At 36.6% G+C, this 288,358-nt stretch overlaps 4 protein-coding genes across 4 annotated transcripts in view; 3 read left to right on the top strand and 1 right to left on the bottom strand.

The window, feature by feature from the left end:
• Positions 1 to 1,353, top strand: part of foxq1a (forkhead box Q1a) — a 1,964-nt gene extending 611 nt beyond the window's left edge. Inside the window, exon 1 of the mRNA XM_028803997.1 lies at positions 1 to 1,353. This exon is cut by the window's left edge and continues 611 nt beyond it. Coding sequence (XP_028659830.1) covers positions 1 to 769 — 769 coding nt within the window. The 3' untranslated portion in view covers positions 770 to 1,353.
• Positions 1,354 to 41,521: 40,168 nt separating this feature from the next.
• Positions 41,522 to 45,664, top strand: LOC114653595 (forkhead box protein F2-like). Its single transcript, XM_028803996.2, has 2 exons — positions 41,522 to 43,033; positions 44,594 to 45,664. The coding sequence occupies exons 1-2, from the start codon at positions 42,067 to 42,069 to the stop codon at positions 44,776 to 44,778; spliced, it is 1,152 nt and encodes a 383-aa protein (XP_028659829.1). The 5' UTR covers positions 41,522 to 42,066; the 3' UTR covers positions 44,779 to 45,664.
• An 88,916-nt stretch (positions 45,665 to 134,580) lies between these two features.
• Positions 134,581 to 136,743, top strand: LOC114653594 (forkhead box C1-A-like). Its single transcript, XM_028803995.2, has one exon. The coding sequence runs from the start codon at positions 134,809 to 134,811 to the stop codon at positions 136,237 to 136,239; it is 1,431 nt and encodes a 476-aa protein (XP_028659828.1). The 5' UTR covers positions 134,581 to 134,808; the 3' UTR covers positions 136,240 to 136,743.
• A 10,018-nt stretch (positions 136,744 to 146,761) lies between these two features.
• On the bottom strand, positions 146,762 to 263,450 carry LOC127528359 (GDP-mannose 4,6 dehydratase-like). Its single transcript, XM_051928864.1, has 4 exons — positions 263,343 to 263,450; positions 246,957 to 247,053; positions 147,599 to 147,667; positions 146,762 to 147,257 (listed from the first exon to the last, which is right to left on the bottom strand). Exons 1-4 carry the CDS (start codon positions 263,435 to 263,437, stop codon positions 147,195 to 147,197), a joined length of 324 nt encoding a protein of 107 aa, XP_051784824.1. The 5' UTR covers positions 263,438 to 263,450; the 3' UTR covers positions 146,762 to 147,194.
• Positions 263,451 to 288,358: the final 24,908 nt, after the last annotated feature.

Here is a 288,358-nt window from a genome sequence, read left to right as displayed (position 1 = left end):
TGCACTGATTGCTATGGCCATTCGAGATTCTGCAAGCGGGAGGCTCACTCTGGCTGAGATTAATGACTACCTGATGAAGAAGTTTCCTTTCTTCAGAGGCGCCTATACCGGCTGGAGGAACTCTGTGCGCCACAATCTGTCTCTTAATGACTGCTTTTTGAAAGTACTTCGAGATCCCTCCCGCCCGTGGGGCAAGGACAACTATTGGATGCTGAACCCTAACAGCGAGTACACCTTTGCCGACGGGGTGTTCCGCCGCAGGCGGAAGCGCATCAACAAGAAGCCGACTAAGGAGCAGGAGGGCTTAGATCTTCCAGTCGGGGAAGAGCCGTCCACCAACATTATTCCTGCCATCAAGGATGATGCATCCAACTCCAAGTTCACCAGTTCGTTCGCCATTGACAGCATCCTAAGTCGGCCTTTTAAGAGAAAAGAGGACTCGCCCCACGAGGTATTAGTCTCCCCCTCACAGGCTGGTAGAGTATTCTGGACCGGCGGGCCCTCATTTGTGTCGTACCTTGTACCCTATTCCACATCAACTGTGTCGCAGCCAGTGTTCCCAGCTAATCCTACTACCTCGCACCTGTTGCCAGCCTACAGATATGGCTTATCGGAACCACTGCGGGGAGGGGACCATCGGAGAGATCCGTCAGCCACTTACGCACTGGGCTCGGAGAGCGTGAGCACATCGGAGGTTTTCCCTTCCATCCGTCTGAGGGCACCTGCCAGCTGCTATCATTCCTTTAAAATCGACTCCTTGCTTGCCTGAAGGACACAGGGAAATTGTCTCAAGTTTATTTTTCCCCTAAGCACTTTCTGAAAGACTTTAATGTGTTTAAAAACTAGATACATTTCATTGCATTGACTTGTTTGACAATCAGTCGCTTTTGACTCAGCGTTAAATAAATGTTAAGTTTTTAAGATTTATTGTTACTGGTTAACTTGACACCCAGGTTTTTCTGGTTATTTTAACACTAAGGACACTACCAGGTTTCAGGGACATAGTAGTAAGCTTATTTATCTCACCACACCTGTACTGGTGTGTTCGACTGGATCATAGTTTTGCTACCATCAATAGCATAACTGTGTCGAAAGTAGGCAACTGTGGGCTTTAAAATATTACTGTTATTATTTATGTATTACTGTAAACTAACATTTTTATGAGGGCTTATTTTGTGGTTTATGTCTGATGGTAATTCTGACAAAGCTCGAATCGAGCTAAAAAGATTTCTGTGTAATTTAGTACTGTTTTATATGTGAGACAGACCACTGCCAAACAAGCAATTATTGTGTATATTTTCTTAAAAATCACGCAAAAGCGTTATTTTTGAATAAAAGATTTTACAAAATGAATGTGGTGTGGTATTCAGTCATTTAATGATCGCTCACGCCTCCTGAATTGTTTGTAAAAGAAGGATACTTTTTTTCTTTTTTAAAAATGAAATCCATATTATTTGCGTGAGAATGGTTTAAAATGTCTTAAAGTTTGAAAGAAAACTATCGTGTTTCTCTTTAAGGATCATTCTCACCTTTCCAGGGGCGGAGCACTTGGCACTGTAGAACTAAGGTATTTATGGAAAAACGGTATTACAAAACCTCAAGGCCAGGAATGGAAGCTGCCTTTACCCCGGTCCCGTTACCTTTCAGAAGATGCAGTTTGTAACTGATTGTACACACAGCTCCAAATATTCCTTTTGGTATATTCTGACAGCTGACGATATTTGTATATTATTATGTCTTTAATTGATCAGCTGAAGCACATATGTATTGTCACATGAACATTCCATTATAACAAACTGTATATAAACACAAAAGGTATAATGACCCTCTTACAAATATTACACCAATATGAGTGGGTGTGGGTGTGTGTTAAAATGACTCATTATTTGTGGTTTCCTCTTGGCACTTAAAACATTATCAGAAATAATTAATGAAACAAATACTCTTTCATGTTCAATGCACAATTATAAAGGCCTATAGTAAATAATCATCTATGCAATAAGCATTCGCTGATTTTAAATAAAACATATTTAAACTTTTTGTTAATATTTGTATCACTTCCATACACAACATGAAAACAGATCTGATTCTACTGTAATACGACCTTACATCATTACATATATTTTAAATGTTCTTTAAATTCAGGAATGGTTTTTCTTGGTGTCCAGTCTTCATCGATGACTTGTGTCGGGTGTGATTTAACTGTGAACATTTTTATGTGCGTGTGATTGTGTACTAAAGGTATTTTTAACCAGCTAACAGGTGCACAAAAGACACATGAAAATGTAAAATCCATTAAATAAAACGACCCAAGACCTCCACTATACAGCAAAAGCCGTGTCTGTTTCTCCAAATTAATAATCCCATAGTGCGGTGTGATGTTGCTCTCTGCAATATTTGCTGATATTTTTAGGTGGTGGACTGGGAAGGAACTGTATGGGGAGCAAGCCCATCTCGTTCAACCTCAGATCGGACACGCCAAGTCAAAAATACCTGGAGGGGAAAGTCTATTTCATTCGATTCTCTGGTTCAGATAAAGAATGCTGTGCCAGCCGTGCAAACCTGCTTTAAACTATGAAAGTAAAACCGATTAATTCGTATTGCATTATCTACAAATAAGCTGCACAGTGTAATCATTTGGGGTTAGAATGCAGCTGAGGAGCCATGAATAAAAAAAGTGATTCTAATCAGAGTGAATACGTTGAATTTACATTTGACAGGCATTAGCGTATGAATCAGATTAAGTTAAATAACTGTTAAAACCACCGGCTACAACCATCATTGAAACATGAACGTCTGCCTTTAGGTCGTTTCATCCATGTAGCATGCAAATAAGCAGAAGTAAGTGGTTTCAATAAAAAAAACTCTGAAATTATTATTATTCTGTAACAATTAACAATGTGTTATTATGGTTTTCTTTTCATTGTAATGAATAAAAGAACGTTTAGGAAGGACAGTTATTTTATTCGGTATGTTCCAATCTGTTTTATATTAAATCATTCACTTTGAAGCACTTTCTTAAAACAATTGGATGTATGGTTTAAAATGTATACATCAAAGAAAGTTCAATTTATACAGACAGACAGACAGACAGACAGACAGATAGATAGATAGATAGATAGATAGATAGATAGATAGATAGATAGATAGATAGATAGATAGATAGATAGATAGATAGATAGATTAGTAGTGTGAAAGGCACACGGTATTTATACAAGAATGCTGCAAGAATATTTAACATATATCAAGCATATTTAGTGCACTTACATCCTCTTCCCTAGACGCATCTGTCTACACGTGTATGTGTGTTGTGCGTGTGTGTATATATATATAAATTCCAATCTGTCTATAGATCCCCAACTGGATCGACAGAATGGAAATAAATTAGTGAATATACAGTCTTTTGATTATCTTTTTTGTGCTACATCAACATAAATTTAAAATTAATATAGGTTTCTTTTTTAATGACAGATGTATGAATTATTGAATAAAGAGTAGGTTACCGCAAAGGCAGACGAAGAATAATACTATAAAACGTTCTAAACTATTTTGAAAACCGAAATAAATTAAGATTATACAATTTAGTCAGACTACTTTGAAATCTGACCATAATGATTGTTCTTAAGCTTTTAACACGAAGAAACCAGGAAATGATTTTTTTTAATCTGGCATAATTTGTATTATCATTTTTTTATTGTCCTTTAAATTAAAAAGAAAATGAAAGGGAAAAAATAAAACAACAGTTTTAAAGTAGAAAAAGCTCTTTGCCAGCAACATTACCCGACACTGATCTGTGTTCAAACGGCATTGTGCCAAGGTGATACCATCTCTTTGTACTACGCAAAGATAGCGAGCGCTTTTCTCTTGTTCAAATCTTTTGTTTACGGTGAAGATCAAAGATTTTCTTCAACTGAGGCTCGTATGACTTTTCGTTGAGTCTGACAGGCAAGCGTCCTGCATACAAGGAATGAGAAGTATGTGTTAAAAGAAGGCACTAGATTACAAATATTATTGTAAGCTCTCACGAGATGTTTATACCGACTCAATTAACCTGCAACGACCAAGAGACTATGCCCTGTTGCCCTAATGATTTTAAGAGCAAGGAGTGGTTTCTTGGTATCAGAGGTAATCCCTTGTTTGTTAACCCGCAAACTGAACGAAACCTGCTCAGGTATTATAAATAACGGTCTGAAAATCTTATGTATAATGAAATTCGTTTGCTCATTTACAAAACGCCACAGCATTAGACTTTGAAAATAAGTTTTATGCGGGCTTTTCATATACCTTAAAACGATGGACTATAATTTTTTCATATATATATTTAAAAGATCTAAAGGACAGGCCTCATTGCTTTAGAATTAGAGAAAAAATGTGGGTGCTGCTGTTGTTAGATCAGATTAATTAAATCACGAATGAATAGTTTTTCATTAGAACCTATACGAAAAACGACTACAGCTGAAGAAAGAAAAACACTGCTATATATGATATGATATGTATGTGTGTGTGCGTGCGTATCACGCTATCAAAACATAAACGCAATTATTCAATTATACTTGGCATTTTTCCAATAATAAAATATAAAATGAAACACTTAAAACAAAACGGAAAAATTATTCATCTCCGAATCTAGTACATATATTATTATTACTGACCAAAGAATACATATGTATTATTATTTCATTAACCCTACTAAGGAACACATTCAGATAATTTATTGTAGATATGGCTGTATACATTATTTGTGATACCATTGGGGCTATAAATGGAAGGCAGGCTCTATTGTAGGCATGGAGCTGGACAGTTTGACATCTGTGGCAGAGCGACGGGCACTGAGCAGGCTCCTGTCAATCATGGAGAATCCACTGCATCCACTAAACAGTATCATCTCCAGACAGAGGAGCAGCTTCAGCGACAGACTGCTGTCACTGACCTGCTCCACTGACAGACTGAGGAGATCGTTCCTCCCCCACCACACTATTCGACTCTTCAATCCTTGGGGGGTGGGATTTGGGACGTTAACATTATACAAAGTTATTGTCTGTTTTGCCTGCATTTTTTATCACTCTTTAATATTTAATACCTTATCAGTATGCTGCTGCTGGAGAATGTGAATTTCCCCTTGGGATTAATAAAGTATCTATCTATCAATCTATCTAAAAAATATATATAATTTCTTATGAATCAAGCATGAGTTTTCCTCACACTAATAGAGTAATTGTTAAATTATGATTTACATTTAAGCAAATAAACATAAATAAAATAAAGAAGAATAGAGCTAATATTTCAGTTCAAAATCTAAATTAGAAAGGCATTGCAGTTATATGTTTGTTCTCATTAATTTATAATATTTCATAACAACCAAATGAAATATTTTTCTAATGGTATTATGCCATACTTACAAATTATTTCACATTTTTTGAGGCAGCAACTCTGTAATTTCAGTTTAGCCTTCATCTCTCAACCTTATTCAACACCACCGAGCTATTTTCTTCAGCTTTCCTTTGGGAACAGATATGGATGTTCACTAAACTAAATCTACAGGAACCATCTGTGCCTAATTAGATTGTCCTTCTTTCTACTACTAGATCAAAATAGATTAAACAAGTCATTCTTACATGTTACAATTGAATTATGTTACTTCAACTTACTGTATATGATTATTTTAATTAAAGTTTAATGCTAAATGAGAAATAAACCTTACATTACTGTTTAAGTACTTAATCTGTTCTTCACTAAATGCTGAGTTATGTGAAAGCAGGATCTGTTTGTGCAGACCTTGCCAACCATACTGTACACACATACACATTCAATGTCATTCTAGAGCCATATTGGGGCTAAAAGTTAAAAACATTTGTGTTTTGGATTGTGGGGAGAATTTGGAACCCCAATAACAATCCCACATAGATACAGGAAGAACATGAATTCATTGACTGTGACAAGCTCAGGACTTAGTTCACTATGTCATAGAGCTGTTCTATACAGATTAAATGAACATTTTATCTAATTTATTCTTTGAGCTTTTCAGTTGGATCCTTAAGATTTGTTTCTGAGAGAAGACCATTTGATTTTACTGGGTATTTAAGATTTTTAGCTTGTTTTTACACATGCTATGCTTTTTGTGGGATATGGTATATAATTTATTTTGAGTAACAGACAATCTCTAAATCCAGCTCCAGATTTAACTGCTTCATTGCTTGCTACATTGCAGCCCTTTGGCTGATTCAGAACATTAGGAAACTCCTGAAACTACTTTATGATGCTGGAAATCTGTAAACTCATGTGACACCTTAGGAAACATGTTGAATTACCTAGCAACATTTTTCATATGAATTCATCAGATCTTATGTGTTTACTTTATGCTTCAGGGACTGATAAGGCAATCTGCTAATAATGCATTTGTCTATTTATTTGTGACATGCATGGCTTGGGATACCTTATGAATGTGCTCTTTCCAAACAAGTTTTGTCTTTTTTCTTGACTCGTTTAATGCACAAGTTGACAAAGGTAAAGCACCAATATGTACAAAGTTGGGCATGGGGAGAATGATTACTGGAGTAATTGGCATGACCATAAAAGTTTTGTCTGAGTGAGTGAATCAGCTATTATAATGACCTGCAAAGGCAAAATCAATTCATTCTACACAGTCACAGAAGATTAGAACATCTAGTGTCTTCTTCTTCTTTCGGCTGCTCCGGTTAGGGGTTGCCACAGCGGATCATCTATTAGAACATCTAGTGTATGTTGACCAAATCAAGTGGTAGATCACTGCAAAAAATAGAGATGGAAAAAAACATACAGTACATCTACATTTCTCACTTCAGTGTTTATGGGGTCACAGCCAGTTAGATGTGCTTCTTGTGTCATATTGTTTGACTTATGTTTGATAACAAATCTTTATTTGCTTGTATGTTTGAAAGATGATTGCACCAATTTGATGTCACATTGATACCTGTCACTCTTGCTTTTGCAATGGGCATACCCTGCTGGGTGACATTACTGTGGTCATTTTTCAGTAAAGTGGTATAGTAAATGATCATTTAATTTTCATATTTTTCTGACAGTAGTAGTATACTAAAGAAATGTATCATATCAATGTAACAAGTCTTTATTGTAATTTAGTTATTGGTATTTGCTTTCTGTGGTGAAGAGTTTATTTTACTCTTTGTTCTCCTGTGCTACTGACTTGTTCATCCGTTATTTATTTATTTATTTATTTGCTTCTGCGTGACTTTTTTGTTTGCCTGCCAAGGAATAGTTCATGTGCCTCCAGCAGGCTCAAATAAGTCTTGACATACTGTAATGGAAGGAAAATCATATACTGTATGCTTCTGTGTTATTTGGCCATTCCAAGCATATCAAATGGCAGCTGTTCTGGAAACAACGTGTCAGATATGTAGCATCACTTTTCAACAAAGATACTCTAATTGTGTAATGGAGTTGGACACAAGAATATCTGTGATCATAACAGATTTATATGAATTGGACAGACATAAATAACCCACATGAGTCATTTATTATTTTGTGGTTAATGGAAAAAAGCTTCATAAAAATAACAAGAATGTTACATCTTTATTTAAAAACTTCACTGATACACTGAATTGCAGATAATGGTCATTTTTAAGAACTTGCTCTTTATTGTCATGCAACATAGTTGCTAGGAATTTCTTTTGGTATTACATCCATACACATAACAACTTAAATATAGTTAAACATCACAATATATAATACATGACACCATCACAACATTATAGACAGTAGTAGTGAAAATATATTGCCCAAAACACAAATATATAAAACAATATAATAAAGTAGAATTGTATTCCTGCCCAATAAAATATCAAGTAAGTCCTTATTAAAATAAATACAAAATAAACATAATGTAGATTGGACAGAGGAGTTTAGAAATGAGGAAAAGACAGAGATGAATCAGAACCTGTGTTTAACCATAATGACTGCAGTAGGAAAGAAACTGTTTATGTCTAGTAGTTCTTGTCTTTAGTGACCAGTAACATTTCCTTGATGGTAATAAATGAAAGAGATGGTAGCCTAGGTGAAAGTAGTCTTTGATTATATTTCCAGTCCAGCATGTTTCCTGACCCATGATGAACACCGGACCTCAATGTAGTCCAGTTTCCACTCTACAATCTTTTCTGCAGTCCAAATGGCATGCTGCAGTTTGTATTTCAAGTGAGCAGATGCTTTCAATAACAGCTCTATACACTGATTGGAATAAGCTGAACTTTTTTTTGTTGATGGAGAAAAGCATACACTGCTGAGCTCTTTTGATGAGTTATGTGTTATGAGTTTATCCCAGTTCAGATTCTGAATGATAGTAGTGATAAGAAACTGAAATTAATTCACCTTCTTAACAGTGACATCAAAAATCGACAAATGCTGTTTTAAGGAGTTCAAGTTCAGATTTTTGAAGTGCACCAACTGACCAGCCAATCTACCTCCCCCTGGTGCAGTCGTTGGTGTAAAGAGAAAAAATGGAGAAGAGAGAGAACAGAGATCAGAGGAGATCTATTGATATTTGCCCATCTTCAATATTCCTTGGAATGTTACAGATCCAGAGATATGTGGCAAAGTCCATATTCATACTGGTAAGTCTGCTATGGAGAAGCTCTAGTATGACTGTTAAATGCAGAACTGAAATCTACAAATAAGATACTGGCATAAATAGTTGTGGTGGCTAAATGCTGTAAGATGTAGTGGAAAGCTGTGTTTACTGCATCCTCAACTGAACTGTTGGTACAGTAAGCAAACTGTAGTGAGTCAAGGATAGAATCTGTGACAGATGTGAGATACTGTAGAATTTGAAATTGAAATGTTTTAATTTTTACAGAGGTCACTGGCCTGCAATCATTTATACAGGAAATACTTTACTTCTAAGGGTAGAGTCATCGGACAAAATTTCAAAGACTGCAAACATGAACATCCTTTAGATGTTATTACACAAATGGTGCAAAACCTAGTGTACTGGAGATAATAGTAATAAAAAATGGGAACCCATAGACAATTTCAGGTATTACAGCGGCAATGAATAATAACACAGCTACTCTTTGTTTCAAATTTCAAGACTCCTTTAGGCTGGCAATATATTCTGAATAGTACCCTTTTTCCAAGGTTTGAGGACATCTTCTCTTAAAATTGGAGGACTGATGTTTTTTAAAATCAATGAAAAAAAAACTTAGTTTTCCCTCTGTTGATAAGTTTACATAAATTCCTTAAAGAGTACTGCAACAATCAAAGTTTTCAGATGCCTAAGAATTATATGAAGTCCATGGTTTTAATCAAAATACTGTGGTATTTAGTAAAACAAAAGTTTTATAATAAATATAAAAAATGCTTCTTCTGAAATCAAGGATGATTTTAAAGCATATATTTATCCACTGTAGTGAGGACTGAAAATACAAAAAGCATTCACTTAATATGCAATAACAAAAGGCCTGAAAAATATAAACACTGGGAGGACTATACAAAGGCATAATGAAAATCAATTAAAATGGTTTTTTTTTTCACATTTCTTTTCTACAGTAGTCTCCATAACTCATCGTATCTTTTTGTTTACAGTGCTTCCACTTTATGTGATATTTGGAAAGCACTTCCAGACTGAGTTTTGTTTATGTAATAAGAACAAATGAATTCCATGTGCCTTCTTGTGGAAATTCTTTATATTGCCTTGTTGTTATGTGACTAAAATGTGCAGTATTTTCTAACTATCATACATTGCCTCCTCTTTTCTGTTTTTATTTCTCAGGTGAACCTGGTACCATGCAAATCCCTCTTCATTCTCTAAAGAAAGCAGAACATACTAAACCCCCTTTAAATTGATTCACCTGTTATATCTATATCTACCTATGTATATGACATATCGACACCTCCGATAACTTAAATAACAAAGGGTACAGATTGAGCCATGAAAATGCTACATATATAGATTAAACCAAGGACAAACTCTATTGAATCAAATACATTAGATGCCACTAATTAATATTTATTTTTGAAATTTGTATTAATTAGGCTTGAAGATTTTGCCCAAATGCCTATCATGTGCTCTTTTGACTGTGTGGTGATTATTTAAGAAAACTGAAATTATGATTTTAAAAGGTCAGTATGCAGTGTGTGTCACATCCAAGTTTCCCTTTCATGTTTGGGTTTAGTGCTAAAGTAACAGGGACTCCAGCTTCCCCATGACTCTGACTCAGGATAAAGCAGGTTGGAAAGATGGATGGATGGATGATAACAGTTCACTCTAATATAAACTTGTTTTTTGATATGTCGTATTCCCCAAGGGGAAAAATGACAATGCCTGAAGAAACTAATGCAGATATTTTACAGAATTATAAAAAAACTAGCCAGGATAACAAATACAGGGATATACAGTATATCTCTTGCTCTGCATGTACTTTCAATTCTTTTCCTCTGTTCTTGAGTCTGAATGTCTCTTGAACAGTGCTTCCTCTGTTGAGCATGTTCCTGTAAAGCCTGCTTCTCAGATGCTGTCATTTCAAGGTACCTTTGCCTCCTGTCTGCTTTTATACTTTCCACCTTTAAAGGCAACTCAGTATGGCTCCTATGCCTTTACTCCACCTTGAGTGTCTCTCACACTTGTATTTACTCTTTCGAGCTGACCAGTAACACCAAAGCCAAACCGACCAATCAGATTGCGCTGAAGGACTGGACACACACAAAAACATTACCATTTTATTATATAGTAGATATAGTACTACGTCAATAAAAAGCAGAAAATAAGGATGGTGTTTAGTTATCCTGAAGAAAGAATGTGTGTTTACAATATGTTAAGGATTAAGGAGACACGTTCCAAAAAGTTTGATTATGATATTGTTGAAATAAAAGTGTTTATGTTGTTAAAAGTTGGACTCATTATTAAATGTAGAACTATTTCTTTCTTGCAACGAATTCACACAAGATTTCATTTTTTATTTTTTCAAAAATGCATAAAAAGCTCTAGTAGCTTGCCAATACTACAGTAATTTTACAAATGGGGCTTGTTGCACAACCCTTTAACTTAGTTTATCGATTTTAGCTTGAGTATTTCTACAGTTGTATGTCATGCAAGAGAGATTTACCTAAGTTTATTAATGAAATTCAACCTGTCTAATTTTGGATAGGACATTTACCTACCCTCTACACCAGGTGTCCTCAACTCAAGTCATGGAGGGCCCCAGTGGCTGCAGGTTTACATTCTAACCTTTTTCTTAATTAGTGCACTTTTTTAAAAATTAATTTTATTTGACTTTCTCTTGAAGACTCAGACCCCTTAATTGGGGCCCTCCAGGACTGGGTGATCCCTGTTAAACAATGAAAAAATATAGGCATTTGATACTTCAAATACTACATTAAACACAAAATTCACATATTTCTAGATATGCTCTGTTTATTCTATCCCTTTCTAACACTGCATTAAAATTAAATGACTAAAAGACCAAAACAGGTAGTTTTAAGTGTAACCTTTAAAATTTAAGTTGGTTGCAAAGTTAAAAAACATATTTCCAAACTTTCCTTTTATTCTGGGGTAGATGCATTCGAAATTTATGAAATATGATAACAGATTGGTTTGATTTACTCTCTTTTAATTATATTACCCTAAACTGTGTTTTATCCTAAATTTAAATAGCATGAATAACTTTTTCTTACAATTTTTAATCTGTTATGAAAAAGATGCTCTAACTGCCTAAAAGGTATTGATTAGAGTGTCATGCTGTAAATTTCTATTTAAGGCTAGTGATAAAAAAGTGACCAATTTCACACTTACATTTTTTTTTTGGTATTTGGATTTGTTTTTAGAGCCCAGGATATACAGTGATTGGTCTTTTTAACAACAGGACATTTGATCCAGAATTCAACAATACTGATAAAAAATGATCTAATTTTAAAGGGATAACAAAAATCATATTTTGCACTCAGGGCGGCACGGTGGCGCAGTGGGTAGCGCTGCTGCCTCGCAGTTGAGAGATCTGGGGACCCGGGTTCACTTCCCGGGTCCTCCCTGCGTGGAGTTTGCATGTTCTCCCCGTGTCTGCGTGGGTTTCCTCCGGGCGCTCCGGTTTCCTCCCACAGTCCAAAGACATGCAGGTTAGGTGGATTGGCGATTCTAAATTGGCCCTAGTGTGTGCTTGGTGTGTGGGTGTGTTTGTGTGTGTCCTGCGGTGGGTTGGCACCCTGCCCGGGATTGGTTCCCTGCCTTGTGCCCTGTGTTGGCTGGGATTGGCTCCAGCAGACCCCCGTGACCCTGTGTTCGGATTCAGCGGGTTGGAAAATGGATGGATATTTTGCACTCATTTTGTACTTTATAAATCTATGGAAAGCAATACAGGTTGTGGAAATGTTACTACACCACTACCTTTATAATTGCTGAAAATGTCTCATTATAAAAGAACTTGGAAGGCGCTGCCTCATATAAAGATCAGAGGTTTGTGGTGTGCTTTGGTCTTACCAAGTGAGGTGTGTGCTTACAAGGTCAAAATAACTCTCTGAGGCTGTCAGAAGAAAGAGTCTCTCTTGATGCTTCTGAATCAATCACTCTACTGCCTTAAAGATAATCTGCAAATGGAGAAGATTTAGAACCAATGACTACCTTTCAAAACCAGGTTATCACATCAAATTCAGTCTTAAGAAGTGACTGAGAGATGCGGCAGGAAGTATCAGAGAACCGCAAGATAACATGAATGGGTTTACAGGCAAGTCTTGCCTCAGTCAGTGTCAACGTTCATGAGTTGACCAAACTTGGCTGCACAACTTTTCTCTACTTGCAAGAGCAGAAAAGAAGCATCAGCGCTCAATGTGGAATCATGAGTGAATTTTGCATGACAACGCCATAACACCTAGGTGGAGAAGAGAAGTATTGGAACAAGACTGGATCACTGTCATTGTGACACAAAAAGTTGCTGATATGTCCCTGAAAGTAGTTTTTTTAATACTTCAGATCATTATGTAGTCAAAAACAGTACATTAGATCACAAGTGCAGCATTAGAATACGAAGGCTCAAACATCCATTGGCAGATATTTTCATTGGTAAAACCTACAGTATTTTCCTTTGTTTAATTTTTCTGTTTAGGAGATAAGTTATCTGAAACATCCATCCATCATCCAACCCGCTATATCCTAACTACAGGAAGCTGGAGCCAATCCCAGCCAACACGGGTGCAAGGCAGGAAACAAACCCCAGGTAGGGCACACACACACACACACACACACACACACTAGGGACAATTTAGAATCGCTAATGCACCAAACCTGCATGTCTTTGGACTGTGGGAGGAAACCGGAGTGCTCGGAGGAAACCCACGCAGACATGGGGAGAACATGCAAACTCCATGCAGGGAGGACCCGGGAAGCGAACCCACGTCTCCTAACTACGAGGCAGCAGCACTACCACTGCACCACCGTGCCGCCCTTATCTGAAACAATTAAACTAAAGTGTATAGGAGGCACTCTTGAATCACCAACAAAGAAAAAAAGGAATCAAAAATAGTTGGTTTCATTACAAAAATGAAGGAAATTGAAGAGATTCAACAGTAAACAAAAAAGTTATAAAAAAAAAGTACAAAATAAATCAAAGGGAAAACAAATGTCATGGTGACCAATGGCTTTCCTACACAATGTTTTCACATAGCTATTACATGGGGTTCCTGGCACACTTACTAGTTTTGATTAATTTTATGAAATTGACACAAAAGTTTGTTTCACAGGCAATTTTACAAATGAGAAACATAAAACTCACTAAGAAGATTTTGGGGGTTTAAAGGTTTTATTTGGACATGAAAAACAAGAACTATTGCTCCCTAAAGCCCCATTCACATGTTTACCTTTGTCCTTTTCCATCCCTGCATAATTTATGTAATTTGTAGTACATCTGTTAAATCAATTCTATTTACACTTCTTGTATTCATCACCAAAGAGAAGAGAAGTACATTTTTTAAAGATGTGACATGCTGCATATTTTCCACACAACGACACCAAATCACACCATTGTGCAAATTACTATGTTTTCTCTACACGACGCGGTGAAACTTTCTGCAATTTCCCCCACAATTGCTGAGCAATCTTCCTTTCCTTTATTTGATACCTGAGGTGGAGCATATCAACCTCAATCCAAGCGCCATGGAGCTTTGAGTTTCTTTTTGGTCTACAATGCATCTTTAAGAGTGCCTGGAATGCCATCACAATTGGCAAAGTGGAATTCATACTACCAGAACACAAATAGTGGCTTAGCAAAATGTGTACACTTAACAGGAAATTAGTCTTTTGATTTTCTTTTTTAATTAGAGATCTTTATTTAAATACTAAATGACAGCCTTGATAAATGCTGAATGAATTAAACAACTTTCTTCTAGTGTCAATGGCATGAAATTCACTGGAGGCTAAAAGCCAATTGTTATATCATCTTTTGCAAAGCAAAACACAGAATTCAACTTTACACAATTTGTTTCACTCATCACTACTCACTAGAGTACTTGCTCCTCATAGACAACCTTCATTAACTCCATTACCACATCTGGATTCTCTTCCTCTGTCATTTGAGCTTTGCAGGAATTAAATTCCTTATTTCAACCTCAAAAGAACAATTACTGCATAGAGCATGTAAACCCTACTTTTAGGCTGACCTCCTGGACAACTTGTGAGGTCAAAAATGATCTCTTTACCTTTTAAAGATGTCCTTGTAAAACTCACTGTACAACCCAAGGTATCAGTGCAGTCCTAAATGCCAGCCTGCACTGAAAATACCAGGTAATAATACAGTAACCTGCCTAATGTAATACATGTACCAGGGGAGCTATATGTAGCAAGATAAACCTCCTTTATGTTATCTAGTAGGCTCCAGGACTCCTGCTTTATTAAGCAGTATTACATAATACCCTTTAATTATTTTGATCTCCCCAGAACACCTAGTTCTGGGGATGCTTTCATTAGTAGAAATATAAGTTCATTGTGTTTTATAGGTGAAATTTAACCTGATATCATCTGTCGGTGCCATTCGATCAACTGAGAAATTGTGGCATGATGTTGATAAGGAACTGCAAATTGATTTCTACAGTTCTGCCCATCCTCAAAGAGCTTCTTTAGTTTTAGAAAATTGATGCAAAAAACCAGTCTGCTTCAGCCTATGCACACTCTTCTGTGATCAATAACTCCAGTGGGAAGAACCTGTAAAGAAGGAAATAACTCTGAATATAACTATACTTTGTTATCAGAAATGTTGCTTTTACAGTTTAAATGGGACCATGTGTTTATAGTTTAAGAGACAAACAATAAGAGTAAGAAAGCTATAAAGTTTTATTTTATAATGTTTCTAATGTGTTTATAGAAATGAGTAGTTTGCTGCTTGTAATTTTTTGTGAAATGATTAATTGATAACTCCTTCTGTGTGTATATGTATTTTGACTACATTGTGTGTATATATACGTGTGCATGGGAGACAGCTAGAGGGACCAATCAAAGGTAATTCCATGCCAGACCAGGGGCTAGCGGGGCACACTAATCTTACCTCTGATATTCCTGCGATCAAATACGGGAACTTCTGCCTATGTCCGGCCCTGAAGACGTCAATTCCGGTTTCAACCCCAAGAAGCTCACTTTCGGTTCCAGCTGCAGTTGACGACACTTTCATCGACTTGCTATAACAGCAAGACAACCTCCACATGTATTCAGTTCTGTTTTGGACTCAAACTTGTTCAGAACTTTGACTGTAATTGCCCTTTTGCAGCCAAGGTGGCTGCCCCAAACCTTTATCTATTTATATTTTGACACTGCAGGGACTGCACCTAATTTCGTTATATTTATTACAATGACAATAAAGATATTCTGATACTGATTCTGATTTCTGTGTGTCAAGGCTGATTAGTTTCATAATATATATATATATATATATACGTATATATATATTGTGGGATATGGCCGGCCTGTCATCCCGGCCAATACCCCCAGGCCGCCAGATGGAGCTCTCCCTGCGGCATGGAAGTGCCCCGAAAACACCAGAAGGGAATCATGGACGATGAAGTTTTCCTTTACAGCCCTGCTGGATACCACAGGGGTCAACAGATGACGCTGCAGGGAGGTCCAGAGAGTTGTTTGTGCCCTATAACCTGGAAGTACGTCGTAGGCAAGGCGACAAAGGAAATGACGTGCTTCTGGGATGAAAAAAAGGACTTTTTATCAGGGAATATAAAAGGACGATGGGAAATCCCAGACACTGAGCTGGGTGGAAGGGTGGCAACGTGTCTGGGAGTGAGGAGGATTATTGATTTATTGATTGTTTATTGTGTTTATTTGAATATTATGGAGAAGAGGGTGCTTTGTGCACATTTTGTCCTAATAAATATAATATTTGGACTTTTACCTGGTGTCTGACTTGTGGTCTGAGGGTTCAAGGAGTCATGGAGACCCTAAATCTGTCACAATATATACTGTATATATATAATGTGAAACATTAATTATTCTAAATTAAATAAATATGCATATATATATAATGTGAAACATTCATTATGCTGTTTTATATGCAATTAAAATATAAAGGCAGACTACATGAAAAAACATTTCCATAAATTTCTGTGTAAGAATATTAAGAATATTAATACTAATAAATATTGACAGACAGTGAAAGAAATTAAAAAGTGTGGTGTCAAATAAAAATAATACCTATCTTAGACTACAAAGTGACTGCTACATATCTTGCAAAGCATTTATGCATCTCAGCTGCATTCACAGCATTTGAAAGTTGAATGTGCTCTTAAAAATTGTCAGTTACAGTCAGTAAGTTCAATCAATCAGTCATCAACTGAGCAAGCATGCAATACATCACCTAAAATGTAGCAATCAACCATAAATTATTTACTGATACTCACACCACACTGAAGTCATTAGACAAATTGAAAGCATTGTGTTTTCTTAGACTGATTTCCCATATATTGTATTATCATGTACAGAGTCCCATGAAAGAATATCCAGTTAGTCTCCCACCCTGATCAAACCAACCCTGTAAAATTCCTGTGTCACCACCACAACATGCTAAAATCCAATTAAAGATTTTGATAACTTTAACTATTGTGGAATATAGCCCCGACACAGACAGGCACAGTGACACAAGTCCCAAAAACATACATTTTTATTTTTCTTCTACTGCCCTTTACACAACACTCAGCACACAATTCTTCCCAATAAGGCTCAGACCCTTCTTCTTCTTCTTTCTCTCTGTTTCCCTTCTCTATGTCTCTGCTTTTCCTTTCTTCTGCCACCTCCACTCCTCTCCTCCCAAGCTTTGTCCTCCGCCTGACTCAGGCTCCCCGAACAGAGTGAGACAGCCTCCTTTATAGTGCACTTGGAAGTGCTCCAGGTGCACTCTGATCCTCTTCCGGCAGCACTCCTGAGTGTGGCGGAAGTGCTGCATAGGCTCCCGGAAGCGATCCCGGTGCACCCAGATCCTCTTCTGGCAGCACTTCCAGGTGTGACAGAAGTGCTGCAGCCCAGAGATCTGGGACCGACCAGGCACCTCCTGGCGATGGCCACAGGCCCCAGCAGGCTTGAGCTTCCAAGCTCCAAGCTTGTGACCCTGATGCAATCCAGGGGGTTTGCCCTCTTGTGTTCTGGGGGAAGTATTTCTGTGGACACTTCCTCTCCCCCAGTCCTTCCATTAGAAGAGCATCACGAGCGGGCAAGGCCCCCGGCCGTCTGTCACACTATGCAGATGGGTATAATTCTAGTTGAGTCCCACATACTAGGGTGTTCAAATTAGCCAAAAAGTAAGCTTTGAATATTTAAACTAAAAATAAGTAAATAAGTAAAGTAAATATACAGAGTGCATTTGAACTTAGGTTAAGAATTTAGTGTGTCACTTGTTTGTAAGATTTTATATATTGTCGTAGAAATAAATGACAGCCACAAATAAAAAAGAGTTGGGGAATGACCCTGTATAATGTCCAGTGGTCATAATGAAAAAAAGCAATAGAAAATGATCAAAAACCGAAGTATTTGACAGTATACATCAGGAATATGGTGATATATGTACAAAAACATGGCTGACGGAATTGATGTGGCAGGAGATGGTGTCAGAACTGTTGGATGGAAGTGACGTCATCATTGGGAGGCCAGAAGTGATGTCATCATTTGGAGTTGGGAGAGGAAGTGACGCTGCCAGCCATTTTGTGAATCCGGAAGTTGTGATGGTAATTGACTCGAGTTATTTTTCTTCTTTGGATCTGATGAAAAAGAGAGAGATAAAGATAAAGGGGATTATCAGAGAAGGACTGGAACAGAAAATTTCTCTATATGCAGATGATATGGTTTTATATATATCAGACCCAGAAAACACTGTCCCTGTAGTTTTAACAGCACTAACAGAATTTCAAAAGATATCTGGTCTTAGAATTAATCTGAATAAAAATATTCTCTTTCCAGTGAATTCACAAGCATATAATATTAGATTGGACACCCTACCTTTTACCATAGCAGATTAGTTTAAATACCTAGGGGTAAATATCACAAGTAAACATAAAGCTCTTTATCAACAAAATTTTGTCGTCTTTATGGAAAAAATTAAGCAAGACTTGCATAGATGGTCAACCCTTCATCTCACTCTAGCCGGAAGAATTGACGTTGTTAAGATGAATATCCTTCCTAAACTTCTTTTTTTATTTCAAAACATTCCAATATATATCAATAAATCATTTTTTAAAGTTAGATTCAACAATAACCTCATTCATTTGGAACTCAAAACACCCACGTATCCGAAGAGCGACCCTACAAAGACCTCAGGCAGAAGGTTGCATGGCTTTACCCAATTTTCAGTTTTATTACTGGGCAGCAAACATACAAGCCATAAAAACCTGGACACAAATATATGAACATACACAGGCTTGGTCCGCAATAGAAGTAAAATCCTGTAGTACTTCTTTATACTCCCTGCTGTGCTCTCCAATAAATGCAAGTTATCGCAAATATACTAATAACCCAATTGTGCTTTACTCACTCAAAATATGGAACCAACTTAGAAAGCATTTTAAGATGGAAAGTCTTTTATCGGTGGCACCTCTGCAAGAAAACCACCTCTTTCAACCCTCGCAAACATATCCAGTTTTTAATACCTGGAAGAGTTTTGGGATTAAAATGCACAGAGATCTTTATATAGACAACATATTTGCATCTTTTGAACAATTACGTTCAAAATTCAACATTCCAGCTACACATTTCTTTCACTATCTTCAAATTAGAAATTTTGTTACACAGAAACTGCCCGATTTTCCTCACCTCGTACCCTCCACAATGCTGGAAAAAATACTGCTCAATTCCGAGGAATTAAACACCATTTCTGTATTATATAAAATCCTATTAGAGTCCCTACTTTTCAAAGATCCAAGAAGACATTGGGAAGAAGATCTCTTAATCAATATATCAGAAAAGGAGTGGAAGGTAGCAAAGCAGAGAATTCACTCGAGCTCCATATGCTCAAAGCATGGAATTATTCAACTAAAAATCATATATCGACCTCATCTGTCTCACTTAAAACTGTCCAAAATGTTTCCAGGACAAGATCCAACCTGCGAACCCTGCAACCAAGCTCCTGCCTCACGGGGTCACATGTTTTGGGCCTGCACCAAACTAACATCATTTTGGACCAAAATTTTTAAGTGCCTCTCAGACAGCCTTGGTATCACAATTCCTCCTAACCCACTAACAGCTGTGTTCGGTGTTCTTCCAGACGGACTTGAAGTGGAGAAGGACAAGCAAACGGTGATTGCATTCACTACACTCTTGGCATGCAGACTTATTCTGTTAAATTGGAAGAATCCTAACTCTCCTCTGATAAGTCAGTGGGAAACCGATGTTTTATATTATTTGAAATTGGAAAAAATCTAATTTTCAGTTAGAGGATCTGTACAAATTTTTTTCAAAACCTGGCAGGATCTAATTAATATTATTTTAGAATAAGAGAAATAACTATTACTGCATTTAATTCCCTTCTCCATTTCTTATTTACCTATATATATTTCTCCCTTTCTTTTGTTTATTGTTGCCTTATTAAAAAACTCTAAGCAATTCTCCTTTGGCTAAGCTGGGGTGGGGTTTGATTTGTCTTCAATTTTGTTTGGTTATAAATTGATCTATTTGTATGGAATGATTACAATAAAAATGAATAAATAAATTTTTTTTAAAAAGTACCATAAATCAACTCTTTATCTCGCGATGTTTCACACACCTCAGGGCTTGCTGACCGTTTCCTAAGCGCGCGTGTGTGACTATATACATTATTATTTTAGTGATTGTGGAAACCAACAAAAGCCTGCAAAATAAATAATAATAACAATACTCAGGCAACAGTTAGTTAAATGTAATAGCCCACCAAATTCACACACCAGTGCACTCTATAAAAATGAAGCATCTTCAATGAAGAACTGACAGCTGGGTGAACAAGAACTTTTTAGGATCACAAGCTATAAAATTAGCCAAGAAAAGGAGCATAAATCCTTGTGAGCCACATGCACTGGCAATGCACTTCGCAATATTACTGTTCATATTTTGATTGTTTTTACTCATGGTATGTCTGGAAAGCATTAATCATGGCAGACAGGGCAAGTATGGATTGTTGGGATTCCCTCGCACCCCAGCCATGTACTGTGTACCCCCTTTAACCTTCGGGGGAGAGATACAGGAGCCAGAACCAGCAGGCTCAGGAACATCTTCTACCCAGTAGTCATCATCCTGCAGAACTCAAAATCCAAACACTAGGCCACCACCCCTTCCACTATATATGAAAGGGTAAAGCAGGTTCTTTCTTTTCAGGAGACTATTTTCCTTTAATGTGGGTTGTGACATCCTTAACATCTTCTATAGCACTTTAATGGCTAGTGTGATTTTCTAGGTTGTATTGTTCAGGGTAAGGAACATCACTTCACGGGAGGTCCAATGAATCAACAAGCTAATTAAAATGTTAGGCTCATTTATAGGATGCAATCTGGACCCCCAAGAGGTAGTAGCGAAGGTGAGAATTAAAGCAAAACTAAGTGTCATTATGAACAATCCTGCACATCCTCTCTCTGACACACTAACACTAAGAACTTTCAGCCAATTAATTATTCAGCAGAAGTTGTCAGAAAACACTACTGGGGCTCCTTCATACCTACGATAATATGTCTGCATAATGCTTCACTGTGACTCTGACAGCCAAGTCAGAAATTTTTTTTCTTTTTAATAGTCTTCCTTTTTATTCATTCAAGTATGGGATCAGACAATAGTGTGTGTCTGTCTGTCTGTCTGTCTGTCTGTCTGTCTGTCTGTCTGTCTGTCTGCCTGCCTGCCTGCCTGCCTGCCTGCCTGCCTGTCTGTCTGTCTGTCTGTCTGTCTGTCTGTTTTAACATATATTGACTATCCAAACCTAATAAGATTACAAAATGTCAGATTTGTGTTTCTGTGATTAATTTGGCAGTGGTAGTCCCATATTATAGAGGGATATCGCCTTTATTAAATTATGTAAATCTTATTTAGTCATTATTTTGGAGTAGAGCTAGAACTGTATAAACAGTCTTATAGTTTTAGAATTGCATTGTTCTGGACTGTTGGGTTGATCTGCAAATTAAGGCAAGCCCACTGTTAGTGGTATTATGCAATGAACTTGGTTGTCTTCTGCACTGAACCAAATGCTGCTGAAATAACCTTGGACACTGCACAACCATGTTTAAGAGAATTAGTAAAATAAAAAAATTATGAAGTAAATGTGCCTGCATGTATTTTCAGAAAATTCCAAATTCATCTTATCTGAAACATAAAAAGATGGCAATTGAAAATGACATTTTTAAGTACTCTTTAAAATGCAGAATGATCAATTTAAAAAGCTTTGATATATGGAGTATGTAATCTTATCTTTTTTTTTTAGTTATAAGCTAAGTGCAACATATGTAAAATAACTTTTGAATAATTTAGGTACAATTTTTCAGGCATAATATATTATATTGTAGCTAAATTAATTAGAATAACTTGACAGGATAGTTACAGCTCATCAGTATTTGTAATTTCATATTAAATTCTATTTTAATAAATTCTTGAAGTGAGTACAGAAAGAAAACATTCTGTACAGTGTCGCAGTAGAGGCTTTTGTCCACCTCTCGAACCCTCAGGTACCACTCTAGACACCAGGTAAAAGTCCAAGACTCTTTATTATAATAATAACGTGCACCAAGCACTCTCCACACCACACTATTCATATACTCACTAAACACTTCTACAAATACCAATCCTCCTCGCCCAGACACTTCGCCCTCCTACCTCCCAGCTCAGCTCAGTGTCTGGGCTTTCCCACAGTCCTTTTATACACCCTGACCCGGAGGTGTTCCTGTCCAACAGTCCACAGTTCCTTATTCTTTCCGGGTCAGGGTAAACAGTCCTTTTCTTCAACCCGGAAGCACGTCATGTCTTCCTGTCACGTGACAATGACGTACCCCCGGGTTATAGGGCACATAAGAGCCCACGAGCCCCCCTACAGCGACGCCTGGTGGCCCCCAAGGTATCCAGCAGGGCTGTGTGTAGAAACTACATAGTCCATGAGGCCCTGCTGGAACTTGGGGCACGTCCACGCTGTCTGGAGAGCTCCTCCTGGCAGCCTGGGGGTGAGGGCCGGAGTAAGAAGCCGGCAATCCACCACAACAGTAAATTTTTGCACTTTTTAAATAAATATTGCATGATATTATCCTGAAATATTTTAATATTTATTTAGTTTTACTTAGCTTATTTAGTAAAATAGTTTGTACCTGTCAGACTAAAGTGCTATCTTTTAATCATGCTTTTATTTTATTCTTTCTTAATAATCTGAAATTAAACCAAACATTGTGAAACTGACCAGACCTATTTTTAAAAGATACATGAACTGAATTTTTTTTACATTTACAACATTAAGACATTAACATGCACTTATTTGGCAAAAGCATCAGAGGCCTTTTTCCTGGCTTGTCTATTACTTCTAACTGTAACACAGCTTATCAGCGCCCTCAAATGATGCATAAGGTGTGATACAATAAAGGAATTCTGGTTTCCTAAAGCCAACACTGCGACCTGCAGGTAAAATAACAAAGTGCACACCTGTTTCCATAAACTGTTTTTCTACCGGAGGCATATACCAGTCCAAAAAATTCTTACTAAACCTGATGCTACTACAAATTGTTACTACATGAAGGTATTTTAATATTATGATAGATTTATGAAAACACTCCATATTAATGTGAAATTAAAAGCGAATCAAGAAATAAAATTAACTTGAATAATGCCTTCATTATTGTGGTGTGCAGGATACAAGCAGGGTTATATATCAATACAGGGAAAATGTAAAAGAATGTTTCACAATCTTAAATGTCTTAAATGTGACAGCTCCAGTGTACACAGGTAATTCTAAGAATTTCTACATTAGACATCATAAATATGAGTGACATTTAGAGAAATGATTCCTGTATAATTGGCATTCATCTACAGAGAACATTGAAGCATAGAAAAAGACAGACAGTAATGATAGATAGATAGATAGATAGATAGATAGATAGATAGATAGATAGATAGATAGATAGATAGATAGATAGATAGATAGATAGATAGATAGATAGATAGATAGATAGATAGATAGATAGATAGATAAACAATCACAATACTACACATACCTATTAACTACCAAAAAATAAGATTACATTTTTGTAATTTCATAGAGTGATTTGGTAAAATGTAACAGATTAGAAACAAAGTTTAAGAAAGCAGATTTCACTTGTTTTATGTGACATTAATGTTTAACATAACCGATTAAATCATCAAAATGTGCATATCACATCTCTCAGAATCTCTACATGTTAATACTATAAGCACTATTTTTACTTACCAAACTTTGTTAAACTTCCAGTACAATCAATTGGAACCTATTGGCTTATTCCTAAGAAAAAAGACAAAATGGATGTTGATGGCATTTATTCAATGGTTGATACGTCAGACTGAGTAATGATATAGGCGAGTGGGGCTATCAAATCTGTGGCACACATAAGATCTCAACAACCAGTTGGTTCGTTTCCATAAAGAATCTTAGACAGATGAACTAACACTTTGCTCTGTAAGCCAAATTATATTGAGCAGAGTCATCTATTGCTCATAGGCAACAACAACATTTGTTTATATATTACATTTTCATACAAGAAGTGTAGTTCAGTATACTTTCAAAGAAGTAAAAGAAATAATTAAAAATTAAAAAAAGTTATAAATAAATAATAAATTGCAGTGCCCAAAAAGAAAATATTCAGTCCCTTGGTAGTTTTCACATTTTATTGTTAGATATCCTTGAATAACATTGGATTTAATTCGGACTTTTCACTGATCAACAGAAACAAACTCTTTAATGTCATAGTGAAAATAGATCTCTGCAAAGTGGTCTAAATTAATTACAAATAAAAAACACTAAATAACTGATCACAAAAATATTCACTTCCTTTAATGTGACGTACCTAAATCATCACTGGTATACCCAATTGGTTTTAGAAGTTAAATAAAAAGTTAAATGGAGATTACTTGTCAGTAGTCAAGAGATTTCAATTCACTGCAGTATAAATGCACATTATCTGGAAGGTCCAACTTGTGGTGAACCAGCATTGTGGCCTAACTTACATAATGAAGACGAATGAACACTCCAACCAACTCCACGAAAAGCTGATTGAAAAGCACACATCAGGGGATGGGTACAAAAAATATACAAGTCATTTAATATCTCCTGGAGTCCAGTTAAATCAATCATTAAGAAATGGAAAGAGTATGGCACATCTATAAATCTGTCCAGACAAGGCAGACTAGTGAGGGAGAACACCAAGGTAATTATGATAACTCTGAAGGACTTACAAAGCTGCAATGGACTGAGATTGGGAACTCTGTGCATTCAACAACTGCTGTGCAGGTGCTTCACCAGTTGTAGCTTTATGAGAAAGTGACAAAGAGAAAGCCATTTGAAAAAAAAATGCACATATTATCTCAGCCACAGTTTGCTAGAAGGCACATGAGAGACTTTAAAGTTAGCTATAAGAAGGTCTATGGCCTGATAAATACAAAGTTAAGATTTATGGCCATTAAACTAAATGCCACATTTGGTGTAAGCCAAGCACTTCACATTTTCAAAAGCACACCATCCCCATCATGAAGCATGGTAGTGGCAGCATCATGTTGTGAGGATACGTCTCTGCAATAGCTCTTGGAAGGCTTCTGAGGGTATAGGGTAAAATGAATGCAGTCAAATACAGGAAAATTCTGGAGGAAAACCTCATCCAGTCTGCAAGAAACCTGCGCCTTGTGAGAAGATTGGTTTTCCAGCAAGTAAATAACTTCAAGCATCAAGCCAAAAGGATTGGCTTATAAACAATAATGTTAATATTCTATGACGGCCAATCAAAGTTTGAGAATTTGTGGTTGGGCTGATGATCCTCATGCAGCCTGACAGAGCTTTAGTAAAATTGGCAAGGCAAATTTGTGTCATTAGCAAATACATTTCAATCTCATCTGAAAACCTTCTTTTTATTTTGCAGCAAAGCATAGAAAGGGGAAGCACAGCCATAGAGCACTTAATCTGCAAGCATTTAGAAGACACCTCTCCATTGCTAAATCCATCTACTTGGGTATGTGGCTGCCAGTGATCCATTTGAAAGATCTTGGCTTGAATTGACTTTTTGTGGTGAAAGTGGTGAAAATGAGCGTAGATGGTGTTACCTCTGACTCCAAACAATGCACAAGGTGGATATGAGAGCAAGGAGCCACATGAAAGGGGTTATGAAAGGTTGGGTGGCACTGGATGGTTACCGAAGAAGGAGATAGTGGTTCTACTGAGAAATAACCCTTAGGGAGGTATATTCCCTCATTTCCACCTCAAACAGCTCTGAAACCCCTAAAACAGTTCATTTTAGTCAGTTTCACAAAACCATATGCCAGACAAATCTCTGCTGTTTTGCTCATCACTAGATATAAGAATAAAAACAGGTTGATGCTATGGTTAGATATCTAGGGAAAAGAAGAAATAAAATTCAGTTAATCAAATGCTGGAGAAAATAAACCTCTAGGGCAGTGTTTTGTCAACCTGTGAGTTACAACCCAAATGTGGGTCACTGGACACCCTAGATGGATCAGCTTAAGTTTAAAAAAAAAAATAAACACATCAGCCATCACTTTAATGTTTTAGGGGGTGACTAATTGCAGATTCCAGTTCTGCGTCCAGTCAAAACAACATTTTGCTCCTGAATATTGGAAATTAAAATGACTGACATAAGTCCAATTACATGCAGATGACAGCCTGTTATGCAACCTCATAAGATTCAAACCAAAAACCTGAAGTAAACCGTAATGTTAAAAGAACACAATGTAGATATTCTGAAGTATACATTTTCGTTTACATTGAAGAGTGTCAAGCAATGGTGAGTATGTGTTATCTGTAGTCTGCTACTCCCAAACCAAAGCATTAAGTATTTGGCAACAAAGCCATTTGAAAACAAAGCATGTTACTTTCTTGCTTTATAGTCATTCCTGTGTGTGTTCAGACCAAAGTGTGTGTGTATATTAACTTATTTACTTACGTATCTACTTATTTGGTGTTGAGGTATTTAAGACAAATGAGAGTCAGAATGAAAAAACAAATAAATATATATTTTGAACAATAAAGGCCAACAACCAAGTCTCCGTGACCTCCGTCCCAAAGTTCTTAAGGCAGTGTGAATACTATCTAGACTAATATCCTTGGTAATTATAACATGTTGCCTTTGCCCTCTGTGAAAAAGGTGATACAACATGAAAAAAATACAGCACATTAGGGGCAATGTCATACAATAGTTTGTTTTCCATATAACAGTATTTTGGAGTTGCTGTATAGGTTTTACTTCATTTCTTGAATCAAATATAGAAATGTACAAGTAAACAAAGAGGAATACCCTCATGATTATCCTTAACTGTTATATTTGCAATGATTTTAACATTTTAAAGGGGCAACAATGGTGAGATAAAATTCAAACTTAAAAAAGAAAATTTTTCATTATTGATTTTATGCAGCTCAGTTTTGAAAATTTTGCATAATTTTCAGCCATACTGGAGATGCTCTGCTAGTGTTAATTTCCTAGGTGCTACACAATTTCAGTCTTTCAGAGTCAATGTTATGACACCACCAGCCACACAGGTTGAATATACAAAGCATTGTGGTCACTCAAAAACAGTTGTTTATTCCATGGCTGAGTGGGTGCTATGTTTATGTCATTTCCTTCATTTTAAACAAATATGTAGCTCAGATTGTTGAATGGAGACTAACAACTTTTCAGATAGTCTGATTCCTGATCAACTTTGTCTTTAGCTCAACTCACATGGAAAGATGTCAAAAATATAAATGAAAACAAACCCAATGAGAAATACAAGAATCTGCTACACAGAAGCCACCAAGGTAGGAAGGTAAGGTAGAAAAGAAAACTCAAAATATCAGAGTATGCCGTCTAGCATGTGCAATAATTAATTTAATGGAAAAAGTAGACTAAAAACTTCCATGTATATTTTACAATCAAGAACTTTGGCAATTTAATTTTAACAATAGTACTGCACGTCTCACTTGTAGATTTTGCGATGAATTTGTTCGGCCAGACTTCATTCATGCTATGTTAGAGAATTTCCTCTTTCTAAGAAGAGAAGAGATGTTGATATTTATCCTGTAGCACAGATGCAAGGCCTATATCACATAAATATGGCTGAAAGAATAAATTGATTTTTTTTTTTAATATCACGATTTGTTGTTTATATCTATGTAAATATTTAATAATGTTGCTAATAAAGATAAGTTATGGTAAAGTTAATTGATTATACTGCAGTGGGTTGGCACCCTGCCCAGGATTGATTCCCTGCCTTGTGCCCTGTGTTGGCTGGGATTGGCTCCAGCAGACCCCCCGTGACCCTGTGTTCGGATTCAGCGGGTTGGAAAATGGATGGATGGATGGATGGATAATTGATTATAGTCAGCTTCTAGCCACTCATAAGATAAAACATATTTAGATGTGTTTTACATTGTTTTTCCTGAATAACTATTTATTTGGTAGACACGTATATTGCTATATTCAAATCTTAGTGCATTCTTATTTAAAGAAAGACAGCTGCTGAATGTTTATGCATAGTATGTATGTACCTGACAAAATTTCAGGCACATCACTGTAATCCTGTTTCAAGTGTAACAGAGAGAAACAGGGGGAAAGAAGGGCTCCATATTTTTTATCCGTCATAACCTTAAAATGGGAAAATGTGCCCCAAACATTATACCTAATGAATCTGGAAAATCTGAGCTATACTGTGTGCAAAGTGCCAGTCTTTAACCATAATCATAAAGTTTGGGTGAAGACTAAAATATTGGATTTGGAGTACATATTGCTGTGACTGGTTGAGTACAGACACTACTTTCGTAGACCATGAAAAGGCAGCTGAAGTGCTCTGGACATCTAGTTAGAGTGTTTGGTTATTACAGACATTTAAAATACAACACCTGAACTTCAATTGTTCTTTTTAGAATGTACTACATAATAAAACATGCTGCATTTATGGACTTGCCCTATACAATACAATACAATATAATTCATTTTTGTATAGCCCAAAATCACACAAGAAGTGCAGCAATGGGCTTCAACAGGCCCTGCCTCTTGACAGCTCCCCAGCCTTGACTCTCGAAGAAGACAAGGAAAAACTCCCAAAAAAAACCTTTGTAGGGAAAAAAATGTAAGAAACATTGGGAAAGTCGGTTCAAAGAGATACCCCTTTCCGGGTAGGCTGGGCATTCAGTGGGTGTCATAAAAGGGGTTAAATACAATACAATACAATACAGAGAACAGAACACAAGTAATTATCTTTAGTATAAAATAGTCCAATAGAAATATTCCAAGTACACAACAGAATTCAATAGTAGGTGATATTACATAATACGATTTGGATTTGTTCAGAGTCCTAGAGACCTCAGCCATTAAGCTGCCTCCCACTATTGGCCATTCCACAGCTGAGTCAATGCTGAGCCATCCAATCCAATCAAAGCACCCTCTACCCAATGATTCCTGTGATCCTCCATCAGAGATGACTTTATCTTAGGCAGGCAAAACAACTTGGCAGGTGGGCAGTGGCACCAAGTGCCAGATTTGAGTACCAATAAGAGAAACAGAATAGGTAAGGATTAGTAACAAATTATAAATATCATATTACTTATGTATTAGTGCTAATGAATTACAACAGAGATGCAGTCTGTACAGTTAATCTGCAGCTTTAATCAGTATATGCTAAACTGAAGTAATGAGTCTTCAGCCAGGATTTGAAAGCTGATACTGAAGGGGTAGCTCTTATAGCAGCAGGCAGACCATTCCATAGTTTTTGGGCCCTGTAACTAAAAGCTTGACCTCCCACTGTTATTTTATTAATTCTTGGAATCATAAGAAGACCAACATCTAGAGATCTTAATGTACATTCTGGTTTGTAAGTCATGATAAGTGGCCATTTAAGGCTTTTTTATGTTAAAAGGAGAATTTTGAAATCTGCCCTAAACTTAACCAGGAGCCAATGTAAGGATTTAAAAACTGGAGTTATGTGTTCGTATTTTCTTGTTCTTGTAATAATTCTTGCAGCGGCACTTTGGATTAACTGGAAGCTGTATACAGAATGGTTTGAACATCCAGTAAACACCAATTTGCTGTACTCAGTCCTACTAGAAATAGCAGTCTAAAAATCTGTGCATTGAATATTTGGTAGGTATTTTAAGCAAATGGGTAAGACACTAAACTTTGAAATATAAGGTTGTTCACTATGAGAAGGTGATGAAGTCCCTTAATATGCTGGATTAAAATTAAAAGGTTAATATCTTTATTTGTGGAAAAGTGGTATATAAAATGATATCATATATTACAGCAATTGCATTTCTTAAGTAATTCTTAAACAATTAGAGTGTGATACATAATGAAACATCCTAATTTATGGACTAATTCTAACCGAATCTTAATCATAACTATTTTGAATAACACAACAGACTTAATAAGGCATTGTTTCTGGTAAAATAGAAATCTGTCTTTATGCGTAGTTGTAAATGTGCTCTTCATTTGTGAATAACAGCACTTTTATTAATCATTAAATGTGATAACAAACCTTCTAAACCTTTTACAAATGAACTGAGTCGGGGCCTGTTTCCCTATATGAGTACTGACAGCATGCAGACAGAAAGGAAAAGAGAAAGAACCAGGAACAGGACAGCAGAAGGAGTGCTCAATAAGCTGGCAAGGGACAGAACCAGTAACTCAAAATGAAGTATAAAAGAATTGAAAATAAGCATATAGTTCAGTAATGGGAGGTCAAGGCATAACAAAGCATTAGTTAATTCTTGTACTAAAAACCTGGGTACTGCATTGTGTTGATGAGTTGTTTCATTGACCGTTGTGTATAATGACTTCAAAGGTAGTGAGACTCACTTTGTCCTGGAAATGATCACTCAAGATAGCAGCACATATCAAAAAACAAGATGGTGCTATAGCATAATGTAAAATATTAAAACAATTAAAGATACTTTTATAAGAGTAAACAAATGGGTCATTTGAAAGTAAAATTATAATCTCCACAATCCATTGGTTAAGGAAAAATACTTTATAATAAAAATGTGCAAACCGAGAAAAGAATTTATAATTGAATCCAACTTCATGACAGAGCTCTCTTCCAATGGCATCTCCTCTGGGCTTGACTACCTGGCTTCAGGACATGACATGAGTGTTGAAGGGCATGGACAAGGTTGCATGGTATCCACCACTTTTCCTCCAGACCATACCCCACTTAATCCAGCAAATTATATAACTGAGAAATTTGCAGTTTGGATCTGACTTCAAATTCAGCCACCACATTCACCATAATAGCGAAAGGAAGAGTTTAGGTTTTCATGTAGGCGCTTGAGTTAACTGGTCTCAACCAAGAGACATAAAAGACAGTTGAACTCTAAAATGAACTGGTAGTGCTCACCATGTTCACCCTTTTAATTATAGTAGAATGCCTAATAAATCATGGAGCCAATTTATGAGAAGGAACTCTCAAGCATTCATTACACATAGAAAACCATACTTTCTGCTTGATGCTAAACTCAGGAGACTTACAAAGTCTGCAGACTGTGGCCTACTTAGCAAAAATATTGGTCTTCCTTACGTTTTCTCTAACTTTTCTCCATATAGAATATAATCAAAGCAAGTATTCTTCACATTAGGTACAGGAAAAGTCGTAATAGAAGGGTTCAATAGAGAAGGTTTTCAAAAGGTGACATTTTAATAATCGAGTAATAAAGAACATTCCTGGCAAATTTGGATATAGGGAGCCACGTCATCACATTGTGGGCTGCTGTCTGATATGATAGATTTCAGAAAATTTTCAGAATTTCCAAAGATCTCTTGGGAGAAGGAACAGGTTCCAAGAGACCATAGGAAATGCTGGAATTAATTTATTCCTGTATTATTACTAATGGGAACAGAGTTTGGAAAAAGGAGATTGCAGAGATATATCTTGATCAACAAGTGACTCTCTGATTATGTTGTCTGCAATATAAGTGATATAGCTTTTTCAGTGTTACTTCCAGGATGATAATAAATGACAAAATCAAACTGGCTGAAGAAGAGCACCCAGGTAGCTTGTCTGGCATTCTGTCTTTTAGCTGATTTAATATACATTAGATTTTGTGATTTGTGTATATAGTGAAGTGGAATGTGTAAATAGTGAAGGAGAATTAAGAACATAATTTATTCTTTCTTTTTTCCTCTCTCCTTTTTTAGTTACATAAACCTCTGGTGAGAGTGCCATGTTTTCATCATGAATGTACAAGATTATGATATAACACACAAGCAACAGGTGCATGAGCATGGCAAAGATATCACTGAAGAGCAGTTCATACCTGTGGAAGATATATTCTGATAAAAATATATATAACCTAAACAAAAGTGAGAAATTAAAAAAAAAAAAAAACTCCAGACAAAAGAAATACTAAAAATGGTTATAAAAGTCATGATGTGACCCTTACCACAGAAAACATGCGTGAACTTTTGCAACTGAGCAGGGCCAAAGTTACATCTCATGAATCTATAGACACAAAAGACTGGGTCCCACAGAGTGCATCTGTTAGTCATTCTCCTTCAGCTTCTTCCTTTTCCTAAAACAATAGGTCATCTCACCTCCTAATTATTTTGTGAGATCTTAAAGTCTGTATTTCAGTTTTTTTGGTATACTCGATTGTGAATATTATTTTGCATATTCTTTTGAGCCACAATTTTGTGTTGTGCAATTGCCACCATTTTCTTTTATTACCTTGGTGTCAGCAGCCATTTTCCTGAACTGTTTAAGGAGACTGTACACTTTTTCTGGATTTGGATTCAGTGCAAGAAACAAATGATCATGGTGTTACGGGCAGAAAAAAAGAGCCTTCTTCAGAGCTACTGACTTTTGGCAAGCATTTTTAACTTTGGGGTTGGGTCAGTGTTTTGGGCAAATAATTTTTGGTTTCATTTTGTTCTTTCTTTATTTTTGACCTTCTTTTTCATCTCTGACCATGGTTTTTTGTCTTCTTATCCATCTAAAAAATGTTCTCTGTGAATTGTTCCTGTCTTGGCAGGACTTCAGTACAATAACTGAATTGAATCAATCTCTCATTTGTTTGTTTTCTTAGGACTTCAGTATAACAGCTACAAGTATTACATTTAAAAACAAAATACCTACAAGAATAAACCTATTTTATGCCAATTTTGGAACTTGGGTGAAAAATACTACAACTGGCATTTAACTATTAACTTTATTTTTCTTACTCCTGTAAGAAAAGGCAAATCTGACAAACCTGCCTGGCATTTTTCTTCTACATTATGTTACGAATTTACGAGTATTTCATTAAAAACATCACTGCTTTCACATGTGAGAATATTTTAATAATAACATCTGCAACAGTACTTATTTACATGGTAACTAACCAACAGAAAACACAGTTAAGCTTCCTCATTCTGCTGCAAATTACTGTATTCTGAATGAGTAGATTATTATTGTGCTTTATCCTGTATTTTTGAAATTGTACTTTCCATTAAGATAATGCTAATGAAATGTGAATCAATTGGTTCATCCATATATTTTTGTAACTTTGTACAACTTAAGCTTGCAAAGAGTAGAGGCCTACCTCAGGATTGTACACGCCCGGCATTAAATGGTAGTCGGTCATACGGCACATTCATGCTCACACTTACACTCATTCAATAACAATTTAGAGACTCTAATAAACTTATCAAGCACAACTTTGGGATGTGGGAGGAAAACATAGTACCCAAAGAAACCACTCATTGAAGCAGAGAGAAACACCACACCACACACTGTGGTTAGGCAAGCAAGTAAATCAAAATCTTCAGAGCTGTGGGGAATCTGTGCTTATTACCACACAGCCTCACCACCATGAGTCAACTATTGAAACTGTAAAAGAAAAAATGCATTTCCACAGAAAAAATCTCATGTGAGAATGTATTTTAATGTAACAGAAAGGGAGGGAAAAACAGGACAAACTAATTGAGATCTTCCTTCAGAAATCATTGTGAATGCACCTCTGACTTTTGTAGCTTGCTTTGAAAGAGTCTGCTTCTGCTCAACAAGCTGCACTGCACTTTAAATCTCCAACATTAAAGATTAATTATGGATGATTAAATGACAAATTATTATGTATTATGTATAATACATTTTATATTTACTTTTTTGAATTCTCAGCTCAAGCTTGGTATTAGGTCTACTATAATAACATTAATTCAATGTTGATACTTTCTGTTTCATCTCTGTGGTCATTTTCAGAGAGGAATTTCCAAATTCTGCCCATGTGTGCGTGGTTTGAATGATGGTCAGAATAGCTGTAATAGAGTTATTATATGATACTTGAAAACAAATTACTGTTGTTGTCCAGATGTCATTCTGGTCACAGTAAATAGTGCTCCAGTTTGACTTAGGTTGACGCCAGAACCTTCTGAGTACATCATGTGGGATGACAATTTTAGTTAGGTTTATTTTTATAAATTTTTGTGTGATTGCATGTTTTCATGTGCATTTTTTCCTGTTTAAATGTACTGACAAAGATTTTAAATGAATCCTGTTGGGGTAACTCATCTTATTATTTTATTGCAAAAATAAATCTGAAAATAATCACGGTCGACTTTTATTTTTTGTGAAGGTTTTGCCTTTTGGAATTGGTGGCTAAAAACACACACAAAAAAAACTTAATCAAAAAGATATGCAGGTGTCCGAGTTTTCTACACGTGTGGCTGTATCTGAGCTAGAATTACTATTATCCAGTGCAAACAATTTGGCCACATTAACCCACAAAGAAGTCTTCAAGACATGTTACTGTGTTTTGTTTTGTTTTTTTTCACTGTACACCCCTTTCTAATAGAATAAATCACTTTAAGGCAAAATAATAGATCAGAAATAAAAGTAGTATCAATAACTCTCCTCCAACCAAAGGTGTGTGTGCATATTAAATATATATTTTGCCTTCTGTCTGGCTATTATTTGTTTTTCAATACTGTTCGTTTTTCTTCTTGTCTGCTTCCTAGCCCATGTGATGTTAAAAAAATTTGATTTTTCCTGACTGAATTATTTACATATGTGGGCACCATGGTGGCACATTGCTGCCTCATGGATCTAGTAACCTAAATTGCAGCTCTGTTTATTATCTCTATGTACATATGTTCCTCCTGTCTGCTTTGGTAAGACATGTATGTTAGTTGGAAATTTCAAAGTGTAAGTGGGCCCTGCTGTAAACTATATTGCCCTATCAAGGGTTGGTTCCTGCTGTGTGCCCAAAGCTGCCAGTATATACTCCCACCCTCTGTGACCCTGAATTGGATTAAGTTGGTCTGAAAACATTAAGGGCATTGTGTTGAAATATTTAACATTTCTACAATACAGAACATGTACCCTGGCTCAGAACCTTAGTGATATGCCAAATATGTTAGTTTAAAACATATTATCCGTGTTCATTCAAGATTGCTGTCACAGTCTAAAGACATACCCATGGCTGAAGTGAGCCTGTAGTGTATGAAGTAGTGTCTCAGTGTGATGTGATGTCTGTTTCAGGACTGATTCCTGCCTTGCACCTAACTCTGCGAAATAGAGTTTAATAATTGCCATTGTAGATGCATTGATTCAGAAATTCTATTTTTTGAATTTTCAAGCATTTATTACATATGGAAATAATAAATATAAGTCCATCTATACATTTGCTTAGTTCTTGTCATTGCTCCAAATAAGCCGTAAGGCATTTTGCTTAGCTGTTTCAGTTAGTTTATTATCAGTGATATAATAACATAATAACAAGATAATAACATTCATGCATATTAACAACAAAAGGTTTGATCGCTGCTATGATGTGTTCATGCTGAGTGCTGCTCATTTAGTGGGTCATTCAGGTCATTCAGGTTTTAAAAGTATTATAAGCTTATGTAACAAAACCATATCATTACTGCATGGACATTATGTGCATGAATTGAAAATACACAAATGTAACAAATATCAAGAGTGGATAAAGAAATATTTAACTTTTTCTCAAATGTTAATTATTTAAATAGGCAGACGTATATGCATTATTTTTGTTATAACTGGAAAATTTAAAAAAAAATAGCAATAGTAATTCTGTGTAAAATCATAATGGTTAAAAAATACTTCCCAAAAGTCATTTGCTGGACCACATTCAGCCTTTAACTTTTTCTGTATCTTAATCTACAACATAATTTTAATGATGTAAACACATAATCTTTCTCATTACTTTACATTTCTATCCTATACTTTGCTCATATATTACTTAGACTCACGTCATTTCAAAAAGCAGTCCAAATTCAGGCACTCTCCTGAACAAATTATTCACTCAAGCAATGGTATAATAATAGTACTTGTCAGCTTGCACCTTCAACAGTATGTCAACAGTGAAAGAATGTATATAAAATAAAGCTTTTAGTAAGCAACATGCCTAGGATTTTGCTTTTTTTTTTATTATTTGTTAACAGAAAAAAATAATGGGACATGGAGGTCTGAAAGTAAAATAACCCAATTCTTTCATAGCATTCATCAATGTAAATTAAAAAAAAAATGTGCTGACTCTCCTCCTGCACATACATTAAACAGTAAAAGATGCACACACTAATACAATTCAAAATAAAAAAACGATGATGTGGCTTTCACAAATATGAAAAAGAGCATATATTGGTATGTAAACGTTTGTTCAGTTGTGTATCGGAGATGCAGCAAATGTTTTTATTAATGCTTACAGAACAGTAAGTGATATTGTTATATGTTCATACTTTGTGTTTTGTGAAAGTGAGTTACACACATGCAGAAGCACAGGACTTCTATCCTTGTTATTATTACCACACAGAGCATTACTGATGACAGTAGAAGGTGGAAATAATTGTATTAGCATTAAGGGTGTCACCAAAATTGATTAGAAGATCATATTTAGTTATATGTTCTTCTTTTTAATCCATTTATCCATGTATTCTGAAGAGAAAATAATTAATCATTTCAATTGCTAGTCCCTTCGTGTTAAGATCATTTCCATGCATTTACATTTGAGTTCATAATATAGAAAAATGAGGAAAAGTGCGCCAGAGCTCATATTAGTTCTAAAGAACTGAACTGCCCACAAGCATCTACGAAATGTTCAAGTGAAAGCAAAATGTTCAAATATTAAAAAGAAACATATATGGTTGATAATAAATTAATAAATGCAATTTTTAGAAAGAGACACTAAAAGTAAATGAATGCATAAATAAAGTACACAGGGTTTTAATCTTAAAAGATACCATAAAAGATAGCATTGATCATCTTAATGCTGTATATGAATAACGGTCCGTAAGCTATTCCTACTGTTACTACTACCACTACTAGTTAGCACTGTATGCATTAACAGACAAACAAAAATAAACTGACGTCGTTGCAATGCTATTCTGCTAACAGGTTAAAATGAATATCAGACGTACAGAACATACATGCGTTTCATTACTGAAACACGTTTAATTGTTTCACAACAAATTTTATACCTGAGTTACAGTAATTAAGATAAATTAAACGGAGTGTCATTCCACACTAATCAGCCATTGTTGGGATACAATGATCCAAATGACTATCGGAATTCCTTACAGTATTAGGAGTGAAATCTGCCGCTAAATCTGTGTACCCTTAAGTATCCGAATTAAAGTCCCCTAGCGACTTTGGAAATGAAGCTGTGATTTATTCCGGGAATATACCTTAGGCATAGATAAACCAACTGAGCTAAATGAATATTCATTTTTCCCATTTGTCCAACTATGTCCTGACGCCTGCTCCGAGGTAAGAACTGTCCCATACCGTAACATTTTCTAATGGCCAATAAGGTGAGATAACGTCGATCACTCCCGGCGTATGCCGTTAAAATACAAGATATCGCAGTGATTGTAAAAGCAGAGGCAAAAGCAAGAGATGTAAGCAGTATGTGCTATCAGAAGGGTGAAGCCGATGAATTGAATGCGACTGACTCGTAAACATTTAAAGGCCAAATTCTCCGACTCCCCACCTCAGTTTAATTACAACATTAAATAAACTTTCTTATGTTTTTATTTTAAGTGTCTTAGTTTTGGCAGCTGCATTTTTTTCATTCAAGGAACTTCCTAAATCAAACCCAAACATCCGCGGAAAGAAAGGGCTAGTAATACTGTGTTTTACTGCTTATTTGACGGAATGCCTCGTTCTCTTAGGCGATTTTTCGTTATTTATTTATTTATTTATTTATTTATTTTAGTTATTTATTTAATGTTCTGGAATTATTAAAGCACTAATGCTTTTATGTATTGTTATATTAGTACTTAAAGAACTTTCCACATCATTGTGGAAGTGATTCGAGTTTGTTAATGTGTCATACTTGCATGCAGTAAGACTAAAATTGTTAAGTTTTCGGCAGGTGGGGGGCTATTCCTATTTAAATTACAACATAATACTGAAAAGACAGCACATAACAGCGAAATGTTTATTTTAAACTTAAAATAGAAATATTACGACTATAGCAGTTTTTAGAAGCACACAACATTTTTCATGGTTTGCTTGCCCTTTAGCAAACAACGCCTTCTTTTGCTCTCCTCACTTCACTGTCGCATCACATCAGCTGGTGCTTCAAATGTGTTTTTGTGCCCTTTTATAAACTTTAGCACAATATTATTGCATTATTTGAAAATGTAAATGATATACAGTCCAGATAATGATCACATATTATATTATTAATTTATCTAAATACTGTTCTTGGTATTTAAGCAGGATTCACAGTTAAATAAATAAATAAATAAATAAAAAGTACTCCAATCATTCATACATTATCAAAAATCTTACCACTATTTTCAAATTTAAGGCCGACTGAAAGAAAGCGTGTATGAAAAAACGATTTATAAAGACCAGTCTTATTTTTCCATTTTCATTACCTCGGACGTTGGCAAAACATTAAGCACCAAAAGTGCGTGTAAGAATTTCTCTGCACCCGTGGCAAAAACTACTACATAAACTAATGCTATTATTAATTGTATTAAAATTAAACAATTCGTTTTGTATATTATAGTCAATGGTATTCTTTAATATGTTCGAAACCTTTAACATTTTTGCTTTCATACAAAAAATACTTTAACTAGATAGATAGATAGATAGATAGATAGATAGATAGATAGATAGATAGATAGATAGATAGATAGATAGATAGATAGATAGATAGATAGATAGATAGATATCTTAAAACACAGTAGTTATGTCCATAGTAACGAAACCTAACAAAGTCCTAAATATTATGGTTTATTGTGGAATTTGGTCATCTATTCTTGCGGGCTGACCGAACACTACTGTTCATAATACGACAGATCCATTTGTTTCATGGCTACCTCTTTAATGAGAATTAGTCGCGTGTTTCTCTTACTGATGAACTGTCTGATCTTACTTTCTTGCTTTTTTTTTTCAACAATAAAATACAGAAACGTCTAAAACAATAATTTAAAAGATGTATTAGAAATTCGAAAGCGATAATGCTCCATGAATTTGGAAGACCTATATTTTAGGGTTGTTATAAACGTAAAACATAATAAATTGATGAAACTTTCATCCAACATTTATGTGAAAAAAATAATCAATTTTAAGCCGAACACGGCTTTTATGAAAATTAATGCTATTGATAGAATGTCATTTTAAATGATTTATTATTATTAACTTGAGAATTGTAGTAACGAAACCTCAAGTACAAAATTAGTGGACGAAGCCTCGGTGTTATTTTGCAAAGGTCTTGTCTTGCTGCTGGGAAACTTAAAATAACTACTAGAAAGTCGGGGAAGTGACTTTCAATAGAAACCAGCGTTTATGAAAAAAGGAAAGCTACATAAAAATAAACAGCAGTCTCCCTGTTGATGTCAAAGGTCTGGAGAAGCCAAGGGGGTCCGAGTACACAGAGGAAAAGAAGAATTCACTAAAAATAAAGCAATATTGCTACTCTTTGGTTCGAAAAACGCTATATGCTTTTATGCAAGTGGTATTAACAGCAGCAGTGGACATTATAAGGGAAAAAATGCATTCTGTTTATTTAAACATTTTTATGGCATGTTTAAAACCTTTGTATATTATATAAATTGCTTGCGTTAGCTTGCACGTCATATGCTATATTGTGCGTTTGTCTTTTAACATAAAAACCAAAAGAAAAATTCACTCAAAGTTAAATTCTCCACGAACATTCTTATCAATAAATATGCAGATTTTGCTGTAACGTTATTGTATAAACAAAACAGACGATGAAACTCGTTATAATAATTTTTTAAATTGTCTTTTGCTTTCTTCAAAAGTATTATAATATAGTAAATTGTCAATTCCCTGTAAAAATATGTAACGTGTTTGGGCAGATTTTGTGTAAAATTAACAATTGAATGAAAAAAGGAAGTCTTTTGAAGTTACGCTGCAGAAGAAAGGTCACTGCAGGATGTTAGTTTATTCAAACTCTGTATAGCCCGATTTTCTGCGAGCAACCCACAACAGATTACGCTTTATAACTGCCACTAATTAAACGGTAATTTAAAAATTAAATCTTACTCCTTTTAAAATCTCTTTTTGACATTTCTTTTAACACCTTCATGTTATGCCTTGGACATTCTTTGCTCGTATCTCTGTTGGGAGATTTATTTTCATATACGTACACGTTTACAGATGCAATCAGCGTTAGTGCCCAATGTGACCGTGAGCGATTCATTAATTCATGTCATATTAATTGCTTTATGATTGTTATTAATCTAAGAGCGCAGTTATTATGGTTCCTGGAGGAAGCTGTCGACGCCCGCTCGCCTAATTTCGGTTGTCTTTGTCTAATTAATGTGGGGCTCTGGGGAAGCAGCCAGACTCAAGGCAGTAAACTGACACTGAAACACTGTGTGTGGTATCCAAGGAGTTCTTGATGGAAAAAGCCTGCTTCCACTCATGTCAAAGCCAGTTACCCAGAACAGCCCCCTGCATATAGCTCAGCAAGGAGCACCCTGCACTTTTTCAATGCTTTTAAATCATTTTTCTTGAGCGCAGAATTGTGATTACTTCTTGACTTGCTCTCATTTCTCATTCGAAACAGCGAGCGTGTGTGTACTGATTTGCTGTCATTGCAAAGGCATAAAGTATGTTGCGTAAATGCCGAAATATAAAAAAAGAGAAAGAAAATGGCGCTAGCAAGCCTGCACATTAAAAAAATATACACAGTACATATATATGTGCCTAATAACGTAGTATCTGCACATTCCATTGTTTTAGGTTTTATTTAACATGATGTGTCCTGTGAAAAGAATGAATTAAGAACAAATGTACGGAAATGCGCGTTGCGCTCGACTTGTGTGCCAAAAGTGGATTATCAAGTAATGCACTTGCCACATTTTATTATTTACCGTGAACAATTGCTTAGCAATGAAAAATAGAAATTCTCTTATTTTCCTGTCATTTTCTGTTACACGGACATTTAATGTCAGTTATGCAAACATGAGTTCATTTAGAGAGTAGAGAATGGGTGTTGGGTACTGCACAAAGTTTTCTGACAGTCCCACACATACGCGCTTATGATGTATGTGTGTGTTTGAAAGAAGGTGTTTAGAAAAAGCTGCAAATAATCCAGTCGTCAGGTAATACACTTTTTTGTCACATTCAGATTAAAAAACTTGAAAATTATACAGTTTACCTGCGTCTTTCCGTAGAATTCACGGAGAGCTTGGACCACTAAAGATGTTTAGTGACCGTCGTATGTGCTGGCAGTAATAGGAATGAGTGAACTCTTTTGAAAAATTATGCAATTGCTTTTATTTATTACAAATATCAAATGGAGAATGATTTGCTGGTACACATTACAATACCAGCCCCCCCATCGCTCCAAACTGGGTGAATGGACCAAGGCCAGATATGGGAAGTAGGTGGTCCCTGATCTTTATGAGCGAAAGAGAGTTTCTCAGTGAAAGAGAGAGAGAGAAAAAGAGAGAGAGAGAAACTGTGTGTGCATGAGGCGAAAGGAGAGGGGGCTTCTAAAAACAAAGATTTACGAATTGATAGGTGGTCGCGGCGTGTTTGACTGAACAGTCTTACGCAAAAAGTCTAAGATCTCTGCGCTTCCTCTTCTTAAAGGATTAAGGCAAGTGATGGCCACCAGGTGGAGGCTGGAGCCCTGTCATCGCGATTTTAAGCAAGGCACAGGACACCGCACGCAGAAATAAAAAAGCTGAAGAAAAACTTTCCTACTGAAAAGCAATTCGGTCGCTAAAAGAGGAAACCATAGTAAGAACACATAAGTGAGGAATATTATTGATTAAAATATTATTTTTAAATTCCTCTTGCTTCCATGTAAAGCAGACGAAACTTGGGATAATTTATTTTCTCATTACTTCTCGGGAAACTAATGTCATCGCGGTTAAGTGGAGTTCAATAACGTGTATTGTCTTGGGACCGCTGTTAAAAGGGAGCTTTTCCTTTAATGCTCCGCGGGTTGGCTCTGCAATTTATTTCGGTTTAAGATGACAACGGAAACTCCTCCGCAGCATTTGGACTCGCCGGCCTCTCTAAGGTCCAGTCCGGCTTCTGGAAGTCTGCACGCTGCCCTAATGAGTCAGCAGCCAGCGACAGTGGAGAGCACAGTCTCTTCGAAGTCAAAAAAAGTCAACTCAGGACTTCGACGACCTGAAAAGCCACCTTATTCTTATATTGCCCTTATAGTGATGGCAATACAGAGCTCCCCGACTAAGAGACTGACACTAAGCGAGATCTACCAGTTCCTCCAGGCTCGGTTCCCTTTCTTCAGGGGCTCGTATCAGGGTTGGAAAAATTCGGTTCGACACAACCTCTCTTTGAACGAATGTTTTATTAAATTGCCCAAAGGCTTGGGCAGACCTGGAAAGGGCCATTATTGGACCATTGATCCAGCCAGTGAGTTTATGTTTGAGGAAGGGTCTTTTCGTCGTAGACCTAGGGGATTTCGAAGAAAATGTCAAGCCTTGAAGCCTATGTATAGGATGATGAACAGCATTGGTTTTGGCACTTCAATTTTACCACAAAATTTTGATTTTCAACCACCATCGTCTCTGGCATGTCACACCAACAGCTACAACTTGGACATGATGGCCAACTCTATGACAGGAGGTTATGACGGATTCGGTGGCGGCCCTCATGTGCCTCATATGTCTCCAAGTCCTGGATCTACCTATATGGCCAGTTGTCCAGTAACATCTAATGGAGACTATGGTCCTGACAGCAGTAGCAGCCCTGTGCCTTCTTCTCCTGCTATGGCTAGCGCCTTAGACTGCCATTCTCCGTACGCAAGTACATCTGCGCCGTGGGCGCAATCAGGGGGCACTCCTTACATCAAACAACAGCCCATAGCAACAAATAGTCCGTCAGTGTCCAGTATACACTCTAGCATGTCTTCATATTCGTTAGAGCAAAGCTATCTACATCAGAATTCCAGAGACACTGGAGAAATATCAGGTAACCGCATGCATTCAAGTCTTAATACTGAAAGAGCTAGCGAGGGAATATAGGGCATTTTAATCAGAATTATGCGGTAGCATTGTTTTATAATATATTGACTATAAATACATAATCCAGAATTGAAAATTGAGAATGTAAGTAAGAGTTCCTTAAAAGGTGTAACTGTATTATAACATGGGTAAATTGTTTTATGTCGGGCATTTTTCATTATTATTATTATAGCAGTACAGTAACGTAAAATTTCAGAATTTGTATCTTTAAAACTTGTCTGTATAGCTTTCTTATTTCGAAAGACTGAAAATAAACTTAAATTTAAATCCATCTTTTGATAGGTGTCAGTTTATATTTCTACACGAAAAACATTTCCTCGGCTCACAATTTCTTGTTGGGTGGTAAAATTGATCCGGCAAGGAAAATAAATGTTATAGATTTTAAATTATATGGCGAGAGAAGGCCGGAATTACAAATTTAAAAGACGTCAGAAAGCTGTGCACAAAAGGCAGCTTCTTCAATCCTAATTTTCTTAACTTCACATAAAATGCGGGTCGTAGAGGTTAACTAAACAAAGACAGTCTGGGGTAGACCACACTGAAGAGGGGTTTAGGCTACACAAGCCTAGAGGAGAGCTGGGCTTTACCTAACCTTTTGGGAAATCTGGACAAGTTAATAACGCTGTGTGTGCGGCATGTTTATTTCAGAATCACTGTCAATCAAATGTATTTCCTTAAGTACAGTATCCCCAAAATGACTGAGAAGGTCTTATTTGAAAAGTAATAATTAAATAACAAGTTTCGTTTATATTTACAAGAATCACGCCTCTTTAAAAACGCATTAACTTCAATAGTTAATGTAATGCAATGACTGTGGCCTGAGCCCGTAAAGATTAATACAGTCTTTCAAATATGTACAAAGTTCTACACAAAAAATGCATACTGCTATCTACTTTTATAAGTATCTGTCTGAAAAAAATAGTAATTAAAACTGGTATACATTCTTTAATAAATATAATGCAAAATCAGTGCACGAAACCATTTGCAAAATCATAAGTAACATTTTAAATATTTTTCCTGTAATACCTCTCAATATATTGTTGTTTTAGGCATTTGCATAAAATGTATTGTAATTTCATATAAGATTTATACTTCAGTTTCAAATAAACTTATGAAATGTTTCATTTACATTTTATTGTCCATATTACTGATGAACTGTGTGCAGTTATGAATTTACAAGGCTTTATTCTGTTTGTTTTTATAATAATAAAAATGTTCCTTAGTAAATATAAAATAATACTGATAAAATATAACTAGAAATAGTGAGACAATGAGATAACAAGAAAGGTAAATGATAAAATATGGGTATATGATATAGTTTTATCATGAAAGGGAGCACACCACGTTTTCTAGAAAGACACAATTTGCGTAAGTTATTACATAGTATCAAAAACTTATCACGGCATTTCAATCGTTCATTTCCCTCGATGTCACCGACTGCTCAGTTAGTATTTATACTTACTAATGTTTTCTGTAACTGGTTTTTAATATTTTCGTTTTCTTTTAGTGGGGATACCTCGCTACCAAGCACATGCACCTCCTGTCTGCGACCGGAAAGATTTCGTTTTGAACTTCAACGGGATTTCCTCGTTTCACCCTTCGGCCAACGGATCTTATTATCATCATCATCATCACCATCACCACCACCACCACCAGAGCGTTTGTCAGGATATCAAACCATGCGTAATGTGAGTGGCTGTTTGGACATCGCCACTGATCAGCTCTGCCAAACCAAGCCAAACGTCGCAGGCACCGAGCACTGAACTTGCACCTGCATCTTGATTTCCTGAGGATTTGAAACGCCAGAAAAAGGAAGTAACACACGCATTTTAAAGTTTACCACAAAACTCATGCTGAAGGCATTTTCATTTTTTTTCTTATCAATGTGTTTTTTTATTGGTTTTCAAATTCACGGTAAGGCAGGCGTATATGCTACCATACGAACGCACTATTTTTCAAATACACTTTTTATAGCAATATCACGTCTGCTGAACAAAGAAATATAATACATAATTTTGTAACGTGTGGCCGATTACTGCACCCCTTAAACATTATTTAGCAATACCTTTATTTTTTATCATATATGCTTAGAAAATGGAAGCGGACACCAGATTTGAATGTACAGTTCTTTTTAAAATTTTCATTCTTCATTATGTTGAAAAGGTAAAAAATATTTAAAATGTTATCCATTTCATGTGTATTATGCTTATGTATGTTGGGGTTCTGAGTATCCTGCAGGTTTATATGTTTCACCCCGTTCAGAGCTGGCTTGGTGGTTTATTTAATATCAGGATGTTTCCAACGGCGATCTCAGGAAATGGGACTGAGATACACTCACTTTATTTTTGCACTTAATGAATACATTTAAAAGTGTCAATATGCAGATGTAAAAGAAGTCAATAAATGTATATATGTATATATGTGTGCCTTTAGCGTCTATGTTCCCACCGCATTTCTTTTTCAAGGCAGATCATAATGTGCCTTAAGATTAAATAATGACTTACTTTCATGTTAGGAAAGATTTCTACTCAAAATTTACAGAATGATGTCCAGTGAAAAATGTTGGTGTTTTCTTTAGCTGCAGTTTTTCAATCTGATGGTTATATTTCGAAACAATGCAATCTGCTCCATTCCGTTTGTTTCTTTCATACAAGTTTTTTTTTCACGCGCATATTGGAAAAGTCGTTGTGCAATGTTAGTGATGATAAAAATATTAGGTTACAATTCATTCTCTTGCACAAGACATAATTGGTTAAATAAAAGTGCAATTCAGAATTCATTTAGCTTTTCTGAACCATCTTCTGCAAGGGTAATTCTGACAGCCTCTCTCGCAGGGTAGGACCTAAATTCTGCTTTAAAATTATTAATATTTTGTCGAAGCCGGGAATTAAATTTCTTTACTGAAGTTTTAATGTTATTATTATAAATATAATGAAAGATATTGTAACAGTAAAATATAATTTGAAATGTTTTCATCTTGAGGCTACTTCGCAAGGTGATGATGAGAAAGAGCAAAACTAAAATTCTAGTCTTAGTAGTAAATCAAATAGGATTACTAAATACTAATTAAGCAAGAGGGAAATGTTATTAACATAATAACATTATCAAACGCGCATAATCCATAGGGTCAAGAGGTGCCGCAGCCTATCGCTGCACTGCTGGACGCATGGAAATGAGACGCCTGCTAAGTACGGGACTTGCTGTTATCATTTTGTTGCTTATTATTTGGACAGATCATTTTTAAAAGTTACATTGCAACGTGTAAAGATAAAAAGACGTGCAATGCGTGATTCAATGCAGATAAATGAAGTCTTTAAATTCCAACTAGGCCTAACTAACGCTATGGAAAACACAGCCAAATGATTATGTATTAACAATGACATCGGTCTATGAATGCTTATATTTTATAACCTGCTGACTACTTGGCTCTGTGTGGCACAACAAATATACTCACATATAGTCAGTAATACGATACGGCAGAATGTAGCTCACGATCATAAAAAGTAACAGGTGCAAAATTTCATTCAATATGAAAAAATCTATAAATATTTAAAAAATCAGTCTTTACAGGTAAAAACTGCATATATTGCTCACAATTCTGGTGCTGTTAGAACAATGGTTATTGTCCATGTTGTAGGAACGTTTGGCTGTTATTTTTGCTAAGTTGTGGGTAATAGGAACAGACAGCGCTTTGATGAAAACTAATTCACGGATAAGGCAATTAATTGTGAAGTGTCTAAGCATAGAGAAATATATATATATATATATATATATATATATATATATATATATATATATATATATATATATATATATATATATATATATATATAAACAATAAAGTAGTAAAATTATGTTCTTACTTTGTAATGAGTGGGAGTGTAATTTAGGGATTGCTTTGAAGTTCTCTTTTCCTCGGCGTCTTCTGTGTTTCATCTTTTTTGGTTATTTCCTGTTAAATTCAGCTTCCTGCATTTAGAAATACTTTCAGGTACAATGTGTATCCGTGATAAGTCTACAAATGTGTGGAGAGCTCTCATAGACTCTTTTCTGCATACATTTAACAAGCAAGAGGAAGAAATAATGTGACAAGACTTAATGCTTTAATCCCAAGGTAAGTTTCTGAATTTCTTGAAGGCAGATTGCCTAGGGATATCTTCTTAATGCAGGAGTCATTAATTTGTATTAAAAGAAGCTATCGATCTATCGATTTTGTAAAACGTTTTTTAATTTAACTTTTTGAAATTTGCAGCTGCAAGTATGTAGCGCCATCTGCCGATCATATGTAGATTTATAAGTAAGTAACGTGTAGGTTTATTCAAGCAAAACAGGCGTAATTTGTATTTAATAAAATAAAATAGATCAGATGCTTGTCATTGTGAAGATTGCATGTCCAAATTTTATCACATTCAATTCAGTTTGTTTTAATTAAGCACATTTTCCAGGCGTGCTCAAAAAAATATTTTATAAAAAAAATAAATGAAAAATAAACACACACACACACGCACGCACACACACACGTATATATATATATATATATATATATATATATATATATATATATATATATATATATATATATATATATATAGTATGTTGGTGTCTATTTTTAATTTATTAATGTATATGCATATACTCGGAGCGATTTTAAGACCAGCTCTCCTATAGATATGCCGCATTCTGAAAAGGAATATTTAAAAAAAAAAAAAACGCTATTGTTTAGATGCGTCTCTAAAAGAGGTCGAGTTAGCACTGAGAAGGGAAAATGAAAATAAATATTAAACCATCTCCACTAGTTTTATGCATTCTCTGATTTTTATGATGGCTTCTTCCACGGTATATGCACTAACGCACTAAAAGAAAAAAAAATTAAATTTGTTCCAAAATTAATTGAAAACCAGTGAAAAGATTTAAGAACTGGAGTTACTGGTTTAAAACTTTTAGTGACGATTCTTAAGTGTCATTATTTTGAATTGAACAATTCGGTGTGACCACGAGGTATATTTTTTAACAGATTCATAAACTAACTTATGCAGATGCTGCAGCTTTAGAAACTGATTTTTTTGCAATATTCCACTGTCCCTGACATTGAAATGATGACTGGAAGTTAAATCTGTGTAAACGATAAATTCCTAATGGATTCAGTTAAAGTCAGCAGACTTGCAGTTACCACTCACTAAAAATGTCGTTTTTTCGTAAATTAAATACAATTAATTGTCAATCATTCACTGTTTTATATCAACAAATCAGCTAAATATTTTTGTAACATAAGTACCATTTGGTTTAAATGAGAAATATAGCAGCTGTCACCAGCATACAAGTAAATACCAAAGTTAAAGCTCTTTTCTTTCGGAGTCTCTTATTCTCATGCTCATTCTATTTTAAGAGTATGTGTGTTGAAAACGAGATGCGTGTCGGAAAGTGTTAGTGTCCAGGCTCTGATATAGATAGGCGTCCTTTGCTGCCGGTCCAGGTTTTGCTGTAGTGTATTCCCTAGTTCAACAAATGAATCCGAGTTTGTCAAACGCCCTTCATACGTGAGAAGGGACTTAGAGCTCGGAGAAGAGCTTGCTGAAGTGCGTGCATTGACTTTCTCGAAAAGAGTGACGACGTGGTCGTGCTTCAACATCGGAGCATCCTTTGACAAAAGCTTCCAACAGTTGAATACGATTATCATCAAGTCCGAACACATAACACACACTCTGTGTTCTTAAGGCGTATTTACAGAAGGTAATACATGTCGAAAGATTATTTAAAATATATAATTGAAAATATTATATATTTATTTTAAAAGCACAACATTTACAGTCCAACCCTGTCTTAAAAGGCAAACAAGACGAAACGGCAGTGAACCTTGACCAAAAATGTTTACGGTAAAATACGTTTTGCTAGAGGTTGCTTTCAGAAAGTCCTGAAAGATGCACTCGAAATGAATACTTTCTCCATAAGTTGCTTACTGATGTTATACTAATGGATGCAGTGCCTAAATTTGTAAATATAAACATAACCAGTAACTGCAGCACAATACATAATATGGCCTGAACGCGGTCGAAGAACATTATCCTGAAACTTGTGGGCTTCCGAACATGATTGACCACATTGATGGAGCACATATTACGATTAAAACCCTCACTGATGAGCCTTAGAATTGTTTCTAGATAAGAGTTTCCATCCCAATATATGCACATCAACTGTGTTCAAGCTCCTTATATGGAACGTTGTGGTCAGGTTGCCAGAAGCTACGCAAAAAGAAGCAATATGGGTGAACTGCAACGGCAAGCTCCTGGCAGGAGACGGTGAGTTTCATGGTGCGTGGCGTTTGAGAGTCTCATTCTTTCTTTCTCTGATTGTTGATGCCTGTGAAACAACTATCATCCTTGACGAGGGAGAAAGAGCAATACAATATGGACACTGAACGGACAAGTTAATTATTAGGATTATATTTGCTAAAACATCACTTAATCAGTCAGCTAATGCCCTACAGCACAGGTGTCGAACTCCAGGCCTGGAGCGCCACAGTGACTGCAAGTTTTCATTCTAACCCTTTTCCTAATCAGTGACCCATTTTCAGTACTAATTAACTCCTTTTCCCTTCCTTTTAATAGCCCTGTTTTTAAGGATTCCGTCCTCTGAATTGATTTGTTTCTTCATTAAATGACAGCCAAACAGAAATGAGACGTGAAACGAGCCAACAGATGACCAGCCAAACTGGAATATCAAACTCCAACTAGTTTCTTAATGAGAAGCCAATTCTTGCCGTTAATTAAACCCGTTACTTAATTCGATAGCTTGCTGCTGCTCTCATTCTGCTACAGCAGACATTTCCCAAAGTGTTGATTTTCTGTTTCTGATTATTGACCTGAGAGATCAACCTTATCGAGACCCTCACCTTTCTTTATGTTCAGGTAATGTGGTTAGCTGGTCACCTGTTTTCTCATTTTGTGTCTCATAATTTTTTGGCTGCTAATTAAGGAAACAGAAAGAACTAAGGGGTCTGAGTTGAGTTAATTAAATCTAAGGTAAAAGAAGTTAATTAGCAGCAAAAACAGGTCATTAATTAAGAAGGTGGTTAGAATGAAAACCTGCAGTCATTGCGGCCCTCCAGGACTGGAGTTCGACACTCCTGCCCTACAGTATTCTTCCCAAAATGTGTGATAGTAGTTTTAGTTTTTTTAGACTGATTCCAACTAATCGGCCTAATTTTCTGGGAAATTTCTGTCGACTGCCGCCACATTTGCCATTGGCTCATCTTGGATTTTCCCCTTCTGCCACTAGCACTGTATAATTGTTTTCACATCTCCCTTTTCCCATACTCAAATTTATTTACACACTTACATTTTTAAAAATGTGTTGCAAGTATCAATAATTTCATCACAGTAGTTTTTTTTCTCTCTCTTTTGATGCCATTCAAATTTGTTACAATATTTCCCATTATGATATTTTGAACACACTCATTTTTCCTTATTTTATTTACAATGCTTCACACTGTTTTAAACTGCTACTTTTATCAAAACTTTAGGTTACTATACATCTTAAAGCACATTCTAGTAAAAATTTCACTATACAGTGTTCACGAGACAATAATGACCCTATAAATCTCTAAACTTTTTTCTATGGGAATTTTGTTGGACATGGTTTCATTTTCACACTGTGAGGTTGTCTCACCTCACTGGACTTCTCGTAAGACTTTGAGAAATGGATGAAATAGCTTGATGTGAGACAAGTGAGAAGAACATAAGTTACCAAATCTCCTATAGTTACAGAGAAACCAAATCAATAATAAAATTGATGAATGTTTATACTGTTGCATGTGTAAAGATAATTTAGGTATACATCTATTGTCAGGATGTTCCCAGATATCAAAGATGACAGACAAGGGTGCCATTTAAATGCAGAGGAAGGTAACAGCTCCAAAGAAGAGTTATCCATCCATCCGCATCCATCCATCCATCCATTTTCCTAACCCACAAACATAGTTTGCATGCCAGTGTAGGAAGTTGGGGTCCACAAGAGCATAATAAGCTCCTTTCACATGTGTAATAGTGTAAGTATTTCAGGATTAGAACTTTTTAACTCATGTAAGGTACCAGATTACATAGAAGTTGCCCAAAAAGTCTATAATCACTACTGACAGTTTTTGTGTGAAAGAAAATAAATTAATGAGCAGAACTGGTTAAATATTGAGTTAATCGTTTTTATTTAATATTACTGTATTTTACACAGTGTTCTTGACTCGCAAAGTTGCATTTGAGACATAAACAACAGAAATGACTGGAGATTGAAAAACACCAGAATCAAATAGGAAGCCACAGGAACCAAAGATGTATGTTGTATGTCTCTTTTTCCAGGAAGATGCACTTAGTTGAATTTCTATGAGATATGTGCCAAGCACCACTTGTGCACTGTACCCCCAAGTTAACTACTAGATAGCACAGCTCACTCTGCTCACTCATTGAATTTGTAAGTTTTGAAAGAAGGGGTGAGAGCTAGTATGGACATTCCCTATGGGCTATTTGTGACAGCATGTGGGACCCCAACAGCAAAACAGAGTTCACTGATAAGAAGAAACACACAACGAGAAACTTCCTCCAGCCTATGAGTCAATTAACAAACTCAATCACTTTATACTAATTAGTTCATACTCAACTCAAAGTGTCAACTCTCATTTTGTATCGTTACTTTTAGAATAAATAGTAGAATGCTACTGAAACCCCTATATATATTTTCCTCCATACACGGTTGACAAATATTGTCTATGAAGGAAGCTCACAGTCAAGTCAGGTCGTAAGTGGGCTAATCAATTTTCTCCTTCATTTAGATGGAGAGGGGTGTCATTGTTAAACATCTGCCAAGTTTACAGACTCTTTCTGTTAAGCTAGCCTAGGAAAATAAAGTTCTGCCAAATGGTTGAACAAGACATTCATTTGTGATCACTTATATTTCTTATGATTGGCTTGCACAAATTTTAGCAATTCCTAATTGAGTACACAAAGAACATTTGCATCTATAACCTGGTAATTTTATGGCTTTATCCTCACATATGCCAACCTGTGAAATTCCTGGAAATTATACTTGGTCTCGACATGGGAAATTGCCTGGTTATCTTTTCTGGGATTGTTAATTCAGCTTTGCTCACATATTTTCTTGATCCAGGAATTTACCAGTAAGTTACCAGGAGAGGCCTTTGTGTGTGAAGGTAGTTGCAGACTTGGAAGGTATATATTTTGTCCTAGAAGTAAAACCTTCAGCAGTAGCAGGGTAAGACAAAGATATGTGTGTCATATTTGTGAGGAAGGTAAGAATAAATCCCTAGGATATAAAAAACAGCTTAGAAACAGCCTTGGAGATTGAACCACTAAAGGCTACCCAGAGGTGCAGGGACACCAGAAGCTGCTAAGAGGGTGTTCTACTCTTGTGTCCTTGTAGTTAGAGAGTGCCTCATTGACTCTGAAAGTGACACCCAGGTTTGACCTGGAAATGACCTCAGAAAAGGATATAAATGTCCCTTGGTGCCAGAGGCTTATTAGGACTAGAAATGACAGATGACAGGAAGAGGCCAAAATTGTGAAAAGAAGAAAAAAAAACTGACAGAATATAAGAAAGTGTTCTTAGGATACTTAAGAGGTGGGCAAATGAACAAGACACCCCACCAGACATACGGAAGAATTCATTCTGAAGTCAAGTCAAGTAAGACAGATGGGTTTTTGTCTGTGCTTTGGCAACATTCAAATTTGCAGTTTTTCTTTATTCCCTCTCTTGTGTTTTTTTATGCGTTACAAACATATAAAGATATACCATATAGTATGTTGTACTTTTAATGTTTTTCCACATAAGTTCAGATACAGTATATACAAGGCACTCACCTTGTTTTATTCACAAAATTGGTGGGGTTATATGACACACTGTATCTGCTGGCCAGAAATATCATATTGTGCAGTTTCGTAATCTGCAATGGTTAATTTTTTTTTCTCTTTTTGTGATTTGTTTAATGATTTTGAAAATAACTACAGGTGTCATAAAATGTCTGTGAGGACCAAGAGTAACTTTCATGATTGACATTTTAAAGGCCTGTACAGTTCTTTCTCCATTTAGAAGGTGACAGTTGTCCAAACCCAAGCAAACGTTTAACTGTCAAAAATGTGGCATATATAAAGACATGGGCATACAGTAAACCAAATACTCAATATACTGCTCATTGCCTTTTAAATTCACAAAATTTAAATAAATAAATATAGGTATTCTTTCTAAAGAGAGACAGAGGACAAAAAATTTAAATTATCAGAAAATGCAATAGTCAAGAAACTGGCTAAGGTCAAAACCAGGAATCAGAGAGATCTTTTGTCAAAGCCCAAAACATTTCAAAGTCAAAATAGAGATCAAGGGAATGTAACCAGGAATTCAAAAGGTTAGTGGAAATTATCACAAAGAAAATGCTTGTTATCCATTAAATGTGGATATCCCGGAGTTGCTTATTGTTTATTGTTATTTGTAATCACACTTATTTCAATTCATTCTAGCAGATAGGTGGAGACTTTTCTGGCTCTTTTTTGGTGTCACGGAAACCACACTTAAAGGGGAAAAAAATGTGGTAATAGAGAAAAGTACAAATTTATTACAGGCAGTGAACAAACCTACCTGCCTCTAGAACTGGGAAGTCTCAGATCTAATCAATGCACTATTGTACTGCTTCACGTAAATGAACTCTTTGATAAATTCAATGCTCATTCAGTAGCAAAAAATTCATGACAGTATTTGTTGTTATTTTGCAAGAAATTTGTGTATGTTAATGGAAGTTTAGTAATGGGGTCAAAATTTGCTATCAAGTTACGTTCTGATTCTGATTCTATGATGCTGAAAACATTCAGAAAACATGATTTTAGCAGGGTGTCTCCATGTGTGTCTGTGGAAATCTATGTACAACCATAACTTCTCAACAAACTGTCTTATCTTTTACAAACAAGTTGCAATGTGTTTGTCTTGATTCAGGCTCCAGGCTAATTGTTTTGTTTCAGTTTATCACAGTACTTATCTCCTTGTCCATAGAAATTGTTTCATCTAACCGTCACTGCATTTAGTAAAAGGAGCAGGCCTACTGATTAGCTCAATTTTGGCATGAATAGTTTTTTAGATACATAATTTATTTAAATCTACATTTATATGCACAGAGGCATACACAAACTGTACACAAAAATGTAAAAGTGAAGATAGGTGACAGCTTGTTTACCCTAATAGTGCATATGCTGGATAATGAACAGAAAGAATGGAACACATACAATCACACACAGGTCGATGTGCAAAGAGGCATTAAGCCACCTTGTACCAACCTATCTATCTAGGTAGCTTGTCTACTTGATTTGACCCAACATGTTTAGTTTCAAATTAAATATATTTAAATTGTTTCCTTCATTCAATTTCTTTTTCATTTTACTGTATATTTATTTATGTGCATAACAACTATATGCTGATGTACTTGACTATATATTATTGTACAGTACAATTAACTGTATTATACTGTAAATCTTCCATTGAATGATTTCCTGCAGTATCGCTAAAATGTAATATACATGGAGGTACTATATAGACCATACCATAATGATTTTGTAAGGCAACTAATGACAAAAGACAAACAAGTAAATTGACAATAATCACAAAAGTGGAATGACAAATTTAGTTTCAGTTTCCAGTGTTCTAATTAGCAAAAAACTGCCTAATATACTTAGATTTTAGAAAGCACAATATTTAGAACTGCTGTACAAACACAAACAGCATCTGTGGTCTGAGTTTGAAAACTAAATCCATGTCAGTTGGTGTATTGTCTCATTACCATGGTTTCCTCCCATATTGAAAATATTTGCATACTTGATAACTCCATAATAGCACTGTACAATTTTGTGTAGGTTTAGTGAGTTTTCCTTTTGATGGACTGACATTACACAGAGGATTGGTTTCTGTCCTGCACCTCAGTCTCATTACAACACAAAATGTTACTCAAATTACTAATATAGGTAATATTGAAACCAAAAATGGTAAAATAGGTTGTTATTAAATGGGCTTAGTCCAAAAACTGGTCCAAGCTTACCCAGCTAAGGAGACAATGCTACCACCTGAGAGGTACAGTATTTTGATATAGTTTGCCCTCTGTAACTTCTGTTTCTCTCGTTCTCCCTCTCTTTTTCTTTGTGCCTGTGTCTGTCTGTGTCTTTCCCTTTCTCATTTAGGGTGAATTTAACTTGAATAAACTTACTTACATTCCATGGTTTAAAGACTTTAGTCCAAAGAGTTATTTGGCTGGTTACAATACATATACAGAATTGGAGAAAAGATCCATAAGGATTGGATGAAAATATTGCATTTTGGCCCCATTGATGGAGCATAGTAATCCTTCACTCTACTCTCTGTGTTTGAACTGGAGTAACATTTGGTTAGTTCTTTAAAGCCAAACCAGTCACTTAACTATCAGCATCAGACTATAGCCTATTATAGCTGTCTTGTCCTAACTGGGGTTCTGCTGTAGTGGTCGTAGGAAGCAACACTAGTGCAGTTAGACTTTCCTCTACCAGTTGTAGTATTTCTCTTGTAAGTTAGCTTACCCTAGTAAAGGATGGCTATGTTCTTGGATAATCAAATTACCATTTAAACATGTATTTTCTTGTTTAGCTTGTTCTGCTTCCTGAATGCTGCTTCAGGAGACTAAGTTTAAATCTTGCTTTGGTCATCCTGCGCGTTGAGTTTTTTTTAATTTTTCCCATGTTAATTCAGATTTCCCTGTACACTACAGTTTCCATGAACATTCTAAAAACACATGGGTTCATTTGCAACTCTTATCCAGCGCTGAAAGAATGAATGAATGTAAATGTGCACAAATTTCCTGCAATGGACTAATCACTTTTTAAAGACTTTTTTCTGCATTGTTATATTTGATGCTGGAACAGGTTCCAGTTTCACATGATCTTGATTTGGATTAATTATTGAAATAATTCTCACTTCCCAGGCATTTTGTCCCCTTTTCGTGTTCGATTTCCTTTATACTGAAAATGCATTGTCAATTAAAATCTTGGAACAATTTTGAAATCTATACCGAGTTCATTTTAGTTTTACCACAAAACTAAACAAGAAGTTATGATGGCAAAAATACCAATTTTCGCTTTGTGCCCTCTATCACCATAACCTATCGTCTGTGGGGGAGGAGCAAAAGCTTTAGATTCATCAAAATTTCAATCTCCCATTCTCCATGGATTTCGATGTTGTAGGGTTCCCTGATACCGAAAACACTGATATCTCGATGATGGGTGTGTGTCTGTGTGTCACAGTTTCTTGAGGACAGTGTACAGCTAAAATGGCTGAATGGATAAATACCAAGCTCAAAATTAAAGCCTGTTATGAGATAATGAGGTGCTGATTAGTTTTTGAGCCACATCATGCTAGTGAAACAGGCACACTAGAGGAACCCACAAATTCCGTAATTATGAATTCTTCTGATCAGTTGCTATTGTAATGACCTATTTTATGATCAGAAAGATCAGCATCAGAGTGGTAAATAATTATTGAAATGTTATAGAATAGTTTGGGTAACATGGTTTGTACAATGCAAAACCTACTGATGCCCACATCTGAATTTTTTATAAACAAGATGCCCATAGATGAGACTGATACACATTTAATAAGGGAAACCTTCATGTAAGCAAAGTAAACATTTAAAAATGTAGGCTAATGAAGCTGACCTTAACTGTGCTTGTTTAGTCTCATTTTCAGCCAGCCTTAGGAAACTATTGAAGATGAAACATTCTCAATGCAGTAAAGAAAAGTGTCCCTTAAAACTAGATTAAGTAACAATCCTGTCACTTATCATAAGCCCTTTGGTGACATATTAGATTCAATCTATTTTCTAACAGAACAATCCCAGCTAAAACATATTCTGGTAATTCTACTGTAAAGTCATCATTCTCATCTACCAAGCAATGTCTTTGGCAGAGCACATTTGAATTTCTGTAGTACTACAATTACAGTTTCCTTTACAATTTTTAAAAACTGATATTCACTTAAGGGCGGCACGGTGGCACAGTGGGTAGCGCTGCTGCCTTGCAGTTGGGAGACCTGGGGACCTGGGTTCACTTCCCGGGTCCTCCCTGCATGGAGTTTGCATGTTCTCCCCGTGTCTGCGTGGGTTTCCTCTGGACGCTCCGGTTTCCTCCCACATTCCAAAAACATGCAGGTTAGGTGGATTGGCGATTCTAAATTGGCCCTAGTGGGTGTGTTTGTGTGTGTCCTGTGGTGGGTTGGCACCCTGCCCGGGATTGGTTCCTGCCTTGTGCCCTGTGTTGGCTGGGATTGGCTCCAGCAGACCCCCGTGACCCTGTGTTCGGATTCAGCGGGTTGGAAAATGGATGGATGGATGATATTCACTTAAGGCTGTAGTTACATAATTTGCAGTTGAAGGAGCCACAACAAAATATTCCTATTTGACTCCAGGCCAGAGCACATATTTACTTGTAACCTTCAAGATACAGTATAAGTTCATATAAATGACCTCCATATATAGGTTTGTCTTTGACCAATAAATCTTCCATTTATTCTGGTTTGGAATTATTTCTTAGTCTCGTCACTTTTTCACTACTCTTTTTTTATACATGATGGATTACTATTTCTGGATAGAATTTGTTGGTGTTTTGTTGTTGCAATTTAACTGGTGATGTATAACGCCATTTATTTGCATGCAGATGAACATTTATTTTTATAAATTAACAATTACATTTTGATTTCGCAGGACTATACTTTTATGCATTATTTTGTTTTAATGCATTCTGAAATATTTATATGACTATTTATATAATTTGATTGTTTCAGTAAATCTTTCTATATATCTATAACATTTACCAATGTTGTTTCTTGTCCTAGAGTGTGTATATAAACACAGGGAACTCCAGGTTCTGTATTACATCTTGCCTGAAGAAGGGGCCTGAGTTGCCTTGAAAGCTTGCATATTGTAATCTTTTTAGTTAGGCAATAAAAGGTGTCATTTTGCTTGGCCATTCTCTACATTCACAATGGCTAACACAGTACAAGACCCTGGTATCTAGCCCCTGAATTTTTATACTGGATTGGTTAGTTTTGCTCCTTAAAGGGCAATTTCTTTTTGGCGTAGTATTCGTATTCTGATATGACTACTTTACTTTGTCGGTGTATTTCACTCAGTGTTTCTGGAATGAGGTAAAAAGCTTGATGAGAAATAAATGAACAGCACCTTTTTATCTTTTATCTAATGATGTAATTACATTAAGTCCAGGTCCAGCATCATGCAAAGGAATTTAGTACTAATCATAGAACACCTTCTGGGTGCTGTGCAAGCAGCATTCTTTTTACAAATCTCTGTACAAATTTCCCACTTGGGACAAATAAAAGTTCTATCTATCTATCTATCTATCTATCTATCTATCTATCTATCTATCTATCTATCTATCTATCTATCTATCTATCTATCTATCTATCTATCTATCTATCTATCTATCTATCTATTCAATAAGGGATAAGACAATTCAAGCATCTTGAAGAGAATATTTTTAATCAGATGCTGCACCCTCTTTAAAAATGAAGATCATCATGTAACAAATCAGGTTGCTGCTATTGTTTGTTCCATATGGTTTCTAAGTCTATTTAGACTTCACCATCCTAGGCTCTATTGTGTTTGATGAAAAGTTGTATTATATCTAATATGGTAACTATCGTTGTATGACATTTCAACCCACCGGGTCTGTTAGCAGTGTGAAGTACATTCCTGCAGAAGAAGGAATTAGAGCCAGTAGGGAGGAATCATCCAACTACACCTCCACGTGAGTCACTTTGGCACAAAGGCCATGAGGTTAGAAGATATCTCATCTTTTGAGTGTTTCAGATATTAGTGTGAGCATCCCCAGGGATTACATTCCACATGATTTAGATGTGATGTGCACACCATTGTTATCGTTTAGGACAAGTTGGTGAAGGAAGCTCGTTTTATTTACCTAACATTTTTGTAGTGTTGTTACTCATGCTATATTCATTCAGCTGATTGCCAGAGCTCTTCTTATACAGCAATACATCTTCAACAGAGACACATTATTTTGAGTTTTTATTTCTTCTGCATTTCATCGTAAATAATGTGTTTTTATTGGGTTTAATATTTAAGGTATCATATAGTCAAAGGTAATTGCAACATTAGATTTCTATTTTTCATTCTTTGTCTTTTCTACAATATACTGTAATTCCATCTATTTATTTTTCTTTTCCATGTGTTTACTGATTTTTGATGTAACCTTGCTACTCATTTGGAGCATATACATGAGGTGTAGAGGTAAAGTTGAAAATAAATAAAAAAATTAGCAGTCTTAAAAAATGCTGTTTGTAGTCTCTTCAATGCTGTGTTGGTTGGGAAGCATTACAGATTGGTATACTAACAGGAAGTAATCACAAATATCTAACCTTTGCTGCTTCTAGTTCACCTTCCATCATAACATCTTTCCATAAAGTAAACAGAAGAAGGCCACATTGCTAACTGTAGAATCTTTTCCTTCCTTGCTTGCTAGCTCTTCCAGATGATTTTGGTGGTGGGGTGATTTGTTACAGACACAGGATAAATGTACAATATTATGAACCTGTCTGTGGAAGAAGGTGGCAAAAAAAGAAGCCCTAGATATGATCATTCAATAATGAAGGAGCACTCAAAACCTTAGTTTTCATCTGGATGAAGACCATCATGTAGAGAGTAGTGATATATATTTTTTGAGAAAGACCTCACAATACCAGATCACCCTGGCCATGAGGAACCCAAAGATTCATGACAAAGACCCAACCATTTCCTTCCATTTAAAAGAAATTCAGGAAATTCTGAAGAACTAGCTGAATATGTAAACTGCTAAGAAGGGTGCCAAGAAACTGCTGCAAAATGACATCTAAACAACACACAAGGTTCCTGTTCAACAGAGCTTATATCGTATGTCTTCTTGAAAAAGAGCACTCATCAAAGATCTCCTAATGCTTTTGAAAGACATTTCACTCCCTGAGATTCATTCTTGGTGTTTAAACTTGATGATTCATAACACTTTTGTGTAGGCTGTCACAAACTGAACACTTAAGCACATAACAGCATACTGTACATACTATGCTCTTGTATTTTTTATAATATATACAGAGAACTTTAGTACCCTAAGAAAATTAGTACCCTGGACCTACAGAGTGGGTATTGGCAGGTGAAGATTGGGGAATATTGCCAACTGAAGACTGCAGTCATTGCCCCCAAAGGGTTTGTACTATTTTAAAATCATACTGTTTGGCCTAGAATATGCTATGGCCAGTTTTTAGTGCTTAATTAGAACATTGGAACTATTTTGACAAGAGCTATTACCCTAAAGTCTTCAAAATAACGTCTAATCAAGATTGGAAAATCCCTAGACTTCTACACTCTACTATGTTATTTGGTAATTTATTCTATGTATGTACAGTTCTTTACATGACAAAAATATTTCTAATGTTTATACAAAGTTGGCTAATAGCAAATTTCTATTTGTGTCCCCATATTCTTTTTGAAGACTTAATTTTAAAGTAACAGCTAAGATCAACTGTACTAATTTCCTTTATAATTTTAAAAACTTAAATTATTTCTGTTATAAATGAGATAGAATGAGCAGCATCCTACACAAAGCATTAAAAATACCGTATCAGACATAAGGCACAAGGGGATTAAACAAAATAGTAATTGTTGATTTAGGCCAGAGTTGAACAGAGAAAGTAGGAGGACTGAATGTCAAAGCATATAATTTAACCTACATATCAAAAGCAAAAATAAGCTGTTGCAAAAGTACTTGACTAGCTAAATTTTGTTTCCCTAAGTAGTTAATAAGACTTCACAATGGTGATTTGAGGCTTTGATACAAAATCTTACATGTTAATATCTCTTTATCACCATCTAAAATACTAGCAGCATGACTGACATCATGAGATATGAGAGCTTCCAAAAACTTTTTCCTGGTAACAAAATCTTGCAAGAATATTGCAAACATAAAATGGCACCAACCAAATATTTTTTAGTTTGTGGTTTACAGTTCTGTTTTTAATACCATCATACCCAGCAGACTGCTTTTAAAGATGTCCGACCTAGGCCTCCAGCATAACATCTGCCTGTGGACATAGAACTTTTTAACAAACTGGCCACAGTTTGCTAAATCTGTCCACAGGGAGGAGGTTAAAAGACTTACAGCATGGTGCATAAAAATAACTTAATACTTAACACCAAAAAAACTAAGAACTGATCATTGATTTCAGGAAGAAGCTGTCTGACCATCGGTCACTGTATATAAACAATGACAGAGTTGAGAGACTCTCTAGTTTTAGGCTCTTGTGTATCTACATCTCAAAAGATCTCATATGGACAATAAACACAAACTCAAGGTTAAAAAGTCACAACAGCGGCTTTTCTTCCTGAAAAATCTCAGAAAGGTTATTCTGCCACAAAAGCTTCTAATGTCTTTCTCCATTGAGAGCTTCCTAACTCATGGGATACTCTTGTGGTATGGCAATAGCTCAGCTGATGATATAAAGGCTTTGCAGAGAATCATAAAACCATTCATAGAAAATTACCAACATACCTTGGCCCACCTTGGAAGACACCTACACCTCCCCGTGTCTGTGGAAGACATCCAGCATCATGAAGGACTTGATGAACTGAAGGACATCATAAAATTATTTGAACTTCTCCCCTCAGGGAAAAGATGTAGGTCCATTAGAACACGAACCACAGGATTGGTAACAGTTTACCGCAAAGTTATTGCTACACTTAATTCTGTACTGAAATCACACACCTTATGGACAAAATTGTGCAATATCATATTCACCATTATTATTTATTATTATCTCATCTTGTATAATAACCTTTATTAAAATGACACCTTATATTGGCTAACTAAAAAGATTACGATATGCAAGCTTTCGAGGCAACTCAGGCCCCTTCTTCAAAGAAGTGTACCTGAAACTCATTGTTTGTGTTATGCAATGACAATGAAGGAATCTTAAATCCTAAATAACATCAAGGATACAGCAATAGTGGACAGAAATGACTGGAGCTGGAGGTGGTAGACCAATGATATAGCTTGAAATAAAAACAGCTACAACAACAAAAATGGGCAATTGCAATGCAGTCATACATTTCAAGAGAATTCTGCACACTTCCTATACACTGTTTATCTGGGCACTAGTTACCAAAAAAATAGACCTCTCAATGACTTATCATGTCCATGCATAGTCAGTATATTATCTTTGTTCTGCCAAAAGCTACTCATTATGACACGCAATATCTTCTTTCAGATGCTGAGCATTGTAGTTTGCCCATATTGACACATCTTGTTTAACTCCTTGCCTCTTGGTTACAACATCTTCTATATATATAATTCACTAAAGCAGCCGACCATGGCAGGTAAGACGCAAGACAGAGCCCCGCCCATCAACAATTCACTAAGCAGCCGACCATGGTACGCAAAACAGAAACCATGGGATACGCACCACAGAGCTACGCCCGCCAACTCACAGAGCCCCGCCCACCAACTCTAACCCTCCTCCCGCGTCATGGGATACGCACGACAGAGCCCTGCCCACCAACTCTAACCCTCCTCCTCCTTCCGCGTCCACCCTTGCTCTCGAGGCATGCACACTACCTGCTCATGTGCCAGCACGCAAGACCTCACCAAACACCGCCTCAGTCACTTTCATCTCTGCTACAGTCCACATGCACCTCTGAGCCACGTTGACTTTTCATTCTTTTCGGTTCCAGCTGCTTTTCTATATATAATCCACCAAGTCACCTGACCATGGAATACGCACGCATGCAAGACAGAGCCCCGCCCGCCAACTCTAACCCTCCTCCCGCGTCATGGGATACGCACGACAGAGCCCCGCCCGCCATCTCTAACCCTCCTCCTACGTCCACGCACGCAAGACAGAGCCCCGCCTGCCAACTGTAACCCTCCTCCCAGAACACTACGACAAACTCAACACAGAAAAGAAACACGCTGTTGACACTGTTTTACACGTTGCATACAGCGATTCCCATCCCTGACAAACATGCTTCTTCTTAGATGGCCGTAGCATCTACAGGAATAGCTGCAACATTGTTACCGGGTGGACGAACTGCACATTACGTTTTTAAAATACCATTGAGGCTGAATACTACTTCCACATGCAACATCAAACCTACCTCGCCACACGCTCAACATCTTCTGCAATCCAAATTGATAATATGGGACAAGGCACCAATGACACATGCATATGCATTCCACGCAGATGACAGGTTATTACGTGATCTCATGGGTGACACGCAGCCATTTGGAGGCAAAACAATACTATTGTGTGGAGATTTCTGACAAATTCTCCCCGTCATTATGCGTGGCTCCCGAGGACTTACTGTCACCAGTTGCATTAACAAGCAACCTTTGTGGCGTCACATACATGTTCTTACACTGACGACAAATATGAGAGCTGATGTTGGAGACGGGACAAACGGAACACCTGTGACATTGCCTTCACATTGTTTTCCTTTTATTTCTGATCCCGTTCAACAATTATATGGCGACATCGACTTCTCAACTGTCACTCTGGAATAACTCTGCACGCGAGCTATATTAAACGTCACCAATGAGGACTCGCTACACCTTAATGAACAAGTGCTGAAACTTATCCCTACCGACGAAGTGACTTTCACCAGCGTTGACTCCATCGTCACAGACAATCCTGCAGATTAACTTTCATTCCTTGAAGAATTTCTTAATAGTCTTACTAACATTGGCATGCCTCCGCATAAACCCCAAATTAAAATTGGTTCAGTCATCATGCTTCTCAGAAACCTCCTGCCAGCAAAAGATCTCTGTGATGGCACTAGACTTTCTGTTACCAGCATTCACCGCAATGTACTGGAGTGTAAGACTATCGCAGCTGCTACCTCACAAACTGTCCTTATTCCGCGGATATCCGCTAACCCCATCAGATTCAAATTTGCCTTTTACTTTTACACGCAGACAATTTCCTGTTAGATTGGCCTTTGCAATGACAATTAATAAGGCACAGGGACAAACTTTCAAAAAGATATACCTGGATCTGCCAGAACCAGTTTTCAGTCACGGACAATTGTATGTTGCTCTCTCCAGAGTTCCATCTTTTCATTCACTCACAGTCGTATCCTCAAACCCACCCCATTTGGACAACTGTGTCTTTCAGGAAGTGTTCACCCATCAATACATAATTATGCAGCGTATGCTATGCCGCGGGTTGGCTAGTTCCTTATAATGACCTTGCTGTGTCAGATGACTTGCAAATGTAGGGAAGGATATTTTTTCTACAAACATAATTTCAAGATTATTTTATCGGGGATTTAATCAATGTCCAATAACACATCATATTTGAAACTCACAAACTGAATGAAAACCTACATTTACTCTGTGGGAAATGTTATATACTACAGTACTGCAAGATGTTGGGTTCATTTGGTGGTGTTTAGTGGCACATAAAACAACACATTCACCTTAGAGACCCCATACCCTACAAACACAAATAAAGCTGTCTTTCATTTTCTGTCTGTTTATTTTCCTGCAACCAGTCACAATAAAGAATATTTCACTGTTCAGGTAAATCTAGCTGCAATCTTACAACACAACTTCTAAAGAACAATCAGATATTAAACTCTCAAATCTGTGATAACTGCACACATTGTTTAAATTAACAGTTCATCTTCAAAATATCCTACAATATGATATAATAACTGCCAGGGCACTGTATTAATTGTTAATTGATCAGCTTACTGAGTACTAAAACAATACTCAGTCCTAATGCATTTCCCAGTACATTCAGAAAAGAACTGACAGCAAGACAGCCTAAAGTTATCCTGGCTTGCTTTTCTGAAGTCAGGAGACAAGGCATCTTGTTTACCTTTAAAGGGAGAACTGAGTGTAAATTTCATGTATTTTTAAACAATATGATTTACTATTCAAACCTCACTCATTCTGGAAAAAAAGCTGTGTATTATTAATGCGTATTCATCTTTCAATTGCTTCAGTAGTGTGACTCAGCTGAGGAATATTATGGTATGTTAAGAAGACGTACTTATCCAAGTAACTATAGTCCAGTAACCTTAGCATGCATCCCATGTAAATTAATGGAAGCAAATATTACGGAAAAGATTGAGCATCATATGGCAATACAGGCATATTAGTAAGCAACAAAAGCATATGATCAAAGATGCACATATGATATGATTTATCTTGATTTTATGAAAGTTTTTCACAAGATCTCTCACATTAGAGCTGGTGAACAAATTAAAAATAGAAATTCAGCACTCATTCTACAGGTGGGTACAAAACTGGCTTGAACACAGGGAATAAAGGATTATTTTCAGAGGAAAAGTTTCTGAATTAAGTGATGATGCAAGTGGTGTCCCTCAGGCATCAGTGCTGGGATTGCTGCTCATTTTAATATACTGTATGTAACCATTTTTGATAACAATGTGAATAACAAACTGGTTAGGTTTGTAGATGATATTAAACTAGGTGGAAGGACACTTAATGTAGAATTAGCTGAATTATTCCAGAGAGACCTACAGATCATTCAGGCCTGGGCTATTTATGGCAGATGAAATTTAATGTAAAAACGTTTAAAGAAAAAATCTTAGATCTGAACACAGAGTTGGACATTTGAAAACTGAATGTGCCTCTTACGAGGAAGACCTAAGAATCATGCTGAACTCTTCGTTTTCTTCATCCAGATAGTGTAGAAGCCATTAAGACGGCTAATAGAATGTTAGGTTCTATAGCACTTTGTGTAAATGTAGGTTATACGTTTGCTATATAAGTCAAAAGAGCAGCTTGGAGAGCCATGAACAGTTATGGGGTCAGTTTTTCAAAAGCCTTATATCAGAAAGGATTTACACCAGTGAGAAGAGTTTGAAGGACTCTCTGTTGCTTTTTCAAAAAGAGTAATGCAAGCTGTTGTGAAACAGAATCAGTGTATCTTCTGAACACCTCCCATTGTGGTAAAAAAAAGCTTTCAGAAATTTGTTGTCTGTGTCATTCGCATCATGTAATGAGACAGAAAATGGTTGCTTTACTGACTTGGAACAGTCTGATAAACCTTTTTCAAAATGGGACAGTATTTAATAGCTTCCAGAACTTAGGAATTTCCTCTGTGTGCAGTGATTTAAAAATGCATTATGGGTGTATACAGTAAATACTCAATAGCTTCCTTAGACACTCTAGAATAAGTGTTAGCTGTTCTCAATGATTTGTTTGATTTCCACCTATGTAGTTTAAGCAGCACTTCTCTCTCTCTAGCATTTCCAGAAATTGCTAAATACCATTTTGTGTGCTGTTTTTCATGTGCACTCCATGGCAGTAGTATCCATTGCTGGATACATCAGACATACAGTGCATTTGGAAAGTATTCACAGCGCATCACTTTTTCCACATTTTGTTATGTTACAGCCTTATTCCAAAATGGATTAAATTCATTTTTTCCTCAGAATTCTACACACAACACCCCATAATGACAATGTGAAAAAAGTTTACTTGAGGTTTTTGCAAATTTATTAAAAATAAAAAAATTGAGAAATCCCATGTACATAAGTATTCACAGCCTTTGCTCAATACTTTGTCGATGCACCTTTGGCAGCAATTACAGCCTCAAGTCTTTTTGAATATGATGCCACAAGCTTGGCACACCTATCCTTGGCCAGTTTCGCCCATTATTCTTTGCAGCACCTATCAAGCTCCATCAGGTTGGATGGAAAGCATCGGTGCACAGCCATTTTAAGATCTCTCCAGAGATGTTCAATCGGATTCAAGTCTGGGCTCTGGCTGGGCCACTCAAGGACATTCACAGAGTTGTCCTGAAGCCACTCCTTTGATATCTTGGCTGTGTGCTTAGGGTCGTTGTATTGCTGAAAGATGAACGTTGCCCCATCTGAGGTCAAGAGCACTCTGGAGCAGGTTTTCATCGAGGATGTCTCTGTACATTGCTGCAGTCATCTTTCCCTTTATCCTGACTAGTCTCCCAGTCCCTGCCGCTGAAAAACATCCCCACAGCATGATGCTGCCACCACCATGCTTCACTGTAGGGATGGTATTGGCCTGGTGATGAGCGGTGCCTGGTTTCCTCCAAACGTGACACCTGGCATTCACACCAAAGAGTTCAATCTTTGTCTCATCAGACCAGAGAATTTTCTTTCTCATGGTCTGAGAGTCCTTCAGGTGCATTTTGGCAAACTCCAGGCGGGCTGCCATGTGTCTTTTACTAAGGAGTGGCTTCCGTCTGGCCACTCTACCATACAGGCCTGATTGGTGGATTGCTGCAGAGATGGTTGTCCTTCTGGAAGGTTCTCCTCTCTCCACAGAGGACCTCTGGAGCTCTGAAAGAGTGACCATCGGGTTCTTGGTCACCTCCCTGACTAAGGCCCTTCTCCCCCAATTGCTCAGTTTAGATGGCCGGCCAGCTCTAGGAAGAGTCCTGGTAGTTTCGAACTTCTTCCACTTACAGATGATGGAGGCCACTGTGCTCATTGGGACCTTCAAAGCAGCAGAAATTTTTCTGTAACCTTCCCCAGATTTGTGCCTCGAGACAGTCCTGTCTTGGAGGTCTACAGACAATTCCTTTGATTTCATGCTTGGTTTGTGCTCTGACATGAACTGTCAACTGTGGGACCTTATATAGACAGGTGTGTGCCTTTCCAAATCATGTCCAACCAACTGAATTTACCACAGGTGGACTCCAATTAAGCTGCAGAAACATCTCAAGGATGATCAGGGAAAACAGAATGCACCTGAGCTCAATTTTGAGCTTCATGGCAAAGGCTGTGAATAATTATGTACATGTGATTTCTCAATTTTTTTATTTTTAATAAATTTGCAAAAATCTCAAGTAAACTTTTTCACATTGTCATTATGGGGTGATGTGTGTAGAATTCTGAGGAAAAAAATGAATTTAATCAATTTTGGAATAAGGCTGTAACATAACAAATTGTGGAAAAAGTGATGTGCTGTGAATTCTTTCCGGATGCACTGTATCTAATCAAATGAGTCATCATTTCTTCCGCTATTTATGATGCTTTTGTGGTATTTGAGACATCCAAACGTAAACATATTAAAGGAAAAACTTTTCCTTTTTTATTATTATTTTTATTCAAGAATGAACTTTTAATAGATACTTGCTGGTAAAGACCTTAGCTTTGGTATTTTGATAGTTTCTCTCCTGGCTTTTGGCCCTCACTTGTGTAAACATTTTTAAGAAAAATCATTTTAAAATATGATTGCATCTGTGTCACTTTTAAATGTCAATCATAACAAATCCAAACTAACTTTCTTGGAGCATTCTCAAATAAGAGGGTGGAGGTGGACCCAGATTAACCATCTCAACCTACTACCTCTCCAAGGACTTTACAATTGTACAATGGTATTTGGAATATTGAGGTGTTAATACAAATCTGTGCCCTATTTTGCTAAAGGGTTATAGTCAAACTGGTTGAATATGTCAACATTATAATAGCATTTGATTTTTTTAAGTATTTTTCCAAGTGTGTTCTATGTTTTCAATGTTACTCTGTTATTCAGTGAAAGCCAGACAAAGAGGGTATGGCATAAATTACACAGGTGAAGTGAAATATAAATAAAATAAATCAAGTTTTTTTTTAGACTTATGGACTGTTCAAGCCTACATTGGTTGGGCAGAGTTACAACAACTTAATTGTAACAAATAAGATACCGTGCCTAGTTTCAATCACTTTCACCAAGGTTCTTTAGCAATATCCAGTATTTACTTCAGGATCTCATCCACCTACTCACCTTTACTGCTGAAGAACTTCTCAACAACTACATTGACCTTGGGCACAAAAATGCACCCTTTTCTATTAGATGCTTTTACTGGGTTTAAGAATTCCTTCTTTTTCAAAAATATCCACAGTAATGGTTGACATTCCATAATTTTTGCTGAAAAAAGTAGACAGTCATATAGCACTCCTGAGTTGTCAAATGGCTTTTAAATCAAGAATATCATTCTCTGTTGACCTTAAATAAATCCTCCAACACACAAGCCTTTATGGCAACCACATTCAAAGATGCCAGTTGGGTTATTTTTTCAGCAATGGGTGTCAGAAAATGGGGAAAATACAACACACACAGTTTAGACGCATGACCCCAGAAGGGAGTCTCCCTCTCTCCATCCATTATGTGTGCCTCCAAGCCAAGTAGGGAGTTACCATCCATCCTGGTTGAGATACCAGAAAATCCTTTCCTTCCATTAAAATATTTCTACGTTATATATAAAAACACATAGATTTTAATTTTACCCATCTATTAGTTCTGACTCAGTTCTAACAAATTCATGCTGTTTGGTTTGTTTTTGCATTGAATACTTTTGTGTGAAAGTGGGTGTTTATCATACACAAAATCTCTGTTCTATTTTAATAGGGAAATTAAAGTCTCCTGTTTCAATGGTATCAACTAAAGAGTTTACTGTGGTGAATTATTTTCTTTACTCTTCTTGTTTGGTGGTCTTTAGTGTAGCCTCATGTTCTGCTTCCTTTTCCCATCATCTAATAATTAGACACAGATTTTTTGAATATCAGCTGTGTTTTCATTGCATCAGCATGTTAATATCTAAGTTTAGTGCTGTGTGCTGCATATCTCTCTCTCTTTTGCTCTCTTGTTCAAACCATCCATAGATTCCTTTCTGAATCCTTTTCTTCCATTATAGAGTCGCAGGAGTGAAGGGCCATCACAGTATCACAGGGCACAATCAAGAACCAGTCATGGACAGGTAGCATAGTCGCCTTTGCCGAAATGCATAGTTTTAGTTTTCAGGTCCAAGAAACTTTAAAAAAAAACAACTTGCTGTTACATATTGTTTATGTACCCAATAATAATTAGCTGCAGCTGGAATTTCTGTTTCAGGTCATCATAGTCGTACATCAAACTAAAAATAAATAATATCTACAATGTACTTAAATAGAGTTTCAGAAACAAGCATGATTTTACACAAACAGTAGGTTTACAGGGATAAAGGGTTAATAATTGAGAATGTATTCAGTTTTTGGGGAAATTTCATTTTAATGCATTTTTTCCTTATAGTAACCAACCTTCTATATATCTCAACAGGTTAGTGTGCAATACATAGCCAGTAACCTAATTTGTGGCACAATTTTTGATTACAAAAATAATTAGGGCATGTTTAAAATGGAGGGCAATTATACAACCACATAAACAATTAAATAAATATATAGCTGCAAACCTATACTATTAGGGGCAAACTTTAGCTTCAAATTGTTTGTATGCTGTATATAGACCAGTGTTTCCCAAACTTGGTCCTGGTAAACCCCTGTGGCTGCAGGTTTTTGTTCCAACCAGCTTCTGTTTTTGATTGAACTCCTGGGCTAATTAAGTGAACTGATATTTCCCAAGTTCTGTGTTTAGGGAACAATATAGAAATTAGAAAACTAAGTTTGCTAAAAAAAAATATTAAAATGTACCAAGCAGTTATATAGGAATAATGTATTTTTTTCTTTTTAACAGTATTTTCATCTTGATTTTCATTCTACTTTTCTAGGTGTTCTAATTGTTTAATTGATCCATTATTATTTACTAATTAGTGGGTCTAACGCTAAAGTAGTTGCAGCCTTTGATTATTCAGTGTTGTTTGCCTGGGTGTCTGATCTGCTCGTTTTAAATTGTCATTATTAAGATACAACGAAGAGGGAAAAACTGCACAGAGAAAGGGCAAAGTATAATGAAATCAACAAAAGAGAGTTAAGCATTTAAATCTATAGCAAAAGCAGAAATATTTCTAAATGTCTTATAAATGTAAAAATCATGCTGCTGTGCTTTTCTGAATGTCGAATAAAAGAAAAAAAAAAACCAGCTAATTAAATGAGATCAGTGCTATGAGGTGTTGTCATTGATTAGGAATCCGGTTGGAACAAAAACCTGCAGCCACAGGGGTTCACCAGGACCGAGTTTGGGAAACACTGATTAGACGTTCCCATGAATGAAGTTGTTACATGAATGGAGAGTGCCATCTGCTGGTGATAATGATAAAAAATGTTCATCTTGAAAACAATACAGATAACATGGAAATATAAGCACAAGTTACAATTTATGAAATATGGTTTGTGCCAAAATTGAAATTATAAAATAAATAATCAAATGAAAAGTATAGCAATATCTACAACTGCCTGGTCAAAAAAGTCACCATTTGGATTTAAATAAGCAAATACTTAAGAGCCAATGATAGGATAATTATTGTAGTGTTTAAAATGTCTCACCTTCCAACAATTTCTTTAACTTTAACTGATACAATCTGTAGCTTCTCAATTCTTAAACAACCATGTCTGAAGTGTTTTCCCTTTGTTATGGTAAAAGATGCTACTGCATTTCAAAAGGGGCAAATTATTGGCCTGCATCAAGCAAAGACAACAACGAAGGAGATTGCTGAAGTTAATGGAAATGGGTTAAGAACACATTATTGGAATTGGGTGCAACACATTATTAAACCCTGGAAGGACAGTGGTGAACTGTCAACATTGTGGAAGGAATGTAGTTGGAAAAAAGTCTTGAATGATCGTGACCAGAGATCACTAAAATGCTTGGTAAGGTCAAATCATAAAACACCAACAGTAGAACTTGTGACAATGTTTGATTGTGAAAGTAAGAGCATTTTCAAACCCTAAATGCCCAAAGAACATACAGGATTGGGACTAAACAGCTGTGTGACAAAAAGAAAAACACTTGTTAGTGAGGCTATTTGAGAAAAATTGCAGTTGGCTGGGGGCATACAGATTATATTGTAGAGCAATAGAAAAAGGTTATGTGGTCTAATGAGTCCAGATTAACCCTTTCTAGAGTGATGGGCACATCAGGGTAAGAAGGGAAGTGCACAAATGATGGACCTGTTGTGCATAGTTCCCACTGTATACGGTATGTCTTTGGAGGCAGTGTTAGAATTTTGGGTTGCCACATTGGTCTGGTCAATGTTCAGTGTAAGCATAAATCCTCTTTAATAAAATCCCTGTGCGCGTCCATGTGTCCGTGTGTGTGTCTTCTGGTGAAGTGCGCATGCACGGGGCACTCTTTAATAAAGGACATCATTGCTGGGGAGAGTGCTGATTGGGTACTCGCAGCCGCGCGCATAAAATCCGTTGCTGGGGAGACGCCATACATACAATAATCAGCTGCACGCCAGCACAGATTAAAATACTTGCTGGGGAACTGCACAGTACTTGCTGGAGAGACACCAGAGCCACGATTATCAGCTGCACGCCACACATTATATCAGTTCCTGAGGAGACTCTGCTGATTGCCCACTGTTGTGACAGAAAATTAAACACATATTACGGACAAGGCGGAAGTACAGAGAAGGGCGGAATGAGTGGCAGAGTCACCGACCTCTAGCAGATGCTTCAAAGGCCGCCTGACGCGTCACACAAGACAGAGAGGACGGGACCTATAAAATATCGCGTGGCCGATCCAATCGGATTTCGGTAAATGAGGTAACACCTAAAAGATAAGGCACGAAAAATCCAATCGGGTACTGAGACGCGGAGACCAGCTTCCCCAAAGAAGTGGGATTAATGTTTGTTGTTGTGCAAGTGTTCACTCTGAGGATGTCAGATCTGCGATTAAGAAGCTTGGTAAAGTGTAAAGTGTCAGTCGTTGAAGGGGTTTTCCTAAATATACGAATTTTCAGGATATTACAATAGGATGACTTTTAGATAGATAGATAGATAGATAGATAGATAGATAGATAGATAGATAGATAGATAGATAGATAGATAGATAGATAGATAGATAGATAGATAGATAGATAGATAGATAGATAGATAGATAGATAGATAGATAGATAGATAGATAGATACTTTATTAATCCCAATGGGAAATTCACATTCTTCAGCAGCAGCATACTGATACAATAAATAATATTAAAGAATGATAATAATGCAGGTGAAAAACAGACAATAACTATGTATAATGTTAAATGTTAACGTTTACCCCCCCGGATGGAATTAAACAGTCACATAGTTTGGGGGAGGAACGATCTCCTCAATCTGTCAGTGGAGCAGGACAGTGACAGCAGTCTGTCGCTGAAGCTGCTCTTCTGTCTGGAGATGATACTATTTAGTGGATGCAGTGGATTCTCCATAATTGATAGGAGCCTGCTGAGCGCCCTTCGCTCTGCCACAGATGTTAAACTGTCCAGCTCCATGCCAACAATAGAGCTTGCCTTCCTCACCAGTTTGTCCAGACGTGAGGCATCTTTCCTCTTAATGCTGCCTCCCCAGCACACCACTGCATAGAAGAGGGCGCTCGCCACAACTGTTTGATAGAACATCTGCAGCATCTTATTGCAGATGTTGAAGGACGCCAGCCTTCTAAGGTAGTATAACCGGCTCTGTCCTTTCTTGCACAGCACATCAGTATTGGCAGTCCAGTCTAATTTATCATCCAGCTGCACTCCCAGGTATTTATAGGTCTGCACCATCTGCACACAGTCACCTTTGATGATCACGGGGTCTATGAGGGGTCTGGGCCTCCTAAAATCCACTACCAGCTCTTTGGTTTTGCTGGTGTTCAGGTGTAGGTGGTTTGAGTCGCACCATTTAACAAAGTCATTGATTAGGTCCCTATACTCCTCCTCCAGCCCATTCCTGATGCAGCCCACGATAGCAGTGTCATCAGCGAACTTTTGCACATGGCAGGACTCCGAGTTGTATTGGAAGTCCGATGTATATAGGCTGAACAGGACCAGAGAAAGTACAGTCCCCTGTGGCGCTCCTGTGTTGCTGACCACAATGTCAGACGTGCAGTTCCCAAGACGCACATACTGAGGTCTGTCTTTAAGATAGTCCATGATCCATGCCACCACGTATGAATCTACTCCCATCTCTGTCATCTTGTCCCTAAGGAGCAGAGGTTGGATTGTGTTGTAGGCGCTAGAGAAGTCTAGAAACATAATTCTTACAGCACCACTGCCTCTGTCCAAGTGAGAGAGGGATCGATGTAGCATATAGATGATGGCATCCTCCGCTCCCACCTTCTCCTGATATGCAAACTGCAGAGGGTCAAGGGTGTGTTGAACCTGTGGCCTCAGGTGGTGAAGCAGCAGCCTCTCCATGGTCTCCATCACATGTGATGTCAGAGCAACAGGCCGGAAATCATTCAGCTCACTAGGACGTGATACCTTTGGGACTGGGGTGATGCAAGATGTTTTCCAAAGCCTCGGGACTCTCCCCTGTTCCAGGCTCAGGTTGAAGATGCGCTGTAGAGGACCCCCCAGCTCCGATGCACAGACCTTCAGCAGTCGTGGCGATACTCCATCTGGACCCGCTGCTTTGCTGGCACAAAGTATCCTCAGCTCTCTGCTCACTTGCGCTGTTGTAATTATGGGTGGGGATGTCTTTCCTATGCTGGTATCAGCAGAAGGATGTGTGGAGGGTGCAATACTCCGAGGTGAGTGTGAGAGTGGGTTAGGGTGGTGACTTTTAAAAGTAGACTTATTTTCGCTCACATAACATCTGTTGCTGGGGAGACGCCACACATACAATAATCAGCTGCACGCCAGCACAGATTAAAATACTTGCTGGGGAACTGCACAGTACTTGCTGGAGAGACGCCACAGCAAGCTAAAATAAAGAGAGACAGGATAGGAGATCTTCAAACAGACACAACACATCAATCAACAGCCACACAGGAGAGGATAAATGTAATATTAATTATACTTACTGTATTGTCATATACGTTTCTATTTTATTTTTATTATTATTTTACTTTAGGCTTCTTGCAAAATACTAATGTTTATGTACTACTGTTCTAGCGCCCGTTATTGTAACGGGCTTAATGTCTAGTAGATAAATAATAAATGAAGTCACAAATAAATGAAGTTACAGTGAAGATTACAGTCAATGTAATGGTCATGAGTTCCACATGGATCATGAATAAGTGTGTGACTATATATGGTTGATGCAGATGTTCAGTTTAATCAGTGGTGATTTCTGTTATAGGAAGGGGCAGTGATTGCTGTGCATTTAATAGGGAGATTGCTTTGGGGTTAAAGCTGTTCTTCAGCCTGGTAGTGCGGGCATGCAATGGCGTAAAAATGCTATGCCCAGGGTGGTTTGGATCTTTACAGATGTTCTTTGCTTTTTTGCTGCAGTTGGTAGTGAAGATATTTTCCAGTGATGGTAGCTGAGTGCCAATAATTCTCTGAGCCGTTTGATGATACATTGCAGGGTCTTCCTTTTCTTACAGGTGCAGCCAGTGTACCATGCTGTAATGCAGTACATGATGACAGACTCTGCAGTGCACCTGTAGAAGTTAACCTGCAACTGTTGTGGCAGTTGAGCTTTCTTCAGGTTCCTCAAAAGTGAAGCCTCTGAAGATCTTTTTTGGCCATTGTTATCGTGTTTGTTATCCATGACAGGTCCTGGCTGATGTAAACTGCCAAGAATCTGAAACGCTGGACTGTCTCCACCCTCTTGCCATTAATGCTTATGAGATGGTGACCACTTTAGTTCAGTCTCATGAAGTTCAAAAACAGTTCTTTTGTTTTCTTGGAGTTGAGGACACTGTTGTTGTTCTGGCCTCAAATCTCCAGATTCTTGACCTCTCATCTATAGGCTGCTTTGTCATTTTTGGAGATGAGGTCTATCACTGTGGTGTCAAATGCAAGCTTTATCATGATGTTAGTTAGTATCATGGGTCAGTACTCAAATGTGGCACTTGGTGCCACGGCCCACCTGCCAAGTTGTTTTGCCTGCCTAAGGTAAAGTCATCCCTGATGGAGGATCGCAGGAATCGTGAGAAAGAGGGGTCCTTTCATCGGATTGGCTGGCCTAACACTGTTTCAGCCATGGAATGGCCAAATGGGGGAGGCAGCTTGATGGATGAGGTCTCCAGGAGTCTAAAATTATCTAAATCTTATTATGTGATATCATCTACTGCTCCGTACTTCTAAAATATTTTTTAATTTTTTATTGAGGATTTTTTCTGTTCTGTGTATTGTATTGTATTGTATTGACCCCCTTCTTTTGACACCCACTGCACGCCCAACCTACCTGGAAAGGGGTTTCTCTTTGAACTACCTTTCCCAAGGTTTCTTCCATTTTTTCCCTACTAGGTTTTTTTTGGGAGTTTTTCCTTGTCTTCTTAGAGAGTCAAGGCTGGGGGGCTGGCAAGAGGCAGGGCCTGTTAAAGCCCATTGCGGCACTTCCTGTGTGATATTGGGCTATACAAAAAATAAACTGTATGGGTAGGGCTCAGTACACAGCCCTGTGTTACCCCAGTGTTCACTGTTACGGATGAAGAGGAGTGCTTACTCATGTGCACAATTTGTGACCTGTTAGTGAGAAAATCTAAAATCCAGTTACACAGGTGTGAGTTGAGACATAAGTTGTTCAGCTTGATAGCCAGTTTGTTTGAGGGGATGGTGTTGAAGGTGGAGCTGTAGTCGATTAACAGCATCCACACATGGCTGTCCCTCTGCTCCAGGTGTAACAGGGCAGGGAAGGGGAAGTGAGACAGCATCCTCAGTTGACCTGTTTGCCCAGTAAGTGAACTGGTATTGGTCTAGGAAGGTGGGGATGTTGTTCTTAAAGTGCCTGAGGACAATTCGCTTAAAGCACTTCATAACAATAGGGGTCAGAGCCAGATGTCACTGATAATTCAGGAAGCATCTATTTTAAGAATAGTTTAGCAAAAATTAGTTTTGCCTGCAAATGAATAATGGACATGTAGATTATGCAACATGAGACTTTTTTCTTTTTTTCATGGAAAGTTTTCGCACAATTTGTACAGAATCGGTAGCTATTGGATTCTATTATCATTCACTTTTTTCTCTCTATTATCCATGAAAATATGAAATTAAATTTTTTCTAAGTCATCACTATATACTACACAGGGTAAGTAACATATAAATAATATTTTTTTTTGGGCGGAGTATTTCTTTAAGGGTACTTGAGAACACTCGAGTGAATCCCTTTATTGGTGGTAAAAGTGGGTAGAAGTAAAGGATTTGAAATAAAAGACAGTCCCAGTCAGCAAGCAGCGTGCCATTGGAGGTCTCTAGGATTGAATACACTGGGTATAATATGGAGATAGATACAGATAAGAGGTCTAAAGTAACAGATATATAGCTGGCATTAAGATTTGTTCCTAGCCTTGATTAAGAAAGAACCTAAGAGGTTAGTTGATACCTTTCATGTTAGGTTATCATGTTAGGTGATTTGATAACACAGTAAAACAAGGAAGAAGGTGGAGATGACAGGGAGACATCCCCCAAAACTGGTGATATCTGAAGACAGAAAAGGGATGGAAAAGAAGGATGTAATAGAAAAGTATGGACCTCAGTGTATGGAATTATTTGAGCCCTGAGCTGTCAAACATATCACCAAGAGTAGTGATTCCATGCTGCACCCAGCCCATAAGTTGTGATGGGACACACAAAATTGCACAACGAGTATTGTGCTTCAGAAAAGTCCTGTAAGCAGGCCAGGACCTTCAGTGGCCTACCTAGAGATGTAACTATCTCAGGCAGCCTGACCCCAAAACTTAGCAGGTAGGTGTCAGTCTGTACAGACCTAAAATGGGGCCCTGGCTTTTAAAATGCAAAATATTCTTTTATATGTTTCAAAAGCACCAAAAATGTCCCAGAAGGGAGAGGGACCATCAAACATCTGACCTGTGAGACACATACAATACAAAAATCATTATAAATGAAGAGATTGATTGGAAATAAAAAAGAGAACAAAAGTGCCAAAAGAGCTTGCCTAAAATGACAACCCGGAGCAAACAAATCCTAATATTCAATTCAAGAGCTGAAAACCAAAGACTGAACATAAATAAATCTAGAAATCAGTTCAATCAAAGCTCATTGTGAATACACACTTCATATATGAATACTCTACAAAATCTGAAGAAGAGAAAATATATGTATATTCTTTTTTAAGTCTGAATCACAATCTGATTATTAGTTGGTTACCTACCAGGTAACACTTGTGGTTGATTGGCCAGTTAGAAAACATCTGCCATGTCCTCTCAGTTACGAGAAGCAGCTCATAGATATGTAATATGGTATGTGCCAAATAATACAAAGAGTATATATATATATATATATATATATATATATATATATATATATATATATATATATATATATATATATATATATATATAACAACCTCCAAAAACTCACGCAAAAATTTTTTAATTCCTGGCTGTTGTCAATAACAAGTGTTTATGTGGCAGTAGACTACAGGTTTCAGTATAAAGGCAAAACATTTAATACAGCTTGTTGTGTCCACAAAAGAAACATGGCATTAGATCCAAAGTTGCCTGGTTGAAGACACCAGTGTTCAGAATGACTCATCTTCGTAATGGAGTGTTCATAATGGAGTAAGTCATTTTTGTTGCCGAGTTTAAAAATTCATATTAACATGTTGATGCAACCCCTTCCTAGTAGGCAATATGGACAAATTCAGACTGCATGTCAAAGTCTGGATTGCACATTTAAGCTTTATTCATAAAGTGCTCTTTTTTATTATGTCTTATTTACATAAGTCTTCAGAACCCACTCTGTCAGATCATATAACATAAAACATAGCCAACATTAAATAACATCTGAAATAGGAGGTTTAAGCTGGTTCTCCACAATAGCTGAACACTCTAACTCACCATGAGATGTGATATTTCACTCCAATTGTGGAGTTTGACAGAATGAACAACACTGTTTGTACAAGCAATTAAACATACATTCTTTGTAGGAGTTAAATTTGTCTACTTCTATGACTTAGTGTCAAGCATGGAAATCCAGGAAAATATTGGGGTAGAATCACTATCACTTAATACAAAGGGTAGCTAAATGAGTGAAATTGGGCATCCAGTGATAAGACCTAGCATGTGAAGACCTGAGAGGTCATGGGAATTGCACCAGCTCATCAGCTTAAATAAAAAAACTAAATTGGTAAAACTTGAGCATGCTATGAAGAGATCCTTATTTATCATTATCACTCAATATTTTTTGTTTGTCCAAATATGTCAGCTATTGTACTTCTAGTAAAAATGGTGTCAATCTACACAGGAAATCCGAAAAATTATTATTTCAGGTAACTTGTTTGGTCAACCAAGAATAAAGACCTCTCTAAGTGCTTTCTAGAATATTTCATGTCATGATCAGGGCTTTGTTTTACATTCTTTCAGGTCTCTAAAAATAATAAAGATATTGTTTAGGGCTGGCCTATTCAAATGGCAGTCTGCAGGCTACATGCAGCCTAGAAGCAAACTCCAAGTGGCCCAGCCCATGGTCCTGCCAAAAATTCAGAGAAAAACACATTTCTCAAGCCTTCAGAAATTCCTACAGTAGTACAGACCATGAATGCAATAATCCACATAGCCTAGTAACATTCCACCCACAATGCAGCACTTTATTGTCTGTCTAGAAGTGGTGGTAGTAGCCTACGACATTGTGATGACCTGTCGAAGGAGCTATTTTCCTTAGGGAATCTCTTGCTGCTCTTTTACCATTCACTCCCTTCTCACTCTGATCCTGTCACTCAGCTCTCTCTCTAGGGAGGTGCCCTGAGCCCTCACAAAGTGCTTTCCCCCAAGGCTTTACCACCCCACACCCAATGCAGAAGCGAGATTTATCACAATATCAACACACATGTGGTGATTTAAAATGAACCTATGTTCCCTCTGTGTTGCTGTAGATTTTGTATTCATGTGTGTTAGTTGCTGTTATCACTTCTTATGGGTTTGTGCACTGATAGCTGTGATAGCACTGTTAGTTTTTTTTTATTCAGTTGAATGCGCTTTGTTATATAACTGGGTCATATATAGAGCTGCTTCCTCATGTCAAAAAGATCATAGATTCGGGTTCTGCGAAGGGTGCAAAGTGTTTTAAGTAGTGAGAAAAACACCACGTAAATGTGAAGAATTGTTACTATTATATGACCAAAATATTTATTTTGTTTCAAAAGGGAAACACATGTTATTGTTAATAATGTGCACTTTTTTTGATTTTATGCACTTTGAGATGTGCCTAGGTCAGATGTGACTAAAATGTTTATTCTATTTCAAAAGGGAAACAAATGTTATTGCTAATCCTGTGCCCTATTTTGTTTTTATGCACTTTGAGATGTGCCTAGGTCAGATATGACTAAAATGTTTATTTTTTTATTTCAAAAGCAGAAAAAAATGTATTGCTACTACCTCAGATTCTGTTAAGTTATAGCTTTTTTATTGTTTTTATACATTCTTTGATGTGCTGGTGTCAGATATGACCAAATTTAAAAGGAAAGCAAATTAAAAATATTACTTGCTTTTCAGTACATTCATTTGTGTTTTGTGTAAAATTTGTCATTACCTGCTGCTTACTGGCCACTACAAATGTCTGGCCCAGCTAAATATCTTGGCTTTAAAATCTGGCCCAACTGAATTTATAATTGAATAGCCCTGGTTTAGGGGAGTTTAGCCGCCAAGGAATTTAATAGAGGATTTTTTTTGTAATTTAGAAAATATTTGAAGACATTATTTTTAAATATGTTTTCCTGTGAAAACATTTTTTTTGTTATGGGTGATGCCATTTTTTGCTATTTGTAATGCAGGGTTATCAGGCAGTTGCCAGACAGGACAACTGAAAATGTGTGATGCACACTACCATGACACAGTAAAGTCGAAACCCTGGGCAAAGTTCATCATTGGAATGCCCCCACCCCCAAAAAAACAAAAATATACACCATGTCAACATAAATAACCAAACAATGGATGTAAAATCATTGATGATTTGTTTAATACAATAGACCAAAGTAATGGCAAACCAAACAAGTACAAAGAAAACACCAAGTAATTATAAACAAAAACAAAATAATAATAATCATCATCAACATAAACAAGGGTTTTGTGACAAATGCATATTTAAAAATTTAAGAATGTAACAATAAATTAAAGGACGCAATCATCTCTGGAACTATGCACATTAAACAATACATAATATCATTTAAAAATACAATAATTGTAGAGCTTTCAGAAATGACACTTAAAAAAAACTACCAATGAGAACTTTTCTATTAAGTTATATCTTCCTCAACTTCCTTGATGTAAACTCCTCTTTGACATCGTCATATGAAATATGAATCTATAACATAATAGCTGATCCTCATTACAGCCTAATTAGGCAGGAGGATTAATTATTCTGACATTGCAGTAACACTACGCAAGAAGAGCAAGTAATATGTGAGTATTTAACAGGTGTTTGGACAGCGGCAACTGTTGGAGACAGAGGGAAAGAGTATACAATGCCAAAGCTTAGAATTCTACTTGATAGCCATCAGAGCACAGTACACCATGCCAAATATCAAAAAGAAAGTCATCAGCTATTCTCTTAGAGAAAGAGCCAATGAGACAGGGGAGAAAATTATTTTAAAACATTATTCCAGAACCTAGTTATTTTGACAATATCAAGTATGATATCAACTGCCATCACTAATGAAAAAGTTAAAATTTTGTAAGGGATCATTCATACCTGATACGTCTGCTTTTCACCCAAGAGATTGGTGAACATCAGCTTTGAAAAGTACCCATGGCTCTTGATACACTGTGCATATTCAGAAGTGGCAACAGGGTTTACCATTCATGCAAGATCATCACCTTCATAGGCTTCACTATCACTAGAACTGTAACCTTTATTGCCATCACTAGTACAACATGACAGATCACTCTTTTTTCATGTTCTGACAGCCCATTTGCAGCAATCTTGCAGGGGCAAATGCTGTTGGACAGCCACCCTCTGTCACTACCTGCAGTTCTATGGAGGAGTGCTAACTCAGGGATGACTGTGTGCATGTGTGACTAAAACAAATGTTCTTCAATACTTTTTAGTTAAAGAAGGGGCACATTCTTAAATTCACAAGGAGCATCTAGAATGCAGCAAGCATCATTTGAGACAAAGTGAATTTGTCATGCTTAATTGGTGCCATCCAAAAGTTGGCACATTAGGTGGCCGCCTATATCACAAGCATGTTGAAACAAGTCGGGCCATGTTGTGACATGTCTCAGGGTCACTCATGCACAGACTCTTTGTGAGTCTAACATTCCAAGAGACAAGATGTCAGCAGAGTCCTTACGTGAATCAAATAAGAAAATGTTAGATTTGGAGCAACGTTTCCTGGTAAAATTTCTCACAAAAGAAGGGAAAAAGCCAAAGGAGATCCATGAATGCATGACTGCAGTTTATGATGAGTCTGCCCCATCATCCTACAAAGTAAAATTTTGGAACAAGCAGTTTAAGTGGAGTAGAGAGTCCATTGAAGATGACCCTCACACTGGATGGACTGGGGAAGCAACTTCCACAGAAATGTTCAAGTAAGTTGAAGGATTTCATTTTGTCAGACTGACAGATTAAGGTTTCCCGAATAGCTGAAGAAATGGACATCTCAGCAGGTACAGTTTGGAAAATAATTCATGAAAAGTTGGGCATGTCAAAGATCAGTACATGATGGGTTCCAAGAATGCTGATGCCATGTCAGAAGGCCATGAGGCTCCAGTACTCTCAGGAAAAGTAGTTGCTCCATAACGACCAAGTGAATTTTTTTTCATCGTTTGGTGACTGTAGATCCTGAGTCCAAAATAGAGTCAATGCAATGGAAGCACAAGTCATCCCCCATCCCAAAAAAGTTCCTGACAGGAAAATCTGCATGCAAAGTCATGGCAACTTTCTACTGGGATATTGAGGGACTTTTGCTAATGGAGTTCATGCCACAGATGTGCTGCTTCTTCATGACAATGTGCTGATTCATATGTCATGTCAATCACTGGCTTCCATCCGAGAATGTGGGTTCCAGCAACTGAACCATCCACCCTACAGTCCTGATCTGGCTCCCTCAGAATATTTCCTTTTCTGAGTTTTGAAGAAATGTCTCTGTGGACAGCGGTTTTCAAGTGATGAAGACGTCAAGGCAGTTGTGACGTTCTAGTTTGAAGGTCAAACAGAAGATTTTTTTCAAAAGGGTTAAAGTAATTTCAGGAAAAGTAGATGAAGTGTATGGAGCTATCAGGAGACTATAATGAAAAATAAAACAATTATTTTTTTAAAACTCTTTTCCTTCCTATTGGGGTAGATAAATTATTGAGTGCCCCTCATATAATAGGGCTGCAACAAATTATGTTTTCATCCAATTGGATGTTCCTGCAATAATTGAAAACAGAAATATAGTCCCATGTTTGATGCATGAGCAGATATTTATTTTAATAAAGCTACACAAATTCCTCCACAGCTTTACAGTTCTTTCCTACAAGTGGCTGTGTTGATGTGCTTTATTTTTCTACATGCCTTCTTCTCCACAGGTATCCAAAATTGTTTCTTCCTTAAAAGCAGCCAATACCAACAAAAACAGTGATCAACGAGTAACAATAATAAGGTGATAATAATAATTTTATTTATATAGCATTTTACAAACTCATGCTCCCAACCTCCTACTCCTCCTCCTACTACAAAATGCTTTAATTAATAAAAGTATATTATTTCCTGTGGATTTCTTTGTTTTAGGGGCCTGTATATCAACATTTTTTCAGCATTTCGGATAAATGGGTGTACCTAAATAAAAAATTCTATTGTTTTTATATATGTTTTACTAGAGCTCAAAATGCAAATTATTTCTAAAAGGTCCAGTATAAAGTGGACATTGATAGCAAGAATATACAATTAAAATGATTATTTCTTTCAATGTTTCTGTAGTTTTTCAAAGTATCCATCCAACCTTTTCCAGACCTGCTAATCCTTAACAGGGTCACTGGGAATCAGGAAAATTAAAATAGTTATACATTTTTTAAAATTTTAGAAGGATTCATGCCCTGATTAATTTGTAATAAGAAACAGCTGCCACCAATTTGGGCTCAATATATAAAAGACAAGGAAATAACTAGCAGAACTGACAAAAAGAATATACTAATTAAAATGCAATATACAAAGAAATAAAACAAAGCATATTGAGTGAAATAAATCACAAAATAATAAAAACAATACAAATAAACAAGTGAAAGGATAAGAAGTCAAGTCGAGGAAGAGACCCTTTTTAAACCATTACACGTTCAACATATGATAAACCCGAACCTTCTAACTGAAGTATAAAGAGTAAAAATCACTGCTCATGGTGTGTTTCTGTATAATAATGAAATACTATTATCATACAAAATTTGAAGTAATTTTATAAATATGAACTAAACCAGGTATGAACAATGCCTGATATCTCAGCATATTTTGTACACTGTGAAGTTGTGGTCAACAGTATTAACAGTTTTAAAAGATGTGATTAAATTTAACAACATGATAATCATCACATTTTCTGCATAAGGCAATTTAGCAGAGTCACTGAGCACTGCTGTAGTGCACCTCTCATCTGCTTTAGAGTTTGTTCAAATGTTTGTCCAGTTCCTGTTTGTTACAAACTATCTAATATCACAACAAGAAATCTTTAATATTAATTAATACACAAAACAACAGGTTTTCTCAAATGGACAATATTCAACAAACACTATTACATTAATAAAGGATTTTTTAATTACAATAAACAAGGAAGTTAACAAAAAGAAATAAGAAAATGAATAACACATATAACATACATTACACTTTGGACAGAAAAATAGCAGAAAAGTTGTAAACCTATTTATAATACGTATGAAGGAGAGAGCAAATTCTTCCCCTTTTATATTGTTACATGGTTCAGACATTGATTAATGTGCACGGTCATTTTATTTTTATAATGGGACTGTGATGCATCTACAATATTTAGCATCTTGACCCAAGGTTCTAAAATCTGCTGTCCGTTAAAATCAAACACACAAAGTGGCAACAAAATAACATTAATAATTTACTGATAAAAATGATAAATGAAAAATAAAACTAAAGTAAAAGAGCAGGAAATAAGGAGAAAACACTTGAACACAGATGAATCACTGCAAATGCCTAAAAAATATAATTTTGGACGTTTGCACTCTCTAGTTTAATAATAAACACAGGAAGCTACTTTAGGTAAAATTTAATATTTTTATGTAAACTATTGTTGTTTCTAATATGGTTGTTTTCCTGTTCCATTCATTTGTTTGTTGATATACGAGCAGATGTATTTAAAGTGAAGTTGTACACAATTTTTTAGCCAATGTTCATATTATTACTGTACATAAATCAGTTTAACAAGAAGTTTCATCAGTTTCAGTTTTTTGTTTTGTTTTGATGATGTAACTTGGAGACAGTAGGACCCAGGAGCATATGTTTAAATGGAGTTGTGGCAGGTGTTTAAGTCCAGTTGGTAGAGCTGAGGAGAAACAGTTGGGCCTTGCATTTGAACTGAATGATTCTTTGTTGTTCCTAGCTGGTGAATGGTGGCTCCTCAGAGGATGGGACCAAGTAAATGTTGGGTAACCAGTTTTTCACTGAATACTGTTTATTGTTTATTAATTAGTTACTGAATACATTATGGGCTTAACTTAGAAACTTTAACAATTGAATTGGATTTCAAATTGATTTTTTAAATGCTCAGTTTGAATGTTGTATGGGAGATGTTTTGATTAGCCTGGGCAATATCAGAAGTTCTAAGCTGGGGTTTACACCCAACTACCTGACATCCTGGCTGTGTAGGTCATATTAGTTTATTTGATGTGGTATTTGATGTGGTTTGTGCAGTTTTTCAGATCTTTCTTTCTACTATTGCACTTTTTTTGTTGTTTTGTTCTTCTCTTTGTTGATATTTCAGTAAACGCTTTCAATTACTCATTTAGCTGGTGTTTGTCATGTACTGCATATAGTATAATATAACTTGTTAAAAAAACAGTTTAAGAGGTTATGATTAATGTTTGTGGCGATGTTTTATTGAACTCAGTAATTAAAGCACCTTTATTAAAATGATTTAATTGATTAAAACAGTTGTCGGGATAGTTTGATTTATAGGGGATCCCCTTCCTTTGATAAACTAGGAGTGATGTAGTCCTTTTCCAACTTGATGCCCTAGTGACCCCTCGTGGCTATATTCTTATTAATAACAATAATAATGAAAGAACTGAACTGTCAAAGTACATTTGCAAAATGTTGTCCTCTCAGAAATACTTGCTCTCAATAGTTTTCTGGAAAATATTTAAGGATCATTAATAACTGTCATTGCAAACATATGTGACATTCTTCATTGATTTTCCCTGAAGGTAAAAAATAATTTTCTGAATATACACCTTCTGAGTGACATTTATTTTTTTGATCATTTATATCAGTAATTCCCACGCTTCATTTTTTCAACATCTTTCAATGGCAATTCTTTCTTAATTATACCTGTGAAAACCAGTTACTCTCTACGTTATTCCAGTTTAGCTTGTTTTCTGCTACTGACAGCTCTCAAATCATTTTATTTTCATCCATCTATGTTTCATAGGCACATTAAAGATATGCATAACAACAAAACTGAAATAATAGCTTTGAAGCTTTACAGTTTCATTTTGTGAGGCAGATGGTTTAAAGGGTAAAGGTACTGCATGATTTGTAATTAAAAGCAACTATTAAAGACAAAAAAACATATAAACCATGAACTGACTACACAAACATACTGCAAATGTGTATGACAGCCTTACTGGTACATGTTTTTCTGAAGTTTTATTGTTATTTATGTTTAATACTTGCATTAATATTATAACAAATACCAACAATTCTAAAGATGATGTATAATTAAAATTCAAACACTATTTAAAAATAGAACAGAAAAATAGCTCTGCTATTGTCATAATCTATGTATTGCAATCTAGGAATGTCTTCTTCCAGAATATAGCCATACCACAACCAATACATCCCACCCAAGCAACGCCGGCAGAGACATTAAGACACAGAAATATGGTAATAAAGAAAAAATAATTAACTCGCCCTTAAATGAGGCTTACACTCCCATATAAATAAACAGCTGAAGTAAACTCAATAAGAATATAAAATGTCTTCCATTTCCTTATGGGGGGTCTTCAACAACTGCATGTCCATCCTTAGGGAATTCAGAGACATTTTTTAAGGCACAGGCACAAATATGCTCTCAGTCTGTCCATTAGGCAGAGTTTGCTTCTGTAAGGCTGTGACAGTCCTTTAGACTTTCATGACATTCCCTTTTTTCCAAAAAAAGTAGCCAATTAAATAAGAATACTTTCTGCTAACCACTACGACATTTGAAATGCATTTTGTGCTGACTAAAACTATACATGAGATACATTTTCAGCTGAGCCAACAATACATATTTTACTTAAAATTAGTATTAACTTTCTTAGGCTTCTTTCTTTACAATGCACAATTGTTTGAGTTGCCTAGAGAGATTCGTCTGCTTGTGGCCTCATTTAGCAAGTCTTTATTAATGTGTTAGGCTACAGTATATCATTATATTGTACATATACATATATAAAAACAATCAGGCTCATAAATTATACTGTTGCATTAATAGAAAAGTTGTTATTCAACTTTGGCTACCGTGGGGTTCACTAATAAAATATGCAATAGGTCCAAAAACACCCAGCCATCCTATTTCTTTACCTACTCAAACAGCTGAAACCTCTATTGACAGGAAAAGAGTAATAAAACAAATAAAGTGTTTTCACAAATGAATTGAACATGGGGTGTCAACAAACACAATGTAATATCATTATTGCCAAAACAACAAAACCAGCTGGCACGGTTTATACTTCAGGAGCATACCTTAACTGTTCTGTGTTTTAGCTATGATATTACAACAAATTATACTTTAATTATATAGCATAGAGAAAGCACTTTTAGTGTTGCCATCATCTGCGTCATCTATTGAAGTCTGCAGATAGGATTTGTACAAATAAAATCCATTACATTCACGATTCAGCTGGGTGTTTATGGATCATTTTGTGCTATGTGTAAAGGGAAGGTAGTCTGGTAACATGTTACCTAATTCAGGAAAAACACTTCTTTTTCTTTTTTTGGCTAAGACCGAGCTGGACAGCTAAGAACTTAATGGTTTTGAAGCTAATAAGTGGTCAAGAAAAATGCACTTGTTTTGATTGAGCATACATAACACAGTAAATCAGCATGCCCTCAAGTGTACATGGGCTCATAAGCAGAAAAAAGGCATGTGATTGTAACCAGAACAGTCTCAGTGGAGACAAGGATAGATAAAAGGATAGATAAAAAGAAAGGAAAATTGAAGTGAAACAACTCAGACCAAAGGGACTGAAGAACAGAAAGGGAGGAACGGCAAAGAAGTGAAAGGAAGAAAATTAGAACAAAACAACAACATTAAAGAAAAATTGTTCAAATTGCATAACATTAGCAGAAGTGCTTATAATTTATACATTTTAAGGTACAAGACAGTTTATTAAGTCTTTAATATAGACATTTTACAGAGAATGATGCTATTAAAAGCATAGCAATTTCAATACATTTATGCTTTTCCTAGCTTGAAGACATTTAAAGTAATATTTGCTTCTCACATTTAGTTTGAAAGATACTTAGAAGTCTTTAAGGTGATTCAGTTTCAACTACTGCCTTTAAGAAATGTTCTAATTATTTTACTGCCAAACATAAAGGGAAATGGTGAATGTGCTTTGCTAATTAGTAAAAAAAAATGACTTGGTTGTTTATGTTTTGCCTGTAGGTAAGACTGGGAAATCACATTGGAATTAGCTTCAGCATAACAGGTAAGGCCAGACTGAGGCCAGATTTAATTGTTGGTAGTCATCATCAAGATTGGGGTCTATCAAAGCAGCATTAACTAAATTGAAGATCAGTTAATTCTGGAGACTTGTTAAAATAAGACACATGAGAGTAAACTTTAAAATAGAAAAAATGTTAAATATGCAGAAAGGAAAGAGTTTGTGAAAGATTGTAAAGAAAGGATTGTCTGGAATTTATGTGAGAACACCATGCATAGATTTACAGGATGTTTATTGTTGAGTTCAAGTTTACTTATGTGTGTACATGTTCCATACTGTACATGATACATACTGTAAAGCAATGAAATTCTTACTTGCAAATCTCAAAACAGTTATATATTTATAATTTATTAACATCCGGCGGAATTGCTGCATGCGAAGGCTCCAGAGCTGTCCAGGGGCCCTCTGGTGGTGGCCACGGAACCCCACATGGTTGACCCCCCAAGCTCCAGTTCCATGGCCCCGATGTAAACCAGGGAGGCTGCCCTCTCGTGTCCTGTGGAAGGTACTGCTGGTGATATGTGTACTCCCCCAGTCTTCTCCTCAAAAGGGCGTCCTGACCGGGCAAGATCCCTGACTGTTCATTACAATATATATATATATATATATATATATATATATATATATATATATATATATATATATATATATATATATATCCATCCATCCATTTTCCAACCCGCTGAATCCGAACACAGGGTCACGGGTATATATATATGTAGAATGCAACACACAGACTTTGTGAAGAAATTTGTAAACTGAACATGCCTTCAGAAATACTTAAGTGGAAAGTTTTTACATAGCGCACAGTTTCCTATAAAATGCAGTAAACAGTGAAAAGCAAAATCAAATCATTGCTTGGCGTGACCACGTCTTGCTTTAAAAACTGTATCAATTCTCTTAGGTACACTTTAATGCAGTTTTGTAAGAAACTTAGCTGGTACTTGCCACAGTTCTTCTGCAGACTCTGGTCATCTCACTTTCCTCTGTCTGTCCAAGTAAATCCTTCCTTGATAACGTGAGATAAGGGCTCTGTGGAGACCAAACCATCTGTTGCAGAATTCCCTATTCTTTTTTTTGCTGAAGATAAGTCATTATCTACTTCGCCATATGTTTAGGGTAATTGTCCTACTACAGAATGAAGGTAGAACTGATCTGATGCCTTCCTGATGGTATTGCATAATCGATGAGAATCTGTTTATACTTCTCAACATTGAGGATTCCATTAATTCTGACCAGATCAGCAATTCCATTTGTAGAAATGCAGCCCCAAGCCTACAGGGAACCTTAACAGCTCTTTACTGTTAGCTGCCAATAATCATCCATGTAGATGTCTTCAGTGGGCAAACTCTCTCCTGTTTGAGCCAAAAATACTGTTCAGCCCAGAAGACTAGCTGCCATTTTCAGCACACCTGAGTCTTTGGCTTTTTTTCCACTTAGAAGGTAAGGCTTTTTGACAGCATCTCTTCCTTGAAGACTACTTCTGACAAGACTTTCCCAGACTCTAGAGATGTGTACTAGGATTCAATGATTTCTGTGAGTTCAGAGCTGATAGCAATGTTTTCAACAGGATAACAGTTTAACCTATCTCTCATCTGCTGCACTCCATTTATATGGGCAACCACTACAGTTCTTGTCTTCAACTTTGCTTGTTTCCTTGTGCTTCTTCAGAAGATCTTTGACAGCACTTCCTGAAATTTCTTTGTTTTATCATACACCGGGCTACCACAAATACCTAAAAAAAGTAATCAAGTCTTTTTTTTATTTGTACCAGAAAAGTGGTATTTTATTTAATATATTATTTTCTTTAACAAAATTAAAAATATATACTTTTTTTTGGAAAATCACATCAATCTGAAATTTGTTGTTTTCTACTTGACACACTAATGCAGAATACAAAGAAGTAAATAGCTAACACAATCTATACCAAAAATAGTGTGACTTGAATGTATGTATACAATTACATAAAGTAAATATAGGGTGGTCCAGATCTAACTATGCAACATTTAATGCAATGCAATAATTGCATAATTAGATCTGGACCACCCTGTATAGTATTTGCAATTTATACGAATTTATATTACAGTATTTTTTATGTTACAATATACTGCTATGATTTGGTGTTCAGTAAACTTACTACCTAAGGATATGAACTTTCCCTGAATTGACTGTTGGGAATGCCAATGGTCCTGTATCATTTGCCATAAGGAGAGAGTAAGAAAAGCTGTACAAAGGCTGTACAGGCTGGCAGCTGGTGATATTCTGTACAATCTTCGCCATTTGAAATAGTGCCTAATAAGTTTTGTGCCTCTTTCTATAGGAATGAAATAGATCAAACCAAGCTAACTTATGGAAGATGTGTGTTGTGTATCATTCTTTATTGTCTTTCATCTGAATATATTTGCACATATCTACATTCTATTACGGTTTATGTTATGAACTGTATTGTTTTTGTTTATTGGTTAATTGCTGAAAAAACAGTCTACCGTTTTGGACATATGGCCCTGTTTCTGGATGGATAGCTAGCTAAATCAATTCTAATGGAACACCTGCTGTATCCTTCTATTTTACTTGCATTTTCCTCCTAGGAATAAAATTATTTTACTTTGTTTAGCTCACCTCTCTTCTCACTGGGATATCCAGTGATGCAGTTTGGCAGGAGGTCCCATTCTGAAACTTCAAGCCCACAGAAAAAGAAGTCAGGTCTTGATGATGCCTCTCTGTTGCCCCTGAAATTCTTCTACCGTTCACAGCTAGGAGCTCCTCGCATTCAAGATGCTGATTTTGAGATTTTTCAATTAATTGGTTTTGATGGTGATGCAGAATGCTCCTAATAGAATCTTTGAGCGCCAATGGACATTTTTTTTTTATCCTACTACTTCTGAACTGTCCAAGGGGTTTATTGCACATATAAAGCAGGCGTGTGAACTTTTTACGCAGCTATTCTTTTTTATACCCTGCCCATCTCAAGTAGTCCAATGGATCACAACCCGCAATCTTTGATAATTCAAAATCAGCAGTTGAAAATATTGAATAATTCTAAGGCAATGAAACTCTTGTTCAGGATTGGACTTGGTCAGATTCTTCTTCTTCTGAGGATGCTGGTGACTTGTCGTTCCCTGGATTTTGCAGTGTTTCAAAGGGCACTGTGGATCTCTAGTGAAATAGTTTTTTTTCCCCAATGTATAATTACAGTATTATATTGTCTGGTGTCATTTGACAAGTTTTCTTCTGTCTATACACATCTTTTGTGGTTAGAGGCTGCTCTGAAGTTTTGCTCACTTTCTAGGAGATCAATAACATTTCATCCTATCCCTTTGTGGGTACACATGGCTTCCCAGACTGCTTGGTGGGTTCCTTGAACTCTGAAGGCCTGATGCTGCATTTTTCTACTGCCAAAATGATATTTTATACTTCTCAAACCAGAAAAAAAAATTAATTCTCTTTGAGAAACATACTTCAAGCTATTTTTAGGCAAGAATTTATATTTAAAAAAAAGCATGCTGGATGTCTAGTAAATCTTTTCTGATGTCTTCATATACATGAGGAATCACATTAGACTGGGCTCTTTTGTCATGGAGCAAAATGAGTCTGCAAAATGTCTCATGGTAGTTCAGGGAACCCTTTAGTGCTCCAATGTTGGCTGAATACTGAAGTCTTACTCTGGTACTAAGAAATATACAAGTAGGTTTATAGATTAACATATGAAGATCTTTTAAAAAAATGTATCCATCATACATAGATTTGCAATTTGCAAATAACAGCCATGCCACATTCTACTTGAAGTGGTGATGTGCTGCATGTTGGTCAGTCATTCAAGTAGGAATTTAACCTTACTCACGTGACAATGCTGCTGCTATTACTTCTTGCCAGTATCATGAGTAACAGCCACTTTACATGGCACATACAGTATAAGATGAGAATAGAAGCTGACAGTTCATTTGCCATAACAGTGCTTATGCTTATTTTCAAGAGCAAGCAAAATGTTCAGTAGAAATTTGTTTGTTTGGGACATTTTCATGTCTCTGTTTGATCTTTTTAAAAGTAAATCTAAGCTTTACAAGAAAATACCTTCTTCTTTTCTGTTTTGTATTTGTATCAAAACAGAGTTGGCTATGCAATATCTTTAATGTAGCCCTACAATAGACAAATATTGCAGCTCCATTTAAGAGCACAGGAAGCAGATATGACAAAATGAAGAGTAACATTGATATTGTTTTTTCTTTTTTGGATCTTTTATTGAATTTATTAAAAACATATAACGTTCCATACAATCAAGTAAAAACTTAACAAACCTAAATTCAAATCAACACCCCCCTCCCCCCCCCTCCCATGAGAAAGAGTGGAAGGTCAACAGCCAGAGTAAAAGAATTTATAGTAGTAAAGAGAGAAAGGAGTCTTTTCCCCCAATATAAATGCTTATTCTAAAATATTATTGATTAGGTCCTGCCAGGTTTTAAAAAAGTTTTGAACAGATCCTCTAAGTGCGAATTTGTTTTTTTCCAATTTCAAATACTATATAACAAAAGTTACCCACTGATGTAAAAGAGGTGGGTTAGATTCTTCCAGTTGAGCAAGATAAGTCTACATGCTAATAGTGAAGTAAAAACAATTACAGTTTGTTTGTCGTTCTCCACTTTAAGCCCATCTGGAAGTACACCAAACACAGGTGTTAATGGATTAGGAGGGATTGTGACACCAAGGCTGTCTGATAAGCATTTAAAAATTTTTGTCCAGAATGATGTTAATTTGGTACACGCCCAAAACATGTGGCCTAGTGAAGCTGGAGCTTGACTGCAATGTTCAGAGGTTGGATCTTGTCCTAGAAACATTTTGGACAAACTTAAGCGAGATAGATGTGCTCAATAAAAGATTTTGAGTTGAATAATTGAATGTTTTGCGCATATGGAGCTAGAGTGAATTCTGTGTGTGGCTGCCTCTCACTCCATTTCTGAAATGTTGAGTAAGAAAGTAAGAAATCCTTTTTCCACTGTACTCTGGGATCTTTAAAAGGAAGGGACTTTAAAATGTTCTTATGTATTATAGATATGCTGTCTGAGTCCCCAAAACTGATCAATATCTCTTCTGGAATGGAAATAGGTGGAAGGTGAGAAAAATTGGGCAGATTTCATTTAGCAAAGTTTCTAATTTGGAACTAGTGGAAAATTGTATTGATGGGGGACTAAATTTGGACTGTAATTGTTCATAGGATGTGAAGACATTATTTATATACAAATCTCTAAAGAATTTAATCCCAATGTTGACCCCTAGGTATTTAAACTGATCTGCAATGATAAAAGGGAAGGTGTCCAATCTAGTGTTGTTTGGTGGAGAATTCACTGGAAAAAGTACACTTTTGTTCAAATTAATTTTGAGTCCAGATATGTTTTGAAATTCTGCTAGTATATTTAGAGCTCAAGGCACAGAGTTTTGTGGATCTAATATATACAATACCATATCATCTGCATGTAGTGTTATTTTCTGTTCAAGTCCTTCTCTGAAAATCCCCTTTATCACTGATGCATTTCGAAAGTGAACAACCAATTGCTCATTGGTGATTGCAAATGGCAGTGGTGGCAAGGGGCATCCTTGTCTAGTACCGCATTCTAGTTTGAAGTAGTCTGAAATAATGTTGCTAATATAAACTGAAGCTTCTGGACTGGTATAAAGTAGTTTGATCCATGCACATATGTTATGACCAAACCCAAGTTTATGCAAAGTGGTGAACAGGTAATCCCATTCAACCATATCAAATGCTTTTTCTGCATCCAAAGATAATATAATGCCTTCAGAGTTTCCAACAGTATTCCTGCAGAAACCTCAGAGGATGCATTCGTTTCTAAAAAAAAAATCAATTTGCTTGGATATAAATTCTGTACAGTTCTTGTCAGCTAATGACAGGGGGTTAAGACAATGACAGGGGGTTAAGACACTGGCGGCAAGATTAGTATATAGGGCATAGTGATATGAGCTCCATGATCAGAAGGGCATCATCAGAGATAATAATAGTGTTGTATTTGCAAGATTTAATCACGGGCAAGAAATTGTTATCTATAAGCAAATAATCAATTCTTGGGTAACAATGATGTACTGATGAGAAGAAGGACTATGCTTTTAAGTATGGATTTAGTAATCTCCATGGGTCTGATAAGTTATGATCAATTAAAAACTGTGTGATTATTTTTTTAGTGTTAGATTTCGTCACCCCTGTAGCTGAAGACCTATCCAGGTCTGGATTTAAAACACAATTAAAATCTCTGGCCATTATAATTTTGTGAGTGTTCAAGTTAGGAATTGATGCATATACGTTTTGGACCTTTGACATTCCAGCTCACAAAGTTTACTGTTTGGTCATTGAGGCATTGCTTCTGATCTTGTGTTGTCATTTTATAGTCTTAAATTAAGGATATACATTATTAAATATGATAGCTTTAACCTTAATTTGCAATATTGCCAAGAGTTATGGCTATAAAGCTGTTTGTTGTGTTGGCAGTTACAATTGTGGGGATGAAAAGGAGAGATCAGAAATGGCTTGCTCTCCTTCTCTCCTCACCTAAACATTGATCTTGTTCTGAATTTGTACTTCAGTCTATAGTCTCACAGACTCAGAAATGAGCACTGAGTGGTTTATATCACCAGAACATATTTTTGAATTTATTTCCAGGGACCCTACACTCACATGTTAGTGTTTTTTTCAGGCCTTGATTGGTCCAGTGGGGTAATTAGGGACCCAAGACCCCTGGGACCTCTGTACTTTACACACTGTACACAATATCTGTAATACTGTATTGATTTTATCTTTGACTTAACTGTGTTTTACTGTTTGGGTTTTCTTCTTTAAAAATTAAAAATAAACATTTGTCAAGTTTTTCCCTTTTCTTGAGTCCCTTTTGTCACATCATAATTATTCATTATCATTGGTTCAACAGCCATTTTCCAGGATAATGCAGGATGGGTGATTGTCACCAAATCTTTTTCTTCCTACAGTTCACAGTCCTGAGAATCCTTTTGGTTGAGACCTTGACTTCTAATGTAACCCAACAGCACCCCCAAACACATATACAGTATGTAGAGATCTAACTTTTAGGAATAATCTGTTTATTCTGATATACTTGATAATCCTTTAGAGATAGGTTAGAACTGCCAACTCCTATGATTGACTTTTTGTCTATTTCATGATATATTTCTTAATATTTGAATGAATTGTTACCCCTTTACCATTAGCTTTCTTTGGGGACTTATGGTGTTAAGATAATCACATCTGTTGATTACTGAACACTGTGTACTGGCACCTTCCCTCTGTCCTGGGGCCTCATGTATAAATGGTGCTTACGCACGAAAATGTTGCGTATGCCCATTTCCACACTCACATCGTGATTTCTAAAAATTAAACTTGGCTTAATGCCACGCACATTGTCACGCCAGCTCAAACCACTGCATACGCAAGTTTTCGGCTCGGTTTTGCAAACTGGCAGCACCCAGCGTCAAAACAGTGTTACTCTTCCTGTGTGGTTTCCCTTTATTTTTAGATTCACATCCCTGATGCGGCTTTATCAAATAAACTGAAATTAACTGCATATCTTTTTCAGTTTAAGGCATCTTATAATAATCAATCTGTAAACATATAATGGTGCAGGGAATGGCCAAACTATTCAAAATACCATAGCTGCTTTAGAGTTGTTACTCTCAGTGCACTACTCAGAGTATTTTAACCCATTGTATCTGAGTGTGGAATCACAACTATGCAGCAGCTGATCAGAAAGCTCTATGGCAGACTGTGTCAAGAGTGGAGAGAATTATTGAGATACAGCTTCTAGCACACACTGCCTCAGCCATGGGCACAGTCTATTTGAACTTTTCCCATTCAGAAAACACTTCAGAGTGACCTCGCGGTTCAAAAACAGTTTCATCCCAAGAGCTATAAACATACTCAATCAGCAGCTGATTGGAAAGAGAATTATCGGTATACAGCATCAAGCACACGCTGCCTCAGACATGTGTCTATTGAACTGCTCTCATATGGCAAATGCTTCAGAGCCTTTCCTCGCGGTTCAGAAACAGTTTCATCCCAAGAACTATAAATGCAATCAATCAGTCCATCAAGTGCTCCTGGTAGAACTGTTTGTACTTATAAGTACAATTACCTCACTGTAAACTTGCATTACAGTTGTAATATTGCACAACCTGAGAGACTTATGCTGTCATATTATATGTTTTTCATTGTTTTTTATCGTATTTTTATTATTATTATTGTTGTTGTTGTTGTTGTTATTTTACCATTTTATAGGAAAATAAGTTTATGCAGGAGTTGCATATTGAATCTCATTGTAAAATACAATAACAATAAAGAAATGTAATTCAATAGAAGAGAATGTATATATACAGATGATGATGCTGACTGACTTCTAAGTTGATTTAGATTTCCAGGCATTATCTTCTTGGAGCTCTTGATATCATTTTTAAGATGAAATTCAGTAAAGCATATATATTATATTATACAGATACATTTTTATCATAATTTAAATAATGTATACTGTTAATAATTAAATGTGTGGACATGGTGGACAGCGGTAGTGATGAACTGGCACCCCATTCAGGGATTGTTACTGCCTCGCACTGTATGCTTGCTGGGATTGGCGTGACCCTGGATGGATAGATGGATGGAATACATGTACTATGAAGTTATTTCAATGTTCCTTAAAAGTTTTGAAGAATTGGCATTCTAAGCTTACAGATGGCTTGACATTTATTAAAGAGCTGATCATGTGGCGATTGGTTAATTGGAGAAACAAAAGGATAGACAGGAATTGGGGGTTAGTACATTTGAAAGAGACAGTACTGCTGCAATAAATTATTTTATCGCGGGTCGGCACGGAGCAGCAAGCATCGTGCGGGAGGTAGGGACAATCTCTGGGTGGGGCGTCAGCTCGTCGCTACCACTGCATCACCGTGCCTACATGTTTTATACATGCTTTAATTCCTATCAAGTATCCATCTTAGTATTTAAATTGTTCAGATAGCTGTACTATCATGAATGTAATGTATTCTGTGTCCTGTTGGCGTAAGAGAAAGCCTGTTTATGAAGCACGTACTGATAAACACACATAGAGTACATAGAAGAACACATAGAACACAAAACATTTAACATGCTTCTTTAGTTTTGATGGGATTTGAGAAATTAGTAAATTAAACGATTTTAAGATTAAGTTTATGACGTTCTACTTTAAAGACAAAATAAACTATGTGATTAAAGTGGAAATTTTGACCTTTTTTCACTCTGTCCCTGTTTTTTTTTTTTTCATTTCTCTGTACCCTAATACGCTTCCACATGATACTCAGATGGTGGGCTATGACTTGGCTTTTCACAGTGACTTTGATATGTGACCACTTCTTTTTTATTTGAGGTACTGTGCAACTTTCTGAACTTGAGCTTTGGTTTCCCTTCCATTCTGTGTCACTCGATCAACTTTCTTTTGTTGTTTATACCACTGCTTAAACCAACAAATAGTACGTTTTTCCTTGCCTCCACTTACTCTTCACTTAAATTCTTCTTTTTTCCCCGTGCTTTTGCCATTTTCTTTTCACAGAATGCTGAACTTAAGGGCTATTTATAATGATTTGCATATTCAAAGAGGCGTAATTCTGGGTGGAGACGGGTTATGGAGGGAGGCGCATGTACGTGCGATACATTTTATGCTGACCGGGATTTATGTAGCAGAAGTTGGCATATGCACAGATTTATGCATCTGGATTTTTGTGTGCATATTTCTGGTTTTGTCCATACGCCATGTTTTAGTGTGAATTCTACTCACGCCATTATACATGAGGCCCCTGGTCTGCTAGTTAGTCAGATTTGCTGGGTTTTTTTTGATAAGTACTGGATATTCACTATGTTCTAAAACACTTATGTTGGTCAAATGGTGAGGCTATAATGTTCTGAATGACATTGGTGTCATGCAACATCTGAAGTGTATACACTATGGACAGAGATGGTGTGCCAGTTTTTTGCTATATTGAACACCTGATGTAGATCAGTACAAAAGATATATCAATGATAAAGTATCTGAAATATTTATAGACTGCAATTGATATGCTGTGCTTTACTGAAACACAGCAAAAACCTGATGAGTTTGTGTCACTAATTGGAGCAATTCCTTCTAGTTATGTTTACTTTGTAGTAGTTTGAAGCTCAGGACAGGGCAGACGACTAATTGTTATTGTTAGCTGGGCCGGTTTTATCAAACATCTCAGAATTACTCCTAGGTACAAGGATAAGAATTTGACCTAATTCAGAGAAGAATATAAGACATATTTACAAAACATCTCTTACCTACTCCCAGCTAGGAGTGAGGGTTCATATTTGAGAATGAATGATGTCACAATTTCATGACACCTTGAGCCACAAATCGGAATTTATGATTACATTTTGTAGTTTTCTTATACTAATGCTAAGGCTGTATCACAAAGATGGTAAAAATTCTAATAATTTTCAAAGTAGCAGTAAAAGAAGAAGAAGAAGAAGAAGAAGAAGAAGAACATAATAAGGTAGGATATATTGTAGCTCTAATCTGTATGTAATTGTTGCCACTTTGCTGAGATGGGCTCCAGCTTCCCTGCAACCATGCTCAGGATAAAGTAGGTTTAGAAAGTATATGGATACTGTGACAGACGACCGGCTATGGACTCCGGTCGTCACCCCCAGGCCGCTAGGAGGAGCCCTCCGGACAGCATATTTGTGCCCCGAGTTCCAGCAGGGCCTCATGGACTTTGTAGTGTTTTGACACAGCCCTGCTGGATACCTTGGGGGCCGCCAGGAGTCGCTGTAGGGGGGCTAGTGGGCTCTGGCATGCCCTATAACCCGGGAGTGCATCCCAGTCACGTGACTGGAAGAAGCGATGTGCTCCCGGGATGAAGAAAAGGACTGTTTGCCCTGACCCGGAAGGAAAACGGACTTGTGGGTTTGGTTTGGAGCCACTTCCGGGTCAGGGGCTATAAAAGGACTCTGGGAAGCCCAGAACATTGAGCTGAGCTGGGAGGTAGGGTGGCGACGTGTCTGGGAGTGGAGGATTGTGTTTATTAGAGAAGAGTATTGTGTTTATATGAGTGTGGAGTGGAGGGTGCTTTGTGCACATTATAATAACAAAATAAAAAGTTATTATTATTATACTTTCACCTGGTCATCAGAGTGGTACCTGAGGGTTCGAGAGGTGGACACGAGCCTCTACTGCTACACTGGCGTAGTCGGCAGGATTCTCTGGCCGTCTGGAGGCAGAGGATCTGCATTAAAGATTAAATTCGTGGTAGCAGAGAACCCTAGAAAGGTCCCTCTTGAAGCCGCAGAGGTGAAAATCCCACCCGCGAGCAAGAGCGCTGCAGTTGTGAGCCGTCCTTTAAAACAGACTATGGGGAAAAAATCTGGGAAGAAGACTGGAGCTAGCCAGAAGACTTCGGTCACAGACGGGCTGGAGACGCTATGGTCTTACCTGACCGGCAGTGAGGAAGACCGGGCGCAGCTCAAAGCAGAGCAAACCCGAGCGGGGCAGCAGCCGGAACGTTGCCGCATGGCAACTCCCGAAGATTATTACAGGGAGTTGGAGAAAGACCGCCTACGTTCCGAGGTAAGTGCTGGGGATGCACACGAACCGCCGGGAGCTTCTTTTTCTCTGTTTGCAGAGGCTTGTCTGCACGAAGCGGACAAAGAGCACGCCCGCCTCACCCCTAGGCAAGATGGCCGCGAAAACAAGAAGGCGAGCAGTTCTAGGAGTCGGCAGAGGAGCAGGCCATACGCTGACAAAGTTCACGTGACCTCGCGCGATGGCGACCGGGAGGAAGGTCAGTTGCAAGCCTTCGGTGAGGTCAGTGCTTCCCCGACAAGTCTGGGCTCCCTGAAGGGGAAGGGGGCGGCAAGCGAAGCAGCGCCATTATTAAATAAAGAGAAAGAGGGACGGAATGTGACTGAAGGATCTGCCGCTAAAGTGAAAGAGGCAGATCCCAGTCGGCTTGTTGTAGCCACCCGTCCCTCAGAAGACTCCATGTCCCAGGAGCCCTTGTGCTCATCAGCAGAGCACGTGCCAGGAAAGGACGTGCTCATTGGTTCCCGGTCGGCAGGTGACAAAAACAAGGAAGTGGCCTTACTGCCGGCCGAGACAAATAACTTTATAAACTTGCAGGAGCTCGAGAAATGTCTCGCGCCCCTTTACGCTTTCTTCCAGGGACTACAGGAGGTGAAGGAGCGTGTGGAGGAGCTGGGAGCTGCAGCCGAAGCGCCGTTGAAGGGACTGATGACGTACCTTCGGCGGTTAGGCCGTGAAGCCCCGGCCTCGATTAATTCGGCGGTGCAGGTGAGTGAAATCTGCGCCGTATATAATAAGGGGACGCAGTGTGAATCGGCACCGCGTTTAATAAATTGCGGTTGTCAAAGCGCTGTGTGCCCGACAGTAGAGCGTGGTACGAATACGGAGTGGTTGGGCAGCGATCCGATAGAACCGGGGCGGCGATATCAGACGCCGCTCCGGGATAATGCGGACCGTAAGAGCCCGACCCGCGTGATAAAGGGGTTGCCGATGGTTACCGGAGAGGCGGGGGAAGTACCGATCGTCCCGGGGCAGCTGAATAGTGCTGTTACCCGGAGCGATGCGATACTAATGACGCCGCCTCCGAGTTTATATAGGACAACGGGCGTGCAAACAGCAAAGAGGCTCTCTCTTTTCCATAGAGAGCCTCACGTTGTGCACAAGCCCCAGAGAAAGCAGGAGATCCCCACACAGAAATGCGGGTCTCCTAACAGGGAAAAGAAAAGGGCTGAGAGCAACAAAGCGGCCGTTAAACCCTCCTTGGCGGAGGACAGGGTGGAGCTCACTGAATTCCCAAGGTGCTTCAGGTCTCGGGAAGAGAGGCCACCAGGAGGACGTCGGCGGTGCTATAACTTCCGGCAACCGGGCCATGTGTGGAGGAGTTGTCCCCGGAGGACAGGGGAGCGGTGGGATACCAGATACACCGTTCCCCCAAGGTTCGCTGGGGGGTCTCGACAACAGAGCCACGGTCTGGATAAAGCGTTCTCGTGGAGGAAGACGTCCCTCGCGGGAATCAACGCTCCGCTCCACTGGTCGTCGCTAAGGGGGAGGGACTGTGACAGACGACCGGCTATGGACTCCGGTCGTCACCCCCAGGCCGCTAGGAGGAGCCCTCCGGACAGCATATTTGTGCCCCGAGTTCCAGCAGGGCCTCATGGACTTTGTAGTGTTTTGACACAGCCCTGCTGGATACCTTGGGGGCCGCCAGGAGTCGCTGTAGGGGGGCTAGTGGGCTCTGGCATGCCCTATAACCCGGAAGTGCATCCCAGTCACGTGACTGGAAGAAGCGATGTGCTCCCGGGATGAAGAAAAGGACTGTTTGCCCTGACCCGGAAGGAAAACGGACTTGTGGGTTTGGCTTGGAGCCACTTCCGGGTCAGGGGCTATAAAAGGACTCTGGGAAGCCCAGAACATTGAGCTGAGCTGGGAGGTAGGGTGGCGACGTGTCTGGGAGTGGAGGATTGTGTTTATTAGAGAAGAGTATTGTGTTTATATGAGTGTGGAGTGGAGGGTGCTTTGTGCACATTATAATAACAAAATAAAAAGTTATTATTATTATACTTTCACCTGGTCATCAGAGTGGTACCTGAGGGTTCGAGAGGTGGACACGAGCCTCTACTGCTACAATACATACAGCCAAACTTTCAGATGAATCACCTTATGGCCAATTAAAACACCTTGTAAAGTAACACTTAACTGAAACTAGCCACAGCTATTCTTACGCTGTTTCTGAAGTCATGTTCACTCTTCCAGTGTTCCAGTCATCTTCCACTTTGCCATGTTGTGTAACTTCCTGTGATCCCCCCTTATCTTTTATCCAATGCCCTGGGAGTTTCTTCCTGCCTTCTTGAAATTTTATGAGCTTGTAAAATGTAATGGGAATGTTCCAGGGGTTGCAGAGCTCAGTGTACCTGTGTGACATGTCTTCCCCTCCTCCATCCACATTAAATAGTATTGCTAAATAGTTAAAATAGTAGTTAAATAGTATAGTATTGTTGATCACTATAACTCAGAACTAGATAAAATAGCTCCTTTAAAACACAGGGAGGTCTCCATTAAGCATTTAGCTCCATGGTATAAATCAGCACTATGATCTATGAAAGCAGTTGACCGACACCTTGAAAAAGTGTCATGTAAGATTGGCCCACTGTGCATTCTCAGTCTTTCTCTGACCATCAATGAGCTTACAGAGATAGACCATCTGCATCCTAGAAAACATACTATGGCAGAAGTATAGGAAGTGGTCATGATTACCCAAGGTTTTTGTTCCCTGTGGTTACTAAACTTCTTCAGCCTACATCTGGCCACCTCTTCCACAGCAAGCTGTAAAAAAATCCTTTTCTTTTCCCATGACAAAATGATAAACCTGAACCATTCCACGAATACAGGTTCATCCTCCTATTGTATTTCTCTCTTCATCCAACTCTTTTTTCAAATATTCACCAGTTTCATCTACATTTATCAATGACCTGTTCTGTAAGATGGGGCCTACTACTTGTGTACTGGATCCCATCCCCACCACACTTATCAAATTCTGCTTTATTATTATAATCCTCACTGTTATGACAGCAATAATACATCCCTTGACACTGGCTCTGTGCCAGCTACTTTGAAAATTGCTTCTGTAATTCCATTGTTAAAAAAGTCTGGTCTTTATGCTGACAATCAACAGTTTTCAACATCACTTACCTTTCCTGTTTAAAGTTCTTGAGTGTATTGTGGCCTTCCAACTCAGTAGTTAGTTAACTTGTAATAAGTAGATGGATCCTTTTCAATTTGGTTGAAAAACTGGTCTTTCTGAACTAAATAATGATTTGGCTAGGGCAACAGACTCTTAGCAAATCAGCATGTTAATTCTATTAGACCTTAGTGCAGCATTTTATACTGTGAAGAATTAAATCTACTGTCCAGAATGGAGAAAATTTTGGTTGTCTCTGGCACTGACCTCCAGTGGTTTAAGGCCTATCTGACTGATAGGGAAGAGTTTTTGTCCTGTTAACAGCAGATCTTGCTCAGCACCAGTCACACAAGGAGTTCCAAAGGCCCTGTCCTTGACCCTCTGCTGTTCTATATCTACATTCTGCCTATTAGCCATATTATTTGTAACTTCTTACTAGGTTATCATTTTTGTGTTTATGATATTCAAATCTATTTGAGTGTTAAAAGTGAAAGTTCCTAAGAGTTTTCTCAGCTCAAAATGTGCCTCAGCTGACTTGATTTGGATGAAACAAACATAACTCTTTAAAATTACACTGCAACAAAACTTAAGTCGTACTAAATGGTGTTAAAACTCAGCACCAAGCCAAACACCTGCTCAGGATCTATAGATACATCATGCTGCTACTTTCTCTTTGCCTAATGTTTCCCTGCATTTGTCTGTCAAACAAGATTACATCAGTTATTCCTTTCCCCAAAGCCATGAAACCAAGCTTCATTTTACTAAGCTTCATCTGTTCCTTAATTTTTTTTTCTATAGCACTCTCTCAACCATTTTATTACCTGTTCCAGAAGTTTGATTGCTAAATATAATCCAGAACCAAAAGGGAACCCTTTTAGTTTGTATATTGGAATGAGCACACTTCTCAGATCCTGAAGAATTCTTTCTTCACACACATTTATCTTGCACAGGTCTGTCAACCATTCAACTCTAGGACCCTCCACTGCCATCAACATTTCCAAAACCACTTCACTGCTTTTCTTGTCATCTTCTTCTTCTTCTTCAGTTCTTTTGTGAACTTCTTTGTTGAAAACGTACAGCCCAGTCCTTCTATTTTATCAGAACAAACATCATTTTCATTGTTATTCTCTTCATTCAACAACTCCACACAATGTTTCCTTTTCCATTTGCCAAGAAATTAACACCTACTACAGCTTTCTTTCTTTTTCCATCTGCTGCATGAGTTTGAACCCATTCTGCAGCTCACTTGCCATCTCCTTGCTCTTGGCATTTTGCACTCTGGTAACTGGTTTTGTTACATTTTGATTTGTTTCCTTCTAAACTCCGGCTTATCACCTTTTACTCTTTATTACACCTCTTGTTCTCCACAAATGCCATCTCTGCCTTAGAATTACATCACTGTGTCTCCATGTGTTTTTTTCCCTTTCATTTCAGCAACCCTTTGAAACTAAGCAAAATATCACTTTTTTCTTGCAGTAAAACAAGACAGTGGAATCATCCATTAGGAACTGTAAAATTCAGAAACAAATTTGTCATGCATGGTATAGAGGTTAGTTTTTAGAGGAGGAGGAGCAGGAATGATTCATCAGTTGTAATTGTTGTGGAGCTAAAGCCAACTTAGCTGTCATAAGGTTATATTATTGGCAAAGAATAATATGTTGACTAATAAATTTGAACGTTAAATTTTTGGCTAACCATTATATAACCTCTGTGTTTTTCTATAAAGTGATTAAAATTAGCCATCATGATTTGATCTACTGTCTCAGCTAGGGTAACGCCTGTTCTGTGGCAAAATGCAAATATGTAGTGCTGTGCATTCTTGTAGACTACATTCTTCTATGCCCAAGGTGTGCAAAATGGCTCTTGTGGATATTTTTGTGCTCATGAGAGGAGTCAGTCTGGTTTGGGAGACATTTATACTATGAGATGATAATATCTGATTATAATGTATGTAAAGTTTAAAATAGTTCACAGTTTCTAGTGTTACAATTTCATTATTACAGATCTAACTGAAAAATGTTAATGTTGTGAGGTGTGTCTCTTAATGACAGTGTTTATTGTGCATGCACCTCCTTAACTTGAAAGAAGCTTTAGTTTTCTGCATCACTTTGCTAAAGGTTTGCAGCTCACACCTTGCACAGTCTGAAAAATAATTTTTACAACACAGACTTTTTTGCCAATTTGAAATAGATTAATTGTCATATTACTTATAACAATTTTTTTTAATTAATAGTAGTGGCGTATTTCCAATTTTAATTTACTTTCAATTATATTTTTACATCTCTCTAAAGTTTCTGACATGTTTTAGAAATGAATAATGAATGCCATTAAATATGTGTGCTTCACTCTGGCATTGAAACTCCATTATGAAATTTAAACATTTTCTTAATCCATCTATTTTCTGAAGCTACTTTTCTAAAAACAAATTTGTGTATGGCAGGATGAATTCATGCACCTAAAGTTAGTGAAATCCACACAAACACTAAAGGACATTTTAATTCAGGCTCCCCTATTCCGGGATACAAACTCTGCATCAGGAGAGAAATTTCATCTGGTACCTCCAGATAATAAATCTTCCTACAGGAATTACTGTATATGCGTTTATGGTTAGGATAGTTCATTTTTCATAAATTGTAAATCTCCTCTTTTTCTTCAGTATTGAAATTGATTTAGCATATTCAGTTCACTAATAGGTAAGTAAGTTGTATAATAAAATGAAACATGATTTGAGGTTTTATGAAGAAATATTAAATATGAATATGAAATTAAGGGTAACTGTACAAGGAATTCCCTGAAAGCAGATATTTTGGAGAGACTTCAGAAAGGCAAGAATGAGGAGATGGTGATGGCATACATGATGCCACACTGATTAGCAGAAGCACACAGGTATAGAATCTAGGGTTCAAATTCATACCTGTGGAGGATACATCATTTACCTTACACATACTTACACATACTTACACATGGTGGTGGATTTTAGGAGGCCCAGACCCCTCATAGACCCAGTGATCATCAAAGGTGACTGTGTGCAGATGGTGCAGACCTATAAATATCTGGGAGTGCAGCTGGATGATAAATTAGACTGGACTGCCAATACTGATGCGCTGTGCAAGAAAGGACAGAGCCGGTTATACTACCTTAGAAGGCTGGCGTCCTTCAACATCTGCAATAAGATGCTGCAGATGTTCTATCAGGCAGTTGTGGCGAGCGCCCTCTTCTACGCAGTGGTGTGCTGGGGAGGCAGCATTAAGAGGAAAGACGCCTCACGTCTGGACAAACTGGTGAGGAAGGCAGGCTCTATTGTTGGCATGGAGCTGGACAGTTTAACATCTGTGGCAGAGCGAAGGGCGCTCAGCAGGCTCCTATCAATTATGGAGAATCCACTGCATCCACTTAATAGTATCATCTCCAGACAGAAGAGCAGCTTCAGCGACAGACTGCTGTCACTGTCCTGCTCCACTGACAGATTGAGGAGATCGTTCCTCCCCCAAACTATGCGACTCTTTAATTCCATCCGGGGGGGTAAACGTTAACATTTAACATTATACATAATTATTGTCTGTTTTTCGCCTGCATTATTATCATTCTTTAATTTAATATTATTTATTGTATCAGTATGCTGCTGCTGAAGAATGTGAATTTCCCATTGGGATTAATAAAGTATCTATCTATCTATCTATCTATCTATCTATCTATCTATCTATCTATCTATCTATCTATCTATCTATCTATCTATCTATCTATCTATCATACTAGAGACAAAGAGGTTTGGTGGATTGGTGATTCTAAATTTGCCCAGTGTGAGCGATTGTGATGTTGGGGTGTGTTTGTGCTCTGAAATGGATTGGTGCACCATTCAGATGTGGTATTTGTGGTAGCTGCTGCCAGGATAGTCTCTAACTCCCACAACTGTATTGTAAATCTGTAAATTGAATACACAGGCATCAGGAAAAAAGCTTGGGAGCTACCAATGCCATTCCCTTTATACAGATGGCAATCCATGGTAAAATTTACACGGCAGTTGGTCATCCCCAGAAAACAGTGCATAATAGTAATCTAAAATTGCAGTCTCTGAAAATGATCATCTAATTTTGTTGGTAGCCAGCAGTAAATTAATATAGCATGAAGGACAACTGCAGGAAATGAAAGCTATTCTTCAAAAGCATAACCTTAAAATAAACAAGGAGGTGAACTCATTCTCTCACTTTAGCAAAGTAATCTTTGGATATCAGGTTGAGGTGGTGGGTGGAGACAAAATATGTGGGGACAAGGTGCCCAAGTCCTTTGGTTTAAGTGGGGAAATATGAAAAACAGGAAGAATCTCAAAGATCGTAGCACAGTCACCTGTTAGAGAGCCTCTCTACCCTAATATAAAAAAAACATATAAGAGAAAACAAAACATGGAGCCCATTTCTTAGAAGTTATACATTTTGCCTAAAAACGTATAAGGAATGCAACATCCCTGGTTTGCACATTTCCTTAAACAGGATGTGGCAAGCATGAAATAATCTTAAAACTCAGCCTAAAAAGATTTTAAAATCCTGGTGAGAGCTTTCATTCCAGACTCACCACAAAGACTGTAATCAGAATAAATAATAAATATCACATAGTTTGTGTGTTTGTGAAGGAGTGGGAGCTGTAATAAACTGGTGGGCCATCTAGGTATGATTCCTTTTATGTGTCTAATGTTACTAGGATGAGCTCTGGTCTTCCATGACCCTGAACTGTTTTCAGTGGATTTGATAATGTTATGTTACATTATGTATTTAGTATAACTAAAGTCAAATGCAAAAGCAGATATCACACTTCTAAGTATATTCTTTGAATATTCAGACAAAAACAATTACTTGCTGTAGCTACCCTGAACAAATAATATAATATATAGTGTGAGGGGGAAATGAGGCAAAGGAGACCTAAAGAAAAGTTAGGGTGCTAACCAGACCATCCCATTTACTTTGAGTGTCCAAAAAACAGAACAAAAATGAGCATGCATGGTGAAACAGAAATCAGGTGAACAGTTGTGGCCAAAAGTTTTGAGAATGACACAAGTATTGGTTTTAACAAAGTTTGCTGCTTTAGTGCATTTTTTCACTTAAGAAACATAGCAAAAGTTAGACCTCTTATATCATTGAAAGATGCTGAGAAATTAGTTCACGCGTTTGTTTTCAGTCGACTAGATTACTGTAACGCACTCCTCTCAGGACTACCAAAAAAGACATAAATCGTTTGCAACTAGTGCAGAATGCAGCTGCTAGAATCCTTACCAGGAAAAGAAAATCCAAGCAAATCTCTCCAGTTTTGATGTCACTACACTGGTTACCTGTGTCATTCAGGATTGACTTTAAAATTTTGCTTATGGTTTATAAAGCCTTAAATAATCTCGCCCCATCTTATATATCGGAATGTCTGACACCTTATATTCCAAATTGCAACCTCAGATCCTCAACTGAGTGTCTCCTTAGAATTCCAAGAGCAAAACTTAAAAGAAGTGGTGAGGCGGCCTTCTGCTGTTATGCACCTAAAATCTGGAATAGCCTGCCAGTAGGAATTCGCCAGGCTAATACAGTGGAGCACTTTAAAAACCTACTGAAAACACATTATTTTAACATGGCCTTCTCATAACTTCACTGTAATTTAATCATGATACTCTGTATATCCAATTCATTATAATAACTATTCATGGTGGCTCTAAAATCTGTACTAACCCCTACTCTCTCTTCTGTTTCCTTTTTCGGTGTCCTTTTGGTGGTGTCTTGCGCCACCACCATCTACTCTAAGTACCATGATGTTCCAAAAATGATGGATGGATTAAAAGCCAGAAGTCTGTATGACCATCAGCATCAAGTGACTCCATGAGAACCCTAACTACAAAGAGGACTATTTCATTTATGTTAGGTAGAATGCCCAGAGGGGACTGGGCGGTCTCGTGGCCTGGAACCCCTACAGATTTTATTTTTTTTTTTTTTTTTTTTTTTTCTGTCCACCCTGACCATCGGACCTTACTCCTTTTCTATGTTAACTAATGTTGCCTTATTTTAATTTCTTATTTTGTCTTTTATTTTTCTTTTCTTCATTATGTAACGCACTTTGAGCTACTTTTTGTATGAAAATGTGCTATATAAATAAATGTTGTTGTTGTGTTTTTAGACCTTTTTGTTTCTATGGTAGACTGAACTATAATTTTTTCAATTGTTTGAGGCATCCAGAAAAAAGATTGTCCGGAAAAGAAAAGTTGAGCACTAACATCAGTCCTGTGTCATGCCAACAGTAAAGCATCCTGACACCATTCGTGTGTAGGGTTGCTTCTCAACCAAGAGAGTGGGCTCACGCACAGTTTTGCCTAAGAACGATACAAAAGAATGATACCAAAACATCCTCTAAGAGCAACTTCTCCCAACCATCCAAGAACAGTTTGGTGACGAACAATGCCTTTGCCAGCATGATGGAGCATTGTGCCATAAGGCAAAAGTGAAAACTAAGTGGCTTGAGGAACAAAACATCAAAATTTTGGGTCCATGGCCAGGAATCTCTCCAGACCTTAATCTCATTGAGAACTTGTGGTCAGTCCTCAAGAAACGGGTGGACAAACAAAAACCCACAAATTCTGACAAACTCCAAGCATTGATTATGCAAGAATGGGCTGCCATCAGTCAGGATTTGGCCCTGAAGTTCATTGACAGTATGTCAGGGCAAATTACAGAGGTCTTGAAAAAGAAGTGCCAACACTGCAAATATTAACTCTTTGCATAAACTTAACGTAATTGTCAGTAAAAGCCTTTGAAACGTGAAATGCTTGTAATTATACTTCAGTATACCATAGAAACATCTGACAAAATGATTTAAAAACACTGAAGCAGTAAACTTTGTGAAAACCAATACTTGTGTCATTCTCAAAACTTTTGGCCATGACAATACGAGAAAACAAGCATTTCCGTGTGTTCCAGCGTGTGACGTGTGTGTATGTCAAATTCAAATTTATTGCCATTGTGTATAGAGTAAGTAATTTTTACTTGCATGTCTACCCAACATGCATATTACCACAACATATTAAAAGAAGCAAACCCACATTTACAGTAGTTGGCTCTGAACAAATTTATAAACGGTTCACTTTCTGATGCGGAGATTTGAATGCCCTACACCTGCCACCAGCTAATCCTTATACTCCAAGCTGTCTTAAAATGGCACAGCCTAATGATAACTACAGTATATGATTTTTTTCACAGGCACTACCCATACCTAATAATCATCATCATTGCTGAAATCAAATTGATCCAAGCTCCTGGTCTAAAGACTATATAATGTGAACAAAGTGACAAAATAATGAGATTATTATGGTTATGATGAACAAACTGATATATCACAAAGTTGTCATAGTTGTAAATTTGTATTTGGGAAAGTTAAGCAACATTGTATTTTAAATACAGAGGTTAGTTAAATAAATGACATCACATCTATAATTATTTTGAACCTGAGAGAGTAGTTGGATCATTATTGCTGCATTTCCAGGTTTTCCTTATTGGTAACTCTATGCTGGTAACAAAATAGTTTTGTGTTACATTAAAGGGCTAGACCAGTAGATGGCAGTAGAGGATGAGAAAAGGCTCACCGAATGCTGTGGAGGAGTTTGTGTTAAAACTGTGTAAGGTAAAGCAGCCCACATTGCTGCTCTCCCTTCTTTCAAGCATACATAACCCATTAGTCAATGTATTCATCAATTCATTTTTTCTTTTTACCTGCTGTTTTGTACAGCCACTGTTATTGGAATTATTTTTGGTTTTTTTTCATAAGCAATCATAACCTCCCTTGTCTTTCTGAATTCAAAGTTACCGCTTTAGATGCACTATTAGCATTTCTGGATCTAGAATATTTTGTCTGGATTTAGATTATAATTAGTTAGGCTTTTTCTAACCATATGTAGCTGGAATGCACTTCTGTCCTAATATCATTTACAATGTGTTATCCATACTAAATAAACATGCTCCAAACATTTGTTAAAAATACATTTTCCTTTTAAATACATCTGTTTACTGCTAATAAAAATGTTAATATCTTAATAAATTTGGTTGCTTCTGCACATAATATGCCTAAGGCAATCCACACCATGTATTTTATATGGTTGAGGCGGCTTCTGTAAACTCAAATATGTCCGGGTCTCCATTTCCCTTCAAAAACCCTGCGTTTAAACTGGAAAAACTGTACTTCAGTCTCATTCTCCAACATCTTGCATATGACTGAGCACCACTGGAAAGCTTTTTAAATTGCCAGAAGATATCAAAAGTCATTATGCTTCACACTTAAATATTTTCTCTCATGTTATAATTTTATGAGCTGCGTTTTAATGGTAATATTTTTTCATCGTTTGTTTTGTACCACCTAAACAATTTTGCTTTTTTTTTTCACCACTTGTAATATTAGATGAAAAAATAACTGAGTTTTCCAAGATATACAATTCAAATTTTAAACTTACAGTAATCCATTTTGTGGAAATATTATTGAAAAAAGTTCTGTTTGCCGTCTTATAGAATAAAATTGGAAGTAGAGTCAGAAACTTTACCCTTCATCAAAAAATAATGTTCAATAGAATGATAGGCAGCAATTTGCATTATAAATATTCTAAGTCATATATTCATATTAGCTAGGTCACCATTCATTTTATTACTGAATATCAGTATTACCATATATGCATATTGCCAATTTTGATTAACACTTGGTAAGGTAATACTAAGTATGCTGATGGTTCATTCATTGGTTCATGCATTCACTCATTCATCTTTCAAACTTGCTTTCCGCAGCACAGAGTGAATGACAGGTAAGATCCAGCATTGGATGGGATGCCAGTCCACAGCAGGATACACACATGCAGTGCTCACTTCCTCACGCCACATCAATCTTCAGTGACTAATTCCACTGACATTAATATCTTCAGGATGGCATAAGTCCAGATTGACAATGCCTTGTTCTGAACCCAGGGCTCTAGGGGAGTGTAAGAGTGCAACACTAATTATTTGCCACTATGTCAGCTAAATTGAACAATAGAGGCATATACGTGAATAGATTAATGGAATAACGTGCTCTGTCTTACTTATACTGTATGCCCGAAACAAAACTAAATGAGAGACTTTACCCTCTGGTGTCAAGACGTTACACCACAGATGTAGGTGTAAATATGTATGGACTGTGCTAGAACAATTAATAGTAAATTTGATTAAAAAATGAATCAATACAACAGACACACATTATCTCAATTACAAGGATGTTTCTGAGTATGATACAAATTATCATCCATCCATCATCCAACCCGCTGAATCTGAACACAGGGTCACGGGGGTCTGCTGGAGCCAATCCCAGCCAACACAGGGCATAAGGCAGGAACCAATCCCAGGCAGGGTGCCAACCCACCGCAGGACACACACAAACACACCCACACACCAAGCACACACTAGGGCCAATTTAGAATCGCCAGTCCACCTAACCTGCATGTCTTTGGACTGTGGGAGGAAACCCACGCAGACACGGGGAGAACATGAAAACTCCACACAGGGAGGACCCGGGAAGTGAACCCAGGTCCCCAGGTCTCCCAACTGCGAGGCAGCAGCGCTACCCACTGTGCCGCCCACAAATTATCATCAACATCAAAACCATCTACTGTATATTGTATGAATAAAATGCTAAGAGAGGTGGCTGTCATGTGATTACTCGCAATTCACAGGTCCATCTTAACAGCATCGTTGGCCCCTGGGCAAAGTAGTACACTGGGGCCCCTGTTTTGATAGCAGAACAGAATCATACATAGGCATCAGAAACATCATGGGTCCCTAGCCAGAGACCATTTTGCCCATATATTACGACGGCCCTGCGCAAACCACTAGGGCTACAGCTTCGATTGAAAATGTATGGAGTAATATACGCTAGTGAATTCAAATATCAGGGTTCGGGTACTTCTTGTGGCTAAATGTTCGACAGTGTAACATTGCTGAAAGATGGCATGAAGCTTAGAGTCCGATCATAGGAAGACAATGAGGTGCTGCTAAGCAGTAAGTAAGGGTTACAGAATGCATGTGCGACAAACATACTATTCAAGGTGACTTGTGCTTGGGTGTTTACTGCATCATGATCGTTTTGATCGCAAAAGAAAGTGATGCACACCACCAATGAACAACGAAGAACAAGAACTGTGATCTCTGACCAATCTGATCACTGTGAAACTATATTTGTGCATGGTGAGAACATAACACTGTCTTACCAAAATGGAAAAGTTCAACCCTATCTGCTCTCTGCTTGAGATTGCATGTTTCTTAGTTTTATTATAAATATATATGTGGTTAGTATATTGAAGAAGAAATGTAACCAACAGCAAATTAAATTGCAAATGTTCCAAACTTAAATCAGGTAATATCTCGGTGTCTAATCTAAGAGATGTGGTGTCCTGTGATGGGTGTAAGTAGATGATGATGAGAAGATGTGTAAAGAATGCTTTGATTACATGGTTTAAATTGCATTTCGTTTACAGTATTTTTTGAATATGTGGGCCTGATGAAGGGGATGTCAATGCTGAAATATGCTGCCCTAAAGGGCATGAATTTTACTTCATTTCAGCCCTGAAAACAGTACGGCTTTAGTAGACTTTTTACATATATTGCTAATACTGTGGTTTACAGGACATCTGGGCCTGAGTAAATTACTGTAAATCTGAAATTTTGGAATTGTGTTATAGATTGTTCTAGCTTTACTTTATTTCCAGAATGAAAAGCTATCATAGCTTAAATTTAATGCGCATTGTTAAATACAGTAGAGGTTGACATACTGTTTCAGGTAGTACACATTTGTAGGTAATTGATTAGTTATTTCTTACATTTGCCGTATAATTATTTCACAAAGGAAGAATTTGGGATACAAGGAAGAAAGTGAAGGAGATGTCTTTACTAGCAGTTCTTTTAGAATTCACTCGTGAAGAGGAAAACCATTACCATCACTAGCCCAGCCTGTCTGTCCACAGCTTATACTGTAGAAGCAGATTCTGCTTTACTTTACATGTAAACTCCTTGCCTACATTTCCCTATTAGCAATTATTAATACTTACTTGTTTTTTTTATGCCTTTACATTTTGCTATTGGTTGCACAGTGGTTATCGCTAATGCTTCACAACTAAAAATTAAAGGATCAGATTTGCACTGTGCTTGTGGATTTGGCACACACTCTCGGTGTCTCTGTGTGCCTGATTTGTGTGCTCGACATTGCACTGGTGTCCTCTTCAGGGTTAGTTCTTCCCTGGAGCTGCCTAGAAGCATTTCTGCCCTCCAATATCCTACAGATTGATGAGTACATCTTCCATTTTGTAGAGTATACTTGTTTTTGTATTAACCTTCTTGCATTATTATTTAATAATTTAACATGGTTTTTGTTTCTTACAACCAAGAAATACTGTATGTCATCCACATCTTTAACGATACAGAATGCCTTTGGCATAATTTCTGAAAAGTGGTGGGCTCTTGGACATGAGCTGCATTTCATGCTGGAACAGGCTATAGACATTACTAGAGGATGAGTAGCTCACCAGAAGGTCCTGTCTTGTAGTTGGAGTTTATGCAAAGTATATCTTATCTAAATGCACTGACAGTGTGACTGGGGACCTGCAAGCTGAAGACTAGGAGATATGTAAGAGGTCACAGCAGTTTTTCCTGATCGAGACAGGCTCCTCTACAAGCCATCACCGAAACCACTAAAGAATTCTTGGAATTATTTTTAGCTGCCAGAGTTTCTTTCATCCAGCAGGAAACAATGGCTTAGTAAAATGAAACTAATGATTGATTTAGTGAAATATAATTAATTAATAATTGTATAATTGTGGATCATTGTGCGCTAAAACAATAAAACATTTCCACATTTGCACAAGTGTATCGAAAATTAGTATTAACATGCTATTATAAGTGTGTTTATTCTGCAGTCCACAAATAACAGGTAACAGTATGAGGCACAGTTAACCATCACAGGAGACACTGACTACTAATTTTAGGTAAACTGAGAAAATGTAAATTAAAAATCCCTTTACATCAAGCTTTGGAAGCTTAAAGTCCCAACACTGCTTTTCTGGCAGAGGCAGTACAAAATGAAAAAAGTGCTATACATATTGGGCAACATTACTATTAGCAATGTCACTTTCTCCTGTCTGTTTGACTCTGCTGTCATCCATTGCTTCCTTGAAGGAGTTTGATTTTCCAAGATGGCAATTTGAATTCTACAAAAAGCAAAGGGCACTAAATTTCTATGTGGCATGCAGACAGTCTTTTCTTGGATCTTAAATTTGCCATTATGAAGGTACAAATTTGAATTGAACAAAAATATTAAAAAATATTGTGTGTCCAGCACAATATTTTCCCTAGATAAAGCAAGAAAATATTGGCAATATTTTGTTATATAGAGTTAAATTAAATGAGCACATCTTAATGAACAAATTAACAATATATTGCCTTTCCCCAACAGACAGGCACACATTTGTATAAAACAAAGAAATTCTTTGCCAGAGAAATTTGCCTGTAGGAGTCTCATATACAGTATTACAGGGTTAATTTAATACTTGCACCAAGTGTCATTCACAATAAATAATATTTAAATGTTCATGCCCAAAGATTCACATCATACCATATAGACAGACATTACTCTGAAGTGGTCAAATCATCTTCAGGGATCTATGAAGCGTGTAAACCTGTTGAAAACATCAGTAACATATGTAAGGAAAGTACTGTATTGGGAAAGGAGATGGCTTAATAATGGTAGATCATATATTGCATTATACTGTAATTATGTGCACCATTTTATCAGAAAATATGGTACTGTATATAGTAGAGGTAAATGGCAAAGCATGTTATATGTTATTCAGAGAGAATTTCTGAATGAGCAATTGGTCCATCAAAGGCTGACTGAACAGCTTAAATAGTAGTTAAATACGAGGAACGTTCAAAACGTTTCCGCACTTTTATATTTTCGTTGGAAACGGTGAAGTCGGGAGGAGTAGTAATTGGCCATTAAAAAGTTGGTACAACACTGGGAAAATTGCATCGCAAATGAAGGTGACTATGTAGAAATGTGAGGTCATTTGTTTTTGAAATTCTTAATAAATACAGTTAAAAAAAGTGCAGAAACCTTTTGAATATCCCTCATAGATGTGTCCAAGGTGAAGGAGGGCTCATTTAATTAATTACCTTTTTCAGCACAGTTCAGTAGACCTCTAATTGTGTTTTTTTTTTCAAACAACCTGTAAAAGTAAATTTTTAGGTGTGATATTTGGTTTTATACACTGCAACCTAACCTTTGTGAGCATTTCTGTGAAATTCTCTGTAGACTGTTCTTCATTGATCTTTCTGACCCTACTTTCCACTTTAAACTGACACTTACCATCAAATGAACAAGAGCTGCTTACATATTTTTGTTATATTTCGAATAAGTACACTTTTGTCTTGTGTCTTATCGTGAAAGTGTCCATGAAAGGCAATTTAATTTCTAACAATTCTTTTTTACAGGTGAGCAAGAAGAAATGCCTAAATAATGTTCCTAAACTTGCTAACCTTGTTTTACATTCACAACCTGCAATACTTACCCCAGGAATTCTTAACAAAGGGCAAGCTGCATGCTACCAGGACCACTCTTGTTCCCTGATTCCTAACACTTAACATCTGAATCCCTTAACAATGGCAGGGTGCATGCTGCAGGGACCAATGTTGTTCCCAGTTTTCAGCCACTGCAAGTGTTAAAACTGTGAATACCTTAGCAAGAACATGAGGGGCTCATGCTCCCAGCTGACCACCCCTGAAAGGACTGAACCTGAATGGAATCTTTCTGTTATATAGCTGGGCCTGAAAGACCTGGAATAAATCGCCCTGTTATATGTTAGCCAGGGTTACTCCACTGGCTTGTATTTAAATGTCTCTTTTTCTTTCTTTTTTGCTTATTTTTTAATAATTTATTACAATCATCAACACTGCTACTTATGTTTATTATTTGTATAATGTATTTTTTATCATTTTGTTAATTATTTGGTTTCTATATGTGAATGCTTGTTTGGACATACCCCTTGTGTTTTTTGGGTGATTCCCCAAGAGGGACTTCTACACATTCCTTAGCTGATGAAAATACGTCAACATAAACCCTTAAATGCTTTTCAAAAATTGCTTCCTGTAGGACAGTGTCTTATGTTTATAATTAACATTCTTTTTATCCATGTGTAACACTTTGCACTTTTCTACATTAAATTGCCTTTTCCAAGTGTTTTTTCCCCGATTCTCTGGCTTTTCCATGTCATTCTGAATTGTGTTTTTGCTTCCTCAGTTTTTGCTGTTTCTCCAATTTTAGTATCATGTGTGAATTTTGGACATTTATTAATTATGCCAAAATGAATGTCCTTAATTTAAACAAGAAAAAAAGTAACAGTCCCAGGATAGATGCTGAGGGACCCCACTGATGACCTCACCCCACACTGAGGATTTTCCTCTTACTCTTTGAACCCTGCATGTTAAACAAAATTTGAAATCCAGTTTTGTAGGTTACTGTAGCTCTGATGCCAACAGTTTCTAGTTTCAGAATTAATCTTTAGTGTGGGACTGAGTCAAGTCTTTTAGAAAGTCTAAATAAATTAAGCTGTATGTTGTGCTTTTATCAATTACTGCAGTAGTACGCTCAAAAAATTCTAAAAGATGAGTTTGACAAGATCCTCCTCTCATATACCCATGCTGTTATTTACTATTTCATTTTCATTAAGGTACTTTTCTAATTTATTTCTTATTACAGTTTCCATAGATGTACATGGTAAAGAAGTGGGACTTATTGGTCTGTAATTACCAAGATCCATTTTCTCTTCCTTCTTGAAACCTGGAGTCATATTTGCAACTTTCCAATCCTCCATTACTTCTCTTTTGACATGTGATGGTGCAAATAAGGGTTTATAAATGACAACTTTCATTTCTTCTTTCTGAGTACAACTGATAAAATCCCATCAGGTCCAGGGGGAAACATATTGAGGGCTTGAAACACATCTGACTCTTCTATTTAAAAATCTTTAAACTTGTACAGTAGTTAATTTTTACTTCTGCAGTAAATTGACAAAATATTGAATATTCAAAGCATTTACCAGATTTTTCAAATTACTGCTACCACTAGACCACCTTCAGTAATGCTGCGAACAAGACCTCTTTATAAATATCTCTGTCAAGGACTGGAAATTGATCATTAACAACATTCATTCTTCTTCAACTTGCGCAAAACAAGTGTAATTTGGCTAGAAAGCATATACTGGATACATGTCTCCAAATTTAAATGATCTAAAACATATCAGGAATTAAACCATAATAGTGAGTGCTAAGTGGCTCAGGCCTCACATTTTGAGTGTCCAAAATTAAAACCCTTCTGGGAAATCTCACAGATAGTATTGGAATTATGATAATCCTCTTATAGCAGTCTTCGCAGTTATTTAAGATGAGCTTACACTAGCTAGTCATAAATTGACAATTATATCCTAATCTACATTTTTACTGCATTGACTAAATCTGCTTATTTCATCCTTCGTAACTCAATGGAGAACTGATCTTTTACATTACCTAAAACTAGTAAACATTGGTGAGTGGTGAGGGTGAGGGTTTCAGGGTGGTTTATGATTACAAATCTTAATCATTTCCTCTGATACATGTGATTGACTGTATTTCAGATTGAGCAGATTTTTAAAAATGTTTAATTTTGCTCCACCAAAAGCTATGTTTGATTATCATAGCACTTCTACTGCGGCTGTGAATTAATTCATTCATTTTTATTCTTACTTGTTAATGTTAATTTTGCACTCTTTATTTATTTTTTTTCAGCTTTTGCACTTTGCCTTTTAGAGCCACTGTACATTCCAAGCATTCCTTTTGTAATGGATATTATGGAATAAAAAAAAATGTATCTTCCTAAAAAAATAGCTTTTTTTTAATGCTAGCAATCAATAGGAAACATATCAAGTTTCATTCACATTATAAAGCAACACTAAAGAAAAGAAATCAGGCATAATAAACTGAGAGCTTGGTGTTCCCATTTAACCTAACCTAAATGGCCTAGGAATGTGGAAGGAATCTGAACATTTACTTACCGTTGCTCCAGATTGTTATCCATTCTTCTGACATCACGTTGTCAGTATTACTTTAAACAATGAACTCATGAAAAATTGTTAAGCCAAACAGTCTTTGTCATTTAAATTCATGCCAAATGTACCCCAGGTATCAGCTCCTTCCAAGTCACTTTGGTTTCTTCTGGATCATGGCAACCACTATAAGGTGCCACAGCGTCTTAGGCACTTGGGAAAAAATGCTACAAAACAGGAATGTTTCCAAAATAAGGCCATGAATAGTTTTCATTAATAAACAAATTTCCTAGAAAGTGCAATAAACAGAGAAGAAGAAGAAATGAAACCACTGTGTGGCATGCCTTAAAAACAGCAGTAATTCTCTTAGGCACACTTGCATGCAGTTTCTGAAGATACTTGCGTGGTCGTACCAAGCTTCTTGGAGAACTTGCCATAGCTCCACCTCAGACTTTGGCTGTTTAGATACTTTTGTCTCTGTAAGTAATCCCAGGCTGGCTCAAAGATGCTGAGATCAGGGCCGTACATCTGTTGCAGGATTTCCTGTTCCTCTGTTCATTGCAGATAGTTGTTCATAATTGTGGAAATGTCCCAAGCTGGGACTGATCAAATTCTTGTCTAAAGGTATTGCATGATGGATAAAAATCTAGCTAGATTTCAGAGCAGTGAGGGGACCGTCAACTCCATTTGCAGAAATGTGGCCCCAAACTTGCAGGTAACTTCTGCTGTGTTTCGCTGTTGCACAGACATGCAGTCAAGAATTCTTCCCTGGCCCTTCTGCACACAAACTATCTTCTGTTACAGCCAGAAACTTCAGATTTTGACTCATCAGTCTGGAGCAACTGCATGATAATCATCCTTTACCCAAGTGTTTATTTTGACAGTCCCTCATATATACTGTAGCTGAAATGCAGTATTTGGGAGTGATATGTAGAATGTACAGATCGTCACAATGTGCTCTTCAAGCTGTCATGGCGCATGACACTAGAACTCCATATTTGCATTTGTCAAATCAGCACCTTTAATTAAAATCATTAGTCATATTTATTCTCTCTAAAACACCACAGAAATAAATACTGAACTTGTACAGCATTTCATCATTTTACAGATTGATGATGGGATCTTTGCCCACTCTCCGTCTCTGTAAATAAAAATAATAATCACAAAGTAATATTTGGTATTTTGGTGTGACTAAAAGGAAAAATAATCACTAGATTCAGTCCATTCTAGAATTGTAGACCACACAAAAATAAGATCACGGTGCCTTTTTGACGCACATCCCTCCACCCACCAGCAAAAAAAAAATAAAATAAAATAAATGTGATGCATTAGTGCATGAACACAGTCTTCTCTTTGTATACATAGCTTGCTTATATCAGATATAGAGTTAAGAGCTGCCAGTGTACCATGCAGCGAGTGTTTAGATTTTGACCCAAAAAGGCAAGAATCCACACATTCCACACTGAGAACACCCGCGGCTGAAACCGAACTGTGGTTTAAGAATTGTGAGGTAGCAACAATGGCCCTTAACAACAAGCTCAGCTTCCATTAGCTATATAATCACACTGGTGATGTGCAAACAGCCCTTGTCTGTGAAGCTTAATTAGAACTTGCAATGGCGTGCAGCGTCCCAATGCTTAGCTTCCCTGTGCTGGGGTATGAAATGTAACGTACAGTGAACTCCTTTGTTGCATGAATGAATCAATATGGAATTCCACATTCAAATAGTCCTGTTGGTGTTTGTCCTGTTTACAACTGTCTAATAATTAACATTCAGTTTAAAAATAATTAGAAAATGTAAGTCCAATATTCAATAATAGCAAAAGGCACTATTGGATAAGCAGTAGTAATAAAATTCAATTACAATACCGGTACTCAGTGATTAAACACTAAAGACGACGTACAAAGCTAAATACTGTCAACATTATCTCAAGTGGGAGAAATAAAAAGGATTTGTTTTGGATGAAAATATAGAATTGTGAAAATTACCATGTGAGAAGATGACCAACAATATTTGTTCTAAATAGTCTGAATTTTGTTCTTAAAAAAATAATAAAAGTTACAGTTTGTTATTAACCTGCAACAGAAAACAGCATATGAATGGTAATGCAGGGCCTCCACAGCAATCCCTTTATTCAGCAGTTAAAATCAAGAGATGGTGTATGTGCAAAATGAAATGCGACCAACAGCAAGCAGAAAGAGGAATAGGGAAGAGCTGACACGGGTGAAAGAGGTTTGCTGCATCTTGTGTGTATGTTTGATGTTAAAGGATGAAAACATATTGTTGGCTTCCCAAAATAATTCAGTTAAATTGATAGTGCTCACAAATCGCAAATATCCAAAAGGGAAAGAAAACTGAGGGGATGGACTGTAGCCACTTATAATTATTTCATATACCTGGATGCATGAAACGTTTACCAGGAAATTATATTTATTATTATTATTATTATCATTATTATTATTATTGCTGTTGTTGTTGTTTTTGTTGTTAAAATAACAATAAAATAATAATAGGAAGAAGAATAGCTTGAAGTATTAATATTAGTATTAGTCATTTTGAAATTCATGTATTTAGTTCAAGGTTTCTATCCTGGCAACTTTGGGCAAAAAGCAGGAAGCAACACTGGGCAACCCAAAGAAGGATAACCAGAGTAACTAGAAGAAAACCCACTGAGGCACAGGATAACATAATGTAAACTGTAGTGCCAGGTCAAGACTTGATTCTAGTAGTATTATTATTAATAATAATAATCTCACAATTATTATGACGTATTAAAACGAGATTATAATGTAACTGAAGCACAAAACCACTGTGTGTACCAAAAAGCACATTAAATAAGTCACTACAGGCTTTTTCTCCAACATAAGAAGACGATTCTGCTTTGTCTGAAATTCCTTGTAATGGATATTTAACCTTTTTTTAATTCAAAAAAATATTTAAAGAAGGAGGGGATAAAAATTCTAAATTTTATCAGATCGATTTTTTATTCGTTTTTTCTAAATATTTTGTTAAAACGGATATTGAATGTTGCACGCACACACGTACACAGATACCAGCACTGTAGCATATAATGTGTTTGGATTACCCAAAGAAATTGAGGCAGCAACATCCACCCATATTATTTAGGTAAATTTAGCCCCGTGTTTAAAGGAGTAAAGGAACAGCAAATTCAGTAAACAAATCTAAATAAATCAGGCATTTAACACATCAAAGGCACAAATGGATAAAGACCACTAAATAATATTTAGTATATTTGACTTTGTATGAAATGCTACATTACACTAACATATTAGGTACTGTTTCCTTCAAGTTGTAGGTAATTACTTCAGTTTAAATGTTTACGACTTCCACCTCTCCTTTATCTAAACCCGTTTAGCAGGGCAGAATCGCACGAGCCTATCTCAGAAAGCACAGGGCACGGGCAGGAGCCGCACCTGGACAGAGCACCCGCAGAGGCAGCAGCACTACCCCATCTGTCGTTATGCTTGCCTAAATATTTTCTCTAAACATTATGAACAAAGTCAATTATTATGTAACGCCTTTCCAGAAGCGCATATCCTGCAGCACTGTAATAGCGCTGCCGCCTCGCACTGAGGAGTTACGGGTTTGTGTCCCGATTGCTCCCTGTGTGAAGTCTGCATGGTCTCCCTGGTTTTCTCCCACATAAACAGAATAATAATGAATGTGAAATTGAATTAAAAAACACTCTATTCCTTAGTCTGTTGACGAAGTGTTTCTTGATGCAATCTTATCATTAAACTAGAGGTGCAGTTAAATATAACGGCTGATATCAAACGAATTAATTGTTGTGAAAATCTACAACCACTGCGCTCCTCCGGGACCAGAAGTAGATGCCGCTGTGTTGTTTTATATGCGCCTTAAACCAAACTGACCACGAGATGGAGTCCCTCTCCGTTTATTTCACAGAAAGACATACAACGCTTAAAACACTGAAGATTTGTGCCCTTTATTGCACATTTATTAAAAAAGCGAAAACGGGTATTTTCCGCCGAAAGAACTAAACTACTCTATAATGTCATAAATGGGTCATTGTTGAGATTATTTTTGCAAAATAAGAAAGTAGTCAATGTTACAAAAACAGTTAGTACTGTTTTCTTCCATCATGCTTGAAAAGATGAGAGGGAAAAGGCAAAGAAAGTGTGTAGTAAAATGGAATATTCTCGAAAGAAAGGGCCTGTGCTTTTAAAATAATTATCTTTATTAATCATAAATTAATATTTCCCACATTAACAATACCAAAAACAGAACAAACAATCTGAAATCCAAATTACACTTTCTATATTTAAATGGTAAAATAAACCTTCCATTAATTGTGCAATCACGTCTCATTGGTTCATCACACATTAACAAAAATATAAAGTTACAGTAATCAAAAAATGTATTTCGGATAAATTCTGTCTGTCACCCAGGTGGCAAATATTTTATTTAAATCACAGTCCTTATCTTGCATGACTTTTTCTTTAACTTAGCCTAAAGTTTACCGGACCAACCCGAAAAATAGCGCTCTTATTTCCAGGCTTATATCTTTCTGTCACGGTAACACCATAAATGTACAATTAAAAACAGATTTAGGGGTATGTAAATTGCGTAACAAAAAGGTAAACACGAATGACGGTCTGTCGCGCTTTTCAGAGGTGGCATTTCTCGGTGACTGAGGGTTCCAAGAGACGCAATCCCGACATTAACGGTGACACCGCCGAGCTGCCCTCGACTTTGCAGATCGCCGGTTCTTTGATTTAATGGTGGCTTGCAGTAACTTCCCAGGTCGCGGTCATTTTCTCTTTGCCCCTGCATGTCTGTCCTTACTGGGCCTGCCGAGTACAGCCAACACACAAGAAAGTTGCTTTTTTTTGTTACTATTTTTAAATATTCGCGTTGCACATATGTATTATTACAGTACGTTCAAGAGTAAAAGGTTTGGCCAAGGAAAGACTCGTTTATCTTAGCATATGTGTTTTTAATTCATAGAAGTGCATCAATGTAAGAAATGCGTGTCAATCAAAAGAGCGCAAAAGCAGTTGACTACTTTGTCATCATAATTTCGAAACGTTTCTACGAAGAATAACAAATTATTGACAATGTGTGATAGATAATACGCTGGACAATCAGGATCAGCTTCCAACCCACTTTATTATTATTCTTCATGCACGAGGTGTTTACGGAACTAATGGATGTACTGTAGTTCTGAACATGTGAGATGCCTAAGAGTTTATCTTTGTTTTAAGTAATCGGATACAGCTTTTAAGAAAGAATCGCAAGATGGATGTCGTGAAAACAGCATTTATGCCATATTGAAATAGGAACGAAGCTAAAACGGTGGGAGAAAGTCCGCGTCTCCAAAGAGCAGTCCTGGTCAGAGATCGTGGGCATTTTACAAAAGATCTGCAGATGGATAAAACACCAAGAACAGAAGCAACGAAGCGGAGGAGGCTAATTTAGCATATTCGCCGCTAATATCCTAAATTTGGATCGCAACAATCAGGCGGACACTTATTGAAAACAGATGTTGCTTGGAGCACCTTTAGGCTGAAGCAGACACAGCAGCCCGCAAGGTCGACGGAAGGTGAAGTCAGAATGTCGCGAGTTTGTGACCGACCGCAATCCGTCCACGTGCAGAATGTGAAACGGAAAACTCAGTCGACACAAACCTTCTTTTAGTTCACTTCGATAAGCGCGTCTGTGGAGACCGCACCTTGGTGTTGGGCTATTAAAGCCGTTTTGAATTTAATTCTCTGGATAAACAAGGTTTAAAACGAATTGTTCACTTTAAATTGCAGTTAATAAAATATTCAAACTGTCAAACGTACAGCATCGTCATTAATCCAATTCTAGTAACTCGTGCAAAAAATATTATTTCTTGATTATAATAATTATTTGTTGAAACCCACGTGTTAAAGCACTGCATGATTTTTAGTCCATGATCTTCTTGTAAACTAATATAACGATTTTACGGACATTGTATACTTCACATTTTAAAATGTATCGGAAGAAAACTATATACTGTATATACATATATACATTTCGTTTCCTGATTGTATTAATTCTCACTGATCGCACTGTGTCTAATTTATTTTATTTAGTGGAGATTAGTGCAATTTCGGAAGGATTTTAATAGTGTTGTATGGAAAACATATTACCATCGATTAATTAATTTTATAGGCTACTTTTGTATATATCTGACTGAACTGATTGTTGCTTTTACTATGTATCTACAGAGCAGTTTCCATACAGGAACCTCACTTCATCTTTATCTTTAAATTTGTTACAAGCCATAAGTCAGTGTTTTACTTCGCGATTTGACTTCGTAAATTTTTATTTATTCTGGAAAATATTTTGTTATTAACTTAAAATAACGTAATAGTGCTTTCAAAATTAAAATCTTTATCTGCTCTTAAGAAAGAAAATTATGTTTGTATAGTATATACAACAATGCACTTGATCCAATGTGCGATGTCACAGGGAGGCGGAGCCAATGCCGTTGGAGTGCTGCGTGCAGCTTTGGACTCCTGCAGGCTACAAAAAGGACATAGGAGCGCTTGAGAAAGTCCAGAGCAGACGACTAGGCTGATTCTCGGACTGCACGGGATGAGTTATGAGGAAAGTAGAAAAGAGCTGAGCCTTTACACAAAGGGAGATTAATAGGACACATGATTTAATTGTTCAAAAATATGAAGGGAATTAATATAGTGGATCGAGACTGTATGCTTTAAAATAAGTTCAACAAGAACACGGGGACCTGTTGGAAACTTAACTTGTTAAGAGTAAATTTTGCACTAACATTTGGAGTTTTTTTTTCTTCACAAAGAGAACCGCACATACTTGGAACAAGTTACCAAGTATTGTGGTAGACAGTAGGACTTTAGGAACCATCAAAACTAGACTGGATGTTATTTTGGAGTAATTAGGACTGGCGAGCTTTGTTGGGCTGAATGGCCTGCTCTCGTCTAGATGGTTCCAATGTTGTAAAAAAAAAAAAAAGTAGGCGAAAGATGGAAGGGAGTGGCGAACGGGGTGCCCATAACATCAGTAATGATGACGATTATTATTGTTATTATTATTATTATAGCCATAGAAGCAGAATGTTTTCTAATGCTCTCTAAGGCTAAATTTGTTTTGCTCTGACCAAAAAAAGTTTTAGAAATCTGATCACAATAAATAACCCAAAATTAGTATACAGTTACTTAGAGCAGCACGAATTTTATAACTGGAAATGTAAAATAATAAACTCACATAACATGGCTGGCAGTGTGGTGCGTAAAGTATTGGAATAGGTTAGCCTGCGACTAACTTCGTGATATTAAGCAAATAACTTAAATTGCCGAGTGGGTAAATTAAAAAAAAAAGATGTAAACGGTTCTAATATTCAATTAATCTCAAAGTGGTTCTGGTTAAAGGCTGTAGCCAAATAAATATGTTAAAAATGTTAGCAATAGAATCAAGTACAGTAATTATATTTCGTGCATTTTCTTTAGAGGAGGCCACGTTAGGATGTTGCCTTTTTCGGAGTTTGTTCCTACTGGCAGGTCACGTGTTGTTGTTTTATTATAATAATAATAATAATAATAATAATGTTATTGATACACAAAACGCAATAAAATTATTTAATTTATGTATTTATTCACACACAAAACCCTCATGTTCAAAAAAGGTTCATCCCAAAGACATTCTTTTCATGTATGCTGTATTAAGGTGCTTAGTATGCGATGTTCAAAATAAAACCACCGCCTGTCATTGACGGGCTCGTCCTTTTTTCTTTTCTCACACAGCTTTCAGATATTTTAACGGTCCACAAGAATAAGTGGAAGGACCCGCAGATTCGCATGTGCAGCTGAAGGCAGGATTGCATTTCACTTTTCGGGTTTGTGCCAAAACGAAAGGTGTCTCTCCCTGCAGGTGACTGCCAGCCGCGCGGCCTCGGTGATTGTGAAGTAGATTCAAACTTCTTGTAGTGGTTTGAAGATTCTGTGGGAAAATAAAAGCGTGTATTTGCAAGTATTATTAATTGCAGAGAAGCTTAAAGTATCGAAACCAAATAATTCGAGGGAGTGCCAGTCGTCACACATCACCCCATCTCGGGTTAGAGCGAGTAACCTGTAAAACGGGCTGGAGGCTGCGTGAGTCGCGCGACTCTCATCCAGGCGAGGCATTTCGCCAGAACTTGCTAATCATAGGAGTCACCTGGAGGACAATGAAGTAGGATTTATTTGAGAAACGCATTCGCATTCACTCGTTTTACAACGATGCCGATACAGAATGTTCAGCCAGCGTGGTAAAGAAACGGCAAAACACAAAAATAAACACATGTCGAAAACGTTCACCTTTGTTTACACAAAGAACATACATGCAAAAGAAGTTAAGTTTCATTATCATTATGTCCAACTATAAGCGAACTAAATTATTATAATAAATTGCTTTGTATAGTATCGTTTCCATCAGTAATGTCATAATATAATCATATTTTCATTTAGTATTTTATTCTTATTAAATATATGAATGTTCAAAACACTTCCGCTATATTTAGTAACATTGGCAAATTTAATTGTGGGTAATCCTCACCAATTTTCAATTAATGACATTATCATTATATTTTGTTTTAGTCGATTTAAGCAATAACAATGCGCTTTCATGTTTAGTAGACACAACAGAGAGCTGCGGATATGTTGCCTCGGTAACCAGACATCCGATGCGCTCCTCGATGCGCTCATTTCGGCAGGACGTCTGTTTATTTTAGCGCGTTGGTGTGTTCTGGAAGATGCTCATAATGAACACGTTCTATTTTGAACGTTTGTAGAATAAAGTCATTATTTAAGTCTACACACTTCCCCCCACACCCTTCGAATTAATAACGGATTTTGCATGTCAGATCATTACATTGAAAGTAAGGAAACTGTCATTCCTGCGCAGGGCTTCAGGTCAAAACATGTCGGAGCAGGTGGCCTAAGAGCTGCTGCCGTGCAGCTTTACTATTTGAGGAGCCTTTAGCTGCTGAAAGGCATTTTCATTTACAGCCCAAACCGTGCTGCTGTTTAACAAAACGAAATGATGACGACATCAAGGAGCGTAACATCAATTCGAAGACTTTTGCTTAAATTCGTTACAAATCTCGACAAAGGCTGCGTCTCATTTATCGCACGGAATATCCGTCGAGGTACAGAAAAGAAAAGGAAAATTGAGAATCTACAACATAGTAACGCAATTCACGTGAAAAATATTGTAACTCTGTAACGGTTTGCTTTTAACGAAAATAATCCGCGGTAAAATATAAGTTAGAGACTTTATTTAAGTTGTACTGTTAGTATTACATTCTCTGAATATAAATAGGGAAGATTTCAGTCTAAAATTCGGAAATACTTCCAATTTGGATTGTGTTCTAAAGTGCATACTTGCGAAAAGTTCATCAAAGTTATTAAAGTAACAAATGCAAAGCTGCCCACTGCCAATTTTAACCCTGACACATTTTAATGATGCACGACTATATCAAGCTATTTTACACTTCTTAAGATTCTAAATTGCACTCATCGCGTGAATGATTTCCAAGCGTCCATAATGAAGCTGCACTGAGGCCATTCATAGTGTAGTGAAGCCCGCACTCGAGTCCAAATATACTGTATTAGAATCTCGAGAAGGTAACTAAAGATTTTTTTTTTGTCAATTGGTTGTGTTTTACTCTTTTAGAAAAACTATATTACAGAAATTAGATTTAATACAATAAAATAGCGTATCTTTTATCAATGGCTCTGGAGAGTGATGTGTTGCATGTTGGTCGGATCTTCAAATAAGAATTCACTCTGCTGTCTACAAGTACACGTGACAATACACTAATAATAATAATATCAATAATAATAATTATTATAACCAGTCAGATTACATCCAATCTAAAAATGCGCATAATTATTATGTGATGGTTTTATATCTGTAGAGTTACTAGGGTGTCTTCCTGTCGTGGGTATTTGAACATCTAACGAGGGTGACTATCAAAATAACATAAAACCTTATTTGTACTTATTTTTCATTAGGTGAGCAGATGTCCTGGTCACCCTCTGCGCACCCTTTAGCCACGCCCCGTCTTACATTTAAATAGAAGTAAACATAATAAACGAAATGTAAAAATAAGCATAATGTGATTTGCATTTGTGGAGGTCAATGACTGATATATCAATTGCATATATAGATATGGAATGATATAAAATTGTAGTGCCCCATCTACAAAAACTGTTATATTCCTCTAGGCACAATGAGCAGAGCGCTGCCGCTCCACAAGTCTCGTATCTTAGATGCGAATCCCGCGCCCGGTTGCTATCTGTGTGGAGTTTGCGTGTGCTGCCTTGCAGGTGCGTGGGGTTCTTTAATGTCTGCCCTACGTCCGCCCCCGTTATTGACAAGCAGCTGCAGCCCAGAGTGTGTGGTCCGTGGTCACGACTGACTTCTAGTCCAGGACTATTTCCTGCCTTGCGCCCTGTGCTGTCGAGTAGGCTCTGGCACCCCACTACCCCAGGAGTGATTAAGCGGATTTATAAGTTTTTCGTTATGTTTCGAAAACGAATCCCCTTCCGCATTTCTAAAACTTGCACATTAGAGTATTTGCGGGTGTAGAAATGACCTGAGGAGATGTGGGTCTCAAGGTGCGTTATGATCGCCTTGCACTCTGGTCCAGGGGGGCGACTTCCTACCTTAATATGTTCGGTCCCACTTTAATGGAAAACGGGTTTAGAAAATGAGTAGATAATGCGTGTGTGTGCATTTCGAGATGTTTATTCTAAGATTATTATGAGAGTCACCATAAGGGGCCGCCATTCTCACACGAGAGCCGTTTCGGTTGTTTCTGATTGGTGTTTCACTCACTCCTGTGCCTCAAATACCCACTTTGATTTCTTAGAAGTAATGGCAATATGTGTTTGTTGAGATAAAAAATGCCGGTTTACGTCGCAGAGCAAGTCAGTCGCCCTTGAAACAACGATGATCACAAATATAGTGTGCAGTAGATCACACACACATGTACAAACTGCTAAAGATTTATCGAGACTGATAATATTCCTGTAAATTGTTAGTAGCATTCTGCACGGTGCAGTCCGTAAACTCCACTTAAGTTGAGGACACACATGAACTATAGCTGATAAAAGCTGCACCGGATATGCCGACTAACTAAAGATTCACCTTTATTAATGGCGCTATCGTAGCGCAAAAACACAGGCCTATCAAATGTGGATCCACGTGTGTGTGTCTATTTTTATTTATGTAAATATGCCAGAGAGTATTGTGTAAAAGCGTTTCATTTTGTGTCACTTTGCATTATACTGTATATATGACGAAAGAACAGAAATGAAAGTCACTAAAAACCAGTGCGCTCATATTTTGCTGAAAAAGAACGTTCTTTCTATTCTTTTATTTCACTTCTGCACAAGGCAGATTTAAAGTACTTTTGCCGGGCCTAATGGAAACATGAAAAGTAATCGCGACTTCGATGTAATATATATCATATTTAAAATAACTGAACTTACAAAATAAGTGGGAACGCTGGCTGGACAATATCAATTAATAAATAGATATTCTGTTTAGATCAATATTACATCAATAAAATACACCGTACATAATTAAGCACTAAGGTTTTGATACTATAACCAACACCCTATCAAACATATACAACCATTGAGTTACTAAAAATTGGAGAGTTTAAACTTTGCTTTATTGTTGAAGCAGAAAAAAACGGGCTACTGCCCGATACACCGAATCTCTTTCAAGTGAAAAGGCGTGAGCCGTGCAATTAAAAGGCACTGAAAGTGCGAACGGAGGCCTTTGATTGTCCTCTTCATGAGATGTAAACGGATCACGGTGACCCTCCGCTGTTTGTTATGTCAACACTCAAGACCTTTCAATCCCATTTTCTGGGCATTTCTCGCTTCTTTATCTCCACAGCGTAAACATTTTATGCAAAGGAAGAATAAACACAAGGAAAAAAAGTAATTTCGGAAGGACGAACAATGAGAAGTCTCCTAGCTTTAATGGGTCATTCCGCATCTCATACCGATTTTGTATTTTCTTTACACAACACGGTTTTAAAATGCCACATTTTAAACTCTGAATAAACAATCCAAATGTCAGAGTTTGTATGCAACAGCCTGAAGACATTTTGGCAAGGTAGACTGGAAAAATGTCAATAATTGTTCCAAATGCTGAACTGTGCAGGTTGTTGCAGATTTTTCTTTTTTCGATAAACCACAGCAGAGAGCATCTTTCATATGAGAAGCCCGCGCAGCGATGCTTGTGAAAAGAATGAGGCCAGCCTGGCTGCACGACTGCGCCCAGTAAACAGCCGGAGGCGCAGCTTAAGTTCATCTGCGGGTCTCCGCTCCCAATCTGCAGATCCTCGTTTGCATTCGACTGCGCTGCAGCTCCACGCAGAGGGCGCCGAGCTCCTCGACTGCTAAACCTTCCTGCCTTTACTACACTGGGGAGCGCAACGTTACCTTACAGCCAGGATCTTTTCATGCGTATCTACTCAGCATTCATTATATTGTCTTAGTGATGCTATCGCGCAGGAAAAGGAATTATCATCCAGATCGATTCAGCATATTCGTAGCTACAAAGTTAAATATACAGTCTAACGTTCAAGCGAAATAAAAGCGAAAATAGCACACATGGTTACGACTATAGAACCCCCCCATAATAAACAGTATGAGAAGTTTTATAATGAGCGGAAGACAGTAAAAATAAAGTGATACAATAATTGCTGTTGGTGAACATTTTTCTATCAACCCTTGGCATTACTACTTGTAATCAGAATGCTGTCGGCTTATTTATCAGCCTCCGATAACAGACTGTACAGTAACTAATAAATATAACACTATGAGCATCATAATAATTATAATCAACGGCATTATTATTGTAAGCTACAGGCATATATTTGGTAAGGCACTGAACTTCAGAAATGTGTCGGTTAACTGAATCTTTTTTATATGCTTTTCAAAGTGAGCACAGTGTAGAATTTGACTCTAACAAATATATTTAAATGATACATTTGCAAAGACCTTCAGTGCGCACCATAAACGAGTTGCAACAAGGCCGGAGCATAATTCGTAAACTATATGGAACTCATTCACAGCTTGTTTTATACATTAATTGCTTGGAGCGACACTATACTAAAGTAAACTATGGATATATAAACAAAAAAGTCTTACCCTACTATAGGTATATAAAGGGTTTATATCTACGTTGTTGTAATGGGCAATAAAACATCAACCTGAACTTCTCGTGCTTTTATACGGTAATTGAAGGCATTTGTGTTCTGAAATTCTAAACAAGAATAACACTCATGCCCGACTGAGTGGAGAAACTTTTAAAGCGTGTGGTTAACGCCTTTTAACTGTGAAATTGCTCTTTTATTACGAGGAAAGCAACCGTTTGGTGGCAAGGTTAAAAGAAAAGAAAAGAAACAGTTTCACACATGTAAGGATTTTCGCACCTCGTGCCCTGCGCCAAATGATCTTAAATGATGAGTAATTACAAGCCTCGCCGTGATTAGCGAAGAAGAAGCTGCGTTTCATTATTCTTTGATGCGAGTTTGCTGTAGAAAGAACTATTACGTTATGGGGGAAAATTGATTCATAAGTATGTTCATTATAAGACAATATATAAAGATGAAAACGCAAAAATATACCAGATCTTTACTGGAGTGTGCAAACTTTTCAGAATCTTTCACAACGGTAAATTATATTATGGGTAATAACTGATGTTCACTATAAAAACTATAAAATCTATATTGTCTCAAAAAGGAGTATGTATATTTCTCCAAATTATTTATCAAGACAAATTATTTAACGTTATAAGTTTTAAAATCCATATTATCTTAACTATAGTGTGTAACCATTCCAAAATCCTTCACAAAGACAAATTAGTATTTGTTTAGTAAAAATCTAAACAGTAGAAAATCTAACACTGGCGATTTTGCTGTGAGATAATATAAATGATACGCGTAGTGTGGGATTAAAACATACCATACGGCTGCATTTTGTTTCAGAGGCCAAAAACGGAAATAATAAATAATGAAATCGAGGCAACGCTACGAGAAATTAATAAAAACGAATTTATGTAAACGTTTTAAACGAGTCCAGAGTATTAAAACTGTTGCAAACGACTCGTTTATGTATACACTGAGGTTAAAATATTCACGTTTCAAATGAAAGTGATAAAAGTCACGGTTCTTTCATAATCAAATGACGACGTTTTATTGTCACTGTGTGAAACGAAATAACTGTGAAGTTTTAAAACAATAGGGTACACATAGTTTTCCACTTTTGTTGTATCAATTTTTAAAGCGCTTACCCACTTGAAGCACTAAAGATACAAAATTCGTTACAACCGCGCGTTTCATTATCTGCTTGTGTACATTAACCCGCCTTTGATTTTTTTTCCACTATAGTCCCAGAAAAAAAAAAAATATATATATATATATATATATATAGTTCAATAAAATAAAATGTGATACTTCAACATGGTATCGCGCACCTCCAGCTAAATCGAATAATTAGCATAGAGCCATTCGGTGCCCCGCGCCCTTGAATGCCAAGCCCCTCATCGTGCCCGCACAACGCCAGTACAGACTTTTGCACCCTGGATAACGCCAAGTTGAACTGAATGGGTTTTGAAAAGTGAGTATCTCGCGCTCCGCCCTGCCCTTCATCGGAGATGTTTCAGCGTTTGAAGCTCACTCTTTTTTTGACATTTGGCTGGGCTCACAGACTGGAACGCCTCCTCTCGTGTTGAAGGCAGCGTGCGTGTGGTCAGGAGTAAGCACCATTTCCATCCAGTCAAGGCTCTGTTTCAATTGGACGCCTGAGGCACTTTGGGAGGAGCTTCCCAAACCCCCACCTCACCACCCAAAAAAAGAGGAAAAATGTAACTGCGTAAAAAAGTCTTGTGTAGTGACGGATGCTCAAAGTTTAGACGTTTTCAATGTACTATTTAGCGCGGAGAGGCGGGGAAGGCTGAAGAAACGCAGAAAGGGAAAGAAACTTTCTTTCCCCTTTTTTCGGTTCACTCGGGACAGAAGAGGAGGGCGCTGGCGGAAAAGTGCTGGGCGTTTGGGAAACTTTTCTGATCGGGAGAAGGAGAGAAGAAAAAAAATGCAGGCACGCTACTCCGTCTCCAGTCCCAACTCCCTGGGCGTTGTGCCCTATATCAGCAGCGACCAGAGTTATTATAGGGCCGCTGGAGGTGGATATACCGGCATGCCGGCCCCAATGAGCATGTACTCTCATCCGGCGCACGACCAGTACCCTGCCAGCATGGCCCGAGCCTATGGACCGTACACTCCGCAGCCTCAGCCCAAGGACATGGTAAAGCCACCTTACAGCTATATTGCCCTCATCACTATGGCAATCCAGAACTCTCCCGACAAGAAGGTCACTCTCAATGGAATTTATCAGTTCATAATGGAGAGGTTTCCCTTTTACCGCGACAACAAGCAAGGCTGGCAGAACAGCATACGACACAACTTGTCGCTAAATGAGTGTTTTGTCAAGGTGCCCCGGGACGATAAGAAACCCGGGAAGGGCAGCTACTGGACATTGGATCCGGACTCTTACAATATGTTTGAAAACGGCAGCTTTTTGAGACGCAGGAGACGCTTCAAGAAAAAGGACGTCCAGAAAGAGAAGGACGAACGCGATCGGCAAGTTAAGGATCAGCCAAGCCGGCCGCAGGGTCGTGACTTGGAGCAGAGCGTCCAGGGAACTCCGCCGTTGCGGATCCAGGACATTAAAACTGAGAACGGCACTGCTACGCCTCCACAAGCGGTATCTCCGACCCTGAGCGCCGTGCCCAAGATCGAGAGCCCGGACAGTAATAGTAGCATGTCTACTGGAAGCCCCCACAGCATCCCATCCAGTAGATCCCTAAGTATGGAGACTCCCGAGCACCACCATCATAATCAGCCGCCCGCGCAAGGCTTCAGCGTGGACAACATCATGACATCTTTGCGAGGGTCCCCTCAGGGCGCTGCGGAGCTTAATTCCACCCTGATTGCCTCCTCCAGGACAGGTATTACCACTTCTTTATCTCTAACTTACCCTCCAAGCCAAAGCTCGATCTACAGCTCGCCCTGCAACCAGAATGCGAGCTCGTCCGGCTCCAACACCAATGCGACCTACCACTGCAATATGCAGGCCATGAGTCTCTATGCGGGGGACCGAGCTAGTCACCTGGCCCCCACGAGCACAGTGGACGAGAGCCTTCCAGATTACTCGATAACCACCACCACCTCGTCCCTAAATCATGGCAATCTGAGCTCCAGCCAGGACGGCCACCATCCGCACCAGGGGCGGTTGGCATCGTGGTACCTGAACCAAGCCGGGGATTTGAGTCACTTGGCCGGCGCCTCATACCCCGGACAGCAACAGAACTTTCACTCGGTCCGGGAGATGTTCGAGTCGCAGAGACTTGGTTTAAATAATTCACCGGTCAATGGGAATAGCAGCTGTCAGATGTCCTTTCCGACCAGTCAGTCCATCTATCGCACCCCTGGGGCTTTTGTGTATGACTGCAGTAAATTCTGACCACAAGAACAACCTTCTGGTATTTAATTCCCCCCCCCCCCCCCCCCTTTCCTCCCCCTTAAAGATTGGTATCACAGTGCCTTCTTTAAAAAGCTACTCTAAATAATTTTCTGAAACAGAAAGCGTATCTTGGTTTGTAAGGACAGTGTTACTCCAAATAACACGTAAGTTTATTTCTTGCCTTTTGAGAGCTCCCATGTTTTTGTTTAAATGTTATGCTATGCAGATATACCAAGTTTCTAAGGACTTGTTTTAATGTAAATTGCATATAGTAATTTATTTTTAAATTTGTAAGTGGGTAATTGTGGACCAAACACCAAAAAAAAAGTGTTTCCAGATCGATGTGCCTTAACTGTTCATAAAAATGTTCCATTATATATAAATATATAAAAGGAACCTGTATTAATGCCTTATCATTTAGACTGCCCTATTTTGTTCAAAGTTTTTTTGAAGGAATTGCATTGTTTGTTTATTAAATAAATGAATATTCTATTTGAATGATAAGTACCGCCTGGTTTGTTAGAATGTCCGCGGTTGAGTACATTTTGCAAGGAGAACTTTTTAGAACCCGCTGCAAACTTTAGCAGAAAAAGACATTGAGCTCCAAAGCACTCCCCTAGTTTGTGTGAAATCTCGTTCTCTTCATTTTTTTAAAATTTACTGTATAAAGAAGTTAACAACTCCAGCCAAAGCGCCACGATAATGAAATGTTCCCAAAAAAGCGAGACGATTCTGCAAGCTGCTTGTTGTAGGAACACGCGAACTGGCGAAGTGATTCCGCAGGAGCGAAAAGGCGTGTTGGTGTGCACAGAATACACAAAAAACGATCAGCTCTGTTGGGCATTAAAATGACTCCTAAGATACAGAAGCGAAATGCGTGGATCGTATGAACCGGCGAAAAGAAAGAAAATGTGCTGTTACAGTTTAAAAAAATCTTACTGTGAAACCGTAAGCATTGACTTCATATTCGGCGCGTCGTGCTCATATTGTAATAATAATTATTTTTATTGTTAATAGAAAATACTTTATCCCATGAAAATGTGGCATTGTCAATTTAAGGGTAAAATCTGTTTTTGGTACAAATACATCAGCAGTTAACGACGATGATGACTGCACAGCATGCAGGTAACAAGGAGCGTACAACTCTTTATCACAAGGCACATGAGTGGGAGTTTAACGATACGCACGGGGAAATTCCTGACTCTTTTTTATTTGAACATTTCTGTAAAGTTTGAATTTGTCGCTCACATCTTATGTACGTGTATACTTGTTTATTTATTTTTGCAGCCATCAAGGTGTAACGGAAAGAAAAATGTTAAGAGAAAATCTAAATATGTGACATCTTAGTCGATAACTATATTTGGAAAGTCTGAAGGACGTGCGCACCGTGTTCAGGAAACCCGGCCTCAGCAGCGAAAGATTTCCCAGCAAGTCTTAGGAAGAAAAGCTAACTAACTGTGCACCTTGTTTCGGGACATCGGAGTTTTAGTTTTGACCTTCAAACGCACACCCGCATCGCTCAGAGGCCTTGATACATTGATTCGATTTTTTAATATCTTTAGTTGAATTGGCACTGCTTTCTCAGAGCTTTCTATAAAACCGTGCCATTGTTATTTTTGGAGGTACTTACACTCTTAAAAATAAAGGTGCTATAATGGTTCTTCACAGCAATGTGCCATGGGGTGTGTGTGTGGTTCTCAAGAAATAACGTTCGTTTATTTAGACCCATAACAGGTTCTATAAATAGATAAGTGGATGGTAAGAGATTTCTGAAACAGGAATTGGGTTCTAATTTTTAAATGAATCCTGCTGCATATAGTCACACAGGCTAAGTTCGGGTCTTCTTGATTTACAAATATTCCACTTGGTAATCCACTATACATAAAAGAGCTCTGTCTTGTCAAATCATTGGAAACCTTTTTAAAGCCCAAAGACAAAATTTCATATGCAAAGAACCCTTCCCAGAATAAATGATTCATTGTCAAGTAATGTTTCTAGGAGGAACCTCACCACCCAGTACAGTGCACCATTAGAGAACCTTTATTTTAAAAAGTGCGGGTCCGTTTTGAATTTAGAAATAAGCAACACGGGCAACAGTACTGAGCCAGAAGTTTAATTGCATCTCCGCACAACAGTCAGAGTGGTGGCAAAGAAAACCTTCAGTCACTGCTAACGACCCAGTGCTCCGGTACACACAAGACTGCTTGTATTTAAAGAGTTTTACCTTTGTGTACATGCCTTTATATTTTCTTCTGTATCATTCCAGATGCAGAATCCTAAATTCAAAAAGATCTTTGAAATAATGCCAAAGAAACACTTTGGACAAGTAATTGTGCCATTTAGGCCGCAGCGGGCCACACTCGACCTCTCATATCAAGCCTTCAGCACTGCAGGTTGCATATAGCCTGATAGAAGTATATGTGCTCTTCTTCACATGATACTGTTGTCTTATGTTAATAGATAATATAATAGACATCTCCATATATTTGAATTCATGAAATCACAAAATAATCCAAGAAACCGAAAATGGTAACATATATATATATATATAAAAATATATACCTATATATATATATATATATATATACATATATATATACATATATACATATATATATATATATATATATATATATATATATATATATATATATATACATATAGGTATATGCGTATATAGGTATATATACATAAATATATATGCGTTACCTGGAAGGTAACCACCCATACAATCAGATTGTGACACAGACTACGAATGCAATGAATACATATATATATATATATATATATATATATATATATATATATATATATATATATATGTATGTAGTGTATATAATTGCAGTTTTTCACATTATTGAATATATTAGTTTTTTTTTTTGTATGTTTGAAAATTCCTACATGATTTATTCTAAATGTAATATTTCTGGTGCTGTACCCTTAAACAGAGATAATCGAGCTATATTTACTTCACATTCAGAAATACTAACTGTAAAATGGCTTAGCAACATCAGAGAGTTTTGAAGTTCAAGTTTTTTTTGTTCTAAAAATTTCGCATGCCATATACAAATTAGTAATTTGCATTGAGCTCTATACTTTGACTGAATGTCATATAAATAATTCATTATTTTCTACTTCTTTTACTCCAATTCGCACTTGTTGGGGGACGGAGATAATCCCAGCAGCACCAGACACAGGGCAGTAAAGAATCCAGTCCATTGCTGAGACTCATTACAATTATTTTATATATAATTATGTACTATAAAATGCTGGCACGATTCGCGATGACAATAGATATTTCTTTTAGTAAACCTCTTGGCCAAAGTGGCTACTGAACCTGACATTGAACAATGCCGGCGCTGCACAGATGGCCAGTGACGAGCTGTCAGTCATCTTGACTTCAGTCTCCTGATCTGTCAGACTCGAACAAAAACTGACACTTGTGTCACACGGAACTTTGGAAGCCCTGAAACACAATCTCATTGATATTTATTTACAGCACGTGGAGAAAATGTTTATGGACAGCCTCTGCATTTACCTTAATTTAATGGCACACATTTAAAACATGTTATGTTATAAAAAATGCTGCAGAAATAATTTCAAAGGCACATAATAACGTTTTGAGTTACTGAATTGTTTGTTTTTAGAAAGAAACCTAATTATTGAATCTGACTGGAAAATCATTTAAGTAAAATGACTAGTTATTTTTAAAGTCTGAAATGTATGACGTTTTACCCCATTTTATCTATCTATCTATCTATCTATCTATCTATCTATCTATCTATCTATCTATCTATCTATCTATCTCAATTAATTTATTCAGTAACACACAAATGTATAATGTAAGTTAACGGATTCGCGATGATTTTCTTTTCTTCCAGCACAAGACTGAACGGCAGTAAGCCCGCGGTCAGTGCTCTCGACCCCCGTATCTAATGTCGTTTTGTCAGTTTTTACAGAGCGATCGCTAAATAGCACGTTAAGCTCGCGGCCAAATTCCAGCGTTTCTTACGTGGATTTTCTGTCCCCCCGTCTCGTTTATTGCTGTGCTGAATGTAAAGGACGCCGCCTGATAAGCTCTGACCTCGCACGCGTGTGATTTTTGTTTATCCGTGCGCTCTTAATCAGACTCATAAAAACGATTCAATTCTGCCCCATATAATAAACACGTGTCGCTGTATTCAAAGATTGATGATGCTCATATAGTAAAGAAAGCAGGCCAGCCAGGAAGGAATAGAATTCAGTCAGAGCTTGGATACATTATTCATTTACCAGAAAAAAAAGTCTGGCAGAGTAAACTTGAGGTCAACGCAGAGAATGAAGGCTTCACGTCGTCGCTATCAGTAAAGAGGAAAGGGAGCGCTGCGTGCTTTTGAGGGAGAGCCGTCTGAGTGCGTACTGGAGCTCCGGTTGGGATGAGCGCTACCTCGGGCTCTAGGTGCTCTCTAATGTTTTGGGGGGTGTAATTGGGGTGACGGGTATTTTGTGGATATATAGAGAGAAGAAAAAAGAACAAAAGAAAACCAATTACTGTCTGTGAACTTGAATCAAACATAAAGAAGGCTTTCTTTGATTTTTTTAATGTGTTCAGAAGGGAATGAAGGCCCAAGCAGTTTAAATGAGGCAGAACTGTATGAGTGGCCGCTTTAAACGGCGTAGGAACTTTGCCTGCAAAATGCAAAGAAAGAAAGAAAGAAAGAAAGAAAGAAAGAAAACGACGGCTTCTCCAGGTGTTGCTATTCAGAAATTGTGGGCTTAGTTTATTCATTTCAGATAAACCGCTTTTTTATTTCCCAGCACAATTTCAATAAGTACACGCCTGGCCTGCTCCACTTGCCGAAATCTGACTAAAACACTGCCAAAGGTGAAAATGGATGTAATTCTAATAAAATCTGCCAGATTTTCAATGGTCAAACTTATAATTGTATGTATATTTTGAATAACGTGAAATAATCGATCAGCAAAATTTTTACAACTGCTGTCGTGTATGTAGTTGCACAGTTTACACCTTAGCACAAAGTTGTTTTATTCTTTATGATTAGTACTAGGGTGTTGTACCGTGTTAGCCATCATGAATGTAGAGAAAAGCCAAGCAAAATGACACCTTTTATTGGCTAACTAGAAAGATTACAATATGCAAGCTTTCGAGGCAACTCAGGCCCCTTCTTCAGGCAAGATGTAAACTTTTTCTTTATGATTGGAATTGATTCGATGTTATTCAAAATAGTCTCTGGCGCCCAACTAACCTAATTTGAAATAAAAACAACAACCAACAATAACAACAACAAATGATGACTGCTTATGCTGGAATCCCACTACTGAATGTAAAAGTAGACAGATGCGCTGAGATGTGTTTAATATGAGGAGGTATCGATTAGGGTACGACTTATAGACGTGGCCTTTTTTAAAAAAATAATGCCATATAAGCTATAACGAATGACTCTTAAGTAATTTTAACAAACAAACAAAAATTTGCAAGAATTATATATGCAACAGGAAATGTGGCAGGCTGGACTACACCAGATATTTTTTTATTATCATAGAATATTGTTTTTATACGCTTTAATTATAAATAATTTATTACGATTCACTGTCACCTATCTGTCTATGACGGATTTTATATTTTTATATAGATTGGTGTATCACACACATATATACACAGAACACGAAGACACAGGCCAGCGCGTTAGTAATAAAGTGCGTCATCAGCAGCTGTCCAGGGAAACAAAAGGATTCAAAATAATTAGGATTGTGTTAATAATAAATTATATGAATAGGAAAAGTATTTTCCTTACAACATTTTTGTTTCATAAAATAAGTCAGTAAAGGTGCAAGTGCCAGAAGAAAAATTCAACTTTTAAGCTAAGATGCCCTGATCGTTTTTAGAAAGCTTCTCGACGCCAGGTGGACACGGCATTGTGAGATCTTTACTGAGCTGTTTGTCTCCGACTTGATTTTCAGGCTCAATGTCCTCACCTCTGGCCCAACTGGTCCTTCAGTTTGACAAGCTGGACGAGCACTTCGAATCATTGTGTTTCCTATTTAAGATTTAGAGGTTTAAACATCTTGTGTGTGTATTTTCATTGAGTGAGGTTTCATTGCTAGTCGCACCACTGCTGTCCTGAAAGAAGGCACATCTGTTGTCTCACAGGTAAGTTACTCTTAAAGTCTGCGCCGCTGTTAAAGTGAATGAGCTCATTTTCCATCGCTGTACGACAGAACTGTCAATGATGTGCTCCGAAGGAGGATTGGTTTTGTTTTCAGAAATGGGCTTTAGTGGAGGCTACGCTGCAGTGCAGGTAACGCGGCCACACAACACGTAACTTTTCCAGTGTTCCAGATGAGAGAAAAATACATACATACATACAGTGCATATATACATAAATAATTAATAACAATAATCATTTGAATACACTTTTTTTTTCAATCCAGCCAAAACACTTTAGAACTAGAGATTTTTCACAGGGGACAAGTTAAACTATACATTATATTTGTCTTACCTTGGGAAATCCCTTATTGCACACGTTAATTATGGGCAGTATATCTAAATCTGTATTTATACACTTTCGTGTTGTTCCAGATGTCTTTAAAATTTATAATATGCCGTTTTTAGTGTAATGAGTAAATCAGGCCTAGCAAAGAAAGGCTGTGTGTGTTTTATACCCCAGGCTGTCCTTCACTTCTACCCACGTTCACTTACTGGGACTATTTGTGCGTGCCCCAGGAAAATAAACATTTTTGAATCAATTTTAATGAATATTTGTTATAATTTATCTGGGTGTTAAGAAATAGATCCGTCTAGAGTGGCCTTATAGCGCCGCAGTATATTGGGTGGTCTATAATTCCTCAACCCCCCCCCCCTACATACACCACCCCCAAAAATCTGACTGCTCTACTTGGGTGGGCACAACACGGCAGTTTTTCTTGGTCAGCGAAATTCGCCCTGCAAACAAACAAACACACATTTGGGATTCACCGTTGATTCCTTAGGTTGGACGAGGGCGCCGTTCTGTGTGCATCATTTTAAATGGAAGATACTGAAGAAAGAAGCTTCCTATAGGCCTATAACATTACATCGATTTGGGTTTTTCGTTTTTTAATTACTGTTATTTTCTTACTAACAATGAAGAGGGGGAAACGATCCTCCCCCGGGATTGAACAGGAAAGTCGTGCCATTTGAAGCCATTAACTCATTCATTGCACATTTCCCTCGTAAAGTTCAGCACACGGTAGCATTGCTGCTTATTTTTAAAAGCAGATCTTGTTGAAGCAGACAGCGGAATGTTCATTTAAAGAGAACTCAAGCCTCTTGGAATGACCAGCACGTTATATTGGCGGCAGAGTGTGTATGTCAACGCTAAAACGGAACATTATTTTCCTTGTTGCTGATAAAAACTGTTGAATTTATATTGAACAGCACAATGCCGAAATTATATTACATTTTACTCAATGTAGAAATATTGGGATACAATATTGTGAATTATAGGCAGGAAGAAGTGAGAAATGTTACCTGTGAGCTGTAAGATGAAGTCATTTTTATTTCAGAATTTGCAGGCGTCTGCTACACACGCACACAATTCAGTGGTCAATTTGTAGCAAACATACGCAACAGCGTAAAGGGCAGCTTCTAATTAATAAAAACCTAGTGGTCGCCATTCAATTCTGCACATACACACGCGCACTCCCCTTCCCCTTATTTATTATTAATACATTTAATGCCGAGGTTATCTCGCAACTTTTAATGTCATAACCTTAGGCCCGATGTTTAAAACACTTCAACTGCACGCGTGTAGTTTGCCAATTAAAGCCCCGAATTTACGAGCTCACAATTGCCTTCCTTCATTTTCCGGTGAAACACGTAAGTTTATTGAGGACTAAAGGCGGTGTCTGTTAACGACACACACGACACACCGACTGTGTATGTGCCTTACACTGACTGAGAATAATAACGCTCGTTAACATTTCATTCACGTGAACTCTTAATGACCACTTTGCAATTTCTGCTTAATTTTTCACCGACAGCCTGTGTGATGTACATTGAGGAAATAATTTATGAGGGCAAACAATCCAGTCAATCAATCAATCAATGAATTAATCAATCAATCAGTCCTCGGCCTGTCTCAAGCAAGTAACGTGCAGTCCAACGGCCGCAACTGCTTTCGGTAAAATGGAGGAGCTGGGCAGAGACGGGAGAGGACTGGTGTGCTCCGCGCTTCTTCTTTCTTTCTTTACTTCGTTCATAAAAAAGGGGAAAAAGTTGTAGTTAGATTTTTAAATTAGTGGTATGCAAGTAAATATGCTGAATTAGCGGTATAGACGGTTAAAACAACTAAGCTTCAGTGCAGGTGAACTAAAACAAGCCAACCCAGACTATACGTTTCCAATTTGCTGGTGTGGCCGGGTCTGGAAATAATTAAATGTATTTTTACTTTGACAAATTATTCTATATTGATATACAATCTAAACAACATTTTAGAAATTAATATATAACATTTTAAAAGGAGAATATTCTTCCTGAAATCTACAAGAGTGGCCGCTGTATTTTCGAAACTTATACTTAAAAAAATAAAATATGTAAATAAATAAAAAATAATATAATAAAAAACGGTTGTTTTTGCCATTCTGCGTATAATAGTTCAACGACAGACAAATACATACATTTACCAATACTTACATTAATATTTAAAAAGAAAAAAAAAGGATAAGTGAATGTCCGGCCCTACACGATATGCTAACTGGTGAGGCTCCGGATTGGCTGGGAGCTGAGAATTTTGTGTGATATTAATTGAGACGTGCGCATTGTGTGACGGAGTCGCGTTAATAACTCAGAGGAAAAGCACTTCTGATGCGTTATTAATAAAATATAATATATGAGTACGTGAATCTACATACACATAATTACATTGCGTAAGGTTTAATTTAAATGTATTAAATGTTTTACATCTTGAGTGCTCCACACACACACACACACACACACACATATATATATACACACACACGCAAACACGCGTGCATATTGGGACAGACATTTAATTTTGAACAGCAAACAGCATTTAATTTTAATGGATGAGGCAATAAATGTTTTATTAATTTTATTATAAATTAATGTTTTATTACAAAAATATAAAGTTGTTTTTTTAATTTTGTTATTTTTTTTTTAGAATGGAAAATAAACGCTTTTTTTTTGCGAGGTTACAGAAGTTAATTGCGCATGTAAGTTGTTAACGGATAGACAACATAAACGAACGCGTCTTAAACTGAGGTATATTTAATTAAAAAAATAAAACACACCAGTATTTCATATACATACCATCAGTATAGTTAACAGCCTACAGTTAGCCATTGATTCTGCTTACGCCTTAATGAAACAATTCATTTAACGGGAGTAACTGAGTCAAGGGTTCAATCCAAATTGCTGACCGCCTCTACACAGAATAACTGCCTTGAAGTGTTTGTTTTCCATAACTATTAAACTATACCGTTACACATCTTGAAGTTGACCAGATTGGAAACGACTTGAAATTGAGTAATTGTAGCAAGCGTGACATTGTACTTGATAAATCTGAAGACCGCAAGCCAGTTTCATTTTAGCCTGCCATCCAAATTGACAGCATTTGCCGCTAAAATGAACAGAACCAGATGAAGGGGGCGATTACGGTGTGCCCAGCTTTGCCATCCACGCACGAGGGGCACAAAGAGGACTTTTGAAGCTGCCGTCTATTTCTGGGTGCGGGTTTGGCTGCGGCCAGTGCACCTGCATGGCTCGCGCGATGGAAGTCGTGTTTTTGGTCCGTCTACGTCCAGATCTCAAAGAGCCATCTGTTTCCAATTGAAGTGCACACACACTTGGGCTCTGTGTGCTCGTCGGGTTATGCGTTTTAATTCATAAGGTGTGCTCCAAAAAGCAAAGCTGCAGCCCACCCTGTTCTTTACACTGCGAACCCTTGAGTTTCCATGTTAAGACATGCTGGTTGGTCAGCGAGCCCTTCCAGCTTTCCACTACAACGGTGGAAATTATATTTCATTACATTTCTGTCGTTCGTGTGCTTTATTCACAACCAAACACCCTTTCGGTCCTGCTGCTAGATGGATGTCACTCATTCTCGGTACTGCAGCTGTCACGGACATCTGCCTGACAGCGAAGCAAACGGCGTAGCCAAACGGAGTCAAACCGACAACTTGTTATCTCAAATACACCCTAAGCATATAACCATCAACAGTTGTTATCGTGCAGAGTTTTAAACCCCGGCACTATTCGGGATTAATATAAGAATTCGTTTTAAAGTAAAGAAGTCGTGTGGTAACGAAGGCATGATGACCTTTGAATAACCCGGCGTCCTTGGCATCAAGAATTTAAAAACTTGGACTTGTGTAGACGCCTTACAGTTTTTTCCCCTTCAATATTCCTACCAATAAAAAATGTGCCCTCTTCACAAAGGCGAAATAAAGAAATGCAACAGTGTGAGCAATACAGGACTATGGAAAACCGGGAAAAGAAAGAAAGAAAGAAATTGACAAAATATTGTGTTTTTTGTTAACTTTATTTTTTAGATAAATCAGTACACCATAATATTCATGTCCATGATTAATAATTTCTTCATACACCGGATGTTCAAGTCATTTTAAAATACTAATTATACGCCCACCACCCAAAATCAACTTCTTTCTTGAAAAAAAATAAAAATAAAATACATTTTATTATAAGTAAACAAACACCATGTAGATAACCAAAGACAAACGTTTCATAAGAAACAGAATAAAATATAATTTTTTAATGTTAAAAATCATGAAGCTGATTACATTGTTTTGAGGAAATCAAAATTATTGGTCGTTTCATTAAAAAAAGATTTAATTTCTAAAATAGTACATTTAGAGAGCTAAAACCATCAATCAGACTGTAATCATCAGGATTTCGGAGTTCATCCTTAGTTTTTCAAGTAGCAGTCTTGCAGGAATCACGCGTTGGGGTTGTTCTTCATCAGTTTAATATCCGATTCCAGCATTTCCTTCACAAGCTCCTGCAAAAAAAAAATCATAAGGAATTGCAAGCACATTATGAACTGTACTTATGAATGTTACTGGAAACAAAGTGAAATATACTTGCTCATAATTCCCGAGCACCCTGTTGGTTTTTATTATGCAACATCTTCAAGAATATAAAAATGTTAATAGAAATCAGCTCTGCCACGACCGACTAATATGAATGTGAAGTGCAAACTAATGCTTTCACAATCTTTACAGTGAATCCATAAATATTTACTGGTTAACACCACACTTTATTCTGGCATAGACAGAGAGGAAGAACAGTTTAAGAAAGATGCTGTACTTGTTGATTTACATTTCATAAAAGTCCACTTACTTCAAAAGAAACTTTTGGTTTCCATCCTAGTTTTTTGCATGCTTTACTGGAGTCACCTTGCAAAAACTCCTGCAATACAACAGAAACGAAGGTACATCAGAATGAAGGAAACCGAGCAGCCAGCCAGCCAGCCAGCCAGCCAGGCAGCTCCTGTGAAAACAACACAAGCCGACCTACAGCACAATGTCACTTTGTGATTAACTGGGCTTTTCATTTTTCAAGTACCACTTACTCCTGTAATTATCCAAGAGGCAATCACATATTTCTGGTGGGCTGCAGTAACTTTTCCTGCAATATTTGTATTGAAGTTCATCTTTTAAATATGAGGAATGAGTATTAATTCATCATATTTTAAATATATGTAATCTTCTGACATAAAAAAAAAAAAAACTTTACTCAGATTCAAAAGAACATTTTTCCAGTTTTACCTTCTGGATATCCCAACACCTTTCTGTTCAATTATTTGAATTTTGAAAAAAAAAAAAAAATCTAAAAGTATAATTTGAAAAAGTTGAAGGACAATACATTCTTGCCGTTTAGTCACTAATAGACCATTAAAAGTTCAGTTGTCAAGTTTTGCTTCAATGCCTATAATGCAGAAAATGAAAACAAAACTTTTTCCAATATACATTTTCCAACAAGATATGGTATTAAATAGTACAAAGCCAGAATATTGTGATGAAAACATAGCAGTGTTCACTCTGTAATAATGTTAGATACTGTGGGATGTCATGTTTGTTCCAGCAGTCAGCTAATAGTGCAGGCGACCTGAAAAAGCCCAAACTGCTTTGACCAACTCGGCTAATGGATTAGTGGAAAGGCATCGCTTTGTGGCTCAAGTTAACTCCTTCATCAGCTCACTCTAGAGCCCTGAACAAATGAACCTTATTAGATTTCATTTAAAAAGAAATACACAGCCATACTGTGGTCTGATCTTCTGTCTTGGGTTCTTTGCAGATTGATTCACAATCGGTATTAGCCTGTCAGTCGTTATTTCTGGGCTGGCCTGACTTGATACCAACAAATGATTCAGTAGGCAGGCCTTCAGCTTTGATGGACTGATGAAGATATTACAAGGTATGGCCATATGTATGGACTGGTGTAACAACTCTTATAACAACCTCACTCGCTTATTACGTGGACTCGAGTTCACAGACAGTCCCCTTAACAAGTCCTATACACATCACGTATTAATCACTGAACAAATACACACGGTGTCTGCTCTAATATTCTTCTTCATAATATTTTATCAAGCACTGTCATTTAGAAACATTTACTTCAGAAGCAAAACAAAAACACATGGCTTTATTAGCAACACCTTACAAATTAAATACACGTTTGCCACAAAACACAGAAAGGCACATATGTAATATTATATTCTTTTTGTTTGTTTGTGTGTTTCTTGTTTCAACAGTGTTCAACTATTGGAACCTGCTGATGACTTGGGGGTCAACAGCAGCCTGATCCCTTGGGTCTAATTATCATTTTTATGAAAACAGATGACTCACAAGTGATTGGTAAAATTTGTAAAGAATTTACATTGTGAAAATATATATAAAAAAGTCCACATACAGTGTATACATACACTTTATATAAATGTGCATTTGTATATGTATATGCAATCCACATATACATACACACATACATATACAGGGTGTGTGTGTGTGTATATATATAAATATTTATAAATGAAGAAAATTCAAAGTTGCTGCCATAACTGAGCATCACAGTGTAATGATACAGTTTTATTACACAGTAAGATCATTTAACCTTTTAGGTTATTATACACATATAGAATTATTAGCTATTAATTACAAAAAAAACAAAACCATGCATAGAAGACCCTAACATCCATCACAAAGCCTCTGACTGAGGTGTTTACACAACTCAGGCATTAGCCACTCCAGAACGACTGATGGACTAAATAGTCTCCTCTCATTTACCAAATTTCTTTTGTCTTTAAATTCTTAAACGTGATTGCCGGACACAGTTCTGGCAGATTAGTGTAGATATATTTTTTATTTAGTGGGGCTGGGGTAATGAATTTTGAAACTGTCTCTTTTATATTTCTGTAATGTTTAAAAAACAAAAACAAAAAAACAAAACAAAAGTGGATACTTTACATTTCTAATTATTTTTTTCAGAAGTGAAAATGTTTTATAAAAAAAAGAATTGAATTACAATACTAAGATAATGCACTACCTCAATTATTACTGAGATACTGAAATATGCAGGTTATGTCTACATTATTCAGAATTTACAGCTTTAATGTTTTTTTTTTATATCTTGACAACCAATGGATTAGTATACTGGCAAAACTCTAATTCTGGATGTTTTATACTTTAACATTCCAGCTGAGACTCTCCATTTTTGTTATAGTGTGACCCAGATGTTGCATCAGATGTGGCATCATAGCTTTATTTGACATTTTCCTATTTGTGCTAAAATGTGTATTGAACACAACACATAAATTAAATGCCCACAACTATGTCTACTTTGGCTTAAGTTGTACTGCTCGAAAGCGCAACACATTACTTTCCCACTTTTATCTGAGCACTACCTCTTAAATAATCTTTTGAACATTTCCACTTTTTCAAAGAGTGTTTCATGCATCAGCTCACCACCCTCTTGGCTGTGGACAAACTGCGGCCTTGATTCTATAACAGCACCTTAATGAAATTAAGTGAAGAATTGTGTACAAGTTATGCAACACAGATTAGGATTCAGCCTTCAGATGCTGGTTCCTCGTGGTGACTTTGGTCAATAATGTATTGCTAACATCCAAATCCATTTAAAGTAAGAGATACTAAGGAAGCTCCATTTGCTGCCTGTGTTTATTTCATCGTAGCACAACTTTGCATCCTCTGTAGATGAACCGTCCCTGTGTTGCTTCACACATCTACTTCTATTATATCTAATGTGCACAACCACACCCGTTTTTCCACTGGTTTCACATCGTTTTCTTTTCAATAGAGCAAATACAACATATGGCTATACTCTGCTTTCACTTTTAATATATATCATATTGTGCTTTCAGCTAAATTTGACAATATACAAATTTAACAAAGATAACATTCTCAAGTCCACTTTATTAGGTTTTTGCTGGATTACGGTGGCACTTATTGCGTTAGGCTAGGACTGGATGCCAGTCTACTGTAGGGCCTACTCTCCATGTAGGCAGACTGACAAAGAGCCAATGTGAAACTGCCAATCAACCTAACATGCACATCTTTGGGATGTGACAATTACTTAACTGGAAAATGTAAGGCACTGTTAAAATTAAGTGATAGCATGACTGTTAAATAGTAATAATAATGCTAATAATGATAGTGGGCTGCTTTCTGCTTTGTAAGGTTCTGACTCCGTGTGGCTCCAAATTGAATTAAGTGGATTTGACAGCGTTGTTGTTATTATTATTATTATTATTATTATTATTATTATTATTATTACAGTGACAGCAAAACATCCTATATCATTTGGCTCAATTTTTATACTGCCCATTTGTAAATTACATTTCTTAGTGTTTGCTTTAATAAATAAATTAAACATTTATGCATCACCTTAATATATATAATCACTGATTTTCCAGCATTGGAAATTTTAAGTTTTAGATATTGCATTTTTGCACAAGAAATATAATTATTTCGGAAAATATGAATTTTGTCACAACATACATATGGAAATTCAAAAACCACAGGCAACTCATAATTGCATCTTCGTAATAGAACTATGGATATCGAAGCTTTAATAAACAAAATTTATTGTAGTTTAGTACTAACGTATGGCTCATTTGTCTGTCTAGGGACAAAAACATCAAAAGACCATTGATAAAGAACTAATAATAATAATAAACAATAATCAAACGCATACACTAAGTGGTAGCAACAACAAACCATATTGTTATAAGGTTTATTTTCTCGGCGTACTAGGTTAATATTAAAAATAAACTGTTCAGTACATTGCTTCTGCACACACACAGTATGATCAGGCAGTGAGAAGAATACAAGGAAGCAAAGACATTCTTGTAATAATACATTATAAACACTAACATCCACACCACTAAACGTATTAGAAAACATTGTTTTCAGCTGTTAAAATGTATGCTATGTGAAAGTATTTTGTATATTTAAATGGACTTTAACTCTCCTAATTAATATAAAGATATGAATAGATTTCAGTATTGGACCTTTGCACAAGTGCTAGGAAGAGGGGGGATTTTAGGATAGTAGTCAGTTTCCAAACAAGACATTTATCAAGTAATCATTTAGTTTTATTTCTATGCAGGCTATCTATCCAAAGGGTCGAAAGGTAAACAAAATCAGTTACTAAATGGAATTCTCCCAGTTATTTCAAATGTGTATCTCATAAACATACACTAATATTGAGGTCCACTTGTATTGCAACCAATGCATACTGCATATTTATGTTAGAATAGAATTTTATATGAATAGCACATGAGGAAAATGAAATTATATAATCAAAATAAAATTTCTCCTAGACTTTCAAGGGCTTAGCCTATCACCTGGATTGCAATCAGACATTACTAAGTGAATTACAAAAGCTCCTACAGTACTATGTGTGGCTGACAGCACATTGAAAAATAGAAAGAGACACGCACTGTATAATTATCGTACACATTCCATCACTTAAATATGGAAAATGAAGTAACCTACAATATATTTTTAACAACTACCTGTTTGCACATTATCAAAATTACATATTCCATTCATCATCTTTAAGATCACTTTATATAAAATAAAACAGGGAGAAAAACACTATCCAACGTAAATATGATGATGCACTTTATAATCTGCTTACCACTGTCACTATTACAGGTCATGTGATGTTTAAAGATTGTCACCAAAACAAAAAAGAATTCTACAACTAGTGTACCTCATCTAATTGCCTGCTTGTTATAGCATCAGAATACTACAGATATTTTTTTGCATACTTCAACAGTGAATCTATGAGTTATTTTAATTTTGAGAATATGGACAATGTAAGTTCAAACACGTTTTGGACTTTTCACATTAGCCTGTGTTTTTGTGATTTCCCCCCCTCTTTCTCCTCATAGTTGCCCGTTTATTGTCATTGCTTAGGAACTAAACAGGAATCAGGAACATGGAAGCTGTTTAGTGATGGTTACCATACCCAACAATTTACATTTGTTTGTATTTGTTTTACTGTCAAAATGTTTTGATTTCTTATTTATTTAGAACACTCTCCCTTTAGCTGGCCAGAAAATCTGAACACAAAGCAGTAAATCTTGTATTGTGCTGCAGGCTACCTGCAGGAACACACCTAGTACTATATCATTATCCATTTCAGGGGATGTGAAATAGAGTTCACCTTCATTTTTTTTATTTTTAGCAGACACTCTGTCTTTAGCTGGGAGCATTTTTTCCATCTAAACAATGTTTTCTTGTTTTCTTATTTGATTGAGTTATTTTAATTGATGTTTAAAGCGTATCTGACAAAATACAAATCATTAAATGCATTTTTATATAAAAACAGCCCTATTTTTATAATGAAAAAACTTGAAAGAGTGTATTGAAGATTACTGCATTCATGGAGATGAAATTCCAGATCCTTTTATAAAATCATGAAAAAATGATATCTACATTCTAACCTGAGACAAACATTACCAGTAGTACAAATAGCCTGTCGTCACTTCTCAAGGATCTCTTATCGTCCACTTAAATATCTGTTAAGGCACAGGGCAATTTACTGATTTCACTTAGTGCTAATATTCAATTAAATTCAGTTCAGTGAATTGTTACTCAGTGCTCTTTTAAAAATACACACTACACAGATCTAAAACCATAACAAATTATATAAAAACCATGAAACATCTGCATATTCTGTATGTAATGTGGCAGATTAAGACCAAAGTCACTGGTTCAAAAAGGCTCTTGATTTTTACATTCAGCTTCACAAACAGGCTTTTTTGGTCACAATCAAGTTATTCCTCTTCCACTCCAAGTGACCTTTGTCCTCCACTCCTGGCTCAAGCTCTCCTGATGCAGGAGAGGTTCCTCATAAAGATGGGCCTGGGAGTACTTCCCTTATGTCACAAGCACACCCCCCAGAAGCACCTCAGGTCAGATGAATGAAGACAGGTAAGCAGCCTCCCAAGAGTTCATTCCTACAGCTCCAGTGGTCCCCATGCCCTGCAGGAGTTCAGTGTGGAGGGATTGTGGAATGTAACCTGACACCTGTTGTACTGAGGGAATAGGTTATCCTGGAATGCAGTTCTTCAGTATCAATTTGTTAAACTGGCTTCCCAACTGAGGACGTCACCACCGACCACCCTCCATCTATGTCCTGCTTTACGGTAACTATTGTTATATCAAATCTGTTATATAGTAATGCAGTGATAAAAATGTGGATATGTAGTTCATATATCAACTGCTATTAAATGTAGAATTGAGGAAAATATCATTAAATAGCACCATTATGGTTGTTGTTTTGCCTATTTAAGATATTTGTAAGTTAGGAAAAAATGAAGACACTGAAAATATTAAATTAAATATCCATTAGTTTTTCTGAACCTGTTCATTGCAGTTCATGGTAATAAGGAGCCATTTCTCAATTTCATATCTTGGCAGAACTAGATGTAAGGCATGCATTGAAAATATTAAATATTCAAAGAAAAATCTTTGCTTTCTAGTTCTACATTTTCTATAGCATGTTACAGTGGACCAGGTCACTCCAAGAAAAGTCAAAGCCTCCCTCATTTTAGCCACCTCTGTGAAAACCTTCAAGTGAAGCCTCTGCCCTTGTCCTTATAGTAGAGGGCAGATGGTATTTTCCTTTTTGTTATAAAAAAAAGTACCTATCCACCTTTTCCAGAAATATTTACACAAAAGAAGAATTATGGTGAACGTCTAGTTCATCACTGGTTATAGCTGACCCCAAGAGGAAAATTCTGCTGATACACAATCTGTAAATCTTGGTTGTCTGGTAGTAAGCCAGATAAAACCCTTTTAAACTGGGTGTTGGGCTCCAGAACTTTGACTATGGAATTAATCCCAGAATCAAAATTTATTTCTTAATGAGAAGTTTCACCAAGATGTTCTTTCTTTCTTTCTTTCTTTCTTTCTTTCTTTCTTTCTTTCTTTCTTTCTTTCTCTCTCTCTCTCTCTCTCTCTCTCTCTCTCTCTCTCTTTCTTTCTTTCTTTCTTTCTTTCTTTCACTCAGGGGTGCAAGTTAAACTTGATGCTGATGCTCTGGCTGTAAAATGTAAACAATTCCAACAGTCTATTTTCTATTAAACATAATTATTCCTTTTGATAAACAAAATAAATCATTGAGTAAGAAAATTAAGGCATGTTGTGGACTCATTATTTTAATATCAAACCTGATCTGGTCAATCACAGTAGCAAATAATACTGTGTTAGACAGGCACCCTGTTTCTAGCTTTGAGCCCAGTGCTGCTGGGAGAACCTCTGGCCTCTGGTGACCTTGAGTTGGATTAAGTGGGCATGAGAATGATATGGTATGTAATGTAATAAAACACCCAAGTAGACATACTCATGTTACAAAATTCAAAACCCTGGACTTATACTTAATTCATTACATTTACCACTGTCAAACACATTTTAAAGCACTTTGCACAGTACAAGAGCAATGTTTATAAATATTTCAACTGCTTTTTTTAACCAAAATTACGTGGTTTCAATTCAGTTCCAATAAAAATGAAATAACGTCTTTATTAACTACAAAAAATTATATTGATGAAATAATCTGAATATTATACAGCTAAACTTTCTGGTTCATATTGTGAAATAAAATAAATTCTTGTGAAAAAATAAAAATGATAAAGCTTATTAAGATCAGTATAATTATAGGCTGATCTAAATTTGTATTTGATGAGTTCAACATTTTAATACTGAATGTTAAATTCTTCTTGTAATTGATATGACATTCTTGTCAAAGACACATTTAAAGTAAAAAAAAAAAATATGGATATTAAAATGGCTGAAAATTTGCAGAGCCCTCTGTAAACAGTTAGGCAATAAATATTACCTTTTTTACTGCAGCAATCAAAATTCATATATCGGTGCCCATTCTGAACTATGTAGATATATTAGTATTTTCCCTGTAGGTATCAAATTAATTATATTATTGGGAACACATATTGCAGAACACTTTACCTGGATCCACAGTCTGGATACCACATGGAGTCAACACATTTTACCAGTCTTTGTATGGAATAAAGGAATAAAAGTACTGAATTCACCAAGTCTAGAGTAACCTGAGGCAATACTGAAAGAGCTCTGAATACATAATATGTAGCTGCTGCTCCAATCACATGGACGTTCAAGCACAAGATTTATATATCACACTTTCTGCCAATTAATGTTTACACATACTACAGTATATATTCTTAATGAAGTGGATTCAATTTAAAATGTTCATAAACATTTTATGGCAATTACAATATGAAAGACAAATGAAGGAATTTGACTACAAATCCTAACAATACTGACAGGCAGATTTCTTTTAGATAGAGGGGCAACGCTAAAATTTATAAGATGGTAACCAAAGGGATGGGTGGAAAACATAGATGGAAGAACATTGATTTTGTTGTTTTATTGTATTCCTAATATCTTAATTGAAAAGTTAGTATCAAAGGAGACTCATTACTCATTATTAACAAGTTATTCATCATTGTTTACCATGTTCAAATTATTTTTATTATTTTTCATAAATGTATAAAACTTTATTTTAAAGATGTAATATAGTAAGGAGAGACCTACATGTTAAATTATCAATGTTTCATAGTGTGTTTAACCTGGAAGCCTAATAAATGAATATTAAGTGAAAATAGCAAATTTCTTAGCGATTGAAAAGAGAGATAGATTTTAAATGCTATATAAAACATCTGTTTATTATGTACTGTCAGTATAATAACTTAAAACTGTTATAATTGTTCACAAATGCCAAAATTAAAGATAAATGAACCAAGTACCCATTACAAAAATGAAAATGAAGCATTTAGTATATAATGAACATGCATTACTACCAAAAAAAAAAAAAAAAAAAGACTTTACAAAGCATCGGAACAGCATAATCATGAGTCTGTTTCTCAATAATAATCTACATACTGTGAGTCAGTCAGCATAACTGTTCACATGATAACATTAAAAGAACATTTCTATGTAATGTTTGTTACTTATAATGCAGTCTAGATATTCTCTACCATCCTGTTGGTAGATCTAGAAAGGACAAGAGCCACATCCATTTGAAAGACACTTGGGTCACCCTCACATGGTTTCGTAATCACATCTCTGTACCAGTACCCCAGTGAGGCTGGGGCATAAGCTGTCAAATCTTAAGCTGGTGCTTCAGTCATATTCTGACTTCAGCTATAACCGCAGAAAAAATGAGGGGAGTCAAGACTACCCATGTCATCCTAGTGAGTCTGCATTATAGAAATCAAACTCCTAGCAATACACAACTGTTCACTCATCTGAAATCTCATAGCAAGAGCAAGGGAAATGTGTTAAAGGTTAAATTATAGTGGTGGATAATTTAATATAGAATATCTATTGGAACTAACAAGGAGCAGGTGTATGTTTTGTACCATTTATATTTTATATAAAGTAAAACTAATTCCTCATTCTATCCATTTCCTTAACACTCAAATTAGTTCAAGGTCACAGGAGGCCAGAACCTAATTTGGCACAGATTTAAAATAGAAACGTATCTAAGATGGGGCACCTGTTTAGCAAATAGTTCACATAAAATACAAAACTATACACAAACTGCAAATGCACACAACAAAGATATGTAAAGATTCTCACCAAGCCATGTGCCTGTCTTTGAATTGAAAGAAGAAAGTGATATACCAAGAAGAAACCCACATAAGCATGAAGAAAAATCTGAATGTTTCGCAATAGACACAGAGTCCATACTGAAACTTCACTGAGTAGTGTTATAAAAGAAGACATAAAGGAAAGATTGTAAGTTTTTGTCATTTGTGTGACCCCCAAATTTACATGCTGCTCTTACTGTTCATTCTGTTAAGCACAAATGTTAAGTTGAATCTGTCTCTGAGGAAGCCAACGTAAAAGTTAAAACATGCACAGAAGTAGGTTGAAGATAAATATTGAACAGCAGCAAAGCAGACTAGTACACCAGACAGAGGAGTCAACTAAGATATTAAAATAATTACAGTAAATCTAAGGGCAAAAAAGTGGTTGTGTTTTTATTAACTCTTTTATTAAGATTTACCTTGCTGTCTGACTAGCACTGCAGATCTATATAATATTATAGATGAGTGGTCAATTTATTTGGCTACTTCTTTCTTACAGTAAGTATCTAACCATTCAATCAATGTCCCAGCTCACATTTATTAAGCAATGGAATTTACAAGGTGTCATAAGCATTATAGCAATTTCTGACTTTGAGCAGGCAATTCTAGATTATTCAATCAATGCTTAGCAGGACTAGGATATACTGTAGTTAGTGAGTAGGCAACTGATTAACCTGTAATGAATCTTGGGGATAAGGCAGCTGTAAATAAATCATCTTACTGTTTGTTACAAATAAATCATAATGTAATATTGCAATTATAGTACAGTACTATATTGGCATTTGTATGATCTATATTTTGCTAGAAAATGTACCTGGGTAGTTACTTGCTAACAACCGTACTATGTATCAGGAAGCTCCATTTACTATTCTCTTTATTTAACTGGTGTAAGTTATTAATGAAATTGCCTTTTTTAACAAATTATCTACTGTACCTAAAAGAAGAAAGTGATGAAAGAGACTACTGAAAAAATTAGTAAAAATTCTACATTTTTCAGTGGCCACAGAAATAATGATGCTGCCAGCACAGTGTTTTTATTTATTATACACAAACTACTGAATAAATACTTCTCAAGTATTCTTGTAGTAACAGAGTGCTTCCACCTTTCAGACTGATAATAACGTTAATAAGATCAGTTTCCTTAGGGTGAAATTAGTTAAATTGTGGTGACAGATTTCTTTTTTCCCAAAACAGTGATTATGGAAATCAGTAGCCTATTTACAGTTCCATTTTAGAAGGAAACAAAAAAATAATACAATTCTAGACAGACTACACCCGCCAGGCAGCATATTATACCCTCTCAATTTCTCTGCTATGTCTTGCTTGGCATATATGAGGTTATTTTTAAAATAATGTATTTATAAGGCTCCGATTATACATAGACTATTACTGTCATATATACTCACTTAAAATATGAGTGAATGACACATGCAATACATGCAATTTACAAATCCATTTACTGCACGTATTTATTCAGTTTTAAAGCAGTAGGGAGCCGAAGTTCATCCCAGTATCACCAGGTACAAGGCAGGAACAAACCTGGATGACACACTTATAAACAACACAACCCACCCTTATTTACACTAGGCAAACATAGAATAACTGCTAAACCTTTGGGATGCAGGAGAAAACCATGGCACCTAGAAAAAAAAAATTAGACACTGGGACAACATGAAAACTCCACTTGCACATCAGTCAAGATCAGGATTCAAGTTGTAGCTTCAAGAACTGTGAAGCAGCAGCACTCAGCATAAAGCTACTGTATCACACACAATACACACTAGTATAGAAAGAGCAAGGCCATACCAATGATATCTGCAAGACTTCAATAATGACTTTATCATAGGTAGAGAGATCACATTATATCTGTACTGAAAAATCCCAGCAGAAGTTTACACTCTGCCATAGGAAAATCATCCTGGAAAGCTTAAATGTGGCAATGGTAGCTAATAAGACTTGAACCTCACAGGTGGTGGTGTGGTTTTGGGTTGGCATCCCCCTCTCTAAAATTACCAGGAGATAACAAAAAATGCACAGTACAGAGAGGCTGTAAAAAGTGTTGGTACTGCATACCAGTGAGTACAGGCCCAATTCAAGCACTGGTAGCAAGGTGACTGACTAAATGGTGTCTCTCTATAATTTTAAGCAATGGAAGAAGAACTGTATGGTAAAGTACTGTATACAATTAATAAACTAAAGATAATATTGTCTAGTGCATCATTTCATAAATGGGTATAATATTTATGATCACACTCATAAAAATTAGTTTAATACAGTTAATTGTACTTCTAGTTAATGCAATGACATTTGGAATCAGTTAGTAGTCTCATACTAATAAAAAAAATTTGAGTTTATTGTAATGTATCAGACTCAGCTACTTGGCAACAGGTGTCACATCTAACGTACCTAACACTATTTCTTTTATCCTCATCATCGACAACAGCTCTTCTTGGTTTTTAATCAGTGACCCAGCAAATTTACAGGGTTATTATTTTGAATAAACTAATTCTTGGCCAGCATTTCTGGGACATTTACAGGTATATAACCCAGGGTTCTTCTGTAGTTTATTGTTTTTATGTGCATCTCCATCAGCAATTTTTATGTATCTTACTTGCAAGCCTGTGGTCTCCAATGGGTTAGCTTTGTTCTGGTAAGTAGAAAAAAAGAAACAAAAGTAAAGCTAAAAAAAAAAAACAAAAACAAAAAAGCGCTGGGTCAAAATATGGAAGGTGGCCATACAACCCTGAAAGGGCAAGTTAACTGTACACCAACTGTGTAAGTATTATTAAACATACAAAGTGTGTTGGAATGTAAACCACCATTGAAGATCCTACATGCAATGAAGATTATCTTTTCAACACATTCCATTTCTTTGTACGTATAAAGTGTATTTCTTCTGAACTCTTTCTTCCTTGTTATTGAATGAATCTACACCAAATGCCCTCCAACAAAATAGTAAAACTTTCATCTCTTCTTAAGGCTAGCAAATTCCCATGAACTGTGAAACATTCATGTTTTTAAAGACATAGTCAATATCAACACAGGCCTCAAACTCACTTCCTGGAGAGTTACACATTGCTTTTTTTTTTGTCCTAACCATGCATTTATTCTCAGGAAAAATCTACCTGATAAGTAAAGCTCTATTTAATTTGGCAAGTTTCCTCACTGTGTCCAAGTTAATTATGCTGACTTAAACATAGAACTGTGTATAATTACGATGACTTTACAAGATTCACTTCAAGATACATGTTTATATTCTGTCTCTTCAATGCTCTTGTTAAGGGTGCATTCCATTACTAAGAACTTATATGAAGATGCTGTTGCTCCTTATGGTACAATAAATGTCGATTCCACAGATATATATGAACACCAAGCAAAAGTCCTAACACATCAGTCATTATAGATGGAACTGCATAGGCAAGGAAATGCACTAAAGTGCTAACAAGACAGAGATATCGCTGCATCCATACAAACAACACTTCCAAATACTCCAAACCAGTGTTTAAACAGATGTGCTCAAAGGTCTGTGTATCTCTTTTTTCACCACAATAATGATTAATAGGAAAGAAGGAGAATGTGTGGGCATCAAGAACTTTTGATGAAGAAAACAAAATCCCATGATAGCACATCCTTTGTTTTCTCTTGAGCTTATGTGATTGTTTTCTGATTAAAAAAAATAAATGAAACTGAAAGGAAGCAGATTTGGTGTCATTCCAATCATATCTAAGAATGTGAAACTAAAACTCTAAAACCTCACATTTGCAGACTTCTGCCATTCCTTCCAAAAGTGGGCAAATTGTAGAGACAAGTGAGGGAAATGAGTTTGAATGGAACAACTCACATATTTGTACACCAGTCCTTAAAATAAAAATGAAGACTTACAGCTTTCTAATTACTCAGATGTTGTGACTGCTCTTAAACTTGAGTGTCATTCATTACAAAAGCCTCAATTTTGTTTAAACTCTGATCCTTCATTCCTTTTGTGATACTGCAATGACAAAATATTTGGATGTCACACATGAATTTATGCTGTTGTCCTGCTTTAGCAAATTAGGGGAGCCAACTATAATTAAGGAGTCATAGAACGTTGAATATAAGACAGCATGAAATTAAGTAAAAAACTGTTTTCATAGCCATCAATACATGGAAGTAAAAATAAAACAACTCAGCTAATAAAATAAGTAGTTTAATTGAAGGTGTGAAAGACACTCTTGTTAAAGATATAGCTGGCATGAAATCCTAAATGTCTGGTGCACTTCAGGAGGGCCCAAAAAACCTTGCAGCTAATCTGCCAGGATAGGATATGAAAATTGAGGCCCCTGCTGTACAAAGTTCTGTGAAAATGGGGCACTTTGAATACAGACCACTTTAGCTTTTTTCAAATCAATTTTAAATTGAAAGAACAGAACCATGAACCAGGAAAAAGGCTTCAGCTCTTGTGCATCAGAATTGGATTAAATGGGTTTGAAGATGGACGGACGGATGGATGGATAGAATCTTAGGATGGATGAACTGTGAACTTCAAGAAGTTTTGCCATGCTTCAGAAAAATTCCATTTGCCTGAATACCCTGATTGCTAGGATTAGGCACTCTTTCAAAATAGTTGAGAGGTGCCGTCACTGCCTATGAATGTTATCTAAACACATTAGAAACAGGAAAGCAGATCACGTCTATGGGCAATTAGATCAGATCATGGGGCAAAAGGAGTTAAAACTGAAATGGGAAAAAAGAGCAGATAATAAACGCAATGAGTAGCATTCACTCCTATTTTTTCCATCTCTTCTCAGAAAAGCAGCTAGTGGAACAGTTTCTGTATCAGGGGAATGAAAGAATGCCGGTAATTTTCGCACACAATTTGAATCTGCATTTGTGTGGCATGAGCGGGCATGCTCTAACTCTTGGGTCAAGTCTCATTTTTAGAAAGTCAATGTTATTTACAAGGGAGTCATAAAGACATACAAAAAAAAAGCCAGACAGATGCAAAAATAGCATGCTTCAAAAGTAAAACTAGCTTTCTCGAGAAATCTTATGTATAAATCGGATCAGATTGGCATTTCCTCTTCCACTACCAATCTGCAAAAGTTACTGCAACATTCTTATCTTATCAGTGCAATAATCTCACATTTTATCATGCCCAAACAGGGAGAGAAACTCATAATAAAAATGTGATTTCACCCTTTTCCCTTCCTATGGCTCTGTATCAGCAGAAAATGAAGTAGAAAACAGGACCCTGTTTAATGACAGGGGGTGATAAGAGACATGAAGAAAACACTGAGCTGTCTGGTCTGCTCAGGAAGTGGCGAATCAGTGGTATTGTCCATCAGCGGGGGCCAGCAAAATACAGTCAGTATGAAAACAATGCCTAAACTGAACTTCGGGGAAATTGAGTCAGTCAGCACTGGCTCTGACAGCCCAACTGACACTGGAGATAAAGTGCCACAAATGTATGCCCATAGGCTATGTGGCACAAAAGCGTGCCAATGGCATTTAACTATTGCAGCAGCTAGTACCTTTTAAATGATGGGTTTTGGACAGATAATCAAATGTACATCTCTCACTAAGACAAACAGTTTCAAAATAAAAATGCCATCATATGCTTTTTTCAATTCAAAGTGAAGATATTTACTACTACACAGAAAGGGATACCACCAATCTGTTGCCAGGGCATATTGCAATAATTCATTGCTGCCACAGGAGGCTATTGTGCACAATGTATATGAAAAACAGGCATTATTATTGTTTTTCTGGGATTTAAACAGGAGATATTTAAGTTACTTTTTCTTTAATGATGCAGACAGTTGCTTGTAAATAATGTAACATTTTAGGCTTTCTCTGTGCAAAGTCTGATTTGTTAGTCAATTTGTGAAGTTAATATGAAGCAGTTTTAGGTGACCTGCTAGCGTTGCAGAGTCATTTCAGACTACAAAATCAGCAATTACACAAAATTAGATGGTGATAAATCATATGACAATCATTTATTCAGTTAAACTTAAAGCCTTTAATACAGTACATTACTTAAAATAAATTCACAATACAATAAACACAATGCAACAATATCTTTTACAACATGCACCTAATACTAGATATAAATGAACAACAATTGCATTGATGCAAATAATGGTAGGCCTTTGACTTTTTTGTCAAATTAGACACCCAGATAATTGCAGTTGCCATGAAACTGAAAAAGGAAGTGAAAACCACAGACAAACTGAAAAGAAGAGATGTGAACAGAGACAAAGTGCACATGAAAGGCCTGATTAAGAATGTGGTGTGAATCAATAACAGATTAACTGGATGGCAAAGTCAAAGTCATGACCTAAACCTACTGAAACGTCGTGCTGAGACACAAAGAAAGTAGCTCATGAAAGACGGTTAAAAATAATGAAGGTGTTAAAGCAGTCCTGCATTAATGGATAAGCCAAAATACTCCAAGAGAGCAAGGGCATCAACTAACAAGTAGAGAAGGCATTTGTTGAATTTATGTTGAAAAAGCGAGTGAGCACTGAGGAATGTAGGATCAATGTTGCAAATAAAAACATGAAAACATACCGTTTTTGGCATGGTATATGAATATTTAGATTACTTTTATAAAGTTTTTATGATTTAAAGAAGATCAGCTTTCATTTTATAACAAAGGAATGCACACTTAAAGATGATTTTAAAGTGTATTTTGACTGCTGTAATGTATCATAGCAATACTTATGGATGCGAGTGGCAATAAGTTTTAAGTGAACCACTTTGTCTGTGAAAGATGGGGAGATAACCATATAATTATTGTTGTCATGTAACTGAAAAAAGACAACGTAACCACAGACAAACTGCAAACAAGAGATGGGAACAGAGACATACTGTACATGGGAGACATGGTTAAACTTGTGGTGTGGCCGATCCTAAGGAGACAAGGAAATCAACCTCAGAGTAACTGACACTGAAAGAATTTTGTGTTTTAGGATGGCCAAGTCAAAGTCATGACCTTAATTGAAATGCTGTGACATGACCTGAAGCGAGCAGCTCATGAAGGCACTAAAAAAATATGAATGAGTTCAAGCAGTGCTGTGAAGATAAATGAGCAAAAACTACCTCCAAGCAGACAAGCAGGATTGATTAACAGGTACAGGAAACATTTGGCTGAATTCTTTGTAAAAGGGAGTAAGTACCTATTGAAGAATGCAGGCTCAACCGGGCCAGAAAGACCATGGAAACAAGTCATTTTTAGTATATCTAATGAAGAACATTATCTGTATACATTTAAGGACATGGAAATTTTGATGTCAAAATAATGCAAACATAAAGACTTTTTTTTTAAAGAGTTTGAAAATGTTTTCTCCACTCTGATTTGCAATATTAAGCAGTTGGACTGTCATGTTAAAATACTTTAACCCTTTGTCAATATCTAGCATGTGTTGCCTTTTCTATAAAATCTGCATATCCTTTATATTATGTAAATTTCTCTCAAAGCACAGAAACACTTTTAACTGATTGTTTTGCTTTATATTGCACTAACATTATCAAATGTATGTGTACCTGTACCTGCCAGATCTCTCCTCTGCCTTTGAAACGGTCAACCATCAGATTCTCCTTGCCACCCCCTCTATCCTTGGCATGACTGTGTAGTCAAGGATGCACTAGGCAAGTGTGGGGGCATCTCAAGGATCGATACTAATTTGTTGTTCACTTGCGCCCTTTTAGGTATGCGTGTAAAATTGTGATACATATTTTTCAGCACAGGAGTGTTTCTGGGGCTATTATTGTGTCGCACTGGTGCTACAAAAAGTTTTACTTACTATAATCAAAGTTTTTGCATAATAATAAACTAGCCTGTGTGCTCTGAATCTTTCTACATTTCCTGTGTTCTAAATGAACACCCAAAAATTGTCATTTGTCCTTTATGTACTCCTTCAGATCAGACCTTTAACTTCAATTAGGAAATTACAACAAAATGAGACTGTTGCTAAGTAACATAAACCAACTGCAGTACTTTTTTTTGTCAACATATTATTGGACATTTTATAAAATTGTATTATTCTCATATTATACATGCCAGACTAGGAACATATTATGGCATTTTCTGGTTGAAAAAAGATAGGCAATTTCAAGATTTTTTATGTTTCAGAAATTTCATGGATATAAAACAGGAGCATTTTTTAAGTCATATATGAAAATAGTGAAACATTACTGGCACTCATTTATACTTACAGTAAAATGTTTTTATATTGCCTCACTGTGACTGTTCTGTTATCTTAAACCAAGTCAGAAGATTTCTTCTTTTTTGTAATTGTTATGTATAGTTCAGGGGAGCTGGTTTATGTTGTTTGTTGTAATATTTCTTGAGCTCCTCTAAAAAGCTAAATTTCCCCTTTGGGACAAATAAAAGTCACTTGTTCGTTCATTTGTTCCTCCTTACTGTCCTTCTGACTGTCTATCCATAAGTGTACTTATTGTATATGTAATTCACAAGGGCAATAAGAGATACACTTCTGCTGAATATAAAGAGATCAGCAGAGAGATACAATCACAAAAGAATATAATGCCCTAGCATATGATGCTTGATGCAGATGAACCTACAAAGCTCAATCAAGACATCTCACAGACAACCATATCAATATTGAAAGGCTAACATATTTGAATTATTTGTCAAATTGAAGCATTTTTCTTCACTATATCAGGGGATAAGATGAAATGAAATGATGGTTTAACATCTTTGAATATGACTGAACTGAGCCACTGAACAAATTGTCTGGTACTGAACAAAAGGAAAGGGTTAATTGCTAGATTAAGAACCACCCTGATTCTTGAAATGTCGAGAGTGCATCCTTCACCATGCTTCCAAAAAAAAAAAGGAAATCTCGACAGCAGCATTTAGCATTACATCATAAAAGTTCAATTTATCACCAGCCACCAAACATTGAGAAAATCATAACATCCTTTCAGGAAAATCATGTGAAAAATAATCAGATTTACTTTGGTGAAAGCTTCCCGCACACAAATTTTGAGTTCAGCAGTGTAACTGTAACCCTTTACATACTTTTTCAAAGTAATGAGATGAATGTTAGAAATTTCTGCGCAATAAAGGTTATATAAAAATCTAATAATAACCAAAAGCATCAGAGAAATCATTGTGTCCAGTAAAAATTAATTATCTTCATAATGTTCACTTAAAAACACACACAAAAAAAAATCAATTTTACATGTGATATTATTTTCAAATGAGCAACATTTACATAATAATGCAGATCAATAAACAATGTTCAATAAACTCTCTCTCTGCACAAAGTACTGAGCAACAGACATGAATAAAAACAAGGCTGCTAAAGTCAGTAGACAAGTCAAATGACAGTCTTGTAAAAATGTAAAAATAGGAAGTGACAAGTACAGTGGATACGTAACTTGTCTCACTGGCTGATGGCCAGTAACTGCACTGCACTATTCTTTCATCATTCTCTGTGAAGATGCTTGCTGTGAAATGCACTACAGATAACATTGGTTAATCAATTAGGAGAGATAATGCATGTACTTTAACAATCAAGGCACTATTGAAAATACTGATTAAATTATTACATTGTTGGTAATAATATGACATTATAAGCAGAAATGGAGACATTGCATAACTGCATCATTGCACAGCAGTTTCACAGATCACATACTGTGACAGCATTATAAGGATTCTACCAACTTTTATCATTGCCATAGGGCATCCCAGCTTTTGACATCATTATAATCAAGATGAATCTTACTTGGGTGTCTGCTATTATCAGCTATCACTAGTACCAAACAAGAGATTGTACCAAGCACTCACAGTTCTTCTGTACACTGGATTTGAAAGTGACCCATCTGAATGAGCTAAAGAAGTTCCTTAGTAAGTCATGTCATCTAAACAGTGTAACAAGTTCAGATGTATAATACAGCATTATCATATTTTAGTAAATTCTTTTGGTATACAGGTCAAATTCCGTTACAATGAAGTGCCAGGCACCTAAAAAATATTTTGTTGTAGTGAAAATTTCGTAGTAATGAGATTCTGTATTTGTCCTAACTTTTTGATTCTCATTTTCAATGAAGACAGAATTATTTTGACTTCTGTGTTCATGATGAAGCTTTACGTTGGTCGTAATGATAAATGAAATTACAACATGATTGCATTCTTCTAATAAATTCCTATATGATTTATTTATCAAATGAAAGCAAAACATGTAAATTTTAATGCAAAAGGAAATAAGTAAGGATGCCACTTTTTTGCCAACACTTCGCCATAGTGCTTTTGTTAACTTGAGCCCAGGCGTTTGCAATCATTTCAATAGCTTCTTTCACTTTAACTTTCATCTTCTCCTGTCTACAAGTTGGGCTGATAAGAATTTTTCTCAACATTTCCTTGCGATTATACACTTTCAGGGTGCGATTGATGCCCAAATCCAATGGCTGAAGCACTGCCATGTAATTGGATAAAAGGAACTCAACACGAACATTATCTAAATGTGGGAACATGCTGTGGGCAGCACAGTTATCAATTAGAAACAGAATCTTCCTTTTCTTCTTCTTCATATCCTTGTCAAGTTGTTGCAGTCAGTTTCCAAAAATGTTTTGAGTCATCCAAGCTCACTGATTTGCTTTATACTTGCAGGGAAGGAATGTAACACGCTTAAAACACCAAGGATTGGTCGACTTGCCAATGATGACAGGAATAACTTTGTGTCTGCTAGTTGAATTGCAGCTAAGTAGAGCTGTCAACCTTTGTTTAGATTTTTTCCCTCCTTGACATGGATCACCTTTGAGTGCTAAAGTACGATGCGGTAGCAGCTGGTAGAAGATTCCAGTCTCATCAGCATTGTAGATGTCTTCAGGCTCATAAGCTGAAATGATTTTCCTGATTTTACCTGCATGCCATTTGTTTGCTTTTTCAACTGGAACTACATATTCTTCTCCACAGATTGCTTTGGCTGCAATTCCAAAACAATCCCGAAAGCAAATTAGTCAACCCCAACTGGCAGTAAAATCTTCGTGGCCCAAGGAGTTAGACAGTGACTTTGCTTTTTCTTGAATGAGTGGCCCACTAATAGGAATGTTTCTTGAAAGAGCATCACTGAACCATATAAGAACTTCTTTTTCAATGTCTTCAAATGCAGCAGTTAACATGCGTTTGCGCTAAGGTCTAAGGTTTGCAACCCCAGATTTTTCTACTATTTTTGCTCCGTCTTTCAAGAAAGTTGACAGTGTTGATGGCAAAATTCTGAATTCACTGGCAAAGTCTTTTTCATTTTTGCTGGTATTGAGAGCCGGCAAAAATGTCAAGTTTTTTTTCTAATGCGAACTGTTGTCATTTTTCCGTGTCTGCCATTTCTAAAGGAGGGTGAGAATAAGTTAAATTCCAATGGATGTTTTTCAAATGTTGACGAGCAATAAGCAAAAGGTAACACTGAAAATCACAGAAAACAAACACAGCAAAAAAAAAAAAAAAACAGTACTGTACAAGGAAAGTTTGAAGAAAGAGAAAAATTTACAATGTTTCTGTTCGGGGACGGAGCTGCGACCACAGAACTAACTGCTGTGTGAATGATTCATTTAGGCATTTCAACGTCTTTTGGGCACTTCACTGTAATGAAAGTATCTGTTGAATATATTTCGTGGTAACAAGATTTTTATAGACTCTGTCTTATGGGGAAACTACTGGAATTGTAAAAATACTTTGTTGTAATGAAAATTTTGTTGTAATGATATTTGTTGTAACAGAATTTTACCTGTATGTATATTTTATTATAATCGATTTGCAACCCAAAATTGATACAGTATGAGTGAAAGTGAATGTGCAAGTGAATGTGTCCTGTAATGGTTTGGCTCTGGCCTTGCACTCAGCATTACAGAATGACTCTACATTGGAATAACTGGATTTAGAAAATTAATAAATAAATGAATGGACAAGTTACACATAATGCTGAAATGTTCAATGCACATTGATTTATTTTATGACCTTAAGAAATATAATGTGCTTTTCTGAAATTTACAGTGATATTTTAATGAAAATCATAAGTAATTTAAAGAAAATATGAATATTGCAGGCATCTGCAATGTGGACACTCTAACAATTGTTAATATGAACGGGATGAAACATGATGGCCAGTTAAATGGACAAAACTATAATGGCACAAATGTCCTGGTTGTCATTTCTCCAATCAATAAAAAAGACAAAAAAGATTCCATTCCTAAAAAACAATGTGCAGCAATCTAACCTACAAATAACAAAAATGTGTTTATGAAATCAGCCACAAGAAAAACATATTGGGATGTTTAGACAATTGTAAAAATCACAATACTTTGAAAGAAATATCACTTGTAATGTTATTTTGAAATTGGAAAGCCTATCCTTGATTCTAAGTAGCTAACAAATGTAAAAGTGAAATGCTGAAAGCACTTCCCCGACCCAGTTGTTAATCACTACGCTTCTTAAACTGACTTCCTCCGCACTAAGAGGAGACAGCGATCACCATACAGAATCCATTCACTGTATGATATTCCTGCTCTCTGAAAATTTAGAATGCTAAGATAAATACTTGATATCATTTTCATGATGAAATGCATTAAAGCAGGTATTAAACATGCGCGGTAGTGCTGCTCCCTCGCAGTAAGGGGTCCCCGGTGTACGTTCAGTGTAGAGAACTTTATGGCAGGTGTGACGAGGCTCCGAAAAACTGGATGTATGAATGGGTATCGCACAGGTTTAACTTAAATATTGTTTAAATGTTGGGTTTGTGATCTGGTGGTCGGAGAGACGAACACAGAATTCAATGCATGTTCTTCTGAGCGGGCTTTCTTTATTGCACACTTGCTGTCTCTATCTGACGTACCAAAACCCCAATTTCTATCCTTCCTTTTTCTTTCTCCACATAACCAATCACCACACGATAAATGTCTTTGTGAAATTAAAACTAGTTATAAACTTAGCTCACGGAGTGTTCACAACTTTAAAAAATATCTTCGTTATACATGTTTAATTATGCCATCCATTCAGGGTTGTGTCCATCCCTGAACGAGTTGCCAGTACATCGCAGGATGAATACGAGCAAAACACACACTAGCAGGGTCAATATAGCATAACAAAACCCCACATCCTACATGACTTTGAAAGGAAACTGAAGCACACCGAGTAAACCCACCAGAAAAACATGCAAATGTAAGGCAGGGTACACCCGGGGCACCCTTGCTGAGAGGCAGCAGTGCAACCTCCACGCCGCCGTGCCACCACATGATTAATACATGCTTTAATGCATTTCACCATGAAAATTACAACAAGTATTTATCTTGGCATTCTAAATGTTCAGAGAGCATGAATATCATGTGAATGGATTCTGTGTGGTGATCGCTGCCGGTGCCTCCTCTTAGTGCAGAGGAAGTCAGTTTAAGAAGCTCGGGGAACACTTAACACAAAGCATTTAATGTGCTATATAACTTATGACGGGGTTTGAGAAAATCTAGTAAATTAAATATTCATTTTACGATGAAGTTTAGTTTACGATGTTCTACTTTAATGACAAAGTATGAGAATAAAGTCAACATGTCGTCACAATATTGCACAGTACCCAGGTACATTACACTGTATTGAAAACAAATAAAACAAGTACAATTTGGCTTGCAGTATTATCCAGTAGTATAGAAACAGTATTTACACATCTGACCTTTTAAAACTAAAGCATCTCCAGGCGACAGACGTGACTCCTTTTTTTCGGGTCTCTGTCCATTTTCACCGTGCGGCATACCTATGCTACCGCCCACTATTTGGTGGTGTAGCAGTGAAAAAGAGCCCTAGTGCAACAAATCTGTGTTTAGCGGTGTAGCAGTGAAAAAGGTCCCCACTTGAACAGTTTCCCGCTGCGCCACGTTCCGAACGTCATTTAGGCAATTTAAACCGGTGTTGCGGTATAAGAAAAATCCATATCATAAAAAAAATAAAAAACGGTTTTCGGTATGAACCCGTATACTGCCCAGCACTAGATCAAACTACTGTATACCAATCCAAAAGCTTCAGTTTGTATTAATAACATTTGCTCAGACTACTTTAAACAAGAACATGGTACCAGACAAGAATGCCCTTTGTCACCACTGCTATTTGCAATCGTCATTGAACCACTGGTAGTTCACTGTTGAAATGCTTATCAGATAAAGGGGATTATCAGAGAAGGACTGGAACAGAAAATTTCTCTATATGCAGATGATATGGTTTTGCATATATCAGACCCACAAAATACTGTGCCTGCAGCCTTAACAGCACTTAAAGAATTTCAAAAGATCTCTGGTGTGCTCTTTCCAGTGAATTCTCAAGCATATAATATTAGATTGGACACCTTCCCTTTTATTATTGCAGATCAGTTTAAATACCTAGGGGTAAATATCACAAGTAAACATAAATCTCTTTATCAACAAAATTTCGCCGTCTGTATGGAAAAAATTAAGCAAGACTTGCATTGATGGTCAACCCTCCACCTCACTTTAGCTGGAAGAATGAACGTTGTTAAGATGAATATCCTCCATAAGCTTCTCTTTTTATTTCAAAACATTCCAATATACATTAATAAATCATTCTTTAAGCAATTAGATTCAACCATAACCTCACTTATTTGGAACCTAAAACATCCACGTATCCAAAGAGCGACTCTACAAAGACCTAAGACAGAAGGTGGCATGGCTCTACCTAACTTTCAGTTTTACTACTGGGCAGCAAACATACAAGCTATAAAAACCTAGACACAAATAGATGAACATACACAGGCCTAAAAGCAATTGAAATAAAATCCTGCAGTACTTCTCTATATTCCCTGCTTTGTGCCCAAATAAATGCAAGTTATTGCCAATATACTAATAACCCAATTGTGCTTCACTCACTCAGAATATGGAACCAATGTAGAAAGTATTTAAGATGGAGAAGCACCTCTGTAGCACCTCTGCATGAGAACCACCTTTTTCAACCCTTGCAAACATATGCAGTTTTTAATATCTGGAAAACATTTGGGATTAAATTGCTTAAAGATCTTTATATAGACAACATCTTTGCATCCTATGAACAATTACATTCCAAATTTAATTTTCCAGCAACACATTTCTTTTACTATCTTCAAATTAGAAACTTTATCAAACAGAACTTGTCCGATTTTCCCCATCTCCCACCTTCCTCTATGCTGGAAAAAATATTGCTCAGTCTCGAGGACTCTGCCAGCATTTCTGCAATATATAAAAGTATTTTACAGTCCCTCCCTTTCAAAGATCCAAGAGGACAATGGGGAAAAGGATCTCTCACTCAACATATCAGAAAAGGAGTGGAAGGTAGCAATGCAGAGAATTCATTCGAGTTCCATATGTGCAAAGCATACAATTATTCAACTCAAAATTATATATCGAGCACATCTGTCTTGCTTGAAATTGTCCAAAATGTTTCCAGGGCAAGATCCAACCTTTGAACGCTGCAATCAAGTTCCAGCCTCACAGGGCCACATGTTCTGGGCCTGCAGACAGCCTTATTGTCACAATACCTCCTAATCCACTAACAGCTGTGTTTGGTGTCCTTCCAGATGGGCTTAAAGTGGAGAAGGACAAACTGTAATTGTCTTTACTACACTTTTGGCACGTAGACTTATCTTGCTCAACTGGAAGAATCCTAATGCACCTCATTAAAGTCAGTGGGTAACTGATGTTATATACTATTAATTAAACTCTCACTTAGAGGATCTGTTCAAAAATTTTTGAAAACCTGTCAGGATCTAATTAATAACATTTTAAGTAAAAATAAGTATTTTTATTGGGGAAAAGGTTTCTCTCCCATCTTTTTGACTCTTAAGTTTTACTCTGGCTGTTAGCGTTCCTCTTTTTCTTATGGGTGGGGATTGAATTGAATTTAGTTTTGTCTAGTTTGACTTGTTTGTATGGAATGTTTCTTGCTTTTAATAAATTCAATAAAATAAAAAAAGAAATCAGGTTTCACTTCCATTAGATATGTAATACAACAAATACTGGGCAGCTAACATCATTAGATGATGTTTTGCCATGCAATTATTATCAGAAAACAGAAGTAATTCTTGTAGTCTATGAATATCTAATGCAAAATTTTCTTTAAATGTGATGACTGAAATTTCTGCGAGTCTATGTAGATTTAATATGGTGGTCAATATTTCAGTTTCCAAACAAGGTTACAATTTTTTTCAAAAAACATAATTTTTGACTCTGTATTTTGGCTCTGTTTAGTACCCTTACCATAAAAATCACAATAACCTTTGTAATTCAAAAGAGAATGTAACTAGCTCTTATACATGTTTATTATGATGCAATTAGCACTACTCTCTCACAGCTACAGAGTCCTGGATATGAATCTCAGTATATACACAGCCTGTTAAGTCTGCAGAATTTTCCTATATTTGTATGGATTTTTGTCAGGGTACTCCAGTTTTTCCAGTACATCCATACTGCAAAGATGAGTGTTAGGCTAACTTGTGACATTAAGCTAGTCCAGTATGAGAAGGTGTTCCCTGTAATTGGCTGATACCAAATCCAGGACTGATTCTGGCCTTGAACCAAATGCTGCTGGGATAGGCTCCAGACCCTTTATAATCGTGTACTACATATGCAAGCTTGAAAATAGATGAATGGATGGATGAGTGTCTGTTGGATATTCAAAAGTGTGTATGGTCTGAATATTGAACTTATTAAACTTCCAGAAGGATGACCACCACTGCTATACCCATTAATCTTTGTTTTATGCCAGAGAGGTCAGATGACAAGTCTGTTTGAAGTTTGCGAAAAGGCACCCAATGGACTCTCTGACTATGTGAAACAAGTTTTTCTGGTCTGATGAAACCAAAATTGAACTGTTTGGCCTCAGTTTTAAGCGTCATGTCTGCAGAAAATTAGGCACCACTCATCACCTGGGCAATATCATTGCAATGGTGAAGCATGGTGATGGCAGCATCATGCTATGGGGTTGATGTCGCAGGGACTGGAAGACTACTCAGAGTTGAGGGGAACCTGAATGGAGCAAAGTATAGATATAACCTTAATGAAAACAGCTGTCCAATAATGGTCTCCATCCAACCTGACAGAGCTAGAGAGGATCCACAGAGAAGAATGCCATAAAATCTTTAAATCCAGGTGTGCGAAGCTTGCTCTTTCACAGCCATGAAGACTTCTGGCTGTAATTGCTACCGAAGGTGCTTTAATGAAGTGCGGAGTAAAGGGTCTGAATACTTGTGTCAATGTGATATTGCAGATCTTTTTTATTTATGAGAAATCTGAAAAAAAAGTTGCTTTGTCATCCTGAGTGTACTGAGTGTTGCTTGAAAAAGGAAATGATTAAATAATTTTAGTATAAGGCTAAAAATGAACAAACTGTAAAAAGCAAAGGGATCTAAATGTTCTTAAAAAACTATGTACTTAACTAGAATAACAGGCTTTGCTCAACTATTTGTTTTAAACCAAATTAAAATACGATCTAAGAAAATATTGCTTCTTCAGCAGTATAAATTGGGTAAGGAGGACAAATTGTATATTTCTGTTAGTTTGACAGGATACTAAAGCTTGAAGGGCATGAACATTGATGCTAATAATAAATTCTATTCAAATTATGTTACAAATTCCACATAAACGTTTTTACTGTCAACATTTCTCTTAAAATACATATATGAGCTAAACATAAAATAATCTTCATTTAAAATAAATCCAACTGGTTACAAAAATGTGTGGTGCAGAATACTGGAAATATACCATCTTAAACCAGGACATACAATACACACATCCAGTATTGAAAGGAAGGAAGCATACATCTTTTACAATAAATCTGGATAAGGACTTGTGTTATTTAGAAATTAGATCCAGTTAATGAGTATTTGACCTTTGGATGTTTTTGGTACCAGTTCTCTTCCAAAGGCACTGTTGGCATTTTAAAAAAAGTGAGTGAAAGATGTCAACCACAGTAGCAGGATTCTGTTAAGGGATGTACTAATCTTTGTTTCTCAGGCACACTTCTGAATATGACTGTTTAAATATTTAACAGGCAATACTAACTAATAAAGTTCCAACTGAAAGCCTAATTAAGCAACCAAATAATAAAATGATTCTAAATAAACAAAGATGGTCAACGTTTCTTAATCACAGTATCTGCATAATAATGGCACAAGGGTAAAGTATATCTGACACCAATTTGGGATGGAGTGCAGGATGCATGTAGATATTATGCCGATGTTTGCGGCTTGCTGAAAGGTGTTTGTGACCTTGATACGCAAGGTCTTAATTTAATCTGCAGTCTACCTAAAATTTGTTTTTTTAGTTCTTTTCATTCTTTTTACAACTTTTGTTGGAAGATTTTTGATCTGCTGAGGAGCTTCAGCTAATATGTAAGACAGACAGTGGCTGTAGATCATTGTAACATTTGAACAGTGAGAACAAATTAAAGAGAGAAGAAAGGGGAAGATATTGTGGTAATTCATAACAATGTGAATTATTTAATCTTACTTTCTTTCTCTAAATTCACAATAATAAAAGTATACAAAAGTGAAAAACTATGGAGAGTAAAAGAAATTTGAAAAAAAAAGAACTGGCTAGTATGATAGTTCTTATTATTTCAAAGTGCCAAAACTTTTCCAAATGAAAATACCTAATGCACAATGGAATACATGCTTCTACAGATCTTTTTTTCCTGCAGGATCTGTAATAAAAATACTAACTATGTTATACAGTTAAAGAAACAATAGTGCCAAAATATTTTTATGGAGCTTCAAGTCAGATAAAAAAAAGTTGCTTCTGGGTGTTGAACAGAATGACAGACTGTCTTGGAGTTAGTAACTATATTATAATGGAATTATCATCAGCCAGTTGTCAGTGATATTAAGGAATGCAAGCACTGGGGTTCATAGTTTGTAGGACTACAGGAAGTAGATCAGACGGGCTGACACCATTTTTGTGTTAGTCAGGCATGTGGGTTGTAGTAAACCCAGAGGCCACTAGAAGGCACTATTCTCTGGAGGCTATGATTTTGGTATAAGTCCATGAACTCAAAACTGACCCTGAAACTGGAATTTACAAGGTTTTACACAGCTAGTTCTGTCTGAGCTTAGAGAACAATGGCTGTCTGCCAGGAAGTTACTGGCCAATATGAAGTATGTTGAGATGAGAAGTTTTATGGAGATGAAGTATGCTGCCCCTTCCAGCTGTAAAAGATGCTGGCCACTTTTGTAGCAGGTCAAGAAAGGACAAAGATGTGTTTTTCTTTCTAAAAGATTTCTTAAAAAAAGACATTGTATTTTTTTTAATTGTATGTTGTCCCTATGCCCATCTCAGCTGTTGAGGAGGTGCAGTATGGATCACATTATTATTGTTATAAACAAAATAATGAGCATTTCTCTTATATTTTTCTGACTACAAGACAAGATTTCAAACAAAATGTATAACAAAACAAGCCCATAAGAGAAAGTTTTATACTGGTATTATACCAGTTCCATCTGTTGTCAAAATGATGGCTTTTTCACAAGCAAAATTAACAGTGCGGGTAAAAAATGCTCTTTCCTTAAAATAAAAACCACAGACATGAGTATTTCTGGCCCTAAATGCATACTAACATCTTTATATAATGACATTGTTAATGTAACTATAAAAAGGGTTATTTGTTTCTCCTTTTTGACTTAAGAATTTGTATTTGGTCAGGGAAAGCATGAATCACAGTCTTGAAGTGAAAGATGATGAATGAAAAGTATTTTTATGCGTTGTGGTTAAAATTTGGAGATTAGTAAACTATATGTATGCAGAAATTCTAGTAATCTCTTTTTTTTTTTTTAGCTATATCCAATTTCTGCACATGCCTATGCAAATCTGACTTTTTATCCTTAAAATTCCTGATGGTTTACTACTAATTGTATTCAATAAAAAGTTTAATTAATACAATGATGCATTTAAAATGTGTTTATATTTGTTTTCACTTTATTATTTTTGTGCACAATTGAAGGTATTTTGTTTTGCATTTAACATAACTATAAAAAGTCTATGTTCACCAGTTCTTATATTTTTATTATTTCCAACCTGATGTTACAATGATATGCCAAATGCACATAAAGTCAATTTAAGTGAGAGAAAGATTCATTTTTATATATTTCACTACTGCTATACATGGACCTTTTCAAAGTGTTATAGTGCTTGCTTCCCCTTACAGCAACAGAAATCTGGGTTTAAGTGATGGACTGGTGTCTTTCCATATAGAGTTTGCATTTAAGCTCTCTGTACCTACACGTGCTTTCATCAGGTACTTAGATTTTGTCCCCCATTCTAAGGACGTGCAGGCTGGTTGATCTGTGAGTCCAAACTGATTCTGTGTGGGTGTGCACACCCTTGGCCGGACTGGCATATCGACCAAAATTATGCTCTGCTCTGTGATCAAAATTCTTTTTAAATAGATTAAATGTGTTGCCTATGCCCCCAGACTGTGAAAGGCATTTCACAACATGTTTACCTACAATATGTGTGAGCATGCATATCATATACCGTAAATGTCTACTGTAAACATAACAATTAAAAATACCCATATTTACAATTAAGAATTGCATTAAGATCTATTGCCCTTCACATTTTATAATCAGACTAAAGATAAAAGAAGGTGCAGAGTTTTGTCCCATTTCTAGACATTTTGCGTTTTTCTTAATGAAGCATAAAAATGAAGATATTTGGTTGAAGGCGATGTTTGTGTGGTTTCTTGTTACAGTAACAAGTCTTCCTCCAAGCAGAATTGATACTTTTCTAGTAAAACATGAATGCCTGGGCGACAGCTCTGGCAGAAAGTGAACTGCAAATAATTCACAAAGTCAAAGAAAGAAAGAAAGAAAGAAAGAAAGAAAGAAAGAAAGAAAGAAAGAAAGAAAGTCTCTTGCCAGTCTCTTTAACTGTACATTGCTACAACTAATAAATCATGAGGCATGTTGTTGCTTGCAAACGTCAGCATGTCAGATATTAAAGATAATAAAGCAGTAACCACATGTCTTCTAATAAGCTTCCATTCCTTTTGAAAGTGAACAAACTAGATGATCTCCAGGGTGTAAAGTTAGTATCAGCCTGATTTCCTGGCTGACATTTTTGTTGTCAGTGGCAAGATATAAAAGTAAATCAATCTGCATTTGCAGCATTTGTGGTATTTCAAGTCTTGAAATAATCTTAAAATTGGATATGTAAACTCTAATCATGCAGAGAGTACTGAGATTCCTGTATATTAGGCATTCCAAATGGAGTGTATAAATAACTCAGTGCTTGCATAGCTATATGCATTTCAGGTAAAAATAAAATATAAGAGTGTACATAGTAGACATGAAAGCAAAGTTTACTTGGAATAAAGAATACTGTATTAATATCTTTCTGTTGTCGAAGATAACATCATTTTGTGGTAGACCGTATTTTTTTAAAGCCTTGATAATACAGTATATTATAAAAACTGTGGTTTCTAAGTACATTTCAAAAGCAATTTTCCTCTATCTTTAACAGGTAGACATTTATTTTTCTGATGGTTCATTCTGTACATTATGAAATAAAACTCCATCACCTAATATGGCAAATAGATTTTTACATTATTCAAATATCGTCAAGTAATTTCCAGCAGATAAACACATTTTAAAAGTCAAGGTAGACCACATGTGCACAAGTCCACAATGTGACATTATCAGGATTAACACCTTGACTTACTGAATTGTTGGGAAAGGCACTCAGGAAATATAATCATGTTTAAATCAACACTGATTGGTATTCAACAAAATAAAGTGTGTAAAAAACATTGAAATGTTATTCCCAGTGATTTTATATAAGGTTACATAACTGAAATCATACACTGTGAACCCGGTGAGTCAGTTAAGGGCTGGGGGAGTTTGTGACAGGGGTTACATTCTGCTTATTATATGCTGTGTTGTTATATTTTACACACCTTACAGAGGGAGATTCGTGTAAATGACAGCATTTTGTGTGTTACTCAAGCACAGAAATAAGAGTTTTAGGTAGATAGATAGATAGATAGATAGATAGATAGATAGATAGATAGATAGATAGATAGATAGATAGATAGATAGATAGATAGTTAATAATAATAATAATAATTCATTACATTTATATAGCGCTTTTCTCAGTACTCAAAGCGCTATCCACACAGGGAGAACCGGGAAGCGAACCCACAATCTTCCACAGTCTCCTTACTGCAAAGCAGCAGCACTACCACTGCACCACCTGTGAGGACAGTTTATTAGTTCATTAATCCCAAGGGGAAATTCACATTTTATTGTATTTTATACATATGACAATAAATCTGAACTGAACTGATTATACTGCATTACATTTTTTATCAAAGCCATAGATTTTTGAAAAAGCCAAGGTTACTTGAATGTTGTTACTAAGTTCACAATGCCAATCAACACTCAGTATTGCACACTTTCTGTGATGTATTATACATGTGCACAATAAAAATATATTGATGAAATGGAAAAGGCAGATTTTGCAATTTGGCTAAACCACAATGAAACAGAATGAAGCACCACAAGTCAATTATTGAATTTCATAGGTCAAACAGAGTTTCTCTTACTAAGGATATGGTAAAAAGAGAACAACTGAGGCCTGAGGGTAACATTGGAGCAGAAATAATTATTGACATTGTTTCTTGTTGGTTGATATTTACTCAAGCCCATACTATGATGAACTAGTTCTAATTTGTGTTTATAGCAATTTTAACTCAAATTTGAACTTTTTAAAAAAATAACCTTTATAAGATGCCTGAATACCCCTGCCTATACTGTCTTATATAATATGGAAACTTGCAGCTGTCTCTGTGTGTCCACAATCCCTTCTCTGCTGCAGAAGCTTTCTGTGGTCTATGGCTGAAACATCTGAAGTTCCAACATCTATAAATCAGCAGGCCCTGATGGTTACCCCGTAGAATTTTATAAGAAATTCTCCACTCTGCTAGCTCCCCTCTTATTGGCAACATTTACAGAAGCTAGAGACAACCAAATACTACCTCAAACATTTCGACAAGCATTAATCACCGTCTTTCCTAAACAAAATAAGGACTTGTTACAATGTGCATCATACAGACCAATTTCACTCCTGAATAATGATGTTAAGATACTCTCAAAAATTCTAGCTAGAAGGATGGAGAAAGTGCTGCCCTCGGTAATATCACAGGATCAAATAGGATTTATTAAAGGCCGACACCTATCTTCCAATCTCCGATGCTTGTTTAATGTTATATATTCACCAGCAAAATCAAACACCCCAGAGATATTACTATCATTAGACGCAGAAAAAGTATTTGATATGATTGAATGGAACTACCTTTTCACTGCATTGGAGAAATTTGGGTTTGGCCCGAATATTTGTGCATGGATCAAACTACTGTGTACCAGTCCAGAAGCTTCAGTTTGTATTAATAACATTTGCTCAGACTACTTTAAACTAGAACGTGGTACCAGACAAGGATGTCCCTTGTCGCCACTGTTGTTTGCAATCGCTACTGAACCACTGGCGGTTCACTGCCGAAATTCTTATCAGATAAAGGGGATTATCAGAGAAGGACTGGAACAGAAAATTTCTCTATATGCAGATGATATGGTCTTATATATATCAGACCCAGAAAACACTGTCCCTGCTGTTTTAACAGCACTAACAGAATTTCAAAAGATATCTGGTCTTAGAATTAATCTGAATAAAAGTATACTCTTTCCAGTGAATTCACAAGCATATAATATTAGATTGGACACCCTACCTTTTACCATAGCAGATCAGTTTAAATACCTAGGGGTAAATATCACAAGTAAACATAAAGCTCTTTATCAACAAAATTTTGCCGTCTGTATGGAAAAAATTAAGCAAGACTTGCATAGATGGTCAACCCTTCATCTCACTCTAGCCGGAAGAATTAACATTGTTAAGATGAATATCCTTCCTAAACTTCTCTTTTTATTTCAAAACATTCCAATATATATCAATGTAGAGAAAAGCCAAGCAAAATGACACCTTTTATTGGCTAACTAGAAAGATTACAATATGCAAGCTTTCGAGGCAACTCAGGCCCCTTCTTCAGGCAAGATGTACATCTTGCCTGAAGAAGGGGCCTGAGTTGCCTCGAAAGCTTGCATATTGTAATCTTTCTAGTTAGCCAATAAAAGGTGTCATTTTGCTTGGCTTTTCTCTACATTCATAATGGCTAACACGGTACAACACCCTAGTACTACAATATATATCAATAAATTGTTTTTTAAACAGTTAGATTCAACAATAACCTCATTCATTTGGAACTCAAAACACCCACATATCCGAAGAGCGACCCTACAAAGACCTCAGGCGGAGGGTGGCATGGCTTTACCTAATTTTCAGTTTTATTACTGGGCAGCAAACATACAAGCCATAAAAACCTGGACACAAATAAATGAACATACACAGGCTTGGTCCGCAATAGAAGTAAAATCCTGTAGTACTTCTTTATACTCCCTGCTCTGCTCTCCAATAAATGTAAGTCATCGCAAATATACTAATAACCCAATTGTGCTTTACTCACTCAGAATATGGAACCAAATTAGAAAGCATTATAAGATGGAAAATCTTTTATCGGTGGCACCGCTGCAAGAGAACCACCTATTTCAACCTTCGCAAGTATATACAGTTTTTAATACCTGGAAAAGTTTTGGGATTAAAATGCTCAGAGATCTTTATTTAGACAACATATTTACATCTTTTGAACAATTTGGTTCAAAATTCAACCTCCCAGCTACACATTTCTTTCACTATCTTCAAATTAGAAATTTTGTTAAACAGAAATTACCCGATTTCCCCCACCTCGCACCCTCCACAATGCTGGAAAAAATACTGCTCAATTTCGAGGAATTAAACACCATTTCCGCATTATATAAAATCTTATTAGAGTCCCTACCTTTCAAAGATCCAAGAGGACATTGGGAAGAAGATCTCTTAATCAATATATCAGAAAAGGAGTGGAAGTTAGCAAAGCAGAGAATTCATTCGAGTTCTATATGCGCAAAGCATAGAATTATTCAACTAAAAATCATCTGTCTCGCTTAAAACCGTCCAAAATGTTTCCAGGGCAAGATCCAACCTGCGAACGCTGTCAACCAAGCTCCTGCCTCACTGGGTCACATGTTCTGGGCCTGCACCCAACTAACATCATTTTGGACCAAAATTTTTAAGTGCCTTTCAGACAGCCTTGGTATCATAATCCCTCCTAATAATAATTCATTACATTTATATAGCGCTTTTCTCAGTACTCAAAATGCTATCCACACAGGGAGGAACCGGGAAGCGAACCCACAATCTTCCACAGTCTCCTTACTGCAAAGCAGCAGCACTACCACTGCACCAACCCATTAACAGCTGTGTTCGGTGTTCTTCCAGACGGACTTGAATTGGAGAAGGACAAGCAAACGGTGATTGCATTCACTACACTTTTGGCATGCAGACTTATTCTGTTAAATTGGAAGAATCCTAATTCTCCTCTGATATGTCAGTGGGAAACCGATGTTTTATATTATTTGAAATTGGAAAAAATCAAATTCTCAGTTAGAGGATCTGTACAAAATTTTTTCAAAACCTGGCAGGATTTAATCAATATTATTTTAGAATAAGAGAAATAACTATTACCGCATTTAATCCCCTTCTCCATCTCTTATTTACCTATATATTTATTTCTCCCTTTCTTTTGTTTATTGTTGTCTTATTAAAAAGCCCTAAGCAATTCTCCTTCGGCTAAGCTCTCCTTCTCAGGGGTGGGGTTTGATTTGTCTTCAATTTTGTTGGGTTATAAATTGATCTATTTGTATGGAATGATTACAATGAAAATTAGTAAAATAAAAATATAAAAAGTTGAAGTTCCAACATCTGTGATCTTCTTTATCAGATTCAGCGAAAGATTGTGATTGTTTTTAAGTATGCCATTTTTTCAGTGATTATTGTATAGTTCTTTACAGATCAGAGACAGCAATTCAGAGCTGGGCAGAAACATTAAATAATTTAAGTGACATTGGCAGGAGAGGATGTGTTGAGGTAAAAACGATATGCTAGAGCAGGAGTTCCGGACCGGGGGGGCAAATATGCTTAAAAAATCTAAAGTCGTGAATATTTCGATTAGTTCCCAAAGACAACATGAGACTTGCTCTTTCAGCAACTGCACCCAGAATATCCAAAATCATCAAATCACCAGAGCAAGCATCTCACTGACTGATGTATTCTTATCGACTTAGTAGGTATACTGTGTGGCAGGCGGCTGGGGCCCATGCCTGGCCAGGACGGCCCTGCAGTATATGTTCTGGGGGAGCAAGGATGGGAAACCCAGTATCTCTCTCTGGACGCTAGATGGCAGCCTCCCTTGGTTGCAGCGGTGCCTTGGACTCCCCCAGGGATTTATGGGGGTTGGAGTTTTGTGCAGCCCTGTTGAGTTCTGCAGGCGCTGCTGCAGCTGGGACTCCTGAGCCTGTCTGGGCAGTATATTTGTCACACCCGGAGGTGCAGCCGGATGTCGACAATCAAACACCTGGAGCACTTCCGGGTGCCCAATAAAAGGGGCCAGCAACCACCACTCAGCGGCCAGAGTTGGGTGGAGGAGGACAAGGTTGCCTGGGAGGAGTGGTGGTGCAGAGAGAGAGCATTTGTTATTGCTGCATTGGTGCTTTGGGACTGTGTTGTGGCTGGGGGACACAGGGAAGACGTGCCCTCCAGCTGAAAGAAATAAAAGTTTATTTATTTTATATGTGTGCCTCCAGTGTGAATCTGTGTTGGACGCATATATAGTACCTTTCTACAACTGGTATCTGTTCTTCATTAGTTATTTTTAAATAAGAGAAATAGTATTATTATGTGCTATTATTTTTGTTATTTGAACTTAAAATAAAAATGTTAAGAACAGTATCTTAAAAATTCCTCTTTGTTGATCACTTTATTATGGTAGAAGTAAAAACTCAAATTACTGTACTAAACTCAAATAATCCAAATTTAGGGTCATAGGGGGGTAGTGTTTATCCAGGGCAGGAGCAGCAATTAATTGTAGGGCACAATGATTTACCAATTCACACATTTATTCAAAAAACTGGAATTTGTTATATCAGTTTTTAATTTTCTTTTTGCTGATTTGCAATTGGATTATACTGAATTATTTTATTTTTATAAACCATCATGACAAAATAGGTGACTACTTTGAAATACTGAGATGGAAACGATAATTTATTATGTATACAAAATTTTACTATAGTGATCTATTTTTTTGAGTTTCACTATTCCCATTTTACATTTGAAATTACAGTCATATGAAACAATTTGGGAACCCCTCTCAGCCTGCATAATAATTTACTCTACTTTCAACAAAAAAGATAACAGTGGTATGTCTTTCATTTCCTAGGAACATCTGAGTACTGGGGTGTTTTCTGAACAAAGATTTTTAGTGAAGCAGTATTTAGTTGTATGAAATTAAATCAAATGTGAAAAACTGGCTGTGCAAAAATGTGGGTACCCTTGTAATTTTGCTGATTTGAATGCATGTAACTGCTCAATACTGATTACGTGCAACACCAAATTAGTTGGATTAGCTTGTTAAGCCTTGAACTTCATAGACAGGTGTGTCCAATCATGAGAAAAGGTATTTAAGGTGGTCAATTGCAAGTTGTGCTTCCCTTTGACTCTCCTCTGAAGAGTAACAGCATGGGATCCTCAAAGCAACTCTCAAAAGATCTGAAAACAAAGATTGTTCAGTATCATCATTTAGGGGAAGGCTACAAAAAGCTATCTCTGAGGTTTAAACTGTCAATTTCAACGGTAAAGAATGGAATCAGGAAATGGAAGGCCACAGGCCTAAAGTCAAGGGTTGGATGAATTCAACCCAATATCAACAAATTCTTCAGGATAATGTTCACGCATCAGTCACGAAGTTGAAGTTACGCAGGGGTTGGATATTCCAACAAGGCAATGACCCAAAACACAGTTCGAAATCTAAAAAGGCATTCATGCAGAGGGAAAAGTACAATGTTCTGGAATGGCCATCACAGTCCCCTGACTTGAATATCATCGAAAGTCTATGGGATGATTTGAAGCAGGCTGTCCATGCTCGGCAGCCATCAAATTTAACTGAACTGGAGAGATTTTGTATGGAAGAATGGTCAAAAATACCTCCATCCAGAATCCAGACACTCATCAAAGGCTATAGGAGGCGTCTAGAGGCTGTTATATTTGCAAAAGAAGGCTCAACTAAGTATTGATGTAATATCTCTGTTGGGGTGCCCAAATGTATGCACCTGTCTAATTTTGTTATAATGCATATTGCATATTTTCTGTTAATCCAATAAACTTAATGTCACTGCTGAAATACTACTGTTTCCATAAGGCATGTCATATATTAAAAGGAAGTTGCTACTTTGAAAGCTCAGCCAATGATAAACAAAAATCCAAAGAATTAAGGGGGGTTCACGAACTTTTTCATATGACTATACATTTACTACCACTCTGCTATCTATGTTAGTTTTTGTTTAATAAGAAGCAAAAATGTTACAAAGTATGAAAATGCTGGAGAGTGATGCTGGGGACCTATGGCTTAAAGCACCATATGATCACATTTCATGCCACAGTTTTTAAAGCTTTATTATTTAAACATGACTACTTGAAAATCAAATACTAAGTACACCTGGACAAAGTCTTCTTCTGGTTTACAATCCGAATTTAAAATAAAAATACATAAAAAACACAAAGCAGCATTACACTATGCCTTGAACTGCCACAAGCTAATTGGCAAGGTGGATAATCAGGGCTGCCTCGTGCATTAAACATGCTACAGTAGAGTGAAAGGTAATTCTTAGCCAAAATGAAAGAAGAGAAGAAGAAGTCATCATATTAATGCCAACGTTCAAAAATATATCTCAAAATCTGGCACAACAACAAAAAAAAAGTACAGCTGGAATGCTGTCTAGAAAGATGCTCTTTTGAACTGAAAGACAACTTTACAAGTCATCTCAAACCTTTTGAAGTTTAATATTTCTTTCATTCTGGGATCATTTTGCAGGATCTGAACTGGCAAAAAATTATGCATTCATTTTTATGTACAGGGGGCCTGTCCTATGGATAGAGAGAATAAAATATTTTTATGACAAGATAGCAGTATAAATAGTAAGTTTGTAGTTTTTGTCATGTGTTACAGTACAAGGAAAATATAGAATATATTAAGACAAAGTAAGCAACATTTCAATTAGAAAAATGTATCAATTGAAGCTGTGGAACCTTGTTTTAACTGCTGCATGTAGCTGAACAATTCCCAGAAGGACTTTCCCACCCACTTTTTGTTTGGTCACTCTCTTTCACTCCAGTAAGTTGTTAATTACTTCATCTTTCACTCTGAGCTCCTGGATGATAATAAACAATAGCTAACAGATTCAATTATATGCTTAGTGACATGACTTGATAACATGTTTTTTTTAATTATATGTGCCTGCCATATATATGGCTTGCATAGCAATGATAGCTTGTCATAAAGGGTCATCTCTAGAACAACCATAAACATATGCAAATATGTAAAAATAGATAAAGTGTTTATTTTGAAGAAATAACTATATAGCAGTACTCATAGCTGTGAACTGGACATTTATTTTGTTATTTTCAGACATAAACTACTTCTAGCTATCTGAAATACAGCAAAGGGTATCACATATACTACAAATACACACACTAACTTCAGAAATAGTGATTGAAGTAACTCCATACAATGTGGAATTAATTCCATTAAAATTGTTAGATGGATTATGATTGTTTTGGCAGAGTTTAATTTTGCTGAGGCAAGAAAATTACATTTCAGGGCTACTGGACCACTTTCTATTAGTTTTCCTACTGGAGAATGAACAGTTTGCCATAATCTCAAGGTGCTGCTGCCAGAGGCTTCACTGGATGCAAACATTACACTCCAGTTGCCTCATATGCATTGGTTTCCTTAGAGATATCAAATTATGCTGAAATTGTGCCACTAACTAAATTAAGGTGTTCTTTCCCCTGTAATCCACCTGTCTATACTGTTTACAAGACATAGGGTGGAAGGTGAAAAAGTGGTTGTTTTAGCAAAAATAAACTTAGCAGGTGAAGCTGGTAGTAAACCCCCATATATTATTTTTATTTTACATTTTATTAGTTGTTATACCCAAGTACCTGCTGGAGTTAAGAAATACTATATTCATTGGAAGTGCATATTTCAATTGTGAAGCTGTATGTTCACACAGACTCCTTCACGCTCACGTTGATTGTTTGATTGACTGTTTTCTATTATTTAATGTTTCCAGACAATGAAACTGAAATGACCTTAAATAACCTACTAGGCAAACCAAAAATCTCAGCTTAAGGAAAAACAGGCAGTTCCATTTTATCACAACGCACGGTTTGAGTTTAAGAAAGAAGACAATCATATTATGCAATTTATACAATATGACCATTCAGGGAGTAGGCTCTTCATCACAGTCTTTTTTCAGGTTCAACTTCTTTATTTTACCTTTCACATAACATATAACAATGCATCTTTATATTCACACCACAAGACAGAGACAATCCTGCATGCTTCTGACAGTACTGCCAAAAAAAGGACATTTGAAACATGATGTTTACATTATAAGGAAGTCGATTCTTGGCAGCTGTTTCTAATTTTCAGCTGATTCAAATATATTGCAATATAATTTTTAACACACAAGGCTGTCTGGTTCTAATAAAGTCTTTTGCATAAACCAATGTATTGGATTGCATGTTCTGTTTATCAAGTGAATGTGCAGCAAATGTTTTTGTTCAACACTATGCTTACTGCCTGTATTTTTTTAAGCATCAACTGGAGGCTTGTGTGTCTCCTTCAGTGGCAGATTTTCAATTAAATCTAAGTAGCTTCTCTTTAGACAGTCCAATATCTAGTTTTTAATCAAGATTTATGACTGTGGTGCTTAAATCTCAGTGTGTGAAGGTTGGCAGTGTCTACAAGTTAAACAACTACATCAAGACCCTGTACCTTTAATCTTTCATACATTTCACATTAAAACTGAATGTCTGTTTTTCCTGTTTTTGCACTCAAAATGAAGCACAGTAAAACTACATATTAAAACTGAGACATATAATGGCTGATTCACATTATGTAACTACTCGCTAACATTGTGCCACTATTATTTTTCTTTCTTTGAATTAGGTTTTAAAATGTGACAAATATATAATGAATGGGGCCATAAAATGTATGGCATACCCTTTCCCACACTTATTTCTCAGAACAGAATATATCCTTTTATTCTTCATGACTGCATTTGTTTTATAATTAACATCTGCAATCATGGCTGCTATGGTGTAAGTGCAGCTCTGGCTGTTGCCTCACACCAAAGTATTAAGTGACCAGACATTCAGAATATGACATTTGCAGTGAGCTTTCTTCCACCAACTGAACTCACTTTAAGAGGTATTTGTGTAAAGATGTACATGTGCATAAATTAGCCTACATAAATTTCTGTAAAATGTGCAAAAAATTTTCAGTGACACTTTTGGTATGAAAATTCTGGTCGGGGCATACCAGAGTCTTACTTTAGGTGCTCAATGTACTCTAGCATTAACATTAACTTTAATTTTATTTGAATAAAGCAACATTCCATAAAATCAAGTCAAACTTAACAAATATTTAACATTAACTTAACTAACTAAGAATATATGTCCCTCTTTTGGTAATGACCAATGAAATTTGCAAGCTCACGCTTCATTCATGTCACAAAAAAATCAGTGAAACAGTGGGATGCTGGCGCCTGGTCTGTCTCAACTACCATCAGATTTCTGTAATACTCTTAAACATTGTCATCATTTGACAAAATAAAGCAAAACATGCTAAATATTAAATAAACTCTGCTTCCCAAGTACCCACTGAATGGGAAAATATTTTTGGCTATAAAATGCCTAAACAGAAACAGCGACACCTCTAATTTAGACCTGAATGGCTTTAAGGTGGAAGAATTGACAACACAATAAGAACACTCAGACTACAACAAGGTATGAATCTATAAGAGTATTTGGTGGAGCTGTGGTAGCAGCACTAACCACTATGTGGCCAAGTGTTTGCAGAACAATACGAGGTTAGTAAACAATTGGAAAAAGTGATCTGCAACATACCTGTTTTTCTAAACCAGGACTCTGCATTTCTTTTAAACAGGGGCATCATACTTCTGACTTCGTTTAACAAAGTGCAAGGAGCATTTCAAATCTGGTCCTTTCAGACAGGCATCCTAGGCGATGAATGGTGATCAAGAAGTCAATCTTTTCCATCCTGATTAGCATAATGTCTTGTGCTTATCAAGAATAAAGGGTTCTAGCCGCCAAGCCCCATCCCTACCCTAGAAAGTACAGGTTGCCCGACATGAGCTGAAAAAACTAGGCTCATCAGCCAGAAACAGGCATGCCACAACCAGCAACAAGACAATGTTACATGCTGCAAAAGGTAATATTTCACGATGTAAGAAATTACATTGCACATATTATAGAAATTACCTAATAAGACAAAGTTGAGAGTTGTTATAAACATTTTAATAATATGTTGAATTACAGAGGGAAGCTTATTACTTATTTTGCACAATATCTGGTGGGGCTGTGCCCGAATGGCTCTTAATTCAGAAATGCCACTGAAATTTAACACTAAAAGTAATAGAAGCACTGCAAAAATATTTTGAATTCAAATAAATAATGTAGCAAAAAAATTCTAATTAAAAAAATAAGATATATGGATTGAACTTCTAAAAGAAATTGGCTGCAAAGCATAGCTAAAATTACTGTAATCCTCCAGGACCAGGACTAGTTGAGCAATTCTAGAACTGTCCTTGGTTCAGTTTTATATTTGTTTATACAGTATGTCATACTGTGTGTCATTATCAACAATTAGTCCCTACTTAAAGTACTCATGACTTTTGCACCTGCACAAAACAACTCTGTCGAATAAAAACAAAGAGTGCTACTTCCCTAGTACTACTTGAACATTGCCTATTCATTTTGACACCATATACTTCATGTCATCTAATGTGTACATGACTCAGTTTCCCTTCCCTGTGTAGTCTTGGAGAAAGGGGAACTAGTGTGTCTGTCTTTTTCAACAAAGGGAAACTCCCTCAGGAAATGTATGACTCCTGCTGACAGTTGGCAGAGAGAGTTTCTCTCTGATTGTGTTAGGCACATTCATTGGAGCACTTACTCATACAACACTGGCACAATACTTTAAATACAACAAAACATAAAAATAAAAGCTACACAGAAAAATATGACCTTTAATAAACTAATAATGTCACTCTCTATAACAGTAATGAAAAGAGTTTAATGAAGCAGTCTACATTTACATATGTTCAAACATTTCATGATCCTTTCCAGAAACAACTGAGTGCAAAGCAGGATTTGTCCACTGCAATGCATACACTCAAACAGTTACTCTGTTTAGTTTAGAATCACCAATTAACAGAATACAACAGTGTTTAAGATATGATAGTAAACTAACAAAACTAGGGAAAACCATAATGACACAGGGAGAGCAGACAAACTCTACACTGTGATCAGGTTGGGTATCAAACCTACTTCTGAGGATCTGTGAAGCTGCAGCACTAACCTGTTCAACCACTGGTATTTCAAAATATACTAATCTACGACAAATGCACTGAACAGAGATAAAATAATTCAAACTCAATTTCATTTTCCAAATTGTGTTTTTATAGTTTAGTTGTACTCCTCACAAAAAGAACTAAATGCTTTGTTCCATTCTCTTATTGTCATGTTTATTTCAAATAAATTTGCTTCGTCTTCTTTCATAGTTTTTACAGCAATCAGGTGTCACTGATGGAAAGTAGCACAAATGTTCGGTTTAGTTTACTGAATTCAGTTCTGAAAGCATATTACTGGATTAAAATTAAGATTAGACCTGATTTTAAAATCCACCTTCTCAGATAAGATATCACAAATGGTTTAGCAATCTTTTACCATATAGGACTTATTAATGCCTATACTTCAGGGCGTACACTTAAATTCTCAAGATGCTGGACTGGTTAAAATTCCAAGGATAATCAAAACTAGTGGAGGAAGAAGAGCCTTTTACTATTGGGTATCCAAACTCTAAGAAGCCACATCAAATCAGAGTATTTAACTTGGGGATCAAGACTCATCAATCTAGTATGCCATAATCCTATTAGATCTGCTGCTGAGTCTGTTTACATTGTTTTCTTACTGCTTTTTAATGAACTGTACAAATGTTTTGATTGGACACACTCCAACCCATTTTCTTTCCTTTGCTGGAATTCATGGTGACACTTGTTAAAGAATTGATGTTTTGTGACAAATGGTTGCCTAGACCTGTTTTGAGTTGTCTTGTATTCAGCTGAGGTTTTCCATCATGCTATTTTCCTGTATACGTGTTGCGAGTCTTTTAGATGTTTGTCTCACATATACATCTGGGCCTGCAATGCATGGAATGCTGTAAACTGCGTTTCTTGGGTCTGTTGTTGACTTTTTGCTTTTGGCATTGAAGAGGAGAGTCTGTAAAGTGTTTGCCAGTTTGAGTGCTATCTTGATCCCAGATCTGGACAGGACGCGTGCTATACTTTCTGACACACCACTTTGATAAGGGAGGGTGTGGTACATGTGGCGGGAGACCGAGTTGGAGTCGACTGTTTACTGAGGTCTGCGGTGTCTTATATATAGGCATTGTTTAATAAATGTCTTGGGGTAGCCATTTGATGTGATGAAGTTGCTGGAAAAGTGCAGTATTTTTTCAGCATAACAATCCTTGAGATAAACACTTGTAATTAAACCGGCGTGGTTACCTCTTTCAACAGAAATGTCAAGGAAATTGATGCGTCCATTTATTTCTTTTTCTATCATGAATTGTGGGGAATACTGAGTTGATGTGGTTGTATAATTCATTCAGCTGGTTACTTTTAATATGACGAAAGTGTTGTCGATGTAATGTATCCAGAGTTTAAGTCTGAACTGAGTTAGAGCCGTGCTTTCAAATCGCTGCATAACCAGCTCAGCTAAAAGTCCTGATAATGGCGATCCCATTGGCATGACTTCTTTCTGTCTATATTCCATTAAATGGAAGTGGGTATTTTGGCAAAGTGATATATATATATATATATATACACATAAAAGTTAGAAAATGGGATTTATTAGAACATGGAATGAACCTCAATGCACTTGCACCACCTGCCTGGAAGTGCCTGAATTCCAGCAGAATAAAAAAAGGCTTTTCTTCTGCTGGAATCCAGGCACTTTCAGGCAGGTGGTACAAGTGCACAAAGAAGGGTGGAGACTACATTGAGAAATGACATTATCAGTTTTGTTAAGGTTTGTTCCATTACTTATGATGTTTACCCCTAGCTATTTAAACTGATTTGCGATGATAAAAGGGAAGGTGTTCCATTTAATAACTTTAGCTTGACTCCCTCTTGTATATATATAGTGAGGGGCAGCCCACCTCCCCTGAGACGCTGGAGGGCAGCCATCCTGGGCAGCTGTGGCATGGGAGATGGAGTGTGGCAGAGCCCTGTTGGGTTCCATGGGGGCCGCCAGGTGGAGCTGCAGAGCCCTACATGGGGCTTTCAACACACCTGGGGGTGATTCCAAGTCTAATGAGGTACTTGGAACACTCCCAGGGTCTGCTTAAAAGGAGGTGCCTCACTCCATTTGGGGAGCCAGAGTCCGGAGGTGGTGGATGAAACTTGCTGGGAGAGGAGTGGAGATAGAAAAAAGAGTGAGATAGAGAACAAAGGAAAAGAACTGTGTACAGTAATCCCTCCTCCATCGCGGGGGTTGCGTTCCAGAGCCACCCGCGAAATAAGAAAATCCGCGAAGTAGAAACCATATGTTTATATGGTTATTTTTATATTGTCATGCTTGGGTCACAGATTTGCGCAGAAACACAGGAGGTTGTAGGAGACAGGAACGTTATTCAAACACTGCAAACAAACATTTGTCTCTTTTTCAAAAGTTTAAACTGTGCTCCATGACAAGACAGAGATGACAGTTCTGTCTCACAATTAAAAGAATGCAAACATATCTTCCTCTTCAAAGGAGTGCTTGTCAGGAGCACAGACTGTCATAAAGACAGAGAAAGCAAACAAATCAATAGGGCTGTTTGACTTTTAAGTATGCGAAGCACCGGGGCACAAAGCTGTTGAAGGCGGCAGCTCACACCCCCTCCGTCAGGAGCAAAGAGAGAGAGAGAGAGAGAGAGAGAGATAGAGACAGAGAAAAACAAACATGCAAAAATCAATACGTGCCCTTTGAGCTTTTAAGTATGCGAAGCTTCACTAAGCAGCTGCACACAGAAGGTAGCAACGTGAAGATAATCTTTCAGCATTTTTAGACGAGCGTCCGTATCGTCTAGGTGTGCAAACAGCCCCCCTGCTCACACCCCCTACGTCAGGATCACAGAAAGCGCAAGAGAGAGAAAGAGAAAAGTAAGTTGGGTAGCTTCTCAGCCATCTGCCAATAGCGTCCCTTGTATGAAATCAACTGGGCAAACCAACTGAGGAAGCATGTACCAGAAATTAAAAGACCCACTGTCCTCAGAAATCCGCGAACCAGCAAAAAATCCGCGATATATATTTAAATATGCTTACATATAAAATCCGCGATAGAGTGAAGCCGCGAAAGGCGAAGCGCGATATAGCGAGGGATCACTGTATTGTGCTTTGGAGCTGCTTAATTGTACTGTGCTGCTGTTAGGGAGATAAGACAAAAGTGTTTCCCCAAAGAAATAAAAGTGAGTTGTGTGCTGCACCGGTGTCTCTGTCTGTCTGTGTCAGGGATGGGGCTGTTGGAGTGCCCCCTGGCTTCCACTATATATATATATATATATATATATATATATATATATATATATATATATATATATATCTCCTCACTATTCTTAAGCTTTTACTTTTCAAGACTTTTCAAACTTGGAAATTGATAACCATTTTTTACATTTGTTCGATTTCATAGGTTATATTATTAGTCATTACTTATTAGTAATAAAATAGCTTTAAATCTTTGATGCACTCCTTTTACATGTAGAAAAAAATTTCCAGTCACAACCTGTTTTAAAGTTTTATTCAAAACAGAAGCAAATAATCAATATTTGAGCAAACATTAAGATAAAAAAAGAATGTAATCCATATGAACTTAGAAAATTAAAAAAAAAACATATGGCAGATTTAATTGAAAATCCACTTCAATTAAGGAAGCTGAAAAGAATAGGAATTGGCAATGTGAGGAGAATGAAACAGTTTGGAGCCAAACTGTTATACTTCCATTACTGCATGCATCCTTTGGGACTTGAATACAAATGTTTTGTACAGATCATGATTTTTGGGCCTAACACATACCTGCCAGTGTAGTAAATAAGTAGACCCATTCCATAATCTAAAAAGACTTTTCTACTCCCAGAAACACACCACTGACAATAAAAATGTATATGTTAAATTGGTCAAAATAAGATTAAACTCTGAGAAATAAACTGACAGAAGGTAAAATATTTTTTTGACTATTAGAGTGTGTCCTTGCCAAGACATTTACATCAGTGTTTAACAGAGAGATGCGTATGTAACAGTTTTAAAATAAGAGGTTAAAACAAACAAACAAACAAAACCAAGCAAAGTCAACAACAACAACATAAACTGATACTGAAATCTGATACAATGTTTTTAGCAGCACCTCATTCCTTGAAATTTTCTGGGAACATCAATTGCATTACTATTGATAACCTTAAAAAAAAGTTTTTATTAAATTCATACAGGAATATGTTTTCTCAAAAATAGCCCTAAGACAATCTTGGAGCATTCAGATGTAAAGTATGTTAAGGAAGCTGCTTATATGAGATAATTAATACAGTAATCCCTCGTTACTTCGCGGATTTTATATGTAAGCATATCTAAATATATAACGTGGATTTTTCGCTGCTTCGCGGGTTTCTGCGGACAATGGGTCTTTTTACTTCTGGTATTTGCTTCCTCAGTTGGTTTGCCCAGTTGATTTCATACAAGAGATGCTATTGGCCGATGGCTGAGAAGCTACCCAATCAGAGCACGCAGTTAAGTTCCTGTGTGCTGCTGATTGGCTCAGCGACGGAGTGCTGCATTAACCAGGAAGTCTCATCTCACTCATTCAGCATTAACGTGCTCTTGCTACTGCATTCAGGGGATTATCACCTTCATCGTCATCATTTTTACTGCGCAGCATATTCATCACCATCATCACGTCATATATAGCTACGTGTATTTCGCTATACAGTAAGTGTAAACTTATCTACAGATTTCATATTGCTTAGCAGTTGTCCCTGTTATTAATAGAGTAAAGGGTGGGTTGTAAACAATACAGGGAGGGTTTAAAAACGTCCAAATACACGTTAAATAATTAAATAAATATGGTGTCCCTACTTCGCGGAAATTCAGTTATCGCGGGCGGCCTTGGAACCTATCTCCCACGATAAGTGAGGGATTACTGTATTGCACTACTAAATGATTTTAATGCCTCAGTTATTTTATAGTTCTTGGCACAATTATAGAACAAATTGTGCTAAAAAGATTAGAAATGTCCCTCTTAGGTATTAGCTGTTCCAAGATCTTATTTGCCATTTCTCCATATTCATAACTTGAAAGATGTGGCTAAATTATTAATTGATTATTATTTTTGTAGAAGAAAGATCACACTCATTCTACAGTGCAAGCCATTCTTTTTATAAGATCAAAGATGTATAATCATACACATTCTTTATGTATTTCTAAAAAGTAATGCTACATAAGCAAGCTGTGAGAGCAAATTTACATCAGCGATTAGTTGTGCTGCTTACCTTAGGGATCATTTTCAGGTATAGATTATTATATGTTAGGCTATAATTTTATTTTGGACTATTTTGGGAGAATATAAGTTACACTTGTATTATTAATGTATTTACAACACAATTATTGCTCTTAGCTATAAATGACATGTGACAAACCTATTTATTGTATGCATTGCTGAACAATACTTACAAAGAAATATTCCTGCAGAAAATGAAAAACAAAATGCTAATTTATTTCCACCTTTGCTGTTATTAATAGAAAAAAAACATTTTTTTATAATTCACCTTTGCAATATATTTTTGTTATCAATATTAAGAGTGTTTGTACAAGGAATCAGGGCCTGTTTTAGGCTTGGGCACACTGGACCCACAGAATTTCATTTGCCTCTGGCTGCTGGACTGATATTGTTAGCAAGGCAAAGGGATCAAGTAAAATTGGTCTCCTTGTTGTATTACGAAATAGTTAACAATTAAATGAGACACTTTTAATTACAATTACAGACATACACTGTTTTTAATCCTTTTAAAGCAAATACAAAAAAAGTCATTTTAGCATTAGTGATTTAGCTTTGCCTTGAATAAGAACCTTGTGCTACAATCGTTTGTGTTTTTTATTTACATAACCTATTATCCCATCTGTAAATTTTTTTAAACAATTTAACATGCTGAAATTTAAGCTAGCTTTTTGAACTTGTGCCAAGCTTACACATTTTTTATATTTGGCATTCACATTTTTGCTAGGCAGGAATCATTCGACATGTTTTATATTATTATATTATATTATGTTATAAGCTTCTAAAATGCCCTTTTGTTGCTGGAAAAAAATCCTAACACTACAAACATTTTTAATGTTTTATACATGACATTTGTTTACTGCAAATGTAAGGTTTTATTCATACTTGCTGAGGGTATACAAATTAATAATCAGGACCTAACTTTTTCATATTAGGTGTGTACAGTGCCAGAATTAATTTAATAGCAAACAAAATACAATAAGATATATTTTTATGAAAACTTTGATATTTATAGACCTGCACACTTTAACAAACTGTCAGGTACCTTTCACATATTTTGCATACATGTCTGAAAACACTCAACTGAACGCTGCCCAGTATATAGAAAATGAAAGTTTTGCATATAATTGTATTTTTGGTTATAGTTTTAGGTACAATTGACAAAAATAATACAGACAATCTCAAACCTGTTATGTATTTTTTTTATTCTCTCTGAGACTAAAACAGTGCTGAAGAAGTGGACATGCTCAGGACTTAAGCTATTTAAAAAAGGTATTGATGCTACTTAAGGACCACTGAAGGAATATAATTGGATTAATATACACTATAATAATACAGAAAGTGTTATTACACCAGGAAGTTCTACAATTCAGGTGAGTTGAACCAGGATGTAAACACATTGGAAACCTGCGAAAAAAAATACAAGAAAACAGATTGCAACTGAGACCCAAGGACAAGATGAAATTGTGGAGAAAAAAACTAGCAAGGATCAAAACCAGAAATCAAAAAGTAATACACTCTACAATTTGACAATTTTCAGTATTGTTGTGGGAATGACAACAGCAACCATAATTACCAGGAGCATGCCCCTAGCAGCCTCCCATTACGGTTAGGAACAAAGCTATAAAACTGTGACGCTTGAAGCAAAACAAAAATGGCTAATGGTGAACCAAATCGCTGTAGCACCACTGCACCTCTGACCAGTACTGCAAGTCTAGTTAGTTAAAGAGCCTGATGGGCAGAAGCACAACATTTTGTCGGTAAACCTGACTAAAGAAAAAAAGGTAAAAAAAAAAGCAACACCCTAACAATTTCCCTTTTGGTCAATTTATATTTCAGCAGACTATAACATGTACTGAGATACCAGTCAAAGACAAATACTGAATAATGGTCCAGCCCAATAATGAGCTAGCTTATTAAATAATAAATACTATATTTTGCACATTGGATGTACTTAAAACATGGCCTTCATATACGGTATTTACACAGTATATAAACACAGTATATACTGTAAGTGCATATGTATGTGTATGTATGTATATATATATATATATATATATATATATATATATATATATATACAGTGGTGTGAAAAACTATTTGCCCCCTTCCTGATTTCTTATTCTTTTGCATGTTTGTCACACAAAATGTTTCTGATCATCAAACTCATTTAACCATTAGTCAAATATAACACAAGTAAACACAAAATGCAGTTTGTAAATGGTGGTTTTTATTATTTAGGGAGAAAAAAAATCCAAACCTACATGGCCCTGTGTGAAAAAGTAATTGCCCCCTGAACCTAATAACTGGTTGGGCCACCCTTAGCAGCAATAACTGCAATCAAGCGTTTGCGATAACTTGCAATGAGTCTATTACAGCGCTCTGGAGGAACTTTGGCCCACTCATCTTTGCAAAATTGTTGTAATTCAGCTTTATTTGAGGGTTTTCTAGCATGAACCGCCTTTTTAAGGTCATGCCATAGCATCTCAATTGGATTCAGGTCAGGACTTTGACTAGGCCACTCCAAAGTCTTCATTTTGTTTTTCTTCAGCCATTCAGAGGTGGATTTGCTGGTGTGTTTTGGGTCATTGTCCTGTTGCAGCACCCAAGATCGCTTCAGCTTGAGTTGACGAACAGATGGCCGGACATTCTCCTTCAGGATTTTTTGGTAGACAGTAGAATTCATGGTTCCATCTATCACAGCAAGCCTTCCAGGTCCTGAAGCAGCAAAACAACCCCAGACCATCACACTACCACCACCATATTTTACTGTTGGTATGATGTTCTTTTTCTGAAATGCTGTGTTCCTTTTACGCCAGATGTAACGGGACATTTGCCTTCCAAAAAGTTCAACTTTTGACTCATCAGTCCACAAGGTATTTTCCCAAAAGTCTTGGCAGTCATTGAGATGTTTCTTAGCAAAATTGAGACGAGCCCTAATGTTCTTTTTGCTTAACAGTGGTTTGCGTCTTGGAAATCTGCCATGCAGGCCGTTTTTGCCCAGTCTCTTTCTTATGGTGGAGTCGTGAACACTGACCTTAATTGAGGCAAGTGAGGCCTGCAGTTCTTTAGACGTTGTCCTGGGGTCTTTTGTGACCTCTCGGATGAGTCGTCTCTGCGCTCTTGGGGTAATTTTGGTCGGCTGGCCACTCCTGGGAAGGTTCACCACTGTTCCATGTTTTTGCCATTTGTGGATAATGGCTCTCACTGTGGTTCGCTGGATTCCCAAAGCTTTAGAAATGGCTTTATAACCTTTACCAGACTGATAGATCTCAATTACTTCTGTTCTCATTTGTTCCTGAATTTCTTTGGATCTTGGCATGATGTCTAGCTTTTGAGGTGCTTTTGGTCTACTTCTCTGTGTCAGGCAGCTCCTATTTAAGTGATTTCTTGATTGAAACAGGTGTGGCAGTAAGCAGGCCTGGGGGTGGCTACGGAAATTGAACTCAGGTGTGATACACCACAGTTAGGTTATTTTTTAACAAGGGGGGCAATTACTTTTTCACACAGGGCCATGTAGGTTTGGATTTTTTTTCTCCCTAAATAATAAAAACCATCATTTAAAAACTGCATTTTGTGTTTACTTGTGTTATATTTGACTAATGGTTAAATGTGTTTGATGATCAGAAACATTTTGTGTGACAAACATGCAAAAGAATAAGAAATCAGGAAGGGGGCAAATAGTTTTTCACACCACTGTATATATATATATATATATATATATATATATATATATATATATATATATATATATATATATACACACACACACACATACACTCATATATTCACACACACACATGCATACACACATATGTGAATACTTTTACATATACTGTACACACACACACAAGCATTTAGAAGACACCATGAGAGGAGACAATTGTGGGACCTTTTAAGGAGGCATACAGTATGATAAGCTCAAGAGAAACACAGTTCTATGAGGGAAAGAAAAGTTTTAGTTAGTTATTTATGGTAATGGGTCTAAGCAAAGCAAAGAGCCAAGAGTCTAGTAAGCATTTCAGATACTACACAGATTTGGAGCTGCCATTTGTATTGTTTTTGCCCAATTAATTCAATTTTACATTATTCATATTCATGTAAAGAGACTGGAATACACTCACAAATTTCATTAGTCCCCATGCAAAGTTTACTGCACATATTTAAATGTAAAGCTAAACAGAATAGTCACTGGGAAACAGCCTTTACCACATTTCAAAGTTACTTATTTTCCATTTAACCTTACTCAGTAAATGCAATAATGCATATTAACTTTTGCTCCAAATAAAGCTTCAACATGAACATAGTTATTAAGTAAACTAAACAGCAATATCCTTTTTTTTCCCTGCTAGTTTTCTGTGGAATCCAGACTTAGACTCAAAACTACATCAGTAATGTTTTATGTCTACCATGGTTTACTAATAATAACTAAACTTATTTCAGTATCACATGGCCTAGCTTGAAAATCAGGGACACTGGACTTCTTTCATTTCCTCACATCAAATGTGGATTTTTTTCAATTTATATTTTTCTTCCCACAATGTTATTATGCAGAACATTATTTTGGAGAGCACAATTTAAAGCATATTATTGATGGTGATGAAAACAGCAATTAGATCAAGTTTAATGACAAAACGAGAGTAACACAAACCTTACAAAGCAAAATGTATTTCTTTTTCAAATGAAAATAGCTAGATTTTTAGACAAAGATAAATGTAACCTACTTCCTCAACAAATCTGATTTCAGTCTCTGGTCGTCCTTTCCCAATTTCTACCAAATATTCACACCCAAATCCAATGCACATTGGCAGGGGACAGCCCATCTATGGGTTCATGCCTCAGAAAATCCCAAGATCACCCTAGAATCACAAATACCCTATAAAACCCTGAAGAGGCCACAGGACCTTCTGACAACTAGTGTATTCTTCATTGTACATAGTACTTTGCAGAAGACTTAGGCAATTATGAAAAAAATGCTGCAAAATGAAAATGCTTTAAAAATAATGCTATGAACGTTAATCATTAAAATCCTAAAAAAATGCAGTAAAGCGAAAAAAAAAACCAAATTAAATCAATATTTGGTGTGACCACCTTTGCCTCAGAACCAGCTGCTATTATCTTAGGTATACTTGCAGGCAGTTTCTGAAGGTACTCATGTGGTTGTTTGGAGAACTTGCCACGGTTCCACTGCAGACTTTGGCCATCTTACTTGCTTCTGTCTCTGCAAACAATTCCAAAATAGCTTGGAGATTTTGAGGTCAGAGCTCTTTGGGGGTCATACCCCTGTTGCAGGATTCTATCCTACTTTTTTCCCTGCAGATAGTTTTTTTTTAAGATTTTAGCTTGTGTTTAGGGTCACTGTCATTCTGCAGAATGATGGTGGGTTTCCACCCTGATGGTACTGCATAATGAGTAAGAATCTGCCTGTACCTTTCAGCAGTGAGGAGGCCCATCAATTCTGATCAAATCACGAACTCCATTTGTGTAAATGCAGCCCAAAACCTTCAGGGAACCTTCACCGTACTTACCTTTTGGTGGCAAACATTTATCCATGTGCTGTTCTCTAACACTTCTGCAAACATACTGCCCTCTTTTACAGCAAAAATATTCCAATTTTGACTCATCCCCATCAGTCCAAGCACCTGCTGCCATTTTTCTGAACTCTACTCCTTGTGTTTTCATGTGAAGGTTAATTGTTTAGCTTTATTTCCACCTCGGCGGAATATCTTTTTGGTCTCAACTTTTCCAATGAAGACCATTTCTTAAGGCATCTCTGAACTGTAGATGGATTTACCAGGGTCAAAGTGGCTTTTGCCAGTTCTGGGCTGAAAGCAGTGATGAACATCTTCCGATTTCAAAAGGAAATGGGCTTGATGTATTTCTTGTTTGCTGCACTGTTTCCTTCACTGACCACTATTTTTCTAGACCTCAACCTTGCCCATTTCTGTGTGTTTCTACATAAGAGCTTAGATAACACATCTGGGCACACCTGTATCACAAAATTTCTTATTGGGTGAGACCTTGAAGACAAAAACATTATCACCTGGGTTTCTTGTATCACTTTTTAAATTGTGTAAAATTTGCTGGTTAAATCGCCTTATCTACTGGAACCTCACATTTTTATTATGGTTGTCTCTTGCTTGATTTAATTCCCTCTACACAGCTGTTTTTGTTTCAGATAATCACTTTGGTTCAACCGAGAATTTATGTCCTTCATTATTAGCAGCTATTTATTATATTCCAATATCTTATTGTATTTCTTCACTTTTTGTAAAACGAATGCTTGGAATTGTAAAATGCACTCTTTTCTACAAACACACTAATGCAGAACTCAAAAGATAACTGTCTAAGACAAATGTTTTTGTGAACAATCTAAAGTGCCTAAGACATATGCACACTACTGTACATATTCCTATTTTTGGATATGTGAACATTTTGAGATCTACCCAAACTCCTGGGGAGAGTTATTTTGTAACTAAATATGTAAGGATACAACTTCAGAGTTTGTGAGAATTAGCATCATACATACCAGCTCATACAGCATTCAAAGAAATGTATTCTCTGTTAGAAAGCTATTTAAAAAATCTTAATATTCAATACTGTCAGTTTTGAATAATTTTTAATGTGATATTTTTACATTCTACAGTTTTCAATAAATAATTATAAAAAAAGCTTGCATTGTGATGAACTTAGTACTTCCTTAATCACGGATTTGTACTGCATGCATGCACATTTTATTCACAATCAAACAATAAGCCCTTGTTGACAGTGAATGAAACATACTGGCAAAATACTGGTTCCTCTTTTCAAAGAATAAAAGGTTGCTTTAAATTTCTACGGTGTGAGATTTTAATACATATTAACCAGCTGATTCAATAAATGGAGAGCCTACAATCATTATTTGGCTGTCCCTATAGACATGTCATTTTTTAAAATAACATTTTTTGATGTAATTATATGCATGTTTTTAACCCTTAAATATGGTAAACACTGAATATTTATTATGATTAGTGTAAATGTGAAATAATTCAATTCCAGAAATATATCACTTACAAATCCCTTGTTGGATTTGCCTAATGGCCTATGGGTTTGCCTGTATATTAGCCCACTATGAAAATATTGTCAGTAAATGATGATAAGAATTTGACTATCATCTTTTAAAACTGTGCAATCAATCATCATAACTACTTATGTCAAGTACTTTGTGAAAAAAACAAGTCTGTAGCAGACTGTAGTTTACCAAAATGACAACAAACAAGCCAAAGAAAGGACAAAAGAAAACTGCCTGGGTATAGTGATATAGGGCTAGATTATTAGCACTGGCAGTCACAACAATACATTGTGTATATCGGACAAAAAAGTCCCAGACTTCAACATCTAACATAAATTGGAGAGACTGTCATAAATTGGGGGGGGGGGGGACTTTTGACATTTTTGTCGGCCACCGCTGTTTTAACAGCCTTACTCATGGCACATGCCTTAATTCACTGGTATGTGCTGCCTTTCACAAGGACTGTGCAACCATCCTTTGTGTATCAATGACACACTTATTCAATCCATGGGACTTGTTTGGACAACAGGCACAGCTGCATTTTAAACAGCTAGCACAGATATTTTACTGGATACTTTCACAGAAACAGCCTCTAGAGGAACATAACTCTAAAAGTATATGTCTTCTTAGGCAGTAACTGGTTCACTTCATAAAAAACAAAGATTTAAAGCTGTGATTTTCAGATGAAAAGAACATGTAGTTCTTTTCCTTGCTGACAGTTAAGAAATATTCAGTTGTCAGATAGAAACCTCCAAATTATCAGCATCTAAATAATTCACATGAACTGCAAAAAATATGAGAGCTATTTTTCAGTATCAACAGTATATTGCAGTGTTCATCATTGCTTGTGCTACTGGTGTACAGCTTCCAAAAATGTTATGAGAATTACAAAGAAATACAGTTTAGGCACTGTAGTTTCACTAACAAAATCCGCTGCAAAATTTGTTATTACCTTCTGTACATCTTGGAATGCTAATTGGATTGTGTCAGTATAAAAATATTGTATATAAAATAAAACATAATATGTTTCTGACTAATATGGCTAACCCATGAATGCATCAATATTTGTTCCACACAATTAGCAGAATGTAAAACTGTCCTTTCTGATGTGTTTGTCAGAAAATATACATTAAACCCTAAGATAATCATCCTTACAGAGGAAGTAAATTGAGCCAGATGAATTCATTAATAAAGAGACAATCAAATATGAGTGTAAGGGGACCTTTCATATTGGGGGTCCAGGGTGTCATTGAAATTCAACTGTGCTATTTACAACTCAGAAATGAGTCACACCTATATCAAAACAGATGTTTGGGCACTTTAGAAAGAGATCTGCTAATGCTCATTGGGATAAAAAGAATTAGATAATCATTTGTATATTACCTTATAAATATTCAGAGTAACAGCTAAGAATATTCTGGGTTCTCTGCTTTGGCTAGTGTAAACATGCATGAGTCCAACATATGAAAGCATGAAAAAGTGCCATCCATGGGATGATGAAGGATGAAACCACTGCTTCTAAAAAGAAAATGATTTACCACCCCTAAATGACAGAGCTTCATGAGATGGATGGGTTGTTCATACAAATGAGAGGTGGCTAAAAAAAAAAGAGACAAAAGCCTAAAATCTAAACAACGGAACAACATTTCTTTAGGTTCTTTTTCTCTTAAGAAATGCCTAAATGTTAGGAAATCTAGTAGACCATTGCAAAAATGCTGCAAAATAAATACTATTATAAACTATAACCTGATACAGTATGTGATTTCCACACAGATGATGGTCTTTGGTGAGTTCAAACATTCAGAAAAGCAAGATTTTCTGCTATTGTATCTTTTTTCTTTGTTTCTTTTTTTATATCATTTTACTGGATTTATTAAAAGCAAATAACATTCCATACAAGCATGTCAAATTTTAAAAAAGCAAGTTCAAATCAAAACCAATCAACCCCCACCCATGAGAAACAGAGCTAGGCCAACAGAGTCAATAGCAGGAAAAATAAGTAAGTAAATAAATAAATAAAAATAAAATAAAAAAAGGGAATAGCATCCACTTCCTCAATTCAAATGCGTATTCTAAAATGTTATTGATTAGATCCTGCCAGGTTTTTAAAAAGTCTATAACATCAGTTACCCACTGACTTAAAAGAGATGAGTTAGGATTCTTCCAATTGAGCAAGAGAAGTCTACGTGGCAGTAGTGAGGTAAAGGCAATTACAGTTTGTTTGCCCTTCACTACATTAAGCCCATCTGGAAGTACACCAAACGCAGTTGTTATTAGATTAGGAGGGATTGTGACACCAAGGTTGTCTGAAAGGCATTTAAAGATTTTGGTCCAGAATGATGTGAATTTGGTGCAGGCCCAAAAATTATGGCCCAGTGAGGCTGGAACTTGATTGTAACATTCACAGGTTCGATCTTGCCCTGGAAACATTTTGAACAATTTTAAATGAGACAGATGTGCTTAATAGATGATTTTAAGATGAATAACTGTATGCTTTGCGAATATGGAGCTAGAGTGAATGGTCCTTTTCCTAATGCACTCTGGAGTCTTTGAAAGGGACGGATGTTAAAATGCTTTTGTATATTACAGAAATGCTGTCTGAGTCCTCAAGATTGATTAATATTTTTTCTGGAATAGAAGTAGGTGGGAGGTGAGGAAAATTGAGCAGGTTTTGTTTAGCAAAGTTTCTAATTTTGAGGTAATGAAAGAAATGTGTTGCTGGAAAGTTAAATTTGGAGTGTAGTTCTTCATAGGATACAAAGATGTTGTCTATGTATAGATCTCTTAAGTGATTTAATCCTGAATGTTTTCCAGATATTAAAAACTGCATACATTTGAGAGGGTAGTTATCGTGCAAAGGTGCCACAGATAGAAGTTTTTCTATCTTGAAATACTTCCTACATTGGTTCCATATTCTGAGTAAATGAAGCACATTTGGGTTGTTAGTATATTGGCGATAACTTGCATTTACTGGGATACAAAGCAAAGAATACAAATAAGTACTGCAGGATTTTATTTCTATTTCGGACCAAGACTGTGTATGTTCATCTATTTGTGTCAATGTCCAGGTTTTTATAGCTTGTATATTTGCTGCCCAGTAATAAAACTGAAAGTTAGGTAGAGTCATGCCACTTTCCACCTTAGGTCTTTGTAGCCCTTTGGGTACGTGGAAGTTTTGAATTCCAAATAAATGAGGTTATGATTGAATCTAACTTCTTAAAAAATATTTACTATGTATATTGGAATGCTTTGAAATAGAAAAAGAAGCTTAGGAAGGATATTCATCTTGACATTGTTAATTCTTCCAGCTAAAGTGAGATGGAGGGTAGACCAACTATGTAAATCTTGCTTAAGTTTTTCCATGCAGACAGAAAAATTTTGTTGATAAAGAACTTTGTTTACTTGTGATGTTTACCCCTAGATATTTAAACTAAATAGCAATGATAAAATGGAGGGTGTCCAATCTAATATTGTGTGCTTGAGAATTCACTGGAAAGAGATCACTTTTATTCAGATTAATTCTGAGACCAAAAATCTTTTGAAATTCTGTTTGTGCTGTTAGGACTGCAGACGCAGTATTTTGTGGATCTGATATATATAGTATCATATCATCTGCATATAGTGAAATTTTCTGTTCAAGTCCTTTTCTGATAAACCCCTTTATCTCATTTAGAAAGTGAACTGCCAGTGGCTCAATGGAGATTGCAAAAAGCAGTGATGACAAGGGGCATCCTTGTCTAGTACTACGTTCTAGTTTGAAGTACAGTAATCCCTCCTCCATCGCGGGGGTTGCGTTCCAGAGCCACCCGCGAAATAGGAAAATCCGCGAAGTAGAAACCATATGTTTATATGGTTATTTTTAGAATGTCATGCTTGGGTCACAGATTTGCGCAGAAACACAGGAGGTTGTAGAGAGACAGGAACGTTATTCAAACACTGCAAACAAACATTTGTCTCTTTTTCAAAAGTTTAAACTGTGCTCCATGACAAGACAGAGATGACAGTTCTGTCTCACAATTAAAAGAATGCAAACATATCTTCCTTTTCAAAGGAGTGCAAAGCAAGCAGTCAAAAAAAAAATCAATACGTGCCCTTTGAGCTTTTAAGTATGCGAAGCTCCGTGCAGCATGTCCTTCAGGAAGCAGCTGCACACAGCCCCCCTGCTCACACCCCCCTACGTCAGCGCAAGAGAGAGAGAGAGAGAGAAAGTAAGCTGGATAGCTTCTCAGCCATCTGCCAATAGCGTCCCTTGTATGAAATCAACTGGGCAAACCAACTGAGGAAGCATGTACCAGAAATTAAAAGACCTATTGTCCGCAGAAACCCGCGAAGCAGCGAAAAATCCGCGATATATATTTAAATATGCTTACATATAAAATCCGCGATGGAGTGAAGCCGCGAAAGGTGAAGCGCGATATAGCGAGGGATCACTGTAGTCTGAAATAATGTTGTTAATACAAACTGAAGCTTCTGGACTGGTATATAGTAGTTTGATCCATGCACAAATGTTCAGGCCAAACCCAAATTTCTCCAATGTAGTAAAGAGGTAGTTCCATTCAACTATATGAAATGCTTTTTCTGCATCCAATGATAATAATATCTCCGGGGTGTTAGACTTTGTGTGTGAATATATTACATTAAACAGGCATCGAAGATTGGAAACTAAGTGCCTTTAATAATTCCAGTTTGATCTTGTGATATTATCGAAGGAAACACTTTCTCAATCGTTCTAGCTAGGACTTTGGAGAGTATCTTAACATCGTTATTCAAAAGTGAGATTGGTCTGTATGATGCACGTTGTAATAAGTCCTTATTCTGCTTAGGAGAAACAGTAATTAATGTCTGGTGAAAAGTTTGAGTTAGAATTTTATTGTCTCCAGCTTCTGTAAATGTTGCTAATTTGACAGAGAAATGATTTATTAGTGAAAGAAAAAAATCCACTAGTGATAATTTCCAGATTTGTTGAAACAACAAACCTTTTTAACATCACATTTTTTCATTCTAAATTTAAAAGTATTCATTTTTTTATGTATGTCAATTTGTGTATATTATTTTTGATAAAAATGCATTTCATGACAAATAATCAATTGGACACTAATGCAACTAATGCAGGGAAATTTCATATCCTCTCTGTGGCTACCTGGTTTCTTCTAGAAATTCCAAATTCCTCCTACAAGGCTAAAAAAAAAATATATATGGCATACACATTTTTTTCCAGTCTAGTACCACTATGAATATACTATGGTCTGAATAACACTTGCATAAATCAAATTGTATATTTACTAGTATTTGCTAGTAGTAGTAGTAGTAATAGTAGTAATATTGTCACGTGAACAGATTATAGTTAAATTCTAATTTGCATGTCCAACCAAGATGCAACACACTCTAGCTCTATGATAAACAGCAAAGCATTCAAATAAATAAAAATAATTTTAAATAATAGAAGGGACAAAAGTAAAAAAAAATTAAATTACAAAACAAAGAGACATTAAAGCATTAAAAGTGAAATTGTGTTTTTCAGGGTTTTAAACACTATATCAGAAATTTGAAATATCTCTTTATTATTAAAGAAAATCTTGAGAGGAGATGAGACTATTGCCAAGAGATTTTTTCAACTTCAACGCGAGTGACAGAGCCATAAAGTGGCTAGCGCACAGCACCCACCCGGGGGATGGTGAGCCGAGCAAGCAGCCCCCTAGTATTCAAAATAAACAAATTAAACAGCAAAATGTATTCCCATTGCAAATGTTTCTCTTTTTTTTCTGTGAAGGCATTGAATTGCAGTGTGTTACAATATATTGCCAAATACCTGTCTGCATGAGAAATATTCAAAACTATTACATTTATTGATATTCAAGTGATAATAGCAGTTAGAAGAAATGGGTTACACACTACTGTATACTGGACTCTCTTGATACCACACTGGTGAAATTTGGAATGACAATTATTGCAAAGAAGATTGGAGATAACACTGTAAGTAGTAGTTAATTGAAAGATTTCAGAGCAGTTGTATCTGTTTAACATTTTGGAAGCATAATCACTGAAGAAGGTCATTGCAAGAAAGAAGTTAGGAACTTCAATTGCCAAAGAATCAGTTAACAAAAGAAAAGCTCTCCTCATCAGCACATTAAACACAGAATTTAAAAATTAAATAGTAGAAGCACAAGTGTGTTTTTTTACTTTAAGGAGGAGAGACTTTGATGCTAAGGAAAGTGGAAAATAAATGTATGGAAACATATGGGGTGTGGTTTCAGAGAAGAATGGAGAGGATAAGATGTACAAAAGTAATAAGCAATGAGGAGATACCAAAAAGAGCTGGAGAGATAATGACATTGACTAGAATAATATGAATGAGACGGGGAGGTGGCAGAATGTGGATTATGCAAAAACAGCCTAGCATTAGTTTTTGTTTTCTGACAAATTATAGATGGCAATAGTCTATTTAGCAACAAGATTTACACATAGTTCAGGAGAAACACAATTTCAATTTGTAGATAAGTAACCAGGAACCAATATGTTCAATGCAAGGACTTGATAAATTTTGAGCAAGGGGCAAAACAATTCCAAGAATTCTGTTTTTTGTATTGAAATGCTTTGTGCTGATACTTGATGTAAAGAGGGAAAAGGAACAAAACATTGTTTATGGTGAGCAACATGTGAGAGAACAAGCTGCCTACGTGTTTGGAACTGTTCCCTAATCTGTTATCCTTCATGCCGTCTTCAATGGTATGTTCATTGCTGAAGTTGGCATGTGCTAGAACTTATCAGAAATATGGCATACCCATTATACTGTAATGGAATGGATGAAAACCTGGACTTCACTGCATTTTATTATAACATGTTACAAGTTTATTGTGCTCAGCGAAAATTAGACACCTTTTCCTTCTGGATAAATCTTTTACATTAAATATTCTTGAGGGAATATTCAATCTGACCTAAAAGTGGCATTCTCAGAATAATAACAAAGGATATATTTTCAAAGTTCAAAGACAGCTAAAAGTAATTAACTTGGCATGGCTGATAAGCATGCTAGTTTTGCTTACCTGTAACTTCAAAGTATTTGTTTTAGCTTGAATGTGAAACACTTTAAGCTATTAATCTCAGGGAGTGAAAGAAAAAACATAAGTAGAAAGAAGCCACCTTAATATGGATACTTATTTACTGGAGACAACAGTGGCAACCTGCACCATCACCTCCTGATCAAGGCACCTTGGAGTCCTTAGATTTATGGATCGAAGGCCAGATGTCTACATGACCATCATCATCTATTTCTTCGACGTGAAGCCTGAAAACGATGATTTCCAGTATATCCAGTATGTTAGGTAGAATGCCCAGTTGGGGCTGGGTGGTCTTGTGGCCTTGAAACCCCTGCAGATTTTGGTATTTTTTCTGACCTTACTTTATTCTTTGTTACTTAATATTGCCTAATCTTATTTTTCATTTTTCTTTCTTCATCTCTAAAGTACTTTGAGCTACATAATTTTAATGAAAAAGTGCTATATAAATAAATGTTGTTGTTGTTGTATTGTGACAGATATAAAAGAGATACAAGTGGAAGTGCCACTAAGTTGTAGTTTCAGCATCTGGTAATAAAAACAGCTCATTATTCACAAATTGTTTATCCTGGCTATCTGTTTTGGAATGCTGATTAAAATTGTAATTTAAATCCCAAGCTGCTTTTTTCTTGAGATTTTTTTTTTTACCTTGCATGGCAATTCAGGCCCTCAAAAATGAATACCAAAAAAGGATGCTAATTTTTTATTGTTTCAAATTCTCTACTGAGCTTCATTTGGGTCTAATTTAGTTTAAAAATGTTCTTTTTTGGTTTCTTCTCAAAATTAAAAAGTCATTTATATCCATGTGGTCATATTCTATTATTTATAGATTTTTAGGATGATACTGTATATTGTGCTATTTTATGACAATACAATCATGTTTGTCTTTTTTTGGTTTGCTTTTCCTGGTTTACATTGATGTATAAACTGAAATATACAAAAGAAAAGTAAGATTTAAGTAAGGTAGGCTGCAACACTTTATTATTATTTTTAATCCATAAATCTGTAAAAAATATTATTATAATATATTTGGATTCATCAAGAAAATGTCTAATCAATACGCAGGATATGGACAAGGTGTTATTTTTTTTGCAGAACAGTCTGTTTAGGGACTTGCTCCAACCTTATATCCCAGAATTCCTCATGAGACTAAGGAAGTAAACAGCCAGCTGGAAATCAGTAAACCAGAGTGTACAAAAGGAAAAAAAAACAAACAGTTGGCTGAATAACTAAACACTACCATCCACATGACAACCTTAGCAAGGACCCATATACTGGAAAGAAATGTTACAATAATATTTGCAAACGATAAACAGGATCGCAAAATCCAATGGGACAAAACAAGTATAAGCTGCATTTTTTTATGTTACATTCTTAAAAATGAAAGCATTAGAGGAATAATGGCTTGAAATTCTAATATAATATTTCTTGATAGTGTGCACACTGCTATTATATTTCATAAAATGTTATTTTTTTCTATGAATTCAACGCTTAATGAAAACTAGTCTATTTTCTAAGAGATTAGTTAATATCTATACATTTTATGCATCGTTTAGAAGAATTGTTGAATGGAACACAAAAAGAAATAAGTAAATAAAAATTAGCCATATTAGCTAAATCAATGACAGAATCATTATAAGGTGTAAAAATGATTTGGTTCCAAGTTAGTCTGTCAAAGTGCCAATCACCATGACAAACACCGAGATGTCTGCTTCTGGGTGTAATTTTAAGTAAGCTAAAGCCAAATTTCTCATGCCTAAAGACATTAATGTGATACGCCATTCAGCATTGTACAAAAACTATCCATCCATTATCCAACCCGCTATATCCCACCTACAGGGTCACGGGGGTCTGCTGGAGCCAATCCCAGCCAACACTGGGCACAAGGCAGGAAACAAACCCCGGGCAGGGTGCCAGCCCACCACATGTACAAAAACTAAACTGAACTAAATTTTAGGTAAGTTCTTAACAGTTAACTAAAGGTTGTAAAACATTCTGAAATGTATTAGTCTACTTCAAGACAATGGAGTAAACTTAAATCCACAGAGACAACATAGTTGTGGAAGACCTCCAAAGCAATACCACAGAGCAACAAGACAATTTATAACGAGTCTCTTGAGTCAGCTGGTGTCCATGTTACTACTGCAATAATATGAGTCAAGCTGAACCACAGTGAAACTCAAAGTAAGATAACTGCAGAAAAAAATTAAAAACTATACTGCAGCTGGTTTGCAAAAGAAAATCTGGAAGACCCTGCAGATTTTCTGAAGAATTTTCTCTGGACAGATGAGTCTAAAGTTCATCTTGTTGACTACCAAAAAAAAGCAAAAAACAAATAAATAAAAATGTATCCAACTTTAAATGGTATTTCTATAACAAAGAGTAGGTATCCACCTTCTAGTGACTTAGACTGCATGGCTTACTTGAGTGGAGTAGCCCAATAACCAATTAACATTTATACATGACTATTTAATGATAGGCTAAGGGAGTTTACTATCATCTGTCTGCTGAAAATGGGGATTTGCCATCATATGTAAATAATAAGCTAAAAACCAGTCATTTCAATCAACAATAGCCATGAGAAACACTTGTGAAGATTAGGCTATATTTTAAATCAATGATAGATAGATAGATAGATAGATAGATAGATAGATAGATAGATAGATAGATAGATAGATAGATAGATAGATAGATAGATAGATAGATAGATAGATAGATACTTTATTAATCCCAAGGAGAAATTCACAATCTTAATGGCAGCTTAAAAAAAAGGATTAATTTCTATCAAAAACATAAACATTTCTGGGTGTGTTCAGACTTTTGACTGGTAGTGTTTATATAAAGTGATGGATAGCTAATAGCTTCAATTGTATGTCTTTTCTACTTAATCAATCTTAATAATCACCTAATAACTTCTTGTAGCTGATTTGTATTATTTTTTCACTTAATTTATGAATATCAAATTTAACCTGTAGAATTTTTACACATCAGTGTAATAATCAAATGCCTGTACATTTACCTATGCAACTTAAGCTTATAGATTTCATAATGGCACAATTGTTTTCATATTTCTGTAAAATGGAGCACTGTTAGTGACATTTGAATCATTTGCTAAGGGTCACAAGTTGAGATGGTGGTGAAGAGTGAATCACCAACTTGTCCTTCACAGTCCAACCCTTAAGCCACTAGGGAATACCACCTGAAAAAAAATGTATTTTGCAATTGAATTGCTATATTTAGACACAGTGTTTTCCTAAATGGCCTAATATAACCTGAAGTCAGTTTACACTGTGCAGATTCATACGTCGTATATAGGGCTTTTTGACAAAAGTGTCTTTTTATTGAAAGTGAGTAACAATTCCTTTAGAGACACAAAATACATTATCTTTAAAATAAAAACTAAAGTTGACTAAAAGTTTTTTAAAAGCAAAACACATACTACAGAATGAAAAATTACCAAATGTAGAAACTAGAAAAAAGAAAAGACTCATAATCAATATGAGACACACAAAGGCCTTTCATTAGGAAGGTGATTTTAATGCAAACCTTCAGCTCTTAAGGAAAGAACAGAATAGCTGTGCTTAAAATCTGTTTATCAGTCCTTATATCTTAAGAATTCTGACACATGCCTTCCTGGTGACCCTACAACACCCACAAGGGACCAAGTACAAGGGCTGCTCCTGATCAGGCCCCCTGCATTCCTTCTGTAATTAGGTTCAGTATGGGGTCTAGATATAACACCCATGCTAAACCCACATGCTAACTGTCTCCAGAGGCAAAGAAATGTACATGATAATTTCTGAACAGAATCTTCTACTGCTGGTGAGATGTATATTTCAATAGGGTTCTGAGAAATGTGAATACCTGTGAATTTCCTCGTGGGCACAGCGTGGTAAATGAATGACACTCTTACATTGATAATGGACAGCTATTCTTACATTAAGAAAAAGAGGAGATTCTATTATTATTGTAAAGACTATATTTATTAAGTAACCAAGGTTATAAAAACATTTTCAACTTTTTCACTGTATGCATTGTCTAACAGAACAGTAACATGGTTTTCATCTAGGTATCATTAAATCATATTAGTTCTATGAACACAATGGTCAATTGTTTATTGTGTAATTTGACAATACTACTTCAGGACAGGGGTAGGCAACGTCGGTCCTGGAGTGTCACAGTATGTGCAGGTTTTTGTTCCAACCCAGTTCCTTAACAAGAACTTAATTATTGCTGATGAAGCACATATTGCTTAAGTGACATTTTAATGCTTCATTTTAGTGGTCTCGCTTGTTAAGGTTCTCCAACCTTAATTGCTTATTTCAATCTTAAACTGCTGCATTCAGTGTTTTAATTGCTCCTTATTAGCAATAAGATGTAAAAGACAAAGCAGCCAGCAGTTCTCCAGCTAGCTTTTTTCCAATTACATCTGTGTGTGTTCATCATGCACGGTTTGATTTAATAAAACACTTAATAGAAAAATGTGACAGACTGAAAATGATCTGTTTTAGGCTTCAAATCATTTGGATGATATCCTTGGAAAGGAAAAAAATCTACGATATAAAAGCCTTACATTGCACAGACTAACAAGCCATAAAATTAAGTAAGGTCTGAGATTGGCAATGATTGGTTTCTAATTAAGCAATTGGGTTGAATGAAAACCTGTAGCCACTGCGGCTCACCAGGACCGACATTGCCTACCCCTGTTTTACATCTTATTGCTAATAAGGAGCAATTAAAAACACTGAATGCAGCAGTTTAAGATTGAAATAAGCAATTAAGGTTGGAGAACCTTAACAAGCGAGACCACTAAAATGAAGCATTAAAATGTCACTTAAGCAATATGTGCTTCATCAGCAATAATTGAGTTCTCGTTAAGGAACTGGGTTGGAACAAAAACCTGCACATACTGTGGCACTCCAGGACCGACGTTGCCTACCCCTGCTTTAGGACATATACTGTATGTCAGATATAAAACGTATTGTCTTCAGGTGGCTGAAAATGTCTTATTTACCCTCTGTTGGAACAGTGGCCAATGCAGAGGGATAAACAGCAACCACCTGCTATGTCATGATCCAAACTTTAAAAAGGAATACTATGTACAGTTAATATTCATGATGTACAGTGTGTGTGTGTGAAACTGAACAGTATCCCAAAGTGTTTCATATGAATCACAACAGAATTGTATGGGGCACAATATCAATTCAATAGAGTTACAAGCTCAGAAATAAAAACTGAAGAGATGATGGCATTTGAACTTCATGCTTTCAAGAGTGACCGCTGGGCCACACTGTCTACCTAATGATTACATCTTTTACACTTCTAACACTTATAAATAAAGTAAAAAAAATTACATGAGAAAGATGTTCATGTCTGAACATCACTCTGTAGTGTGCAAGCAAATGTAATCAATAATTAGTATGTCACTGTGATTTATGCTTTGAATAATTATGCAGGCAGACATGATTTTTTGCTATATCCACCTATATATATATATATGTAGATTTATCTTGCATTTGTGCAGGAATGCAAACATATTTTACCTTGAACATGTATTAGTAAAAGTATATTACCTAATGCGGGCACTATATATGGATAATTTTTAAGCTATAATGTATTGTAAGGTTTAATAGACAAACGTTCAAACAAGTCAGAGCTGAAGGCCAAGCACAACACTTTTTTATAAGCAAGTACTTGCCAGAATATCCTGGTAACAGAAACAAAAACGGGGAAGAACCATTTTCTGGTTATAAAAAATATTCCATATTTAAAAAATATTCCAACTATTTACAATAATAAATAGGATAGCCACCATACAGTACTACTTGCAGACTATCTATCTTTATGTTTTAACATCTCAGACTGCTATTCAGAAAAATTGCATTCAGCCGTTAAACATCTTTTGTCTGAACGAAGCCACCTGGACAAAGCTGAAGAGCCAAAAACTCAACAAGAGACAAAATACTTGACCATGTTCCTTACTCTGATGAGGGTGACAACATGCTCCTTGTCAATAAAACTGCTAGTACAGTATAAGCAAAGTTTCACCAGTATTATTACTTCACTGCCTGTTTTGAGATATGTGTTTGAGGGCTTGCAACTGAATATGAAATAAAAGTACCTACTTTTTATATACCATGCCTCTTTCCCAGAAATACACACCATGTTATACCTGTAACAATGTTTGATTCCTCTTAGTAATTAATTAAAGGGATTATTAGAGCTATTCATGATTGAAGATAAAAAAATATCAGATATTGAATGCTAGAAGATACTGATAAATTGCCAAATCCAAAAGCAGCTTGTTAGGGAACTTTAAGAAGAGACTAAAGACATATTCAATTCATTTTATTATTCTAATGTTGCTATATATATGTGTTTTATGCATAGCTACATGCGTGTAATGTGGAGGTACCAAAAAGAGTATGAAATATAACGACATTGACTAGAATAAAATGAATGAGACAGGGGAGATGCCCTGGGGCATGTACACAGGAAAACTAATAAACAGTGAATCTGCATAAAAGAACTGTCTATCTTTTTTTTTTTTTAATAAATTCACTTTATTCAAGTTAAGCCCGCTGTATTCTGTGGTCTACCAGAGCAGCATCAGGTGTAATTATACAAATGAACAGTGCGCTACTCAATAACAGAGTACACTAATGCACACATACCATTGAACACATACACAGGGCCAATTCAGAATCAGTAATGAATACGTAAATGATTGAGATGGGGGTTGTGGGAGATCGAATGCTGAGGGAAGATCCTACATAGACTCACAAAGAATATGTAGACTTAGCACTGACACTGCCCAGGCCGGGAGTTCAACCTAGTCTCCTGTACCTATGAAGCACTTGCACAAAAAAGCTGCTTTGCCATACCACATTAAAAACACAAATTGAAATAAAGTAAACATAGGTTAATTTCCTTCTCCTTTTCTGTTAAGCTTGTACTTTGAACAAATAAGCAACTTTTCAGATCACTGAATAAATGGATCCTACACATAATGATACAGAAGGTAAATAGAAATAGTACGATTTTTATTGAATGGCATCATGGGGCAGGGCAGTGAAATATTATTTTGCCAGTTACATAGAGGGAGAAAAGCCTAACTGGGTGGAAGGAAAGATATGGGTCATTGAAACATGGGTTCTGTATATAAGCCTCAAGATAGATTTGCTTCATACTACAAAATAGGTTGGATCAGAATACTGCACAGATTGTCACAATACAAAATACTGAAATAATAGTAACATGCAAATATACAAATTCAAATTCAAACTCAACGGTTACAAGGCAAGGTATGGTACTGGCCATTTACCAACAAAATCTCTAAGAGGCACTATCATCATAGTAACCAAGCTGGAAGTCTATTTTCTTCATACAATTTAGGCATATTGCAAAAGAAAGACATATGGAAAAGTGATAAGTTGAATGTGGGCTTTTCAGTTTACCATCAATAAGTGTAAATTTCAAAATGCTGAGCAAAGCTTAAGCAGGATATTTGGGTATTTATTGTTTTAATTTATGCCAGTATTTGTCAAATAAAATATTTATTTTCATATTTTCTTCTTGTCATAATTGTTTAAGATCATGGTAAATGCAGTGAAGTGCTGCTCTAGTAAGATTGGAACTTTGAGAAAAACTAATCAACAAAAAATATCACATTCAAAAACTTTATGTACTGGTAATTAACTTTGTGTGTGTGGGTGTGCATCCATCTTTGCTAGTACTGTACTGTATTACTATCGGCTGTTCTGAGGCGACTTGCTATTTAGAATGTATTTGTACTAGCAGTATGATGGAGCACAATGACTCATGTTCCCCAAGTCCTGGTTTGATACTCGTTATGGACTAACATCACAATGGGATTTGGTTCCCACCTCAATGCCAATGCTGCTATGATAGCCACCAGCTGCTTATGACCCTGAGCTGGAAGAGAGGGGTTAGAAAATGAAGAGACAGATGGAATGCCACAGACTGGGAATTCAAGTCTGCAAACACTAGCCGGGATGACTGAATTTGTTTTGCTGTGCAATTTTTATAGGGTGCAGGTAAAAGAAAAATCAGTTAAAATGCAACAAAAACATTCCTAAGCATTCACATGGCAAATTGCAAAAAACAGTGACAGAAGTATTACAAACTATCCATCTATCCATTTTTCAACACGCTTATCCAGTTCAGTGTGGCGGAAAGCCTGTTGAGCATTACAATCTGCTGGCCAGAATTTGGTTATAATAGTCTGAACTTGCTAAAGGTTTAGTATGAATCCCTTTGATAAATGGCGATATCATTGTATTAAAAGCCTGCTGTCATCAGACTTATTTAAAATATGCAACCCAATCCAGCTACATACGGCAAAGCATGTCCAGAGGTTAAGCATTGAAGTGATGAAAAATTAAAAAGTGGAAACAGGATAAAGAGATTCTAATGACAATATACGATGTGTATGACATGTGAAGAGGTAGGCCTGAAATTTCCATTTGTAACTATACTGTTTGAAAATGTTTTTTATTTTACTTTTGAAAATTTCTTATAATTATTAAATATAAGAAAAAAGTCTATGGGACGGAGAAATGATATTACATATTGCACTAAAATGATAATTTAAATAGTAACACTAAACCTTAAGGATGGCCAAATGTTCAAAAATTGCAAGTAATCTTCTACAACATATTATTTAATTGTTATACAGTATACATTTACCCTTACAACAAAAGCTACAAATTTCTGACATTCAAAAATGTCTTTTTTACACATTTCAGATATCTTATAATCCATAAACAGAGTCTGTTCTTGACATTCACCACCTTATCTATGCTTCATCACAGTTTAGGAATGAGAATGCCCTGCATGCTCCTCCCCACCACTAAACCATTCAATCACTTCTCACACACACCAACAAAGTTCATGTGCTTGCAGCCAGATGTTATCATAATGGGCCTTCTTTATAAATTGCTGCTGAAACCTGAGCAGTTGATGAGGCTAGCTAAGCAGTTGTACCGTTGACCTTACTGCATTAAACTTGCCCGATCAATTTAAGCTAAGCATAAACACCGTTTCCCAGAGTCCCTCATGGCTCAGCTGTGAATAAAATGACAAAGCCTAAACATTGCTTAACAGCAATCTTGTCTTACAGCTCCAAAGGGATATGATTGCAATGAGACACCATAAGAAAAAGCTGAACATGATGAATGAATTAGACACCCTCGGGAAGAGAAATCGACACTGACAGTCCAATTACAAAATAAGCATTTATCACATTTAGAAAATATAAAATAAATAATAAAAATGAGCGAACTAAGGGTAGTCAAAATACTCAAACACCTGCCAGATCCACTTCAGTCATATTCTGGAATCTCTGTCACAAATAGATAAGCTGGGTACTGTATATAGTGTATGGAGACGTAGGGTCCCACATATTATAGGACAGAAAACCTTAGTAGATGGCAAAATAAAAGAAAATATATGATAATGTAGAGATCTGGTACATCTAAATCATACGGAGACATTCCATTTTTTTATTTTCAGAATAAGATGCCCTGTGTTGGCAAGGATTGGCTCCAGCAGACCCCCGTGACCCTGTGGATAAGATATAGCGGGTTGGATAATGGATGGATGCTGTTTGTATAATTGAAAGGAGCTCTAATATAAACTTAGTGGATAATAAAGTTATTTATTTGTAGCGTCAGAAATGAATTCTATTAGAGGAAGAACATCAAAGATTTCATATTCCTATTTGGGAAAGTTTGGAGATTTTACCACACTATTAGTGAGACAGTAAATAAAATAGTAAAAAGGCCAACTTATCACATTCACTGCCTTTTTATTTTTGTAGATGCCTTCTTTTCCTTTTAATTCATTTAAATGGGCATCTTTCCCTAGCACAAAGTAGTTAATTAAACCAAATTTCTGGATTACTTTAATGTGTGTATACTACCCTTTATGTACTGTATCTTCTTCCAAAGAAGTAATGTTGAAGATCTTAAATCATTTCATTCTTTTGATGTTCACGGCATCCAATGAATTCATTTTCAGGGCCTACATTACACACAACTATGAGTCTGGCTTTAATAGTTCCTCACACCTTTTGACAGAAATGATGAAAACATCTTTCCACACCAGATTAAAAAAAAATCCTGAGATATGCAAGTATGAATTTCACTGTGCTAGGTACATATGACAATAAACATGACATGACTTGTGATTATTGTTTTACAACTTTGCAGTTATCTATTTTATGGGCACCAACCTATCTGGTTTGTAGTTGCCTCAGTAATCAGGCAAGCCAACCTGGGCCACAAGGTGATGTGTCCACTTATCAGACATTAAGAAAATGAATACTACTGAACACTAGTGCTCCATTGAAAGCTGTTTCTTTATGACCACAGTTGTTGGTTTCTAAGCTATACAACACTGATCTTGACTAAACAGAATTTACATAAATGTGAGGGAAATAATTTAAACAAAAAATCTTTTTTTTTATTAAAAATGAAAGTGGAAAAAAGTATTTTGACTGCTGAAATATTAGGATTGTCATCGCAACGCCATTATCTCATCAAAGCTAAGGCATTTTACTCAGAGCAAAGTGCTATAAAAAATAAAGTAATCTTACATATAAAGCTCAATTTTCAGCTTATACTGAGATGGGTTCTCGAAGCAAGCATAGTTTATATTCCCTATCCTATATTAAAACTATAAACACACGGATGAGCAAACTTCTAGCACCTGCTATATAAATTCAGTTGGGTCTGTTTTACTGTGCTAGCACTACACCCTAGTCAAACATGGTGGTTAACAAAAGCCAACACTGGTGTGGTTCAATAATAACATCGAAATCTATACTAGAAGACAGGCAAGTCTGGAAAAACCAAAACTGAAAACAAATCCATGATCATAACCAGTTCCAGTATGTTCCTTGGTACTCAGGTCAGGAATCATGTGAAATGGGATATTTATTTTAAAGAATTATTAGTAAATGTTGAACAGAGATTATTTTTTCCCTCATGAAAAGTTAGGAAATATAGGAGGAGCTAAACATATTGGCTTAGTTTAATAGTACTATAATTGAAAGTATTTTAAATAATTCATAAATATATGTATAGGAGTACACTGTATAAACAAACATAAACAAGTGAAAACAGTGGCTGTCGTACTGAGAGCATCAAAGATCACTGGCTACAACCTTTGTTATCACTCTGCCTGCACAACACAGACGGTACAAGTCAACATAGAAGAACGAGTTCCTACAAATCAGCTCTACAAGCTCTGAACTTTAAGTAAAACAATAATAGCTATCAATGTTTATATTGGTAATTTTTATCTGCATATGTTTGTAAGAGGTACCTAACTGAATCAGGTTCTGCCAGCTGGAATATAGGGTAATAAAAGCTAATATTTGTCTGTCTACATTTTAACTGGCAGAAAAAAATGGCAGTTTTTTTCACTATAATTAGTGCTAGGTGGATAACATTCAAATGAAGAGCACACTAGAAAGTATAACGATGTGAAGAATTTGAATGCAGAGCAACACCATTTGTGGAAAGAGAGCTAAAAATTCTGGAGCTGGGTTTTCAGTTTTTTATCCAAAAGATATAGCACAAAAATGTTTATCTTTAAACAAACTGAGAATCATAAGAGAAAAGTCATCTGATATAACCTGGCACATCACTATGCTAGTCTTTTAAGTTGTAAGTTTTTTGCCGGTAGGAAAATTAGGCTTTTTTAAATTATAAATGCTTTTAATAAATTTGATTTGCCATTGCATTTCAAGAACATTACATCAAAATATTTAATAACTGTGTTGCATTCATAAACTTAAATATCTTTATGACCGGCTGTCTTTAGCATTGGCATGTTCAAACAAATGCACTGCTTAAAACGCCAAAAGGAATACTGTGGCTTCAACTGAGTTATTATACAACAGTTAATTTATCAATTTAAGTAAAACAAAATACTCTGACAAGTTGTTTTTTTGTATTTCATATGATTCTATAATATTCTGTAACATAACCTATATTTTAGGGGGTTCAAATATATATATCAGTTTTTTCTCTTCTTTTATCTATATGCCTTTTGAAAATATTGAAAGAAAAATACAACAAAAACAAAGCAGCACTGTACTCCTGTTTTATATAATGACCAGAAATCACATCGTACAGACTGAGGCACTCACTATGGCCCTGAGGCAGTACTTCACCAAATACATCATTTTTTTCCTGTGACATATTTCAGCACACCTTGTCTTCAACAGAAGGGGTTGTCTCCACAAAAAGGTTCTCCTTAGGTGACGGCTGTTGCTTTTTTGCTGTGTCTGGCTTCTGCAGAACAGCTGCAGGGCTTTCCGAAACTCTAGACATGAGGGGCCGTCTCCATGTTACTCTTCTTCATAACAAACACTGAAACTTTCAGACATTTCTTTTCTACCAGTCAAGTCTCCAGGAGTTGGGAGCCAAAAAAAGTCCCTGAAAAGTATCTGAAGCAAAATGCCCCAGGTTAACAGTACAATGTGAACCACTGTAGCGTCAATCAACTTGGACCAATTATTCCTTGCAGCAACCCTTGACCTGGCAAATATGTCAGTCTCTCCTATACTGATGACAGTTTTATCACTTTTTATTGGCAAGCTATCTGTTTGACTAATAACTGTATACATATTAAGGTTGAAAGGGCAACACAAAAGTAAATTACTTTTAAGAAGGTGGCATCATCTTAGCCTTGGTCTAGTAATCAATCAACATTATCAAGTATTTCAATAAGATAATTGTGGTTATTCAAGGTGCCACCATACCTTTATAAAAGGTATGTATTCCGTGAATAAGTTTAAACTGTACAATAGGCTTTATGTTATTTTCTGGCAACAAACCTTTGCCAGTCCTTCACAGGGCAAAAACATTATCTTGGACTGTGTCAAAGTCATTCATTTAAATTAACAGTTTTTCTTTTGGGCATGTCACCTACAGCCAAATATAAAGTCTATAGTTATGTCCTTATCATACACTATCAAATGAACAGGTTGAAACTTTACACTTTTATTCATAAACAGTATAATGAAAAAGTGTGGACTCAAAATTTGATTTGTTGTAGCTTACTAGGCTCAAACAAATGTTTTACTGTTAATTACATTTATTCTTGCCATCAAGTAGGACACCACTGAAGCAGTCATTTTTCCCGTACTGTCACTAGTTATTTATAAATTCCTCTTATTAAAAAATTATCTGTGAATGAATGACTAGATTTTTTCTTGAATTTTTTTGAACATTACCACAAGTAGTGTTCATGGGAACTGCACTGAATAATAAAACTTGTTTGATTTTACTGCCTATTCTTTTGATGTCAGGTTGAAAATGTTTTTGTTATCCTGCAAATAGTACCAGAACAGGATGCATTTAGCACTATTATTGCTAATTTGGCAGGTGGAATATAGTTTTTTCTTTCTTCACAAAGTCAAATGATACCCACGAACCTTGCATGTAAATAGTTTTCTAGTACATTCACAGATTACTTTTCTACACACACCCTATATATATATATATATATATATATATATATCTATTACATAAAAAAAATCCTGGGATGAGAAATGACTTTTTAGCCTGGGACGAGACGTGACTTTTTCAGAGACAAACTTTCAACGCCCGGGGTTGGAAATAAAAGACAAAGAGTAGATGACAAAGTAGAACGTTGTAAAGAGGTTCAAAAACGTTGGCACGATACACATGCAGAGCAGGTTAGAGATAATGAAAGTACTAAAAATCGAAATTCTCAAAAAAAATGATAGTAAAGATCGCATTAGCGCAAACAAACTGAAATTATTACTCGGTGAAATAATGGAACAGCGAAAAGAGATCAAATATATTGTTCGGATTTAAACTTTAGATTATCTAATTCGTGTTGCCATCAGGGAAAGTAGTGTTTCTTCCCAATGAAGAGGCATATTCGCGAGAATTGAAAAATTGGTTGTTTGGTGGAAGTGAAATCCCGCGAGAGAAAATTTCAAGCCCCGCAAGACAAGACTTTATGCAAAGAGATTTGGAAAAGTCCTGCCCTCATCTAAAACATTTACAACCACGCACATGGTTCAATCATTTCTCATTTGTGTGAATGCTATTGTCAGACACAGTTCGTGTAGAGAGAAAGAAACGATATTCACTCACGGGCAGTTATACGTTGCATTGTCACAATGTAATTCCAAACACGGAATCAAAATTCAATGCAATATTGATGAAAAGGTAAAAGCAGAAAGAGATCGAATATATGGACATAGGTGATATGACAGAAGTATGTAGATATTGTTTGGCTTTAAACTTTAAGTCGGAGACTTGTAGATCGTCTAATTTGTGTTGCCATCAGGGAAAAGCAGTGTTTCTTCCCAATGAAGAGGTGTATCCACGAGAATTGAACGATTTGTTGCTATGTGAAAGTGAAATCCACATACAAGAGCAGCAGAGAGGTGAAGTGGCTGGTGCATAGCGCAGGCCAGGAGGTTGGTGAAAGAAGTGAACAAGAGGTGAAGCCCCCTAGTGTATTGTGGCACCCGGCTGGGATTCCTACCTGGCCGGGATGCCCGGGGAGACAGGAGGAGGGCTCATACCTCCTCCAGAACATGAGGGGGCATCTGCCCTGGTTGTATTGGGGGCCACGGGTACAGGGCATGGAAGCCCAACCCTGTAGGGGCCCGTGGTCACTGCCAGGGGGTGTCCCCCTGCCTGAAGGACCCTGGACCCCAGTACTTCCGCCACACCAGGAAGTGCTGGGGGGAAGAAGAGAGGGAACACCCGGAGTGCTTCCGGAAGGACAGCAGGCACTTCCGCCACGCTGGGGCGTGTCCGCGGGATTGCCGGTGCACACCTGGAACACATCCGGGTATGGATAAAAGGGACCACCTCCCTTCATTCAAGGCTGGAGTCGGGTGGAAGCAGGACAAGGTCGGAGAAAGAGAGAAGGAGGCGGTCCAAAGAGGCAGAGTGGTTGGCCTGGACTTTGGGGAAGATTGGGGTTTGTGGTGTACTTAAGGACTGTGTAAATAATAGTTAGTGTAAATAAATGTGTGGTGGTGCAAAAATAACATGTCTGCCTGTCTGTGTCCGGGGCTCGTTCCACAGTATATATATATAAAATCCTAAGCCTAACAGTGCAATGACTTTATATGACTTTTTATGTCACGCTTTAAATCGGGCTTATTTTAAAACCTACATATGTATGTTTGGTATGAATCTTTTCAGAATTTATCGGACTTTAATGTGATGTTGTTAGATTTTCCGATTCTTATTCTGTTTTTAAATTATAAACTAAAAAATATCAAGAACTCATGTCCCACGAGACGAGAGTTTGTGCCAAGAGATTTAACCACGCTGGGACCGGAAATAAAAGACAAAGAGTAGACGACAAAAAACAGCTGCTATACAGGCTTTTAAATGTTCGAAGCTCTGTGCGAGAAGCAGATCACGCAGCACGGCAGCAGCAGCAAGCCAGTAGCTGATCGAGCAAACTGTATTTTTTTCCCATTGTATCACCATTTTAAAGGGGGTTTCGGAGAAGCGACCGCGTCTCCCTGGGATGAGTTCAGCCCCCCTCTTCACAACATGAGCGGCAGAGACGCGAAGTGGCTGGCGCGTAGTGCAGAAAAGGGGGGTTGCCAAGCGAAGCGAGTGTGCTTCAACAATTTAAAGTTTTATGTATAACAATAAAACATGAAATAAACAAATACATGAGAGAGCTTAAATGTAGACATTTACACATTAAAACTTACAAAAATGATTGACCAAAGGGTCTCACCATACTTTAAAACCAGACAGGGCCAGAACCCATTAAAATGCTAAGGGGAGATTAAGTGGTAGTAGTTTTTTTTTTTTTTTTTAAACAAACACCAGGAAACCATCAAAATAGTCTATTGCCTGCCGTATACCAAAACTGTGAAATTCCTCAGCTCAGCTGGATTCTGATCTGAATGTAAATCCCTTGCTGCTCAGGAAAAACCAGTGAGGCTTCAATGACATCACTACCATTAACAGCCTTGTAGGTGAGATACTATCACTCTTTGCACAAGTTTTGAATGCTTGCTGAAAAGCAGGCTATGTTATGGGAATGAGATACCTCTCTGTGCTCCAGAATCTCTGATGTACATCTTGCCAGTGTTTCTGACTGAATGTAATTCTAAGTGTGTAACTGGACAGTTCTTAGTGTCTTAATATTATATTACTGAGCATTAATCTGTTAGTAGAATTCATAACATGACAATGTAAACTATTTTTCAACATGGTTTGTGTTGAACTGAGTACTGTTTGTTTTGATTTTACAAAGAAAATTGATTAGAGGAAATTTGTATTATTGTTTAACATCATGTATGCATGTAGGTAGCTGTAAATATATTCTAATGCACTACAAGCCTAATACTAACGAATTAATGATTTGGTGACAAATTTGGTTTAGGTGTTTTGAATCTAGTGCAAACTCTTTATTGCTTCTCCACACTAATTCAGATTAAAATCAAACAATTTAAGCTATTTAAATACACTTAAAGCTCAAAAAAGGCTGGTGGGCTCTAGCAATGTTTTTAATCATCTGGAAATACTTACTAATCATTAGCATGTAGATGAGGTCCCTTGCCAGGCAGTATCCCACACTTTCCCAACCCCTTCTGAAAAAAGTAGATCTCCTTGTATGGGGCATCAAGCATCACAATTTCTCTGCCTGTAGGCTACTGAGATGCGAGTCAGATACCCCAGACTGATGTGTGTAGAACTTTAAACATTTATAACAGAATGAAAGAATACACCAAAATCATGCACAAGGGGCTTTGTTACACATGAAAAAATTCTGTACATTGTTTTATTTATAATTTTCAATCTTTTGAGATGTAAATAAATAATATTTTTGTAGGCTTGTACAACCATAGTCAAAATTTACTTACACATGCCTATTTTTTTCCAATTTTCTTATTTCTATTTTTCATTTTTTACCTTTCCTTGAAATGTCATTTCAGAAACATTTTGCTATGTGGTTCCTCTGGGAGATGCTGTCTTTTAGAATCCACAATTTCCATTTCATGTATTTATGCAGAAACCACAAATTTTCTTTTAGGAATATATTTCATCTTCTGAAAATACTTTGTTTTACTTTTACACTTTTTTTTCACTCCACGCATCTGTTTTTCATTTGATGAGAGAAATTGTCCCAATTACACATAGTTGGTGACCTCTTTAAGCTTGATTCCATTTACTTCAATTAGCCGAGAACAAGAGAGCTTGCTCAACACTGAAATAACTCCCTTTTTGCACTTTGCTTTACTATTTTACTTGTTTCTCTTGAACTTAATACTCTGGAACAAACATGCAAAATCACATACATTTTATTAATTTTGAAATCTTGATATTTGTAAGTGAACTTTTGCTTTTGATATAAACTAAGATTTGCAGGTGGTCTTCTTTACTAATTTATAATTTTCAACTGTGTTAAAATGAATCAATTCTAATTTAAATATGATACCTTGCAGAGTTCACACTACCACAGAGTTGAGAATCAAATTACATAAAATGAAACAATGCACTGTGTGTACAAAATACAGCACCAATATAAACAGATACAAACAGAGGGAAAAAAACCAGGAAATTAAAGAGAAAGATGAGAAGGAGCCAAAGGCAGAAATAAAGAATAATAATTTTACAACTTTACCAAAATAAGATGTGATTTTTCCTTGGATAACAAGGTTTAAACCAAATACCTGAAATATGCAGGCAGATTGCTTTAAATATTTGGTACAACAGATCTGAATGAGAATTTGTCAAATGTAAATCAGTTTCCTAAAGGCTTCATATTTAAATCTATCTGCTCTAAAACATCAGCATTATTGTGAGCAATCTAATTTACAATGGTCTCTTCCAACTCCTGCCTTGGCTACTGTTAAATAAATGTCAAAGATAAAGCGTAACATACTGTAGTGGTTGATTTGTACAAACATCAACTTGTCACATTTATAAAACAGTCATGTAGAATGCAGTTGATCCTTGAATGATTTCATTAGGCTACTGACAAATCACACAGGCATAGGGAAGGAATGAGAGTTTTAGAACAGAGAATCTTGGTTTTGTGGGTGAGATTTAAGGGTAATTACAGTTGGAGGAGCAGGAATGAGAGCAGTAGAATCTGAGTGGTAGGGTATCCATTCTGTATTTTGTGTGTGTGGACAACTATGAATTTTTTTCCAATGTCCCACGTGAATGTCACAACAAAAATTCAAAGGATTACTGTGTCTGTTCCTGCTTATAGCAGCAGAACTGTAGGCACTGAGTAGCAAGGCTCTGCAAGGAAGGAGTAACTAAGATTAACCACAATTCCACAAGAGTACAAAGAATTGTGGCATTATACAGTAGTATTTTGTTCGCGTGTTTTGCACAAATTGTATATTATGACTTTCATTTTTGGGGAAACTTTTCATGAAGGATCAACTCCCCATTCATGTCCTAAAACACCTATTTTAGACTTGCGGCCACAGACTTACACATAGAGATTTTGTCTGTAATAAAGTTTCTGTCTTGTCTTAATTTAACTTGTGGTTTAATTAATTATTTTCTTTTAAGCGGAATGATTTTTTCTTGTTTTCTTGTATTTTTCAATAGATTTTAAAAATTATATTAAAACTGTTTACAATATTATGTATTAGTTATGAATGACAACAATTTAAGAATTATTTACACAGAACAAGAAGAATGAACACAACTGGCTTATTTCTCCAGGGATTTAGGTTTAATTTCAGGTCCTGTAACCATCTGTGGTTTCCTCATGGATGGATGGATGGATGGATAGATAGATATGCAGCTATGCGTTTCTGAAGGTAAGTGGTATCACATTCAGTGAGACTCAATGTTTGACAGACACAAAGTAAATGTGGTAAATAGTCATCTAGTTGCACGACCTGCATTTGATTACCAGACAGAATCTTGAACAATAGTACCAGACTACAAATTTGTCAACCAAACACCATTTTTTTTGTCAACAGGTTGTGTGCACAAATTAAGGATGAAGTAGCATTCCATAATATAGATGTAGACCTTAACGCTGTGAATTATACTCAACAAGATGTTTAAGTTGATAATGTGTATAAAATGCAAATTGGACTGCACTCTTCCAGTTTTCAGATACTAGCCACTGCTTTAGCTTCTTTGTGCAAAGATAAATAACATCTACGTTTATAAATGCTTTCTATAGCCAGTTTAACTTCATAAATTTTATATGAACCAAACATAAAAAATATCAGTACTGCTGCTTTGTCCTAAGAATCTGATGCCACATCTTACATATGCTTTATTATTTGCACAATCACTTTTATTAAAACTGTTATGAATTATTAGTACCTTAAGTTTGTTTTATATCCAGGAACCTTTGAACTTTGCTGGAAAACTCAGCTACACAATTAGGACTTATAAACATTAATTTAAATAACGCAAAGCAGGAACTCCATTACCCATGACTTGATAAAGGATACATGGTATAAATGAGCAAACACAATTTTTTTATTTTATCAGGAGGCACTTAAGCCTCAGAAGACAGAAAACCAGGCAGGAATATACCACCATAAAAAGAAAGTGCCTAGAGGAGGATTTTTATAGCGTGTGTTCATTGTTGGCATTTAAACCAAAATGGGAGGATGAGAAGAGGTTTGCATCCTAAACTTTAGAAGGTTTTGCAAAGCAATTAATTGTAACTTGAAAAAGTGAAAGTAAAAAACAGTTTTAAAAATGTTTAGGAAGCTGATGCTACAGAGAAAAGAGACAGAAGAATAGAGTTTTATAAATGTTTAAGAAGATGATGCCACAGAGAAAAGAGAGCGGAATAGAACAGATTGGAATAAAAAAATAATAGTCTTCCTCATACTTAAAAAGGGCATTTTATCACTGTTTCCATGACTATGATTCTTATGCTGCCACTTATCACTCAGACAGTGGAGTCACCCCTTGCAAAATGCAATTGGCCTTAACAAAAAACTGATGTCCTTAGGAAAGTTGCTTCTGAGGAGGTAAACTCAAATATCTTGTTAGGTATTTATTGACTTTCATAAAATACAGTATATCCCAGTCAAAAAAAAACCAAAAAAAAAACATAAAAGGTATATATCTTTTTTTGTTTAATCTTATTTACAATTTGACTTACTGTGTATTTTTGCCATTTTCCTATTCACTGGTTAAATAAGGTCAGCATGCAATCCCTGAATGGATCCGAAAGGAACAAGTTGCTCCCTTAAGTAGTTTGGGAAAATGCCTCAAAGATTTGGACTCTTTAAGACCTTTCAGAAGTCAGAGGTGCAAAGATACCAGGGACTGCTAATTTCAATTGCAACCTAGTGATGAATATGCTTAGCCAAAAGCGTGACTGAGAATGATTTTAATTGCCACTCCTGGTCTCTGAAAAACTTAGTTCAGAGTCAGGAGGTGAAATACTGTGAAGGCTACCTGGCACTGGAAAGACAGATAAAGAGATGAGAAAGAAAGAGAGACTGCTGAGAAGAGTGTGCCTTGCTCTGGTAATGGGAGGTGATCAAGTGGATGATCAACCTAAAAAGACTGGAATTTAACCTATGAAGTGCAGGCAGGCTGAATGTAAAAGTAAGTTTATTGTTTTGCTTTTTCCATTGTATTTTGAATTTCTCATTATATGTTAATAGGGTGTGAGACTCCTTGCCCTTTACTTAACGTATGCTGAAAAACCAAGAGTCTGCTCTCTTTTCACAATACATACCTGCACTTAGATTGGTGAAAAACATATAAAAAGATCTTTAAAAATATATAAGGTAGAAAACAGAAGACCTGTGTAAAGATGTTTTAAGATTTAAATTTTTTTCTGACTGTGTATCAAATCTACCATATTGGACCGTAGCTCAATTTTAGCATAAAGAAATCAGCACCTTATAAACACATGCAAAACATCCAGTTTACATTATAACAAGAAATTGTAAGAAATGTTACTTAAAACCTCGGTTAAACTTAAAATATCAGATCCAATATGATGATGCAAAGAATTCTACAGATTCGACATTCACAGAAATAAGCTCTCTCCTACAACATGAAAATAAAAAAATGTAATAGTCACATAAGAGATAATCCATACATGAAATTAGTAAATGTCAAAGTCACTTTTTATTTGAACAGTCTATCATAATTTAATAATTTGACATTCTTCTACCGGAAGTGAGCAAAGTAAAATAAATTCAACAGGCATGGAACATCAAAAAAAATAAATCCAGGAATTTACTTAAAGGATGCATCATTCACATTTCATACACTGAAAGTTGAAAACATAACCACAGGCCTACCTATATATTTCGGTTATGTAATTGTATCATTGGTATTAATTCTATATACTTAATTTCAGAGTGATCCATATCATTTAGTGCTTTACAAACCAAACAAGATTGTCATACAAAGTTGTGCAATATAAGAAAGTACACAACAGCCGTAATACATTATATCAGTAAGATAACTCAGATGCATAAATATCTCACAAGATGAATAAATGATGTCACAAGACATAAAACATATTAACTACAAAAAAATCTAAACGAAAAGATGTATCAAAGTTAAACAACTGACTTCCAAATTAAACACAAAAAGAGCAAAGACAATCTATGTTTTTACACTTTTACAGTATCATTAATAAGATGAGTTGGACAGTAAACAGGAAGATTGCAAGCAGGAACATATGAAACAGTACAGACACAGGGTCCGGCAAAAAAGACCAAAAAGAGAGTGAAAAATGTGCACTTCCAGAGATGACATGTTAACATGTCAAGCAGGGTGCCATTGTTCCCTGTAAAGACTTGATGCTTCTCACTTAATGGAAACAAAGCACAGTTTAGATTGTGCTCATGCACTCCATCCTGAGCAGATGTTAGCTGCTCAAATAATGCCTAGATATCTATAGGGCAGGGCAGGACATTCAACTCCAAATACAGAAACGATTTTGTGATTATGGAATAGTATAAATATTAAGAGTTGGGAATGTCATTAAGATAGGTGCTTGCTTATAATAAAAGTGCTCTTCTCTAGAAAAAAACAGGAACAAAAAATGTATATATGATTACACTGACAGTTTTCAGCAAAGCATTTTATTTATGATCTTAAGCATGATGAGGCTCGCTATAGCAAAGTTAAAGACAAAACAAAAGCATGTTTGATCCAAACCAAGTTTTTATTTTAATTAATTTTTACTGCAGAAAATAGAACAAGCCACTAAATAAGTTAAAAGAGCAGCATTTGATTTTAAAATCTTAGACGATTTAATAGGGTTTTTGAAAAGGATATGACTGTTCCAAAAAAAGAAGAAGATTCTGAGAACAAAAACATGGACTATAAACCAGAGAAATAACACTAAATGTGGCACAGCAGACGAAACACTTTTTTTTAATGCTTTAGAACAGGGAGTTTCTTTATTTTTCCTTTTCAGTATCTCACTCTTAAGATCTCCATCTCCTGCTGGCATCACAATTAGTAACACATTTCTTTTACAAAATAAAATACTGTATGGATATGAAACATCATCTCAACTCTATTTACAAGCCTCCCTTTTAAAGTGATGTTTTGTACTAACATTTCACCACGCTTCAGCAGGATTACTATGTTTATATATATATATATATATGTGTATATATATATATATATATCTATATATATACATATACATACTTTGGTCATTTGTTGTTAATGTATGAATAGAAACAAAAACAGAAAATCATTTTTACATTTTTGACTCCTAGCTGAAACATGTAAATTAGTACTAATTCCACAAAGGACGTGATTTATGGCAAGTCAAGCACAAAAGTATTAAAATATAAGTAAAATTTTCCACAGTTAGTAATTTAACACACACCCACACAAGTGAGTGGGCATATAGAGGAGTGCCCTCTGATGAAAGACTATAAAACAAAGAAATAATTCAGTATCAAAAATAGAATCACATGCAATCATATATAATTGGATTAAAACTAAAATTACCTCAACTTCAAGAAAGAAGACAAAGAAAAGAACAACATTTACACTTATCAACTGATAGATCTGCAAAATACTAAATCAATTGTTCTGAAGCATAATGTAATTATACACTTGCAATCATAACACTCATTTTACAGATAATGGAGAATTAGTGTCATATATTATAGCACTTGGACCTTTTCCCACTATGTAATGTGATGATTACTTTGATGAAATAGTGAAAAATAGCAAGATGTACAATATTTTCAACATATTGCTGCAGTTAAATCTATTTAAACAGTGGATAACAAAGCCTTCTTTACTCTTACCACTATCCAGTTGTAGTAATATTCCCCAGTTTGTATCATCACCACACTGTATATTCATACCTTATCTACTTTCATACCTGCACATTTTTAATTTAGTTTTGTAAATAAAATGATGCATGAATATGATAACGTTGACAAACAAAATAATTAGAAAGTTGAAGAATTTTTGACTAGGCTATCCAGATGAAATAATATCAATACAATACCATTTACAAAATGATCATACAAAACACGAGGGAAACTGACATTATTTCCAGCCTTGAAACAGCTCCCCCATACGTATAAACTGTGCAACACTCTTTAGAACTGCTACAAATGCATTATATAATGCTCCTCACAAAGTTTTAATCAAAATTTTTCCTTTTCACTTTTCTACAATTTTAACAATTAAATCATAACAGCTGAATGGATGCATTCGTTATGAAACACATACAACAATGCTGAAGCAAGCAATAAGAGGAAGAAGAAGATTTTAACAGTATGCGCATTTACCGAATGAGTTCTCTGTCAAGAGTATCTTAATAAGCATTGGAGCAGATCTTTGGTTATCTACTGTGCTGCTGACATTGTTCTCTTAATAGGAAAATGTATCCCTTCATATTAAATTTTAGGTGAACTATTTAGTTATTGACATTTTTATTTTATGTTATTTTTGCTTTCAATGTCTTTCCAATTAAAAGTCCAAACTTGTTATCATGTGCCTTGAATTTTCATTCAGTTATTGTGAAAAAATATAAATGCTAGGTTAAAAACTGATCTGGGTCAAACCTTATACAGAAACAATTAAATTATTGCAAGAGGTAGTTTAGGAATATATATATATATATATATATATATATATAAACAAACCTAAAAATTCCACATTAAGACGAGAGTAGAAAGGTGTTGAAAGCAATTTTAATTAACAAGTTGAAAGCAACATTTAGAAGAAATTTTAGAAAAGATTTATAGTATTAAACACACAGTAAATTACTAAGTGTGGCATGTCCGGTAATCTTTCACTGGCAAATCTCCAAAGATACAGGATGAAAAACACACATGTTCTTAGAATTAAAAAAGTGCTACATAAATTTTCAATTTCCTTTACTAATTATATTGATTAACCAACACACAGTTAATCTCATTGCAGTCTGTAGTCTTTGGCTGGTATGTATATCCTGTTAAATGTTTTATTTGTGTATTTCAGAACAGTCAGTTTAGCAAGAAAAATATATTACATTAAGTTTTAATGTAATATATTTAATGTAATATATAGTTAATCTTATCTAATCATCAAGACAGCAGAGTGGATGGCACTAACTTTATTGTTTTTCCATCACTAGGTCCCTACTCCTTCACTCCTGCAGTGTTGACCAGTTATATGAGGAACACTCCTGAACCCCTTTCATATTGCTGGACAGAAACCTGGCAACTTCATATATTGTACAAGAGAAACTTGGTAACTCATTATAAAATTGTTTAATGGGCCGATTCTACAATTTATCTTTTGGCAGTGTTTAGCATTTGACCTTATACCAATGCCAGCATATTGTCAACTTCACTGTGTAAGAAAACTGGACAATTGCTAACCCCTACTCTCTCTTCTGTTTCCTTTTCCGGTGTCCTTTTGGTGGTGGAGCAAGCCACCACCATCTACTCTAAGTACCATGATGTTCCAAAAATGATGGATGGATTAAAAGCCAGAAGTCTGTATGACCATCAGCATCAAGTGACTCCGTGAGAACCCTAACTACAAAGAGGACTATTTCATTTATGTTAGGTAGAATGCCCAGAGGGGTCTGGGCGGTCTTGTGGCCTGGAACCCCTACAGATTTTATTTTTTTCTACAGCTTTCTGGAGTTTTTTTTTTTTTGTCCACCCTGGCCATCGGACCTTACTCCTTTTCTATGTTAATTAATGTTGCCTTTTTTTTTAATTTCTTATTTTGTCTTTTATTTTTCTTTTCTTCATTATGTAAAGCACTTTGAGCTACTTTTTGTATGAAAATGTGCTATATAAATAAATGTTGTTGTTGTTGTTGTTGCCAGCATTTACATGCTTTACGTATATATGAAAATGTGAAAACACTAAACGTACCCAAGCCATACAACAAGTTTTAACCTTCGCAAATGCAGCAAGAATTTTTGAGAAATATGTGATTGAAATCAAAATTATTAGTACAGGTTTATGAACAGGAGTAATGTGACTTAAATAAGCAAAGTCATGCCTCCTACAATCACTTAAGAGTTATTGAATCATCTTTTTTAATTTTAAATACCTTTATGAACACTCATGACACTTAAAAAGCACATACTGTAACTAATGGACTAATTTCTTCTTTTACGGATTTGGTTTTTGGACATTATTTTACATGCCTTCTATCTTTGAATTTTGTATTACCTATGTGCAATTGTTTTGTTTAATCTATGTTCCAACCTTTTTTCCTAAACATGACAAGAACCTTACTTACTGCTATTGTTCTGCTTTTTTCTTAATCTGAGTAATGAAAATTTAACAAATTATTTACATCTCCAAATTTTTAGCTATCTATCTCTCATTATTAAGCCTGCAAGAAAAATGTTAACACTTCCCATTCCCTTAACTTCAGTAGATTCCTTCATGCTCACTTGAGTCAAAATGGCCAACAAAATGGTAGGCAAATGTGTTCAAGGATAGACAGAAGCCTAAATTTAGAGTTGGGGAGATAAAAAATTAAAGGAGGAGGACCCAGTCTTAACAAATTCGTTTTGGATTTGGTGATGAAATCAAAAGAGGAAGACACATGAGGAGGAGGAGGAGGAGTAAAGGCGTAGAAGGCATGCTGAGTGTTGCCTTCAAAGACAGGAAGTATAACAGCAAACAATACGCGAGCAAGGCACCTCAAAATGAGAATCAGGTTTTACAGGAACGCAGTCGAGAGTGGGGAGCTCTGGGCAACAGAGGTTTAGACACACTAGGATACAGGTGAAAAGTGCTGTAGTGCAAGAGATGGCAAATATTTTTAGATACAGTTAAACTGTCAGTGTTTTTTATTTTTTTTTATTTACTGCCTTTCTTGCATTATCCCATCAAGTTGTTTAGAAGAATTACTTTCAAACTGAGTAAATAATTAAAGATAGCGGCAGGCTATTAGAATTACAGGAACAATCTGGAATATCTTTTCAGTTTGCTTCCAGTACTAGTCAAATTTTTTTTTTTTTTTTTTCCTAAAGCACCGAAAATGAATGCCCCATTGCATATCACTCCAATCACTCACCATGCCTAAGAAAGATAGTTCTACTCTTTTTTCTTTGATAATGGCTTGTTGTATGCACTGTTTTGTTTTTAATTATTCACTTTATTGCTGCATTTACTATTTCAGTTTGGATTGTTTGATCATATTACTTCATTGGTACCACCTGTCTGGTAAACACATGAACTTTATGGTTTACTTAACATTTTGACCTTTCTTATGAGCATTATAAAATGATGACTGATAATTGCATAAACAAAACCTCTCATTGCAGATAAATATTTTAAATAGAAGCTTAAAAATAAGGAATAGTTTCTAGTATGTTAATCACTAATGACAGCATAATCTCCTTCACATTAAAAAAATCCAAATTATGGATGAGATACAGTATTGATGATTTAATTGTATAGTGAAAATGAAATCCCTCAACACTCACCATTTTCAAAACTGAAAGTAATAATGCCAAGCAAGTTAGATGTCCTTTTAAATACATGTAATTTAAATGGTTAGACCAAATGCATTCAGTCTGCTTTGTTATTTCATAGAAAGAAACTCTATAGCAGTCTATTGCACTGCCAAAAACGTCACTATTTCCTTTCATTAACCAATCTATGCCATGGGACTGGCAGCAATATTATACATGATAACTAAATTGCTATGTTTTACTTTGACAGCGCTTGGTTATTACAAAGCTACACTGCCAAATTCAAAATACTTGTCAACTTAAACCAATTTTGTTTAATTGTATTAAAATTATGTTTGACTGGTTACAAACTGAATCTGAATATTCTGCAGCACTAGTTTTAATAAAGTTTCTTCCACTTCTGGAGAGTTATCATTATTATTGTCAACATTCTGAGTCCAAGCGAATATGTACTATTATTATTAAGGGAAGCAGTATGCTATTACTATTTTAAATAGTTTTTTTATATGTATCAGAGTATCACTAAGAAGCATACATTTTGCCCAGGGTAAATGCTCTACTGAGTAGAATTCTACTTGGCACTGAGCAATAAGTCTTCACTAACTCTGTACATTTTACTGCAAGTGTTCAGTTTTGACAGACAATGCTACTGGCCATATTTTTGGCTAATTACCTGGAAGGATAATTAGTGTAAATCCACCACTGGATCAATTCCACCCAACCCTCACACACCCCTGTGATTTTTCCACCCTTGTTTAAACAGAGAAAAAAGAAAAACATTTCCATCCATAAATCAAATACTAGGTCGGCAGGGAAATAAAAAAGCAACAGAATAATATATTTTCCTAAAACAATATATGGAATTCCTATGCATTATTAACAAGCCAAATGACAATATGATGATGTATAGTTACATATTATGTGCACTGTTTTCTATGCTTCAGTTTTTAGGCAATTCTTTAATTTAATGTCCTAATCTCTTTCCCCATGTGTACCTTCAATGCTTTTCCTCAGTATCGTGTGTGTCTGAACCTCTCTTGACCGCCCACCCTCTGTTCAGTGCATTCCCACAAAGTTTGCATCTCAGACTCTGTCTCACCTCCTGTCTGGCTTTTGTACTTTCAGTCTTTGAAAGCGACTGTCAGCATGCCTCCTATGCCTTTACTCCTCCTCCTTGTGCGGCTCACACTCACACATCCTCTTATAAGCATGTCAAGCCAAACTGCTTTGATGGATCAGGCACACATGCCAATCTTAGCGTTTTATATAGATAGATTTGTAGATAGATTTGACAATATTAAAGAAGTTTCATTCAACTGTTTTCAATGGTTTAAATCTCAGGAAAAACAAATACTTTGTTTATGAGACTGAATAAAAAGTAAGACAGGTGTGAAGTAATATTCAGACCAATGATTATTAATATTATAATGTTTCAGTGAGCAACACTTTATTCAATGTCCAAATAATTTTTTAATTTTTTTGTTTCATTTTAGTTGCCTCTTAAAAGTTCTTAGTTTTTTCTGTAAGTAGTAAAACAAAATATATAAGTTAATAATAAACTCAAATAAGTCAATATTCTAACATGTTTTCATTATTTTTTGACAAAACAGCCAAAAATAAATACAAAGAGAAAAAAATATATAAGGAGTCAAGGGGTACAAATGCCACAAAAGTGGGTAAATTTCCAAGAATAGTAAAGCATACATAGTTAGAACTTATAAAGTGGCAGAATAAAAACAGGAAAAAAGTTACCTAAAAGTTTTAAATAGCCCTTTATGGGTTTTAATTACCAGTAATTAGCACATACATGTAACAAGAGGTCAACAATAGGACAGTTAAGTTGCAGAATAGACAGATGCAATCACAGAAGTACAGGAGAAAGGGTCTTACAAGTCAAACTATATTATCCATCCATCTTCTTAACTTGCTTATCCAGGGCAGTGTCATGAGGCAACCAGAGCCTATCCCAGCAAACACTGGATACAACACAGGATCAACACCTGGACAGGGTGCCACTCCATCGCAAGTTGAACATACTCACATTTTGGTCAATTTAATGTCACTTTCCCAACTAACCAGCATGTTTGGGGACTGTAGGAGGAAACCCATGAAGACAAGGAGAGAACATGGAAACTCCACGTAGGGGGTAGCTGGGATTCAAACCCTGGTCTCCTCGTTGCAAGGCAGCAGTACTACTACTGTGCCACCATCCCAACCCTCTAACTATAATTAACTTATTAATGTGAGTTAAGGCAAGAGCCAGTAGCCTACATGGGTTTGTACATTCTGAGTAGCTTTTCAGATTCGCATTCTCTGGTAAAGAGACTAATTTCTGACAGTAAATAATCTGTGAAACACCAAGCATTGAGAACAGCATGCTGTTGCCATTTGTTAGTCTGGGTTATTCTCCCATATGCAAAAGGCCTACATGACAGATCTTCTGCAGATTCAAATTAACCAGCATCTGAGCGTGTGTGTATGAGAGAGTGAGCCTTGTAACTGGCTCACTCTGGTACAAAGGCCTGGGCTTTTTGTGCCTTTCGCCAAATGCTGCTAGAATAGGCTCCAGGTACTCAAACCCTTACCTGGATTAATCAGATTTCAATATGTTATGTTTTTAAGTAACATCAAGTACAATAACCAGCAAAAGTATTTGAGATTTTGTGACTTCAGCACTCAATTTATCTTTTCTAATCAGTTAAATTCACTTCAATAAAGCATAATCACTCTAAAAAGCACTTTGTGTTATGAACTAATTATTACTATAATATGCAGTCACAAAATAATATATATACTGTATCTTACATTTGCAGCTCAGCTAGGGTAAAATTGTTTTATCCTTTGCAGGGTTACTACTAAAGCTACTATATACCTAAAATGCTAAAGTAACAGAAGAAAAACACACTGACACCTAAGGATCGAATTCACCCTTACACCAGCGGATCGTAGAAATTACACACATTTCATGGAACAAATGTCAATTTTTGAACCAAGTCTTCATTAACAGAGAGAGCAGAATAAAATAAACATTTGCAGCAAAACAAGCAAATAAATATTTCTGGAGGAGGCTTTTTTATGACATTACTGTTTCAGTCATTAACCTATTAATTGGCATCATTCTGTTGATAATAAATATTAATATTATAAAATGTATTACTAAAAATAACATAATCCACATAAATCTGCAAACTGTCAAGGGTGTTTCTTGTTTACATTCTGAGGCAATGAAATATGAAAAATATGGTAGAATATTGCATGGAGAAAATAAGCTATAGACACATAGTAAGAAATAATAAACATATTGCACTTGTGTAAGCTTATACTGCCATTTAAATGGCCTCTGAAGAAAAGAGCAACCTCTGACAAATTAGAAAATATTCTGCTCTTATTCAGACTATAAGAAAATTAGTTATACAAACAAAACAAATTTTAAACAATGAAGAATGTTATGAAAAGAATGAGGGTGGGGAAATACAGTTGTGGTAAAAAGTGATGCAATTCTAATGTAAGAACTTACAAAATAATAAGCAAACTGCTTAACTGATGTGCTGCTTGAAAGAAGATGAATAATTAATCTGCAAAAAAATGTAAAGTATAAAAATAAGTCAGGCATTGCTGTTGTAGATTTCCACATTCATGTGTTTGAATCCAGTTACTGGATGCAACCTGTGTAGAATCTGCATGTTCACCCTATGTCTAATTGAATATTTACCAGGTACATAGTGTTAATTCTTAAGCACTGGAGATACATAACAAGTTTAAAGGGCTGATCTTTTGTGTAGTAACATAAACTCATCTAATCAAAGTCAAAGAATGTAAAAGTTCAAAATCTCTAAAAATTGCTTTCAAGAGGATTATCTTTGATTAGATTACAGTTTCGTCTTTTAAACAGCTAAATGTTCTGAAGTTATGTTATGGGAGGCATGATTACATCATTTGTCACAAACCATCAGAACTACTTTACTAGCAACAGGAGTTGCTGCTGTATACAATATACAAACAACACACACAATGGCAATAACCCCAAAAATTTATAAATAAAATGGCATAATGATGTCACCAAAATAATATGAAAATAATTCAAATACAGAAGAACAAAATAATCCTGCAAAAAATTATTTAAAATAATTCTTAATAAATAAATAAAACTTAAAATAATTCAAAAATGCCACTAACAAATTCGTAAAGACAATGTTCTCCCTCACATGTCTGAAATATTTGGTGACTGAATATGATTAAGTTTCTTTATGCTGCAATGCCCCAGCATGCCTTGGCAGGCAGGCAGTGTGGTATATTGGTTAAGGCTTTGTACTTCAAATCCAGGGGTTGTGGGTTCAAATCCTGCTACTGACACTGTGTGAGCATGAGCAAGTCATTTAAATCCTTTGGAATCGTCCCTTCCCAAAAGAATTTCTTTTAAAAAAAACATTATTTTTAAAAAGACACATGGCAGCTTTCTGCATAAGCAACATACAGTATATAATGTGCAGATGTTTATGTTCTGACTTGTACACATCTGGGAGGCTTTCTATTCCCTCACAGCTATATTGAATGTTTCGTTTTCAATTAATATAGTTATTTTTAGTTAGTAAAGTATCTAATCTGGCATTGTTCCTTTCCAGCAACTAATACTGCTATGATAAACTATGTCTCTTATGATACTTTCTGTATTGAATGGTTGAGATAATGTAATGAAAAATAATTCAGATGAAAAGAAACCCATGATATAAAATTAAAGTCTTTATCATATATTTTAATAAAACAAAAATAATAACATTCACTTCAAACACTGAGCACATATTTATCATCTGCCACTAAAAATTTGCAATATGTTTCTGAAGGCAACTTTTTCATCTTACCCTATAATGCTATAGCACCCTGAGGCAGGTGAGAGACAATGGAGTGTACTTTACACTCATGACAACAGCTGTGGTAGTTAACCCTGGATTGGACCACTGGGTATTCTATGGGCAAGACTACTGTCTACTTCCTCAGCCACTCTTCAGTGCCACTCCTATTTTCTGCAGCTCCATGTGCTCCAATATGCCTCATGGTCTACATGAACATTCGTGCACCCATCTCTGCCTCACACCATTTACTTAAGTTCATGGCCAAAAAAATACTGTTAAACTTGTATCATATAGTTATGATTTAAAATTTTTTTTTTTTTTAGGAAAGATTCACTGCAATGATTTAAACTTGCAACTTGTGAATTGGTCTGAACCTCTAACTTAAAAGTAAAACAGACATTATCTGCCATCATGGCAACAAAAAAGAAAAGCAGCATAACAAATCTTTTTATGAAAGTTAGGCAAAAATTATATAGTATTATATGAACAAATATAAATTTGTATTTTGGCTATCACAATGGCTAATTAGACATTTGTGTCTTATAATCTAAGATGTGATCATTGTGCCATTCTTGACTCCGCGGGAAGAGCAGAACAGCACATCATTGTTGTCTGGAGTAAAAGACAGAAGAAGGGAAAAGCTGCCATGCAGGAAAACAGCTTTGACAAAATGCCAGTATATTTATGGTCCCTAAATACTGGCTTTATATTACCTTGCACATTTTTGTGATTTACTTTGGTTTTTACAGTAAATAAAATTCATATTTTGGTTTTGCAAATGTTTCCCTGCCAGTTCTTTGGACGTGCATAGAGATAGAGGAACATATAAGAGGGCAACCTACCCACAAGCTTTTCTATAATCTATAAACATGTATAGTACAAGCCATGCTGATTCTGCTGATAGTGCACAGTTCTCAAACTACATTTTAAGATTTATATAGCATTACTAAATTATCCAATGCATCAATTCAGCTCTATATAGTGGTACTCTTTATTACCGGAATTTTCCCCATCGGAAAATGATTAAAAAAGAAACAGAACTTTGTTGGGTTTGTTTCATAATGAGGAAAATACGGAGCATCTGGGTATTGGGAATGCTGCCACTATGCCATGCTAGATCCATTGACAGAATTAGGTCACTTTTAAAAATTCAAGAACAGATAAATATTGCAGATAAATATTACTCATTGTACTATTCCTCTCTTTAGAAAGTACTATCCATCCATCCATCCATCATTCAACCTGCTATATCCTAACACAGGGTCACTGGGGTCTGCTGGAGCCAATCCCAGCCATAACAGGGCGCAAGGCAGGAACAAATCCTGGGCAGGGCACACACACACACACACACACACACACAGACCCACACACCAAGAACACACTAGGGACAATTTAGGGTTGCCAATGTGCCTAACCTGCATGTCTTTGGACTGTGGGAGGAAACCAATGCAGACACGGGGAGAACATGCAAACTCAGGTCTCCTAACTGCGTGGCAGCAGTGCTACCACTGCACCACTGTGCTGCCCAGAAAGTACCACATGTTTACAAAAATTGTGGAGGTTTTATGCAATGATGTTACAAAACAGATGCTTAAAAAAGCTGATTTATTAACAATTCAGATCAACAGAGAAATACCGTACTTATTCTTCACATAAAAGACAACATAGAATGCCAACTGGGTAGAAAATACCTGCCACAAAGAGGGTGTGGAAGGATTAGTTGCCTAGATACCATGGGGGTCTTGGAGAACAAACTCAGGCATATCAATCACCTACAATTTCTCTAATCCACCATTTGCAGGTCAGTGAATTTAACACCCTTCTAATCTGTGAACACAACAAAATGGAATCTGAGATCAAAAGAATCTGCAGAAAAGATTAAAGAGAGAGTCAATTTATGATTTTCTAATCTGCTGGTTTGTAAACTTAATCTAGGGTACTTTATATAACAAGAAACCACTGTTTGTAGCCTTCAACACAACATCTGGCACATCTTAATTGCTCTGTAAAACATAAAAATGGAGGCACGCATAAATGTATAAAGTGGCATGAAAAAAGTAAGTGCCCCCTTCCAAACCTCCTCTGTTATTGGGAATGTTTGACAATGAATATTTTTTGGCTTTCAACTAAAGTTTTATATTAGATTAAAGGCACCTAAGCAAACAAATACATTTTTTGCACACACCTGCAGTACTCATAAGCGGTGAATTCAGAATCAGGAGTATCATAACTACATTATATCACTTTTGGTTATTAGTTCATATAAAACTGTCCTTTTACCCCCCAAATCATTCAACCTCAAAATACTTGAATATAAATTAGAGAAAAAAAATTTATTTTCAATGTGTCTGATTCTGAATATTACCATCTGATTTATGTTGAGAGTGTTCACACATAACACTCTTAGTATCAGCTTACACACATACAGTGCTAAAGTCAATAATGAATGGCGACCACTTTATCATTCTCTACTATGCATCCATATACAGTAGTTAATGTATAATTTCTGTCAATCAGTTAAACTGAACTCTATTTATTCTTATTAGGTGCACTTCTACCTATCTACTGTCAGTTTGCTTTAGTGGTATATATACTACATGACAAGTAACTCCAACGTAATCTGTAAATGCTATACCATTGATAATAAACAACATTACACATAATGCAGGATAGGAGACGAGTGCATGACATGCCATACCCTCTATTGCTCCTATACACACTTAACAGTCCAATTTAAAATCACCAGCTTCATTAAACTTTTTCTCAACACAAATACTATGCATTAGTTTTCTTGTGTTTAAAATATGACAATTGTTACATACTTGACTAAAAAAACTGATTTATGAATCCTTCACAAAATCTTGTGCATCTCTTAAAGAGTAAATATTCCAGAAAACAAAAGGAAAAATAATTGCATTATTTTGTAATTTCACAAATTTTAATTTTAAGCATGTGGAAGTAAAGATCTAACAATGGCCCTTGCATCTTACAAAATTATTTTCTTGGTATATTTCTGTGAATTTGATATTATCGACACCCATCACTTGCTTTAAACTATCCTGCAGTGCACACATTAATGGTCTGGTTTAAAACTGTATATTGTCTTCATGTGAATTAACAGAATCTCACAGATCTTTTCCTCAAACGTTCCAACAAGTTATTCCAGCTGACAGGGCAGTCAGGAGAAAATAAAATGTAGCATGTCATCATTTCTTCTTCTGAACAGACACGCCACCTCTTCAAGCAAATAAACTATTAGTAATGGAAGAATAAAGTTCAAATAGCCATCATTACATTTAATAACTGGTTTGAGAAAAAAAAAACCCTCTTATTCTTGGATTGAGATAACACCTTTTAATTATTTTGGCAGTAAAGTACTAAAAAAAATCTTTTTTTTAGCAACTTATAAGCAGTATGTCTCCAAGCCCTTGCATTATAAACTTTGGAATAGATTAATTTAATTTTCTCTTGTTTTTTGGAAAGGGGCAATTATTTTAGACACATCACCAGGCTAAATGACTGGATATTTAAAAAATTCAGAACATTCAACTTTGAAATAAAGGGGTAAAAAGAAAAAATATGGAACATGTGGAATTATGTACAGTATTCTTATTTATCTATGTTTTACTAGCCTAAATTACCCAGCATTACCTCAGTTTCTTCTATCTAGAACATCAGCATTTGTGGAAATGTGAAAATGAAACAATAACAAATTCAAAATAATTCAGTGATATTTAAATTACACATTCATACACTATATCATTTTCTACTTATATCCTAAGTAAATACATGTATTATTGCAATATGGGAAATTAATTATTCTAACATTTTGTGATATACAACCATAGGAAAGCATGGACCTTCTAAGTTAATGCCTGCTACCCTGAGTGACTGCCCTTGAGCCTTATTTATAGTCTTAGCAAATGTAAGTCCCACTGGATATTGTAGTCTCTTAAAATCAAAAAGCATGTCAGTGGGTATCATAGGAATGCATTGAACGAACAGATCCGACTTACTGTATATACCCCGGTCTTCGATCATCCCAAAGCTTTCAGCCTGCGGCGAGTAGTGGGGAGTCAGATTGGGGTTTGCGTATTGGGGACCCAGAAGTATTAAAGACAGATTCAAAGACCTGAATGTTGCCTACATCCATATTTTAACAATCAGTCCTTAAGTAAACCTTTGCATGCATTGTACAAATGGTGCAAAGTGGGTGGTATATTGAAGAGACCCAGACAGACAAGAAAAATAGGTTTTTAATATTTTTTTGTTGGCGGGTATGAAAGGAAAAACAGATGATGACAAAAAAATAAAAATAAGGAATGAACTTTTCATGTGGAAAAATTTTGGTCCACCATTTTGGATCTGCTGTCCTAAATTTTGATAGTCAAAAATTGTAGGTGATATGTGGCCAGTTCCTGAATTTGACAAGGTTAAGCCCTAATCTTCTAGATTCAGGGCATTCACCATACAAACAATTTTTCTTTTTTTTGGTTCCTTCTATTATATTCACTGCAGAATGAACACTATTATTCCTGCTTTTAAAATTCAATCTGCATTTTGAACATAAAATGTAATTGTACTAACACATTTCAAATAAAGTGCAAAGTGATGCATTAACTCAAATTTTCAACTCTTTAGTTATTAAAAAAGGCAGTCATCTTATTAAGTATATTGTATTTTTGCATTAAGGCCTTAGCTGCAGGTTTAAATAGACCACTTCTATAGAGAGTATGGTCAAATATAATATTAACTGGCAAAATGATTTGACAATTCATCATTAAAATTACAAACATTTAACATTAAAAAGTCTCCAACTTACCACTTCAGTGGGTCTGTAGTATTTCAGATCAACCCTCACATGGGTCACGCCTGTCTCTTTACACCGTCCAATTTCATTCTCATTTTCACCTTCCCATCTAGGGACAGAACAGCAAAAAAAAAAAAAAAATGAATTCAAACAGAAACATTTTTGATTGTGCAAGTAAGACAGACAAACACGCATTCTATGGTCTAGACACCCACCAGAATTACTAAAACACAAGAAAATTAAAAATAAAAATAAAACTTCTGACTTGGCAGTCACAATTCCAGTAAGGCATTATACAGGTGTATTGCTACTTTAAGTGCAGAATTATCCGAGGAATTCTGCAAGTGACATAACCTGGTGTTATATTTATAGTCTGAGGTGTACAGAGAGAAGAGAAAAGGAGACAGAAGTGTTCTTTGTAGTAAATATCTTGTTAAGCCTTTTTAAACAGCATGTTGATTTGGTGAGCTTCTTTTGAAGTGATGTACCAGCCCAGCTCAACACAGCCTAGAAATTCACAGTGAACATCATAGAGTTACAAAAATGTAATGGAGGTCAAAACACAGTCTCCAAGAAAAAAGAATCTGCTCTGCCTTTTCCTGCACTGTTCCTCTGTGTTTATTAGACCAGTCCTGCTCGTCACTGACCCCCAAATATGAAATAAGTATTAAAACAAATGACATAAAAACACTCTTTTGCACCAGCAAGCCAGCTAATTTTTAATAACTTTTTTATAAAGTTTTGAAACAGCCCTTAAACCCTATATTGCCCATTTACTGAGTTAATTACACTACTTTACAAGTTGAAAATAATTCTTACTTTTTCAGTATAAAGTTTCTAGTAATTAGTATGGCATACTTTTGAAGATATTGACAATTTTGTAATTTTTGTATTACAAAACTGTGTCTTGTGAAAGTCTGTTGCATGGTAATGACATGTACAGCATACCTCCTCTAATGTATAAACACTTTTGTATTTAGAAGAATCATGTCAGGTCACTGAGTCTGAACCCATTTTTCAGACAATAGCATATTAGAAAACCACACTCAACATTCCTGTTACTTCCTGTTCATTAACCCAGAAAGTGCAAATTTACCAGCTTGCAAAAACAACATGAACAATAGCAATTTCAGAATCCCTGACTAGTCATCCCACTCCATAACTAGCTGAAAAGATAGCCCATGCAGCATTTAGTTGTGTGTTTGTACAAATACACTATGTTGCACTTCAAAATGTAAAGAATTCTGCTGTTAGTGAATGCTTGTGGGAGACTGTCAGAAGTCACTCTATATAATATAAATGAAGCAGATATTTTTATATATGAGATAAACGGTAGAAATGAAAAAGAAGCAACAATTGTTCTTTTTCGGAAACTGCACCTGATCATTATGAGTATATCTATTTACCAATCTGTCTAAATTTCCATCCTCACCTATGGTCACAAGTTCTGAGCAGTGTCCAAAAGAATAAGGTTGAGAGTCCAGGAAACTAGAGTGAGGTTCCTCTGAAGGGTTCCTGGACTTACTCTATGAAACTCAGGAAAGAGAGGGGGATTTTACTGTGGAACTACAGCTATTTGAGATGGATTAGGCATGTAGTTAGGATGCAGGAAAGGCCCGCTAGGAGAATACCTGGGTCATAACCAGGATACACCAAAGGGATTATTTATCTGTCTCAATTGATCTAACAGAGTGTCAGAATTCTGCAGGAGAAGCTGGAAAAAGTTACTAAGGATAGGACAACCCAGTTTGTTTGGCTCTTTGTGATGTCAAACCTACCTTCACCAAAGATAAAGTACTCTATCTAAAGTAAAGTACAGCAATCCCAAATTCAATATCATGATGCCTTCAGGAAAACGTGATAATACAATTTGTGATGTGAAAGCTCTTACTTTCTGGGTGGTGCATGTGGTTACAATGAGGTACTGCAAAATATTGTGCTTTTTATTTGAGGGAAAAAAACGCAGGGTGACAAAATGATTAGCTTATATTTACAGTGTTACCATATAATGGTCTGAATGTGAATCTGAGATGATGTTACAAAATGATCTTAGAAATATTTCTTGTTTGTTGATGTGATACTAAACATGCAATAACATACATTGAATTAATTTTTGAAATGTCTCTATAACATTTGTTTTAAAGTACATAAAGATACAATTGTAGGACACTCCTCACCCTTGAGAAAACCAACCAGTAAATGGTAGTTGCATGAAAATTTTGCTAAAATGTAAATATGGAATTATGTGCAGCAAATCCAAGACTTTCTAGTGAATAACCAAACAAAATGAGGCTTTCTCAAGCAGGAAACAATAATATTTCTGTTCTAAGTGAAGAAAGTTCACAAACTGTCATTTAGATTTACTGCTGCCCTTCCATTACAAAATATAGAGAGGAGTGTAACTTGTATGGAAACAGGTACAGTATTGTTCCCCCAGGACACAAGAGAGTACGCAACCTAGCATGTGACAGGGATGCCTGACCTGCTACTTGAGGAAGACAGCAATTTTGAGCTAAGGCTATTATACTCACTAATTATGACGCTAGAGAGTAGCAACATGCTGCATATTCATTAGCAAATGCAAGTAGGAATTTCACTGTACTCTGTACATGTGAAAATAATGACCCTATAAAGCAATCCATTCTTATAGCAGTGACCAACCAAGAGCCAGAGTTATGAGAAGCAGTGATGCAGTTGACAATACAGTTAAAACATATTAGAAATTCATTATTTACAACAACAACATTTATTTATATAACACATTTTTATAAAAAAGATGCAGATCGCCACCACAGGAAACCGGAAAAAGAACAGCAGAGAAAGTAGGGGTTTTTATGGATTTCGGAGCCACCAAGAATAATAATGATAATTAAATGCATATACAGAATATCAGGGTTAAATTAAAATGAAGCTATCAGAAAGCCATGTTAAAATAATAAGTTTTTAGCAGTTTTTTTAAAGTGCTCCACTGTATTACCCTGGTGAATCTCTATTGGTAAACTATTCCAGATTTTAGATGCATAACAGCAGAAGGCTGCCTCACCACTCCTTTTAACTTTAGCTCTTGGAATTATAAGCAGACACTCATTTGAAGATCTAAGGTTACGATATGTAGTGTAAGGTGAAAGACATTCTGAAATATAGGAAGGAGTGAGATTATTTAAGGCTTTGTAAACCATAAGCAGTATTTTAAAGTCAATTCTAAATGGCACAGGTAACCAGTGTAGTGACATCAGAACTGGAGAGATGTGCTCGGATTTTCTTTTCCTAGTTAAAACTCTGGTATCTGCATTCTGCATTATTTGCATCGATTTATGTCTTTTTTTTGGGTAGTCCTGAGAGGAGTGCGTTACAGTAATCTAGCCAAATGAAAACAAAAGCGTGAACTAATTTCTCAGCATCTTACAATGTTATGAGAGGTCTAACTTTTGCTATATTTCTTAAGTGAAAAAATGCTGTCCTAGTAATCTGATTAATAAGTGATTTAAAATTTAGGTCAGAGTCAATAATTACCCATAAATTCTTTACCTATGTCTTGACTTTTAATCCTAATGAATAAAGTTTATTTCTAATACCCTCAGTATATCAATTTTTGCCAATTACTAAAATTTCTGTTTTCTCCTTATTTAGTTTGAGAAAATTACTACTCATCCATTCAGAAACACAAGTAAGACATTGTGTCAGTGAGTCGAGTGTTGGGGTCATCAAGCGTTATTGATAAATACAGTTGTGTGTCATCAGCATAGCTGTTGTAGCACACGTTATGCCTTGAGATAATCTGACCTAATGGAAGCATGTACTGTAGATCGAAAAGAGCAGTGGACCCAAAATTGATCCTTGTGGAACACCATATAGAATATCATGTGTCTTTGAAGTACAATTACCACAACTAACAAAGAATTTTCTACCTGTCAGGTAAGACTCAAACCAATTTAAGACATTGCCAGAGAGGCACACCCATTGACTAAGGCGATTTCTAAGAATATTGTGACCAGTGATATCAAATGTGGCACTCAGATCTAAGAGGATGAGAACAGATAAACGGCCTCTGTCTGCATTTACCCGCAAGTCATTTACTACTTTAACGAGTGCAGTTTCCGTACTGTGATTTGTTCTAAAACCTGACTGAAACTTATAAAGAAAAGCATGTTTATTGAGGTGGTCATTTAGCTGCATAATGCCTGCCTTTTCTAGGAATTTACTAAGAAAGGCAAGTTAGAAATAGGTCTAAAATTTTCAAATGCAGAGGAGTCAAGATTATTTTTCTTTAGCAGGGGTTTAACTACAGCAGTCTTAAGACAGTCTGGGAAGACCCCCGTATCTAACGATGAATTTAGTATGTCAAGAATACTATCAATTAACACACCTGATACTTTGAAAAACTTGTTGGTACTGGGTCAAGGATGCAGGTGGAAGGTCTCAGTTAAGTAATTGTTTTATATAAATCAGGTAAAGCTATCCTGGTGAGAGAATTTGATTTGTTTAAAATGGAGTACTGGGGTTTAAGAGGATCAGTATTGAGAAGATGTACTACTTTATTTCTAATATTAATTTTGTGATTAAAAAATATAGCAAAAGCCTCAGAAGTTTCACTAGAGGTTTTTGGAGGCATTCCATGAGTAACCCGAGTTTAGACATACAAACTTTAATTTTCAGGGATTTATGGGACAGGAAGTTTCACTCAATAAGTAGCTATTTCTAGCTAGAGAGAATGATAGGGATGCATTATGGTGAGAAAACAGACAGACATTAATTTGGTTTTATGCTATCTGAAGCCTAAAAATATTTTTAGGATTCCCTGCTAATCTTTATACAAATGCTGGGAATGTAAACATTTCATTTGTTCCCTGACACAACCATATATGGACCATGCTAATCAACTTTATACTTACTCTATACTGTACTGTATTCACAATGCTGGAAAACTTCACTGGCTGGCAGAGCAGCCTCCCTCCACACAAATCCAGTCATTATGTGCAGCATCATCAGAAAGTCATCTGCTAATTCTACTTGCCTCAAAATAAATAAATCAATATGAATGTAGTCAATTGCCCTGATTATGTTACGAGAATTGGACACTGTTACAAATGAAAACTGAAGTAAGCTCTTCAGTGCAATTATAGAGCTTTGGCCGTCTTGAAAGGGAACTACAATATAATCGTTACATCATACTCAACACTTTTGAGGTTTAATGTGCTTTTCACATCAGCGCACATTATAATAAAGGTTTGGTGATATGGATTATTATGCGCATCAGTCATCATTTAACTTGTTTGGCTGCAGTCCCCTAGCTGATAAAGGGTATCGTTCATTTCCCAGTTTCTCCAAAATGCTGTGTACAGATAAGTCAGAGTTCTCCCATCAAGTTTTCCTTCAAAAATCCAGGTTTTTGAGTGGAAAGTTGTGCACACACATTTTGGGCTACTTTTTGTGTGTAAGTTTTAGCAATCTGACCCTGGGGCACTTACTTTGAGTGAATAAAAAAAAAACAAAAAAAAAAACAATCATATATTTTATATATATATATATATATATATATATATATATATATATATATATATATATATATATATATATATATATATATACACACACAGTGGAACCTTGGATTGCGAGTAACTTGGTCTGCGAGTGTTTTGCAAGACAAGCTAAAATTTTTAATATATTTTGACTTGATAAATGAGCGAAGTCTTGCAATACAAGTAGTACGTATACGCTTTGTCTGCCGAGCATCACGTGATCACAACTGAGCTGATGGTTCTTCTCTCTCTCGCTGCGAGATTGTGGGCAATCATCTCCCATTCTCGGGCTCAGTCGGCGTGCCTCACTCATACAGTCAACATCCGAGTGAGCATATACTGTTTACTATAGCATTGTGACCACATGTGTGTGTTGTGACATTTGAGTCTCTGTCTTGCACCCCAAAACATGAAGCTCAGTCTCAGTACTTTAGCGACACCAGCTTTATTCAGCTTGAAACAGGAACAGCACGGTTATTTATTGTAGCGGGATCTGTCACTCTCCTATACACAAACACAGCAGTCAGGCAAGGTCGGGGCCAGGTTAGTGGCAAAGTAATACTTTGCCCTGCGCATTTATAATGTTTCTTGTTCCTTGTATCACCCATCAACGACAGGCGCTTATAGCATGTCCACAATCTTTTCGGATTCGCTTTTACGGCGAACTGCTACAGCGCTGGAAGCCTGCGGTTGCATCGGGACGCTCTTCTGCGTGTTGTCCCGTTGGTTGGAATCCCACAAGAGCTTAGAAACTCACTCACACCAGCCATGATTCTTTTCAAAGGTAAAGTGCAGGTTAATTTGTTTTATGTATTTTTACTTTATATTTTGTATTAATCATTTTTATATGAATAGTTTTGGGTTGTGGAATGAATCATCTGAGTTTCCATTAGATAGATAGATAGATAGATAGATAGATAGATAGATAGATAGATAGATAGATAGATAGATAGATAGATAGATAGATAGATACTTTATTAATCCCAAGGGGAAATTCACATACTCCAGCAGCACCTTACTGATACAAAAAACAATATTAAATTAAAGATTGATAATAATGCAAGTAAAAAAACAGACAAAAACTTTATAATCATTATTTGTTATGGGGAAATTCACTTTGATATATGAGTGCTTTGGATTGCAAGCACGTTTCCGGAATAAAATATGCTCGCAAACCATGTATGTATGTGTGTATATATATATATATATATATATATATATATATATATATAGGCAGCATGGTGGCGCAGTGGGTAGCTGCTTCCCGGGTCCTCCCTGCTTGGAGTTTGCATGTTCTCCCCGTGTCTGCGTGGGTTTCCTCTGGGTACTCTGGTTTCCTCCCATAGTCCAAAGACATGCCAGTTAGGTGCATTGGCAATTCTAAATTGTCCCTAGTGTGTGGGTGTGTGTGCGCCCTGCGGTGGGCTGGCGCCCTGCCTGGGGTTTGTTTCCTCCTGTGTTGGCTGGGACTGGCTCCAGCAGAACCCCGTGACCCTGTAGTTAAGATATAGCGGGTTGGATAATGGATGGATGGATGATTGTGTTTGGTATAGAGCAGTAATGGTTGGAAATCATGACACCCCACTGTTCAACTCAGTAATGTGCTTAATTAGGTAGGACAATTAATTTTTGCACACAGAGCAGAACATAATTTAATAACATAATTTAATCACTGGGAATGCCTAAAATATGAATCTGAAGTAATTTTTAAAAGGCTACTTAATGTAGAATACCATTTTTTAGTTGAATCTAAAAACCAAACACATGGCTGCATTATTCTTAAAAAATACATTGGTTTCCTGGAAAAGTGAGGCTCCATTTATGATAAATGTCATTCAGAAGTTGAAGCTGTGTTGCAGCTCCCAGAAGGAAAAGAGTATAGTTTATGTAGACATAAGGGGTATATAATAGAAAGTTCAGGGAAGCCTAACACATGTCAAAACATTTTTTTTATTGTTTTCCACTGTTATGAAAACAGATTATAGTTAATATGATAATGCATGAAAAAAAATCATCTAGTGTTGTTAAAGATAATGACACAATAATAAGGTATTATTAGAACGCAAACGTGGCTGTGATCAGACTTTGAAAGAAAATTCTGAAGAAGCCTATTGTGCAGCAAGAACAATTTTGTCAAATCAGTATTGACCTAAGGGCATAAAAGGTTCACCTGTCTGTCTGTGTGTGCTCCAAACATCAAAGAACAGCTTTTAACATATCCACATTTTAAATTCCATTTGGGATTATCGCACCTCCTTGATTTAAAACATCATAATTGCCAAAGGATTTAAGCAATATTTGCAAACAGCACACCAATTTTGAAAGAAAAAAAAAAAACACCAATAAAACAACTGATTAAATATTAAAAATCCTGGTAACAGAGGTCATGTTTCAGCTAATAAAGAAAACGTGATATTTGACATAGCTTACATAATGTGTACACTAATAACAAATCTTAATATGTATAATTTTTCTTTTATATATACATATATATATATATATAACAAACATATGTTACCGTCAATGTGTGAAACTAGGCATTGTGTACAATACCTAGGAACATAGAATGACGAAATGGGATGTCAAAGTATAAAATGATTAAAATTTCAAACCATTCCTACGCATTCTGTGCAATGCCGAAAGGCAAACCCGTTCTGTGTAATGCCTAGGTATTATATACAATGCCTAGGGAAAGTATATAGCATATTAAAACAACACAGACATTTCATGCTTTGCCTAAAAACGTGCACTCTATACAAAACCTGCTTTTCACACATTGCTGGTAACATATGTACACACACACACATACAAATACAGATATCAGCCACAACATTAAAACCACTGACAGGTGAAGTGAATAAAACAACTTATCACATTACAATGGCATCTGTCAAGGCGTGGGATATATTGAACAGTCAGTTCTTGAAGGTGATGTTTTTGGAGCGGAAAAAATGGGCAAGTGTAAGGATCTGAGAGACTTTGACAAGGAACAAATTGTGATGGCAAGACAACTGCATCAGAGCATCCCCAAAAAGATTGGTCTTGAGGGATGTTACCCATATGCAGTGGTTAGTACCTAGGAAGGACAACCAGTGCACCCATGACAGGGTCAGGGTGCCTAAGGCTCAATGATGCATGTGGGGAGCAAAGGTTAGCCCATCTGGTCCGATGCCACAGAAGACCTACTGTAGCACAAATTGCTGAAAAACACAAATATGGTTATGACAGAAAGTTGTCAGGAGCAGACTGGTCAGAGAACCCATGCTGACCCCTGTCCACTGCCAAAAGCACCTACAACGGCCATGTGAGTGTCAGAACTGGACTATGTAGCAATGGAAGAGAATGGCCAGGTCTGGTGAATTATGTTTTCTTTTAGATCAAGTTTGCAGGTGTGCATGCATTATTTACCTGGGGAAGAGATGGCAGCAGGATGCACTATGGGAAGGAGGCAAGCCACCGGAGGCAGTGTGATGCTCTGGGCAATGTTCTGCTGGGAAACCTTGGGTCCTGGTATTCATGTGGATGTTATTTTGACACATCCAACCAACCTAAAGATTGATGCAGACCACATACTCCCCTTCATGCCAACAGCATTCCCTGATGGCAGTGACCTCTTTCAGTAGTGTAATGCAAGGAGACAAGAGTTCAAGGTGCTAACTTGGCCATTAAATTCCCCAGATCTCAGTCTGATTGAGCATCAGTGTAATGTGCTGGAAAAACATATATGATCCATGGAGGTCCCACCTTTCCAGCTTACTGGACTTAAAGATCTGCTGCTAATGCCCTGTCGCCAGACACCCCAGGACACCTTCAGTCCCATTTTGGTTGCACAAGGTAGACCTATATAATATTAGGCAGGTGGTTTTAATGCTATGGCTGATCTGTGTATAAGGCTGAATGTCCTAAATTTTCCGCAAATAGCTAAGAATTTCTTGTTAGTTAGTGTGTCAACCTAAGAAAAAATAGTTTTCACTAACAGATCAATTTCATGGCCTTTGTAATTTTTGGATCTTCTTCCATATCTTTCTGTCCTCTGCATCTTGTTCTATTACACCCATCACCCGCATGTCCTCTCTAACCACATCCATAAACCTTCACTTAGGCCTTCCTCTTTTCCTTTTCCCTGGCAGCTCTATCCTTATAATCCTTCTCCCAATATACCCAGCATCTCTCCTCTGCACATGTCCAAACCAACGCAATCTCGCCTCTCTGACTTTGTCTCCCAACCGTCCAACTTGAGCTGACCCTCTAATGTACTCATTTCTAATCCTATCCAGCCTCGTCACACCCAGTGCAAATCTTAGCATCTTTAACTCTGCTACCTCCAGCTCTGTCTCCTGCTTTCTGGTCAGTGCCACCATCTCCAACCCATATAACATAGCTGGTCTCACTACCGTCCTGTAGACCTTCCCTCTCACTCTTGCTGATACCCGTCTGTCACAAATTATTCCCGACACTCTTCTCCACCCATTCCACCCTGCCTGCACTCTCTTTTTCACCTCTCTTCCACAATCCCCATTACTCTGTACTGTTGATCCCAAGTATTTAAACTCATCCACCTTCTCCAACTCTATTCCCTGCATCCTCACCATTCCACTGACCTCCCTCTCATTTACTCACATGTATTCTGTCTTCTTCCTACTGACCTTTATTCCTCTCCTCTCTAGAGCATATCTCCACCTCTCCACAGTCTCCTCAATCTGTTCCCTACTATCGCTACAAATCACAATGTCATCAGCAAACATCATAGTCCACGGGGACTCCTGTCTAATCTCGTCTGTCAATCTGTCCATCACCATTGCAAATAAGAAAGGGTTCAGAGCCGATCCCTGATGTAATCCCACCTCCAACTTCAATGCATCTGTCACTCCTACCGCAGACCTCACCACTGTCATACTTCCCTCGTACATATCCTGTACAACTCTTACGTACTTCCCTGCCACTCCCGACTTCCTCATACAATACCACAGCTCCTCTCAAGGCACCCTGTCATATGCTTTCTCCAGGTCCACAAAGACACAATGCAACTCCTTCTGGCCTTCTCTAAACTTCTCCATCAACATCCTCAGAGCAAACATTGCATCTATGGTGCTCTTTCTTGGCATGAAACCATACTGCTGTTCACTAATCATCACCTCACTTCTTAACCTAGCTTCCACTACTCTTTCCCATAACTTCATACTGTGGCTCATCAATTTTATTCCCCTGTAGTTACTGAAGTCCTGCACATCCCCCTTATTCTTAAATATTGGCACCAGTACACTCCTTCTCCACCCCTCAGGCATCCTCTCACTTTCCAAGATTCCATTAAACAATCTGGTTAAAAACTCCACTGCCATCTCTCCTAAACACCTCCATGCTTCCATAGGTATGTCATCTGGACCAATGGCCTTTCCAGTCTTCATCCTCTTCATAGCTGTCCTTACTTCCTCCTTGCTAATCCGTTGCACTTCCTGATTCATTATTTCCACATCATCCAACCTCTACTCTCTCTCGTTCTCTTCATTCATCAGCTTCTGAAAGTACTCTTTCCATCTGCTCAACACATTCTCCTCACTTGTGAGTACTTTTCCATCTTTATCCTTTATCACCCTAACCTGCTGCACATCTTTCCCAGCTCGGTCCCTCTGTCTAGCCAATCGGTACAGGTCCTTTTCTCCCTCTTTAGTGTCCAATCTCTCATACAACTCATCATATGCCTTTTCTTTAGCCTTCGCCACCTCTCTCTTCACCTTGCGTCTTATCTCCTTGTACTCTTGTCTACTTTCTGCATCTCTCTGAATATCCCACTTCTTCTTTGCCATCCTCCTCCTCTGTATACTATCCTGTATTTCCTCATTCCACCACCAGGTTTCCTTTTTCTCCTTCCTCTTTCCAGATGTCACGCCAAGCACCCTTCTTGCTGTCATCCTTACTACATCTGCTATAGTTTTCCAGCTTTCTGGTAACTCTTCACTGCCACCCAGTGCCTGTCTCACCTCCTCCCTAAACTCAACCTTGCAGTCTTCCTTTTTCAACTTCCACCATTTGATCCTTGGCTCTGCCCTCGATCTCTTCCTCTTCTTGATCTCCAACATCATCCTACAGACCACCTTCTTATGCTGCTTAACTACACTTTTCCCTGCCACCACTTTGCAGTTTTCAATCTCCTTCAGATCAACTCTTCTGCATAGGATGTAATCTACCTGTGTGCATCTTCCTCCACTCTTGTACGTAACCCTATGTTCCTCCCTCTTCTTAAAATACGTATTCACCACAGTCATGTCCATCCTTTTGGCAAAATCCACTATCCTCTGACCTTCTTCATTCCTCTCCTTGACACCATACCTACTCATCACCTCCTCGTCTCCACTGTTCCCTTCACCAACATGCCCATTGATATCTGCTCCAATCACCACTTTCTGTCCTTTGGGTACACTGTTCATCACTTCATCCAACTCCAAAAATCTTCTTTCTCACCAATTGCACACCCAACGTGCGGTGCATATGCACTAACAACATTCATCATCACACCTCCAATTTCCAGCTTCATAATCATTACTCTGCCTGACACTCTTTTCACCTCCAAAACACTCTTGACATACTGTTCCTTCAGAATAACTCCTACCCCATTTCTCCTCCCATCCACACCATGATAGAACAATTTGAATCCACCTCCGATCCACCTGGCCTTACTCCCCTTCCATTTAGTCTCTTGCATGCACAATATATCCAGCTTCCTTCTCTCCATCATATCTGCTAACTCTCTCCTCTTACCAGTCATACTGCCAACATTCAAAGTTCCTACCCTCAGTTCCACTCTCTTTACTTTCCTCCTCTCCTCCTGCCTCCGGACACGTCTCCCCCCTCTTCTTCTCCTTCTTCGGCCAACAGTAGCCCAATTTCTGTCAGCACCCTGTTAGCTAACAGTACTGGTGGTGGTCGTTGTTAACCCGGGACTCGACTGATCCGTTATGGAAATTTGTATTGTTGTCCGCATATTGATTTGGCAAAATTTTACACCGGATGCCCTTCCTGACGTAACCCTCCCCATTTATCTGGGCTTGGGACTGGCATGAAGAAACACACTGTAAAAGAGGAAAATATACAAAATATACATGCTGAAGTAAAAGATCTCTAGGTATAATTGAAAAAGTGAACTAATTCATAGTTGAAATCACACAGAATGTTTCTTTTTTTAAGAAAGACAAGTTCACAAATTTGCCAGTGCTTTTTAATGAGAGATTTTAAAATGTCAACAACTTAGAACAGTGCGGTATGTTCAAGGTATCTCAAAAACAATTGAACTGAATCAACAAATTTCCTTGAAAAATAAGTGTGCCACATTTCAACAAAATTGGTCCCTTTGGGCAGAGTTGATTGATGCAGACAGACAGACATGGCTATCACAATAGATGTTTTGCACATTATATATGAATGCAAATAAAACTGGACTAAACAACAGGTAGATATGGAACACCAATCATGGCATTTATTATACATTGTATTACAGTTCATGTATAAAAGTGATGCAGGCTAAGGTATAATCTAAACAACATTCTTGGCTGCCAGGATATTTATTATGCCTAATATTTTGAACCATTGGGTTGCAACCCACATTTGGGTCATGTGCTGCTGATGGTGGGTCGTGCATTGCTATTGTTTATAATAGTGAATCACGTTGGCTCCAACCATCACACTCAATCTTCCCCTGCTTGCATCACTAAGGAGGACCACGCTGTGATGATCTCGCCAAGTGGGGGCAGCTCTGACAAATGGGACCAACCACTCTGACATTTAGAGTCACAAAGACACTCACATGGGAAAAAGTGGTTGCGATTCCAGAAAGGTTGAGAAACACTGGTATAGCCTATAAGTAATGGGTAATTTGACCACATGATGATATGTTGAGGAGATCCTGTAACTCATTTGATTTTTTGTGGCAGACCAGCATGTTGCTCTTTTGGGAGAAATGCAAGATCACTGTTGATTTTTCACTTGGAAGGTACAAAAGAAATTAAAGAGAAACAGTACAGTGGAACCTCGGTTCACGACCATAATTCGTTCCAAAACTCTGGTTGTAAACTGATTTGGTCGTAAACCAAAGCAATTTCCCCCGTAGGATTGTATGTAAATACAATTAATCCGATCCAGACCATACGAACTGTATGTAAATATATATATTTTTTAGGTTTTTAAGCACAAATAAAGTTAATTACACCATAGAATGCACAGCGTAATAGTAAACTAAATGTAAAAACATTGAATAACACTGAGAAACCTTGAACAACAGAGAAAACTAACACTGCAATAGTTCGTGCTATAGCGCTACCAACCGCTGGCTAAAAACACCTTTTTTTTTTAATGAGTTTTAAGCACAGGGAAAAAAATGAACATTTGAAAAAATCCATAATTTAATAACCACCAAGAAAAGTAACATTGCAACAATGTACACTACGAACCGATCGCTGTAAACAGAAGTGAAAACAAAATCAAGCCCAGTGCATTTCTTTAACTGCCTTCCTACCTTATGCGTCTATCCCTCTCTTGCGCTGCCCGTGTGTGTGTGTCTGTCTCTCTCTCGCGCTGCCTGTGTGTGGTGCGTCTGTCTCTCTCTCACGCTGCCTGTGTGTGTGCGTCTGTCTCTCTCTCGCGCTGCCTGTGTGTTTGTGCGTCTGTCTCTCTCTCGCGCTGCCTGTGTGTGCGTCTGTCTCTCTCTCGCGCTGCCTGTGTGTGTGCGTCTGTCTCTCTCTCGTGCTGCCTGTGTGTGTGTGCGGCTCTCTCTCTCTTGCTCGCTGCACAGGAAATGCACAGGGAGAGACTGAACATGTACAAACCGAAAGGGAAACTGGCTTGTTCGTATACAGAGTGTGTAGTCGTTAACCGAGGCCAAATGTTTGGCTAACTTTTTGGTCGTAAACCGATTTTGTACGTGTACTGAGATGTTCGTGAACCGAAGTTCCACTGTAATATTTTCTGAAAATAAAAAAACACACTAAACATTCCAAACATGTATTGCAAATACTCTAAATATAACTCGAGCACAAAAATGCTATTTCTGGCTAGTCAGGTTATTATTTTTCCTTTTATATACTGAAATAAAGTGAGAGGTCACAACTGACGAATTCAGGTAGCATTGTTTTCTACAAATTATTCCACTGGGAGCTACCACTTCAAACGGGGCTCACACAAATTTCCTACTTGAAAATTTGTATTTCCCTTCTAAGTACATGCAATAACAGTTTACTTCCTAGTCATATGACACTGAGTAACTGGTCACCTGACTGACTAGTAATTTTAACAATGACAATAGAAAATTAAACACATAACTCCTTGAAATATGCTTTTATATATTGTACACAGACAGTTATATATTACTTATGAGCGCTTTGAAATCATTTCAGTTTTTTTTGGTCCAGCACCTCCTAACTCACCGGTATGAGAAAAAATCCCACATATGTTATACGGCTTGACTCATCTTGCTGTCTTATGTACGTAACACATCCCGTTTTTGAGGTTCCAACCAATTTTTGGCTTTCGAGACCTGAAAACCCTTATTTTTAAAACCATTTTGGACACGTTTTGTGCAAAAAATTATACCCTAGTGATAAGATTGAACAAATACATAGGTGTCTTCAGAAAAAAGAATCAGAAGGACATGCCACAACCCCTATTGGGATACAAAGGGTCAAAAGTTACTCTTTTTCAAAAAACTTTGAAAAGAAATAAGGATCAATAACAAAGGCATATGGAAATGCTGTTTTATGCTATTTCGAGGTTGCTGATGACAAATAGGAGTTTGCATGTTCTCTCCGTGTCTGCGTGGGTTTCCTCCGGGCGCTCCGGTTTCCTCCCACAGTCAAAGACATGCAGGTTAGGTGGATTGGCGATTCTAAATTGGCCCTAGTGTGTGCTTGGGTGTGTGGGTGTGTTTGTGTGTGTCCTGCGGTGGGTTGAGCACCTGCCCAGGATTGGTTCCCTGCCTTGTGCCCTGTGTTGGCTGGGATTGGCTCCAGCAGACCCCCGTGACCCTGTGTTCGGATTCAGCGGGTTGGAAAATGGATGGATGGATGATGACAAATATAATGGATATCTGATTACTTGCTAGTGGTCCTATGCCCCCTAAGGCCACTCCCAGAAGGTTAAAAATGACAAGTTTCAAACATAAACATTTGGGTATCATTTTAGACTATTTCAAGGTCAGTGATTACGAACATGATGTTAATTTTGATCTTTTACTAGGGACCCAGCTATCTATGGATCTGTATCTGCGGGGAAGAAAAATGCCAAATTTCTATTACAATAGAGAATATTTAGGATTTAAACATTTCAAATAAATGACATAACTGTTTTCTTTTTAGTATGCCATTTATATGTCATGAACTAAATCATTGCATTTTTTATTAACATCATGAAATGGGGTGTCTTGGGCTAATTCAGGCTTTTTACTTTGCTATTTTTGTTCATTTTATTTAATAAAAAGGAAACTCCAAATGTCTATTATGAGATGCAGGCTTAATAAGCTTCTGCATATTGACGATAGTTTTTTAACAGAATTAGTGCATATGAAAAGAAACACTAAACAATAAGAAGCAGAAACAACCAGGCAGTAAAGTAATGAAAATAAAATAAGTATATGGCCTCTTTTTTAAATGCTATGCAGCTTTAAGAAAACTGAAAAATAGAATTTTACTTTTTTTTTTTATAAAAAACTATTTGGTAGGTCATTATATATTTTTTACAATACACAGAAACCATGACAACATGCCAAACTGTACAGTATTGAGGATATTCGAAGTAGCCATAATACCACGAGTACAGCATTAGTTAGTAATCATTTACTAGGACAAACCCTTGAAATTCTGAAAGAAGAGGGGGGGTCAAAGAGTAGTGTACTTACATAATTGTCTTCCAATATGCTTGAATGCTTTTTCTACAAATTCCCCGGACACTGTGTACCTCCCCAGTCGCTATAACAAAGTCCTTCCGGCTCATCTTGCCTGCAACATCAGCCCACATAGCCTGCAGCAAAAGAAAAAAGCACACTGCAACTCTAAGGATATTGGCAACTTCCACAAACCATAACCTGAGACCTCTGTGTGCACTCTGACCACATCCAGTCTCTGTACCAGGGGACCAAGTAACAATAGACTCGTCCAGTATCAAGTTACAATGCTAATAGTCTGGAACAAGGTTATTTATAAGTTTCTGGCCACAAAATGAAGCTGCAGATTGCCATAACTCCACTGATCGCCTTCCTGAGACTATTCTATGTAGAACAGGAAAACAAATTCAGACAAACCAAAGGGAATAAAAATGATTATAATGTTCATAAAGATGAAAACAATTAATAATATACTTAGTTGTTTGATTTACAACTTAGATGATTGCAAAATGAAAAATATAAAAAAATAAATTATGTCGAAATACTTTGTTGATGTTTAATTATATGATTCAGTTTCAAAATGTTATTTTCCCTTTTATTTTACATAATCTTGCTTTAAATAAATATTCCATATGAATATTAAAATGGTGACTACTGCCTTGATTAGTGATACAGTATTTATATGCTGTTGCTCACGTGTGTAAATATGCGTATACTGTAACTACAATTACTTGAATAAATATTTATGAATACTGAAAGAGGGGCTTTATTTCAATACCTGCAGGATGGCTCTAACAAAAATAGTGCAGCAATACAGGGAATGGGGTGGGGGGTGCAGAGATGGCATATTTTATATTTAGTTTTTTTTTTACTTTTATTTTTGGGATTTTTAGCAATAAAATATTCTATTCAACTTTATGAACAGTTAATATGTGATGTGTAAAGACAACATCTGCTTTACAAGTGATCTATGGTGAGTTGTCTGGGACAGCAGAGTTAAGTGGGAGGATGGCAAATCAGTTGTGCTGACATCATGCACAGAGTGCCAGAGTTAAAAGACAGAGAAGGATACTCCAGTCCTGCTACATGCACATGTGGAAGGCGGTCAAGCAAACAGGATTTGTTCTTCAGAGGTGTACAGTGCATCCGGAAAGTATTCACAGCGCATCACTTTTTCCACATTTTGTTATGTTACAGCCTTATTCCAAAATGGATTAAAATTCATTTTTTTCCCTCAGAATTCTACACACAACACCCATAATGACAATGTGAAAAAAGTATACTTGAGATTTTTGCAAATTTATTAAAAATAAAAAAATTGAGAAAATCACATGTACATAAGTATTCACAGCCTTTGCCATGAAGCTCCAAATTTGAGACTCAGGTGCATTCCTGTTTCCCTGATCATCCTTGAGATGTTTCTGCAGCTTAATTGGAGTCCACCTGTGGTAAATTCAGTTGATTGGAATGATTTGGAAAGGCACACACTGTCTATATAAGGTCCCACAGTTGACAGTTCATGTCAGAGCACAAACCAAGCATGAAGTCAAAGGAATTGTCTGTAGACCTCCGAGACAGGATTGTCTCGGGGCACAAATCTGGGGAAGGTTACAGAAAAATTTCTGCTGCTTTGAAGGTCCCAATGAGCACAGTGGCCTCCATCATCTGTAAGTGGAAGAAGTTCGAAATTACTAGGACTCTTCCTAGAACTGGCCGGCCATCTAAACTGAGCGATCGGGGGAGGAGGGCCTTAGTCAGGGAGGTGACCAAGAACCCGATGGTCACTCTGGCAGAGCTCCAGAGGTCCTCTGTGGAGAGAGGAGAACCTTCCAGAAAGACAAACATCTCTGCAGGATTCCACCAACTGGGCCTGTATGGTAGAGTGGCCAGACGGAAGCCACTCCTTAGTAAAAGGCACACGGCAGCCCGCCTGGAGTTTGCCAAAAGGCACCTGAAGGACTCTCAGACCATGAGAAAGAAAATTCTCTGGTCTGATGAGACAAAGATTGAACTCTTTGGTGTGAATGCCAGGCGTCACATTTGGAGGAAACCAGGCACCGCTCATCACCAGGCCAATACCATCCCTACAGTGAAGCATGGTGGTGGCAGCATCATCCCGTGGGGATGTTTTTCAGCGGCAGGGACTGGGAGACTAGTCAGGATAAAGGGAAAGATGACTGCAGCAATGTACAGAGACATCCTGGATGAAAACCTGGTCCAGAGCGCTCTTGACCTCAGAATGGGGCGACGGTTCATCTTTCAGCAGGACAATGACCCTAAGCACACAGCCAAGATATCAAAGGAGTGGCTTCAGGACAACTCTGTGAATGTCCTTGAGTGGCCCAGCCAGAGCCCAGACTTGAATCCGATTGAACATCTCTGGGAGATCTTAAAATGGCTGTGCACCGACGCTTCCCATTCAACCTGATGGAGCTTGAGAGGTGCTGCAAAGAGGAATGGGCAAAACTGGCCAAGGATAGGTGTGCCAAGCTTGTGGCATCATATTCAAAAAGACTTGAGGCTGTAATTGCTGCTAAAGGTACATCGACAAAGTATTGAGCAAAGGCTGTGAATACTTATGTACATGCGATTTCTCAGTTTTTTTATTTTTAATAAATTTGCAAAAATCTCAAGTAAACTTTTTTCACGTTGTCATTATGGGGTGTTGTGTGTAGAATTCTGAGGAAAAAAATGAATTTAATCCATTTTGGAATAAGGCTGTAACATAACAAAATGTGGAAAAGTGATGCGCTGTGAATACTTTCCGGATGCAGTGTATATTTTGTTTATGCGTAGGCTTTTCCACTGACTGCACCTTCAGCTGCAGTTCTCCTGTGACTATTTATCAGACAAGCCTGCTTTGCCATGTTCTGACTGCAGTTAGATAAAGACTTAATACAGAGTATTATGAAATCCAAGTATCCGTATGAAAAAAGCAAGTAGTTTGGTACAGCAATTACATTTAACAGTCAATCAATACATTTTAAGAAATATGGCTAAGAAGAAGCAAGACGTGATAAATTACCAGCATTGGGCTAAATGAATTAAGTCTGCAAATTAGAAAGCATTTTAACATGTTCTACAATGTCTATTCCATATTTATTATTCTAATAATATTAGTTCAAGAGTGTGTTCTCTCTTACAAATAAAATTTATCATCATCACTTGGAGAAAAGGAGTTGGTTTAAGTCACTTGCTAACCATCCACCAGAAACTGCCTCAGCTGGTAACCCACTACAGGCCTATAAAGCATGTTTCATAAAGTATCTTTGATATAATGTTTTCAGAATTTCAGTAGTCAAAAAGGCCATCACAGCATTAGTACACTGAATGATGAGAGATCGAAATAAAACGCAACATTATTAGAGGAAATTGATTTGTATGAATTGTTCCATTAGCTCATCTCATTAGAAATGAACAGCTACCTGGCCACTGGAGACACAGAGCAACCCCACATGTCATCATTCAGAGAATATAAAGGCTGACTACATTAGAAATTCCCAGAAATTCCAAGGATCCAAATACACCTGGGGTAATGAGCTACATTCTTAAATGGCAAATGGTGAGCATCATTGAGGAAAAAAAAAGTATCATGGACCAAACTTCCTCTTAAAAAACTAACAACATACCAAGGACTGGCACTAACTGTCACTTTAAAATTGTTGACCTGAATTAAATTACCAAAAAGGCAGTAAGATAAAATAAGGGAAGAAAGAAAGATCATTATGTTACCAAAACTACTCACAATACTTTCCTACGTCATTGTATTGTGAACAGATACAAATAAAAAAATGTATGTTATATTTCAGCAAGGGTTTATTCCCCGGCTTATTGTGCATTCTCTGGTTTATTATTGTACTTATTAGATTTTTTTGCATGTTTCTGTATCCTTTTTATTGTTTATTTATCATACATTATTTGGGTTATGTGTTTTTAAACGTGAAGCCATTCTTTGTGTAGTGTGGGTAGAACCGCAGGAGGCACAGCTGCACAGATGTCGGAGCTGCTGGGTCCTCCATCTGCCTTCATGCTAAGGTGAGAAGGAAGGACTGAGCAGCGCATGACTAATGATGTTTTTGATAATATTAGCTCAGATATTTCAAAATCATTACATACAGATGATGTTGCATTATGGAAAAGAAGTAGGGTTATAGAATATACAGACATGGACAAATTTGCTAGTACCCTTACAACTGATTAAGAAAGTGCTCTATGCCTTCTGAAAAGTGATTAAATGAAAAGCAGTTATCCCATGCATACCTGCATAGGACTATCAAGGCATTCTGGAGTAAAACTTACCGCCTAATGTCAGAAAGATCTGTCTCAGTTGCAGATCATGAATCCTCCAATGGAATAATGACCCAAAAACACACAGTTAAAAGCAACCATGAATGGCTAAGAACAAAACACTAGATTATTCTATAGTGGTCTACTATGAGCCCTGATTTGAATCGTATTGAACATCTATGGAAAGAACTGCAACATGCAGTGTGGAGAAGACACACCGCAAACCTGATATACAGTGCATCCGGAAAGTATTCACAGCGCATCACTTTTTCCACATTTTGTTATGTTACAGCCTTATTCCAAAATGGATTAAATTCATTTTTTTCCTCAGAATTCTACACACAACACCCCATAATGACAACGTGAAAAAAGTTTACTTGAGTTTTTGCAAATTTATAAAATAAAAAAACTGAGAAATACATGTACATAAGTATTCACAGCCTTTGCTCAATACTTTGTCGATGCACCTTTGGCAGCAATTACAGCCTCAAGTCTTTTTGAATATGATGCCACAAGCTTGGCACACCTATCCTTGGCCAGTTTGCCCATTCCTCTTTGCAGCACCTCTCAAGCTCCATCAGGTTGGATGGGAAGCGTCGGTGCACAGCCATTTTAAGATCTCTCCAGAGATGTTCAATCGGATTCAAGTCTGGGCTCTGCTGGGCCACTCAAGGACATTCACAGAGTTGTCCTGAAGCCACTCCTTTGATATCTTGGCTGTGTGCTTAGGGTCGTTGTCCTGCTGAAAGATGAACCGTCGCCCCAGTCTGAGGTCAAGAGCTCTGGAGCAGGTTTTCATCCAGGATGTCTCTGTACATTGCTGCAGTCATCTTTCCCTTTATCCTGACTAGTCTCCCAGTCCCTGCCCTGAAAAACATCCCCACAGCATGATGCTGCCACCACCATGCTTCACTGTAGGGATGGTATTGGCCTGGTGATGAGCGTGCCTGGTTTCCTCCAAACGTGACGCCTGGCATTCACACCAAAGGGTTCAATCTTTGTCTCATCAGACCAGAGTTTCTTTCTCATGGTCTGAGAGTCCTTCAGGTGCCTTTTGGCAAACTCCAGGCGGGCTGCCATGTGCCTTTTACTAAGGAGTGGCTTCCGTCTGGCCACTCTACCATACAGGCCTGATTGGTGGATTGCTGCAGAGATGGTTGTCCTTCTGGAAGGTTCTCCTCTCTCCACAGAGGACCTCTGGAGCTCTGACAGAGTGTTTTTTTTTTTTTTTTTTTTTTTTTTTTTTTTTTTTTTTTTTTTTTTTTTTTTTTTTTTTTTTTTTTTTTTTTTTTTTTTTTTTTTTTTCTTGGCCACCTCCCTGACTAAGGCCCTTCTCCCCCGATGCTCAGTTTAGATGGCCAGCCAGCTCTAGAAGAGTCCTGGTGGTTTCGAACTTCTTCCACTTACGGATGATGGAGGCCACTGTGCTCATTGGGACCTTCAAAGCAGCAGAAATTTTCTGTGACCTTCCCCAGATTTGTGCTTCGAGACAATCCTGTCTCAGAGGTCTACAGACAATTCCTTTGACTTCATGCTTGGTTTGTGCTCTGACATGAACTGTCAATTGTGGGACCTTATATAGACAGGTGTGTGCCTTTCCAAATCATGTCCAGTCAACTGAATTTACCACAGGTGGACTCCAATTAAGCTGCAGAAACATCTCAAGGATGATCAGGAAAAACAGGATGCACCTGAGCTCAATTTTGAGCTTCATGGCAAAGGCTGTGAATACTTATGTACATGTGCTTTCTCAATTTTTATTTTTAATAAATTTGCAAAAATGTCAAGTAAACTTTTTCACGTTATCATTATGGGGTGTTGTGTAGAATCTGAGGAAAAAAATGAATTTAATCCATTTTGGAATAAGGCTGTAACATAACAAAATGTGGAAAAAGTGATGTGCTGTGAATACTTTCCGGATGCACTGTACTGTAGATGGAGCAGTGAGCACAGGAGGAGTGGGTCAAATTACCTGTTGACAGGTGCTGAAGTCTCGTTGGGAGCTACAGGAATTGCTTGTTTGCAGTGATTGCTTATGAAGGTTAAGATACTGTATTGACCACAATGACTGGAACATACATCAAAAATGACAAAAAACTTCTTTCAGATGTGACAAAAATATTCATTTCAACTTACAAGAATTTGTTTATATTATTAAATAAGGCCAGGTCCAGCAAAGAACAGCTTCAAATATCAATCTTCCCATTTTGAGGTATGTTCACATATTGCGATCCTATGTCTGTCTGTCACATGAAACAACCCAGGCCCTTATGGACCAATTTTGTTGAAATGTGGCACACTTATTCTCCAAGGAAATTTGTTGCGACATACAAGTTTTTTGTAAATCTTAAAACAGATTGAGCTGTACACAGTTTTAAAATTTCAGTTTACAGTAATCCCTCCTCCATCGCGGGGTTGCGTTCCAGAGCCACCCGCGAATAAGAAAATCCGCGAAGTAGAAACCATATGTTTATATGGTTATTTTTATATTGTCATGCTTGGGTCACAGATTTGCGCAGAAACACAGGAGGTTGTAGAGAGACAGGAACGTTATTCAAACACTGCAAACAAACATTTGTCTCTTTTTCAAAAGTTTAAACTGTGCTCCATGACAAGACAGAGATGACAGTTCTGTCTGACAATTAAAAGAATGCAAACATATCTTCCTTTTTAAAGGAGTGTGCGTCAGGCAGCAGTCTGTCAGAAAGACAGAGGAAAGCAAACAAATCAATAGGGCTGTTTGGCTTTTAAGTATGCGAAGCACCACCGGTACAAAGCTGTTGAAGGCGGCAGCTCACACCCCCTCCGTCAGGAGCAGGGAGAGAGAGAGAGACAGAGAAAAACAAACAGTCAAAAATCAATACGTGCCCTTCGAGCTTTTAAGTATGCGAAGCACCGTGCAGCATGTCGCTTCAGGAAGCAGCTGCACAGAAGATAGCAACGTGAAGATAATCTTTCAGCATTTTTAGACGAGCGTCCGTATCGTCTAGGTGTGCGAACAGCCCCCCTGCTCACACCCCCTATGTCAGGATCAGAGAAAGTCAGCGCAAGAGAGAGAGAAATGTACGTTGGGTAGCTTCTCAGCCATCTGCCAATAGCGTCCCTTGTATGAAATCAACTGGGCAAACCAACTGAAGAAGCATGTACCAGAAATTAAAAGACCCATTGTCCTCAGAAATCCGAGAACCAGCAAAAAATCCGCGATATATATTTAAATATGCTTACATATAAAATCCGCGATAGAGTGAAGCCGCGAAAGGCGAAGCGCGATATAGCGAGGGATCACTGTACATCTTGCCTGAAGAAGGGGCCTGAGTTGCCTCGAAAGCTAGCATATTATAATCTTTTTAAGTTAGCCAAAAAAAAGGTGTCATTTTGCTTGACTTTTCACTACATTCATAATGGCTAACACGGTACAACACCCTAGTACTACAGAATCTCCCATTGAAAAGCATTGGTGAATTTGCAAACTCATCTATCTTAAAAACATAGAAATATTCTGTGTGACTTCAACTAAAAATTACTCTGCAGTTACAACATCACCTTGACAGTGATTATACTAACTTACAGATTTTACCTGCAATAGCCACTATTGACCACAAAAAGATCCCCAAAACAAGTTAATAACTAACCAATAGACTGTGTGTAAGAGGTAGGAAGTTGCTGTCACTGCCTAACTGCACACACAGGATGGCAACCCTCTATCAGCAAGTCCAGCTAGAAAACCTCTGCATCCATCTCCCTCCTCCTGATGCTTTAAGTCATAACAGGTAAGTTAAATAATCTTACTAACTGTAAAAGTATAAAATGCAAGCAAGGAGAACAAATGGTTATCTATGTATGAATGAAGTACCCTGTGGCATACAAGCCATTGTGAACAAAGCAAATAAACATTTAGTTAGTACTATTTACCTCACACTAAACAAGCTTACAGATCCATTATCTACAGATTATAACTATTTACTATGTCACTGTCACTATAATTTACTAGGGTGGCCAGATGTCATGGTGACAGGGACAGTCCTGATTTCATGCTAGGCATCTGTATAAATAACTGACGAATATCAGAATGCACTAGTTTAAACAGGCTACACATATAATAAAACTCTGCTCTGCTGAAATAAAATCCACAATATACTTAGAACTGCATGTACAAAACTCCAAGGTGGACTCCTCATACCCCAGTTCCCAGGTCGATGGAATTTCATAGAAAAGTGCATTTAAAACTCTGACGGGGAAAGCTTGATTAAGAACTTGTGTTAAATTTGAACAGCATCATGAGGATGTCCAGAAAGCACACACAAACAGACAGTACTGCCATTTATTTGTTTCCACCTTCAAGCACTGTGTGGAATCCCAGGTGCTCATTTGTGAAAGTGTTTTTTTTTTTTTTTTTTTCCCCTGATACATCTCTGATAATGATGAGATAAAGCAGGCATTGAACAAAAGTTGATGGGTTTTATGCATTGGCTTACAGGCTGCATAAGTTCTACATTTTGGGACTTTAAAAATCTGGTCATCCTATAATTTACCATCAGGTGCCATAGTCCTCTGATATCCATAATGGTCAGTTGCTATAATAAAGTTTACCTTTCACTTTTATTATTCCTTAACATTTGTCAGAACTGAATAGCTTTGCAAGCCCCATTTCATGAAAATTACTACTGCCTAACATGCTCAAGCCAAGGAGGGACTAATGACATGATTTTTTAAATTAGGCCATGTTAATTTACAATTGCAAATTGTCACGGTATGTGAATATGGTGTGTGTGTGTGAGACACTACCGTTGTAATGATCTACAGTCCTGTCCAGGCTTATATTCCGCCTTTTGCCCAATCCTGGTGAGATATGTCTTTGGCCCCTACAACCATGAAATATACTGTATTGAGAAGGTTCTAGAACCTGCTGACTGAACTCAGTCCTTTGAGGGCTATAATGCTCCTGAATGTTAACACCATGCATATATTTTCTAATGTGTTAAATATTCTTAATCCAGTTGTAGGGTCATGGGGACCAAAGCCTATCCCAGCAGCAGTCCGACGATAATGTCATACTATTACAGAAATACCAATTGTTATTTTATGGCAGAGTTTATTCAATTGCATTTTTACCTTCTTGACAAGAGATCCTGTATCTTAATGTAAATTACTCAGTATGGTACATGAACAGTCACTTACATACAAGAAAAAGATAGCAGCACTGACATGCTTTGCATGTGTTGTCTTACTAAGGCAGGATTTACATACAGTAAAAATGAAATAAGTGACACAAAAGAAGTACTAGAAACCTGCAACATTCTCTATTCAAAAGCTGTATCACCTTGGTTATAATTTATGACGTATGTCAGTTAATAAAAACAGTTAAAAAATAAATTATTCTACTACTCTTGCCACACAAAAAACTGAGTTACAAGACATTACTACACATTTGCTACTGATAGGTCATTTTCAGGAATCATTTTACTCTCATGCTAGAATCATGCAGGCTGGAGGATTAAAACATAAGAAGATTAATTTGATCATTTTCCCATTAAACACAAAACTGCTAGTCTCAAGGAAAGCATTTATCTAAATATAATCTCTGAATAAGTGAAGATGTCAACCTTCACACCATCCAGCTGACAACTGCTTACGGTTTGGAATCTTACAATGAAGAGCCTATGGTAGGATTATTTAGAAGTATCACGTGAGTATGCCTTGAGATAGACTAGTGCCCTGCCTAGGGTTAGTTTCTGCATTGCACTCAGACTTCAGCCCCCCATAACCCTGCACTCAATTAAATGAGTTCATACATGAATGGATGAACAGATATACAGAACTGACAAAACACTAACTGGATAGCTATTGTAAAAAAATGTCAGATGTAGACAGTGGAGAAAACTGTAAAGATTTTATATTTGCAAATACCGAGAGGAATGACAACCTAAGCTGTACATTAAAAGTTTTAAGGAGTTTGTTGTACTCTTTTCATGTAAAAGGCAAGATATTCTTCTTTTTTATGTATACAAAGACTTAAAGATGTGTGAAGTATGTGGAGAACAACCCATGCGAATATGGGGAGAACTAACACACTCCAGAAAGACTTGAGCACCTATGTAGTGTATATTAAGATACTTGTGAGGTCCCATTCTCCTTCTCACCCATTCAGACTTGCTAGGGAACAACATCAGTGTGGTATCAAATGTCATTCCACATTTTGAATGTGTAGCTCAAAGCTGGTAGAGCAAGCTGCCCACCTTCATCCAAGCTGTTATCTCCCTCAATATTTTTAAAAAGCATTAAAAGAAACACATGTTCTGTGATCCATCCATCCATTTTCCAACCCGCTGAATCTGAACACAGGGTCACGGGGGTCTGCTGGAGCCAATCCCAGCCAACACAGGGCACAAGGCAGGAATGTTCTGTGATTATCTGTCTAATTGATTATAGCTTTGATAACTGTAATGTAATTTAATTGATAATGGCTGTAATTAAAGATTTGTGTTCTGTTTGGTTTAGTAGTGATGATCAATTTTGTAACCTTGTCCAGTAACACTTTTTCCTAAACAGGCCCCACACTGATGTTTAGTTGATTATAATGATCTCTTTTGGAAGCTGATATGGACAAAAGTATCAGCTAAGTGAACAAATGTATAATAAATGAATGGGCTGGAATCTGAAACAAGTATTCTGGGGATTGTAAAAGAATGAGGGTTGTGCTCTTAGAACTACTGTGCCTCTGTCAGCCACAGGTGCTCTTCTGCAGTTCCATACCAGAGAAGGTACATAAAGGTTATTGCCCTCCTTGCTCAGGGACTCATAGGATTCCAGACATACCACACTGGGACATTACACTGCCCAACAGCATCTTGGAGATCTCCTAACAAATATATACACACGCACACTCTTGGCCAGGTCATCAATTCAGCTGTCCTTTCCCAGACAGGACAGTAATATGGGTGTTCAAATTTCAGCACTCATGGAGAAGTGTCACACACTTTCGCAAGCTTTCAGGACAAATTTTCCTTGGTTAGGTGTGAAGCTAAGTGTAAAATGACCGACTCATGAAACATCTTTGAGAGGGTTCAAAGAAATTACTCTATATGATGGAATATTGCAAAAGAAGAGGCAGCATGTGGTGATGTATGTTACAAGTTCCCGGCTGTGTGCAGATTTTTAGTTATAAAATGTAACACTCATGCTTGTGGTGGGTGTAGGTGAGCATAGTAGGCAAGCACAATTCAGCCAGGTTCCTCTTTAGCACTCTGCAGTTTGTAATTAAGGCACCTACACACGCTTGAGTTTAAAGGTAGCTTGAGGAGAGCCTGAGGAGGATCAGAAAGAGGGAGGAGGATAACTCAATAGAGAAGTGACACTGAGGAGAGATCGGGCAGAGGAGTCAGTGCACTGGATAAGAGGTGTGGCGATCAGGAGATGGCCCCATGTAGATTGAGAGGATGGCACTCACATGGTAGAGTCACTCTGCTTAACATTCAGGAGCAGGAACGACCCAAAGGGCTCTGAAGACCATACCGCTGATGCATGAGTTAGAAATTAGTGGGACGGTAGAGTTAGGCTTAGGAGGCCCCAGCGTTGACCGGTTAATGTGGCTGGAGCTCAAGCCATTTAAATGGTTGGCCGTGGATGCTGGTGTCTCCGCTCTCTGCTGAGGATGCCTGATGGGTAAGCTAAGGCATTGAGGCAAGACAGAGAGTAGCACCTCACTTTGAAACTTCTAATTTTAATTCTTTGTTTGGATTATTTATTAATTTTTTAACCTATTTTAACTCATATAAAGCACTCTGTTTTTATTGGAATATTTATTTAATAATGGACGCCTGCACTACACTTTACAGTTTGGAACACTGTGAATGAAAGCGCTTTGCCCTTTTATACCTACCTAATGATGTTTACGTGTCTCCTTAGCTCTAGTCTATCTCGTCGTATGACCATTAATGTCCTGGGTTCAAGGATGTTATGCCAGTTGTGGGCAACCTGGGCATCACACAGAAGTATGGGATATAGGCCTGTGATAACACCTCTTACAGTATGTAATATGTACAGATTGTTGTCATGTCTTTGACAATATTCAATGACAAATAACTTACAGAAATCTGAATCATTAATTTGCAAAGTTGTCTGCTCATTTTGGGTTTACCATTGGCGTCATTACTAATGGAAAATATTTAAAGAAGTAACATCATTTTAAGACTATATGATTTTCACTGCTTATACTTATAGTAGTTGTGTAAGAAGTGAACTCCTACCATCAATCTACTTATTGACTTCCACCAAATTATGCATAAATTCTTCATGAAAATATGGAAGAATAAAGATACTTGGTTCCATTTTCTGTTTTGTGAAGCTAGCTGAGTTTTTGTGGTTACAAAGACCAAGTTTGGGACAGTTTTCAAACCCATTATTAGCGCCAGTCACGTTCAGTCAGCTCATCATGTTTGTGGCTCTTATTTGTAAAACTAATTTCATCAACATTATGTTGAGCATCATGACCCAAAAAGTGAAAAAGATCATGAAAGAGTCAGAAAGGTCAAGAAGAATCAAAATGTCATTCCCTTGAGGGTAAAACATGGTGTGATTAAGAGTATTGATGCAGGTTGGCGTAAACAAAAATGTATTGTAGGCTCTAAACTTGTCATCATCCACTGTGAGTCGACTGCTGCTCTTCCTATGTTTTGTTTTCTTGTTCTGTTTGTTCAAAAATTATGGATGGTTCTGTTAGCATGTGAGGGACTAGTATTGTGTACTATACCAACAAAAGAGCATAATGAAATTAGGTAATCAGTTTTACTAAAAAGTAATAAGTGAAGGGAAAATATCTTTATATGACTTCTTTTGATGGCTAATGCTATTAGTGAAATAATTATGTCAATTTTCTTGTATACTGATGTTATTTCACTAAAAACACAGCCATTTTTTGAAGTCAGGGAATTCTTATAATTTTTGTTTCATTTAAATAAATAGTAATTCTGTGTTTGTTTTATAAAATTCAACTTAGGAATGATTTTCAGGAAGAGATTATCTTTGCAACGCATTATGGAACCATTTTGGTTCAGTTCAGGTGGACAGAAGCCTGAGATTATCGCTAAAGCATGAGGCATAATGCAGAAAGCAACACTGGGCAAAGACTCAATCCAACACAGGGCAACACATAGTCAAGTGTTCATCCAAAGCACAAAACATCACTGTCAGAAAGAAGTGTAGCCCAGTGTTTAGGGACCTGAACTGGAAACCATGAGGCTGACGTGACTCACTTGATTGAGAAACTCAGTTAACATGCCATTTATAGGAATGTGGATAAAACACCAGCTGCTTAAATCCATGTAAATATACTCACCCTCATGTACATACAAAAAAAAAAACCTGCTACCCTTGTAATTACTAGACAGATGACTGGATATAGGTGTTCCTGTTCTTATTAGTAAAAAGTCATATGTTTCTCCCTTTATTTAACATTTATTCAGGAGATTGAGTTATTGCTGAAAGAAATCTCTAGACAAAAAAAAATCATAACTCTTTCACAAATGATTGGTTTAAACATCACTAAATAAAACAAAGCCCATAAAGTGCTTGAAAAAATTCTGGCATCACACATTATATAACATTCCTTTACTGTAGCATGCAGTGATGTTTGCATTGACCTTGTCACATTGTATTTAAAAAAAACAACTCTAGCATGTCCCTAAACACCAGCGCATACTCTGCAAATCAGATTAATAAAACCTGCGGGACAGCTTGGGTTTTCTCATACTTAATACAACCTTGAAGAGGTCAGTAAAGGACTCCAAGAAAAGCTTAGCAGGACAGACCAAAAATGAGCATTTTAAGACACGTGCCTCAACTTTGATTATATGGGCATTTATTTATTCTTTTACTGTTAAACAAAAAAGGTTACCGATTTCTGACAAAAAGCTTACATGTAGTGTTTCTTTTGATTTTACATGATTTCCTTAATCCCACTACACACTCTCTTTCAGCAGTGAGCTGAAAAAAGAGATCTACAGGGAAAGAGAAGTTTGGCTTATAGATGACCTTGACATTAATGGCGCTCCGGGGATGAGGCACGCTGGGTGGGACAGATTTGGCAGCTGCCAGATTTTTCCTTCCTAGAGTGAGTGTGTCTTTCCAGCTGAGGCCGCGGCAGCAACACTGCAACCACTGTATTACAGAGGAGAAATGCCACCCAATGTGATGTCACTAACATTCTGAAAGACTCTTGTCATGGAAACTATTCACTGCTTAATAATAACTGGAGGAAAAGGAACTTGTGATCTTAGTGGACTCGTCTTCAAACAAAAACAGTTTTATTTTTCTTTTTTCAAGATGTGTGAACACCTCTTTAATAATTCATCATTTATTTATTGGCGTTTATGAAAACAAACAAATAATAGTATCTTGATTTAAAATGGATACTTAAAAGTCATCTTAAGAAAATTGAAATGTGATTTAAAAAGATCCATCCATCTGTATCTTGAACAGACATCTTTCATTACAGGCAGGTAGCGAGCCAATACCTTTCCAGGCAACACCGGTGTCTACAGCAGGAACCAATCCAGGACGGGATGACAATCCAGTGCACACATATACAAACACCAACACTTGGTCATATCAAGCCTGGTTCATTGAAATGGTAAATTACCAGGAATATCTTTGGGAGGGGTAAGGAGACCCACACAAAACCAGTTAGGATATACAAACTCCACACAGACAGTGAATTGGACACAGGGTCCTGGAACTGTAATGCAGCAGTGTTTATCAGTGTTAAGCCATCCACAATCAAAATGTGTAGACTTAGAAAATGCAGCTTTTTTTGGGATGGTTTCATGGCACCTCGAATTTGACTTTTTTGGATTTACACATTCAATAAAACCACTCAAATTCTCTAGGTGCTAGTTTTGTTAACAAATTAATTGATTTACATTGTAATACATTAAATTTTGAAATATCACAGTCCTTTAAATACTCTCACATTGAAACGAACAAGTCGCTAAAAGTAGCCTAATATATTCTTGTACTTGCACAATTAACATTCTTAAAACTCATACCATCCCATTCCATTCTTAAACCCTCTAAATTGGGGTTAGAGAGATTGGGGTCCAGAGCCCTAGCAGCGCGGGGTGGGGCCAGTCTTTCAAAGGACCACCTCATGACAGTTCACTTTAGAATTGCCAATCATTGCCAAAAAGCACATCTTTGGGATGTGTGAGGAAATCCATGCAGACATGGTGAGAACCTGTACACAGACAAAGACTGGGCATGGAGTTTGAGCCCAGAACACTGTGAAGCAGCAGTGACAAAAATTGTTCCACTTTGCTGCCTCTAATACCACTATATTAAGAACTAAAATATTTAACTGATCAACATTTCTTTTAAACCGTGCCCCTCAACTGCTCTGGGAATAAAATGGTATTGGTATATGTAAACACAGATTAAAATATTAATAGGAAAACTGAAATTAGTAAAGTTACTTTTCTAAAAATATCTCACCTGAAATGCATATATCAAGTGTACTGTCAATTGTGAGTCTGGCATCTCTGTAACAGTTTTGTCCAAACACCAGGAAAATGGGCCTCAAATGTTGCCCTGCTTTCCATGATGTCATCCATGAAACATTACATTTCCTTCACCATTAATGGCATACATTCTAAAAAGTTATTTTTGTGCAGAAATAGAACCAAGTTAAGCTAATTTTAGGCTAGAAACATTTTTGACTGTTAATGCCAAATATGGACCATAAAAATGATGATAATAGAAAGAGCAAAATGTGGTTAAATATAAAAAGCATCCAAAATAATGCATTTAAAGCCACTCTTCTATTTAAGCATCCCAACGCTTGCTCAAGCACACAAACACACAGCCACTTATAGGTTTGTTCAACTAAACATGCAGAGACATCTCACTTTATTTGTGCTCCTTAGAACCGCAAATCACACCAAAGTCCAGTAAAGAAGTTAAAAGGAAAAAAAAAAAGACAAGCTTCAGAATTTGTCGAAAAGAAAAATACATTCTACCAAAATATGGATGTCAGCTCAATCTGGGAGTTTAATACAATATTTACAACACCTGATACTGTATGAAGATATACATGGTGTATGCCAAGGACATGAAAGGGTTAAAAATACAAAAGTCCATGAAGTCTCAGCTGATGGGATGTTCATTATCAAAGCAGCCCTCTAAGGGTTACAGTTAAGTTCGTTTTGGCCTGTTGTGACAGACAGTGTCTCTGTTCGTACCAGCTATGGGTCATCTGATACTGCCAGTGACAATGCTTTTGTGGCTGCTATAGGGTGATCTGAATGTCGATTCCAGACACAAAAGTTATCGGAAGGAATGCAGCTGCTTCTGAGATTAAGCCATACAGCAGGGTCTCGGTTACAGCTGGCCTAACTGGTAGGTGCTCCAAAAGCATATTAGATTCTTTTTCACCAGTTGTACACAACAATCAGATGTTCAACTTATTCAACCTGCCTGCAGTTCAACTTTCTTGTCCAATATAGATGTGATTAAGCATCCAAAAACAGCATTACAATAATGCACTGAACATTGTTTGAAGATTGCAGTGTTACCATTAATGTCATTTATAAATAAGTAGGAAAAAGAATTATGTCATTCACCTTACCATACAAAAGAAGTATAAAATTACCTATCAGTAGTATTTTTATATGATCTATATATACTGTTTGCACAAAATGCATTTTACACATAAATGTTTGAAAATATGCATACACCATGCACATATACTGTATGTATATAAAAATACATACATTTAAATATAAGATAAAGATAAACACATTTTTCCTATTATAATACAAGCTGAAACAATGTTGCAAAATAAAGAGGTTTAAAAGTACATAAAACAAAATCTTATTAGTAGTGAAAGAATCCATTTATAAAATTTTACTTAAAGGAAGAAAAAAAAAGCAAAATAAAACAACAGTAACGAGCCTAAGGATGTGTTGAGTGTTTATTTAAATTTTGCCATAGATGATAGATTTTCCTTCATTTACAGTGAATTTTGAGGGAATTAAAACACAGATAAATGGATATTAAAGATACTTTGTTTGCATTTTTCAACACTTTTTAACCAAATTTTTAAAATTATTTAAATGTTAGGATTCAGCAAAGAAAACCAGAGGATGAGCATGTTCCTTATTTTTATCTAAATCTATCTATGCTCAAAATAAATTTACTCTGTTATAGTAATGCCATTATTTTTATGCACCTTATATTAAAGCATTACTCCTTGTTATATAATACAATTAGTTTAATTTACAGTAAATGGCAGAATTATGCATACAGAATAAAGTAAAAATATGTTCCTTTAAAAGTGGTCTAAAAATTAACTTCTGATCACTGAAAGGTGCTGGTTTTATTCAAAATGATGTTACAAATTCTAATTTCTGTGTCTTAATCTAAATGCATTTATTTGCATTCTTTGTATTTATGCAAAGTAGTCTCTTCTGTTAACATGTGATATCAATCTTAATAATATTAAGATTGTGATAATAAACATGCCTTGTGTTGAGTATAAGCAAAATAATGCCAAGGAAACTGTTCATTGACATTATGTTAACAGTAATTCTCTTTAGGTAAAATAAGAGAGAAAAAGGCTGTGGGACTGTTAGGCAGTAAAAGCCTAGGAAGTCCAAAAAAGAAGGATGTCAGTGTAAGTGACCCAAAGCTCTGGTGATTAAATACAGTTAAACAAAAACGGCTCAATTTATACATAGAAGACTTTTGTCTGTTAACTTTCAAATGGCCACAAGGCAATAATTAGATAAGGCATTTTGATTAATATTTAACAGTCTTTTTCAGGGGTGTCTAACCACAAAAGGCAATGAGTCAAAAGGACCTGGAACTTATTCACTTGAAGCAGTTAAGACTCAAGAGAAAGTGTATACTGTGTGCCAACTGTGTGCCATGTGTATTTTAAACAAACACATTCATCCATCAATCCATCTGTCTGCCTGATTGTTATTTCATATAGATTCAAATAGTTTCTTCCTCCTATGTATCAGTCTATATCTTTCTATCTGCACAAACACATTCAAATACATATATACTATATATATGCACAATTTCATGTGTTGTCTAACACATCTAGACTGGTCAGGGCCACAAGAAGGTATCTCACAACCATTGGGAGCAATGCAGAAACGAATTCTGACCAGGATACCAAATATATTACAAGCAATCAAACATTTGCCTCAGACTGTTCCTGTTAAGATTCACAGATTAACCTAAAATATATTTACTAAACCTGACTAACACATTTGTAATACTAAAGCAAAAAACATACATACAACATATAAATAGTACATGTAAACTTATAGTATTTTTCTTCCCTTACAAGTCATTAAATGCCTAGGAATAGTCTAATGCGCAGGGCAAAATAAAGACTGGGTGCACAAAAAAAAACCCAGTAGCATCTACATGATTCCAGTCAAATTAAGAACTTTTTTTTCAGCTGAAAAACAAAAACAAGTGTACAAGGGTCTTGGGTCACTCAAAACAAAATTCATACAGTAGTAGCTAGCGGCCATTAGCATAACCTGGGTGGGGTTGGGGGGGGAGAAGCTACTGTAATACAATCCTGTATAGATTGTAACACTATGAAATATCAAAAACAATGAAAAAAGTGTGTGTATATATATATATATATATATATATATATATATATATATATATACATACATATACACATTTTATATATATATATATATATATATATATATATATATATATATATATACACATACATTGTATATACATATATATATATACATACATATACACATTTTATATATATATATATATATATATACATACATACATTGTATATACATATATATATATACATACATATATTGTATATACATATATATATATACATACATATACACATTTTATATATATACATATACACATTTTATATATATATATATATATATATATATACACATACATTGTATATACATATATATATATACATACATATACACATTTTATATATATATATATATATATATATATATATACATACATACATTGTATATACATATATATATATACATACATATATTGTATATACATATATATATATACATACATATACACATTTTATATATATACATATACACATTTTATATATATATATATATATATATATATATACATACATTGTATATACATATATATATCATATTTCATGGGGGCGGCACGGTGGAGCAGCGGGTAGCGCTGCTGCCTCGCCGTAAGGAGACCTGGGTTCACTTTCCGGGTCCTCCCTGCGTGGAGTTTGCATGTTCTCCCCGTGTCTGCGTGGGTTTACTCCGGGTACTCCGGTTTCCTCCCACAGTCCAAAGACATGCAGGTTAGGTGTATTGGCGATCCTAAATTGTCCCTAGTGTGTGCTTGGTGTGTGTGTGCCCTGCGGTGGGCTGGTGCCCAGCCCAGGGTTTGTTTCTTGCCTTGTGCGCTGGGATTGGCTCCAGCAGACCCCCGTGACTCTGTAGTTAGCATATAGCGGGTTGGATAATGGATGGATGGATATTTCGTGGGTTTTAATAATTAGTTTCACCTTAATTAAAATTCTGACTTCTATTTATAAATAATGCAAAAAAAAGTGAACACCAGAGAAAACGACACATATTCATCAAATTCTAACTCCAGCTTTTACCCAGCTATGACTCAGACCTCAAAAAATGAAGGAAAAGTGTTTTGTAATTTTGCTCATTAGTGGTTGATACATTATTGAAGTTTATTTTTCTTGCTTGGAGCTTCTTTGTAAAAAATTAAACGTGAATGTTATTAAAGAAAAAAAAAACTTTAGAAAATTTTGCTTAAGAAATCAGATTTACTCTAAAAATGCTCTGCAGGTGGCAGCAATAGTAAATAGAATGTTTTACAGAAAACAAAGAAAGAACTCTGTGTTTCATTTATGCACATGCTAGACACAGTGGTTATAAATCATTCCAAAGCGCTGCCCGATTACATCCGCCTAAAGTTACCCATATAAAGATAAAGACGTCTATCTTTGCATGTGCATGAAGTGGAGAGCAAGGTGTGTGGTAAATCTACTGTACTCCTTCCCTTCTTCTAACAGGCGAGTCCTCCTGAGGCCTTGACCTACTAGCTCTCTGGCATTTCCTTTTTGGAGTTCACAGCACCCAAGAGCTGCTGGCTGGGAAAAGGACTGCGAGGTGGGGAAGACAGCTGGGGGGTGGGGGTTTGACTGTAGCTTTATTTATCATCACTGAATGGTTTACTGGCTTTAACAGAGGGGAAAAGCTTTGTTTAAATTTCCATCTAGCATAATTAATGGTTATTGACTAGTAAATGAAGAACAGGTGACATCTCAAATTAGAAGATAAATGATCTTCTGTTGTAGCGTGATAATGGCTTAGTAATTGCTGCAATGTTCAGGCCTTGCTGCCGCCCCATCGTAATGCTAGATCATGTCCAGAGCACAAAGGCCTCTGTGTGAGAAGTACTCAGCCGTTTACCTTTTTGCCCAGCTGTGCAGCTGATTTGGTCCATTTATTCTCTGATGGACTGCCCAACTGTGGCAAAAGTTCAGCCGACCTCACCTTCCTGTTCTCATGCCGAGCCACATGACCCCTACAACTCCCAGGCAGCCACCAGAGGAAGAGTGCAAACTCCCTGATTTCTGTCACAAGTTTATACTGTAAGGTTTATTTTGTATCACTATCATCTGGGACTTTTCTTAACATACTGCATCATTTCCACCATCTTAAGCAGAGATCGTTTTCATACAATTATGTCTATTGTGGAGACATCTAAAAATACAACTAAATTGTACAGTATTAGACAGCTGGGCCTAAGGGGGCATACAAGGTTCTTGACAGAGACAGGCAAATAAAGTTGCAAGCAAATATAAGTCTTGAAAATCAAATATTTTTAATTAATCGCTGTAGGCTGGAAATGTCATAATGATCTCACAGGCTTATTAGAAGCATGCAGACACTGGAGGAAGCAAGTACTTGTGCTGCTAAGAGCTTGGCAGAGGTACAGTGAAAGGAATTCCTTTGTGATCTTCTTTTACTGTATAAACAATATATAAATACGTGTTAACATGAACAATATCTTAGTGTAAACACCTAATTGAGCTTTGATTAAAGGACAATCTCGCCCCCCTCCTGATAGGTTTTGCATTTTTCACCTCCTGAACAGTATCATTTGAAATAGTATGCATTGCAGTTTAAATGATGCTTAAAAACAGAAAGAGAGACAGTAAGGGAATTTTTTAAAAAAAAAAAAAAGGATATACTGGAGGAGACTATTCTTAAACTGTTGATGAAATTATACATTTGAATGTGTTTCAATGTGTAGATCATTTGCCCTCATTTTACTATTTGTATTATTCTACTGTACCTAGTCTGATCTTATTTTGGGGCAGCACGTATTACAGTAGTTACTGCTGGTGTCTCACAGGTTCAGATTGCGGCCTGGTCATAGTCTATGTGGACTTTGCACATTCTCCCTATACCTGTGATTTTACTTACATTTTTCCTTCCTTGGGCACGCTTAAATTTCCTCTCACATCTCAAAGTCTGAAGATGGGGTTAATTGTTCACTATAAATTGGTCCTAAATGAATGAGGGTAGTGTATTTCAAATCCTGGCTGAAGACTCGCTACTTCAATTTAGCATATACTGACTAGAGCTGCTGATTAACTGTATAGACTCCATCTCTATTGTTAGTCATTAGCACTAAAACATAAATAACATTATCGTTATAACTGGATACTAACCCTCACCTATTCTGTTTCTCTTCTCAGTACTCAAATGAGGCACTTGGTGCCACAGCCCACCTGCCAAGTTGTTTTGCCTGCCTAAGGTAAAGTTATCCCTGATGGAGGATCGCAGAAATCTTCAGGTACAGGGGTCCTTTCATCGGATTGGATGGCCCAGCGCTGTTTCAGCTGTGGAATGGCCAAATGGGGGAGGCAGCTTGATGGCTAAGGTCTCCAGGACTCTAAACAAATCCAAATCATATTATGTGATATCATCTATTGTTAAATTCTGCTCTGTACTTGTAATATTTTTATTTTTATACTGTGCTGAGGATTACTTGTGTTCTGTTCTGTGTATTATACTGCATTGAACCCCTTCTTTTTTGATACCCACTGCATGCCCAACCTACCTGGAATGGGGTCTCTTTTTGAACTACCTTTCCCAAGGTTAATTCCATTTTTATCCTACAACGTTTTTTTTGGGAGTTTTTCCTTGTCTTCTTAGAGAGTCAAGACTTGGGGGCTGTCAAGGCCCATTGTGGCACTTCTTGTGTGATTGTGGGCTATACTAAAACAATTGTATTGTATTGTATTTGAGTGCCATACTGCTACTGGTGCCATCTGCTGTCAAGAAGAAAGGAAAAATATTTTTTCAGAAGTTTAAGTATGTCAAATTGAATAGCCAGCTAAAAGTTTCAATGAATAGACCTAAAGACTAATTTTTCAAGTATAACAGTTTTGAAGTGAAACAACAGAAATTTATTTTTGAATAGAGCTCTTCATAGATTCAATTAGAATAGATAAGACTTTATTTGTCCCCAGGGGCAAACTGTTTTTTTCATAGAAGCTCATTAAATAAATAAACACTCACACACACTATGGCCTGAACACATACCAGAATGACAAAAAAACAAAGAAAACTAAAGAAAGAAAAGCTTCCTACTTGGCAGTCACAGTCACAGTGAGGCATTATACATGAGTATTGCTGTTGGTATAAAGGAGTCCTAGTAGTGTTTCTTGACACACATCTGCTGAATGAATCATTGACTGAAAATACTCAGTGTTAGTGTGTCAGAGAGAGGATGTACAACATTGTTCATAATGGCATCAATTTTGTTTTAATTCTTTCCTTTGTTCTACCTCCAGGAGATCCAGAGTACCTCCCATAACAGAACCTGCCCTTTTAATTAGCTTGTTGATTCAGTGGGTCTCTCTTGACGCAATGTCACCGGCCCAGCACACCTCAGCATAGAAAATCGTACTTTACATCACAGAGTTGCAGAATATGTAAAGGATGTCACTACCCATATTAAAGAAAAGCAGTCTCCTAAAAAACAGTCTGCTATGCCCCTTCTTATATAGTTCCTCTGTGTTCTAACACAAATCCAACCGTCACTGATATGGATCCCCAAGTACTTGTAGAAGTGCACCCCTCTACATCCACTCACTGAAGAGTGAGCAGACATTGATGGTTTTTCGTGTGTAAATAACCTAATCCTTGGTTTTGCTGATGTTAACTTGCAAACAATTCTTTCTGTGCCAAGAAACAAAGTTCACCATCTGATTCCTATACTCTGTCTCATCCCCCTTATCAATACACCCTATAAGTGTAGAATCATCTAAAAATGTCAGCAAGTGACATGACCTGGTCTAATGTTTATAGTCTTATGTGGACAGAGTGAAGAGAAAAGCAAACAGGACTGTTCTTTGTGGTTCTCCGGTGTTTCTCACATCTGTATCAGATACACAGCCATTTAGTTTCACGAACTGTGAAATAATACTAATAGTATTAACGGCATTGGAGAAATGAAAACAAAATGATCCTCACAGTGCTACCAGACTTGTCCAGATGGGAATATGCTTTGTGGAGCAGATGGATAATTGCATCCTCCATTCCAAACTTTGTCCTTCAGGCAAACTGCAGTGGGTCCAGCAGGTCAACCACAACAGGAACCATATAACCCAGGAGCAGTCTCTCACAGGTCTTCATGATGTGAGACTAAGTGTCACTGGTCTGTAGTCATTAGGTGAAGATGAGCCTGCCTTGTTTGGAACAGGAACAATGCAGTATGTTTCCACAGCAGCAACACTTTTTGCAGCCTTATTGACAGACCGAACAGATGACAGAGGATACCACAAAGTTGGTTGGCACAGGCCTTAAGAACTTGAGGACTGACTCCATCTGGTCTTGTGGCTTTTCCTGTGTGTAGCTTTTTAGGTTGTCTCTTCCCTTGGTCATCAGTTACGGACAATCCCATAAGTTTAAGCATAAAACACACATGGCAGGCATAAACAAACAGAGAACCCAAATTACAAAATGAGCATAAATTAAAAAAAAACAATACTGCTCCATTAAGCCTGTCTATACTGACCTTCATTCAATTCCTTGCTCAGTTGCATATTTCCAAGGTAACCCTCAAGACTCTCCTTTTCGTCTTCAATCTCTCCCCCTCTGTCTTACAGGCATCCCTAACATCTTCTTTTCTGCCAGTAAGTCTTCTCCTCAAATGCTTCACCCAACTCTAGGCTTAAGTGTACTTCTGGATTAATGTAGCTTTGAACATCACCTTGGGGCCATAGACAGCTATAGGATCTTTAGATTATTTCTCTTCTTATTCATGCTTAAGACTGTAGTAGCCTTAATGGCAACAATCTGTCAGGCAGCTATTGGTTAGGCAAGATAATGGCGGCCTTTTGTTCTTCCTCTCTAAGCTTACCCTTAAAAACATGGCCCCAGCATGTGCTTAAACCAATAGTCTGGGGTCTTTCAGCCATTTCCTATCTCTCGGTGGGTAAAGCCATATGGTGTCGTACCTCCTAACAACTGTAAAATGCTTCTGAACTGATAAAATGCTTTGGGTTGATTCAACATAGAAAGATGCAAAAGACAATGAAGGTTGTATGTATTAGTATATCATAAAAAGGTTTATCTGTCTGCTTTGCCCCTTCTTATATATCTGATACTACATACTTCAAAAATTTTAACTTTTAT

This window comes from Erpetoichthys calabaricus, chromosome 6 (genome assembly GCF_900747795.2).
Source record: "Erpetoichthys calabaricus chromosome 6, fErpCal1.3, whole genome shotgun sequence".
NCBI classification, from domain to species: Eukaryota; Metazoa; Chordata; class Cladistia; order Polypteriformes; family Polypteridae; genus Erpetoichthys; species Erpetoichthys calabaricus.
The sequence above is the reverse complement of the archived record's forward strand: the minus strand, read 5'-3'. Positions and strand labels throughout refer to the sequence as shown.

What these genes read in the sequence shown, in the direction of transcription:
- LOC114653595 (XM_028803996.2), top strand. Translation starts at nt 42,067, where the DNA reads ATGACAACGGAAACTCCTCCGCAGCATTTGGACTCGCCGGCCTCTCTA. An exon ending in AGACACTGGAGAAATATCAG is followed by an intron (nt 43,034 to 44,593) that starts GTAACCGCATGC and finishes GTTTTCTTTTAG; the next exon opens with TGGGGATACCTCGCTACCAA.
- LOC114653594 (XM_028803995.2), top strand. Translation starts at nt 134,809, where the DNA reads ATGCAGGCACGCTACTCCGTCTCCAGTCCCAACTCCCTGGGCGTTGTG.
- LOC127528359 (XM_051928864.1), bottom strand. Translation starts at nt 263,437, where the DNA reads ATGAGCCGGAAGGACTTTGTTATAGCGACTGGGGAGGTACACAGTGTC. An exon ending in GCATATTGGAAGACAATTAT is followed by an intron (nt 247,054 to 263,342) that starts GTAAGTACACTA and finishes TTCTGTCCCTAG; the next exon opens with ATGGGAAGGTGAAAATGAGA. An exon ending in AACCAAAAGTTTCTTTTGAA is followed by an intron (nt 147,258 to 147,598) that starts GTAAGTGGACTT and finishes TTTTTTTTGCAG; the next exon opens with GAGCTTGTGAAGGAAATGCT.